At 38.6% G+C, this 219,407-nt stretch overlaps 18 protein-coding genes and 2 long non-coding RNA genes across 38 annotated transcripts; 6 read left to right on the top strand and 14 right to left on the bottom strand.

The window, feature by feature from the left end:
• Positions 1-10,601: 10,601 nt before the first annotated feature.
• Positions 10,602-94,845, top strand: LOC143356306 (RYamide receptor). Of its 6 annotated transcripts, none has more exons than XR_013082651.1 (8): positions 25,937-26,075; positions 34,493-34,907; positions 38,304-38,554; positions 39,405-39,564; positions 92,264-92,332; positions 92,584-92,824; positions 93,608-93,725; positions 93,987-94,108. XR_013082651.1 is itself a non-coding variant. In XM_076791876.1 (8 exons), the coding sequence occupies exons 2-7, from the start codon at positions 34,527-34,529 to the stop codon at positions 93,120-93,122; spliced, it is 1,110 nt and encodes a 369-aa protein (XP_076647991.1). In that variant the 5' UTR covers positions 25,937-26,075; positions 34,493-34,526; the 3' UTR covers positions 93,123-93,166; positions 93,987-94,075. The 6 variants fall into 6 exon arrangements, 5 of the variants coding, with proteins under 5 accessions (XP_076647990.1, XP_076647987.1, XP_076647988.1 ...); XM_076791876.1 differs by lacking the exon at positions 93,608-93,725 and adding an exon at positions 93,115-93,166 and having other exon boundaries at positions 93,987-94,075; XM_076791875.1 differs by lacking the exons at positions 25,937-26,075; positions 93,608-93,725 and adding an exon at positions 10,602-10,612 and having other exon boundaries at positions 93,987-94,845.
• On the bottom strand, positions 40,564-43,467 carry LOC143356307 (lipase member H-like). Its single transcript, XM_076791877.1, has 7 exons — positions 43,314-43,467; positions 42,911-43,016; positions 42,599-42,738; positions 42,289-42,531; positions 41,835-42,023; positions 41,553-41,712; positions 40,564-41,004 (listed from the first exon to the last, which is right to left on the bottom strand). The coding sequence occupies exons 1-7, from the start codon at positions 43,450-43,452 to the stop codon at positions 40,902-40,904; spliced, it is 1,080 nt and encodes a 359-aa protein (XP_076647992.1). The 5' UTR covers positions 43,453-43,467; the 3' UTR covers positions 40,564-40,901.
• LOC143356313 (lipase member I-like) lies at positions 44,446-47,825 on the bottom strand. 2 transcript variants are annotated; one of them, XM_076791885.1, is made up of 4 exons: positions 47,571-47,821; positions 47,162-47,341; positions 45,935-46,106; positions 44,446-44,725 (listed from the first exon to the last, which is right to left on the bottom strand). In XM_076791885.1, exons 1-4 carry the CDS (start codon positions 47,683-47,685, stop codon positions 44,629-44,631), a joined length of 564 nt encoding a protein of 187 aa, XP_076648000.1. In that variant the 5' UTR covers positions 47,686-47,821; the 3' UTR covers positions 44,446-44,628. The 2 variants fall into 2 exon arrangements, with proteins under 2 accessions (XP_076648000.1, XP_076648002.1); XM_076791887.1 differs by lacking the exon at positions 45,935-46,106 and having other exon boundaries at positions 47,571-47,825.
• LOC143356314 (uncharacterized) lies at positions 48,477-49,791 on the bottom strand. Its single transcript, XM_076791888.1, has 3 exons — positions 49,644-49,791; positions 48,887-48,980; positions 48,477-48,654 (listed from the first exon to the last, which is right to left on the bottom strand). Exons 1-3 carry the CDS (start codon positions 49,774-49,776, stop codon positions 48,492-48,494), a joined length of 390 nt encoding a protein of 129 aa, XP_076648003.1. The 5' UTR covers positions 49,777-49,791; the 3' UTR covers positions 48,477-48,491.
• Positions 50,476-52,036, top strand: LOC143356315 (uncharacterized). The gene is made up of 3 exons (XR_013082652.1): positions 50,476-50,556; positions 50,666-50,922; positions 51,940-52,036. It is a non-coding gene; the product is annotated as an uncharacterized LOC143356315 (long non-coding RNA).
• Positions 51,510-61,791, bottom strand: LOC143356342 (uncharacterized). The gene is made up of 14 exons (XM_076791945.1): positions 61,646-61,791; positions 61,255-61,303; positions 61,040-61,179; positions 60,448-60,693; positions 60,141-60,329; positions 59,748-59,907; positions 59,523-59,588; positions 56,273-56,382; positions 55,331-55,426; positions 54,244-54,301; positions 53,478-53,617; positions 52,743-52,985; positions 52,394-52,585; positions 51,510-52,137 (listed from the first exon to the last, which is right to left on the bottom strand). The coding sequence occupies exons 1-14, from the start codon at positions 61,698-61,700 to the stop codon at positions 51,965-51,967; spliced, it is 1,917 nt and encodes a 638-aa protein (XP_076648060.1). The 5' UTR covers positions 61,701-61,791; the 3' UTR covers positions 51,510-51,964.
• On the bottom strand, positions 63,338-76,369 carry LOC143356308 (pancreatic triacylglycerol lipase-like). Of its 2 annotated transcripts, none has more exons than XM_076791878.1 (7): positions 76,213-76,369; positions 75,919-75,973; positions 75,224-75,363; positions 74,250-74,489; positions 73,755-73,952; positions 63,697-63,856; positions 63,338-63,506 (listed from the first exon to the last, which is right to left on the bottom strand). In XM_076791878.1, exons 1-7 carry the CDS (start codon positions 76,352-76,354, stop codon positions 63,422-63,424), a joined length of 1,020 nt encoding a protein of 339 aa, XP_076647993.1. In that variant the 5' UTR covers positions 76,355-76,369; the 3' UTR covers positions 63,338-63,421. The 2 variants fall into 2 exon arrangements, with proteins under 2 accessions (XP_076647993.1, XP_076647994.1); XM_076791879.1 differs by lacking the exons at positions 63,338-63,506; positions 63,697-63,856 and adding exons at positions 72,755-72,956; positions 73,147-73,306.
• Positions 64,967-67,337, bottom strand: LOC143356312 (pancreatic triacylglycerol lipase-like). The gene is made up of 7 exons (XM_076791884.1): positions 67,192-67,337; positions 66,819-66,867; positions 66,604-66,743; positions 66,012-66,257; positions 65,696-65,893; positions 65,303-65,459; positions 64,967-65,143 (listed from the first exon to the last, which is right to left on the bottom strand). Exons 1-7 carry the CDS (start codon positions 67,244-67,246, stop codon positions 65,077-65,079), a joined length of 912 nt encoding a protein of 303 aa, XP_076647999.1. The 5' UTR covers positions 67,247-67,337; the 3' UTR covers positions 64,967-65,076.
• LOC143356310 (pancreatic lipase-related protein 3-like) lies at positions 69,383-218,857 on the bottom strand. 3 transcript variants are annotated; one of them, XM_076791881.1, is made up of 8 exons: positions 218,845-218,857; positions 80,680-80,796; positions 79,753-79,801; positions 79,537-79,676; positions 78,238-78,483; positions 77,922-78,119; positions 77,538-77,697; positions 77,205-77,378 (listed from the first exon to the last, which is right to left on the bottom strand). In XM_076791881.1, exons 2-8 carry the CDS (start codon positions 80,732-80,734, stop codon positions 77,312-77,314), a joined length of 915 nt encoding a protein of 304 aa, XP_076647996.1. In that variant the 5' UTR covers positions 80,735-80,796; positions 218,845-218,857; the 3' UTR covers positions 77,205-77,311. The 3 variants fall into 3 exon arrangements, with proteins under 3 accessions (XP_076647998.1, XP_076647997.1, XP_076647996.1); XM_076791883.1 differs by lacking the exons at positions 77,205-77,378; positions 77,538-77,697; positions 77,922-78,119; ... (2 more) ...; positions 79,753-79,801; positions 218,845-218,857 and adding exons at positions 69,383-69,555; positions 69,689-69,848; positions 70,072-70,263; ... (1 more) ...; positions 71,107-71,246; positions 71,323-71,371; XM_076791882.1 differs by lacking the exons at positions 77,205-77,378; positions 77,538-77,697; positions 77,922-78,119; ... (3 more) ...; positions 80,680-80,796; positions 218,845-218,857 and adding exons at positions 69,383-69,555; positions 69,689-69,848; positions 70,072-70,263; ... (2 more) ...; positions 71,323-71,371; positions 72,045-72,181.
• LOC143356309 (pancreatic triacylglycerol lipase-like) lies at positions 81,925-84,935 on the bottom strand. Its single transcript, XM_076791880.1, has 7 exons — positions 84,788-84,935; positions 84,471-84,525; positions 83,776-83,915; positions 83,384-83,623; positions 82,771-82,968; positions 82,209-82,368; positions 81,925-82,094 (listed from the first exon to the last, which is right to left on the bottom strand). The coding sequence occupies exons 1-7, from the start codon at positions 84,840-84,842 to the stop codon at positions 82,025-82,027; spliced, it is 918 nt and encodes a 305-aa protein (XP_076647995.1). The 5' UTR covers positions 84,843-84,935; the 3' UTR covers positions 81,925-82,024.
• On the bottom strand, positions 95,009-98,560 carry Ipp (inositol polyphosphate 1-phosphatase). Of its 6 annotated transcripts, none has more exons than XM_076792119.1 (5): positions 98,445-98,560; positions 97,249-97,486; positions 96,865-97,135; positions 96,245-96,413; positions 95,009-96,171 (listed from the first exon to the last, which is right to left on the bottom strand). In XM_076792119.1, exons 2-5 carry the CDS (start codon positions 97,459-97,461, stop codon positions 95,730-95,732), a joined length of 1,095 nt encoding a protein of 364 aa, XP_076648234.1. In that variant the 5' UTR covers positions 97,462-97,486; positions 98,445-98,560; the 3' UTR covers positions 95,009-95,729. The 6 variants fall into 6 exon arrangements, with proteins under 6 accessions (XP_076648234.1, XP_076648231.1, XP_076648230.1 ...); XM_076792116.1 differs by lacking the exon at positions 98,445-98,560 and adding an exon at positions 98,107-98,162; XM_076792115.1 differs by lacking the exon at positions 98,445-98,560 and adding an exon at positions 97,983-98,121.
• Positions 98,503-100,575, top strand: Ppox (protoporphyrinogen oxidase). Its single transcript, XM_076792112.1, has 2 exons — positions 98,503-99,627; positions 99,905-100,575. The coding sequence occupies exons 1-2, from the start codon at positions 98,503-98,505 to the stop codon at positions 100,235-100,237; spliced, it is 1,458 nt and encodes a 485-aa protein (XP_076648227.1). The 3' UTR covers positions 100,238-100,575.
• On the bottom strand, positions 100,060-102,239 carry Taf13 (TATA-box binding protein associated factor 13). 2 transcript variants are annotated; one of them, XM_076792125.1, is made up of 4 exons: positions 102,102-102,239; positions 101,656-101,893; positions 101,433-101,534; positions 100,060-100,189 (listed from the first exon to the last, which is right to left on the bottom strand). In XM_076792125.1, exons 1-4 carry the CDS (start codon positions 102,126-102,128, stop codon positions 100,185-100,187), a joined length of 372 nt encoding a protein of 123 aa, XP_076648240.1. In that variant the 5' UTR covers positions 102,129-102,239; the 3' UTR covers positions 100,060-100,184. The 2 variants fall into 2 exon arrangements, with proteins under 2 accessions (XP_076648240.1, XP_076648239.1); XM_076792124.1 differs by lacking the exon at positions 100,060-100,189 and having other exon boundaries at positions 100,914-101,534.
• On the top strand, positions 102,386-115,074 carry LOC143356425 (28S rRNA (uridine-N(3))-methyltransferase). Its single transcript, XM_076792114.1, has 3 exons — positions 102,386-103,510; positions 114,763-114,845; positions 115,020-115,074. Exons 1-2 carry the CDS (start codon positions 102,386-102,388, stop codon positions 114,775-114,777), a joined length of 1,140 nt encoding a protein of 379 aa, XP_076648229.1. The 3' UTR covers positions 114,778-114,845; positions 115,020-115,074.
• Rpe (ribulose-phosphate 3-epimerase) lies at positions 103,663-104,886 on the bottom strand. Its single transcript, XM_076792123.1, has 4 exons — positions 104,580-104,886; positions 104,323-104,430; positions 103,993-104,214; positions 103,663-103,807 (listed from the first exon to the last, which is right to left on the bottom strand). The coding sequence occupies exons 1-4, from the start codon at positions 104,814-104,816 to the stop codon at positions 103,697-103,699; spliced, it is 678 nt and encodes a 225-aa protein (XP_076648238.1). The 5' UTR covers positions 104,817-104,886; the 3' UTR covers positions 103,663-103,696.
• Positions 105,026-112,436, bottom strand: Impl2 (Ecdysone-inducible gene L2). Of its 2 annotated transcripts, none has more exons than XM_076792121.1 (7): positions 111,659-112,436; positions 107,885-108,088; positions 107,714-107,775; positions 107,555-107,639; positions 107,268-107,457; positions 106,229-106,545; positions 105,026-105,826 (listed from the first exon to the last, which is right to left on the bottom strand). In XM_076792121.1, exons 1-7 carry the CDS (start codon positions 111,686-111,688, stop codon positions 105,794-105,796), a joined length of 921 nt encoding a protein of 306 aa, XP_076648236.1. In that variant the 5' UTR covers positions 111,689-112,436; the 3' UTR covers positions 105,026-105,793. The 2 variants fall into 2 exon arrangements, with proteins under 2 accessions (XP_076648236.1, XP_076648237.1); XM_076792122.1 differs by lacking the exon at positions 111,659-112,436 and adding an exon at positions 110,855-111,282.
• LOC143356432 (uncharacterized) lies at positions 113,344-114,004 on the bottom strand. Its single transcript, XR_013082665.1, has 2 exons — positions 113,776-114,004; positions 113,344-113,643 (listed from the first exon to the last, which is right to left on the bottom strand). It is a non-coding gene; the product is annotated as an uncharacterized LOC143356432 (long non-coding RNA).
• Positions 114,705-115,714, top strand: LOC143356431 (transmembrane protein 170A). Its single transcript, XM_076792126.1, has 3 exons — positions 114,705-114,845; positions 115,020-115,125; positions 115,259-115,714. The coding sequence occupies exons 1-3, from the start codon at positions 114,791-114,793 to the stop codon at positions 115,452-115,454; spliced, it is 357 nt and encodes a 118-aa protein (XP_076648241.1). The 5' UTR covers positions 114,705-114,790; the 3' UTR covers positions 115,455-115,714.
• On the bottom strand, positions 115,749-119,220 carry Ufl1 (UFM1 specific ligase 1). The gene is made up of 5 exons (XM_076792111.1): positions 119,025-119,220; positions 118,208-118,785; positions 117,779-117,925; positions 116,323-117,678; positions 115,749-116,025 (listed from the first exon to the last, which is right to left on the bottom strand). Exons 1-5 carry the CDS (start codon positions 119,102-119,104, stop codon positions 115,883-115,885), a joined length of 2,304 nt encoding a protein of 767 aa, XP_076648226.1. The 5' UTR covers positions 119,105-119,220; the 3' UTR covers positions 115,749-115,882.
• On the top strand, positions 126,314-149,391 carry LOC143356057 (CYFIP-related Rac1 interactor B). 3 transcript variants are annotated; one of them, XM_076791432.1, is made up of 7 exons: positions 126,314-126,922; positions 142,204-142,340; positions 142,831-143,055; positions 144,617-144,951; positions 146,322-146,401; positions 146,530-146,656; positions 146,831-149,391. In XM_076791432.1, the coding sequence occupies exons 2-7, from the start codon at positions 142,256-142,258 to the stop codon at positions 146,966-146,968; spliced, it is 990 nt and encodes a 329-aa protein (XP_076647547.1). In that variant the 5' UTR covers positions 126,314-126,922; positions 142,204-142,255; the 3' UTR covers positions 146,969-149,391. The 3 variants fall into 3 exon arrangements, with proteins under 3 accessions (XP_076647547.1, XP_076647548.1, XP_076647549.1); XM_076791433.1 differs by lacking the exon at positions 126,314-126,922 and adding an exon at positions 140,074-140,261; XM_076791434.1 differs by lacking the exon at positions 126,314-126,922 and adding an exon at positions 141,882-141,980.
• Positions 218,858-219,407: the final 550 nt, after the last annotated feature.

Here is a 219,407-nt window from a genome sequence, read left to right as displayed (position 1 = left end):
TTCTATGGTAAAAAATCCCCTAAAGCATACTGGACCTTATCCTCTTAAAGAGAATAATTGGTTTTCTCTTTCTAAGAAGATCAATAAATTGCAACAAAAAATGTTCAGATAGACAACATACGTTCTTAAATTGAATTATTATTTTATTACTCTCCAAGCACCGATTGGAAAATAAAACGGCGGCTGAAAGTGTAGCGATAAGGGGAAGGTGGTGACGGACATAAATTACATCTACCTATAAAAACATTGACAGGAAAACATGTCTCAGGGCTGGTAACCAGGGGTAGGTTCAGAGGAAATGATCTCCATAGGATTTCACCCTTGCGGCGTAAGAAGAAATGGGAGGGTCAGAACGGAAATGATCTTCATAACGTTATGCGCTCGGAATAGGATACGGTGAACGGTTCTCAATGTAATCTGTGTTTACTGGATGGCGATGCAATGATGCTTATTATTAATAATATCCAATTCGACAGCAACAGGTGAATATTTCGTCCGATTCGAGGAGCAGACGGTACATTCTGTCGTTATCGAACGATAGTTATCATTGGACTTTGAATTTGAATTAGATTTAGAATTCGATGTATTTGTAACACAAATTGCAAATCTTTTTAAGTACGACAATATTACGAAAACAAATATTTTTCTCGATCTGATTCTTGTGAAGTTATGTTTTGCACGGGAGCCGCTGTCAATACCTATCCACTGACGCGATCTTCGATGCAACGATTGGCCTTATTGGTCATTCGCGAGAGTGAACAGGAAAACGAATGAATACGATTTGTCGAGGAGATTGCAGCAAAAATAGATTTAAGGATACGAATTTGCACGTCGGAGCCTCTTCACCTACTAACATATGTCCGGAACGAAATTTTCTCCACATTAAATTGAAATTCCATCACCTCAATATTCCGAGACTCGTGTTTCCTATTTAACGTCTTGATTATTCACGAGACGTAATCTTCGAGTTCACTATACGTTTCTCCGCTAAATATTCATGGATGGATAAAACGATTACAAGTGTACAATGGGAATTTAAATGCTAAAACGTCGGACACAATTCAGCATTTGCCGACTCCTGAAAATTGTTCTAATGAAAACTAAGTCACGTTGGATTAAAACCTACCCTTAATTCCTTAACGAAACATTAATTTCTTTCAGCTCTCGCATCCGTCACGTTCCTGCGCTGCGTCATTACACTGTATTACGTTTCATTGTATTTTTGGTGAAGGTTAAACACGTTCGGTTGTGCTCATTTCTGTTTATTCATTCATTTCTTTCGATCTATTCACAGTTTAATGCTTAAGCCAGATATTTTTACATAACGTTTTTACAAAATTTAAATTTATCGACGTTATTATTACTTTATTATTCAAGTAATATTATCGCAAACTCGTTCGACACGTACGCTCGAGTAAATAGTAACTGGCTCGCGAATGAGCCAGTTCCAAACGAATGAAAGAAGAACGTACTTTAAATCGAGACGAAATGGGCGCACGAACAATGTTGACATTATTCATGATCCGATTAAAGGTGGCCCCCCATGGGTAGTACGATAATGTGCTGTTTCAGATGAGAATATTGATATTGCATTCATCAATGGCACTCGGGATGGTATTCCGCCAATAACTTTACCGAAGGGCACAACATAATTCGCGAAAAATTATGAATTGACGCGTACGATATCCGATCGGAAACAGATAAACTGGATCCGAGGATTCACAATATCGCGGCGTTTCTCGCAGTCTAAATATCACGTACCCCGTAAACCTCAATCAACATTTCCGACGTCTAAAGGCCCGTCAGTTGTGTGGGGGTCGAATTCAATTTGCAAGTGATTTCGCTGTTATTTCATCGCCAATGACGGACGTTGATATCGCGGAAAACCCGATGGAAATCAGAAAGGACTTCGAATTATCATATAAATGCGGCTCTGTGGACACAATAGCGATATGCGGGTGCACACGCAAAGCTACGTATAAACAAGCGGAAACTTCTAGTAGCCGGTAAAATAGAAATTTTGCCGGACAAAGAAGCGTTGATCCTTCTGTGACATCGCAGAACTCTCGTGAACGAACATTTCGTACTCCGAGGCGAAGCTTTTTAGAAAATTTCTCAATTTCATTGGGCTCGGACAGCGGATCTTTATGGAAAATAAAAATTTTCGATGAACTGGAATCACGTAGAAATATCACAACTATAAGCTCGGACAAAGTGACCTATTATATTAGGGCCTGAGTTGACGTTGAACTAAGAAAGTTGTATTAAATAGCAAATCTTCTTGTGAAACAAAGCTTTGTCATTTCTTTTGTCTCTTCAGAGGAATGCTTCATAAAAAAATCATTTATTCAAAGTATTTAATACGAATTTCTTAATTAAGATTTGGCATACAAATACCGATTAATATAATTCTATTATTGCAAAGACTATTGTATAGTCTGCAATACTATAGTAGACTGTAGACAAGTAGATTTATTTTTCAAGAAATTGCATTTACATAATAGCCTCATCGTAACTTGCATGAGAATGAGCCTGAATAATTCAGTGTCGTATCGTGGTGATAAATATTTTTAACCGAATGGTGTTACGTTCAATGGACTTCGACCGCGTATCATAGTACCATAGACCGCGTATTGTGCATCAAGAGATATGGCGCGATATACATATGGCGCGTTTTTTTCACAGACCTTTTTTTCCCCCAACATTTTTCTTTGCACCACCAAGTTTTTCACAAACTTTTTTCATCAATCACGCTCCCAGAGCAGCAATGTTTCACGATATTCTGTAAAAAAAAAAGAAAATGAATTATTTTCACCCGTTCCACTAGCAGACACATCAATTTTTATTTCAATACGGATCTTCTCAAAATTCACTGCAATATTACAATCTCTTAAATCTCGCTATTGCGACAAAATATTTCTACGTATATTAAATATTACTAATCACTAATTCTTTAATTTAAGAACGAAAAAATCGTTATTATTGCTAAACTTATTATCCTAAAACAAGTCGAAGGAAATCGATGTGACGTCGATAATGCAAACCGACTGAACATGTTAATGCATATGCACATTGGAAACGCTATAAAATTCTATTTCATAATATCATATTTGATAAACGCCTACCACTCTTCTGAAACCGCAGACCACTTGGGATCGATCTTATAACATTCAAATCAATTCTGTTCGCAGACAGAATCCCTAATCAAGTTGCCACCCTGCTCGGCTGGTCGAGTTCTGTTCCGTAACCATGACCAGCTCCATCTTGTTGTCACAGAGATACGAGTCACGTTTTGCGCTACAGCTAACATCAAGTGAATCTTATTTGTATAGTATACCAAGTTTACTCAGATATTCGTTTCATTATTCGTAATAACTAGACTGCGAATTTTATGAACCTAACCATACCAAAAAAGTTACATTCTAGTCTAACATGATAAATATCGAATATTATTTTATGTTATAAGTGCATGTGCCTACAAAAATCAATTCTTAATTGGCAAGAAAATACAGTGAAGTCTTGATCTATGCCCAATATTGGGGTCCGTGCTGTGACATAGATCGTGTAGGGCTACTATTTTCTTGCGACTACGGCGAACGTAGAAAAGGACATCGCATGTAAACACCGCAAGTATGCCTCCCAGTGGAGGGGATAGACGAACTGGCTAAGATCGTGTAGCTCCGTTCGGCTTATGTCAACACACTACCGTACTCGTTTAGGAACAGAACGTGACATTGGCACTCGAGACGCGAGGTAAACTGACTTTTCACGAATCGAACTTGACTATTATTTATTAGGAAATGAAATCAGTAGACTCCGTGCAATTCAAAACAGTGAAAATATTAGAAGACCTCAAGAGTGTTAATATATTATTTTCGCTGCATTCAAATTATTAGGGAAAAGTATAGATTTATATGTAGTCTGTCTCAGCCAAGTATAAGCTTGCGAAAAGACCTGAATCTATTTCATGACCTGAAAACTTTCTAATGAATTCCATCTATTTTACAGAAACTGTGCGCTGACCTTTAAAGACACGTGCTGAGTATCGGACGGGCACATACAATTACACGTTTCTATCGGGGCGTGGAGAAGCTGGCGTTAGATTTGAATTGGTAAATGTTGGAAAGTCAAGATTTCAGAATATATCTGCGCGGGACGGGATTCTCAGACGGATAATACATTCCGCTAGAAAGGGAAGATATCCGTCATCGTCGTCGTCGTCGTCTGCCAATCTTTCGAAGAGTCTAGCAATTTCTCGCGGATCAGGCATCGAATTTTCAGGACAGATCTCCAGCGGCTGTAGGCGCGCGTTCTCCGCGTGTCTCGAAGCGCAACCATAAACCCTCGACAAAGTATAAACGCAGATTACACGGCGACTACATGCAGCAATAATAAACATCGGACATATTTCCCCTGTGTCGTAAAAAGAAACGACACGTGTTAAACCCGTCGCCCCGTTGCAAATGTGAATTCTACTGGTGCAGTGCATCACTGATTTAGATTGTTGACACGTGGAAAGGGAAAAATCGCAGATTATCTCCGTTTATATTCACATGGGACAACCTGTAAGTGACATTTACAAATCTTAATGAAACTTTGGAAGGGCGCAGTACTTGCAGAAATATTACACACATTTTTTTTTAGTAGGCCATAGTTTATATTCAGAGGGTGAAAACAGCCCCCAAACTTTGGGGTCGGAACAATATTGGTCGAATATCTCGAGAACTATTAGAGCTAGAGGGGTGGATCAAATGACATAGTTGAGTACCCACAGCGGGTCTTTATGCGGAATAAAAATTGTCTACCTGAATTGAAACTGGAATGAAATGGAAAATTATTTTCCTTCTTAATGGTGTTCCGTGGGCGCCCTCGTAGAAAAGCATGACTGTAATAAACGAGCTTCAGAAGGTTCTAACAACATCTTTAAGTAATAGGTTGAAAATAATATAACTATTAAATTGAGATATCTAAAATCGAGTTGCGTGGCTGGATTTCATATTTAAAAATACGCACGCAACATTGCCATGTGAACCACCCCTTTAGCTGAAATAGTTCTCGAGGTATTCTATCAAATATGGTTCCGACCAAAAACCTTTAGGGGTGTTTTCGCCCACGCAAATATAAACGACGTCCCCTCTAATATTTCTGCGAGAAATATTTCTTCCAAAATTTCATTAATATCTGTAGGTGTCACTTCGGGATCGTCCCTTGTCAGTATAGAAATGCATTCTTTATTACGATTTTTGAGTAAGAACTTCGTTAGAAAATACTTACAGAACATATTCGTTATTACTTGTGTATTATGAATAAATATAGTATTAATATTATTAATATAGTATGTAGCATAATTATGTAGTAAATTTATTAAAAACATCCTCGTACATCGTTAATTGATTTAAGATACGAGTCTATTAAATAACGTAAAACAATCTCTATGAACTTCTGTTACAGTTACAACATATTTAACGTCACAAATTATTTTTGGAATGTGCTCAGTTGCGTTTAATTTTGTATACCGTGCCAACTAATTACTTTATGGTTTCTCTCGCTCACCAAAATGATTGTTAATTAAAGTATTTCTCGTTATTCTACGCAATCAAATAAACACTTCATATTTTAAATGGTAATTTTTTAATAAATGGAGAATGATAATTTTGGTACCGACGAAAACCAGCGGTAGGCGTTGGAATGAAAAATCAAGAGACGGTGAAATAAAATTGCACAAAATTGTCCTTCGACAGTTATCGTTGGAAAATTTCTGTGGACCTTACAGTAGCACTTAGGACATCCTGAGGTTTCCCTTATTTCTTCATTTTAAGAACCACTGCCACGGTTGGCCAAGTCAGATAAATTGCACCGTCACCTTTTAATGAGATCACGAAGCTGAGGTATTTAACGAAGATCTCCCACGATTCTTGTTACCGATAGCGAGGATATTTTTGCTGACGGATGCTTTTTGAGCTGTGACCAGATTTCTGCCAAAGGTTGCAGTAGCCGCCATTTTTAAGTCAAACAAAAATGAACAAACGTCCAAAAAATTAGGGATACTAGTAGATATTTGTTGCTCCCATAACATTAAAACAATATTCGTTTAAAGATTCAAGACTGATAGTTGATAAATATGTTATTTCCGAATGTAGTGGCTATCATTAAGTTGCGATATTTCATGGAGACTCATCGTTTTATGGATCAATTCAAAGAATCTGAAATTCGATAAAATTCTGTTTCGTACATGAGTGATTTCAGTTAATTGGAAACTTTTCATCTTTTAACTGAGTGAAGTGTTCTTTATGTATAAAGTTTCACGGTTTACTTATTACCAATTAACTAAATAATTAATTTCTTTATTTATTGAGAGAGATTCGCCTACGTTCAGTAAAATAATCGTAGATATAACTACTAACTAAGCAGTGGGTGGACTTTTATTATGAAATAAAATGATTCGCTTTTATCAAAGAGATGAAACGACAGCTTGGTGAAAAAATACATGGAATTAAACGAAATTTTAATAAATCTGTTCCAGCGCGAATGTTAATTAAAGTTAATAATAATGGTATGATGATGCTGAAAAAATGCTCACTCACGGTTAGCTTCTTCGTCCTTATCAGTATCGTTAACTTCCGCTTATTATAATCAAGAGATAACAATCATTCTTTAAATTTTAATTAATACAGTCTTCCATTCTAATTCGAAAATCTAATTACTAGTCTGCAGTTTTTTATGGGAAATGGAAACTTTCTGCATTGATAACAAGAAACAGAAGTTTAACAAATTGTATAGTATTTTAACGAAATAATGCAGGAATACCGTCAAGTTATTCTGAAGTTTTTGCTGCTCTGTATTCCATCCACTCATTAAAATGTATACTACATGCGTAAAGATCCGTAGTCTGTTAACTCCTAAAATTATATGTAAAGTTCATTATGGTAAGATAACTCTAAAAATATTAACGTTTGAGAAAGAAAAAAAATTCTTTCGACCGACATTAATATTAAACTACAAACTTGAAACCAGAACAGTTTTTAATTTACGGATTTTACAAGAGCGTATTGTTTCCGTGGTGCACAGCGTGAGCTCAGATAATTGCCAGAGGTCGCGATTATTTATCATACATCCAACGTATAAATCCTTTTGATACAGTTTTATAAAACTTTAAAGCCTTTATTAAAACCCTAAAGTTTTAAATCCACCCATTTATATTTACAAAATTAATAATCCAAAATTATTCCCAGAGTTATATCATAAGAATTAAAATATAAAAACTAAAAAATAAAAAAATATTTGGAAAAATTGTGTTTAGTCTAAATTACGAAAAAAGTAATAAACGTTGCTTTTTACAACTTTCTTAGTTACGTTCCAACGAAAATTTAAAAAAATTTTAGACTCAAGTAATATGTGTACATCCTGAAAATTTCAACAAAATGGATCAATTAATTGGTTCACGAGTTATAGAAGATTAAAAATGATGAAAATTAAAGCTTTTCACGATTTTACGTTTTATTCTGTTGTTCGGCGAGTTTCGCCATTTCTAATCGTTCATAATTCGCGACCCAACTAACCAATTTCGATGAAATTTACTGTTTCTGAAATTTCTGTTAACCTTTCTGTTATTTTACAATTTCTTTTACTCGTTACTGTTGATGGTGACGAAAGAAGTAGACTCGAAAACATATTAATTTTTATATTTGCTCACAGAACGTTTTGTTTTGAAGAAGAACGCGGATGGCAATTCGCTAGCTGCTTTACCAAATCGAATAAACATTTAAGATCCACTTGGAACACGTTGGTGGCCAAGATGTCGTCAACATTGTCCCAAAGTTTTCGAATAACTATTTCACGATCAAGTGTTGTCGCACAACGGTACAGCTGTTGGAGACTTTCTCGAGGAAATGGTAAAGACGCCATTTAGTTGACGAGTTTTCGTGGTGGACGGTTTCGCCAATTTCTAAAGTCTAATTGGGTTAAGCTTTGAAAGAGGAGGGTCGTTTGCCGATTTTCCGGATAAACGATACTCCTGAAAACGTCGTCCGCAGACTGAAACGCAGGAGACAAGTTGATTAATGAACATGGTGATCTCGGATAAAAATTTTTGAAATCTTGGAGAACGTGTCGCGTAGAATGCCCGCGTAGAAACTTCGACGATTTATGGTCGATGCCTATTGTCCTGCCACAAACTATGCCCATAAATCTGTTGTTCGAAAATCTATGATTAACTCGAACGATCCCTAAACTCATTGACATGCGAATTAAATGAGAATCGGTGTAGCCCAAGATATTTATTGTTTAACTTCTCACCAGACTGCGGATTTTCATGCAAAATAAAAATTGTCTGCACCAATTACAAGAAACTATTTAATAAATTATTAAATTCCGTTGATCCTTTTACTCTTTTAAGTGTTATCTAGTCATTTTTGTCACGAATGCATCGATCCTGCAGTTCGCTAATCACTGGGGATGCTTAATAATGAATAGTTAACATTCAATGTAATATTTAATATTAAACAATAATTTGGAATAAGGTGGAACGAATAAAAAAGTTTTTTTAATTTGTATATTTATATAATATTCGTACAGTTTCGTATGGCTTTCATTAAGAATATTCCCGATAAAAAATTCATTAACCAAATATTTCCTACAATTACGAATGTTAAAAAATATTTTATATCCTACTTTATGGACATAAATTTCCTATTCAACGTTCACTTTTAGTTTAATGTGATATGTGAGGTCACACACAATGGTGAACGGTGTTTGCACTCGTTTAGTAAATTGCAATCAGTAGTACAGTGATACGCATCATTTAGTACATTAATTCTTAGAAAGTTCCACCGAAATAGAAGAATTAGAGGAAAAGTCCCGTTCACATTTGGCCCTGGTAGATCAATTCGCAGATTCCTTCACAGGAAAACGGAATTCCGGTGCGCTCGCGAGCAAGGTCGTTCGCATTGTTTACAGACAAGAATGCCTCGTGCACGAAATCTAGCGACATCCTGAACGATCCAGGAGTTAAATTGCCGGAATACTAGAAAATGAACAGGTAAGGCAAGGCAAAGCAACAGGGAGAAACGGAGCCGGTGCCAAGTATTCGAAAAAGGCTGCTTCGACGTCGCGGGAACTCCTCGTGGAAACTTTCTCATTCAGTTCTTTATTTCGCATGGGCGAGGAAGGGCTGGGCTCGGACGATGTCAGACAATGCTAAAACTCCTTCAGCCAGCAAAGACCTTCGATGTTTCCTTAGCGTCCACGAGAGAGCGGTTTACATCGGTGCACCAACAATCCATTCCAAAGCTCTCGCTGGCCTAGCTCGAATCAAGCAGATTGCATGTAGGAAGTAGATAGATCAAATACGTTTGCTGTAGCACAGTTTTACCCCGGCGTTGTTGTCCCTGACCCTGATCCGACGGGTGTCTGCTAAGCCGACAGCCCAAAAATAACAAGGCCTGTTCGCCTGGCGCCCTCAAGGAGACAAGCGTAACCGAAACGTTTCTAATTTGCATACGCCATTTTACGTCGCCCGGTGACGTCCAATTAACATAACAATGATTTAAACGCGACACCCGAGATTTACGTAACCCGCGAGAGCGCAAGTGTGAACGGAATATCGTCTGCATCGCTGGCTGATCCTGCGAGGGGGAGTTTCTGTTTGAACGTTACTATTTACATTGTTCGGCAACGCCGCGAATGTTTAATCAACCGTTGTACTCTCCGACTATGGTCACACGGTTTTCAGGAAATATATTTTCCTGCTGTTCGAACCTTCAATTAAGCACACGGTATTATACTATTAACACCTTGTCGTGTAATGATCAGAATCTGCTGGACGTTCATGTTTAAACAAAAACGGGGGTCGAACGCAAAATAGAAGAAATATCAAATGAATTTAATATTACTGGTACGTTAAAAGCAAGCTACTCCCTTCTCTTGTTGAATTATTCAACAAATTTATTTCTTTGGCTATATATTGTAAAAAGAATGGCTAAATATTTGGACAAATACATTCTTATTATAATTTATAATGTGATGTGAAATAGTTACTTGTAGTGCTTCGTAAGCCTAGTGTTAAATTGCGCCTACTCGTTTCGATTATAAATTTATAAAATCCAGTAAATGTATAAATTTTTAAATTAGAATTTTGTTTCGAGTGTTTCGTAACGTGTTTGTTTCTGCGAAACATAATATTGGCTTTTAATTTTCACACGATTTAATAAATACACAGACAAATATTACGCGACTATGCATTTCATTACCTACATACACATATATCAAACGGAGCAACTGTTTCCGTAATTTGCATACAGAAACTAGATGATAATTATTGATGTGAAATCACGTTTAGTTAATGAATAATATCAGTCAGGGACAAACGTAATCGTACAGGAAGAACGAGATAAGAAGGCATGCTGTTCATATTGTTAATCACAATCTGCTACGTTGACACATCAAATAAAGATTTAAATGCGCAATGGAACACACAGTGAAGATAAAATACGCATCAATGTTACATCAGTTCAGCTGTCGTCTGTAATTAAGTTAGACGCTCTCTTGATTTACAATCACTATAGTCCTAAAATGTGTATTAAAAATTGTGCTTGACAAGTAGAACCATAATAAGGTGAGTTTGCAGGAAACTTTCCGGATACCTTTCTACAAAATTAGAAACGCGCTATGTCCTAATTAACCCTTAAAATTCGCACAAAAAATTAGAAACGATTCACTTCAATTGCTCAGTTATAAGTTTATTTATTCTTATCGAACCGAAAGTTAAGCACGCGGTTAAGGTACGTAAGCATTCACGTAAATTTGCGGTCAAAACTCGTGTTTACTACAACTTAACAAATTTTGTATATGGTGATTTTAGTCTAAAAAAAATTTGTTTAATGTCGATACAGTCGTTCGAATCTAAAAGATTTCGAAAGTGATAATTAGACAAAATTTTCTTCATTGGTTAGAAAAAACAGGGGCCAAATACAAATATCTTCCACTCTTTAAAAATTGTGTAGAGTTAAAAATAATACATCGACGTCCTCTTACATTTTTGTAATCTCTTCACTATTTTAAATTTTACCTACCAACTTTTCCCATAAATGCAGAAAATCCGCAGTCTAGTGATAATGCATCAAGAAATTCTGAAAGTAGAAGTTTTACTCTTTAAAATGAGCCCGGAATTGAACGTCGTCCTGTCACGAAGTTATAACAATTAAATGTCAGCAATTGTTCGACGAAAATTTAACGCTTTTGTAGTTTTTAGCGCCGGTGTTCGGTGATCTGGAATCATTGTGATCACTGATTTATGGATTGGGGTTCTAAACCATTCGAAATTGGTGTTCGAAAATTACTAAATTTTTGTGCTAGATAGCCAATAAGTCAAATAGTCCGGTCGAAGAATCTACGAAACATAGTTGTTTTGTTTGTTTATGAATGGCATACGTTTACAGGAGGGTTGCGCAGTGGGGGTGCGCAATCCTGTCCGCCGGTTGATCCTTTGAGGATAGTTCGCAGTCCGCCAGTAGCCGCGCTTGATGGAACTTTATTCCGCAACATCCTCTTGCTTGGAACAGTTTTTTTCGATCTGTGACAGTCATTGTTACTCCGAATCCTCTCACCATGTTTCGCTCGATACAATTTTCCGCGCAGCGACTGGTCCCTACAAATAAAATTTTATCGCGACGTCCTTTCAACCGGACGATCTAGATCCGCGATCGATAATTCGTTCAAAATCGCGTGCGTAATAAAATTAAAATTCCACCATCCGAAAAAACCTTGGCAAACGTAACACAAAGAATAATATTTAAAAAATAGTTCAACAGTGACCAGCAGCTTGTCACGTGAACCGCGTGCAATCATTTGTTACAGTAATTCTTATCTTTGCTGTAATCAATTGTGAAGGTAACGAAGATCGACAGTGTATCGTTACAGATCATTGATTAATGTGGGGAACAAGATTCGAACGAAAACAATAGTTTTTCCGAGTGCGATGATTAAGTGGTGCAAAAGTTTCTAGCTAGGACCGGTGAATGGTCCAACTTATTTAATTAGTGTCTCAGTGCGCCGTGAAAATTAAACCCCGTTGAAATATCCTTTCGAGCAGCGGAAAATTTCTATCCGAAGATGAGAAGAGAGCAGCAACAAATCTGGCGGAAAAGAATATGATCAAGGAGGAAGATCATACAGGTTCGTCGTCGCAACAAGGTGCGGAAACTTATATAAACTTTTTCTAGTTCTTCTAGAACTTCTATTTTCTTGTTGAAACTTGAGCCTCCACTATGTCGCGAAAGAACGGCGCAACTTATCGTCTGAATAACAAATGAAGGGCTGAATTAATATAGAAAAATTATATATATAATTATATAAATTATATAAATAATTATATATATCTCGCTCGAAATGACAGTAGATGTTGCTCCGTTATATTTTCGTTCACATTGTATTCGTTCATATTGTTTTCATTCATGCAATTATTCATCGTTGTTGCAGGCGAACGTTAATACCAACTTATAAGCGTTTATTCAGATACGCATTTCAATAAGCCAATGTGCAAAGAATAAAGGGCTCTGTGTATAAAGTAAAATAAAAAAACTATCCAGTATAGGCTTTACATACTTGGTTTCCTAAGCGTATAAATTGCATAAAATGTGCTGTCCAATTATGAGTTTAATTATACAGATTTCCCAACATGTTTCTCTAATCGTAATTAGATTTTATCCATTTCATCTGAGAGCAGATCATCTAAATCAAAAACATTTAATTTTACACAAATTTCAAAGTGGAAGTTGTGTCAATATTTAAATCCATTCAACGTTATTAATTATTTGAACGAATTCACTTTGGTGCATTTCAACGCGTACACTATATTGCGATAGGTAAATTAATGCATTTTGTTTTCTGCTGTCACTTTCACACATTAACTTCTAGACTCATAATGTCCCCTTAGAGGGGACATCCGAGTGAAAAGGGTTAAATTATATGACAAGACAACATTAGATAAGAAAACCTAAAATCTGTAGGTGTGGGAGGGAGAATTGGGGGGGGGGGCTCCTCGAACCCACACTTTTTTTTAATTTATCGCAAAGAAAAATGTATTTTTCATTACTTTCTTCTATACTCACTGTCCAAAGGAACCGGTTCTTCAATGTACTGTCATTCCACATTATGAATACAGAAGACGTTAACACAAATGTTTAATTTGTAAAATACAATATAAGTATATATATACGTATAAAATGCTTGATTGTGACGGACAACGAGAGTGCTGCATCGATCCCGTTCGACCGAGCGCTGACAGCTGCCGCATAGTACTTTTTCGATTTTCTAACAGTGTTTTTTGAGATACAACAGTGGGGTATCTTCAATATTAAACGTGCCACGAAATAATAAATAATTTTTTGGGGATCTTTTACAGGAAATAAATAACTCAAATTTAACATTTTTCAAGCTGTGGATTTGAGGAGCCCCCCCCCCACCTGACCTTAATATTTCTATGGTAAACGGACAAATTAAATGACTGAATGATGGTTTGGGTAATATTTATAAATCTATAGACAGAAATAATTTTAACAAGCTTCATCGTTAGCTGCGCTTTCACTTTTATGTATCTGTTGTTGACAGTTGAAAAATTGGTTTCAGAGTATGAAGTGAACAGTAACAACTCGATCTAATTATAAAGCACAATAACAGTTGTTTGATTAAAAAACTCATTCTTTTATCAAACAATTGTAAAAAAGCGTTGCGATATACAGTTGAAAATTTTATTCTGCATTCGCCAATCATTAACAATTTCAATTAAACTCGCACGGTAAAAATTTTCCAGAACTCGGGTTCGAATACAAACACGTTCTATTAAAAAAAATATTTCTATGAAAGTTCCACCATGCTGCAACTTTAATTTCGAGAAATACAAATAAAAAAGAATGTTGTGTTTCCGCTTATGGACAGTTCAAATAGAATATTCCTCTTTATTTATTTCTTCTTTTTACAATGATAAATTCACGTTGATGCTAAAATGTTGCGTCTGCTTGTGTTCTCATAATTCATATAATCTTTCCATATTTCGTTTCATTAATTTTTAATCATTTTTTTTTATTCATTTATTGACATGTCGTCATTGCATATATCATTGCACAATGTTATTATCAACTTACGGATTGTATGCATTTATGACGAAAATGAATAGGCGAAATATAAAATAATGAAAACATCGAAAATTGGTGAAGCTCTGTTGTATTATTTTCAATCCATTAAAATGAATATAGAGAATACTTTTTTATTGAAATCCTAATTGTTGCAATTGGGGTACAATATTTTTATTTATATTTTTATTTTTATATTTTACAAAAAATCTTCAGTCTAGTTATGATGATTTATGCACTCATGAATATTTTGACCTTTAAAAAATTAAATGCATACATACATATACGTAGTTACATTCATATTCATGTGCGATTTAATCTAATATTCTGCCATTTGTTTTAAATATAGGTAACGCGATCGAAGTAGCGTAAAACGAAAATACGTGTTTCTTTACTCTGCCACTTTTCCAATTTCACTGACCATTAGGGGGGTCGCTTCTCGTGTAACTTCAGTGAAAACAAGTAATTTAAAAAAATTTTTTTAAAATAACTACTGGATATGTGAAACTAGATCTTTTTCGGATGTAAACAAATAGTCTTGAAGTACAAGTGTTTTTTTTTTTAGTTAAATCTTATTATAGACACTGGCGACACTGTAACGTGTTCAATGACCGGAGAAATTGAAGGGAATACAGTTTGCCTCGCTCTGTCATCACCGGATTAGTCACGCGACATTACGACCCATGCACGACAGAGACGAAACGGGTCACGTGACCAAGTCGTAGCGTGGGGATGCTCGCCGCCGAGGTAGGGGGAATGGCGTCGTAGGAGGGGTAAGGTAGAGTGGGAGACAAGTCTTGATCTGGCGACGCTGAGCGTGTGTCGTCAAAACCTAATCATTGGGACTACGGAAGCATTCATGGTAGGGGATAGGCGTACCGAGGGAGAGATCCACTTGCCCTTGTGCCGTCGCGGGTGATTTCTTTTCAGTTCCCAATAATAACACGGTCGCCCCGGACTCTTCCCTGTGTATACAAGTTTACACTCGTGTATACGAGTTTGCTTATATCTAGAGGCGCGGACAAAGTTACCCTCTTCTTTCCAAAAATAGATGTTGACACCAAGTCAATGGCCAACCAAAGGTCAAGTAACAAACTGTAATTCTTGTACTCCAACGACAGCGGAGGTAGCTGCACTACGTTCAGAATCCAGTTGGTACTGTTACGCGCATTTTTACACATTCACACGCCGCACTGTTCACATCAATTGGATGAGTGTACAGCCAAACAGCATGTCGACATACGGTTCATGTGAACGTGTCGAGGGTTATTGACTAACTCGATAAATGAAATTCCACCATGTTGAAAGGAATCGGAATCACTTTTTCATTGTACATTGCCAAAACGTGCCGCGCGTGATTCCATGCAAACTCAGTTCTAAATCACAACAAAAGCATTGTTCGCTTTTCGTGCAGAGTTCCTCGATATTGGAAAAATCGGAATTATTAGGTGTACCAGTTAATTCGTAGCTGCCTCTTAGTAAATTTACTATTCATTTAGAAATAACCAAAATACATTCTACTCTCGAGAAAATCTGCTGTGTATGTAAAAAATGGTCAACATATTGTTATTTTTATAAAAGAATGTATTGAAACCTAGTGTTAAAGGTAATAAAGTTCTAATCATTGTACGGACTAAAGAAACTCAAATACGACGGGCAAAAGTTTTGAATTTGTAATTGACACAATTGATTAATTGTGGGACCTGGAATTAATTGGTACACCTAATTATTTTCCGGTCACGGACACCTGCTTTTATGGACGACTGGTAATCTTGTCTGGTTAACGCTCGCTGTTCCTACTTGGCACATATATTTCGCGAACATTCGACTAAGCGTATCATCAACGGACGGATAGACGGGCACGGTATTCACTGTAGACAATGCTTCCGCTAAATGCCCTGGATATTTGTGTATTAGCACGAACCTACGTTCATCTAATTCTAAAGCCCGACGATTTTACGACGTTGCACGGCGCAGAATGACTCAATATTGAATCCCGGCTCACCCGTTCCACTAAACGTCATAGTTTCACAGCAAATACTTACGCGAATTACGCGAAACTAGAGTTAACTGGAGCTTTATTTTCGATAACTGTAAAGCAAATATACCGTGGTTAATGACGGCTAATGATACAAGTCGTCTTTCTGAATTAGCAATCTTGTGATTGTATCGAATATGTCAGGGTAATTTTTTAATTTCTTCTTTTTTCCTCCAAATCTCACGCACACATTCCTACAGTCGATTAAAAAAGTATTAGAAAACATTTTTTTTTAACTGCAATTGGTTTTTACAAACATCTGAAGCATTAATAATCACGTCAGTGCCCGTAAGTATCACAATAAAAATTGATTTTCCAAAATCGACGAGAAATACACCGTCATCCATGTTTCGATGACCATAAACGTCCATACGTAGCTGAGCGTCAAAGTTCAACTAATTGTCTTTCCTTGGATCTTACATAACGGTTAATGTATTTCTGTTTATACTGTAAATGTGATTATAAATGGAACACAGTTTGTCGATTTAAAGCATAAAGAGATCGAGAGTAAAAAATCACGTTTAATGCAATATTTCTTTAAAATGTAACATTATAAATGAAACGCAATTTATCGACACGAACTGTAAAGAAAAAAGGAGTAAAGAATCGTATACAATAAAACGTTATATAATAATATCGTTATATAATAGTATAACATTCTACATAGTACGAGGATTAAAACACGTTCGTTAACCTGCACACAAAGCTTGGAAATTCTGCGCGTACATTGCGTGCACAAAAAAGAAATCGTTGGACGCAGAAATTCCGAATCAAACAATTGGGAGCGTCTCCCTTTGTAATACGCGGTTTCCGAGCGTACCAGCGAAGCAACAGAAGAATTGCAAGAATGACGTGCACAAGCGAATCCTTTTTCTTTCGCCAGGAGAAAGTTATCGATCACACACCGAAATACACTGGCACAATTGTGCGATTTCAGTTGCGAAGCTCACTATTAAAAGGGGAGCCTTTGAAGTTTATAGGATGCGCGTCTTAAAGGGCGGCTCGCGGAGACATCGGTGCAGTTTGGAACATCAATTAAACGAACCCGGTTTGAGTTATACGGTCTTAGAACTAGCGATGGGAGTGATCAAATTCTTTCTCGTGGTGTTCAAGCAATTCGGTACTCGAACACTTCTGCGGAAGAATCGGAACGAAAAATTGCCTAAGTAAACTTCGATTATTTACAAAATGGTGGAATTTTGAAGTCAAGATTCCGATTATTTGGAATATTTTTTGGCCTTTAGCACGATAAAAAAATAAGAAACAATAACAGTGCATGTGCTGAAGATTCTCTACAAATTTTAAGTGAATTGGTCCGCTTCTTAAAAAGTGATTCCGGGTTACAAGGTGTGTGAACAATTACTATTGATCGAGCGTGTGCAGAATTCTGAGCTGGTGTTACAGTTCAAAGCAGAGCTTCTCGACGTGCGTTTTGCCCTTTGCAAGGGCGCCCGCCGATGCCCGCAGGCACAACTGCGGGCTCAGCTACGGGCAAGTAGCTTAGAAAAGTGGGGGGATAAATACATGCAGCCTTGCCCGCGGGGGCGTGGCTTCGTGCCCGCCGTTCTGTGTATGCCTCGATCGAGAAAATCGCTGCCCGTACGGGCAGACGCCGAACAGCTCTGATTTAAAGTAAAAACATCTCACTGGAACGAACTTTTTGAAGCACGTGCAACTGAACGGTGCCAACAAGGCGGCGTCCAAAGTCATTATACAACTCGAACAGTCCAGGCAGCGCAGTTTTACATGAGCACATTTGTCGGCGTTTAATAAATTGCTGAAGTTCCCGAAGCGTTATTAAAGCCGCCGCTTTAAGGAAGATTGCAGTTTTAAGAGAGCCGTTTATTTCGGTATCGATCGTTAATCCGCATATAACCATTCATTACAAACGTCCGCGAACGCGTTGGCATGTACATTAATTGTAATTACAATGTTGCGTCACATAATATCCATTCCGCGTCTATATCGTCTACTATTGTTAGTATCATGTATTTCCAGCATATTTAGCATTATCAGTGAACGCCTGCACGATTTCAGATTCCATTAGCTGTTATTGAAGTTGGTACTAATGTAAACTGCTTGCGCAGAGACTGACATAAACGAGGGAATATACACAGCATGGCACTCTTCCTGAAGTAGCAAAGAATGGCGGTGTTCTTGTGCGTAAGCACCTTTCCATCATGCTTTTATTAACCATTGAATAGACGTTTATTGGTTTTCAGAATTTAACTCGCACAAATTGCTATAAAACGGGAATCTAATTATTAACGGTGAATTTCAAGAATTGCAAACCCTTACGTCAATATCCAAAATTTTTTACAATTTTAGGATTAGTTTATAATATGTAGGAATAGTTTATTTCACTTCTACTTTGCGCAAATTTCCATTTCCATAAGTTATTATAAAACAAACGCATCGTAAAAAAAATAAAGGAAAACCTCAAAGAATGAGTAATTAGTATCAAACCACAGTTCTGTGGAGCCGTAGTTAAATAAGTAATTTAATTAGAATACTTCGGAATGGTGTACGCGGGAATTAACTGGAAAAAGCACGCGTTATCCACTGCGAAGGGAAGATTTAGGGGGAGGTAAAAACTAATGGTCCAGCGTGTAAGCATCTTTCAGACAAGCAGCAGCGAGATCAGTAAAATAAACGCTTTTAACCGAAGAAATATTTCCCTGGGTTTAATAAAGTCTCCCTGGTTTAGGGTAATAGTCGGGCTTTAACGACCAGCATCATCTCCGAACGCGCGCGAGAACGTTTGTCACCGTGGAAAATAATTACCGCGAAAAAGTTTCGTCGGTGAGGTAGAAGCGGCGTGTAAAATGATGTAAATTCTCCGACGTTCTCACGGGAAAGTAATTTTCTTGTCAACGCCGGGACCGTGTTGAAATATTTTTAGCAGCTGCGAATGACAGCGTCTTCGCAGCTTAAGCCTCCGATAAGGCACATTTCAGGGCACACGACGCTTGTACGGTGTCCGTACTAACAAACTAGGAGACAATCTTTCACGGTTTAAACGATCGTTCCGTGAAACAGCTTCTTCGTCTACAGCGTCGATCTCGGAAATCAATTGTCGGAACACTTTTCTGCATTTATACGAGAGAAAAAACTTTATTTTACTTCCCGTAATGTGCGATGTACCTTCCTGTAACTTTCGCAACAATTAACGTGAGAATAAATGCACCTCACGAGTTAGTACATTTGTACAATTGAGTGAACTAAAAGGAAAATGTTTATGTCCGAATTCATTCGTTCGGGACGGTATTTCATTCACATTTAATCCTAACATCCTAACACATTATATAAAACATTATGATTTCTTAAGCGTCCCTCGATCCAGCTATGAATATGATCTGTAAGAGCAAAGAAAATGCGAGCTGGAAATGTAAATTGCATCGTTCAAATTAGAGCACCGTGCTGCATTTCCGAATAACATTGTTCTTCTCCAAAATTGGACGAAATAGAATTTTATAAAATTATACCTTCATCAATTCTCTAAAGGAAAATATGAAACATTCGATAAAAATCTATTATTTTATTTAGAGCCTGATAGAATCGTTGACAGAGTAGACAAACTTCTGTATAATTTCAGTTCTTTGTGTTAATAAATCAGTCTGTATTTGCGTAGAGGCGCAACTTCAAAATATTCAGTACGGTTTTGTAGTTTCGTATTTAGTTAGGGTTATGTTTACTTTGTATTTGAAGAAGTGGGACGTCTTGCCACTGTTGCCAGATCAAGACTTGTTCCCCCACTCTAATTTCCCTTTCCGCGTCGTGCGTACTCTGATACTGGCGGAGAAAGGGTAACTCCTTCCCCTCTATTCGTGCTCCCTCCCCTCATCCGGCGACACTGCGTCTCGCCCATGTAAATGTCGAATCCCGCTTAAAATCCGACACGTTCCCGCTTGTTCGCATACTGTTCGCAGAATTATGAAAACACGCGGCTATTATTAAAATCGCGATATTTTCTTTGTAACTGCCTTCAAACCGTTACACGATACATCGCGTGTGTCGCGGTTTGAGCAAATGGTTAGTGCCGGCACATTCTACACCGTTCCAGACTGATTGATTAGTGTTGCGTGCGTTCCGCCGAAACTTAGTTTGATAGATAGCGCATACCAGCACGTACTTTCGCATAGTCTTTGTCCGCTGGATGTACCGCGAAATCGTTGATTACATCCGCTCGATTTCCCGACGTTCCTGAATTTCTCTCGGACGCAATTTTCGTAATCCTTTCTTCGGTGAGCTACGACAAACATCAATTAATAAGCAAACTAGGTCAGCGGAAAATTGACTACAAGGTCACGTTAAAACTTCCACGATTGTTCTGAAGATTTGTGAGATATTAAAATAAAAATGCTCCGTATTCGTGAATCATATATTTTCCTCAGGGTTAACCATTTCAGAAAACATAGGATTGTATTCTAACAAAATAATCTATTTCCAATGAATTATTGTTTTGATATTATCATATATGCATACTATCCTTGCATCGTACTTTTTATTCGAAATCTGACCTACAGCTGACCTACAAATTATTTTAAAAAGAAAAGAATGACTGTGCTCCTCCTCTGCGTCTTGCAATTAACGCAATTTTTATTTTGCACAAAAATTCGCTGTCTAGTCATAGGATATAGACTCCATGTCCATTGTTACCTGAATTTCTCGAATTCAATCCGGAGAGCACAAAACTGTTTGTATTCTAGAGACAATAGACTGTAAGTACCCCATTCAATGCTATACACTGCATATAATGAATAATAAATATTTTTGCTGCATTAAAACATTTTCGTCGTTGGAGAATAAAATAGGGTACGTGTTCGTTGTAACTTCCGTTTTACGCGATCCATTGTGCAACTCGTGCATAAAACTCGCTATCCAATTAGCATGGCCTATAATAGAATATTTAACGCCCGAATAAATCTTGATATTAAAGGTATACCTGAAGTACTGCTGGCAGAGTCCTTTGCTACCGTCCTCGTTCGCTCATCGTTAATCGATCCTGTTATCTCAGGCTTTTGTCAGCCTGTTCAAGCGCGGACTTATCTTGGCTGATATCAGAAATAGAATCTCCGAGGATTGCTGAGTTCCCGTTACTGGGACCCTGACTCGAACTATTCCGAGTTGTCTGTAGAAATAAAAATATCTACCACTTTATTTCAACCAACTGCAATAACTTCGAAAACTGCAAGTTTCGCAAAAAAGGCAATCGAAATACGCCGATACTCGCGGGTTTACTGCTCGATTGGTTCCAAGGGGGATCCCCTCCAGTGGCGGGGATAAAAGTTCGACAGTCACGGTAGAGACCTCTGCGACAGTAACGGAGACAATACTGTAGAAAGCTATTGTTCCGGAGTCAGCTTAAGCAGACTTACTTGCGCGAAACTAGCGCCTCGGTTTAAAACTGCGCGGAACCACGAAACTAATTTTCGTTTAAATATTGTGGACATAAGTGGCGAGATGTCTTCTTACACTTTATCATCGACGGACCGTAGAAACTTTATCCTTTATCTCTTCGAGGTTGATTGCGGGAAATAGCACACCACAATTTGCTCGAAACGCTGTGAAAATCCGAGCGCTTTGTCGCCAGGAGAAATCTCATTGGATGACTCTCATATTGTTTGCTTACCTCGAAAGTGCACAATCGGTGCTTAGGTTGCATCAAGAATAATGTTATAGTTTCGAAGCATTAGCGGCTATCGATCGCTTGCCGTGTATCCCGCGGCAGTGTAATTTACTGACACGCACTATGTTCATTGTTATGGTTACGCGTTAATACGTGTCACGTTGCCATGGTTTACTCAGCGAAAGGCAAGAGATGTCTTTCGACAATGTTCCGGTGTTTTCATCAAAGGTACTCTACTAGAATACGGTAAGCATGATCGGTAAGCAAGTTATGCTTTTTGAAGAATAACTCCTTCGAAGGTTATTCGAAGGTCAACATATTATACATGGTTGAATTTGTTTCTTCATTATCTATAATGTTACACTCATCAAAATACTTCGTTCCATTAAAAAAAAAAAAAAATAAACCACAATGACCTTGGAATTTATCTTAGACATTTTTTCGTATTAGGTACTAAAAACAACGGAGATAAACTTAGGTGCCTCTCCCTGTATATAAATTAAGATTAAAGGACCTGAAGCTTTGTATGTACCTAACAGTGGTATACAATAAACTTGTAAACTCTAATAGTATTTAGTCTAATAGTAATTCGCTAGAAAATTATAATCGTAGGTGTTTACACGACTAATCTTGCATTCTTAAAAACTGTTCCGTGTTATTTAATTGAAAACAATTTTCCAAAAAAATTTCACTAAATAAGGTTCAAAAATTTATCCACGACACTGAATCATTCCTAAATACATTGCAAAAAGTCGTTAACCCCTGTACCACTCAGTATCCCTATAGTAAATTTCTAAAGATAACCCACTTTCACGTGACTCGATGGAAGGACAGTCTCAAGTTCTTGGATGTTCGTAAAACTTTGAATTGATTAAAAACATGGATAAAGAGGGGGCAACAAATATTATGGCATCGTCTCAGCAATAACAAAGTTTCCTAATATCGGCGAAATCTTCGAGTAGATGTCGAGGTCTCTTAACAGGGTTCAGCACTATATTATAGAGTGCTGCATTAGCTTTACTTTCAAAAATACAGATAAGGGGAAAAAGCGAGAAAGAAAGTTTCGTTTCTCGGATGTAACGTATCGATGTCGCGTACGGAAAGCAATGCATAAAACTTCTTTCGCGAAGGAAAGTTCGCAAGTTTGTGCTACGTGTAGAGGTACAAATCCCCTTCGCAAGTTCGAAAGTCGACTAACAGAATCAGGTGCCATTGGAACAATCCGAGTTGTAAGACCATCGGAATCCTTCGTTAAATATGGCCGGGCATGAACTTCGCTGGAGGAGTTAGTCACGCTTTGAAAGACTTTGTGATGGTTAGAGAACTGTTTCAAGAGCAGAAGACAGAGACGAGTTTCGATGCTTCGGGTGAGATCAAGATTTAGTATCAACGGTGCGTATTAACGAATCGCGAAAAATCTATCCAGCTTTTCGTTGGTATTAAGATTTTATTAGCTTTTATTTTAAAAGGTTTTCCTTTAAAAGGTGCACAGAGGATTTGTTTAGAGATTATTCAAGCTAAAAATGCGATAAAAGCGGGCAAAAGTACTTACTCGTCTAAAATTATTAATACCATTCTGTCTGTGTCGTAAGATGTCTTCAAACAGTGATGTTACAATTGAAACATAATTTGTTAATTTGAACTGGAAAAGAAAAATGGATGAAACATTATTTTAGGCTATTTTCTTGTAACTATTTCTGAGCAGCGTACGAGGATTAAATAACGCCTAGTCATTTTTATCGCAAGAGAAAACTTCTTCGAAGTGAGAATCGAATGAACCGATAATAGACGGAGCAATTTATCCAATTGGCGCGACTTTGGTCACGGTTTCGCCCTCCATTTTTCCTTTCGAGAGTATAGCTAACTGTCGCGGTACACCACGTGTAGCAACACTAACCTAAATCACGTTAACCGGCTCGGATGCTTAACACATTTCGCACCGCATCTGCCACCTACGAAACTTGGTTAACTGCCGGCGAAAGTTCGTGCACAGCCAGAACCTCCTTTATCTGTACTTTGAGAAGAGCACTTCCAGCAAAATTATCAAAATGTTCGATGTTACTACCAAATACCATAATCGGAGAATTGAATAAAAACGGTTAAGGATGAAAAAGAAATTTCTGTTTCGATTTTCCAAAAAAATTTCAGCGTTTGCGTTTGTGGACAATTTCAAGTTTCATATACCGTTCAAATCGGACTTTTCACCGCGCACAGGAGCATGTCGGATCTTTTGCTTCTGGATTACATGCTAGGCGGACTTTGTCACACCTTTAAAAGTCATTGTAGAGCTTTTATAAAAAGAACAATCGGTTCTCGCGGTCGCAATTTCCCTTGCAGACCGCACATTTAAATGGATTATCTGAACCCATCAGAGGGAATTGTTCGTACATTCGTGGGCAGCCATTTTGTCAGGGTTAGCATCTTCGTGCTGGTGTAGCTATCACGGCGAAAATTCAATTTTCACGCGTTCTTCGTTCAAAAGATTGCGGATCAAATGTCCGATGAATGAACGATCAATTTCTAACGAATAAACACAGGTACCGCAGTGAATGATAATTAATAATTACACAAATTACCTCATCATACGCAGGGCCTTCAAATATCTCTCCTATTTTCGCGGTTTCAAATCTATTCGGTGTGCAAATCGGTTAAAAAATTTAAATAGTTTATCAAGTGTTGGGAATTCGTCCAGTCACTGTGAAAATTTTCTAAATGAACTGAGCCAAATAAGCGAGAACAATGTGAAACGATGCATGTATAGGGTGTATAAAAAGTAATGGTCATCCGTCCTAGCGGTGAATCCACCTACACCTCCCACAACACCTCCGGATCGGTGGACATTCGTCAAAGAAACTTGCCGCAAAATTGTTTATAACAACGAAAATTGTTGTTAAATTTGAAGTTGCAAAATATGAAAGAAAACCTTGTATCCAATGTTACACATGCGAATACTAATCCTACATTATAAAATACTAATGGTTCCTTTCAAACTTTTTCTTTTCTCGATGTATAGAAGGTGCAGATGTAAAGTAAAACTTTAACAACAATTTTGCGGCAAGTTTCTTTGACAAATGTCCACCGATCCAGGACGGATGACCCTTATACACCCTGTACAAGAAATTTTTATTCATGCTATCTACTGAATAAAAGTTAATAAATTAGTAGACTGTCCTATCTTATCGTTCACGATTGTATTGATAACAGGACAAGATACTCCCAGGCAAGTTCATACACCCAGTTAAGGCAACAGAAACGTTTGAATACGTTATGTTGGACAATCGCGCCGGTCGCTAAATTATTACAATTCCGCTCGTATTGCGGAAAAGGAGTCAGGTGTATTTCACGTGCAATTCCGTGCGTTTGTCGCGCGGGTTAGGCGGCTGCGCGGCCTGCGAGCAACAAACGGCCGGGGGAACAGAGATGGCGGATTATTTGCCTTTGATGAAAATTTTAATACGGGAGGAATGTTCAAATTGCGCGGTACAACATATCTTGCGCGGAAGCCGCGCGGAGTATCAAGCAGACGGACGACAAAGAGAATAAAATCGCCCGGTACCTCGTTAAATATTCACACGCATCTACTTTTTAAAACTCGACCGCGGCGACACGGTAGGAAAAATATTCCAATTCCGGCGCTGCTAGATTAAAATGGCGGAACCTCCCCGGCCCCCAGGAAGACTTTCGAACCGTTGTTGGCCCGACACGAATGTTCAACGTTGTCCGTTTCCGTTCTTGTTCGACGAAAACATGGAATAAGAAATCGTGTCATGGAGTATTCAAACTGTTAATTTTATAAACCCTCGCGGAGGAAATTAATCAATTTTTTGGCGGCTTGCAGCCTGCTCGTGAAATGATTAAGCTTCGTTCTTCCCCGGAAGAAGCGAGGTAGGGAAAGGTTAAATTAGTTTTTAATTTGCTTTAGATATTCTGAGATCTATAATTTAATTAATTTCCGTGAAAACTAATGATTCGTATTTTCGAGAACGATTTCGAGAATCGTATTCGAGAACGGAGCAGATCCGAAAGTTCGTGGGAATTTACGACGCTGAGAATGCAGGCAGAATGAGCATGTTAATGTCATAGCACGAACCAATGAAATGGTAATGCACTTAGCTGTTATATTTAACGCAGTTGCTCCGAATATCTCGCGTTGAACGGTCTGAAATAGTGTACGCCATTTACGGCAGGTGATCGAATTTATCTTACAAGTTTAACGCGTGTCGGGATAACACAATTTCCGTCCGCTTTTCAGGCGATGCAAACAGATATCGGAAAATAAAAGGTAAGGCGCTTACATGCGCCGTCACGGATATTGAAGTTTCCTTTTAGAATTCTGCTCTACACAATGACCAAATTCGCGTGGCGTGAAAATTTTGCAAAGTAAATGACACGTTCCTAATTGGGAATATTCATGTGCAAAACTATGTGTATCGAGCACAATTTGTTATTTTTCGTTTCAAATTTCCAACGTTATTTTTCGATTAAAATCTTTATAGAAGCCTCTATTGTTAGTCGAAGCCTTTGATTAAAGCACACAGAATTTTTATAATACGCTCGTATCGTATGGCATTAATTAATCTCATGATTGTTAGTATGTACAATGGAACGTAACACAATTTGTTATACTCATCCATCGAAATAATTACCTTTGTACTGTATGGCACTGTGGCTAACATTAATCTTATAATCATGGTTCAAAGTATTGCCGAAACAAATCATTGCAAGCAATAAACAAAATTCTTATTTAGCTTTAATTATCGCAGCGACATATTAGATTAATTAATTAGTAAAACATACGTCGAGCATCATTGTGCAAGTTAAATTAAAGGAGTTCGTAATTAAAAATTTAAATTTCCTTATACTTATCAGAGTTTTAATTTTTTCATATTCCAATATTCATTTTAAAGTACAAATATGTACAATGGTAAATGTACATATATTGTTCTTATAATAATGTTTGAGCTTCCCGTTATACCATTTCCACACTCTACATTCATTTAATTAAATGCAAAGCAGATAGTAGTATTTGCAATAGAGATGAGTTTTATACTTAAAGAACGAAAATGAAACAGAGAGAAATGTTTAAATTGTTTTGCATACTTTCTATTCGTTGTCTTAACGTTCTCGTAATTTAGCGACCATTGTGCTAAAAAAAATTGTAAATAGAATTGTAAACAGCTCTACTTATGATGCGTATAATATTGGCAGAATGTGTTTGACAGGTTCTCGCCTCAGTTTAATTCAAAACACAGTTAAACTCTGTCTTAACGTTCCTGGCAAGCAATACTGAAATTGTAATCCGACAGTAAGTGCGATCAAATTTACGGCGCCCGCGTTAGGCTATAATAAATCCGACTTAGGCGCTCCTCTGTGTACTTTGCGCGGAGATTAATGAACTTCGACCGGAAGTCTCCCTTGCCGACAATTATCGACGGCAATTTGCATTTTTGACACTGAGAAATTGCGTTTAGCCAACATCGTCCCGCGATCTCGCCACACTTTAACACGAGGCGTTTGCAATATGAACGCTGCGGTAAATTATGTTTAATTACAAAATTATTAACGATCCATTTCTGCTTACACGAGGTGAGTCACAGGTGTGGCACAATATACAATAGTTCTAAAAGGTATTTAAGCATTTATGGTTCTCGTATGTAAAATTGTTGGTGTGTAATTTATGATAATTTTTTCAAAACAAATAGCACAACCATAATCCTGAAGCTTACGGATTATGAAAATAAAAGACTTACAATGAGTCCAAATTTATTGTTTGTTACGTATAGAAAAGTTTCATTAGAATTCGTTTCGATTAGAATTTTTCTAATCTCTTTCCTGAGAAAGAAAAACGTCCCAACCTGGGATGATTATGCTCCGGCTGGACATTTATATAAAATTCGCCACTATAGATGGTATCGTGTATACAGGCTGTCACATGGATGCCGGATATATCCGACGCGCGTACACATAGGTCATCAGTCGGATGCCGGATATATCCGGCGCTCGTACACACAGGTCATTAGACGGATGTCGGATGTAATGGGCGCTCGTATCGAAAGGATTAAAAACAGACACTCCCTCTCATTTTTAGGGTATATAAACCCATTCATTTTGATCCTCTTCAGTCAGTAAGTGTACAGTAACGTGCAGAATTCCGCGTGCAGAGTCGCGTTCATAAGAATCAGTTCCAGTGAGATCGGGCAAAAGTTCCCTTTCGTATCAATAAACTATTCCGATATTCAACACCGAGCATCATAGGTAAACTACCTTTATTATACATTCAATCGCGACACCAACACTTGTAACACACATTCAAATCAGAATATATTCGTGTTATTTCGTAAATCTCACAACCTATAAACCCTTAACCTCTTAAGCACCGTACGCCAATATAGTCAAGGGTCAAGTTAAATTAGATTAACAAAGTGCTTGCTATGCTTTAACCCCTTGCGCTGCGGTTTATTTTACAGTTACAGTCATTAGGTCTTCTTTTCTTCTCATAATTTTCTAGAAGGAAGAGAAAATTTATACTTATTATACGCCTGTGTATTCTGCAATGGCTGTATGTATTAACACTTTTTTTTTTGTCGTTAGAAAGCATGAGGCGGGCGTAACGGGTCGAAACAAAGTTTGGCACGCAGATGCGGGCAACACGCGTCACTTCCGCTCAGCGGGTAATAAAGCATTTAATTAAAAATATCTCGTATATGGTGCATTTTCGACAAGTTCTTCTCCCCCGTAGTTCCACCACATTCCTCCACTCGCCATCTTCCTCCCAAAGTTCTGTTAATTCTTTCGCCAGCTGGGGTGAATTGTCTGTCGCATCAAAACTGCTAAGAGTAGTTCTGCGCCTGATTTTCGAGCTATACAAAGTTAATCTGAAGACGAAGACGACAAAACATATGACACTTTAGGTCAGCGTCCCCTAGACAGTCTCAAATAAAAACAACAATATACAATCCATGAAAACTGTTTTTCTCATCGAAACTTTCACGCGCTTAGTTTTTACCCTTAATCTCCCCGCTGTAGAAAGCTAGATTGGAAACGAATGAAATAAAAGCTGAAATTTCCACGCCCCCCGGATGTTCTCAAATGAAAAAATACTTCACAACTTCATCAAAAAGTTCGTCCGTATTTTCTAAATGTTTCGAAATAATAATATGCAATTCTGATAAAGACTGATAAAGACAGATAATAAACTCTTTAAGATAAGACAATAAACTCTTTAATTGTAATGATTCTGTTGTATTTGAAAAGAACGATGATATTAACAGAAACAGAAATTATAAAAAAACGTAAGCGTAGCATTTATATCGCAGAAGAGAAATGTTATTATAAATTGAATATAAACGACCATTTAGCTAAAGGAATGTTTTACATTCTATACAAGATCAACTTTTGACAGTTCGAATATGACAAATATTTAAATATATAATATCAAAAATAACAATTTCAATATGTGTAACAGTTTTAATTACGGTTAACGTCTAGAAATGAGTATTTCTACCCTGCAGTGCCAACCTCATTTTTCTTGTCGTGCTTAAAATTTGACGTCTGAAATTATAATTTAATGAATAAACAACTGGACATTAACGACTTCATCAATCTTACTTTTGGCCGGCTTCGTTTATCTCGCCCTCCAAATATTTACTTATACATTCTTTTCAGGGTCTACAATTTCTCAAATCTTTCACGGGTACAGTCATTTGCGACGTGATTTGCTGTGTCTGTTAATCGTGACCTGCTTCTATTAATATTCTCAGCCATATTTCTATCGTACGAAATTCCCAGCACGCACGGAATACAAAACATTCTGCAAAATCTGTTTCGGGAATTTAGCTTAGTAATATATAAAAGGATTTTTAATAAATCGCATGTATTATAAAAAGTATCGTATACAGTACTTTATACAAAAGTCTAAAAAATTTGTATACCTTCAATACGTATATGTAATTAATAAACTAAATACTAATTGTTTGAATGATTTTACTAATTATTTGATTTGCTACGTATCTCACAAAAGTAAAAATTTATTATAATTATTGTTATGATTAAAAGTATTTATTGAAATTAGCATACTTGTTCTTAAATTTCAGAATGTGTAATAATAACAAATCATTCGTACGCAGCACATAGAGAGAATGTTTTAAAGATTATTTCAGTAAATTGTGAAAATATCAAAGTAAGCTAAATATTGCAGAGAAAAGTGGCATCCGAAAATCGATGAAACGCAGGTACTATTATTTAATTTTGATTTAATTACCTACTGAAGTTTGAAACCAAACTAACTGGTAAAATTTCAGGTGAAATTGTAATTAAGATTGCCTGTATAGTAGAAATGAAACATAACAAGATTTTATAGGTTTCAATTTTCAAAAGAAAATCAAAGATAACATTCCACTTTCATTCCGTTTAGACCACATCCATCAAATTTCGAGTGTGTGACATTGATGGATGTGAAACGGATCAATGAGAGAGTTATTCACAGATTTGTCTTTCTATATCGTGACGTAGTCGCCTGTTTCAAATTACGCAATAACTACGATTACTTTGCAATGCAACATCTGGGCTTCATATTATTTATGACACGTACATATGCGGCTACAGAGCAGAGAAACTATCAAAATAAATTTTGTTTACCTATTTATACATTCAAATATAATTTCCATTCCATTCGTTATTATTTTTTCACTTTAAATATAAATATTGATTGGTTTGGAATCTCTATTAAAATAAATAGAATCGAATGTTCAATAAAGTCAAAAGTGTGTTTCAGTATATACTAATACAGCGAATATGCATTAGCAAATGTAACCAGTGTCGCCAGATGAGGGGAGGGAGCACGAATCGAGGGGAAAAAGTTACCCTCTCTCTGTCAGTACTGTGAACGAAACGCGTCACGTGACCGAGCCGTGCAGGAAGCATGGGGAATAGCGCGGTAGAAGGGGTAATTAGTGTGGGGGAACAAGTCTTGATCTGACGACTCTGAATGTAATCATACATTTTAATCGAAGCTATTAAAAAATTTAAATGTGCAAAATATTGCATACTTCGATATTTCCACAGTAGGTGAAATTAAAGTTAAGTGACGTCTAAATTAACTGAAATTATTCGGGCAACATTCTCGTTGTGTTAATAAACCGGCGTTCCAATTTGAATTTAAATTTTATCCAACCGTGATCAATCCGGACATGTATAATTTCCAAGCATGAAGTAATAACTGAAGTAATAAAATTATTATTATGAAGTAATAATAATAATTATTCAACCCTTCGATCAACTTAACACATTTTCTGACAACACTGACTCTGAATTAATGGTACGTTTCACATTTTTTTTTTATTCGTTGTGAATGCGTAATTTTAACACATTTTAAAATACTAATGGAAAGAACAAATGGAGATTTTTAAAAAGAAATTACTGTTCCGAATTTCTAACTTTTCTTTTCCAAATACATATGTGTTTTATTTGTTCCTTTTAAATTATCGGCAATTTCGCGAGACACAAGATTCCCATTTTGCAAGGCCAAAAGGAATGAAGGAACTGTTAATCAAGAACATGCCGAGAAGTAAAGATCGATCGAGAGAAACGATATTAAATGAACAGATATTAAAGTTTTTACTTACGTAAAATTCACATTTTACTCATTTCCACTCTATTTTTATCTCCGAACGTTATTTGGTTCTATTCTCGGAGAACTGGCCGTCGTTTATGTCATCGAACCATTTTGTTTGCATAATACTAAAATGTCGACCTGATTTTCTAGTAAAATAACGCTAAAGACATATTAATATATTATTACTAGATTTTATGCATTTATAAGAAAAATAAGCAGATAAAATCACGATTGTTTAGGATTGTTTAGGACGAAATGTTATAGGAAGGAAAATATCAAAGAAATCAGTAATTTGAGTTCAAAATGCCACCATTTTGTAAAGAATCATGGCAACAGTCAATACATATTTTGCAAAACGTGCTCTACAGAAAAATATATAACTCCTGCAATTCGCACTATCTTTACTTTGAAAAAATTAACGTATGCACCTCTAACACCGACAAATATGTGTGCAAAATTCCAATGCATGAGGTTTAACAGTTTTTCTGAAAAAAATTCTTTGATTGAGATTGGTCTCGTTTAGTCAGAAAAATATTGCTAATATATTGGTGGAAATTTCATTAAAAGACAATTAAAAACAAAATAATTATGTCGTTCGATATTACTGTACCATATTTATTGCTGGCTGTTGCACATAATAAATAACAACGAATTGATTCCCAAGGCACGATTTAGGCGACCAGTATGCATTTGGAAATTTCCAACCATTTATTTTCGGCCCATTTCGAGCTAATTAGATTAACCTGCCATCCTGTTTTTCTGGATCACCCTGTACACAACAACCCCGAAACGAGATCACATTCTCTGGACAATCATGCGACTATATAATCCAGACCTTTGGTAACCGCGACCCGGTTAATCGAGTTCCCACTGTACTTCGTGCGATCTCATACATGATTATGATCGATTTATGCAAATGTTACCGAGATGTTAATGCCATCAGAAATTGTTTGAAGTTCAAAATTTCTTTTCAACCCGAAGCAAACGGTTGCAAAAATGCTGACGACTATACTGCGAATCTTTATACAAAATAAAAATTGTTTGTGTCGATTACAACAAATAGGAGATACGTAAAAGTTTGTCTCTGGTATTTCACCTATTCATTTTTATTATATGTGCATAAAATCCGCAGTCTGCTAATGACACTCTCGTTGTAGCAAATATTGACATTTATTGACATTTAAATTTTTTTAATTTAGCCGAAATCAAGAACACTCCCACGCCGACATTTTAATTTGCGTTTAATTTGTGTATTGCGAAGATTGCCAACTATATTTGGATCGTCAAGTATTATCACGGACTGTCTCCCGCATGAAAATTTATGCTCATTCGAACATTATGCAATTCGTTTCGCGACTCTTATTAATCTTGCAACTGAATTTCGTCTTCTGTAATAACAGCTCATTAGCCCATAATAATTGTTCAATATTTACCGTCGGAAGTTCGCTAGAAACTGAACTATGCTCGCAACTACATGAAAGTTTCTTACCAGAGTATACAGAAATTATATACTTCTCGATGATTTCAAAACATTTCAAGTTTCCTTAACTTCACAGTTGATTTGCAGTGCAACTAAATCCTTGAATAAAGAACAGGTTTCCGTTCAACGCAACATTAAATTGGTCTGAAAAATGATTGCACGCAGTTTCAGAGTCTAATTAAAACATCGAACTATAAACTGCATACTATACCTCCATTGGTAATTTAAAACCATGGTAAATTTCCTTAGCGTCTCGGTGTATTTATAATTGATTTGAATCTTTGAGCAAAGAACAAGTTTCGTTTCAACAGCATTTTAAGTTGACCTGAAAAACGTTTGCATGCAGCAACAGAGTCTGACTATACCGTCAGCGTGTTGTATAGAATTTTTCCGAGATTACCTTCTACCAATTATACGTGGAACGACGGAGGGAATCGATTTATGTAAGAAAGATCCAGTTTCATCTTTTTAAGAGTAATAAGACGACGTTCCTGGAAAAACGTTTTGTTTCGCGGAAGGAAGGGAAGATTTTTACCTAACTACCCTCGACAACGAACAAACAGCTTTTTCGCTCGAACAGTGCCGAGCGCAGGGGATACAATATTAATTAGCGACGCGTGGTTGTTCAGTCGCATTCTGCGAAAGTACTCTCTTCGTTACTTACAATTAGCGTGTCTATTTACCGTAAACGCGACGGCGCAGACGTCGGATACATGTCCCGAGGCCCCGGGCCTCTCTCGAATCTTTTACGAACGAACTTCGCTCTTCGTTTGAAATGCAGAATGCACGTTCCATTAGCGGCAAAACTCCCTGCATCGCAGCGTCCGCGGCCCGACTTTCCCGAGGCGTTCACTCGCTAACAAGTTCAACATAAACTTATTAATCTCGCGAAGCGGTAAGCCATTTGACCGTTTTTCTGTTTTTGAGTTTCGGCACTGAAGCAAACAAATTACCGAAATGATCGAATGAGTTTTCTTAAAAAATAGAACAGACGCGGAAGTTGATCGAATGAAAGGTGTTCCGTTTCGGGAGGGAAATCTTTTCATGCATGCGGCTGCATGTGCAAGCGTTTAGGTGATCTCAAGGTCAAATCTACCAACGTATTCGTGACATTTTTCTGATTGAGATGACACCAAACGTGACACAATTTGGATGATATTCACTCGTCTAAATTAATGGAGATCGAGGTTCTGGAATATCGTGAATTGAATGAGTAAATATCGTCCAAATTGTGTCGTGTTTAGTGTCGTTTCAATCAGAACAGCGTCACGAATACGTGGGAAAAATTTTTCATAAAGAAACGACGAAATTAAGAACGAGTAAGTTTTGTCACTGGATTATTATAATTGGCCGCAATGTATTGATTGTACAAAAATAGCCGAAAGGGTCAATGAAATGTAAACCGTCCGAATATTAATAATATAATATTAAGTCGTCACATGTATCGAGGCATTCCTGTAAAAAAATTATTCCACTAAAACAGAACATCTTTCGTTCAATCTGCTCATACCTTTTCTCATTCTTCTTTTTTTTTTTTTTTTTGAGAAAGCTGAATTGATCGCAGAAATCAGATAGTATTTTAACCATCCAATGATTCTACTGTTAGGTCAGCATGCACTGAGAGACGTGTTGCTGCAACCATGAGCTACGGCGAAGAAAACCACACCGTGCACATCCTGCAGATCTACAATGGCTCGAACTCGACGCTGTTAGAACTCGAAATCACGTGCAACTATTTCGAGGGATCGTACAGTCTCTTCTCGACGAGCTGGTTCATGTGCATCATTTATTTCTTGTACGGTGCCGTCTTCATTGTCGCGTTGACGGGCAACGGTCTGGTCTGCTACGTCGTGCACAGTGATGTCCGGATGAAAACCGTGACGAACTTGTTCATCGTGAACCTAGCCGTCAGCGACATCCTGATGGCCTTCTTCTGCGTGCCGCCCAGTTTCGTCAGCCTTTTCGTGTTGCAGTATTGGCCGTTTGGCCCGAAGCTTTGTCCTATCGTCAACTTCCTCCAGGTATCTACGCACAATCGTTTCTACGTATTATACTTGTCGACTCCGTGGCGAATCGTTGCTTTTATTAGCAGCTGCCTCAAAAGTTTCTTTCGCAATGTGTACGTTCAACATCAACACGAGTGTGTTATTGCAAACAACGTGACGATCATCCGTTCGTTAACGTTTTCTTGCTTCCTAAGCTTCATTTTGCACTGCCTCGCAATTTACATTCTTAAGAAAGAAAAAAAACTAGATTGAATTTGCACTGTTCGAATAAGAATCAAAAACGAAACGAACTTTTCGGACAACCTAATATTTCAATGAGATCGCACCATGCTTGTTGGTAACCTTAATGCGTATATTGTTGCAAATCATTGATGATTGCCTGTTTGAGCGGAGTACCTATAATACCATGACTTTTATGTGGCCTTGAGAACCAAAAGTAAATAGAAATTCTGTGATTAAAAAAATGTTTACGATAAAGGAAGAAATAAAAAATTTATTTTGACTGCTCAAGGTCACAGTAGCCATGATTCGAGGTCATGATTAGAGTAGACGCAATTTAGAAGTAAGCAGATTAAAAATATTTATGATTATCAAATTATTATAATATTTAATAATTAATTTATATTATGAAAAGAAGAAAGATATTATTATTTATTTTGTGAGGTACTAATTTTGCAATAATACCATTATAAGAAGATGAAAAGGTTACCAAAATCAAGCTTTTCGATTATAATGTAACTAGTTCGTTAACTGTAAAGGTCGGTGTTGCAAACAGTCGTTCAAAGCCATTTGATCCATTGCACTGCTCACTGTTTACCGAAAAAGGGAAGATAAAAAGCCAATCAGGCCTACTTGTATACAGTCGTTGTTCCATTAATCCTTTTCAGCTGGGCAAGTTCACAGAAGCTTAAGCGATCATTTGGACAAGCTTGTTCATCAAACAACCGTTCGAACACTTTCGGACCGTACTAACGAGGGTCAGTCAGATATAAACAGGATTCTTCTCCGATTTTCTGTTTCAATGGAATTTTCTAAAAAATACTACCGAGTAAAGTCCTGGTCTAAGCGCAATACTCGGCTCCGTGCTGTGACATAGATCGTGTATGACTACTATTTTCTTGTGACCGCGCGGCCGAAGGCGCACTGCATACCGTCAATTAAACCACTAAATACAGTTCAAATTATATCTTCTTTAGTGTCATTTAGATAATGTCTGTTTGAGTCCGTGTAGAGTATAAGTCCACATAAGAATGTCGTAAAACACAACTTTTAGTATTTTCTGTGCAATTCCGATAGTTTGCAATATTTGAAGAAATTTTGTTTCCGCATCATGTACTAAACTAATCGCTCTCACTTCTCAAAAGAATTCAAGTCTGTTTAAGACTGTCCGTATATTAATGGGAGTCACGGTAAATGTCTGTGTATGCGGCTCCAGCGTCTCTCATTCAATGCAGACAATTCTTAATTTGCGTAAACATCCGCAGTTTATTCAACACGGACTAGTTGCTATTTGGGAAAAGGTTAAACATCCTTGAATCGAGTGTTTAGATTAGCCATGGTAGCGAGAAATGAAAATAGCAGGGAAATGAGTCGATTTCAATAACGGACAGGATTCGAGACTTGTTACATCGCATTGTTGTCCAACGTTTCGTTTCGTATGCGATTTCGTGGCACATAAAATCCCGCAGTTCCTGCCCCCCTGCGGCCAATTCACGGCAGTTTACGCGGAAACTCGTGTAACCATGTTACGTCCGGCATCAGCGAAGTTTCCTTTGCGGAAACTTGGAGCTTTCTCGAAATTCGTCGATAATCTGCTATTTCGTATGGAGTCCGCGGTATCGATGTTGTCGTAGCGTCCACAAAGGACGCCCGTCGCAAAGGAAATAGTCTGTTATCATCGATAGAGGCCGGCGTTTATCTTTCGTCAAACGAAATTATGGCATCCGTCGTTCAGAAAATGATGAAACTTTGCAAGCAAGTGGAGCAACTTCTCTGCACCCGTACAGTACCAACAAATGAATTCAAACATTTTTCTTTCTCGTATATGAAATTTCTGATTCGTAACAGTAGCTTCTTATTGTTAGTCTAACCCAGACCAAGCACAAATAATACAGGGTGTCCCGGTATTAATTGAACGGTGGAGGGGGTGATTTTGCATGAGAAAATAAGTCGAAAATGTGAAATGAATTTTTTTCATTTGACGCCTTGTATTCGAGAAAATCGAGTTAGAAAATTCGCCGAACTCGCAGACTATTGAACAGGAAACGTCTGACGTGTCTGATCATCACCGACTCATTCTACTTCTTACGAATGCTAGGCACGCAAACCTGACGGATCTTCAAATTCGATTTTCTCGAAAACAAAGCCTCGAGCGAGAAAAATTTATTCCGTATTTTCGACTTATTTTCTCACCTAGAATCAACCCCCCCCCCCCCCACACGGTTGTACCATCAACACTGGGACACCCTGTATAAAATGCCTTGTAGAAGTGAGAAGTGATTTTCAATCAAGTTGTAATCTAGGAGAACCAATTAGAGCCAGTATATTTACAGGTTGGAAATGTAAATTTCATAGAAGAATAAAAATTATTCGGTGTACAGTTTTATTTAAAAACTGGTTGATTTAACAGCAACACGTCCATTTGTGCAAGTGGCTGTAATCATTTAATCACCAACTGTATTAGTAAGTTCAAATATGTAAATTGATAATTTTTATATTGATTTATTACTTAAAAAATTATATTGAAAGCAAAGCTCGAGTTCGAGTCATATTAAGTGAAGCACTACGTTTGAATGCATTTAGAGATTAAAGGAATGGGCATGGAGAACGTTTTGATTACCGACATGGAAATAATAACGAGCATTTCGCACGCATAATTGAGCAACGGAATTCGAGCTTAATGCTGTCGAAAACCACAAAAATCACTGGTTCAGATCACTAGCTTTGCTTGTTAGACCGCTAACGACAACGACGACGCTACCCTGGTGACGCCTGACGACTAATGGCGTGCTCTCATCGTTAACAAAGCTCGTGTCCTGAAAAACATCTACCCAAAATTCCAGTGTTTGCAGACACCGATTCGTTTGTGAAAATCGTTTATCGATTCCAGTGTCTCGGGTCGTGACTGAATCCTCGTTTTTAGCATTCATCATTTAAATCCGATAAGTAAAAAACTTATTCTCCCCGTCTCATTACTTACGGGATCACTTGATATATGGGATATTCTGAGTGACGCATCTTGAGCGTGCATGTGTTTTACAGAAAGGTATGTTACAGAGTCGATTTTTGAGATATTAAGTGGTTCTGATTTCAGTTGTCTTTATTGTACGTCTACACTTTATTTTTAATTATAAGCAGACGTTGCGAATAATTTCCGCAGGCTAATAACATAATCACGTATTCTATTTCCAGGCAGTATCGGTCCTAGTGAGCGCATACACCCTCGTGGCTATAAGTATAGATCGCTATAGAGCCATCATGTGGCCCTTGAAGCCAAAACTGAGCAAACGGCAGGCTCAGTTTTTGATTCTGTCTGTTTGGTTGCTTGCGTTAGCAATATCAACTCCACTGCCCATCGTATCGAAACTGACACAACCATCGCTACAGTACATAGTATGCAATCACTATCTCTGCGAAGAAGTATGGCCGTCGACAGAAAATAGGTAATGCATGATAAAGTAATTTCACGATTTATGTTAAATATGTTCACCATTGAAAAGACGCTGCTTCCAATAGAAAATGTCCAATATAAAAACATATAGGAAACGTAAAATAAAGATTCCTGCATAAAATGTATCAGGTATAGTCTGTTATATAGACAAAAAATTATAAAACTTCTTGTACACACAAGAGAGTTATTTAAAACTCGATTAATAAACTTGCTAGAAAGTAGATGCTGCTACTCTTAGAAGTTAATTTATTTGTTTTTCACTATAATAATCACCCGGAAACAGAATTGAATCGTACGAAAATGGCGAGGTTCCTTTGTCAAAAGTTAAATGAGTTTCCAAGTACGATTCTTCTAAAAACAAAGCTTCACAGAGCAAATTTAGATTCCTTTTGAACAGTCGTCCTGATGTGCCCTACATTTCTTAGTTTAATATTAGGTGCACGAATTCATTCGTGGTCCTTTGTCGATCGGTTACATATTTGCGAACAGTCGATCTAGAGGAAATTGTTCTTCTACTTTATAGAAGAACTGTACCTTAATTTTCGCGACGACCTCCATTTTCTTTTTCACTTGTCAAGTAAAATAGTACGAAATTAACAATAAATCGTGCAGAAATAGTGACTACTTTTTTTGTTTTTGTTACAAAAATAGTGCTTGGTTTAATCAATTTTATTTAGAGAAGGAAGTATGTTTGTTTGACGTTATCGTTAGAAATCGTACGTTTCATAGTATGTGAGAATCTAATAAAACGTGCAGTGGCCTTTCACCCATTCTATCGCACTGCGCTTCCCTATTATACTTACTACGTCGGATAACAACTAACACGTACATGTGTGTTTCAGATATTATTACTCCATAGCCTTATTGGTTCTCCAGTACGTGATACCAATAGTGGTCCTTGTATTTACGTACGCTAGTATAGCTGTCGTGGTGTGGGGCAAAAGGCCGCCCGGGGAAGCAGAAAATGTGAGAGATAAAAGAATGGCTCGATCAAAGAGGAAGGTAAGATATTGAACAGCTTTGCCTTAGAAACGCATGCAAATTAATGAATATTGCCTCGTTGATTACGCTTTGTAACAAATTTTAACTATTTTCGGTTCGATAAATCGATTCGATCACTGGCAGGTGATTATTACAGGTTTCCGTGAAAAAGAAATTTTTCTTCCTGGGTACCGTCTCATGTTTAACAAAATTTATCTTCATTCCTTTTTATTATGACGGTAAAAACTAAACTTCTTGACCGGCAACATTTCGAGTACTAATCTCGAAATAAATTAGTACCATGTTTCGAATACAAAGTTTCGAGTGCTAAGATCAAAGTATGAGTACTAAGCTCAGAATGAATACTAAGCCCCGAGTTCTGATCTCGAAATGAGTACTATGTTCCCAATACAAGTTCCGAGTATTAAGTTTGAAATATGAGTATACTAAGTTCTGAGTACTGAGCTCAGAATATGAGTACTAAGTACCGAGTACTAAGCTCGAAATGAGTACTAAGCTCTGAGTGCTAAGCTCAAAGTATAAGCATTAAGTACCGAGTACTAAACTCGGAATAATTACTATAAGTGTATATAAGTATAGTTTCCGGTTAATGTTAGAAGAAGCCTGCATATTTTCTCCGGGAACCGTTGTCTACGAAGCACTTGATGTAATTCGATAACGCAATTAAAAACTCAGCGACACAGTAATTAGAAGTTCCTAGCCTTCGTTCAAGCAAACGAAATTACTCACGACTTCGGTCATCTTTCATCCAATTATTTCGAGAATTTAATAAAGCGGCACAGTAAGTATAAATCGAAAAAAGGAAGGCTTTGTTTTCGAGAAAATCGAGTTTAAAAATCCGTCGGTTCCGCGGTGTATGCGGTAAGTAGAATTGGTTGGTAATAATCAGACGCGTCAGACGAATCCAAACTCGATTTTCTCGGAAACGAAAGTTCGGATGAAAAAACTTTATTCTATATTTTTTTCTTATTTTCTCATAAGGAATCATCTCGTACCCACTTGTTACTCAACCGCACCCTGTATGTATTTCTAATTTTATTGCTACAAAATACTGAAAAATGTTCTGAGTATAAGAATCCACTTATGCAAAGAAATCAGTAGTATTTTCCTTTTTTTTTTTTTTTTTTTGATGAATGGTTCAACTATCAATTTTTTGTTTCATTACTTATTGAGACATCAAACTGTACAATTTTGCTACATTTCCGAAATAACAGACGAGACTACTAAATAAATGTAAGGCACAAAGGGTCCTCGATAGTGTTATCTTTTCTTAGACCGTGCTTCAAGAAATTCAAAGTAAGGAACAAACGAATCAAAATAAATTCAGGGGAGCATTGTTATCCGAACATAGACGTGTCGAGCGAGGAATCGTATCTTATTCCTTTCATTCCTCTTGCAAACGGCTGCTGCGAGTTTGTTTGAAAATAATATTTACCCGACCTGAGAACAAAGAAAAATCACTTTGTAAAATACCGAATATTGAACGTAAAATATAGAAATTAATGCACTCGCTCGTCCCAAAAATTCACTTCGTAATGTGTAAGTACATTTGATATTGTTAGCTTTGATATTTGTTAACGCCTATTTTAACGAAATTATCATAACTTAAATCTTAAATTCAAATGCTTCTTGGATCTCCTGCATGCAAATAGGATGTTATCACTTTCATTAATATTTAATTACTTTACAAGCTTTTTCTTATTCAGTCCCGCTAATTGCTTCTTTCTATCCGGCATTTTTTCAAAGTTTTAAAAGATTTAATTATTTCTGCTTTCATACTGGGGAACTTACACTGACGCGTTTCTGAGTCCTTCATACACAACAAGGAGGATGATGATTTTTTAATTAATAGCCAATTACCTCGCGAGCTTTCGCTTATTTAATCGCGCCGTTTGCACGTTCAATTATTCTGAATTCGCACCGTGGGTATTAGGCGAAAATGAAACGAACGTTTGGGATAAAAAAGACTGAAAAAATGGGATACTAACGCACTGCACGGCGCGTTGAGACCATACGGAATGACAGCCGACGAATTGCAGTTCCCTTGCTGAAAATCAAACCAACTATCGCATTTTATGCAAGGAAAACCAGTCTTATTAACCGCCGCTTCCGCTGTAATTACTGCGGCCCTTTCGTGGCTGCACGCGCCTGCAACAGTTGATAAAGTAATAGTTACGAACCAGGGTTAATTAGCGAGAATTCGTATTTAGTGTACGAATAATTTTAACGAATGGCGTAGAACTGAAGTTATAACGAGATGTGATACGTACCCATGCTCTCGAAGAACGAGCAACCAGGTTGATCTCTATGTCCACCGTTCGGATAGAAATCTAAATGGCCACAGGCATGAGAAGTGCCAAAATTGTTTTCATCAGAGTGAACACATTTGACGCACTCTGCGTCAGAAGCGGATATCGAGGGTTCAAATAAGTTGAACATCGGTCCGGCCGGGTCCAAAGCTGTAGCAGAAAGGAGATTGACAATACAAATGACATTAAAAATGCTATTACCATTGGATTTTATGCACTCATGAGAAAAGTGAATTACTGAAGTACAAAACTGCGAAGACAGAAGAATTTAAGAATACACCATGTTAAGCTGATCGAAATTATTGAAAGGAACAATTCGTTCTTATGCGATTTCTTTATGCAATATATGACAACAATGAATAGCTAAAATACAACATTTCTTTCTTCAACGAATTAATAGATCAATACTACGTACCTATAATTTCTTTCAGTTTGAAGGATAATTTGCGTCCAACGTTTCCGACTATTTGAGCACCCAAAGAAAATCCACTTAGTATAATATAATCTGCATTCACACCAGCCTTCACCAATGTTTCTATAACGTTCAGCAAAACTCCGGCTACAGAGTCGGCCAGTAGAACCGAGGTGGGGTAGAAGTTGTACGTGACAGACCTGTAGTCTAGTGCTATCACATTGTAATTATAACCTTCGATATATCCTGCAAGAATTTCGAAAATAGGTGTTAGATTTTGTTGGACCTAATTTAATTCCTGATCAATACACACCGCGTAACAAATTGTAGACGAACGGGTTATCCGTCGACTGTGCGTAACCGTGGCAATGTATTAACGTTTTTTCAGTCAAATTAAGGAAAGGCACTATTACATCCGCATTTGTTGCGGAAAACTCCTTGTAAGAGAGATCCCTGAGAAAGAATATTTCTCAATTATTGGATACATTTTATACATTTATGAAAATAGTGAAGAAATAAAATAGAAAACTGTAATGACATCACGCGAATTTAAGAATTTATTTATATTATTTTCGACTTGTTACTAACGATTGGTATATTGGCTTATACGTATGGGCATAATTACTTTTTGTAGAGACGTAGCTTTATTCCATTGAGAGGAGAATTGAACATATCTTTAGCCGCTTGTTCAGCTGCTGTAGGAAAGCCTTGAGCTGCAGATAAGGCTAAATCTGTGGGAAAAATAAAATACTTATTATTGTCAACATACAAACATTTTCTTCATTTTTTAAATTTCATTAAAAATGTAGTCCATAAAATTATAGTAACATTATGTATCACATTGGTAAAATACTTTATTTAAGACCTGAATGTGAATAGTTATTTTTCTTATAAAGTAATATACAATGAAGCAGAAATACGATAGTAAATTCATTTTTTGGGCGCATACAATATTTTATCCGGGACATTACAAATGATATTTTTAATTTTTTTTTTTTTTCAAATGTTTGTAACTTAAGAATACTCACATCCTAGAAGACAGCCGCTGGCCGCGAAGATGAAAAAGAGTCGGTTGTTAGTCATTGTGGAAGCGTTAGGCTCATGTGAATACGTTACCACCTGCTCAGTTTGTTCGAGGTGGGTATATAAAACACGTTGGCCACTCATATTTAATAAATTATTTATTAGAACACTAATTTATTGCACATCCACATTGTCAAATTTCACATTGTGAAATATTGTTATTTTATACAGAACTGTTCAACTGTTTTGACCACTGTTACGTCACGGTTCGCGTAATGAATTTGCAATTATTTCATACTTGTTGCTAATTGTAATTCCATGTAGAATTCATAGAACCAGGGTAACTAGTAATCATTGTTTCATATAAACTCGTCATTAATCACGAGCAGGCTGTACGGATTAATCGTAGACATCTGTCGTTTATTTTAAATTAGTAGAACTAATATTACTTGCTCTTATATTTGCATTAACGTACGACTGGTTTCAGATTTTTCATTTCACAATTACTGAAATTCCAAATCCGCTTTCATTGAAAATTATTGAATAAATGTCTTTGTTCGTGCACATGTTCTCATGAAAATTGCGAAATACTTCAATAAATTCAGTCATGTAATTATCGCGAGGTAACGAATATCTAATATCCAATATGTATATTATATGCAAAATGTCACTATTAATTCTTATCACGTTTATTGTTACAATCGATTTAATTAGTTGAGCAAATTTACGGCACGGGCATTGTTATCTATAACCGTCATTTCTGCAACATGTCAAATAAACAATATTGCGCTTAAACAGGTTTCTGTACTGTTCCATAAATCATTGTTTATGAAACTCTTCCCCACCTTGAGAACTTCTAACAAGACAATTGCGCTTGCAGAAAACGTATGTTTGCTTGTCATTACACATTCGTATTGAAACAAATGGACACCAATCGATTGTATACCGATCAACTATGCTCAATATTTTCCAATTCCGAGTAAATTATTTAAACGGAGTGTGATATACGTCGTTTATTAACGTGACCTCTCTATAAATTGTAGTACGATGTACAAACTGCGGATCTTTGAGCAAAACAAAAATTTTCTTCGTCAATTTGCAAGACACGGAAACTACATATAAAATTTCTTTTCTTCCTTTAATCATTTTAATAAGTTGAAAATAACATACAGATAATCTTAGTTTCTTTTAATTTGTGTACTATTCGAAATTTCCTTCACTACATTTAACAGAACAGGTTCATGAACGTATTATTGCTGGTTCCTCCTTATATGGAACAAACTGTAGCAACACGTAAGAATGTTAAAAACCAAATACATTCTAATCATTCGGCACAAGCGATTTATCGTAGAATGTTCCTTGTAAGCCTCTCCCATAAGGCTTCTGTGGGTTGGTTTGGAGGAAAAATTTGCCCGTACTGAAAAGAAAAGAATAAAACATGAATATCGATGCACAAATATCTCTGCAATTATTCATAATCATATTATTCAGATAGCAATCAATCAAGGTCAAAAATTATATATTTACAATGTTTAAAATATTTCCGTTAACGATAAGTACACTACTTGAATTTTAATGAAAGACAAAAAAAGATACGACGATAATCAAACATCGCTTTGAAAACATTTGAAACAATTGAACTATTAAAGCCGCGATATGTTGTATTCTTATATTACAAGCGAATGAAGAGTATGTTGTTTATGTTTTTTCCCGACGGAAGCACTAGAGTGTAGAAGTGGTTCTTAAATCTTTCGAATCCTACCACTGCCTGTAATATACATATAGAATGTCGAGCAACAGGTGGGCGAAACTGCGAGTGGTTATTTTCTATGACAATATCAAAGAAAAATGGAGTGTCCAGAATAGCCGACGTGGCCCCGTTTTTTTAACTGAAATATGGAGAGCATGGAATACTGAATGTTGCGGTTGGAATCTCGTTTGAAAGCTAAAGAAATGAAAAAGTTTTTCGTTTTCTTTTTAATCCAAAAAGAGAATGAAAATAACACGTTGAGTTTCGTTTTTTAGCCAGCAACTATTTGAAATCTGTTGACATAGGCAGCGACTTGGATAACAATGGATACCACTCGCAACAGTTCTCGATAGTTACTCATTGAAGTGTCAAGCACACGCTTACTTTGAAATTGACATCGACCTTGCAAACATTGCGACATAATTTCAACAGGTAGGATAACTTTAATACCGCGCAAACGTTTCTTGTGCAAGTAGAAGCGAGTCCGCATGCAATTTATTTATTAAATGGATTGCGTCACACTAGGTACATTCTTAATTGTTAACACGGAAAAACTCAAAGCCAATATCACACTGTTGTATTTGGTGATTTCAAAAGTATACGCAAAAGTTAAGAAACGATTAATGATGGACTCCTTAACATATCTGAACTCGTTAAATGTTTACGTAATTGTTTAGATTAAATTTTTATTTTGTATAGAGTATTTGCGTATAGCAGAGTATCATATTTTTACCATAGTGTAATGATGGAGGGATTGTCAGTCGATAGGAACTATAAAATGATATATTTGTTTGAATTAACTTGGTCCTTAATTTTGCTCGTTGAGTGCATATTCGATAAAAATACTTTAACAATTATATAAAATGTTATACTAACATCTCGCACGATGCAGTTTCCCCCATCGGAATTGTAACATTCCGGTCACAGTGTCCAACCTTAAAATCATTCCAACTGTTGCATTTTACACTAGGAAAATGATCCGGGTGTATCGAAGCTTCTTGAATATATATTGCAGACATATTATGACTGCATACGGAAAACACAGTTGCTGAAATAGTTACACATATAGTATTAATATAAACCAAGAAAAGCTACTACTACTGCTATAATGACAAACATGGATTCAGATTGTGCATGGCTTTTATAGAAAATTTTGTATATCTTCGATAATAAAGTAACATTTAGGTTTACCAATTTACAGATATACAGCGAACGATCGAAACAATGTTAATGCGCGAAGTTGGTTATTCAGACACATTGATACCAAACAAACAATTGCACAAAAATATATATGGAAGTTCGACTACAGGTGGGAGAAAATTTAAGGGGTGGCTCTCCAAGACAATATAAGATGAAAATGAAGAGTGAAAGAATTGCGATTTCGGCCTCATTTTTTAGCTATGATCAATTAAAAATCCGGCTAAAATGCGGCAACCCGACCAACAAAGGTGTACGTTGCGCGTACGTCATAGAGGCGCGCGACAGTCACGTACCAAGTGACAGATACTTTGTGTGCCTTACAAGAAGTCACCTGGCAGGAATTCGACAGGAATGCGGGTGTAAACCGTCCGATTGGGTCATTCCGCATTTTCGGTTCCAGTTGAATTATTGGATAAAGTGTGTGACGTCAAAGCCGAAAAATTGGGTGCGAGCGAGGACCCCCTTTGATACGAGACTGTCGCGCAAGCAACGGACACCTCTGTCGGTCGGGTTGCCGCATTCAAGGCGGATTTTTAATTGATAACAACTAAAAAATGAAGCCGAAATCGCAATTTCTTTATTCTTCATTTTCATCTTATATTGTCTTGGAGAACCACCACTTAAATTTTCATACACCTGATGTGATCAAGGACATTTGAAAAATAAATTCGTATAAGGGTTGCTAGGGACCGCGTGTCTCGCGCATGATACCACAGGCTCGTGCATATTTCACAGTTGAAGTATGACAGTTTACATTTTTATTTAACGAACTGTTGCGTTTATTGTACGGCAGATCAAAATGGATTAATATCAAAATTTGCCAACGCAATCGAAAGAACATAAAGTATCTGTGATTTACTGAAGTGACACAAACAGAAACTAAGTTAAATTGCTTTTGCTCACAGTCCAATGGACAACCAGGTTGGATCCTGCGCCCACCGTTTGGATAATAGTCTTGATAACCACAGGGTACCACGGTGCCATGGTCTCCCATATCGGAGTGAATGCACTTAACGCATTTCGCGTCAGTTGCAGTTATCGTAGGCTCGGGGAACCCGAAAAAAGGTCCTGCTGGATCCATTGCTAGAAGAATCGAACAAATGATCGATTACGGGCTAAACAAGTGACCTAACTGTGTTCGGCGAACTACGAGACTGTCGCAGGCCTATTCTAATGTATAGTGCTAATTATTAAACTGCGGATTTTCGTGCGAAAAAAAATTTTTCAATTATTAGACGAAAATTCTCTTATATAAACGCTTTGTCCTGCAATTAGCTCGTGTAACGGAAGTACTAATTAATATTCTACGTACCCATTATTTCTGAAATTTTGAACGATATGGTACGTCCAATGCAACCAGCAATTTGGCTACCCAGAGAATGTCCACTGAGCACAACTTTGTCCTTGTCCATCCCCGCCCATGCCATCTTCTCTATAGCGTTACTTAGAACATTTCCCACGGCATTGACCAGCAAAACTGAGGTTGTGTAAGCCTCGTACGTTACATATCTGTAATCCGCTCCAATGATATTGTAGGTGAAACCATTTAGATAGGCTGTAACGAATTCGACTGCGTTACTATCAGCACGAAATCAATGCGAATTTGCACCGCATTAAACATTAAAATTAAACAACGTTAAAATTTACAACACTGCTCCATTGCAATACTTAACAAAAGTACACCTACGTTATTCTTCATTCTTTAATAATTTAACAAAAGGGAAAGGAAGTTTATTTTTACTGTGTGTCTACTCAGATGCTAGTTACAAAAGAATATATACAGTAAAGTCCTGATCTAAGTCCAATCCTCGGGTCCGTGCTGTGACATAGATCGTGTAGGGTTACTATATACCGCGCCGTTAAATCACTAAATACAGTTCAAATTATATCGTGTTTAGTGTCATTTTAGTCATAAAAATGCCACAAGTAAGTTGGCGAATGTCCCATAAAAGAAAATAACGAAAAATAAAGAAGTTTTGTAATTGACTAAAACTGACTAAGATCGTGTAGCTCCATTCGGCTTAGATCAAGACTTTACTGTAATATTCATATTTAGTAGATTTTGTCCAAAGTAGAATGTATTTTGGCTGTTTGTGAATAATCAATAAATCTCATAGGAGATATCCCAAATAAAAAAAAATTCATTACGAATGGGCCACAAGTTAGTTTGTACACCTAATAGTTCACGTCCATCTTAGCAAAACAGATTAAACACATGAACTTTTAATCTTATTCAAACAGTTGACAAATACGTGCCGTATATCGTGTCCACAACAAACGGTGTGTCTAGTGTATTGTTATAGCCATGACAATGCATCAATGTCTTCTGAGTTAAGTTCATATGCGATAGAAGTTGCGTTGCATTAATAATGCTAACTTCCGTGTACGTATAGTTTCTGAAAACGAAATATTGATTACTTATAATTGTTACAATTTAGCTGTTTCGTGTTATTTGCAACAGATGTTGCATGAAAACAAAATCCACATTAGCAGCTTATAAAATAGGATAATTGCAGGTGATATGGAACAGCACATAATCTAGAATATAGTAACATTACGAATTACGTAACACAAGTTTCTGGTGTCGGATTCGTTGCAATACTTGCATATACTGAAGTACCCAATCACCTATAATAAAGACGTAGTTTAATGGTGTGGAGAGGCCATATCATATCTTCAATTGTGGTCCGGAGGCCAGGAGTTGTCACATTTGCGTAGATACCTGTGGACGAAGCAAATAAGTATTGCGTGCATTTCTTGTTGTTAGACGATAATTCAAAAGTGAAATAATTATTATAATATTTGTGATCGATTTTAGGAATTTCGTAGCACTTGTCAGACGCAGGATTTTTTCATCATGCAGACATACCAGTTATAATTGCCAAGTCCAATTAGGAAATTCAAATCAATGCATTTTAATTGGCATTTAAATGCAAGCTTAACACATAACACCACAAAACACCATACAAAACCAGGCATATGCTGTAAGAAGTTCTATAACACTATATTGTAACTAATACTTTTCATACTTTTAATACTTTTCAATTTTTCAGGGTGCAAAAATCCCTTAAATGTTACAATAATAATTAAGCGATACCTCATTCTTTATAAGACACTGCTGTCAAAGCATTTTTTTATTCAAATAAAAAATCACTTGTACTAGTTTTATTGTTACAACTCATCTAACTCTACATTACAGTTTAGTGTTAAATAACTTCTTGTTCATAGCACAAATTTTTATGATCTTATGCAGTGTCTTGCAGAGGTAAAACAAAAACTAGTAGAATAGAAATGCTTAAGCAACAACTAAAAATAGTCCTAATGAAAAGATTCTTATGTTGATAATATGAATTTAGATCTTGTTTAAACAAATTAAGGTACTTACATGCTAGAAAGCAGAAGCAGACCACCACCGCGAAGTGTCGATTGATGATCATTTTGTGAATAACAGTAGAACTCAACTGTTTAACTACTTCCTTGTGGGGACTGTATGATTCAGTTTTATCAGTTATGCACATTATCTATTGTATCAGCATTATCTGACCACGGGCGTTGCATATTTAAGCTTTGTATAATAACGACGTGTTTCACTAGTCAAATGGAACTTTTTAAAGTTTAGAAGGACATGAGAAAAAGGCAAAAGATCTCTACACACCTGTCTGAGAATACCCCTACAAAAGTTATAATACCATGACTCTCAATGACTGTGAATAATGAATAATGACACAAATAAGTGCCCCTGGCTTACAATATTCAATGATAGCGATTCTGTATTGAAGGTCTCCTGCCCTCACATTGATGGACAAGGTCGTCGACTCGATAAGCGAGACAGAAACGTTTGTCCGTCAGTATAAGTATGAGCATCGTCTTTATAAGTACAGCAAAAAACTAGACTAAAAGTATGACATTATATTATCCAAGACAATTTTGACAAAAAGACTTGAAAGCTTGTCGAGTATTTTTGGACAGAAATCTGTTTAGTGTATGATCATGGTTTACTGTTTCTACTTGTAAATAGTAGAAGTACTACAAAGATCAAATAATAGCAATTGCATAGCAATGCAAAATGATCTGGAAGAGAATAGGTTTGATATGTTCAGAGATATTTATTTACAAATCCTTTTAATATTTAATTTAAATAATTGTAGTTTAGCAATGCAGCGGAATTTCCCACAGGCTCGCGATGCATGGCGGCAGTCGCCTAAAGTCGCCGGAAACTCGAGGTTTATGGCACCTCCGCAAGCTGTTTAGGCCGAAAGTGAAAAGTCTAATGGCCAATACGTACCGCAACAAAAACTGTAAATCGTTCGTTAATACGAACAACAGCTTCATCAAAAACAGCTGCGCGACAAAGCGTTCCATACACTCGCTCGCGATTATTTGCATTCTAAATGTTGCTAATTGTAGGTACGTGCCGATGGCCGCTACACATACATCATAAATCCCGTAATGATCCATATACGACAGCACAGTTTCGCAAAACTGGAAATATTGCAAACGCTAACGATCGATCGCTCGACGTCCCTCCCGGCGCAACTTTACTTATTGGAAAATAAATTACGTGTTCGATAGCGTAATTGAATCAAATAGAATAACAATGAATTCGAGGGGCGATGGTTATATGTTCCTCTACGTGAGGGTTTTGTACAACTAGATTGCTTCAGGTATGATTATTTCTACGGCTGTTTCTGCGCTGCTGTTTCTACGGTTGTTTCGCATTTGTATCAATTGTATCAGTGTAAATTATTGCGTTTGAATCCAATATTTAATGATCCTATGATGTATTTATCAGCCTTTAAAATCAATGATACTGTAATTCGATGTATCTGGACAATTTGTTTCATTAATTTGTTTGTGTTTTCAAAATCCGTTGCTACAAAGTGTAACATGCTAATATAACCTGTAACGCTCCGCTGGCTCCGGTAGGAAACATGTAACATTTATTTACAAAGTAACCGGAGCGTCAAGGATTATTATTTTTTTTTCATTCAAGCTCTTGCTTGATGCAAATTGCCAAGTATTTCAAGCGTTAATTTCGTCATAAATATCGTTCCTAAAGGAAAACTTTCCTTAATTACAATATTTGAAATTCGCATTTACGCATTTTATGCTACTAAATAAATGTAAACAAGATGAAAAAACAGAAATTTCTCGTCCTTTATGTAACAAAAAAATTGTTCATTATGATTTCGAAATGGCGGATCGTGATTGTTTCGGACGGGAAGGGTTATTAGTTTCATAATGAAATCACTTTAGATTTGCAAAACCGGTTTAAAGCATTTTATTAATTTCTGTATTTACACAGACCGAACTTCGAAACTACTGCATGTCACTAGGGAAATCATAAACCAGAATATTTGTGAATGTTAGTGAATGTCTGCGAGTGTTTCGGTGTAGCTTAATCCAGCCTGACCCAAGCCGTAAGGACTCTTATAGTTTGTGTGGAGATAAAATTTGCCCCTACAAAAACAACAATTATACATACACACAGAAATAAGATGTCAATTTAATTATTTAACGACAGAGACGAAGTTATTGAACTTTGATGTGCAAACAGCCGGTTGTCTAAAATATGCTGGTTCTTAAACTTATTACATATGAAATATTGTTTATTCTTATAACAAAAATGAATAGAAATAAGAATGAATCGCTAACAATTTTGAATAATTCATGCTCCACAGGTCCAGTATTAATTAAAAGCTACACTTACGGGCTGCATGGTGCACCTACTCCCATCGGAACAATATTATTTGAGTTGCAGTTTCCAACCTTAAAATCGTCCCAACTATTGCACTCTATACTGAGGAAAGCATTCGGATTTCTCGCCGATTCTCCGCCAATGTACTCGCCTCTAATATGACTGCATATTTGCAGAATATCTATTAACAGAGTAATTCCGCATTAATAGTAATCGACGAGAACCTTTTGATGAGACTGTAGAAAACTTAAGCACTTGCGAAGTACAAAACTGTGAGGACATCGAACCAGTTTCGAAATTGTGATAATTTCGTAAAAAAAAAAAGCAAGTTAGTAGTTTCCATAGATTTCTCAAAATTATTATCGTCATTTTTTACGAATTTACCACAGTTTAGGCAATTTTTGGACATTGATTAATCCGTAATATGTTTATTATACCTGTGACACTAACGATCGGGCAGCCTGGCTGAAATCTCTCCCCGCCGTTCGGATAAAAGTCCTGATGTCCGCATGTGTTAGCGGTTCCATACCCACCGCCATCGGTATGTATACACTTGACACAAGCAGCGTCAGAGGCGGACAGCGAAGGCAGCGTCCCATCATCGTAAAGAGGTCCTGCAGCATCCAATCCTGCAACAAAAACGGGACTTTTCTTAAATTTATTATAGGAAGGAAGAAATTCCTAAGTTACCCCTGCGTCTTGCAATTTTCTATTTCGCATAAAGACCCGCAGCCTACTAATAATTGTGCGATTAACTGATTAGCGCGCGCGCGCGCACACACATACCTATCAGTTCTTGCACTTGGAAGCTCATATTGCGACCCATATTGCCGGCAATTTGAGCGCCCAATGAAAATCCAGAGAGCACCACCGAATTTGGATTCACCCCAGCCGACACCATGTCTTCTACAAATTTACGTAGAGTGTCCGCCACGGCGCGTGCCAGCATAGCTGCAGTCGGGTACATCGAATACGTCACACTTCTATAATCCGCTGCTATGATGTCGTAACCTGAACTTCGAACGTAATCTGCGACAAAATCAAAAGAAGGGTTGCATTACACTGGACGTACACCCTGTACGCTGGCATATGTTACGCATCATGCGAAGATGAAGCGAATCTCGAAACAACGAAACATTTAATTTGACACCGCATCTCGCGTGTTCTAAAACGTGAAGTTTCCAATTTTCTACCCATCATGCTTCGCTCTCCGACAATTTAATTGAAACTTTTGCACCACGAAGAAGACGTTCTACACTGATTTTTCAGGAACGAAGTAAAAGTGAGATTCCAGATTTTACAACACGATTAATGAATTGCTTTGGAACGGGGATTTTTCAAAATACTAAGAACATTTTTCTCGGAGAACTGGATGATGCATTGAAGCCTTAAATAATGAGAAAAATGAACGATATACAAGTCTTTTTAAGTACGACCATCCAGGTCCTAAAGCATATGTAAATAAATGTATTAAGTGGAACATTGGCTACACATAATTGCCAATCTTTGATCAGCACACACCTGTTATGAGCACAACCACGTCCGGATCATCTGTAGACTGCAAATATCCATGACAATGCAACAATGTCTTATTAGACAGATCCAGGAACGGTACAATTAGCGCTCCCTCTTCAGCGGTATACTCTTTATAGGTGAGGTCCCTGATAATAATAATTTCATTGTTGTAAGTCTTTGATAAGCACAAGTGTTTTTCATTACAAAGAACGACAGTCGACAATTTATGATGTCGGCACACAAACGCTACAACGAAAGTGACTCGTGTCACACATGTACTACGCTTGTCCTTTTATCTGCCATACTACTCTTCACTATCACAGTCAAAGTGTCGCTAATGGACAGTCTAATAGCCGAATGCAAATGACAATTTACAAATTTTTTAGTTGAGAAGAGAGATGGTTAGCTAAAAAGTTAGACTTATAGTGTTGCTAATAATTTTAGTAAACCATAGTTGGTTTCCACTTTGATCTTCCATGCTGTTCTGACAGTATCAGAGTAGTACAACTATTTCTGTAGTGTAACTAGTGAACAATTTAAAATGACTGCGTATTATTAACCAGTTAGCTGTTGCGACCTCTTTGAAAAATGTGTACCTAAGTTGCGTCGCAAAAATTAACCGCTGTTTGAATTATAGCTGTTTTGACGAGTATACTCGTCACGACACAAGATATTGCCATTTCTTCATGATGAGTATACTCGTCAAACACAGTTAACTGGTTAAATCGGAGAAATTTTATTAATTTACGTGTTGTTAAGTGTAAATAATTACTCGCTGTAATGGCGTAGCCTGATGGTGTTGAGAGGCCATGACAATTGAGCTGTTGCATCTGTGGACAAAATAAGATGCAGTTACTGTTAGCGTGATGAATAGGTTAAATAAAATCTGTTAGACATAAATATTATGTCGTCTGACACTCGATGTTATTTATTATGGAGATTAAAAGAGTATGTCGTTGGCTGAGTGCTTCGTGCAAAATTGGCACCTGTGGCCAGCTATTTGTCATCGAAGACGAAAAAACATTATCATCAATTGTTGGGGTGCGCAGGTGAAAAACTCAGCTACGCATTAATTTATTTTCTCATAATACGCGTTGTTTTCTGGGATATTCTGATATCATAATACTCAAAATAATTATTCAATTATCCCATAAATCGTGTCGTTTCTTATCGCGCTGTGATGGGTGTTGAAATTATTGAAGCCATAGTGTATTTAGAACCATAATTGAATAAAGCCCAGATTAGAAATAAACTTAATATCACTACAACAATATTTTGAACTGCTAGGCAGTTTTTGTAATTATGGCATTTTTTAACACTTACATGCTTATCAAGTATGTCATCTTATATTTTCCTTTCCATTTTTTCACAAAATATTCATTGCGAAAAATTTAATCGATGTCAAAAGGACGATATAACATTTTTTAAAAATGTTTTTAACGTTTATAGCGTCTTTAAATCGAACATTTTAGAACATTTAAAATTTCATCTGAATTTCCTTAATATCGGAAAAATGTCACTTGCAACCATTCAGTACTGAAGCGTTTGTATTTTGTTAATTTCTAGAATCAAAACCGGATCAATAATAATGTTTGACATGCGTAAATTAACAGTTTTAAGTCGAGCAGAAATAGATAGATCATCATTGAAATCATCCATCATAGGAGGCATTTCTGCTATTTGAAATTTCATCTACCCAATTTTATGTATTAGGTATTTTTGATCTACTGAAATGATTGAAGCAAAAAGGAATTTTCTATTTGATTTCTATTTCTTACAAGTGATGCAGGCAATTTTTCTTTCGCATAAAAATTTGCAATCTACTTATTAAGAAAATTAAACATTTTCATGATACTTACGTGCTATCAAGCAACAGGCTGCAACAGCAACGACCAAGATTCGACCTTCTGTCATCTTGATGATGAGAGAGCAAGCGCAACTGTTCAGTTTCTGATCTATAAGAGGTAAAGGTGTATATATATATATTAGTTCGGTTTATGTACGTTATTGCACGCGCAAGTACATTATTTATTGGGTTTAGTATTCTCTCTACATACACACACGGTTTCAAATGTTTACACTTGTCGCTGAACATTATAATTTACTGTGTACACGACACTACATAATCAATTTAAAATTATGAGACTGTGGATTTTAGGTATTTATGGCATACTGGAGGACAACAATGTACGTCACGTAGGATTAAACGTGATTTCTAAGTTTTCTTGGGACTTTGTTGCATATGGTAACGGATGTTCGGCCGTATGACTAAAATATGTGACTCAAATTACATTTGATAAAAATGATTTCTTTACAGTTATATCCTAATAAGAATTTTTTATACAAAATTATGAATTATGAATTAATAGAATAAATTGATTCTTATTCTTGAAGCAAAGACATGACTCTAGTATTTCTTCGAATTATACTGTAATTAAATTACATTGCACATCAATTTCGTGACAACGCAATTGCATTGTAATTAAATTACATTATGCATATAGATTACATAATGTATAATATTTCAATCAGAATGTAGTTAGTAATATAATATTACAGAACTACATTGAAAACAAACAAATTTCATTCACGTCTTATGAATTTATGAATAATACCATATTTGTCACTAGTTGTTATCCTGATTAACAATTTTTCGTACGAGTTGTTCGCGGGAAATAGAGATCTGAAACCCATCAAAAGCTACTTACTTGGCCAAGGATAACAGTCTCATAGTGACGTTATCTACGGATATTATCCTCCGAATTATGTCCGCTTGACAAACCGTGATTATCCGCAGGTACCTCCCCCATTCGCTACAAAGGCTTTTGCTCTTGCTGTTACATCTACTCTGACATTTAATGAAGCGGGTCGAATTCCATGTAATGTGCTGCGAACAACATTATTCTCCATGCTGAAATTAAATACGCTACGAACCAGATTGTTGTGCTTCCACACTCCTCTCATTGCAATTCCCATAAATTTTATAATTTGTCCTGCAAAGAAATTCGGTAAATCGTTATAGCTAGAACTACTTTATAATTATTATAAAGTATGTAAAGTGGTATATGAATGCAAATTTATAAAAATGTTAGTTTTAAGACTTTTAGAGAGAGGGGGGGAGAGAGAGAGAGAGAGAGAGAGAGAAGTTTGTGTAATTATTAACAGAAGAATTTGCAATTGATAATATTGTATAAAATTAAATTATTTAAAATCCTACAATATAGGTATTCATTCGAGTCTTTGGCAGTAACATAGTAAGCTAAATTGTATAATAGGTGTAGATAAGATGTGTAAATAAATTTGTTTCACTTTCTTTCAAGAGTAAGAGTAAGTTTCGAGAGTAAGAGATTGCATATGTAGTTCTGTTAGAACAGGTTTATACTAGTCAAGCTAAAGCTCCTGCGAGATAAGTAGTGTAAACATACTGCTCATACTGAACATTACTTTGAAATAGACCGCTGACATATCGTCCACCCGTCGTCGCGTCGCCCATTTGTGCGAGCAAATAGAAATTATTGATGACACGTGACGTGTGCTGTAATTTAGAGACGCGTAATGAGATGACTTTAATCGCGCCAGTAAACGCACGACGCGCAACGTAATGCATTTCGACCGATATTAAAAACCATGTTCTGAATTTCATATTTGCGCGATCAGCGACGGCGTTGGGATAATTGAATTTGGCCATAGCGTGCGGACAAACTTGTCAATTCTGAAATTCAGAAGGGAACAGTTAGCGTGAAACAAATCATTGATCTTCTCTGTCTATCTGAAGATTTTAAATGTTTTTACTGACTGTTCTAATAACTGAGAATTGGGATCATCTTCGGGCACTGTGGTACACTGATTAAAAAGTTCGTGGGTTTTATAATTTACACGTGTCCACTGTAGGACCTGCATTTTCAAAGACATTCTTCTCGATTAAGGAAACAGTATAGCTACAGTTTAGCTCGCTGTACCAGCAAGATGTTTCAAGTTATTGCAAAAAGCAGAAGGAACCCACGCGCAAATTGAGTATATTGAACATAGCAGTCACGTATCACAGACCGATAATTGCGCTCACTATTTGCGTCTCCGAAGAATGTTTCTTCTTCATATGCACATACATACATTCAAACGCATGCACGGTTTACGTGAAATAAGAAATTAGTAAAGAAAAATTTACCGCTATTATTTCCGACGGTCAACCTTTTTTTCTCGTGCAGTTCTCAATTTTGCATTTCCCTTCTTCCGTGATCACTTCTTTCACGTTTCATATCGGGTTGAATCTGAAATCATCAGAGCTTCCGTCGCAGGTGATGAATACACCTGGGTCACCTTTTTACACGGCACGTTTTTACGTAAATAAAGTTTGTAGGTTTTTTATATTTCTACCACGCCTTATTCGCTTTCGCATGATTATGCAATTCACAAGTCCGTAAGTATGTTAGAATATAGTATGATATACTAGAATAGAATATAATATACCAGAATACAATGTAGTATACTAAAACATACTATAATATAGTTAAATATTATATAACATACTAGAATACTCTATAAATACTAAAATATAGTGCAATATATTAGAATATAATTTGATACTCTAGAATATAATATTATAATACAATATGCTAAAATATAATATAACGAAGTGTGTTATAATACACCTCTATAAGGTAACTATCAATCGTTTTAGGATGAGTGAAAGAAAGACTTATAATTTATGCTGATTTTTAATAACAGATTGTGTACCTATGATTGAAATGTGATGACGTAATTTTATAATTTTCCATTTTCTCAAAAACATACCTCGCATTGCATTGTTTACGATGCCAATAAAGTTTTATCTATTGTATAGAGGATTTAGAAGAGTACTAAGGAAAATGGCGGATATTTCCAGTGGTTGCGCAATATTAACGATAAGACTCGAACCCTCGCGACGGAAGAAAGAAAATCAACCATAAAAGGAGTATCGTAAAGGATGCTCTACAATCTAGTGGCACTCGTCCCAAATAAATTTGTGTGAGATGGAAGCAATTCTGATAAAAGTGATAGAACCCGGGGAGAAAGTAATAGTCTGCGAAATTGAGCATAAACGCTGATTTCTATCGGTGCTAATCCCACATTGGGCAGAATTCAGAGCAACGGCAGTGATAAACTATAATTTTTGTGCGTTTACACTAAATATTAGCCTGGTGATTGTGAGAAATAAAAGTTTTTTTAACTGCACAAAAGAACACACAATGCATAATAAACTCCATCTTGTGTAAATATATTGTGCATTTATGCAGAATATTTAAAAAACAGACGAATTATAATATTAATCTGAATAAAAATATAAATGGAAAATGTTAATGAGTTTTGGATAAAATACAAATATGAAAATCAGTAAAAATATTTAAAATTTTACTTTACAAGTTTAATCTACGCCACCTTATACAATTTTTTCTTTGGTACTCACGTAGTATGCATTAAGGAACCAGTACACATATAAAAGCTTATGCATTCTATGATAGTTTATAGTATGTCCGTACAAAGTTTATAGTACTATAAAACCGCCTAGATTTTACACTGCATCATTATCTGGCCAAGTAAACAACTGAAAGCACTCAGAAGTTCGTAAAATCGTTGTAAAACCTGACTCTGCTTAAGATCGCTATTACAGATTGGATTTTACAAGTGTCAGGGTCTAAACTGGACTTTAAGATACAGATAGATTGGAATATAGGTTTATTATAATTTATTGGAAAACAGTTAGTCATTTTCATCATAATAATCTCGCACTACGAGTTTTAATTCTTGGTACACTATTCCACGTTGCCAAGCCCCAACAGAGAATTTTTTCTCAAAAATAATCTTAACTAATTAACTAAGAAAACACCAAGCAACGCATTTTCGACAGTTACAAAATGTAATAAAGAAACGTGTGTGGTGGTCACTTGAATAATCCTACACGAATCATAGTGTGTTCACACTTTTGCTTTTCACTTTATTGTTTGAAGAACATATTGTATATTCATACACATAATTTTGGAAATTTTAGTAGATTTTTAATTAGATCAAGGTTACTATATTCCTTGAAGTCCTTTGGCAAATGGGCTTTGCGAATTTGTATGGAGGTAGAATTTACCCCTCCTGCGAACAAAAATAATCATGTACAGGGTGTCTCAATGAAAATAAACATTCTTTGTAGAGGTCAAACCCCATAAGAATTTGATTATTGACAATTTATGTTCGATATCAGATGTGGGTAGCTCAATCTACTTAATTAAAAGAAAATAATATTATACTAACGCAGTAGTTGGCGTTGCGTATCCCATAGGGACAACGTTCGCTCGATTGCATGTCCCGGTTTTAAATTGCCAACTACCAGTACATTGGATAGCCATGAATCCATCGGGATTCAGAACGGATTCCGCATAATACATCCAGGATCTGCTATGACTACAACCTACTGAAATGTATAAAAATGATAAGTAACAACGTTCAAGTGTACAGGATGGTCTAAAATCTGGTCCCCACGATTTTTGACCCGCTACCGATGGTCTGAGAAGAAAATGTTTTGAACGAAAGTCGATCAGCTTGAAAATTGTTGAATTTCTCTTATTTCTAAACCTTAGGAAATTACGGAACCCCTTAAATGGACCACCCATATTAAAAGTAAGAATATTGATAAAAATAACGAACCTTCTTTCGGATTTACGAGAGGACAACCTGGCTGAGGTTCGTGACCATCATTGGGATAAAAATCAGAGTCAGCGCTGCTGTATATTTGACCTGCGAATCCTGCGTCAGTGTGTATAATGTCGACAAACTTAGCGTTGCCGGATTTTAAATATCTTCCCGTGTAGAACAGGGGACCAGCAGGATCTAAACCTGTGAGAATATGTTTAGACACGTATAATTATCAAGAACTAATCGCTGAAGTGTCTTAACAGACAATTCTAAGACACTTAAAAACAATTGTATCGTTGTACAATGCATCACAACATACCTGTTATTCTAGGAATAACAAATTTCGTATGAGATCCTACATGACCAGCCACTTGAGCACCCAACGAGTGTCCGATTATGTGAATTTTATCTGGGTTCAAACCATGATCTACCAATTGGTTCAGACCATTGCCAATAGCGCCACCGACATCATCAACATGAAGCGCATCAGCAATATAATTTATGTTGTCTGCGATTTGTCTATAATCGATCGCAATCACGTTACAGGACGTGCGATTCAGATAAGCTGCAACAAAGTTGTAAATGCTATTAATATGTGCGTCTGTGATTTAGATAATTACGTCGTTAGAAAATCGCGTCCTCTTTTCAAATAGTATCTCAATAATTTTCAACACTAAACCTATCCAGCACTAAAAGTGAGCGATGTGTGTTGCCTTATCAAAATGACAAGATTGAATTCAAAATTGCACATTGCATATTCAATATTGAATATATTGAATAATTTTCCCTAGAATCATCTTTATAATTTTAATAATTGTAAAATAAACATCAGGCGACATTTGATCGACGATAACATTCGATCGACGCGGCAGTAATAATTTTAGGCCTAAATGATTTATAAAATGACTCACCGTCCGCTATTGTGGTTGCACTCTGCCCGTCAACGCTATCCATGAAGCCATGAACGTAAAAAATTGTACACTCGTTCAAATTCAGTTGTGGAATCAATTTAGCTATCTGTTTTATGTTAACATCTCTGTGACTCCCACCACTGAAAAGAAATAAAACCATTAACAAGCTCAAAATTATCAAAAATATTTATGTATAACTGGGCATCATAAATCACCTATAATGACGGAAGAAAATAGTGTCCGTGTCCGCTGCTCCAGAAACGTCTGCGAACAGTATCAAATCTTTCTATTAAAAACACATTTGATCATGAAAACACACAATCTGCTAGCGAAACTAAAACTTCACGCTTTTTTGTTCAAATAGTCCTAAAAAAAATTATCTTTAAACTCGGTAGTTTAGATCGACGAATTGCTTGAAATTAAAACATAATAAATAGACGAAGGATTTTTATGCAAAATAAAAATTATCTCCACGAATTTCAAGATACAAGTGCTACATAAAAATTTATTCCTTCTCTCAAAGCTCTACAAGAACGTAAATTATCACGGATGTCTACTATATACGGGGGATATTTAAAAAGTAATTAAAATTTTCGTCAAACTTACGTCCCAATGAAAGAGCGACCAGTCCTAGAAGAATACGTATGCGAAAGCTTCCCATATTTGAAGAAATTGAACAAATTATGTTCGCACCTTTTCACGCAGATTCTGCCACCTGTGTTCCTTGTCGATGGTATAATATAAACCTATTGTATAATTTATGCACTGTATGATTGATGGAGCGCTGCGCTATCTGTTACTCAGAATTTCCACATTTACATTCTCATAACAACAAAGTATCGGCGACAGTCGGTCTTATCACAGGGTATCATTCGGAACTGCCCGTCATTTTTATAAATGAGAACATATACTATTTGTAAACTATTTGAAAACTAGGAAAGAAAAAATGTACGTATACAGAGTGTGGTCGGGTAGGTGCAAGTAAGTCGAGAAAAAAATAACATCTTTTCATTTAACGCCTCATTTTCGAGAAACCGATTATGAAAATGCAGCAAATACGCGTGATATTAGATAGGAATCGTCTGACGCGTCTGATCATGGCCAACCTATTCTACTCCCTGCATATACAGGGTGTCCCAGGTATTAATGTTCAAACTTTGTCAATATATTCTATGTCACTAAATAAAAAAAAATGTTAGGTAAACATAAATCACATAGAGCTTTATTAAAAAGTTATAACAAAAATACGAAATATAAGTAATATAGGAATACTTACCGACTTGCCTAACCGACTTCCCTAACCGACTTAGTAATACTGTCGACTTACTAATACTAATTACTGGCGAAAATTACTTTCAATCTTAAGTGATCTCAGATAGTAAATACAGCTTACATAAACACACTTAATGTAAACATTACTGATATATTTGAGCCAATGCTCGCAATAACAGCAAGTCCGTTAGTATGCCTACATTACTTGTATTTCGTATTTTTGTTATAACTTTTTAATAAAGCTCTATGTGACCTACTATGTTTACATAACATATTTTTTTTGTTTATTGCCATAGAATATACTGACAAAGTTTGAACATTAAAACATGGGACACCCTGTATGTACTAAAGTACGCGAACCCGGCGGATCTTTAAACTCGTTTTTCTCGAAAACGAGGCCTCAAACGAAAAAATGTTATTTCTTTTTTTCGACTTATTTTTATATGCAGAATCATTCCCTATCCATTGTATCAGTCCGGCCACGCTCTGTATATTGAATGTACACACTATGCTTCTGCACTTCCACAAAATTTAACATGTCCAAAAATTGACATATAAATTTCAACTTTGGATATTAATTATCAGTTTGCTGACAGTTTAATAAAACATGCTTTTTACATTTTCAAGTGTCCTTCTGCAGCAAATACTTTTTGCTCTGAGGTGTTTTGACCATCAATCGCGTAGACACTCTTCCTAGGTCTTAAAAGTTTAACAGAGTCCGAAACCTGGTCGAACCTCATCAAGAATTCTCAAGTTTTTCTGATGGGAACCATTTTCCTTGCAAATTCGTTCAAATTCGCTTGAATGCAACTTCACCATTGTCTGCCGCCGGTAACAAAGCCAAAGTGCAATCCTTGCATGTGAGATGAAATTTAATTAAAAAAGAATAGTCATATCTCATAAAGATTATGTTACAATTCCTTCAATTATAATTTTAACATAATCGATTAAATTTTTAATAAATTCTTTACTAATAATAATCATCATCTTTCCTCATCATAATAATTGAATAAAGCAAATAAGGTATTTATTCATTATTTTGCTGTACACTTTATTGCTTGAAATACAGACCGTCCGTTTATACACTTTCCCCGAGAATTGTAATCATGCTTAATACAGTAATCGCGATCGTGTCCCTTGCAGTCCTCTTGTGAACGGGCTTTGTGAAATTGTGTGTAGGTAGTAAACGCCCGTTCTAAAATAGAAATCACAACACAATATTAATTGTATGCTTCCTATACGAATTACCCTATACGTTAAAATTTTATCGATTAATTTTATTTAAATAAACGTCCTGGATGGTAATTATTAGTTCAGATATTTAAGTGGCGAAGCCATCGCATGTAAAATTTGTCTCAATTGACAGAAGCTAAAATAATACTAACGCATTGCTTGGTGTTTCAAAGCCCATGGGGATTATATCCGAATAATTACACGAATTCGTTAGAAAACTGAAATCATCGGCGGACTGGACGGCCAAAAATCCTGATGGATTTCTCACTGACTCCGCGTAAAACCTCCAGGATCTATGATGACTGCAATAATCTGTAACGTATCTACACGAGAAACAATATGTACTGATACCATAAACATTCACGGTATAATTATTTGCTTCTACGTAACAATTTTGACATCAGTTTCACAATCAGTGACAGAAAAACCCACGATGTATCGATTTGTAACTAAACTGGAGTAATTCTCCGAATTTTGGCAATGTTTTGACAAATCCGGCCCACTATGTAGACGTGCCTCCACCCCCCTCCCATTGCCCCTCTGACGTCAAACGAAAACTCCTTTCAGTTTCCAATAATACCATCGTATCCAAAAGATGTATACATTTTCAATAACGTGCAACTTTTGAAGGTGCAGCTGTTTAAATCTGTTTTTGTTCAACCGAGTTGATAGTGTTGAGTCGTGACCCTCAACGGTATTTCCATGTACTTTATGAGGCACCCGGGCGAACAAAGACGGACCCTAACCGTAGTTCCGCGACTTCTGGGGTACACGCAGGCCGACCATCGTACCACGAATTTTCTATCTTTTTTAAAGAAAATAGTATTTTACCACTAGGGACCCTCGAGTCCCGTTTATGACCACCATCAAGGCCCAGTCACCGTCTCCGACGACGGTCAGGTCAGCGAGGCAAGCGCGGCCCTTGGCTTAAGCCCAAACAGATGCGGCCATTTGGGGTCTGTTTTCGCGCTGTCTCGAAGTACCGACATAAAATGGGAATTTCCATTGGGACTTGGAGGGGAGCCTTCCACCTCCACGTCAAGTTTTTCCTCATCAAGGGGGGTGGAACGAAGGGCACTTCGAGGCAGCGCACCTAGACGAGAATCAGAATCAAAGACAACCTTGAACAAGACGGACTGTTCCGACCGCGATATACCATATAGTTGCTGTGCGTCACTCATGAAGTAGTTGATAGTGTTTTTTGTTGATTAAATAAACTTTTTACGGAACAACGGTATTATATTTTATCTCGACGAGGTCAAGATTCGTTAATGTCGAAATTGACCAGTTGAGCATCGACATCCCTTGGGCGATCTCAACAGATAGTAAGGTACATGGAAAAAACCGCGTGATGCATATTCAACAGTTACAGAATGGAATAAAGAAATGTGTATGGTGGTCGCTTAAATAATTCTACACGAATCATAGTGCGTTCACAGTTTTGCTGTTCACTTTATTGTTTCAAGTACATATTGTAAATTCATACGCATATTTTAGAAAAATTCAGTAGATTTTTTATTAGATCTAGGTTACTATATTCCTCGAAGTCCTTTGGCAAATGGGCTTTGCGAATTTGTATGGAGGTAGAAATTACCCCTCCTGCCAACAAAAATAATCATGTACAGGGTGTCTCAATGAAAATAAACATTCTTTGTAGAGGTCAAACCCCATAAGAATTTGATTATTGATGATTTATGTACGATATCAGATGTAGGTAGCTCAATCTACTCAATTAAAAGAAAATAATAGTATACTAACGCAGTAGTTGGCGTTGCGTATCCCATAGGGACAACGTTCGCTCGATTGCATTTCCCGGTTTTAAATTGCCCACTACTAGTACATTGGATAGCCATGAATCCATCGGGATTCAGAACGGATTCCGCATAATACGTCCAGGATCTGGCATGATTACAACCTACGGAAATGTATAAAAATAATAAGTAACAACGTTCAAATGTACAGGGTGGTCTAAATTCTGGTCCCCACGATTTTTGACCCGCTACCGATGGTCTGAGAAGAAAATATTTTGAACGAAAGTCGATCAGCTTGAAAATTGTTGAATTTCTCTTATTTTTAAACCGTAGGAAATTACGGAACCCCTTAAATGGGCCACCCATATTAAAAGTAAGAATGTTGATAAAATTAACGAACCTTCATCCGATTTTCCGAAAGGAATAAGAGGACAGCCAGGCTGCGGTCTGTGACCGCCATTGGGATGAAAATCTACGTCAGCGCTGCTGTATATTTGACCTGCGAATCCTGCGTCAGTGTGTATAATGTCGACAAACTTAGCGTTGCCGGATTTTAAATATCTTCCGGTGTAGAACATGGAACCAGCAGGATCTAAACCTGTGAGAATATGTTTAGACACGTATAATTATCAAGAAGTAATCGCTGAAGTGTCTTAACAGACAATTCTAAGACACTTAAAAACAATTGTATCGTTGTACAATGCATCACAACATACCTGTTATCCTAGGAATAACAAATTTCGTATGAGATCCTACATGAGCAGCCACTTGACCACCCAACGAGTGTCCGATTATGTGAATTTTAACTGTGTTCAAACCATGATCTACCAATTGGTTCAGACCATTGCCAATAGCGCCACCGACATCATCAATATGAAGCTCATTATTAAAGTAATTTAAGTTTTCTGCGAGTTGTCTATAATCGATCGCGATTACGTTACAGGACGTGCGATTCAGATAAGCTGCAACAAAGTTGAAAATGCTATTAATATGTGCGTCTGTGATTTAGGTAATTACGTCATTAGAAAATCGCGTCCTCTTTTCAAATAGTATCTCAATACTTTTCAACACTAAATCTATCCAGCGCTAAAAGTGAGGGATGTGTGTTGCCTTATCAAAATGACAAGATTGAATTCAATATTGCATATTGCATATTCAATATTGAATATATTGAATAATTTTCCCTAGAATCATCTTTATAATTTTAATAATTGTAAAATAAACATCAGGCGACATTTGATCGACGATAACATTCGATCGACGCGGCAGTAATAATTTTAGGCCTAAATGATTTATAAAATGACTCACCGTCCGCTATTGTGGTTGCACTCGGCCCGTCAACGCTATCCTTGACGCCATGAACGTAAAAAATTGTACACTCGTTCAAATTCAATTGTGTAATCAATTTAGCTACGTGTTTTATGTTAACATCTCTGTGACTCCCACCACTGAAAAGAAATAAAACCATTAACAAGCTCAAAATTATCAAAAATATTTATGTATAACTGGGCATCATAAATCACCTATAATGACGGAAGAAAATAGTGTCCGTGTCCGCTGCTCCAGAAACGTCTGCGAACAGTATCAAATCTTTCTATTAAAAACACACAATCTGCTAGCGAAATTAAAACTTCACACTTTTTTGTTCAAATAGTCCTCAAAAAAATTATCTTTGAACTCGGTAGTTTAGCTTGACGAATTGCTGGAAATTAAAACATAATAAATAGACGAAGGATTTTTATGCAAAATAAAAATTATCTCCACGAATTTCAAGATACAAGTGCTACATAAAAATTTATTCATTCCCTTAAAGCTCTACAAGAACGTAAATTATCACGGATGTCTAGTATATACGGGGGATATTTAAAAAGTAATTAAAATTTTCGTCAAACTTACGTCCCAATGAAAGAGCGACCAGTCCTAGAACAATACGTATGCGAAAGCTTCCCATGTTTGAAGAAATTGAACAAATTATGTTCGCACCTTTTCACGTAGATTCTGCCAGCTGTGTTCCTTGTCGATGATATAATATAAGCCTATTGTATAATTTATGCACTGTATGATTGATGGAGCGCTGCGCTATCTGTAAAACAGAATTTCCACATTTACATTCTAATAACAACAAAGTATCGGCGACAGTCGGTCTTATCACAGGGTATCTTTCTGAACTGCCCGTCATTTTTATTAATGAGAACATATACTATTTGTGGGATAAGATGAGAGGAAAAAATACAAGAATGAATGGAAAACTAGGAAAGAAAAAATGTACGTATACAGAGTGTGGTCGGGTAGGTGCAAGTAAGTCGAGAAAAAAATAACATTTTTTCAGTTAACGCCTCATTTTCGTGAAACCGATTATGAAAATACAGCAAATACGCGTGATATTAGATAGGAATCGTCTGACGCGTCTGATCATGGCCAACCTATTCTACTCCCTGCATATACAGGGTGTCCCAGGTATTAATGTTCAAACTTTGTCAATATATTCTATGGCACTAAATAAAAAAAAATGTTAGGTATCTTAAAGAGTTAAAAATCTTATAGAGTTTTTCATTCTAGAATCGAATCCGGAAGCATAACTTCTGTACCACGCACAGCTTTCGAAAAATATCGGTATTTAAAAAAACGCATAATTTTGGCAAAAACTGAGGTATTACGTGAAAATTAAACGTGCGGAGAACTTCGGAATTGAGTCAGAAGATAGAGGGGACTTTTAATATCTCTCTATCTCCCTCTAGATAGAGGTACTTTTTAATAGTTGTAAGTAGTTGTTCAAGTTAGAAATGAGATGACGCGGGCATTTTGTACGCACTATTTTTGTATTTATGTGAAAAATCCATCATCCAGCAGGAATTCAAAATACAGTAATTCTACAGATGTTTCTGGAAAGGAAGGCATTCACGAAAAATATTTGGTTCGGTTGGGGTATGATCAGGCCAAGAAAATATTTGTCAACAGCTCGTGTGCGTCGGGTTCCCGCCCCGCGGCTGTTGCAGCCCTATCTCGACTCACCAATGCCACTATTGAATTAAACCGCGCCGCGCCATTTGTTTAGCCACCCGATCGTTCGCCACAGTCAATCGCGCGTAGCTTCCAACACCTCTGGAGACACTTCAGAGATTTTTAAAAAATTTTTCCCGAAAATAATCTTCACTAATTAATTTAAATCTGTTTTTGTTCAACCGAGTTGATAGTAAGGTACGTAGAAAAAACCACGTGATGCATATTCAACAGTTACAGATTAGAATAAAGAAATGTGTATAGTGGTCGCTTGAATTAGTGATGGGCCTTGAGCATGTTCAAGAGGTATCGATTCCTTGTGGCAAAGAATCATGGTATCACAAGCATATATGATTCTCTGGATATCAAAAAGTATCGATCCCTAATGATAATTGCTCAGAAGCCTCGATTCTTTGTAAGTACGTCTTTGATGGAATTGGTATCGATACATTCACAATTCTGTATCTAACAGTGATTCTGTATATTACACTTCTGTCACAGTTTCCAACATGCCAACAAATGCATATATTTAGTAAATACGGTAGGAGAGGCGGGAGGTATGCTTGTGTGAGGTTCGATAATCCGCCAAAGACTGGCGAAATAATCCGTAAAAAAAGAAATCGATTAAAAGACAATATAGTGAATAAAATATTGTTTCCAAATATGTAAAAAATAAATCCTTTATTATGTCTATTTCGTTTATTTTTGTTTTATCTACTTTTTTTCTTGCCGAAATGTTCCAGTAATGCCACTCGTGGCAATTCTATACTATAAAGCATTCAAATATTTGAAGGAATCATTTGGAAATCGATACTTTTCGATACCTACAGTATTCGTTATTGTTTCTATACTTATGTATGCTCGGCTCTAGTTCGAGTAGCATCGATATACATTTATTGTTGGCTTGATACCAATACCACCCAATGCCCATTTTGGCACTACTCATATCAGATGTCAATACCAAGCATTTAAATTATTGATACCTATCAAACATTTCAAATAAGTACTTGGGAATCGAATTGCTTGAAACTTATGAGAAATATTAGTATCACGCCCATCACTAGCTTGAATAATCCTACACGAATCATAGTGTGTTCACACTTTTGCTGTTCACTTTATTGTTTCAAGTACATATTGTAAATTCATACGCATATTTTAGAAAAATTCACTAGATTTTAATTAAACCTAGGTTACTATATTCCTCGAAGTCCTAGGGCAAATGGGCTTTGCGAATTTGTATGAAGGTAGAATTTACCCCTCCTGCGAACAAAAATAATCATGTACAGGGTGTCTCAATGAAAATAAACATTCTTTGTAGAGGTCGAACCCCATAAGAATTTGATTATTGATAAGTTATGTTCGATTAATTAAAAGAAAATAATATTATACTAACGCAGTAGTTGGCGTTGCGTATCCCATAGGTATAACGTTCGCTCGATTGCATTTCCCGCTTTTGAATTGCTCACTACCAGTACACTGGACAGCCATGAAACCATTGGGATTCAGAACGGACTCCGCATAATACCTCCAGGATCTGTGATGATTACAATTTGCTGAAATGTATAAAAATAATAAGTAACAAGTTGAAATGTACAGGATAATGTAAATTCTAGTTCCCACGATTTTTGAGCCACTGCCGATGGTCTGCGAAGAAAATGTTTTGTACGAAAGCCGATCAGCTTGACTATTGTTAAATTTGTTTTATTTTTGAACCGTTGAAAAATTCGAAATCCCTTAAATGGACCGCCCATATTCAAAGTAGAAAAGTTAACGAACTTTCTTTCTTATTTAAAGTCAGAGGACAGCCAGGCTGCGGTCTGTGACCATCATTGGGATGAAAATCTACATCACCGCTGCTGTATAGTTGACCAAGGAATCCTCTGTCCGTGTGTATGATTACGACAAACTTAGCGTCGCCGGATTTTAAATATCTTCCCGTGTAGAACATGGGACCAGCAGGATCTAAACCTGCGAGAATATATTTAGACACATTTAATTATCAAGAAGTAATCGCTGAAGTGTCTTAACAGACAATTCTACAACACTTAAAAACAATTTTATGATTGTACAATTCTTCACAACATACCTGTTATCCTAGGAATAACAAATTTCGTATGAGATCCTATATGAGCAGACACTTGACCACCTAACGAGTGGCCGATTATATGGATTTTATTAGGATTCAAACCATGCGCTACCATTACGTTCAGAGCATTGCCAATAGCTCTACCGACATCATTAACATGACTTGCATCGGAGAAGTAATTTATGTTGTCTGCGATTTGTCTATAATCGATCGCGATCACGTTACAGGCCGTTGTCTTAAGGTAAGCTGCAACAAAGTTGTAGTTGCTATTAAAATGGCCATTGTGAGTTAATTAATTACGTTGTTACGTTAATTAATGGAGGAAATAGATACGTCAATTTAATGTGTCTAATATGACGACACTTTTATGCAACTGATTCTAAACATTTGACGATCCTCTGTATATACGCAGAACTTTCTTATTACTTAAAGTTGCCTTTTGTTTGTATAAAATCGCGTCCTCTTTTCAAATAGTATCTCAATACTTTTTAAAACTAAATCTACCCAGCACTAAAAGTGAGTGATGTTTGTTGCCTTATCAAAATAACAAGATTGAATTTACTTAGATATTACTGCAATAAATTTTAATTTCAATAATTGAATTTATTGAATAATTTCCCCTAGAATTATCTTTATAATTTTAATAATTGTAAAATGAAGATCAGACCATTCGGTCGACGCGACGGTAGTAATTTTAGGATTAAAAAATCTATAAAATGGCTCACCGTTTATTATAATGGTGACACTTTCGCTGTCACAGCTTTCCGTGTACCCATGAATGTGAAAAACTGTACACTGGTTCGGTTTCAATTGTGGCACCAATTGAGCAATCTGTTTTATGTTAACATCTCTGTGACTCCCACCACTGGAAAGAAATAAAACCATTAACAAGCTCAAAATTATCAAAAATATTTATGTATATGTGAGGCATAACGAATCACCTATAATGACGGAAGAAAATAGTGTCCGTGTTCACTGCTCCAGAAACGTCTGCGAACAGTATCAAATCTTTCTATTAAAAACACATTTTATCATGAAAACACACAATCTGCTAGCGAATCTAAAACTTCACGCTTTTGTTAAAATAGTCTTTAGAAAAATTATCTTTAAACTCGGTAGTTTAGGTCGACGAATTGTTTGAAATTAAAACATAATAGATAGACGAAGGATTTTACAAGTGCTACATAAAAATTTATTCCTTCTCCTAAAGCTCTACAACAACGTAAATTATCACGGATGTCTACTATATACGGGGTGTGGCCGGACGGTTGGTACAACCGGGCAGGGGATGATTCTACATATAAAACTAAGTCGAAAAAAAGGAACAAGATTTTTTCGTTTGACGCTTGGTTTTCGAGATAATCGAGTTTAAAAATCCTCTCGGTTTCGCGTACTTTAGTATTTTCAGGAAGTAGAATTGGTTGGCCATAGTCGGACGCGTCAGACAATTCCTAGCTAATAACATGCGTATTTGCTGCATTTTCAAAATCGGCTTTCTCGAAAACGTGGCGTCGAACGAAAAATTGGTATTTGTTTTTTCCGACTTATTTTTACATGTAGAATCATCCCCTGCCCGGTTGTAACATCCGCCCGGCCACACCTTATCTATAATATCTACAAAGATATCAACCTAAAAAGTAATTAAAATTTTCGAGAAACTTACGTCCCAACGAAAGAGCCACCAGTCCTAGAAGAATACGTATGCGAAAGCTTCCCATGTTGGAAGAAATTGAACAAATTATGTTCGCACCTCTTCACGCAAGTTCTGCCACCTGTGTTTCTTGTCGATGGTATAATATAAGCCCACTGTATAATTTATGCATTACATGATTGATGGGGCGCTGTAGTATCTGTGACACAAGAAGTGCACATTTACATTCCCTTAACGACAAAGTAAATGCCACGTGCCGGTATTTTTTCAGGTCGCCCTTCTAAACTGTCTTCCATTTTTATAAATGAGAACGTATATTATTTGTAGGATAAGATTAAACATTAAATGAACAATTAGAGCCAATGCGGCCCCACTCAAATTTTGTGCTAATAATTATTTAATGTGCAATGATATAACTGTTTGTGGATTTAGAGGAAATTTTATTGTCTCGCTACGTTTCTTCATACCGTTTCAAGAAAAGTTAAATACAATTTAATTGAATCATTGTATTATTACACTACATTTTGACGGTCCATTTAAGGCATGAAGGAAGTGTAATAGAAAGAAAGAAAACACAAGAAGATTTAAAGAAGTACCACGTGTCTGTATTTTCGAAGAATTTACTTGCGAACTGTCTCCCATTTTTTATAAATGGTAACGGATACTAATTATGTGATAAGATAAGAAGTAGATACAAGGTAAATACAAGAAGAAAGTAAAACTAGGAAAGAGAAAATGTATATTTTTAATGTACACTAGGATGGCACATAACTACTAAGAAAGAATTACATGAGAAAAGTCCGTTCTTACAGATATTTTCACGAGAATTGTAATCATGCTTAATACAGTAATCACGATCGTGTCCCTTGCAGTCCTCTTGCGAACGGGCTTTGTGAATTTGTGTGTAGGTAGTAAACGCCCGTTCTAAAATAGAAATCACAACACAATATTAATTGTATGCTTCCTATACGAATTACCCTATACGTTAAAATTTTATCGATTAATTTTATTTAAATAATCGTCCTGGATGGTAATTATTAGTTCAGATATTTAAGTGGCGAAGCCATCGCATGTAAAATTTGTCTCAATTGACAGAAGCTAAAATAATACTAACGCATTGCTTGGTGTTTCAAAGCCCATGGGGATTATATTCGAATAATTACACGAATTCGTTAGAAAACTGAAATCATCGGCGCACTGGACGGCCAAAAATCCTGATGGATTTCTCACTGACTCCGCGTAAAATCTCCAGGATCTATGATGACTGCAAAAATCTGTAACATATTATCATAATTATTTGCTTCTATATAACAATTTTGACATCAGTTTCCTCCGGCTTTGGGGTTTTCACTCTGCCCCCGAGCAGATTTTTTCCCCCAAAACAACAATCAACAATATCATTTTCTCACAGCACAGAGTTGCAATTTACATAGCCTAATATAGTTCAATAAATCCCTATTTACAAACAAAGAGATTATGTACGAGAATTGCTATCATGCAATCAAATGCGTATTAAACACAAAGATTTATTGGTTAAGTTTTTATATGTTTATGCTTATTGTGCCCCCACCCCCTCCCCTTGCCCCTGTGACGTCAAACGTAAACTCCTTTCAGTTTCCAATAATACCATCGTATCGAAACGATGTATACATTTTCAATAACGTGCAACTTTTGAAGGTGCAGCTGTTGCAATAAAAACAGTTATGCATGAAAAGTGTGTACCTTCATCCGAAAGAGGTATAGTAAGGTAAGGACAACCAGGCTGTATTCTCCGTCCATAATTCGGATTGAAATCCACAGAACCAGAGTTGTACAATTCACCGTAAAACATCTTGTCAGTGTGTATAATGTCGACGAACTTAGCATCGTTGGCTGTCAAAAATCTTCCAGGGTACAATGGACGACCAGAAGGATCTAACCCTGTAGGAGAGTATTTCATCATGCTAAAAAATCTATGCTAAATTAGTCAACCCTTCAGGGATAATGTCTGTGGAATTGCCAACCTTCGAACTACTTTCGAATTGTTTTCTGAAAAAATATTTTCCAAAACTGAGAGCTCTGTAAATTCAAAGATTGGACTCTTTCCTTTAAAATGACTCCTGAAAAGTTGCGGTACGATTTTTGATCGCCGTTTTGTCTAGGTTTGAGTAAAATGTGTAGCAGCCCAAATTTTGAAAACAATCAAATACCAGTTGCCAAAATAACAGCATAAGATACCTGTTATCCTGGGAAGAGTGAAATTCAGGTAAACACTCATTTCTGCAGATACCGCGCCGCCTAAGGAATGTCCAATTACATGAATTTTATTCTGATCCAAACCACTGCCTTCTAATTTATTTAAACTTTGGGCGACAGCCTGACCGACCGGACCAACTAATCCCAGGATAACTAAAATATTATTGGCTGCAATTTCACCATAGTCGACAGCAACCACGTTTATATCCGTTGTCGAATAAGCTGCAACAAACATCATTGTCAGTAGAAATATCAAAATTGCATGAATGAATATTTATCTGTGAATTGCATTAGCAACGAAACAGTTAATGCAAGGAAAAATACAAGTATTACGAAGTATGTAATTTCACTCATCTTCGTGTAACAATAACCCATTTTACACTGATGACATGACACAGGCTTGTAAAACTCGTCGTCTCGATTACAAAACGATTTTTAAATCCTGGATTTAACATTTTTGTTACGTTTCTTTCTGAACATTGCAGATATTAACATAAGACAAAGAACACTTGCCTTGAACTACTATTAATATATAAACTTTAAACTATCTTCTATAAACAATGATTTACATTTTTGTTACGCAATCTAAAAATTAATATTTCATAGTGTTTCGTATCAAAATATTTGCAAATTCATATTTTCAGGTACACAAATCCATTTTTAGTCTGGCCAATTGCTCGTGGACACAGAAAGAAAATGAAGGTTATTTCTCAGTAGGTAGAGACAACAATCACGAAATTAATGTTTGTATGAATAATCGGATGTTAACTAAGCCTGCAAAGATAGGAGCCACTTCGAAGGTACTGCATACTACGTCGGAAGTAGCAATTTTTTAATTCGACACAAAGTTTTACGCATAAAATAACGTTTGTTATTTAATTGTAAATTATGAACTTACCTAACTATTCTGTCGAATATAAAAGTGTTGCATATAAACTTTCAAAATCATGACTTACCGTTCGTTACTGTGATGACACTTGTGCTCTCCACGTTTTCATTGTATCCGTGAATGTAAAACGTTGTCCATTTAGTTAAATCCAATTTAGAAATCAGAAGCGTGACATTCTGGATATTAATGTCCGTGTGCGTGCCATTTCTGAATAGCGAATTGTGTTATAATCAAGTGGACACTCAAGCATTATTCGAAGCAACAGAAACACTATCAATCACGTTAGAATATAACAAGATAATACGAACAATTTATTTGTATAATCTGACGATGAAAGTAATAGGTGTACAAATTAAGTTGCGGCTCAAATTCAATAGCAACTATTTGTCTTCGATTGGACAGAAAGTCTTTTCACCTGTTATAATGTTTATTTACCAGGTAAGTTCTACTTCGTTAAATTGAAATTAATAAAATAGAAGTGCTAGCTACTCTATTCGAAAACATTCCATCATCTTACAGTGTTCTTACTTTATAATAAAAAGGACTATTAAACTAAATGTACTAAGTAAACTAAAAACTGTAAAGACATCTTAAGATGAAGTAAACGTTTAGAAAGTGATGAGGATTATTTTAGAGAATAGAATATATTTTAGTTGTTTGTGAACAATTAATATATTCACGGATAAAGGGTTACGCATTGATTTGTACACCTAATAATAAAATATAAAAGGATTATAAACAAATTTGTATATAATTAGTTACTTATTGTAGTATCGGAAGAAAATCGTGTCGAGTGATGTTGATGCACCTGAAGCACCTGTAAACAATATTAATGTACAATATTCTTGATATAATTTCCTCGTGTCATATTTCATTTATTAACACTAAACGCGCCATCGCCAAATGACCGGTCTCACATTTTTTATTTTACAATTATTACGAAATCGCGTCCACTGAATATTATTGAATAGATTTCTTCTCGTTTTAAACCTGCGAAGGGTTAAAATGCTTTTTGCATTAGGCCCTTAGGACCTATTTAACTTGTAAAATACTTACATTTCAGGGCAAGACTAATCACTCCAAGGAAAATAAACACGCGAAAGTTCCCCATATCGAAGGAAATCGAATATATCAGGTCCCCGCAATCTCGAGTCGTAGTCTGACGATTCTGTTCTCCGTTGACGCTATATAAACCCATTGTCTAATGTATGCACAATGTTATTTAAGGAATGCTATCGGTTTCACAGAAACCACATATTTCCATCTACTTAAAAACAAAACACATGTGTGCTGCCACACGAACAGTAGTATAAAACAAACTAATGCAACGACGGGCTGTGTTTACGCGGTATTTTGTTGTTTCTGTGACACAATCCTACAAGGAGGAGAATTTCCTCTATATATTCATGTAAACAATTTTTTTTTTTTTTGTACTTTTTAAGAGTTGTAAGTGCTAGTTCAAGTTTGAAAATAAGCTGACACGAGTACTTTATACGCACTATTTTTGTGTTTATGTCAAAAATCCTTCATCCAGCAGAAATTGACCAGAAATGTCATTAGAATTTCTATATTCTCAAGAAATCATTCACGAAAAGTATTTAGTTCGTTTGATATATAAGTTAGTTAAGAAAATATTCATGGACAGCTCATGTGTGACAGTTTCCCGCCACGCGGCCATGTGAGTTGTAATCTTGACACACCAATGCCGTAGCTGTGCATAGTCGATATGTTCGTGAGTGCTTTGTTGACGAAACATGGTAATAATATAATTTATTATACAGGATGTTCGATTACAGGTGGGAGAAATTTTAACGAAAATGAAGAATAAAACAATTGCGATTTCGGTGTCATTTTTTAACTATTAACGGTGTACATACAAATGCGATGGTTTCTGATCGATGGTTGTACCTACTTAATTTAAATCTGTTTTTGTTCAACCGAGTTGATAGTAAGGTACATAGAAAAAACCACGTGATGCATATTCAACAGTTACAGAATGAAATAAAGAAATGTGTATGGTGGTCGCTTCAATAATTCTACACGAATCATAGTGTGTTCACACTTTTGCTGTTCATTTTATTGTTTCAAGTACATATTGTAAATTCATACGCATATTTTAGAAAAATTCAGTAGATTTTTTATTAGATCTAGGTTACTATATTCCTTGAAGTCCTTTGGCAAATGGGCTTTGCGAATTTGTATGGAGGTAGAAATTACCCCTCCTGTGAACAAAAATAATCATGTACAGGGTGTCTCAATGAAAATAAACATTCTTCGTAGTGGTCAAACCCCATAAGAATTTGATTATTGATGATTTATGTTCGATATCAGATGTGGGTAGCTCAATCTACTTAATTAAAAGAAAATAATATTATACTAACGCAGTAGTTGGTGTTGCGTATCCCATAGGGACAACGTTCTCTCGATTACAATTCCCGCTAATGAATAGCTCAATACCAGTACATTGGATAGCCATGAATCCATTGGGATTCAGAACGGATTCCGCATAATACCTCCATGATCTGTGATGATCACAATCTCCTGAAATGCATAAAAATAATAAGTAACAACGTTCATGTGTACAGGATGGTTTAAATTCTGGTCCCCACGATTTTTGAGCCACTACCGATGTTCTGAGAAGAAAATGTTTTGTACGAAAGCCGATCAGCTTGACTATTGTTAAATTTGTTTTATTTTTGAACCGTTGTAAAATTCGAAATCCCTTAAATGGACCGCCCATATTCAAAGTAGAAAAATTAACGAACTTTCATCCGATTTTCCGAAAGCAATAAGAGGACAGCCAGGCTGCGGTCTGTGACCGCCATTGGGGTGAAAATCTACGTCACCGCTGCTGTATATTTGACCAAACAATCCTGCGTCCGTGTGTATGATTACGACAAACTTAGCGTCGCCGGATTTTAAATATCTTCCCGTGTAGTACATGGGACCAGCAGGGTCTAAACCTGCGAGAATATATTTAGACACATTTAATTATCAAGAAGTAATTGCTGAAGTGTCTTAACAGACAATTCTACAACACTTAAAAACAATTGTATCGTTGTACAATGCATCACAACATACCTGTTATCCTAGGAATAACAAAGTTCGTATAAAATCCTATATGAGCAGACACTTGACCACCTAACGAATGGCCGATTATGTGAATTTTATTAGGATTCAAACCATGCTCCACCATTACGTTCAGAGCATTGCCAATAGCTTTAGCGACATTTTCAACATGAAGCACATCCACTATGTAATTTATGTTGCCTGCGATTTGTCTATAATCGATCGCGATCACGTTACAGTCCGTTGCCTTAAGGTAAGCTGCAACAAAGTTGTAGGTGCTATTAAAATGGCCATTGTGAGTTAATTAATTACGTTGTTGCGTGATTAACGAATTAGATGGAAAGGATTAAATAGATTAGCAGGAAGAAAAGTGGACAAACGGTGCAAGAGATGTCACGAATATGCCTTTTTAATTATTAATGCGATCAATTTAAATAGATTTGGTACGTGCCATAAACACTTCCTTGCATCGAATATTATTTGTAGTTGCAATCAATTATGATGTGAACGCCTCCACCTATCAAAGACTTTGTAAAATACGTTATTCATAACTTACGAGGTTTCTTCTCTCGCCACCACTAGTAGAAATAATGGTCTGGCGAGATTTAACGAGCGGCTAAAGCCGCTCAGATAGCTTTCTTCTCAAGAGATTCAAAAGAAAATGTAGATACTCTCATTGTCAATCTACCTCTTCTAGATATACAAGGTGAGTCAGTAAAAGCTATCACTTCAAGTAACTCGTCGTTTGCTAATGGTATAAAAAAATGTTTGAAGAAAACTTTTGTTGTATTTAAGGAGCCTAACAGGATAAATACATTTGGATTTTTTGGCACCTTAGATTTTTAAAAATATTTAGGTAATCTTCAATTTTTTTTCTTTTGCTTCGAACATTGTAAGTTTCTGTTAGCCACTTCTCTTTAAAACTATGAAGAATCAACTTATTGGTCTAGACATTATTGCTTGCAAGTTAAATGCAGTGCAAGGGGTAGAATACTAATTATAAAGTCAGTAGACGAGGAGTAACTTCTGGTGGTGATTTTTCACTGACTCACCCCGTGTATTGAAGGGTCAAGAGACATCTTGAATATCTCATGAAGAAGCTTTCGGAACGTGACTGTATTGTATAATTTAACGTTGTATCGCTTGAAAGGTAATATCTTCTTGCACCAATCCGTTGCATAAAAAGATATTCTGCTGCTTGTAGGTAATTTTTTGGCGGTGTAATCGAAATAGTACAGTTAACGCAAAAATAACTTTAAACATTCGCGATGGTAGTAATTGTAGGATTAAATGCTTTATAAAATGGCTGACCATTGATTACTGTGGTGGCACTTTCTTTGTCACAGCTTTCCGTGTACCCATGAATGTGAAAAACTGTACACTTGTTCGGTTTCAATTGTGGCACCAATTGAGCTATCTGTTTTACGTTAACATCTCTGTGCGACCCACCACTGAAAAAAAATAAAACCATTAACAAGCTCAAGATTATCAAAAATATTTATGTATAACTGAGGCATAACGAATCACCTATAATGACGGAAGAAAATAGTTTCCGTGTTCACTGCTTCAGAAACGTCTGCGAACAGTAACAAATCTTTCTATTAAAAACAATTAATTTCTAATCCATTAATTACTGTTATAAGTGCATACAACCCGCGGTATAGTAATAGAACAAATAAAAGGCTGTAAATGGTTGTCAAAGCGATCGTTCTAAATGTAACAAGTAATCTAACTATTAATTGGTTTGGCTTTCACGGATAGCACGAAGGGTCGGATTTTGTTCTCAATTGCCGTTCCTTAAGTTACTTAAGCAAATACTGTTTAGACTAACTGATGTAGGTGTATTAGGTTCTCAGAATGCGAGTCTCGTTGCTAAAATACATCAAATTTTTCGCAAGCGCTCGAACCTAATTGGTCGAAAGTTTCCGGATGTTTACATTCAAGTAATTATACAGCCGTTCTGTCTGAAAGCTAGCTAACTAAAATCCTTCGACAGCCTGGCGCCATTGTAAGAAAGCAGCTCACCTCTTCTTTAATTATCACAATACAAACTTTCAACACATTGAATTCAATCTCATCTCACTTGAATCGACTCATAAAGAAAATTGCATTTTTCTATACAATTCTAATTTTTTAAAACTCTACGACAACGAACATTGTCACGGATGTCTACAATCAAATGATTGCGATAACTTGTAACTGCATTTCACAGAAAGACATTTTCAATTCGTAGTAGTAAATATATAGTTGTAATACTAAAAGTATTGTACCTACTTATAATTATAGCACTAATGGTACGATATCTGTTTATAATTATAATACTAATAGTAACTATTTTACAAGACTTGATAAAAATAACGGGAATGTATTTATTCAGATTTTCTGTGATCGTAATATAATAATGTGTACAACGATATAAATTTAAAAAGTAATTAAAATTTTCGAGAAACTTACGTCCCAACGAAAGAGCGACCAGTCCTAGAACAATACGTATGCAAAAGCTTTCCATGTTGGAAGAAATTGAACAAATTATGTTCGCACCTTTTCACACAAATTCTGTCACCTGTGTTTCTTGTCGATGGTATAATATAAACCCACTGTATAATTTATGCACTTTATGATTCATGGGCGCTGTGGTATCTGTTACATAGAAATTGCACATTTACATTCCCTTAACGACAAAGTAAATGCCACGTGCCGATCTTTCTGAAGTGTCTGTCATTTTTATAAATGACAACGTATACTAATTGTGGGATGAGATTAACCCTTAGATGAACGATTAGAGCCGATGCGGACCCACTCAAATTTTGTGGGAATAATTTTTAATAATTATTTAATATGCAACTATTAATAATATAACTATTTGTGAATTTAGGTGAAACTCCCCAAACCCCCAACAAATTATCAGTCGTAAAAGACTAAAAACATACGAAACGACCAAGTACAGTCACATGTGTCTCTTGCTAATTAATTGACATATTAGTCACTTTCAACTTTGGATGTTAATTATTAATTTGCTGACAGTTTGGTAAAATATGTACTTTAGACTTTCGAGTGTCCTTTTGTCGCAAATCCTTCTTGCAGTGAGGTGCTTTAACCGGCAATCGCTCGCACTCCCTTCCCAGGTCTTAAAAGTTTGACCGAGTCTTAAGGAGTCCGAAACCTGGTCGAATCTCATCAGGAATTCTCAAGTTTTTCTGTTGGAAACGATTTTCCTTCCAAATTCGTTCGAATTCGCTTGCATGCAGCTTCATCGTTATCCGTCACCGATAACGAAGCCAAAGTGCAATCTTGGTGTGTGAAATGTAATTAAAAAAGAATAGTGATAACTAGACTGCGGATCTTTATGCAAAATAAGAATTGTCTGCATCTGTTGCAAGAAATAGGAACCACTTAGGAATGTTTTTCTTCCCTTTACAATTCGAGTGGTTCGAAAATAATGTATCGATGCCCTGCAATGCTTTCAATCTTTTTGCTCTTTCAAATTACAGCTACCCATTTTTGTCATAAATACATAAAATCCGCAGTCTAGTCATAACTCATAGAGATTATACTACAATTCCTTTAATTATAATTTTCACATAATCAATTAAACTTTTAATACATTCTTTACTAAAAACAATTATTCATTATAATAATTGAGTAAAGGACATAAAGTTTCCAATATGGCTTCAATAATTTTACATGAAGTGCAGTATCTATTCATTAATTTGCTGTTCACTTTATTGCTTAAAATACAGACCATCTGCTTGTGCAGATATTTTCGCGAGAATTAGGTTCATGCTTAATATAATAATCACTATCGTGTCCCTTGCAGTCCTTTTGCGAACGGGCTTTTCGAATTTGTGTGTAGGTAGTAAACGCCCCTTCTAAAATAGAAATGATCACATTTATGAATCCACCAAAAAGAATTAGAAACAAAGCATAAGTGCGACCATTGCATATAAAATATCTTAATTGACAGAAACCAAAATAATACTAACGCAGTGCTTGGTGTATCAAATCCCATGTGAACTATATCCGAATAATTACACGAATTCGTTTGGAAACTCAAATCGTCGGCACACTGGACGGCCAAAAATCCTGATGGATTTTTCACTGACTCCGCGTAAAACCACCAGGATCTATGATGACTGCAAAAATCTGCAACATATTATCATAATTATTTGCTTCTATATAACAATTTTGACATCAGATTCATATTTAACGACCCAAAAATTTTTTTTTAGACTTTTTTTTTAGTTACATAGCCAAATTGAATCCGCTATGATATTTTTTGTAATTTTGGCATCAGATTCATAATCAGCGACCCGAAAACCCCCGGAGTACCGATTTTTAACTAAATTGGAGTAATTTTTCAATTTTCGGCCACTGTGCAAACGCACTGAACGAGAGACCCCCTTGCCCCTGTACCGTCGCGCGTGAATTCTTTTCAGTTCTCGATAATACCTTCGTACTGAAAAGGTGTATGCATTTTCATTGACGTGAAACTTTTGTAGGTGCACCTGTTTGCAATGAAAACAGTTGTGCATGAAAAGTGTGTACCTTCGTTCGAAAGAGGTGCACCAAGGAGGGGACAACCAGGTTGTATTCTATGTCCAGAATTCGGATGGAAATCCACAGAACCGGAGTTGTACAGTTGACCGTAAAACATCTTGTCAGTGTGTATAATGTCGACGAACTTAGCATCGCTGGCTTTCAAAAATCTTCCGGTGTAAAATAGAGGACCAGCTGGATCTAAACCTGTAAGAGAGTATTTCGTCATGTTAGAAAAATCTATGTTAAACTAGTCAACCCTTTAGGTATAATGTAATGAACTCTTCTAACTTGACGATAGAAAGTCGTAGAGCTTTCTGGTTAGGCTCATTTTAAGGATTAAAGCTTCCAATTTCGCATAGTGAAAAGAATTCTTTTCTGAAAAAGTTTTATGAAAAACAAAATGCACTCTATATTCGAAGACTGAACTCTTTCCTTTAAAATGATTCCTGAAACGTTGCGGTACGATTTTTTTTATTGCCATTTTAGTTAAGTTTGAGTAAATGGGTGACAACACAAATTTTGAAAGCAATCTCGGAAGTATGATCTCTCTATGATCTACCTAGTAATTTGTCTATCAAATTATTCAAATACCAGTTGTCAAAATAGCAGTATAAGATACCTGTTATCCTGGGGAGAGTGAAGTTCAGGTAGGCACTTATTTGTCCAGATACCTGGCCACCTAAGGAATGTCCAACTATATGAATTTTATCCGGATTCAAACCTTTGCCTTGTAATTGATTTAATGTTTGTGCTACAGCCTGAGCGACTGGACCAGCTAATCCCACAACAACTAAATAATTGTTGGCAGCAATTTTCCCATAGTCGACAGCAACCACGTTTATATCCGTTGTCAAATAAGCTGCAACAGACGTCATTGTCATTCGCAATACCAAAATTGCGTGAATTAAGATTTATCAATGCAAATTAATCTTATCTGTAAATTATAAACTTACCTAACCATTCTGACGAATGTAAAAGTGTTGCATACAAACTTTAAAAATCATGACTTACCATCCGTCACTGTGATGACACTTTTGCTGTCCACGGTTTCTCCGAATCCGTGAATGTAAAACATTGTCAATTTAGTCAAATCCAATTTAGAAATGAGAAGCGTGGCGTTCTGGATATTAATGTCCGTGTGTGAGCCATTTCTGAAAAGCAAATTTTGTTATAATCAAGTGGACACTCCAGCATTATTCGAAGCAACAGGAACACTATCAATCACGTTAGAATATAACAAGATAATACGAACAATTTATTTGTATAATCTGACGATGAAAGTAATAGGTGTACAAATTAAGTTGTGGCTCAAATTCAATAGCAACTATTTGTCTTCGATTGGACAGAAAGTCTTTTCACCTGTTATAATGTTTATTTACCAGGTAAGTTCTACTTCGTTAAATTGAAATTAATAAAATAGAAGTGCTAGCTACTCTATTCGAAAACATTCCATCATCTTACAGCGTTCTTACTTTATAATAAAAAGGACTATTAAACTAAATGTACTAAGTAAACTAAAAACTGTAAAGACATCTTAAGATGATGTAAACGTTTAGAAAGTGATGAGGATTATTTTAGAGAATAGAATATATTTTAGTTGTTTGTGAACAATTAATATATTCACGGATAAAGGGTTACGCATTGATTTGTACACCTAATAATAAAATATAAAAGGATTATAAACAAATTTGTATATAATTAGTTACTTATTGTAGTGTCGGAAGAAAATCGTGTCCGGTGATGTTGACTGGCCTAAAGCACCTGTAAACAATATTAATGTACAATATTTTTGATACAATTTTCTCATGTCATATTTTATTTATTAATACTAAGCGTACCATCGCTAAATGATCGGTTTCTCATTTTTTATTTTACAATTATTACGAAATCGCGTCCACTAAAAATGATTGAATAGATTTCTTCTCAGAAATCTATCGATCTATTTCTCGTTTTAACCCTGGGAATGGTTAAAATGCTTTTTGCATTAAGCCCTTAAGGCCTAATTAACTCGTAAAATACTCACATGTCAGGGCAAGACTAATCACTCCGAGGAAAACAAGCGCGCGAAAGTGCTCCATATCGAAGGAAATCTAATATATCAGGTCCGCACAATCTCGAGTCGCAGTCTGGCGTTTCTATTCCCCGTCGACGCTTTATAAACCCATTGACTAATTTATGCACTATGTTATTTAAGGAATGCTATCAGTCTCACGGAAACCGTACATTTGCATCCACTTAAAAACAAAACACATGTGTGTTGTCGCACGAACAACAGTGTAAAACAGGCTAATGTAACGACAGGCTTTGTTTACCAGGTGTTTTTTGGTTTCTGTAATTAATGATCGATTGCATACGGTCAAATCGATTAAATTGAGTTCTGTCTGTATCTAATTAACTGCCCGTATTGTTCCTCATCTGGTTCCAGTTTGGCACGACGCGACGCGATGTATGTACGTAGTAGATTGTGTTTGTAGTCGGATTATGACACACGATACAGATGCTGATAAAGTCGAGAAGTGAAAAATAAGCTGTTCTTAATGTACCGTGCGATTGCGACTAGCTCATGCTTTTCCTTCGAAATTCGCATGGGGTTCGATCCAATATTGATCTTCGTGGGTCGCGATTTAATCATGAGCAGGCTGCAGAGTTTATGCAGTTATGATAAAAATGAGTAGATTGAATGCAAAAAAGAAAAAACATTTAAAGAATTTAAAAATGTTGTATCATTTTCATCCAATTACAATTACTAACAGAAGAAATAGATGTCTATGTGACTTCTGTGTGTAGCAATGAATGGAGACAATTTTTTTTTTTGCCTAAAAATCCGTAGTCTATTAATTGCAATATTTCTGAATTCTGCCCTCCAGTTGATCTTCAACCTGAAGGAGGAGGGATAACGCTGCTACTTTACTTTTTCCCATGCTAGTGGAATTCTCTCGTTCATGGTGAAACGTTTGTGAAAACTTTGACGAACAAGATTTTCCATACCTGTGTCAACTTCCTGATCTAGAAAGTGTCTAAACGGTACGGTGTTTGACAGTATTGTTTAGCTTGAGAGACCAGTAGAGACAAGTACTGGTGACAGCGAACCAGTTTTCAAAATACCAATGATGGTAGTAGAGAAAGTTATGAATAAACTGCGGATTTTTATGCGAAATAAAAATTGTCTTCATTAATTCCAAGATACGGGAGCTACAAACAGATCATTAGTACCGAAATCAGTATTGGATGCTTTTCGCTATAATATTTCGTCACACTGACGCTAAAATGACACTACCATTGAGGAAGTTTTAACATTGTAATATATTTTCATTTAAAAAATTTCAATCAATATTTTAATAGTTCCGCCCGCTGACCCCATGATTGATTCGTGTATTAAACAGAATTAACCTTCTAGATTCGATCGTAATACCCTTTCTATCATGGTGATGAAATTTGACAATTCCTCAATTTGTTGAGAGATCACTCTATCATTTGCGTGTTCATTAATGAACCATCAATCATCAATACCGATTTTTAGCATTGAAAATGGTAGACACGAGAGAATCATACACATTCGAACAAGTTGAACTACTTGAGAATGGTTATTATTCTCATTCTCCTTTTAATGACTGGTTCGAGATTCTTTCATTCTACACTTATTGACATTGCGAAGATGTTTTTCCAGGAATTTATTGAATAAATTTATTACTTGGGATCAACTATTTATATTAAGTCCAACGCTATTTTTGTACTGGTGAAGGACATAATGAAAATGGTTTAACCAGCTTTCCCACATTTCCCAGCTTTGTCCCAAATTCGCATTGTCCGAGAAAAGCCAAGCGACAAAGAGAGTATTGAATTTATAATAATGAAGCATAAATTGTAAAGAGAGATCGCGCGTGCAACGTTGCACAAGTATAGGCTAGCAATTATGACATCTAATGAGAGCCTAGGTGCATGTCACAGCAAAATACGAGCACCTCTTTTGAGTTGTTATATCTTGTGAAACACATAATAAACTCTCCCTGGGTTTTCCACCGACTAAAATTTACCTTGTACAGTAATTTAGCACCTTCATTAGACTTAAACGTTAATAAACGTCCATCGTTGATTAATAATTAATAAAAATATTTGCTATCCTTAATAATTACAAATGATGAAAATTGTATTTACTCCTACGTAAGTTATTTTTATTACGTAACAGTTTTTAGAAACTAATTATACAATAAAATAAAATATAGATATAATAGATTACGTACTATCCGTAAAAGCTATTTGTTTTCGAAACTTCAAAATATGTAAATTACAATCGAGTCTATAGCAACTCTGACAGCAGTTAATCATGTAAAACAAAAGAGGAAAAGTACACTCTACTACCTATGATCAATAATATTAATTAAGCAATTCCGTAATTTCACTGAATGTTCATATATGTTGATATGTTGACAGAACGTTTATGTAGTAATATAGCTTTATTTCAACTCGACAAGTGATTCGATATTTTCATCACAGTAAAACAAGAATTAACCCAATCTCTGTATTTCTCCATTTTGTTGAAATATCTGTTGACTCTTACATTCGATGTACAACGGTTATTGTAAAGTTGTTTATTTATTTCTAGCTTGATGTACAGAACTTTTACAACGAATATTTAATTACTCTGCTAGCTGCCAAGATTTTCGCATGCGTTTGCCAACTGCAAATCATCGATAATTTGCTGGAACAGGTTTACAGTGAAAGTGAAGTTACTAATTCAGAATATTTAAAACAAGCTCACTGTCGGTGAGTTTATCTCCAGGTTATCTTCGAACAGTGACAAGTCACCCTTTTTCCCTCGCATTATCGCATTAAAAACATCTAAGCGAGTAAAACAAGCGACAGGAACCTGAGGATTTAGCATGGTTCCCCTTTCGATAACATTCTGTTCTATCATCATGCTATTTTTATCGCTCGACAATGTGCCAAAGAAATTAATAAAATAACTCGAAATCATTCGCGATATTCGAAGCTTCGAAACTTTATAATTAGCATTTATATAATTATTTTCGAGTCTTTCTTCTGGTAATCAGTTTATCAGAAATTCCGAACATTTTTAGCGTTTATGTAAACTCTCGCTTAGCATGCTGCGAACAATTTGCAATTCATATTATCTTTTTATTACTATCGTCAGAGATTGGCCTTGGCCTTTAATCACACATTTTCGGTCCCTAATCTTGGCAAGTCATTTGCAAACAGTACTTTCTTGCGGAACACTTTTTCCATAAACATCACGTACCTCATTTACCGTTTCAGTCGCGATTTCATCTTTTCAATTAAACAGAAGCGACGAGTATCGCGAACGCATTAACTTCTGATTGCAACCTTGAATAGTAGAACCGTCAGAAAAAGTGAATTAATTATAACAAATTCCATTCTGAGACTTTCGTTTCCCTGATCGATATGTGGCAAAGTCAAATAACGCAAACTACGGGATATTTGAGAAATTATTGTAAATGCAATATCGGCTTACTAACTTGAGAACTCGACGTTTACAACTTTCCAGAATACTATAGCAATTATATTAGATTAGTCTTTGAGTCGCCGCACTGCTAGAATCCAATTTCATCGTTACTGCCAACTGTTCCATCGAAATATTACTCTACTCTCCAATACGGATGTCAATTTGCTACTTGAACTGACTCGGGAACCTGGTTATAATAACTATCACAATTAGAAGTACAAGAGTTTCAGCCACCATTTTACGTTATTCAATAAAACTCGACGAAAATTTTTAATTTTCGTGAGTTTCATTTAGAAATGAAATGGTTCTGTAAATATTTTATCTCTTAATTTACTGTAACATAAATTGTGGGTATATTTATACGAAATAAAATCTGCTTTATTAAACATCTCTTTAATTTTTAGTTACACACTTATTTCCTTTCTTAAAAATTGTAATCAGTTGAAAAGAATACGACAGTACTCTTAACTCATCATTTTCATCAAATATATATTTTGCAGGTACGAATATTATAATATCCCAAAACAAAATGTTAGTCCTCTAAGGGATACTAATCTAAAGATACCCTACAGATTGAATATCGGAAAGATCTCGTTTCCCATTTTCTCCCGAGTTTTTCCTTGAAAATAGCTATTTCCCTCTTCCTGCGGCGCAGCCATAAATTTTTCGAGAGATTTAGATTTAGCGATAGAGAAGATTTTTGATAATTTCGAACATTTTCACAAATTGCATTAGCATTTAGACCGACACAAAATGATCTGTAAAGTTAGATAGAAATGAAAATGTTTTCGATAATAAAAACTCAACACCGAAAGCAAATAACGCAAGTGCACGATTTTATTTATACAAACAATTTTCCAGCAATTAAATAATGCGTTCGTTACACAACATGATATTTATTTCCTTTCAATTGTACCAAATGACACTGTATTCGAAGCTGTCACAAGTATTCGTATACATTTGCGCAAATATGTTTTATCGACACTACCTGATAATCGATTCTATTTAAATAAACAAACTTCGGAGCTCGAGTTGTCATTAAAATGAAATTATTCGAGAAAACGATAAATATTTATGAAGATTGAGCTGTATCTAAATACAATGTTGTATAAAATTGGAGAAACATGTCGCATGGAGATATTATCAGAGTATTAACCGTAACGTTACACTGTGATAACAGTGAAATTCCACTAACAGAGAATTATTCGAATATCTCAGGCCATATTTCATAGTATGCAAACCTGAGTTTTAACAGTTCCATTAGGCTACACAGCTCTGCTGGGTTTAGAAGAATTCCAAAGTCAAGAGAGCTCAAGTAGCATTAAAGTGTTAGTAATTATTTTAAAAAAACTGTGTACAACGAACTTTTATGCCATTACGTAATACTTTCAATATACATTCCAGTTGCAAATTATTCCGTAAAAAAATTTCAGGTGTGTGTCAAGACAAACAGAGTTAGAGAAATTGTGAGCCATGAATATTGCTTTAGAATTATCGAGTGTAGTATTTTTCAATCTTTATTCCCGAAAATATGCTTTTTACTTAAAAAAATACGTCGACGTGATAGGAGACAATTAATTCCTGACGACTATCATTTCTATTCTCACGTTCGAGTTACTGATTGAGTGTAAAAGTTTTTATGGATTCTGACAGCCATTATTCGCGAAAACAATGGCCAGTCCTGTGCAAGTACAATAAATGACCTTGGTTAGTACTTTTTTGGAACAAAAGCGAACTCATTTGACGGAGCCATTTTTCCTTAAGAAAGAAAATTGGAAATGAATATTGACATGTAAAAGAACAAATATTATGAATGCTGCAAAAAACTATTTCTGATGTGTTCAAAAAACTGTTTCCATGATATTAAAAAAATGTTTTCTGAACACTTGGAAAATAGTAAAATACCCCCGAACTTCGTTAGAATCTGTATGGTCTGATATCTGTGATTTTAGCGTGGTCTCCAGTCTTTCACTCCCCAGATTTCGTTACAATGACTAAATTACTTGATTTCGTGGAATTTTTGTGGGATGATTGATATGAAGTCAACGCGTCAGATTCGTTGGATTAATTTCAGTAACATAGTACAATCTATTCGTTTATTTCCCCTCCCTTTCGTTCGCTACAAAAACTAATGCGAAACATGCACGGAAATCTTTACACGCTAAGAACCGAGGTAACTACCATAATTCATCGGATAGGCAGAGTATAGCGGATTATTATTTCGTTCAGATCACCTGTTAGTTCGCCGAAAGATAGATACGGCTTCGTTTGCGAGACCAACTCCCATTTCGTCTTTCTAGGGAAGCGAACATAAATATTTGAGAAGCGTCGTTCCCACGAGGGTTGATTCCTCCCTCGTTTATGACGAAAAACATCAACGCGTTTCCAGAGCCCTTTTTTTCATAGCTACTGTAGCAGCAACAGACTTTGATTTACAATGAAGGGACCCGATAGCGGCGATTGTGCTTCGTGGCGAAATCGACAAAAGGATGAAGGAACAACCATATGGGAAAAGAAATAAAGGGAGAGGGAACATGTGAGGGGGAAAAAGAAAGCAAATAGGACATCTAACAGAGGAAAATATAAAGAAAAACTGGCAGAAAATTTTCATTGTACAGCGAAAAACGTGAAGGAGGAAAATACATGCATGACTATTACGTCGTGCAACAGAAGGTTACAAGTGACGATGTTTGTGTAAATTTCTCGAAAACAAAACGTTTTTTAAAAAGAGTCCTTGACAAAGTTATCTTGCTTTTTTCTGCATTTTTCTGGCCTTTCAAGATGAAAGGCTACTGAAACTAGAAAAAGACAAAGTGGCACGATCCATTCATTTTTGCAACAAAGGACCAGAAGACTTCTAGTAGAAGAAGATGCGTTATGCAAAAAAAGGGGTATGCAGAGGGGAGTCAAACGTGAAAAACCACATGGAAGAATGTATCGGGAACATGAAATAAGAAGCAGAGAGGCAAAAATATCAGAAAATGCAGCGTGTCTGATGCATAACAGGTTTATAAATAACAGGTATGAAAGAACTGCGATCGGAATTCAGAAGAAGTATAAAAGCATCCGGCTGTAAACTGAAAGACTGTCTTTAAATTGCGACACTTCGGAGAGTCTCCTGAGAATCTTATAAAAATGTTTATATACAATTCATTCGAGTACTTTCGCGACTGGAAACCTGGAATAAGCTTTCGATGCCTTTTATTTAATTGATTTATTAAATACTTTCTCGCGGAAAGGTCCACGAGAAGTAATCGAATCTTTTCGAAAATGCCGACAAACTAAACCGTTCTCCATACTGAATATCCTGTGGAAACGATGTTGCTATCTGCGATAACGTGCGACCATAGACGTACGTATTCGCTAGCCGCACAATAAACTAAGCTCGTGCTGAACAGGCCACAGAATATTTACGATAGCAGCATGTATTAACGCTAACAAATTGGACATTCCAGCCAGAGTTCTTGCCCGTCCACGTATTTTTCTCGCATTTTACTATTTTCCAACGCCCACTTTACCACCAACATAAAAAAATGTCATAAATACGTGAAGCATAAGCAGAATACAACGAAATACAACGAAATTATGAAAACGATGATAATAACGAAAATGTAGTAAAATTTCATTTTCCATCGTGCTTATTCGTCCTTTTTAATCGCCTTTTTTCGGTCGTACTTGGCAATGGAGATTCGGACTCGAGGCTGCGGTTTTTACGCAAAATAAAAATTGTGTGCGTTAATTGTAAGAGATAGCAGCCAAATAAAATTTTAATTCTTTCTTTAATCGTTTCAACAAGGTGAAAATCACCAGTACATCGGTATGTCTTCCTAAATTCTTTTGGTCCTTTTACTGTTTTTTCATCTACTCGTTTTTATCGCAAATGCATAAAACCTGCAGTCTAGTTGTTAGTATTTGTTAATTCTTATTAATTCGCTGTGTTTCAATTGTTAAGGCTACGCAAGCATCAGACGGTTTTGAGAACTATGCGAAAATGTGTCTATATTTAATATGTTTCAGATGGTGAAGATGATGGTGACTGTTGTTATAGTATTCACAATCTGTTGGCTCCCATTTAATATATTAATCGTAAGTGACGAGATCTGAATAAATTTCTTATTATTCTGTGCAATGCTAAACTAATATCTTGCTCCTTAAAACAATGAAAATTAAACATTAGAAAGTACATTTTATGTTTACTTAATTGCCGATAGGACATCGTTAAAAAGTTAACATAGAGAGTTTAGCTTACAAAAATGATTTAACCAATCTAAAATTGAAGTTAAAAGGTTTCTCGCGCGTTATGTCAATAGTAGTGCGAAATTATGTTTTCTGTTTAGCTAATAATCGATGGGCCATTACTGAAAAACTGGTCTGGACTTCCCTTTATATGGATGGGTCTTCACTGGCTGGCCATGTCTCATTCCTGTTACAATCCAGTAATTTATTGTTGGATGAATGCGAGTTTTCGAAGTGGGTTTATCATCGCGATTAGTCGTTTATCCGGCGTGCACCGTATTGTCCGTCACGGGACGCAACGTAACGATAACAATGCCAGCCTAGTTGGAATCCCTTTAAATGGTAATTGATCTTTAACCGATTTATTCGTAGTAATACATACCCATATATCATTAAGATGTTCAATATGTACCCATGGCATGCCCACAAATCGCAATCAATTCATCGATCCACAAATATATTTGTAAATATATTTATAAATCAAAAAATTGTTTACAGAGATTATATACAGTATAGCATCTTTCTTTGGCAATAAGTGCATATAGTCTTTTGAAACAATATTCTTGATCGCGTTATACGGGAGCGTACTATGCAGGGCGAAAAAGGATTTACGTGATAAATTTTTGTTATAGCTCAGTAATTCCGCATTTGAAGATGTCGTATTTGAACTTCGCTTGAATAACCGTAAGCCGAGCTTATTCGTTCGAAAATATTTGACTTTACTTTGTAGACTAATCTTTCCATGTATAATAGATTTACTCCTTTTCGGACTATACTGCTAGTATACTAATTTCCATTGAGAATTAAAATAGCAAATTATCAATTTAAGGAAATTTCGCGTATAAATTAAACTTGTTAGAGGCTTTTAGATAAGTTGCATTTCCTAAAAATAGTCTCAAGCATATTTATCGTGTGATAACAATTGATAAGAAGATCAAAGGCAAAATAGAGACGAGGACTTCAAATAAATTGCATCTTCGTTCTCTTAATGAAATGTTGTTGATTTATATTTTTGTTCAGGATGTCTCCTAATTAAACAAATTCAAACATTTATGCCAGACGACTTTACTACAAAAGTACTGATTTGCTAATTTATTTGACACTTTTTGCATGTATGTGGATCAGTCTTCCCTCGCTCATGGCCTAAACAGTTAAGAAGCGCTAAGAGACTAGAAAAACAAGAAAACTAGGGATAAGGAGTGTTTTGCTTCCTCGATCTCCCTTCTTCTCGCAATTGTGCCTGGTAACGATTAAAAATCAAATTTAGAAAAAGAAGCAGGAACGTCAGAAAAAAATTTTTATAATTATTTACTGCTAAAGATAATTGTACAAATTACATGAGGCCTTGTATGTTCAACTTCTAAACTAACAATATCGTGAAGATTATAATCAAAGTAAATTTTAAAGATCTAACACTGCTTGGTGTCCATTATATGTTTTTAAAGTTTTCTAGTTCATAAAGAGATAGATAATCATGAATTAATATGATTTTTTTCTACTTTAGGTGTTGATGGCTCGGGTCACTCTGGTCTGCGACGAATGAACACATGCACAACTTATATTAGCGTTCCTCGACAAACAAATGGAAGCCATAATGCGCCTGTAAGAAGTGCCAGTTCTCGATACAATAGGTTTCGACCTCATCACGTGCAACGACCACAAGGGCATACAGAGGAACAATTATAAAGAATTTGTATAATTAAAATAAGCCCGATTAAATGCTAAGCGATGATAAGCGTAAGAATAAATACTTGAGTGTAAAAGAAATCAGCGAGTACAACTTGTAACAATTGCAACAAAAATAGTTGTAAGATAAAACGCAAAGAAATACGTCTGATCAGAGGACTTGAAACAAATTGTAGAACAAAATTAAATTTTGATTAATTTATATATTACATATACAGTGGCTCCAAAAAGTATTTGACCGTTACATTTCCGAAAAAGATAAAAAAAACGGAAATTTAGTATTCAAATACTTTTGTAATTTTATTTATGCCTCCTTCTACAAACATAGGAAATTGGAAAAAAATGAAACCTCTGGGACTATTAATCTGCTTAGATTGAAAAAAGTAATTCGAGGAATTCCTTCTTTCAAGTCGTAATAATTTGTTACATTTTATAATAAAATTGTGTAAGTACATATATAAGAAGTTATTTATAAACGTTGTAGTTTAATTGTATATAAAAATACTAGCATTTATTATACAAGCACATAACAGCTGGACCTGAATTCTACATATATAAATCGTTTTAGTTATAGATAATAAAATCGTTAAGTAAACTAGATGTGTACGTAATGTTCATTGTTGAAAATGTCTAATAAAACATTAATGACATAATAAGGACGTTAAAGAACAATGAAATTTTTAACTAAACGTGGCTATCCCTATTTATTTTCCCGTCTGTGCAATCCTATGTAAAAAATAATTTTGTTCTCAAACAAACAATATACATTGTTAAACTACAATGCACAGGTCGTTACAAAGGAAGTCAATGTTAGGCAAGAAATCAAAATTTAACAATAAAAATTAATAACACAGTTTATTAATTACAATTGATTGTAAATGAATGTTATTCTGTAATTAAAATATTAGGTGAAGTACTTCATACAATTGTTTATATAAATAATCTTCTAAAACAATCATTATATGGCAATATGCAATACAGACCATAAGCTTTGGTTTCAAAAATACTTTACAATTATTTTCTTTATCACAAAAATACATTTAATATTTAAAATATAAATAAAAATATAACATCTATCAATCTTCTACAGTCCTATGGTTGGACAGACTTGATATCACATCATATTTATTTTAATATTACATATATTTTTTAAAGAAATACAACTGTTCCTCTTGAAAATAAACAAAGCGTCGCAAAATTAAATCTGTAATAATGTAATTTATAGAGGAATGGTTTCCATACTGTTGGTATGACTAATATTTCCATACAGAAGTACTTAAATAAAATGCATTATTAAATGCGAATAAAAACATCTCTTTATATGATCCATTGGATAAAGTTCGTATAGTACATGGTAAACACGTTTAACATCCAAAAAGATTATCTAACATAATCTTTGTACTCACTAAAATAAATCATTTACATTGATTAATGTAAAACTATACTTAACAATAAATGCAACATCAATAAAGTTTTTTTTAATCTTTAAACTTCTACTAACAGGTATTTTCATAATACATGTAAGTAAAATTATACTGCAATAAGTAATATTAAAAATGCATTACTTGCATAAAATGGATTTTAATGTTTGCAAAATTTCAGGATCTCGATATGCTATCAAGCCATTGCTATTCGAGAAATTATTAGTTTTAGACACATATTTTACGTCCAAATAATTTGAATCATCATTTATAAAACTTTGAAATTCAATAACACCTCCATTCAAAGAACGTAACAGAGCATGGGGGCCACAAGTATCCCATTTGTACGTGGATTTTTTAGACAATATATAAACTTCAGCTTCTCCAAGAGCAACGCATAAAATTTTATAACCAGCTCCTGCTGCTTCCACTAACGTGAAACCAGCATTTAATAGTTCACTTTTTATAGTAGCATCTTCCACTTTACTAAGAACAACTACCTTCTTATCGGTAGGTTCTTTTGATACTGAACATTTTCCAATATCATTTTCGATACATCCCCAATAACATTTTCCCTTCCACCTATTAAATAAATTATGAAATATACTGGTGCATGAATATTTTCTGAAACAAGTTAAAGAAATTCGTATTTTACCTTGTGTCCATGTTCGTGTGGAAAGGTTGATTAACTACACCTAAAACTGGTATGCCCATGCTCTTAGTATATGCTCCAATCAAAACAGTAACACAACGCAAACCGCTCAAATGTATGCCAGTCGCTTCGTCCACCTTTTCCCCTCCATGTATATAATCTGCAGTTGAATCTACAAAATTTCCACGAATTGCTCCTCAGGCAAGCTTTATTATACTACAAAACAAATACAACATTTGACAAGTAATCTAATTACATTATATTTGCCGACAAAGGCAGTGATTTAATGTTATAAACAAAAGAAAGATTCAAAGCATACGACAAAAGAAAGGAAGTAAACTTAGAAAAATGCAAAATTTTTAATAACTAGGTGAAATTGGTACATAAATAAATAGAAACAATATAGTCAATTAACATTACTTTCAAATTGGTAAAGCTTAAACAGTGCAGCGGAAACATATTTACCATGAATTTTCCGTGTATTATTTTACTGAGCAATGTTAGAATATTGATATTTAGAATAGTCTATTGACACTACATTAGACACAAATAGAATCTATTTATTTTAGAATCTATTTATTTTAGAATACTATCATAGTGATTTGTATCATCACATTTCTTACCAATTGGATCTATCCATATACCAAGGTCATCAACATTAATATCGAAATTTAAAGGTATTTCTGCAACCACTGGAACATCTAAAGATTCAATATCTTTATGGACTTCTATGGCTAATAATTCTGCCGTAGTACTATCACTGCCCATCACTTTCGCTAACAACTTGGTTGTTTCTTTAATAGTAGAACAAACTTTAATAGTTATAGTTTCACCCATAGCATTACTGAATATATTATTTTCTTCTCCATGCACTTCCTTGGACAATTCTGGAAACTAATTGCAGTAAGAAATTAGTTGCAGTTCTATAAAATCAGTATACATTATGAATTAATTCTTTAAGATTTCATCGTAAAAATAAATATATTTAAAACAGAATTTCAACTTACCTCTTTTTGAATGTCATGCTTAATTGTTTCTTGTATCAGAACATCTGCCAGTGTTTTAAAATCTTGAAAGAAGCGTGGATTCTTCTCCTCTTCTGATTTCTCTTGCACAAGCAGTTTAAAAAGAGCATCATTCTGCCTACATGCCCTTGCAATATTTGCAGCTTTTTCAGAAACTTTCAGGAGGATAGATAACAATCTACTGCCGTGTTTCATTTTTGTGATTGTTATATTTAAAATTCTGAGATGTACAATATTAATACATTAATAGATAATTATAGTATTTAAAACAATTCTAATAATTATATTTCAAATTGTGTACGTTTTATACCAATTTATAGTTTATTAAAGAATCTTTATGTCAGAACTCTTAAATAAAATCTCTCATGCAATTGTAGAATAACAGAATCTCACCAATATCAAGTGTGATGATTGACAGTAACGTTCACAAAATTAGAAAATTAAAATATCAAAAGAATCGTTCGCACATTATAATTAGCGATTGACGTAAGCGGAGGAATACGTACGTTCACGTCTGATTAAATTTACTAACAAGATTAGAATAAAAATATTTTAGATTATTATAATCATATCACAGTTTTTTAGTATCATTTCATTCATTTTTTATCATCTAAATTATTTCTAAACGCGATTATTTTTATATTTCTAGATATTTTAGATTAATATTCTTATATTTGGTTAAATTACTAAGGCTTCAATTTGTCAAATATACATACATTATAAAATATATATTCTTAGCAGTATTTACGCAAACTATTTAAAAATGGAAATTCGTTGAATAACAGATTGTAATTTCAGTGCATGTCACTTTATTTTGTAAGCATTTCATAGATCTATTACCATCTATTACTCAACTCGAGCACTCTTCACTCTTCAGTCCATTTTGAAATGGCAACATAACCTGACTTGTGTTCAGGTATTATAAATAATGAATTTATGACAAAATGTAAATAATTTTGGAAACATATATAAGTAAATTATTTAATGTTTACTTTGTATATATAAATCTTTATTTCACAATAATATTAAAACCATCGCTAACGTGAGTTAACTATCGTAAGCAACAATATCGAACCGGTATCCGATTACGAAACTTGAAAAAATGACACATTTCTTATCTGTGTAGTGATAATACGTATGTTTTATTCATTAAAAAGTATACATACAACAATACTTACTCTCTTGTACATAACAAGTAAAAATTATTGACTAAAATAATATTAGCACATATTTAAAATGACGGCGATATTGGGAGCAGGTGTATCTGGCTTATCGGCTGCATATTATGCTCTTCAAAATGCAAAAATGATTCCCATTGTTATATATGAAGCTACAAATCGTGTAGGTGGTTGGGTACATTCTATAAAATTACCTGATGGTACGATCTTTGAACAAGGTCCACGGACAATCCGGCCTTCAGGTGAAGGTGGAAAAAATACATTAGAATTGATGGAACAATTACAATTATCAGATAAAATTGTTCCTATTCTAAATAGTGATCCAGCAGCCCGTTGTCGTTTAATATATACTGATGATCAATTACATTTATTACCTAATTCTCTCAAAGGTATTATAAAAAAAAATACCCTATTGAATCGTTCTTTACTCAGCGTTGTATGGAATGATTTAAGAGCACCAAAAGTTGTTCACGATGATGAAAGTATATATAACTTTGCGAAAAGAAGATTAGGCGAAGATGTAGCAGACAAATTGGTTAGCTCGATCGTGGTGGGAGTCTGTGCAGGTGATCCTCACAAAATAAGTGCAAAGTCATTCATGACTAGTTTATTCGAAGCTGAACAAGAACATGGTTCTATAGTCAAAGGAGTAATAGCAAAGGCATTGAAAAGGGGCAAAAATACTAAAGTAAAAGATAAAGAGAATAACATTGAAATAAAGGAACAATCAGATAATACACAGAAGAGTTTAAAGGAAAGAGCAAGGAAAGAAATGTGGTCAATATGGACCATGAGGGAAGGTATTGAACAATTACCAAAATCGCTGGCTACAGATATAACTGATCGTGGAGTCAGTATTAAAATGGGACACAAATGTGAACAGCTTAAATTTAACAAAGACACTGTAGAATTAAATGTAAATGGAGAAGTTAAAGAATATTCTCATATTATTTCAAGCTTGCCCGCAAAAAATTTAGCTAATCTTGTGCAAGCTCAACATCCAGAATTAGCTAATGAATTAAAAGACATACCTACTGTAACAGTAGGTATTGTGAATCTTCAATTCCCTAAAGATGTCTTACCTATGAATGCATTTGGAGTCCTGATTCCACCAAGAGAAGAAAGACCAATTCTGGGAGTGATATTTGATTCGTGTGTTGTTCCTCAAAAATCTGATGCAACAGTATGTATAAATAGGAATTTTTATTACCTACTGGTTTTTTTGTTATAGCTTTCACAAGTCACACTATACTTTATTGTATCAATCTTTTGTTTTGTTATACTAAATTGTAAAGTGTTCGGGGGTTCGGATTCGGGGCGCGTACAGCTAGGAACAGGCCTGGCGCAGCCAGGTCTGTTACAAAGTACTTATGTAACATTGCAAAATGAACCCTTTTTTGATTGTATAACGAATTAGAAAAACTTTTGGAGATAAAACATTTATACTTGTTAAAATCCAGGTACTGACAGTGATGATGGGAGGTGCGTGGTTTGAAAAATACTTTGGGCAATGCTCATCTGATGAACATTTGTTGACTGTAGCAGTCAACCAAGTGCGGGAAATCTTACACATTCAGGAAGATCCCATAGCATTCAATGTTTCCATTTTGAAGGATTGTATTCCGCAGCACATAGTAGGTCACATGCAACGCTTAACCCGCATCCGCAATTATATCTCCACGCATAAAATTCCTTTAGGGTTGTGTGGCTCTTCATACCAAGGGGTAGGACTCAATGATGTTATTCTGTCAGCAAAACAAGCTGTTTCTGATATCAATTCACATATACTATAATTTAATAAAGTTCAAATGCAGCTTGGCCAGGCAAACGTTGCAGTGCTTTCCTCTATGATTAAAAAAGAAAAAAAAGTCACACGCACACACACACACACATATACATATATTCTAATAGCAATGTAATTACAGCTATGTCAAACCAAGATATAATGTTCAAATGTAAATTGTGTACAAAACATGCACTATTAAGTATATATTGCATAATAAAAATTTAAAAAGCAAATATTAGCTTAATAAAGAGGTGGGTAATTGAGGAAAAAAATATACTTAAATATAAGCATAAAATATCAATCTAAATGAATAATGTTATAGTAAATGTACATACTACAACACATTATATTTGAAAAACACAGGAGTATGCAAATAATTAAGCTATTTGAAATAAATAAATAAACTCTACTTATTAAGATGTTTATATATAGCTGTATAGAAATTAGTCTACTAAATTTTTACAACGCAACAATTATTACAATTAAAAAATAAAATTATGCATTGTATAGATGTTTATGATATGTATATTAATGATAATACAAAAAAAAAAAATACAGACTTATATGTAACTAACTAAAATTTTTCCTTTATATTGCATTATCATGTACACAAATATAAAACAAACCGTATATATCAATCTACAAAAAGTTTTTCCAAAAAAGGAGAGGATAATAGGCTACCATTTATGCGGTTCTAATTTATTGTTACATTAATGATTCATCATTTTTTAATGATTACTTTTTCTTATAAAATAAAATTAATTAAATACATTTGACAATATAATACTTTCTATGTATATATATATTTTAAAATTACTGTAAATAAGCAAGCAAGAAGTAAGTATTATATAGGGATGCAATACACAAGCACATAGCATTCCATATTTATAAATAAATTATAAGTGATTGTGCAACTACTACAATGCAACATTTATTCTTAACGGTACTACTGCACGATTATAATAAAAAAGTTCAAAATTCGAGACATTTTATTTATATACGAATAAATTTTATTTGAACTTTTTCTATTTATTATAGTGCTCTGAGTTTGCTAAGAGAACTCGAAAAAGAAATATATAAAAAACAATATAGAAATCAATATAAATATCTAATAGAAGATTAAACTCAAATAAAATAAAAATTATTTATCATACACTGAAGTATTAACAAACGGTTAAAACAAGTTTACTGAGCAACGGTACCTGCATATTTAACTTCATCAAATGCTTTTCTAGCTTTCTTTAATTCTTCATTCATTGTTAACAGATCTTTCACTCTTGCGTATTTTCTTGGATCTTTTTTAACTATGAAACAAAATGAGTATTAAGTTTGATACATACAAAATAAATTTTATATGCTGTATATACAAAAAAGAATAATTTAAATAAGTAAACAAACTTTTGTATAAATTAGTTTTAAGAATACCTAAGAACACTATGTCTTCCACTTGAACACGACCAGTGCGTCCGATTTCCATAGCTCTATGAGTCATTTCAGTAATAAATTCAATAACTAAATCTTCTAACAAATCCACACTCTCTGTATATGGATTTTGATCATCGCCAAAACCATACATCATACAACGTAATTCTTTTGAAAACAAACGTTTTCTACCGCCAGGTAAAGTTCCACCGATTGGTATTTCGGCCTCCTCATCTTCAAACTGTAATTAAATTGATTAAATTTTAATTTATAATTTATGTCAACGATTAATTTTATTCAGTATAGCCAAGTTAAGTTCTGATGATTAAATTAAGACATACTTTAAACAAGTGACAACTGAGGTTAGAAAGTTTTCAAGTTCACATTAAAGCTAACAATAAATATTAAAGTTCTTTAAAACTATAATATGTAATGTATATAAAAAATACCTGTTCAAAACCTTCTTCCGCAGCCATAATTTTACATGCGTTAACAATCTTATTGTAAATTTAAGATATGTTCATTGTAAGCATGTATGTATTTCAGGAACACAACATAAACAAGCTAGCAAATGAAATCAGCTGAAATGTGAAATTAGTCGTGACTGGTTTGAACAGTTTGCTAACATATCAAACGTATTTAAGAAAGTATGGTTAAAATTGAAGAAGATATCTGTAAGAAGTTATAGATAATCTTAAACTTGGATGAAATTCTTTTGAAAAATTGAACAATCATGTCATCGGTAACTCCAACACCGAAAACTTGGAAGGAGACCAACCGTTTACATAAAGAACAACGAAAAAAATGGCGGGAGGAGAGGTTAGCAAAAAAATTTAAGAAGGAAGAATCTCAGAAGGAGTCGGAAAGTGAGAAAGTAAAACCTGTCGAAGAACATTTTGAGAAAAAAGATATTTCGACTATTAGTATTGCGGTTCCCGGATCAATTTTGGACAATGCTCAGTCCCCAGATTTGCGAACGTATCTGGCTGGACAGATAGCACGTGCAGCATGTATTTACAAAATAGACGAAATTGTTGTTTTCGACGACAAAGGAGAAGTGACTGAGAGTGAAAAGAAAAAACTAAGGACCGATGAAGTGTTAGGTGAAAGAAGAATTGGTTGTTTACAATTAGCCAGAATATTACAATATCTCGAGTGTCCGCAGTACTTAAGAAAATATTTCTTCCCGATTCATAAAGACTTGCAATATGCTGGAGTGTTAAATCCTTTAGATGCTCCACATCATTTGCGTCAACAAGATGTCTCTTTGTACCGAGAAGGAGTAGTTACAAATAAACCAGTTAAAACTGGGAAAGGTTCACACGTTAACGTGGGATTACTAAATGATGTTTATGTAGACAAAGTATTAACTACTGGATTGAGAGTTACTGTCAAAATACCCCAGGATCAACCAAACCCGAAAAAGTTAAAAGGCTTCATTGTACCTCCTGACATTCCCAAATCTGATACTGGCACATATTGGGGATATACAGTAAGATTAGCTAATAATCTTACAGAAGCATTAACACAATGTCCTTATAAAACTGGATATGATTTGACGATTGGAACTTCGGACAAGGGAAAATCTATTGATGATGTACAACCCCACAGCATGGGATATCATCATGTATTGATCATTTTTGGAGGTTTAAACGGATTGGAAGCTGCATTGGATGTTGATCCAAGCTTAGATGTGTATGATCCATCTTTGGTATTTGATAAATATTTGAATACCTGTCCCGAGCAAGGATCAAGAATCATAAGAACGGAGGAAGCTATTTTGATAAGTTTATCAGAATTAAGAACAAAATTATCTCCTAAAGTTATTCCATTACCGGTTCCACAGGTTAATAATTTTGTAAGTAATTGACTTCAGTGATCATACATCATTAATAAATATAAGTAATCCTATCAAAATTAGAAAATTTCGTTTATTTATTTCGCTTTTTTTTGTAAATATTCTATATAAATTTATTTGAAATTTAAAAGATTTGTAATATATACATGATATTCTTTTCTTTTCATGATATCTTTTCATCAATATTCAACTAGTTTGCAATGCACAATTTACTGTGTCTCTTAAAGTCTTTATAACTTTTGCTTGGTCAGAGGAACCTATGACTGCTGTCCCTGAGACAATCATATTTGCTCCTGCCTGAAAAATATTTATAATATACAATTAATAGAGGTGTGCGAGAACCTAAAAATGTTGGGGATCGAGATGAGTCTAGTTCCCAATAATTTTTCGAAAATACTGATATATTCAAGAACACTAATATGCTCAGGAATCCAGAAATTTTTGAATCTGGCACGCCTTTAGTAATTAAGTTTTTTACATACCTGCGCACATGCGTCAATAGTTGCTGGTCCAACACCCCCATCTACTTCTATATCTAAAGTAGGATAATTTTTTCTTAACCAAGCCACTTTTTCCATCATTGGTTGCATGAATTTTTGTCCGCCAAAACCTGGTTCTACAGTCATAACTAACACCATATCTGCTAGGTCAACATAATCCACAACTACGTCTACCGGTGTCCCAGGTTTAAGTGCTACTCCTACCTTTTGTTGAAAAACAAGAATTTGAGTTCAAGTTTTTGTAGTTTAAAACATTGATAAAATAGTTGTTCGAGATTTTTAAGTCATTTAATACATAGATTGCTAATGTACCTTCATTCCTGCTTCTTGTACTTTTCTACAAACTAGTGGAACGTCTTTCACTGGTTCAACATGGAATGTATATTGATTCACACCAGCATCAGCCATAGGTTCTATCCACTACAAAAGATTCATCACATTCTTATGAATGATAGAACATGTTTAATTAAAATATGAGAATTGTAACATCATTCATTAACAATCACGTGATACCTTACTGAATAAGTATGAAATAGAAATTCAAATATAACAAACAGAATCGAGCATACCTGTTCTGGATTAGAAACCATCATATGGGTTTCAAGAAATGCATCTTTTACTTTACTGCGTAGGCATTTTACTAATGGATGGCCGAAAGTAAGGTTAGGTACAAAATGCCCATCCATAACATCTAAATGTAAATAATCAGCACCATTGTTAATTAATCGTTGCGATTCTTCCGATAGTTGCGCCAAATCAGCATTCAAAATTGAAGGTCCAATTTTCGCAGTAATCTTTTTTCCCATTTTTACTATGTAAATACTACGAGCACGTGGTTTTTGTGAATGATGATAAAGCGCTATTGAATGGCCAAATGATATGACTCGCCAAGGTCATTTGTAGATTGAAAACCGGAACATTCCAAAAATGCATAAAATATAGCTATGCATTAGAAATGAAATAAATAATAGATTGTACAAAGGGGAACAAATAAATCACAAATTTATAAACACTGTACGAAAAGAAATACATTTATTTATACATAAAAATATAGCGTTTCACAATAGATACGACATTATGACAATCTAAAAAAAAAAAATACATATAGTCTAAAATACTCAGGATATGTAACGTATAATAATTAATACTAGAAGATAATAAGTAATACTAATGAATAATAAACGAAGTAATCGTGAACCTATAAAAGTGATTTTCTAGTTCGCCGTGGATGTATGATTTAGTACACATAATTACTCTTAACATTAAAAAAAAGTATCTTTCATTGTTGCCTGGCTGCAAGGGCGGTATATACTGTACACGTTCAATAAATAAATAATTCGATAGAACTATCCGCGACTTCGTTCAAGAAGTATTACAAAAAAAGAAAAAATACATCGTACTTAAATATCGAAATAACACACGTAACCGCTATTTCAGCTAAAAAAAAATCAGTGACATAATCAAATACAAAATTCTTTGGCACGTTACAAAATTGCATACAAAGTTTTAAGTAAGACAATGATTGTAAAACTATCAGTAACAACTAAATATGAAATGTTTGCTAATCCCCGAACAAATCGTCGGGCGCTCAGTACTAGAATATAATTCCGTTTACGTAGAATTATATACAGCGCTTAATATTTAAAACAATACCATTTGACTTTGACGAACACCGAAACTTAGCATATGGAGATTAGATTCTATCCTATCCCGTTTATCTCGCACGTCGTATAATGGAAAGGTGACTGATCAAAGCAATCGAGACTCGTTCTTCGGTGACTCTTCAATTAACCGTCCGGTCCACTTCTGTTTCGGGCTATAAAGAAACATTCGGTCATGCACAGCAAATTCGTCAATACAGAACGGCCATTTTTTCATCCCAAACGTTCCCATACCAAAATAAAAAGAAGAAAAAAAATTTGAAATTAACATTTTAAGAACATCTTCATGTACATTTAATATAATATGCAGACTGCGGATTATTAAAAAAAAAAAAAACAAAAATGGGTGGGTGAAATTTCAGACAGTAGAAAAATTAAAAGAATTTTGAAACATCTACATATTATATTCAACTTACTAAAATTATTAAACAAAGGAAGAAATTTCTATATGGTTTCTGTATCTTGTAATTAACAAGACATTTGTAATGAATATTGATCCGCAATCACACACGTAATAACAGCTCGTGAAACAAAATATTGTAAATCTGAAAACTTACGCGTAACGGGTACAGGAACGTGCTAACGATTTGTTGACGTTCACCAGACTTGGCCTGGCAAGTGTAGCCGCCCATGTCTTCCCATAAAAGTTCCTCGATCAGTAGATCCCCGTCGTCCAGAATTCGGTGCCGTAGATTCGTTGACAGGCTTAGGGGTATATTGAAATTGTCCACCCATGAAATTTCGGGCTTTGGTTTGCCGCTCGCCCTGCACGGTAGTATCACGGTCGCTCCTATGTTAGCCACACGCGTGGGAGAGTATAGGGTGATTGTTGGGTCACTTTCGGAAGTGCAGTCGATGCTAGCACTTTGTTGGCCTGGAAATCAAGATTTTCAGAGATTAATTGCCCGTTAGTGGGTGTACTAATGCGACGCGAACTGTCGAGTTCTTTCATCGATCACAGCTTAAATAATATATAACAACTTCATTCTCGGAATATAATTTTGAAAGGGTAATGTTACATTTATTTGACTTTATTTCCTTGTAGTCGGTGGATGTTAACAGAAAGACTATAAATCCTCGCAAGGCGGATGCTTTTGAAGGTTTTATTTCAACTATGGCTAGATTTGTTTAAATCTTTATTCGTCAATTTTATTTTGCATATTTTTGAATTTCTTCTTATTGGATCTAATGCAAATAGCTAATGATTCGACCTGACAACTCGAAAATTAAAATTTAAATGAAAACTTTATATCTCCGAGTCGAAATAGGCTCAGGTCCCGCCATTTGAGAGTTTCTTAATGACTGTACAATTTCTGAAAGAAGCTTAGTCATTGCTTTCTAACTGGCATTGTTAGGAGAAATGATGAAACCATGTTATATTGAAAAATGTACAAATACATTATAGACTCTATCTACTACTCGATCGTCAATATTTAATTTTGAAAAGTTAAGTCATTACCGGTAGGGTAAGTGGTAAAAATCGTTTCAGTGGGACAGACGCGTCACGTGCGATACGAGCGGTCGGTGGCCACGATCAATTTGACGTTAGCAGATTGATTAATGATTCGAGTGATTTATTAATTATATTTTACTTACTGTCAACCCGCAGCTCTGTAGGAGTGGATACCTTCACTTCTCTCGCAGAAACCGACGCACAGTAGATCAATCCAGCATCATCCGGTGTAACGCACTCCAGTACGAGCTTCGAATTAATTCTGGCCACTCCTTTCCACTCCTCGGTTGGATCGTACAGAGAATGCGTGTTGGCTCTGATATATTCGACCATCTTGTGATAAAGCAAACATTAAATATCAGTATATTTATCGCGGCTGTTGCCTACGTAACATCATTGCAATTCGATGACGGCCGATAGCAATATTCACCTGCTCGTTTGTGCCATTTCCGGTGAACCAAAGAATTTCCGGCGGCGGGCTGCCGCTGGACTTGCATTCTAATTCTACCCTGCTCCTGTAGCGAACAAGAACAAAATGTTAGACATTGCAGCTTCTCATTATTTTGTTACATTCGCATCGAGTACTCACCCGACGGTTGTCTTTATGCCATTCACGGGGTTCTGAGTGATTTTGGTCCACGGTTCCACTGGCTGGAGTTTACAATAAATATCGTTAAATAGGGTCTGTTGGCGTTCCGATGGCTCGCGAGGAAGTCCGGGTTCAAATGAAATTGGAGGTGTCAATTAATTAATACGTTACCTTCGGTTCGGTAGATCGTGCTCCATATTCTGTTAATGGAGTTAGGAAATTAGATCTGTGCTCGACCATTTGTCTTCCTATGCTCCTACGCTCGGCAGCTCGTTCGACGTCATACCGCGGCAGGAACGAAAAAGGGTATCCCGAAACCGTATACGACACGATGATAATACAGACGAGATTCGCCAGCGTTGAGTACGGTTGCATCTGAAAGCAGATTGTATGTAATTACAAACAGGAGGTCTGGAATTCGTGTTGCCTGCATTGTTTAAATACCGATGGGTCCCCGGCCGCCCATTAATAAACGAATGTGAAAGAAACGGTTTAATGAATGCGAACGGACATTGTGCAATGATTGAATCAGAATGAAATTAAGGAACACCAACGTCACGCTCTTTTCGCAGAAATTGGACCGATTGGATATAACAATGCGGATTTAATTGTCGGGTTAGGTGCGCGATTTATAATATCGATTCATTCGACCTTCCTCGGGGATACGAATAAACACAATTGGCAACAATGAAATTAAATGCCCGGGAACACAACGGTAATTAAATATCCCTGGTAATAACCGGCAACGTGCATTCCATTCAATATACTTTTTTTTTTGTAATTCTTAAGCGTGACTCTTAATGAGTAGCAAGCTGTTAGCGTGTTTCGACAAATTTCCTGATATCGGACATTATATCAGTCTTCGACAACACGGCTAGGACACTTCTCTTTCTCATTTATGCGGGCCGGTTCGATGAGAACGTGGCGTAAGTCAATTCACCCCATTGGTTTCTCGGTTTTGTACAAAGAGAAACAACGCTTGATGTTCTTCGACTTTTACACTTCAACCCGATAATTTCTGTCGGAGGATTCTGTCAGCTTTTTTTTCTATTCCCAACGACCGAGTAATCAAGTTTTTCGACTTACAACGCTTCGCACGACTCATATACACGGTTCGTCGTTGTTTCAACGAAATCGTGATTCAATGGAAAGTAGAAGCAAATATTTCTTGACCGTTGTTTCCGTCGCGTTTCATTGCAAGTTAACGCGATTTCTCGCGCGACCGCGGCGTTACGTGGAATCCGTCCAATCTCGATGGGTCGGGAAGGTTTTCCAGGAAGAATGAGCCGGAGACGCGGTGCTCAAATTCCCACAGACAGCCGATTTCGAAAGTCAAGAATGCCGGATGATGGCCGAATGGATTTTGAAACGGGCGATTTGCGTCGGAATCGGTTTGATATACCATGAGTCAGGCTGGACGTGCATCGGTCGCATAGCCTGCTCGTTAAAGTGAGCATCGAAATCACCAAATTAGAGATTCCCTTATCTATCGGTACACTATCGTAATCCGAAATGTCCTCTTCGCGGCATCCTTGGTAACGACTCCGTTTCACGTTCGTTAAAAGCCGCCGCGCGGATCTCTAATTTCTGAGTGCCGGTGCTTTCGTTTCAATCTAAATCCCACACGATTCCTCTCTATCTCTCTCTATTTCTCTGTCTGTCTCTAGATCTCTCTCTTTCTCTCTATCCCTGTCTTTCTCACGCGCGCGCACGCTCTCTCTCTCTCCTCTCTCTCTCTCTCTCTCGCTCTCTAACTGACACGCTCCAGCGGGAACCTTATAACGTAAGCATCGTGCCGATTCCCGCCCAGTTGGCGTCCTCCCGAATCGTCCGTTTTTCTTGTGTCACCAAAAATTTCACGAACGTATCACACAACACAACCCACCCGTACCGTTTTATCTTCGGCGCTCATTCTCCGCCGTTTTCCCCTTTCTCCTATACGCTCTCCTACGTGAGAGTAAGGAAGGTCACGCGTACGGTTTTAATGGAGATTAAGTAACTCCGAGCTGCTAACAAGGCGAAGCCGTTTGGAAACGAATTCGCCTGTGGCGTTAATGAAACACATGTGCGGCAAAAAATAGGGTAGAATCGGCCGACGATATGTACGCGGGTCCGAGTGTGTGTCAACCATTTTTTTGCTGCAAATATACTCATGCAGCGACTCGAGGGACAAGTTAAAAGTGGCTGAAACTTCCGAGATATTGGACCGCCCGCTTATCTTCTCACAATGACGAGGGTTACGTCTCCGATGTCTCGATGACACCCGGCGAATCACACGTATTTCTCACTTTTACCGAGAATCTCTTACGACTTGCATAGTCGTTGGACAAATTACGCGTAATCGTAACGCGTTCGACCATGTAAAACGTTTCGGAAGTAATCGTCTCTGGTGCACGTCGAATATTAGAAATGTTGTTTCAGAATATTTTTGAATAATTACGGTTTTTTCTGTCACAAATGTGATATTCGAACAGGAGAATCTATCGACGAGCAGCTTAACAGTTTTCAATTTTAGCGTGAGAATATTTTTGGCGCGATGGAAATTCAATCGTCGTGCTTTCACTAAAAATTTCACCGAAAATAATCAATTCATTTATGGGAAGAACGATACGACGATATAGATTTTTGGTCTCGAGTTTCGAATAGAATGATTCAGCGCGATAGTATCGGGTTCAATTTCAAAATTTCGGTGTCACGCTCAGAAACTGATGCAAGACTCGCAATAGGTGGAAGCAGACACGGAGTAATGTTCGAACAGCTCGAAACATACAAGCGCAGAAATGCCTTAAGACAGTCGATAATACGTGAAAAGTGTAGAGCATACTAATTTCATTTTCTCCGGCGAGCAAAGTCGAAAGGAATTTCGAGAAAAATGAATTGCAATTCTCTCGTTAGAATATATGTGCTAAAAATAGCCTGCAGTTCTTCGAACATTACCTACTTTCGAAGCTGGTGGATACAATTTAAAAATTCAATATTACGTCGTTTTTCTGATAGCGCTATCGTTCCCGATATCTTCGCACTATGCGTCCGTTGTCTCCATTTTTTTTTTCTCTCCTCCTTTGTAAAGCAAAATTTACACGTGGCCGCTCGCGACTGAATCGTGCTCGCTCGTGATTAATAAAATTCAGCGTTGCTTACCTTTGCGTTCGAGAATCACGACGGATAGTTGTCACACGTAGATAAAGCGCGCAAAACTATTAATCCTGGTACCGCTATGAGATATAACTTTCGATAAAGATACTCGCGCCGGAGATGCTTTGTAGGAGCGCACATCACGAGAAGAGGTTTCGAACCGAATGATGCAACTTCTTATACAATCTTCGCATCTTCCCTACGATCTCGCGCCCTCTTTCCTCGGGGCCCTTTAACAGTATCTTAATCTAAAGATGATATCGGGAAAAACCATGGTGCGCGATAAGAAATTATACAGTGTCATATAAAAGTGATTGGAGGAATGAAAATTCCGATTTCTTCGTTTTTCTCGTTACTCCCTCCCTTTCGCTCGACAAAAATTAACACGTTTATCGTTACGCCGACGAGCAGCGTGCTACAAACGATAATTAGAAAGAAAGTATTGAATTTCTAAACAGTAGCTCTTACACTTTCGAACGCGTCGCAGAGGTCCGACGTGTGGTAGTTGTAACAGAACGTTCGGATTCTCGATCAGCCCGCGTGAGAAAATTATATGAAAAATGTGCGACACTCAGCGGAACCGGAACCGTAGATGAAATCGCGATGGTAACCCGACGGAAAAACGGAATAGGACTCGCTAATGCGAAACTGCCCTAACAGCAAAAACCTTGGCGGCATTTAACCATGATCTCCGCCAAGTTCGAAAAAATTGGCGAACGTCTATGGTCGCCCGGTGGCGATCGTGGACGACGATAACGAACGGATAAGCGAGAACCAACGTGTTCGGCACCGGTAAACCTCGAAACTCACCATTTCTCCTCGGACTTTCTCTCGGAACATGGAAACGAAAGCCGGCGGTTCACTATTAATCGTCAGTTTGGCAGCGGCGAATAAAAATACTGACTGAGCGTCGAGGAACAGTTATTGACACGTTTATATATTTCGAATGTAGCGACGGGCGCCCTCCCTTATTCCGGATTGGACGACATAGTGAGGAGTAGGGCAATAAAAACCACACCAAACAATTGAATTCATTATACGCGCGTCTCGTTTGTGCACACGTAATAGTCGCACCCAATTTACTTCCACCCTCATCTATGCCGATCGATTTTTACTTCGAAAGGACTGCCAACGATAATTACTTTTATTGAAACTGATCGTACCAGGAAAGAGCCGGCCCGCAATTACCCCCGACGAGTGTCTTTTCCCGTTAGATCCAGCAACATATTCGACCGCCCAAACTTCCACGAGTGACTCTATTCTCAATTTGTCAGGGTGGATTCCCGACACGCGAAACACCGGGAACAAGCCTGATCTAATTGTCTGATAAACAACAAATTGGTAGAATACTCTGGTAAACTCAATTCGATCAATTAAACGCGATATTAATGATGATTTATAGCCACTCGATCCGAGTGCGACGCAAGATTTATTTTCTTTCTTTTTTCAGGACACCGTACAAAGTCTTAGGTCATGTACCATCGTTTTCGAAATTGATGGAATCGTTCGATTTCCTACCGATCAGTAATAATTAATATTTCGGTGAACTGTATCCCAAAATTGTTATTCACCCGACATTATTTTAGCATCCATCGTCCGCTAAAACATGCTATAGTACATAGTTGCATTTAGTATTTATTTTTATCATTGAATAAAAATATATTTCTTCTGGATTTTGCATATTTTCTTCTTTTGAAAAACAACCGGCATTTTTGTTTCGTACTTGTTTTCACGACGAAGGGGCGCAATTCAAATCTTCGAACCATTTTTGTACTCAACTCGTACAACTTTTTCGGTTTTTTTAAGAGCATTTTAAAAAGAAAATGTAGTTCTTATAATTTTAACAACGCAACTTGAGCAAAGATCGTAATACTTAAATCATTAGTGGACTATAACTTCTCATAAGCGAAACACGTCATTTTAAATGATTCAGAGCCCGAAATAAGTTTGACATGGAGTTAGGTATGTAATTATTGGCGTTAATTATCCATTTCGGGAATCAAATTAACATTTTCAGGAAACCAAACAAAATTATTGTACGAATTTCGGTAATACAATTTATGTTAAACATTTCCTTTTTATCAATGGTATTCGTTCTTTATATTAAAATTTCAAGACAGTGAAATATAAGTAACGAGGAAAACGTTATTAATTAATTCCAGTTTTCTGAAAACTAGTTTATTACATTCTCAATTTCTAAGTAAAAAATAACTTCTGCTTCTGCTTCTGTGGTATTGCATGTTTTTGCAATGGACGGTACTTTGAAACGAATTTTTTTTAAACAAAGTACGTCATATCGTGATGTATTGAATTGACCAGGCAGTTTCCAATCATCGGCTGTTATTTTCACTACTTTTATATTCATCTGATTTGGTTGCCTGCTGTGATAATTCAAATTCACGTGCTACAATCAGTGGATATTATATCCTGGGGAATGATTGGAGGAAATTAGCGAAAAAGGGAATTTTTTTAATACAAGTTTTCCATGAAAAATATTTCGTTATTTATATTTATTACAATTGTAATAAATGTTTTATACAAAATAGTGTGTATAAAATAAGGCAGCGTTTGTATAAAAAACATATGAAAACTTTATTTTGAAACATATTTTATGAAAATGTTTGTATATTATATGCATAATTTCATGATACTATAAGTTAGGAAGACTATTCTTTATCTAACGTTGATTTCTGTGAGATTGCGTTAATAAGTTTGGCCGTTCTAAGAATATTTTCTTCCAAATTTTTGAAGTTTCTATCTACTTCTTTTCCATCTTTTAATATTTCCTGTAAATTCTGAAAATTAAAATAAAATAATAATCTATTTGTTAGAGAATGCAGTTCTATACTATTCGATCATGAACAAAACAATATATTATATAAATATATGGCATATGAAAAATTTGATATGTAAACATAACCTCTAACCATTTTTACACTTTCGTAAAGGTACACAGTATTTTGTTCAGAATATTTACTATTCTCGTTATAAAAGTCTGGTTGTGACGACGAGTCACCATTGTCCATAATTGAACAAGTATTGTATTATTATTTTGTAATACAAATTTTTACGGTGGCACTGTTAACCTATATTAACTAACATACATTCGCATGTGTATTACACATAATTTTAGATTCACTAATTAACAAGTCTGTAGAGTGTGAAACGTGAGAAAAAATATTAAAACGAAGTGTAAATGGCCCTTAAATATCTTTCGCTTTGATGTGTAACGTCCGGTCAATTAAAAGTTAGAAATATACATTTTCCAGAAAATTATAATTCTGTTAGGATTTTTATTGATAATAATTATCCTAACATGACAAGAAAAATATGCCAAATTCACAGTCTTTAACGTATATTTGGTGCCACGTAAAAATGGAATTTAGCGAAGGACGAATTTAAGACTTTACTGCGCATATGACACTCACGGGACTCGTTCATTGGCTAATCCCCTACTCGCGCTCCTGCGACCGCGCATCTCTTCTGCGAAAATACGCTAGTTGTGATAATACCGTGTGTTCGTAGAGTTCAGAGAGATATGGTTTGAGGGGTTCAGACGAGACAAATTACAAATTACTCGTCTCCCGTTATATGAATATTCATGACGTAGTAGGTGATCGAGTGGGGGAGCTGAGAATCTACAACAAGGTTAATCCACAACAACATGCGCGAATTAGGTTCCTTCTTACGTGGCACCAAGTATATATATATATAATTTTACTCCCGACAGAGTCGCATATCTTGGTTTTGTAGATCTATGACATTATTTCTCATGCAGTTTCGTATAATTTGGTTAGAGCGCGTTTCTGGTGGTACATACAATGCTCTATGTTCACTTGACTTTCTATGAAATGATTAGTTTAAATTATTATCCTGTTCGCTATTTTAAAAAATGTTTGAATAATTTGTTAAAGATGCCATACTCGTAGAGATGCAGATTAGATGTTTACCAGATACTATATTATGGAAGCGCAAACATCATTAACTTCATTTGCTCGTGCGTATCTATTTACTACAATAAATCCAATTATAAATATAACTTTTTCCAAACGAATCATCATATGTGATTCTGATTTCTGAATTTAATGACTTTTACATTTACTGTGATTCAATTCAATATCTGAACCTACATATTGTCGACTTGTTACCTTTCAATCTAAATTTGTTACAGAAATGTGGTATCGAATATTTTTATGGGCCTTTATCTCTTCTGTTTTTGTTCATACCATAGCTGGTGCAATCTGCTTTGCTACGTTAAGGCAACATAAGTATGGCAAGTACGTAAGATATCATAATATTACCTTTACAAATAAATGAACAAGAAATATTAAAGAAATAAACATTTAACTGGTACTATAATTGAGTAAAAGCAGCAATAAATGTATAATATGCATCATTTTTGTTTTAAAGATTCTTCCCATTGCTGATTATAATTATGGGAGTATTGTTACCATTGACATCAGGAGTTCTTAGCTCCGCAGCTGTCGCTTTTGTATATACAGCATCACATTATCCACTGCCACCATTGTATGCGCTGTTTTGGGGTATTGGGCAGACTGTTGTTGCGGGATGTGTTGGATTTACAAGAATTCTAGCAACTTTATAATGAAAATAATGACGACAAGACATACTATTAGTCAAAGATATTAATGCACAATGGTATTTCTAAAGAAAAACGGAAAACAAGCGAATACTATTTTACTAGGACTAATTAGTACTACTGATAGATAGTAGCATGTAAGGAAATTTGTACATACATGGATATATATATATATAATGCACATATGTAATAACGAAGATTTAAGGTGACGTATGTATTATTAGATTTTTAAAGTGATCGGAAAATAAAATGTTATTTATTATCAACATAGAATGTAAAGTTATTTTCGAATCTAAGAGGTTTCTTATCTTAAATTTGTAAATATAAAACCATTGCATATTTTCTAAATGGAATTTATTGCAAAACATAAATTTTTGAAATATATTTTTATACAATTGAATAACATTTATATTAATGTACAATTTTTTAAGTATTCATTCTTGTGATTTGTCAGTTCTTACGTGTTGTTTAAATTCATTTGCAATATTTTTAATTTCTACTAAACCAGCTGCTAACTCCTTTGTAACATCAAGTTTTGTACCTTCGTCCGTAGAAGTTAAGCTTTTTAAGACCAAATCTGCAAAACAAGTAATAATGTAGTAGAATTTTTATGAAATATATAACTAAAAAATTAGAATTCCAATGCGAAAAATTGTGTACAAGTCATTGTTCCCAAAGTTTCCAAGGGTATTCAATTCTTTGATTGTATGTATGTATATATACTCGAGAATCCCGAAATTTTCAAGAACCTGTCTTGATCCAATATTTTCGGGTTCTCGTACATTTCTACCGACTATTAATTACGAACGGACAACTTTGGAAACATTGGTGTAAACAGAGGCGTTAAGTAAATATTCAATGAAATATTTTATACCGTGATATTTAGATAGTACAGCCACTGTCGAAGGTTGCAAATGTGTTTGAAGAAATGAAAGAACTGTGGATACATGTCTCCCAGACATGTACAAAGCATTCTGTGTTGCTGCAGTAAATAATATACTTGTGACTAGATGCAATGCCAATGCAGGGTCTTGAATACCATTAAGTTCTTCCAGTAAAGCTTCCCTATGCCCTAATATGAACGGTCGTTCTTTCTTTTTATCATATTTTTTTAATACTAAACAGCAAGATGCCATCGCGGCATCTGCAGCATTAAAAAAATCATCTATAGAAGTCCCAGTAACGGATTTATGTATATTGCTCAAAGGCTCTTTAACATCATGAGGTAAATCCAACAGTATCTTCTGTCTAGCCTCGGTGGTAACATTGTTAGGAATTTGTAACATATTTTGTTGTGCAGCTAACTTAAATAGCTCTGTCAGGAAATCTGTACCAAGAGATTTCAGTAAATATTTTGTTAAAGCAAGCTGATCTCCTTTGTCTAAATATTTGATGCCTTTCTCGAATACTTTAATGTTTGTTAGAAGCATATTTAGACGTTCTTCGATGTCACTTAAATTAGTAGTTTTGTTATTCTGTGCTAACTGATCTGCCACGGATATCGCATGGCTATTTATCTTCGGTTGCAGATATGCTGCCAGCTCCTCTATTAAATCGTCAATTATTGACAAATTATCATCTTTCATAATTTCGTTTCGTATGTCTTCCAAAGGCACCAACTGAAGCTCGAGTTTTCCTGGTGTGTGTTTCGGATGCTCGTCATCAGAATCATTGTCACGGCCTTTGCCATGTAAATATTTCTTTTTAGTGGATTTTGTTTTCGTTTCTCTTCCTTGAGCACCTCCACCTGCTTTACCGCCTGCTGCTTTTTTTCGACGCTCCTCTTTTTTACTGCCTTTGCTTTCAATGAACATGTCAGCAGATTTCGATTTTATTCTACTCTCTGCTACAGTTTGAAACCATTGACCACTAGCGACCATTTCTCTTGCTTTCGTATCAGCTAAGGCTTCGAAAGATTTGTATAACGATTGCAAAAATGCATCCGTTATCACTACAGTTTTCGCAAACACATATGTATTGTTGTTCAATTTCTTTTCTGCTAATTTAAGAAGAATTTCCATGTCTTTATCAGTGAATACAGAAGGCAGAAGAGGACTTATATCTACAAAAGATCCACTTGTAACAGCTTCCTCAATATTCGCATATACTTGATCAGTAATAGCTGCACCCACAGCAACAGAGTCTAGCGATACTATATTTTCATTTGGGAAATGGCGTCTTACAAAACTTTGCGGATCTGATATTCCAAGCCGACTGAGTGCATCATATTCTAATAACAGATAATAGAAAATATGAATATAAGTCAAATATTGTGTTCAAGATTATATTGCAGCTATGTTACTGATACCATTTTGCAATAAAATACAAACCTAAATAACCATTTTGTTTATAAAAATTTTCCACCCATTCATTTTGACTTTTAGAGTATATAGTTGGTATATAAAAGCTCTTAATCCCCTGTCTTCCTGCCACAACACCAGGAATTTGCTTCGTTTCCTGTAGACTATCTGTGATTGCTGTAAATTATGAATATAAATTAATAATCAATAATAAGTAAATAAAGATTATGTCTATACTAGAGATGTGTGCAAGAACCTGAAAATGTCGGGAATATATCGGGATACCCGAGAATATTTGGGATTCCCAAGCATATAAGTTATCTCGAATAAGTAGGGATAATCCCAAAAATTGTTGGGAATCTCGAAATTTTCGAGAACTCGTATCATTTCGACCCATTCCGACTGCTGGGTTTCCAACGTTTTCGGGTTCCTGTACACTTCTAGTCAGTTTGTACTCACAGAAAAATATTCTTTCCGAAACAGAACATTGAGCTAAGACTACTGACAATGGCGTAGGCTTGGTGATAGCAGATAAGGCACCTCGTATTTTAGCTTTATTTCTAGCTATAAAGCTTTCCGTGTAGAAGACCTTAAAGTCTTGCGTATCCTGTTTACCAAATATAGTTTTTCCTAATTCCCTCTCAACGAGTGATTGTAAAAATTCAGCAGGTAGATCATATTGTATCGTTAATTCTGCAATATTGATACTGCCATGTTGCATTAATTTATCATTGATTTCTTCTGCAACTTTGTTCGTATAAGTTTTATCAATGAGTTGCCCAAGTATTATTTTGAGTCCTTTACTATCCTTTTCTATCTCATTTGCAACTTTAGATACCTGAGATAAATTGACATTCAAAATTTGTGCTAAATCAACCAAACTAATTCTTCCACCATGAATATATAGTTCATCTTTAATTTCTTTCGCAAGATGCTGAGGTGTAATGTATTCCTTGCCATCGTTGGTAAATATTATATCTAATAGTTTAGTCTCCACTAATTTCGTTATAATTTCCACACAATTTCGTTCGGATAATCTGTAAAATTGAAAACAAGAATCATAATAAAGTACTTTATATAGGAGTATTTTTGTTGAAAAATATCAAATGCACAGAAAAAGAAAATAATAAAAAGACATGCAGTAGAAAATACCGATGTGCTTCGCGTATTTTAAACTGTGAGTAAATTTTACAGCTGTTCAAAGTGCACCAGGTGTGAATGTTTTTGTTTATATGAAATTCCTAAATATGATATTTTTTCTTAAAACAAGTCATACTTTTGTAATGTAGAGCTTAATTGTGCTTTTTGAAAATCAGCAGCTAGTCTTTTAACTTCGTCCCAATCCAGCGTACTCATTTTATATTCTTTAAACAATGCCAGATTGTACAGCTAAGACATTTCACCACTTGACACTGGTCATGTCAAAATCCTTGGATTACATGCTACGAATATGTAACACCTGTGTTAAAAGACGAACGTTCTATAGCGCCATTAGCAGTGTGTCTTATAACTAAGCACGAGGGTGGGAAATCCAAATAGTAAATTAAAGACTAGTGATTGAGATGTGATCACGCATATCTCATCCTTTCGTCTCAGTTTGATATTGTCGAAGATGACGTAAATACATATGGGTAAATGTTAAATATTAATTGTTAATTTCAGCATATCTTGTCCAGAACATTGATGATTACAATAATATAAAAAATTGATTTACTTATTATAAACTTATAAGAAACTATATATTCTTATAAACAGTTTAAACATTTTCTATGAAAATGAGTTCTAACTTGTTGTTCCATATTTTATATGATAAATGCAGACAAAATATAAGAGTGCTCACGCTCGGGGTTTCCGTGTTCCCCCTTTTCCAGTTACATCATCTTTAGCAGGAAACAGAACCCACTTCAGTGTTACCACAGACGAGGTATAGGAGTAGACCAATCACCCAATGTATTTTTTTGTCTCACGTCCGCGGGGCTCTAGAGCCCCCTTAACATTTTTGTGTCACATCCTACCGTATCGGTCGGAACTAATATTGTGGAACTAATATCACAGACGAAATGTAGGAAGAGGCCAGTTCAGTCATCTCATGTTGTGCAGTTGAAATGGCGCTTTGGGTCGCCCCAGGTTCGCCAATACCCGTACTCACCCACGGCCCATCCGCGAGTGAGGCCCCGAGGGAGCTCCGATCGGAGGAATACCAATTTTAAGCCAAACATAGCAATTTTAAGAAAAGGAACTTTTGAAAAGTTCAGAAGCAAATTCTAATTAGAAATCCTGAAAAAATTTTCGATGTTTATTGAATGAAAAGGTATTCCGAAACAAAAATTGTGTGTTTTGATTCGCAATTGAAAGGAGCTGTCAAGAAGGTGAAGGTGGGCCAAGGGTAAACAAGGAAAGCATGAAGGAAAGCAGGAAGGACCCATGGCCCACCCCGAGCAAGCTAGTAAATTCAGATACAATTGATTAAATACACAAGTTTTTATTATTAGTAAGTCTTAAAATCTATTTCACAATGTTATCGCAGATTATAATTGTGCAGCTATTAGCTCGATATTATTCTCTATTTGTAAGATCTTCTAGTATCTTACAAATAGAGAATAATACCGATTGCCCGGGTCTCACTACGAGGAGGTTGCTGCACATGAGACCCGAAAGGGAGCCAGAAGGAATTCAATACGCTGCCTTCTGACTCCCTTTCTTACAACGACGGTTTTGAGTCTTACAAACTAAATTTCGCAGTGTATGTTGACTCATTATTGGGGAGCATAATGTGTGAATCGGAGAAGTCTAACAAGAGTAGATGATGTCAGAATTTCAATCTACTGAAATGGCGCTTTGGGTCGCCCCGGGTTCGCCAATACTCGTACTCACCCACGGCCCCATCCGTGAGAAAGCCCCTGAGGGACCTCCGTTCGGAGGAATATCAATTTTAAACCAAATATGTTCATTTTAGAATAAGAACTTTTGAAAGTTCAGAAATGACCTACAGGCTCGGGACGCCCCGGGTTCGCCAATACCCGTACTCACCCACGGGACGCACCCGTGAGTGAGCCCCTGGGGGACCTCCGATCGGAGGAATACCAATTTTATGTCAAAAATATAATATGATATAATTTCAAAAAGAGAAACTTTTGAAAAGTCCCGACGCAAATTCGAATTAGAAATACAGAAATAATAATTGACGGCGTTCGTTGAATGAACACTTATTTCAAAACAAACAGTGTATATTTGAATTGTTACTTACAAAGAGCTGCTGGAAGTTGACCAAGGTGAGCGGAGAAAGCTTCAAAGAAGCCCACCCCGAGCTAGCTTAAGGTGGACCAGGGAAGTGTTAAATGACCATTGGTCCACCTCAAGCCAGCTAAAGGTAGACCAAGGCTGGCCAGTGGTGTCCAGTGCAGCTCAGGAGGATTCCTGGTCAACTCGAAGGTAGGTAAGAGTAGGCAGGGATAGTCGGGGTGGGCCAGGGTGGGCGAGGGCAGCTTCTGGTCCCACAACACTTCCGCTCCCACCGGAGTGCGCACTTCGACTGACTGACTGAGCGCGGCCGTCGAGATCGGGTGGCCGATACGCGGTGCGCAACTCTCCCACCCCCTATTTCGGTAGATCTCGATCGCCGGGATAGTAATTATCGATAAATTTGTTATTTCTGGCTGTTTAATGCTTATAACAATTTCTTTTGGTAATGATATCAACAAGCACTCCCTTGACCATCTTGCCATCTAATTATTTAGTAAAAATAAATTATAGAAACCGAGATATAGAATAACTTTTAAGCCATGAATATTCGCATGCATTAATTTATCGTACCGGTAACTCCAGTAAACCTTCTGTTTACGTCTGGTGTCATACTTGTCGCGTGAGCCATCGTTTCCCATATTCCATAATATCAAAATCGCTGCCCATTGTCCTTGGCTCGCTTGATCTACCGCCTTATCATCTCGCCGTTTGTATAAACCTCACCTCCTGTTATTATATATTATTTAATACCATACAGTCCACGCTTAGTCCCTGTCCTTCCCTATCGCAACTTCCATACCTTCTTCCGTTGATATAGTTCCAAATAAATGTTTATAACAATTCCTTTCGCCAATGATGTGGACAAGCACAGTGTCTGTGTCCAGGCTAAGGATGATGTAGGTTCTGATCCAGGCTAAAGATGATGTAGGTTCTGATCCGGGCTAAAGATGAGGTAGGTTCTGATTCAAGCTAAAACGACGAGATCCGTTGGCGTCTGTGATGACGTCATGGTGGTCAATTGTGGGTAACGTTTGGCGAGCAGTTTGAACGGTTTGCCACTACGTGGAATGGAGCTGTTCGGACGTTTATAAGAAACACATGATTCTTGCCGGAATTTGTATTGTGTCTTATGGCAAAAGCGGTAAGAATCATTCGCAGTGGAATAAAAATAATATTTACATATTTTCTTGTTCAGATGTTTCAATTTTTGAAGGCTCAAATAGAAGCTGGAAAATGACACTTTATGATAGAACCACTTAGTGTTACAGGCACATTTAAAATCACATATAAAATCGATATAATCCGACAGTTACGTCAAACAAAACTGACTAAATTTTATGGGGAGTTTTCGAATCAATTTTAGGATGTATTGCTGTAGATATTCTTGAAATTCTGGAGACACAAATTAACGAATCAACGTTATTAATTTATTTTATTGTTCGGACAAGATGAGGTAGCTACAGGATTTTCATACATTCAATTTTACTGTGTTTCAATCTTCTTATTGTAACATGTGATAATAATTTAACAGCGAAGGTGTACAAAATAATTATTAAATAAAAATGATCCACTCAAGCATTGAACTTTTTCTATTGCAACTTTCACTGACGTTCTGGAATATTTGCTATACTCTTTTCACAAGATAATAATGAGCATTGTCACTATATTCCTTTTTACTGAAAGTTCATACTTTCGAAATGTTTAGAAAACATAAGATCGAGAAAGTGAAATGGATATTGTTGTTTTCCTCTTTCCTTCCAAAAGCGGAAAAATGTTACAGCCAGTGTCGCCAGATCAAGACTTGTTCCGCCACTCTAATTTCCCCTTCTACCGCGCTATTGCCCCACGCTTCTTCCGCGACCTGGTCACGTGACGCGTTTCGTCACTGTCGTGTATACTCCCTGGTACTGGCAGAGAGGGGGGTAACTGTTTCCCCTCGTCTGGCGACACTGGTTCCAGCAACTGGCCAAGTTATGAAATCAGCACAACTCATTTGGTTGTCATGGGTTGCGAAATAATAAAATGGTGTTTAATGAAAGTCCTTAAGCTGTTATTTCATATGCATTGTTCTTCATAATTTCATGTAACACGAACGCATTTTAATTACACATGTCACTTAAGTGCATACGAAAGAATGCGAATCTATAAGAAAGACAGCGCATCGTTCGCGTGCAGTCTGACGTTTGCAATACCAAGTCATTGTACTCGACGTGCATTAGGCGCAATTACATATGCACATTGCATTAAGGCAGGTCGCTGAAGCACGTCGAAGAAGTACTTTCTCATAAGAAACAACTCCCTACTGATTTCGCTGTTACTACCCCAGAGCATTGTCTTCGAAAGTGAAATTTACAATCCGTTGATATTTCATAACTGTCGACAGTCTAAAATCATTTTAAACGATTGTATATTCTGACTTGCTTTATCATATTCGTTTGCATGACAACCAGAATTTATTAATTATTCTATTACGTAGGATGCGAATAGTGTGCGTGTGTGTGTATTCCATGCGATTGAGATTCGGCATGTTTGAAGTCACGTGCGGATCAGGCCTCGAAAGAGTATTCGGCGTATTTTTGAGTTCAACGACGTGGTTTTAATTTTGAGAGACTTTTCATTTCGTAATTAATATTACACTTATTTATGATTATCATTTTTATTGCAAACTTTCATATTGTCTAAACGGAATTTGAAATTCTTATGCCGGAACTTGAGGTAATGAAACCACAAAGATTCGAAGGGAATGGTTCGCAATTGAGATAAAAGTGTTAGACCAGTGGTGGGGACGGTCTTGTCTGAATTCAGACAAAAATGCTCATCCCTGTGTTAGACAGAGAGACACACCGAATATCTATACATATCATATGGAAAGAAATGTTATAAATTAGCATCATAACATGCCCAGGATCAATTGATTCAACATTTGATACAGCTACAAAGTTTTACTTGTTTATCTTTAATAAGAATGAAAGACTATTATAAAATCCGATGTTATTAACATAGATTGAAGAATGTGTGTAGGAATTGTTTTAGAAACCTACAAAAATGGTAACAATGGATTGTTGATAACAAGAAGATAGATTTTGTACCGTAATATAATGATAAACAATAGTTTCTGTTAAATATGATTTTTAAAATTGGATAGACCCTGCAGAAATGTAGAGTCGCTTAATAAGGTCTGTATTGGTTTCAATACATCGAATAGAATTACATCGATAACAACTGTCGTAGTATTTGGTTTTCCAATTACTTGTCGTGATTCATCGAGAGTCATCGCCCCTTAGGTCAGGCGAACGTTACAATAGTATTTACGATATTCGGTCGGAGACAGGTAGTACAATACCGGGGAATGCTTTGTCGATCGAAACGAACTAATTAGTGCTCCATGCCATTTTACATCACACACTACCTGAGCGCCAGACTATGCACCCGGCGTCTGTTGCTGTATGCAATCATTGGTTCTATATCACCGCGTACCATGTATCCACCATTACTTGACAAATTGAAGTCGATAACGTCGTGTTGCAAATAAATACTGTGAGCATTATGACAAGTATTATCAGCTCTGTTCCACACGACCTCTCTCGCCGACAGACTTGTCGAATATGATATTTCGCACGGTAACTGTTTCAGCTTAGTCTGCAGTTTTAAAAGTGGTTTTCGAGCTGCAATCTAACCTTTTAATCCATCTACCGATAAGCTTGCTTCTATTGCATCGGTAGATGCAGGAGTCTTTTGTTTCAGAAGGACAATAACTAATGCCTTTGCAAAACCTATAGCTTTCCTTCCTCGCCGATACCAAAAATTTTTTTAATATTTTGGATACATAATTTTGGGCATTGGGATTATTTTCCTAATGTCAACGAGGTAGACCTTCGAAACATCCCTTCTCCATAATAGTGGAATTACAGTTTCGTTTTAGTCTACGTACGAAGAAAACACTTACTATAGTTCCAACAATTCACCTACAGACACCATTACCAACCAAGCCCAAACTGTACTACGTTGCTAATGACCTGTGCCGTTAAAAATGACGTTAAAAAAATAAAAGTTATTCCCTTTTGGGTTCGCGCAATTCGTATTCGGACTCTGTAACGATTTGTGTACTGTTGAATGTTTGGATAACGAGGTGTTTGAATAACGTTTGGATAAGACACGTTTCACTGGGCTAACATCCATTTCTACATAGCCTTCTCGTTTTCAAGAGACGAACTTTAGAGTAGATATTTTAGGAAGTAACGTCTAATTTAATTTTACGCGTTCCTATTTATGGTAATGTAGGCATGTATGCATTTAGAGACAGTGCAAATAGTAAATGACGCATAGTAAATAATAGTAATCGCCCGATAAGATTGAACATGCAATCCCGTGTTAGTAGACACAGAGAGATATACTTAAAAAGGTACAAAGTCGTTCTATGAATCATGCTTCTATTCGTTCACTGATTTTAGAAAATTAATGATTGTTGGGTAAGAAATGAATCATTTTTTTGTTAAATGTTACACGCTCAACCAAACAAGTAACACAGCGTGGAAACATTTTGACATATTCAATAGCGTGCAGACTAGACAAATAAATAGCAGCACGAAAGGTGAAGTTCATAACACCTAACTCGTTAACAAATTAAAGTTGGTTATTACGGAAGGTCACCAAACACTCGTTCAATCGGTACTAAACGCAGAAGCAGCAAATATTCCAGAAAACGTTAACAAAATGACAGGTATTCGATGAAATGCGTTGACATATTTTCTTTAAAAGATACTCTATAAAATAATATATAACTCGCGTATTTTTTATTGTTTCGAGTTATAAAAACTCATGTAGGTGCCTCATATTTAATGTTTGAAAAATAGTAATCCAACAAAGTCCAGTAGTTCTTCGGAAAAAATCTCTGGAAATTGGTAAAAAATGGCTTCCAAAACCAGAATACCCCCTTAAAGTGATACACAGACAATAAACTTGTGAACTGTAATAGCATTTCTTGAAATCGGACATTTCGTATGCAACTAAAAAGTTCCATGATTCTTTTAGTTCCCGGTACCATCGAAACGTACCTAAGCTGAGTGCATATGTTCAAAATGTCCTGTACGTTTCAAACGGAGCCTACCGGAAGCATCCATATGCTAGTAGACAAAACACGCTTTTGTGTATCAGTCAGCTCGTGGAAGTAGCGATCCTAGGAGAAATCGCCGAAGAGTGATTTGCGGAATGAAAAATCCGGCGCGCTGCTGGTGAGACAGTGACGTACCAAGAGTGGGGAGCACCAGCTGACTGGGTCTCTCGGTGAAACTGTCTCGTCGTTTGCAGCGTGCTGTTGCTTTGACAGTGTTATATCAACCTCTCCGAGAGTGCAGTCGTCGCGTTCTCTCCTCCACTAATCTCTCCGTTTCGCCGGAGTGAACTGGCTCTCGGTGTTCGTGCTGTCTCTCGCTCCAGACATATTTTTCTCGCTAACTTCGTACGAAAACGCGAGAACCGCGAAAACCAAAAAGAAAAAAAAAAGGGCATCGAGAGTGAATCGAGAGCGAAACCGTGATTTCACTTCGAACCGCGGCGAAGTTACCAGCGCGCTAGCGAACAGCGAGAAACCGCAAGTATCTGCGTGCGGCGACAGACACAACGAACTTTCTGTTGAGAGACACGTTCTACGAATTTGTGCCGCGTGCTGTGCGTGATAAAACGTTATCGCGTTGCGACAACCACGAACAATTTCACTCGTGTCAATATAGAGCAGACCTTTCCCATTTCGGAAACAGTGCACCAACGGGGAAGGGTTGCTTCTTCCTGGACAACCGGAAGTCTGTATTAACGAGCGAAGGGAGAACAATGCCGACACTTCTGAACAGCTTCCCTTGAAGCGCTATCTCGCGTTCACGCTGATCAGAATTCGACCGTTGAATCATGCACTCCCTTCTTGCACTCCGTCGGAAGGTAAATACAATTTTTAATCGGCTCGCCTGTTTGCGGTGCGCCCAACAGCCTTACCACACCGCAAACATATCCGCGAACTGCGGACTTTTCAGCTCGATTCAACTGCTAGAAATTATTCGATTTATTAGCCGTTACAAATTAACTCGTGGCTCTTGCAGTCGATCAACCGGAATTATATTTTTATAATTCAAATCACTCGCCCGATATATTAGAGATTTACTTGTCACTTTTAAAATGGAGAAAATGCATAGAACAGTATTCTAATTGTTCGTAAATAATCAATAAATCCACGAAACGGGGCTAAGAATTAATTTGAACACCTAATATCTATTAAATTTTACAATCAGGCCTCCTGTGTCTGAGCAAATCTGTTGAATCCACGAATTGAATTTTTGCTTGACTTGCAGCAGTTTTGTAGGATATAACAACAATCGCATTGTGTAGGAAAGGCACCAATTTTTACCAGAAACGTAATCGAAAATTAGATAATTTTAATCCGTGCATTGGACGGGTTGGTGAACACTATAAACACTAAACACAACAGATACACAGGCTGTGTATGTATGTAACTGAACTATAACTCGGTTGTTGTTGAAGATATAAAAAAAATTGTACAGGAAAATTTTGCCCTCTTTAACAAGCCATAAAGCGCATCAACGTAGTTGCGAAGTGCAATTGCACTCGTTTTTTTAATGTTACTGTATGAGATTTTTGCATGCATCTAGATGTTATTCCGAATAAAAAAGTATTAATGACCGTGCGAAGCTCAACACTTTTCTTTCGCAATATCTATCTTTTATTCCAGTGTCTAAATGGTCCAATGTTCCATCACTGCGGTTACGAAGATTTGCGTTTTGCAACTGCACCGATGCACTTCCGTGAAAAGCCGCATTACAAGATGATACAGCTCATTAAACCGTGCAAAACTTTCCTGCACTATTTGTTTCTATCCTCGTTAACAACCGAGTTATAAATCGACCCGGTTACGAGAGATACCCTGTATATTGTTTTACAAGAATAAGAGGCTTGAATTCATTCAGATTGTCTACGATTTTCATCACGATATGTGCATCAAGAAGTTTTGATTGTACAAAGCAGTTCGATAAAAGATTTCTCATGAAAACGTTCCGCTAATTAAAATAATTGCGGAAGATGAAATCAGAAATAAGGAATTTTCACTGGTCCGGTGGTTTTAGTATTGATATTTCTTGGTAACATCTAGTAGTTGTGTAAATAGATAATTGGATGAATTCCCACAATCTTTGAAGGTACACATTGTTCCGTGGAACACTTAGAAATGTGTTGCTTAATTTGACTGCAGGAAATTATTTCAGCCAATCATTCTGAACAATGCACGAACCAGCTAAATGCAGAACGCGTGATTAATTAATCGATACCGACGAAAATGCGTCGTAAACATCCACACAAGGTGTGCAACATTTGGCTAAATACAAATAGAATTTGTTTTGAGAATTAAACAAGTAGAAATTAATTAAAATTATTGCTGAAAATATCCCACAAACATTAGCATCACTAATGAACAAAAGTCTGAAATTGACGAACGACAAAGAAAATAATGTCCACACGAATTTTCTCTTCAACGCACACCGGAACAAGCCATCTAAAGATATTCTTAAAGAAAATTAGGTTAGCTGCAATTGTTTAAAAGTAGGACAATTACCTTCCGACACGAAATCGAGCGAACTTTTCCCTGGATACTACATATCGAGACCATGCGAATTTTTAAGTGAACTGCAAATGCTGTACGCGAAGTCACGAACGGCAGCAAACAATTTCTCGGTGCAAACTGCGGACGTAACGAAAGCGAGATTCGAAAATGACGAAACTCTTGTTACGTGACGTTCTCATTCGAATTATTTCGTCCGGCTTGCAACGGAACTGTCCCCGTCGCGTCGCTGAAATGGAAATTCGAAAAAGGAATCCGGAGCAATCGTAGCAAGAAAAAATACCTTTCGACACGCTCGAACGATCCTGAAAGATTTTACGGAAGATAAAAGCAGTTCTGTGACCGGCGTGGCATAGAGCTTGGTGAACGTCTGGGACCGGAATTCGAATGAACCGTTCATTTTCGTTGCGTTGTGTATGAATTAATCTGTCGCGGAGGCGCTTTCGCGTCGCGTGCAATTCATTTCCGCGTGGAAATCAAGTGTGCATATCAGCCTTTCGAAGAAGTGAGGGAACCGTTCAGTGATTCAAACAGAAAGAGAGAGTGAGAGAGAGAGAGAAAGAAGAAAGAAAAAGAGAGAGAAACTTCTACGCCAGATGCACACCGGAGCTGCTTTCGCGTCGAGCGACTGACAAAGGAAACCGCGAAACTCAAAACGAGCGTAATATGCAATTCGCGCGAGGCTACGCACTGGCTCCGTTTCATCATTCGTCCTCGCTCGAGGTCGAATAGCAAAGATGATTTTACACTCACGTTGCCTCTCGTGTCATCTATCGAGCGGATCCGATGTAAGAGTTTCGAGAGCACTGTTTTCAAGCGCGTCGAAGAAATTACTCGGTCCTCTCTCTCTCTCTCCTGTCCGCAGATTATCGTTGATTAGTCCTAATTGCGATCGGTCTCGGTTAATTTCTTCTTTTCCCGCGTTGTTTGAACGCTCGGCGCGCGTTATCGCTTTCGGAATTCCCTTTGTTCGCTTTCCGAGAAGCCGATGCACGTGGCAAAAATCGTTGCGCTCGTTGCGTTGCCGTTTGCCGCGCGAGTTCTCTTCGATTCATGAAGATTAATCGAAAATTAAAGTAATTAAAATTAAAGAGGTACACGCTATAACGAAAATCATAGAAAATCGAATTCATCGAATTGCCACATTTGTTTGTATCCCTACTAGATTTATGTTGAAAAAATAATTATATTGACAAGTTAAATGTTAGTTGAAATTGACATTTTTACACTTAAGTTTACTGTATCAGAAGAAAATTCCATTTTATGTGGAAATAGAATGATTGATTTTACAATCTAATCATTATGAATCATTATAAATTAAATTCGAATTTAAAGTAACAGTCAGTTAAATTAAAATACTGAAACATAATTTTGCTCATCAACAAGTATTTAATTTCAAATTCCTATGAGCGAGGAGAATATTTTTACCATGAAGGAATATTTTTATTTTTATTGAAAAGGAAGTTACGTAGGCGGATGATAGAAAAAAAGTGCAGAGGAAATTAAATTTAACCGTAGCAGCGAGTAAGAGTACGTCGCTAGATTATCGAAGCGCGTTATTTGTAATCCTACCGGGCCTCTCTATCAACCAATTAGCAAGTAGGTCATCCGCTCATTTGTGGGCACCAAAAAAGGGAACCTTGAACGCGCTCCGCCGAAAAATTTAAGCGATCTATTGATCTGCCGTAGAGTCCCGTTTGAAATTCCGCTTAATTAAACACGGAAATGAATCGACGAGCACGTTCAAGTATCTTGTTAAAATCGGTATTTGCTGGCACACAATCAGTTACAAATTATATCTCGTGTGTGTGTGTGTGTCTGTCGAGTCGAATTAAGGTTGGCGATTTTCGCGTAATAAAAGTTTCGACTCCTTTGTGAAAGCAGATTTTAAAATTTATATATCAGTTTGGGATCATCTATTGTAGATTGGAGATGCATGCAATTAAGGAGAATTGCTGTTAATTGTATAGCATTAGGAATAATTTCACGTTTCACTAATATAGGTTACACAGACTACGCTTAATTTATACATTTCACTAATAAATTATCACCAAAAAACTGTGCATCAAATGGCTCAATTTGCAATTTGAAAAAGACGTTCTTTTTATATACGTCTTATTGATGATAAACATGAGGTTAATTATGAAAGGAGTTTAGAGAAATTTCATTATAAATAATAGATTTCAACGCTTCTAACAGAATATTTTATTATATTATCCAATGTTTTAATACTTAGTTGTACATATTGACATACTTAATGTGCAAGGAAACGTTCATTTTTAGTGTCCTTTCAAAATTAAGGCGAAATTGATGAAAGTGTTAGTTTAAAATCTGTACATCTTCTGTCACCTTTATTTTTTATTGAACAAGAACTTTCAAATTTTCATTAACATAATTTATTGTTAGCTGAATACTGAGTTACTTTTGTTGGAAATATTTTTACCATATATTGTCTAATGATAAAAAATAATATATGCAACAAACTAAAATTATTTGATTAGTATGTTTAAGTATTTAATATTGTAGCAGTATATATTAGGTTTCTCATTGGGCCAAAGGGTTGCTCATCACTGGTCTAGACGATTGGAAGCTTAGTTAGATCAGAAATTCTCGAGTATTATAGAAGCATTTCTCTCACTTCGCTCTTCCATTCGAATATATGTATCACATCTAAAATAGGTATTGATTTTGACTCGGTAATAGAACCGAGTAGTTGCTATTCACTTATGAGCTAAATACGGAGAATTTCATCGATCGAATTCCATTGGCATGCACGTCGGTGTATACCTTGGCTCCGTGAAGCCTTAATTAATTTTACTCCCGTAACATTTTAGTAGAGTAATTAGACCACTGTGCACTCTAATCCGACACGGAGTTTCATAAATGTCATTCTCCAGCACAGTTATTTAATAAAATGCGGATAAGAATCAGCATTTTAGTTATACGGTAACGGAATTAATTAATTAATTCCTTGGTTGTTTCCAAGAATATTGCTGAAATAATGATTCTAAATGACTCTCTAAAAAAATGGGCACTTAGATTGTTAAACTGATTGGACTTAAAATTTTGTGTTGTACTCAAAACCAAAACAATTTAAGGGCATCCAAGCTTTTCTCTGTTCTCGTAAGTTTTTCACAGTATTGTATGGAAATAATTTCCTGCAGAAGCAACAAATCAGAATATTTTTGTCGGTGAGTGTACTGCGCAATCATATTAGGATATTGAAGCATAAAATACATTAGACATCCTGCGTGCGCAGACGACGAAAAAAGGCGGAATAAATTCCCCGAGACGCAGTCAAGTGGTATAATAAAGAAATATCTAGAAGGATACGTGCTGCCAAACATGGCTTCCGGTGCTCATTATGCGGTCACACTCAGTTGCCGACTTTTATTCGCGCCCTTTATACTCCGCAGATGAAAATCCCAAGCCTATTTTGATTTTTTAAACTTCGCACAGCGAAGCATGCTTACAATTCATTGCTTTTACGAATTCATTATGTGTCCCCTTTTATTTGTCTGCTTACGAGGAAACGAGGTTCCACGGACGCATCGATGGAAAGATAAAACTAATTGAGAAGCAATAAGTGGACTGCGGATTTTACGTAAAATTTTCGAAATCGACTGCGAGGCACAGAAATGAGATGAAAACATACTTTTTAATTGTTTTAATAGGTCAAAAATGGTGCAATAATATCTTCAAAGTCTTCTTACGTGTTCGTAGTTTTGTGTTTCGCCGGTTGATTTTATGAATTTATGACAAAAATGAGTAGGGATTAGAAGAATTGAAGAGTTTCAGAAGAGAAGCACAATGAATTCGCCGCGTGTGCGACACTATGTTCCTATTGCTTTGTTTAAATACCGTAGGCGCTTCAATATGGGCAAGCATGTGAACAAACACTTATATCCTTCTATGGTATATCGCAGATAGGCGGATGTGGCGTGCTCACGTGTGTGGAAAGCGCTATCACACGTGCGTGGCTTGTCTACCATGACGTAATGCTGTTTATCCGAAGAAAATAATTGAGAGCATTTCTACAGAAGTAAACGCGTGTGCGCACCGGTTGCAATTAAATTAAAGCAAGAACGTGTGGGACTGTTAATTGCAATACAAATTCGTTTGTTCGTAGTTACTTTAATATCGGCTTTTGTGGAGTGCAGTTAGATTTTTATACGTCTCATATTTTCCGAGATGTCAAGGTCAACTTAAATTTTTCAAGGTCATTCTACGTCTCTTCTACTATTGTGTCGTCGATAAAATGACGAATTCAGTGAGCCCTAATCAGGTGATTTTGACTCGAGTTTAAACCATTGCAATTTGCATAATGTGTTTTGCACAATAATTTTTTAAGCAAACAAATGGCACTAAAACATTAACAAACATATGACTAGAAAAACAATTTGGAAGAATGCAATACATAATAAATAATCAGTGAGTTCTAATGGACTTTTTCTGAAAATTTGTTTCGCGATGCAGTAAAATATATGTAGAATAGCGCTGGAATATTACGAGACTGTTGCTAGACTGATAGCGTCACGTTGCATTTCTGTTACCTTTTCCTTCGTCGATAATTATCGACCACTTGTCTCCAATTAATTGTTCCCGCACTGAAATGACTTATTTTTTGCTTCATTTGTAATCAGGCATGCGTACAGAGGTTTCTCAAAGCGAACGTGTATGCGAGCAGGGGGGGATTTTGCTTGGGGGTTTCCTCTCTTCGTCCGGGATATGACGATATCCCCCTCTTGTTGGCCAATGGCGTAAGCAACCATAAAAATATGTGGAATACGTACGGTCTCAGTCGCACGCAATAACATGAAATAACAGCTTACATAACACCGATATATGCGATCAGATTATTCGATAAATTGTAAATATGCATTTTCTAATTGTTAATAACGGCAATGGTAATTGTTTCCTAACTTCTCAAGATAATTCACCTTTACAATATTCTCACTACCGGTACATAGCTTCAATAAGATTGAGTATCTTAATTACGGGCTCATTAAACTTTGTCAGAACGGCTGAATAATCTTAACTGCACAAAATAATTCAATGTTCTAAAAAGCTAGTAGCTTTAATGAAACACTGCGGGTACAATGTTACCTGAATATTTTAATTACAGTGTCGTTTCAATCGGTTATTTTATTTTTGACATATTCTATTGTCGCGAACAAACGTATTTGTATACAGGGTGCCCCAAAAATGTTGTATTTCCTTAAAAAGGGGATTCCTAAGGTCATTTGAAATAACTTTTTCCTTTACGAAAATGTTCTCCGCGGTTTTGTTCGGGTGTTATTGACGAAAGACACGGACCAATCAAAGCGCAGGTATAGCGGGCGGATTCGGGTTCAGCGACAGGTCCCGCTGAGCGTGATGTTGGCATTGGCCGAGCCGGAATCCGTCTGCTGTAGCCGCACTCTGATTGGCCCGTGTTTTTCCTTGATAACTCCTTAATAAAGCCGCGGAGAACATTTTCGCAAAGGAGAAAGTAGCTTCAAATCATCTCAGGAATTATCCCTTTCAAGGAAGTACAACATTTTTTAGACATCCTGTATTCCGTTCCATCTGAATCGCGAAGAATACGGTCTTTCTACGGGATACAATAGAAAGTCTGTAAAGATCAATTTCTCTGAAATATCGTTTTCATTCCCGTCGTTGCCATGTGATAGCCGACGGAAAATAAACATATCGCGTGAGAGACTTTCACAGCTACCGCAATCTGCTTCTGCACGTAACTGCTGCATCAGAGTTCGGAGCAGGAACTTCATTGAAAAGATTATAGTAATAACAATTCTTTCTTATGACTAAAATGAGTAGGTGTAATTGAAACAGTAAAAAGATTAAAAGAGTTTAAAAATGTCAGTACACCATTTTTAACATATAAAAATCATTAATGAGGAAAATAAATATTTACTTAGCGCCTATAGATTGCAATTAATGTATAAAAATTTTATTTTTCATAAAGATCCGCAGTCTACTTATTACACGACCGTCAGTAAAAGAAACAGAATTAATTATTATAAAACTTGAAGATACTGTAATATTTTTATATGTGCTGAGCCTTTTAATTTGTGTCCTTTTTTTAAATATCCTGTCTATACTAAAACCACGAGTCAGTCAGTATAGCTTTGAGTAATACGACACTTTGTAGAAAGTTTCAAAAATTCATGTTCTACAAGATATGCACTATCGCTTCGCGATACTATGAGTTTAATCGTGGAATTCTCGGTAAAATCGGATTGAAACGTCGATTCCAATTACACGTTACCACGAAGAGAGCTGATCCTGCTCCCTAAATGATTCTACCGTGCCAGTTGGTAAATAAAATATGTCACTGCCTCAATTACCCGTTCCTAAAATCGTTCTATCCAAGTGCCTCGGACACAATCGAAAATCCATAATCTGCGCCCTGGGGATTCTCATATCATAGCACTCCGTCTAATCACGTTACCAAACTGATTTAGCAGAAGAACTTGGAGCAACGTGCAATAATTAATTTCCAGTGTGCACTATCCCTGACAGTCTAGTTATCAACAGTATACAATTGGCTACAATAAGTTTGTACAACACATAAAACACACAATTCTACCATTATTTGTAAACGTTTGTGAATTATATTTTCATATATATTAAGTTATCCGAGACATATTGTAAATAATCAACTTAACTTTTATCCAGAATAAGAGAAAAACTTTTTTTCACATCTCGGATAAAATTATTTAATAATTCCGAGTGTCGGAAGATTTAAAAAATTACAATTGAACGATACGCAAAATGTAGAGATTCTGATTAAAAATTAGATCTGGTTGGATAAAATAAATCACGGGAACACTTTTTTTCACATCTCGGATAAAATTATTTAATAATTCCGAGTGTCGGAAGATTTAAAAAATTACAATTGAACGATACGCAAAATGTAGAGATTCTGATTAAAAATTAGATCCGGTTGGATAAAATAAATCACGGGAACACTAAATGTTAAAAAAAAAACCAAGTTTTTACCCCTGTCGCCTAAATATTAATGTTGAGAAGAAATAGTAAGTAGCGAACGAAACGTTTTGCTCGCCGAAGACAAGCGTAATAATTTCATTCCACTTTCCTTTCAAAGGAAGACCGACGGATAATTGATGCTTTAACGTTGGCAATCCTCGCGCTCCGAGGCCGGTCGTACGCCGTTCAATTTTCGTTCCATCTCATAATCAACGTCTTTTTAAAAGCATGAATATATTGACCCCGTTTCGACAAAGAAATTACGCGGCGTCGTTAAACAAAGGAAACAAGTTAGTTCCGCCGCGCGTAGAACGAAACCTTTTTGCGCAATTGTAACGTCTCTCGGTAGTCAAACGGAACAGACACGCATCCTCGACAAAAGCTAACGAGATCTACACCTCGATTGCACAAGACACTCGCGGTCGTTAAGTTTTGCAGCTAAACAGTCTCATAATCTTTAATGCAGCGCACACGTCCGCCGCGTTCCTCCTGCCCACCAGGTTCCGCAATTAATTTGCCCAGTTGTTAAGCAGGTCAAAGCCGCGGAAGGCATAGTTAACCAGGTTTAGATATCGTCCAGGAGGGAACATGTGCCGCCATATCACACCAGCACGGCTAAACGCTTCGCTCTGTGCATGCGAGCAGGAGATACTGAAGTAGAGAGATCTCTAAATAACCGTATCACACCTGTACTGCACAGTAAAGCTTGAAAGCGCATAGCACCTAATAATTTGTTGTGTCATAAATTTTGAAACACTTTTCAGAGTTAGCATGACGCGCGGGGTGTACCTGCGGGGTTAACGTGACTACCGGTGTGTTCAAACATTTCTAGCCTGGTGCGATCTCTGGAACACAGTGTCGCCAGATGAGGGGAGGGAGCACGAATCCAGGGGAAAACGTTACCCTCTCTCTCTGCCGGTACCAGGGAGTGTGCGCGACAGAGATGGAACGCGTCACGTGACCGTCCCGCGGCGGAAGCGTGGGGCAATAGCGCGGTAGAAGGGGAAATTAGAGTGGGGGAACAAGTCTTGATCTGGCGACACTGCTCGTACATGCTCCGACGGCTTGGATACCCATCGCTAGACGTAGGTAGTTACTTGCTTCCCTAGTATTTAAGCTGCGTTCGCACACGCATGCCTTATTAAGCACGCACCGGTGTTGCGTATTCAGGCTTGCCAGCCGCGGACGAGTGGTGCTTGCGCTTAAAGAGATACTACAAGGCTACTCCTTCACGTTCTGTGCACACTGTACGCGCAGAATGCGAAGTGTCTTCGACGATATCTCCTGCGCCGTATGTCCTGTCGAACGCGACGACGACAATGTTTGCAGACTGCGTGGACCCCACACGCGCGCCATACCAAAATAGGGTATTATGTAATCTCGTAGTTTCTTTCGATGGGTTCACTGCCACCTGGATTCGCATTGTAGAACGTGATCGGGAAGGTATACACTCGTTTAGAACGTTGCCACAGGAAACTGACCGGCGACAACTGATCTATACACGGCAGCTTGTTGCTCGCATAACTCGCGGCGCAGTATTCAAATCAGGGATTCAAATGAACAGTTATCGTTCTAACGTTAAACCCACCTGGCTCTAAAAGTGTACGCGTTGACTTCTAACACGATTGAATTTATTTATGTGCTCGAACAAAGAACCATAGTTATTTCGATTTCAATAATTTACGGAATAGAAACTGTGACACGAAACTATGCGAAGAACAATTTCCTTGGTAAATCGGTCCCTGTTGCTTCGCATTTCCAAGTATAATTTTCTATTTCTTTAACAATTTGAAGGTATAGATATTGACGCATAGATCATATACTTTTTTGTAACCTATCTTCCGGCATCTTAAACGTTTCCACGAGATGATATATGGAAAATCTGTCGCGTCATTTAACGAACTCCCTGTTGCAACCTCTACGAAAAGAAACCGGCGCGGCGCGGCGCGGCTTCGTCACGCCATGATCACCTCAAAGCCGAACAATTTTTGTTCGAAACGGTTTTTCTATCTCTAAAAATAAGACACTTATACGAGCTGCCTGTTGCACACACTTCACCCTAAATATCAAGTTTTATGCTTTTTTCCTCGACGCCTAATAGGAACAGCGTCCCCTTTTTTAATTTTATGAAGCGAAACAGATTCTTGTTAGAGAGAGCGCTATTTTTATCGTCCTCAAACAAGACAGAATTGCTAAATTCAAATCTTAGGAAATGTTCGTTCTCTGTATGCTCAAAATTGAAAATTTCTCGTGAATTATTTCTTCTGTGTGTTTCCCCATAGTGATGGTGTTAATTAAAAAGTAGAAATATTTTATTGCAACGATGCACAATTTTTAGCTGATAAATAGACCGCGGATTTTATGCATTTCTGATAATTAGAGAAAAGTGCATGCGAAACTGGAAGAAAATCCGTGTCAATATTTTTCTTGTATACATGTTGAAAGTCATCGGTAGCGTCATTGCAGGTTTGTTCGTCATCGCGGCGATGGAATTAAGGTTGCCAAGAGGAAGGGGATCTCGTACAGAGGGTCGTAGTGGGAGGTACCGAGGGTCTCAATTGATTTGCTGGAATTGAGGTACAAAAAGGCCTTTAATATGCACCAATTATCTTCCCCCTTCGACGATTATCCAATGGCGGACTTGGAAGAGGTGTAAAATCGCGACACCGCGACGACATTTAAATACTTTACTTTATTGGATCGTTATAAAAGTCTCCGTACGTGCCACATATTATGCACATGTTTAACTGTACCTCCATAATAAACTTCCAAACGGAAATATAAATATACGACTTTTCGTCCATGTAAACATCATGTTTGCATACAACGATTAACGTCACCGATGCGACTATATTTATACAAATAATTTAAAAAGAAAATTACAGCAATAACGATTTTGTTAATATTTATAAAAAGTCTCGCGCCAGCGCCTTCGATGTCATGGGCATCATCGACGACTGACGTACCTCGTAACTGTAGCGATGGTCTCGAGAGACATAATAAATCAGGTTATCTACGCAGATGGATGACGTACATTTTCCATCGTTTTAAAAGCCATTATAGTGACCCTCCATTGTCGAAAGAAAATTTTTAAATGTATTGTTGATGTTCTTACGTTTATATAACTTTTGAAGCAATTCAAATATTAATGTTAACGTCGTTTTCACAACTTTTTAATATTGTTATACTAGACATAAATTATATGCTTAAAAATCTCGCTGGTTTCATTAAAAATTATTATTATTGTTGTCATTATTATGTCTATAACGGACTACACACAAAATGTTTAATAAACTGATGCGATAACATTATACTTGTGCTCGCGACTGTATACATTCGTTCTGTAAAATATTAATCTTTACTATATGCTCTTCACTTTATCTAGAGAATTATCGTTGACTTCATTTGTTCCGTAAAGCCATTCAACGTTAGTCATTCAATAGCTTCTATCTCTCCACAAAGCATCCGGAGTTGTTCAACGAGTACGAGAGTTTTCCGATAACTTATAAATGGGTTGTCATTTCAATGTCATCTGTCTATTCCTCGAGCGTTAACCTATAAAGGAGCTGAACCGCGTGTTCTCAGTAAAGCTATGTACATAAACATTAACACGATTTATTCCCAGCAACTCAGTCAACCTCAACGATATTGTTCATCCTTTCAAGTTTCGTTCTGACCGTTACCGGCAACCCGTTGGTCCACGAAAACAAGCGTACCCCCTCATGGATGAGTTAGCCACGAGTTCCCGAGAAATTCTAAATTTGTATCCATATTTTGAAATACTACCCGCCGCGCCATGTACCTCGCAAATATACCGGTCCAGTCACCGTACATAAATTTCTATATTTGCAATCGGTAAACGTACATTTGCAAAAGAAATATAACACCATTTATCTCTTTCCAATCAATTCAAATAATTAACGTATTTTCCAATTTTTCAAACCAAATTATTTCTGGAATGGTTTTCTTTTTCTCGGACACGTCTTAACGGAGGTTATTATGTTAATATATTATATTATATTCTGGTAAATTATTGTAACTGTACATACATAAAATAATAAATAGTTGGAAGGACAGTAGACGTTTATCGAGTATCTCTCTGCCAAAACAATTTAACTAGTGGAGTTTACGTACACACTGTATAAGGCCACGTCAAAATGAACTCGGCAAATCAAAAGATAAACGAGTGCCGCGAAACGCGAGCGCCATTTTTGGAGCACCCTGCGCGATTTCCGATCGGAACGAAACGCTGACAAATTTCTAAAATATTCCTGAAGCTATAACAACTTCTTCGAAAGACTTTTCTCGATGTTGAACCTATAATCGATTCGATGTCCAAACGAAAAATTTGTCCCGAGACTTCGAGCGATCGTGAATAGTAGTCGGCAGCGTCACCCTAAGGGTAAACGGGCGAACTAACCCCCATTGATTTTTCGCGCGAACGTGCCGCCGCCAGGGTAGTTTACCAAATAAGGAGAGGTCTCGAACCGCGCCACTACACAACGTTAACCCCCATCGAACAGCAATATGGCCGTTCGCTGAATGACAGTTGTTGCACTCCGTTCGCATACTTGTTGACCACCCCCCGGGCTCGGACGTGCACCTGCCAGCATCATGCATTGGCGTTGTCGGTTGCGATTTCGGCAAGTCTGCACCACGGTGAGTCTCGAAGAACACCGGGCGAGCCACCCGGTGAAAATCGTATCCGATGCCGTTCAATTGATCAACCCCTCGTTCAATCCTCTCGCCACCGTCCAACGATCCATCTACAAATCTCCTCGCTGTATCTGTGAATTCGTGATCATCGATTGCTGAAGAATTTTCGAGTGAACATCTTCGGAGTGCACCGAGCCGCGCAGCAACAAAGTGCTGAAACGTAGGGGTTGCGTTCGGACTATGTTTACGTGGCTGATCACGCTGGTGACAAGGGTGAACAATTTCTGACAACGTCCCTTCAACGTCGCCGCGAAGACACGATGCAGATCCAGCATGCAGTTCCGCGAAGTATCATCCGCGGAATTGTGTAAACATTTATTCCGCTGGCGTGCAGCACCAAGTTATTTCGAACCGCGTCTAATTCCGCGAAACAAAGGTGCGGATCGATCCGAATTAACGACTGCCCGGATGTTCCGTTTATTTCCCGCGATGTTGCCCCGATAAGAGAAGGTCGATTACGTCGGGCACACGCGGCCTCTGCCACCCTTTTATCAACTTTATTGGAAGCTTTTAGCGTGGGCTAATGAATTTTTTTTTTTTTTTCACGCGAACCATCGGCTATCTTGCCACTCTATGGCCGGCTTCAAGTGACGAGAGAAGTTCGTTAAGCGGAATTATATACACTTCTCCGCTAAAAATAACGGAGACATTCGCCGGTACATTGGAATCTCTTGGCGCACAATTTTAGATCTAGCAAAGCCGACCGTTGTCCTTTCATTTGTGACGCCGTTTCAGGGAATTCCTGCTTTTATCGCGGCTTTATCGCGCCAATAACATCGATCACGGTCTTATCTGATAAATCCTTCCGCAGGAGAGCCTCGCGTAATCGCAAAGTAAGACTGATTCGATCGTAACTTGCAAAACAATTGGATCTCTGTTGATAGTACATAATATTTCCCGTGTTATTGTAAAAAGTTAATGAGAGACTCGCCTGGTTCTTGCATTACCGTCCGAGTAAATCTGACAGTGAAATTGTTTGGTTCATTCATAATTCATATGTTTCATAACTTATATGTATCATACACATCAGAAATTACACAGCTAAAATTACGTTGTATCGTTGTGTACATCACCATATATTTAAAAATCAAATCTAGCAAATGATAGGGGTAGACCGCAGATTTTTATACAGAATAAAAAATTTTCTAAGTCGATCGTAACAAATGGGAGCTAATAATATATAATGAATCCGCAATCTAACGAGATAAGAAGCAGCTGGTACGTTTTTAGACGTGCTGCATTACTTTGCCAATTTCTGCGAACAGAAATTGAAAAAACGTGGACTCGAAGTTGGCTAATCGTAGAAATCGAGGATCTTCGGATCGCTCGATCGTGCCAGGTGAGGTCAGCATACGTTGACTTCGCGGACTCGAATTAACAGAGCGTTCGTCCCCCGTTCACCAGTTCACGGAATTCATTCGTGCTGCGTGCACACACGAACCTCGATGCAGCGTACGCGTGCACGTGTACACTTACACACGCGGTTTCTCTGGAATTAACACTTCGACATGTACGCGCGGATCGGTTTAGGGATCGGGCCAGAAATTCAAATTCCGTTCGGACTCCGAGCGGTAACGACGCAAGCTCGAAACGCCGGACGAAAGTCTATTCGAGCCGTGACTGCTCGCGATTTATTTTCACATTTCTCGGGGTGTATTTACGGTATCTGTCGACGCTCCGCCCCTATTTCTAGCTTTCGGTGTAGCGTACACGCTAGTAAATTACATTTTTCCTTCGTTAAACGTTTACTCTCGTTTCACAGTGTCGCGATGCTTCTTTGAAAGTGACTTTTGCGAGTAACGCGTTTAGCGGAACGATTTAACGTCGCACGTTCGCGTTTCCTGCGGTCCGAGTATTTACTGAAAGAGTTTTCCTTTCAATCCAGATGCCTTTCATGCTGTAAGGAACGTTTGAGCAAAGAAACCCTCAAACCGAAGATGGGCAAGCTTTTAAGTCTTCTGGCTCGAGATGAGTCTACCTGTTGCACGCCTCAAAAGTATGACGTCTTTTTGGACTTTGAAAGTAAGTTTAACAAATTTATATTCCCCTTTTAGTAGACCCTACGATCACTCTTTAATTTGTCAAGCATCGTCGTTTCAAAGAAAATGTTTTACTGCTGTGTACGAAATGTCTGATTTTTTCTATTAAACAAGCATCTTCTTCAATCAATTTTGTTCACCAAAGCAAGCACCTTTTCTGTCAACGAATTACTCTAAATGTTGTTACGATAGAAATTGAATTTTTTGCTCGTTCACCTCTGGTCATCTCCATTTTTTCACAGTTTGATAATTACACTGAAATAAACTTGATTTAGAAGTAAAATTAGATATCTAGATAAAAATCGGAGACACCACCTCAAAACTCCGCTATAGTAGCGTTTCGCTTCGTAATATTTGCATTCTAAAATCGGACATCTCGTATGCAACAGCCTGATAGCATGGAACTTTAGAAGAACCTTTCAGGAGCGATAGACGACAGCTAGATGATAATAGCGCTTCGTATCGAATTCTAGACGCACAACCTTCCGACTTAGAACGAGAGACCTTTGAAGCGGTGCAAAGAGTTCTGAAAAATTCAGAATCTATCTTGGAGGAGATTCAGTGTTACAAGGGGGCTGGGAAAGAAATCAGAGAAGCGATTTCGGCGCCCACGGAAGAGTGCCAGAGGAAAGCCTATCTGACCGTGGCCCCTCTTGTTGCGAAGCTGAAAAGATTCTATGAGTTTTCTTTAGAACTCGGTAAGTCACACACGTTCATTTCCCTGTTAACACTGAAAGCGATACCAGCTTCTATGGACACTCAGAAATTCATTCTGATGCGAAAACGCAGTAATTTCCTACCAGTGTCGCACGCGTGACGATCACGATTTTTCGCTGAAAGAAAAGAAAATCAATTTTGCGAATGTCGTCATTTAAAATTGTAACTAAAATTGCCTGTATTCATTGTAAGAGACAGCAGCTATATAGAAATGTCTTTCTTTTTATAATTATTTTAACATGTTGAAGGCAATGTATAATGATTTTCTTAAATTCTAATAGCCTTTTTAAAAGCAAAGATCCACTGTAGAGAATTTTTCAATTCCGTCGATAATTCCACAAACTTTTAGAATTAATATAATGTACCTTCCTCTGAAATTATTATTTAAAAGAATGTTATCGAGCTTCTTTCACATACAGTTCAGTAATTAAACAAATCTATTGATGAACTTCAAAATTTACTAGTTTGCATAGAAATCCACAGTGTAATTATAACATATAACACGACACATAACATGTTCAAATTCATAAATTTTCTGTGACATCTGTTTCATATTTCATGAGGATACTTTTGTATTTAATAGGATTTTACGCTAGTAACGAATGCATCAGAGAGCTAAAATTTATGAAATTCATTTTTTGGGTATTAATAGTGTGAAATCGAAATTTTGATGGACTTGTAATGAATCCCGTGGGCGAGGTTTCGCTCCGAACTTTCTCGATCGGATAAATCGAAACTGGAAAACTTTTATCGTTTCAAGTAGAAGCATCAGTTGTGTGCTTTAATTAGGCTGTCATCCGCTGGTACTAGATAAAAACGTACCAAGTCGAATGTCGATATTGTGCCAGGCGATGTACAGCTGGAAATTGTTTAGCGGAGAAATTCCTATACGCGCCGGTGATCGAAAATCCAATACCGCTGTAGGTATCGACACGAGCGAAACTCGTAGCCGTTTCAAAATTTAGAAGAATTTATTGCCTCCATTCGAAATTCCGTGAAAGTTACCGGACCAACGCTATCAATGAGTTAATAAACTGGTATAGAAAACGGAATTGCTAAACGAATTTTTTAGAATATTCGCTCTAGTTCATGAAATTGTTTTCAAAATATACCCTGTCAGTAAAATTCACATTTCGTATGCACTGCAATTTACTTCCATAGTATCGACGATTTAATTCAGCGAATACGATATAGAAAATTTTTTAAATTTCGTTAATATTTTAATCTTGTTACTTTTAATTTAACGACATAACGATAATAATAATAAATGTATAATTAAATAAAAATCCTCTTTGCAACCCCGACAAGAAATTAATAAACCATACTACTATAATAAATAGTTAAACTAAAATGTATGTGTAGTAAAAATCTGAATATAGAAAAGTTTTCTTCTGCAGTTAGAAAATTTATAACGGAGATAGAATAAAAATATTAGTAATTTGTGTTAATATGTACATATCCTTCTTGGCCAACGTACAAAAATCTTTTTAATTTAGATGATTAAACTCATTTTATTGTTTGGACATTTCTCGACTGTTTTAGAAAGGGTAGTGCCGAAAATCCTGGGTCAACTATGTTCCGGAAATCTGTCTCCGACCCAACACCTGGAGACCCAGCAGGCTTTGGTGAAACAGCTGGCCGAGATATTGGAGTTCGTGTTAAAATTCGACGAGCACAAGATGAAGACACCCGCGATCCAGAACGATTTCAGTTACTACCGTAGAACGTTGACCAGAGCATCCCTGACGAGGCAGGACACCGCTGAAAAGGATCTCGTCGTTGGAAATGAGCTTGCCAACCGAATGTCCTTGTTCTACGCCCACGCGACACCCATGCTTCGCGTTCTGAGTCACGCGACCATTACTTTCTTGATGGACGTAAGTGGTGCCCACTTCTCTTCTTTGTACTTTCCTATCTTTTCTCTGTTGCTAGCAATTATTGATCTGACTAGACGCCAACTCATGCTAGGCTGCATTCTTATTACGTGAATTCCAAGGTGTCTTCGATGAGGAAACGGACCATTAATATTTATATTTCCTCCCGGTTAACTGGTTGCTAATTATTTGTACCGTGCATTGTGATGCAACGTCCTGCATTTCGTTGTAGCCCTTTCACAGAAACTCGAGATTTCGCACTATTAATTAATCATCTATGCAATAACAATCTAAAAATTGAATACGAAAAGTATCAATTTGGAAGTTTGGAGAATTTTAGCAAAAGTTTGGTCTTTTGCTATTTTATGAATATCACGTTCGTAGGAATTCGAAGAATTACTTCGGTTTCGGTTCAAATGAGTTCGTTCGCTTCACAATACATAATATTGGACGAGACAGCATTGTTGCGGAACCCATTCTTCGTATAAACGTATATGTCGAGTAACAATGAGCTTTCCATTCTTAACCGTTCACTGTCGGATCCTGGTCTATTTTTATCCCCTACTATTTTATACCAGAATCGAAATATTTTTAGGCTCCTTTGTGAACAGTTTACCATGAATAGCCTACGCAAACGAAAATAATAATGAAACGTTATCGCGTTCTCTTTCACGTTCTCGATTATAGAATTTAAATAGATTTTGAAACTTCTCAGAATAAAAATATGAAGAGGAATTATAATTGTCTGCGCAAATTAGCTGCGCAGGAGTTTGTATTAACAGCCGAAATTGTATTCCGATACGCGGTATATGACGGCATGATATAAATAGTGAAGTGCGCTGAAGTAGAAAATTAAAATCCATTATATGTCATTATATGAATCAGACTGCAACTCTTCTCGGAACATTTAACAGCGTAATGGCAGATTGGTTTAAATTGCACGGGTATAGTTTTCACCGAGAAGATATATTGTATTGTATTTCTGTATCAAATTACATGGATTTTTATTCTCAAAGACTGAAAACACTTTGAATGTATTGAGGAGAAGCTGTTTTTGAGTAACGAAATCGATAAAATTGAAATTGACTTTTCAACTATTTTTTAACATCATAATTGCATTACTTAGATTGCTTTAAATCGTATCACTAAATTGTGGTACTTGCGTACAGGTTGAAAATTTTATCTATAGATTTACCGCTTAAAATACAAAATAAAAATAATTGGAAAACATTAACTGTTTATACAAAGTCAACACTTTTTAAACTGTCATTGCAGTTGCATGTTAGTTGTGCGTGTAGTGTTACAACACATAATTTTGCCGCTTTCGCAGGTCGATGCTCTCGGTCGATGAAGTAACATGTTTATTATTTTAGAACGAAGATGTAGCGCGCGAAAATATCACGGAGACCCTCGGTACTATGGCGAAAGTCTGTCTCCGAATGTTAGAGAATCCGTAAGTTGAAAGTTCACCGATAAACGTCAAACATTTTTAAGCTATATACATAAATAGAGTACGAAGCTTTCGAAAAGAGGAAATGATTAATCGTTTCGGCCTAAACTGACGTATATTATTATTCTCAGCAATCTTCTGGCGCAGTTCCAACGAGAAGAGACTCAACTCTTTGTTTTGAGAGTGATGGTTGGGTTAGTGATTCTTTATGATCACGTTCATCCTCAAGGTGCCTTTGTTAAGGGTTCAAATGTTGACGTAAGTATTATATTGAATCGGTTCACACAACAATAAAAATACATTTCAATTTAAATAATATTTGCATTTGAGTAAAGACAAGAGGAAATCTATTGAATTATGCATATTAGAATATGAGGACAAGTTACATTTTTTCAGAAATATATTAATATCTAATAATTATTTGAACGGCAGGTTAAGGGGTGTGTAAAATTGCTGAAGGATCAGCCACCCTGCAAAAGCGAGGGTCTCCTAAACGCGCTCCGTTACACGACGAAACATCTGAACGAGGAGAACACGCCGAAGAATATTAAAAACCTGCTGGCGGCATGATTACCGAAACAACGCGGCTGCTGTATCAGAACCTGAGACAGCTGGTTGCTGCTCTTCCAGAACCTGAACGAGCGGTGCATCTTGTTTGTATCGCCACGAGGACGTTGAAGAAGATATCCTCGAGTTTCCACGTGACCCAAGCAATCTCCTTGTTCCTGATCGACGGGCTGGGTTAGTGGACCAGAAAAACAAGTCTTTCGAACCGAGTCTAAAGCTGCCCGAAAACTGCCGACTTCCTGTGACGAAAGAAACGATAGAAAAATTCTAGGAAAAGAAACAGAATACAACGCGACGACTGATCGTGTCGGAGGAATTGCTGAACTGTTCGCCGAGCGGCAGTTTCGATCGGCCGCGAGAAAAAAAAAAAACGCGAGCATTTAGGAATTATTACACGGTATGTTTCCGCTATCTTCCTCACCACTTCGATTAACATTATTGATCATTGCTATTGTTAATTGAGATTACCGCGACTTCTTGCGTTCGCTCGAGTTCTATTATTCTCACCGAAGTATTATTCACCCGACTGAGATGTCACTCATTAATATTATTGCCCCCCTCGAACGATGATCGAGTTTAATTACAGCATATCAATAGCGTATCTAGAGTAATTCCGATTGCGAACATTCAAGTAAGTGTTATGATGAGAGGTTTAATAACGTTGTAGATATTGTGAAGATTTTTAGCTATTGTTTTCTTTGTTAAACAGTTGTCAACGGGAGAGATGGTAATTAACGGGTCGCACGGTCGTCGGCGAGTTAGCATTTCGAGGACGATGGTTTTTTTACATTTTCTTAATGAAAGTGAAAACTTTAAGGAAGAGCATTGTCTATCGTTAGACCAAAGAAGTGGAATGATAATGATTGTTTCTCGTCGACGGTCGTGCGGGTGTTAAGGCAAATTGTTATAAATAAGGGAGTGAACATTGATCGAAAGTAAAAATTAGGGACGACTAACGTTACTTTGATCCGTTATTATCGACGAGTTTAAGATTAACTATAATACTTTGCAGGAAGTATCCTTTTAGAAATTCCCTCTTCTCCTTTTAAGTAATTTCTGCATAATAGAGAATTGAAAACCAAAGATATTAATTACTAATATATACCACTGCTTTTGTTATGCATTTATTATTACAATATTTTTTATAAGGACCTTATTTGCGTCTTCGGCGGAAGAGGTCGTGCGAAATACATTTGATTGAAGTAACACTGCTCTGGAAACAAACATAATTCCGTGCGCTGGCAGTCGCATTCTACACTCTCTCTTTTTAAGTGCACGTTGGCGGATTTTAAGCGTACGAAATCAATTTACTGTCTACATTTTCTTGTATCAAGACTTTTACTATTTGTATCCAATGTTATAACATTGTATTATACATAGGAGATCCTATTACGAAAGCTGTCTTGATCATTTTCATCATTTTTCTGTCATAACGGATATTATAAAGATAAATTATAGGTTCGACTAGTTACCAATTCAAACGTAACTTTAAATTTCGAAAGTATCGTTACGAATGGAATGTATAAGATTAAATTAACATTTTCACAAACGTGCGGGATCTCATAAACTATTTTGAATTTTACATTTGGTACATAGAAGAGAAAAGACGAAACAGAGCTATTCAAAATGAATTTCTTAAGTGTTCATTGTAGTTTCAATCTTCTTAGTGATATTTCTGTATAATATCTGTGTTGTTATTGTTTTTAAGTATACCCACTTGCGAATCTATTTCTTATCAGTACGATTATATTTTAATGTATACCATTCATGACAATTTCATTGTGCAAACTGTTTTCATCGAAATATTTCGATTGTTCGTCTCTTATGTCGTTGCTTGATTTGCACACCTTTTTTTCAACAACTTGCGACGTATTTAATCTTATTTTTATACGTGAATTATTTAACATGACGTTCGATGATTTCCAATGAAGATATCCTTAATGTTATCCTCTTAGTTTTACATGATTAATTTAATGTCGAGGTCAACGTTTATGTTGGCAGAATATTTTTCTTAACCTTTTGAAATAACATTTTCGCCGAAAAAGAAGCAAAACCGAGAAAGAATAATTCGAACATGAAATCTTTTTGAAGGATTAATATTTTATTACAGTTTTGACTTTGAATATTTTTATAACGACACATGCTTCCCATCTTTGTCTTCCAACTATTTCTTAATCATTCTTTCGAAGACGATCAATCGAAGTTGTTACACATTCTTACTAGCGGAAGAAAAAGCTTTACGGACATATAGTTACGGAAATATATTCACTTTTACACTCGTGTTAATGAAATCGAAGTTCGAAATATATGCTTCGGCACTAAATTTTGTGCAACGATCGAAACATGTGAAGATTTTGTAAACAAAATTTATTGTAATGTGCTGTATGAATACCCTGAGGAATAAACCTTCAAAAATGTGAAACGATCATCTATTGTAGTATTTTATATAAAGGGGATCTTTTTTTATACATCAGAAACTGATTACATCGATTCAATTTGTCCATCGTTTTCTCATCGTGAAAATATATTGAGCTATTCGTCTGTTTTAACATAAGAAATTTAAAGTTCTTATTGTTTCGTAAACAGTATCTTATATGTACATAATATGTACTACATATACATATGTTTGATTTACTTGCAATGAAATCTGAGAGTTTTAGAAATGTTGTACGATTTTGTTATATTTTAAAATTATGTACTGAAGTAATAATTATGCTATGCACAGAGTTTCGGTTTGGAAAGTTTCAGTAAGACTTATTAATATTTTATGATGAATGCGCTATATTATCTATTTACGAACATTGTTACTTGAAACTGAAACTGTAGACGCCTAAGAGTTAATAAAATACATTATATAAATATTGAGTCGTATCATTCGTGAAATTATCAGTAAACAGAATACTACCAAATACGGTCCTTTTAAATTTTAGTCCTCAAGCTTTTTTAAAAATTATTGGATGTATCCCCTCAGGATGTAATTATATGATTTCAAATCTTCGGATAACTTTTGCCAGCTCGACGAATAAACGGCGACGACGCTCGACGAGGGCCGACGAGCGATGAACGTCGAAGACTAAGCTACTGCCATATGGCATACAATGTAAACGGATGGAGGATCAAGCGTTATTAGCAATTTATGCTTTTATGTTTTTAATCAGAACACTATTGTTAATACGAATGAGTTTTAGAGCTTATCCCGATCAAAATGAGTCAAAACACGACATCATTTGGACCGTCTTTAATGAAATTGTAATTTTTATCGTAACATTACGTATCAATGAAACTTGTTCGATTACACTCGAATTTGACCACATTTTCATCAGAAAAATTCCCTCCATTAGCTCGTCACAATTGTATGAGGATATATTGATAAATATTAAAGTTTAAACTTTCATTCGTGCGCGATTCTCCATCCGCTTACATTGTATGTCGTTTATCGTCGCTGGGTCTTTGAATCTCGGCGCTCGGTAAAAGTAATTCGAAGATTTATTAGAAGCCTTCGAATAGAAAATACAGATAAAAGATGAAAAAATTATTCGAAGTTCGAATAAATCCACTTCGAATAAAAAAAATTATCTTTATTTCGTCGGATAAATTTTCGTCGAATAAAATTATTTATTCGATACTCGTCGAATAAAGATACTTTTTTTATTCGAACCTTCGAATAAGGAAATAAAAATTGTTTTATCTTTTATTCGTTATTCGAAATTTTTATTTAGATAAATATTTTGCCCAACTCTGGTCGGAGAATGTAACATTTGATAATCGATATGGGTCCGTGATGATTCACCTTCTCAACGACGAGAATTTCCTTAGTGGTCTTCTGCACCGACGAAATACCGTCGTTGACCTTCTGTTTCTTACTCCAGCCAAAATCTATCCTAGAGGGCGGTAGAAAACACCGCATTTTTCGAGCGACACATTCTCCCGTAAGGCTGGCAGTCTTTATATATTATATCTCGTCGGTGACGAAACCCCAAATGGTGATTGGGCTACTCCTATACCTCGTCTGTGCTAAAGTCTTGGAACTTCTCTGTCGGTAACCTCGGTTAAAAGTTCCAATGGTTTGCCACTACGTGGAATAGCGCTGTACGGACGTTTGAAAGAAGCAAATGATTCTTACCGAAATAGGCATTATATCTTACGGGAAAACGAAATCACATTTACGCTTGAACATAGAAATTATATTTACATATATCCCAGTGAAATTTTATAATTTTTGAGAACTCAAAATAAAGCTACAGAATCGCACTTTATAATAGGTATATTCTGATTCGAAAATAATTACGGCAGCATACAAGAAATCTACATACAATTGAAAGGTAATCAAGAAGGAATTAAAATGCGATTGATTTAGTTTGGTCTACTGACATGAGGGACGCTCATAGGCGTTCACTTCACACTGTTTGAACCGATTTGAAGGCGTCCATTAAGGGGGCCGGCAGGTCGACTCTGTGTAACCACACACATACATGAAATCCATATACGTATATGAACTTGCAAGGGTCAAAATGTTGACAAATTGACGCTTCAATATCGCAATGAGCAGTTTAAAAGTGGTCACTTGTGTTTCCTAAAAGTCCAATCTACGTCTGTCCAGAGCCCAAACTGCGAATTTATACCTCATCGTCGAGTAATTTGCAATATTCGGCAGCATACTGCCAGTCGCGAGGCGTTCGAAGCAAGCGTGACGTTACGAGATGCGTAGCGAAACGTGCAGGGGTCAAAATCTTGACAAATTGACGCTTCAATTTTGCAATGAGTAGTTTAAAACTGGTCACTTGTGTTTCCTAAAAGTCCAATCTACGTCTGTCCAGAGCCCAAATTGCGAATTTATACCTCATCGTCGAGTAATTTGCAATATTCGGCAGCATACATATCGTACATATGTAAACCTGTAATATCGACCTGCATTATCGACCGTATTCTATCGCAAGGTACAGTGTTTGCCGCGGGGAGACCGGGGCGCTAGTAAGCGGAACCGCGAAATGGTGCGTTTTTTTCTAGACATTTTACGCCTTAAATAAGTAAGTAATCAATTAAAAATGCATACCACCGTGTTCGTACATGTCTTTGCTATGTCTGTCCAGAGCGTTTTTTTCGATACGAACACTAAATCTCTCGAAATTAAGAGAATCTCTCTGCGGCAGCCATCTTGTGACGTCATCCTTGCTTCAGAAAGCGAGATTTCTGCCGAATATTACAAATTACTCGACGATGAGGTAGAAATTCGCAATTTGGGCTCTGGACAGACCTAGATTGGACTTTTAGGAAACCCAAGTGACCACTTTTAAACTGCTCATTGCGATATTGAAGCGTCAATTTGTCAACATTTTGACCCTTGCAAGTTCATATACGTATATGGATTTCATGTATGTGTGTGGTTACACAGAGTCGACCTGCCGGCCCCCTTAAATCGGTAGTGATTGCTACAGATTTTTTTTGTTTAGTGTAGTACAATTTGGTGTTTTCAATATAGCTTTTACAAATTACATGCTGACATCACCGTTCACAGCATAGGCCACTGTTGATCTGTCGTACACAGCGTATGGTATGTACCAAATTCTACTGTAACGAAAGAGTTATAAAATATACGATTTTATATTTTATCTGAGAGTATCTGAATATATTCTAACTATGCAGCTATTAACATGGCATCATCCTCGATTGATTAAACAGTTTGGAAGGTAATATTTGATTAGTGAAGGATAATACCGATTGCCTAGGTTTCACCACAAGGAGGTTGCTGCACAAGAGACCCGAATGGAAGTCAGGAGGAACTCTGTATTCCTTCTGGCTCTCTTTTTTACGTTAACGATTCTTAGTAATTAAGTTACGCAAGTTATTGAATGGAAAAAAATCTTTCCACTTATTGGATACATAGAATATTTGATCTACTCATATATCTCGTCTGTGACAAAAGACCATAAGATGTTCGATCCATTCATATACCTCCTTCGCGATTAGATCTATTCTTATACTATGTATCGTCTGTAGTAATGATAACTGATCCCCTTATCGCGTACCGATAGGATCGCTTTCTGAATGATCATCTAACAACTTCATTTCGAACTTTGCACTTTCGTCTGCAGGTGGTTTTAGGAAGGTCAAAGCCCGCCATTACGTGATTCGAAGGGGGTTATTAAGGCGCAATTCTTTAAATATTGATTTGAAAGTGGGTTGCAGTCGGTGGGCGGAAGCTCAAGGAGGTTGGATAGAAAGAAAAAGGAGGTAGAGGTTAGGCGAACGAACGAGATGAGATGAGATGGTAGACGGGAAGGGAAGATCGTCTATTATATACGAAGGGCGCGGTCGCTCTCTATGGATTTTTTCTGCTATTAGAAATACGGAGCACGTCGTGTATAAATTTTTAATTATGAAGTCATTAAAAGTTCCATAAACAGACACATGCTCTAGCGTCATTCAGCTTATAATATATTAAATATTTTCACGTATATATGTGCGATTTATACGTAATCACACCTGTCCGAATATTCAAATTTCTATACTATTATTAAAAAACTGAATATTAATATTTTAATTTCTTCTTCGATATAATAAGAACTACTATAAGCAGTGAAGCGAGATTCTATAAAATAAAAACCATTTTAATAATCATAGAATTGAAATTAATATTTTCAGTTTCAGTTAAGATAAAGTGTTTGTAACACTTAACGGTCTTCCTAATTGCTTTAAAAGTAATTTATTTACTCATTACGATTCGTATAAGTAGAAGTTCTATGAAATAAAATATGTATTGCACATCGAAGCATTCTTTATCTACTACAATTACAATGCATTACCTGTCGGTATTTTATTTTATGTTTGCCATATTTAACATATTTGTTGAAACTATAAAAATGTATTCATTGAAGATGACAGAATAAATCACCTTATTCGAGTATGTATTATATTAAGTGCACAAATCTTAAGCGTTGTTATTATTAACTTTTATGTGAACTATTGGGGCCCCATTCAAGTTTACGCTAATAATTATGTAAGAATTCTAATACCATTATATTAAATTTATCTCCACTTAACGGTTAATATACTATTTTCTGAACGGTTTATTTGGGAACATAAAGCTACACATTCAAATGTATAACATTAAATTAGTAGTTGTTTCTAATATTTAAGTAATTCATTTTCAAAATGGCTGATTACTTAGGAGCCGAAATAAGGCACATTTGCTGTACTGATTAATTGCTGGGGACACGAATGAGTTTTTACCCATAACAGTAAAAATTGTGGAAAATCTGAATAAATTCAATGTTGCCATTTTGCCGAAGCAACGTTCATCGTTTATTTTCAGTGTTCGTTTAGAGCTGAACTTCCAGCAAAGCATTCAGGTCGCCGAGATTTCCAACGCTGACGAATGCGGCCATGTTTCCGAAGGCGTCCGAGAATGTCGCTCGGCTTTTGTTTAGTGTTTAGCGACCACCGCCGTCATCAGTGCCACCCCTTGCACAGTTTCGTTCCTCCGTGGAGCAGTATGCCCCCAACTTTCGCATTACCGGCACCACCGTGCCTCCTTTTTTTCAGACTCAAAAGCTTGGGGACGAGAGAGAAGGAAAGTCAGGCACCCCTATGGATTTTTTTCCGTGCCGCGGGTTCCCCCTGACGGTGTTTTCCCCTCCACCTCTTGTCGGGATCGGTCCACGATGTTTTAAGGGCTCGAGCAACCCCTCCCGGTGGCTCTAAAAAAAAATTCAACCCCCAATTTGTAGGGTTGGCGGCCTGTTTAATTGCGATATCCAGTACCTTCTCGCGATTCATCTTTTTTTTCACAGCGGTTTCTCTCTCTCTCTCTCTCTCTCTCTCTCGTTATCGTTCGCTCTCTGCGGTGTTTTATTTCTGTCTCTCGTGATTTTCGAGGCGTCAAGGTGGCTCATAAGGGCTCGTTGCTCGTTAATCTTCCGAGAGTCCCTTTTTTCGCCCGTCTCGCCACGGAAGCTGCTCGGGAATAATAATGAGACTAATCCGTCCGACACACCCAACGTTTTAATTTCTTGCATGAGCCGTTTTTCGGGCTGAACACTTCAAAATCTTACCGGGTCGGATTGCGTTCATTCAGGTGGGACTGTGTAACAACGTGTCTGCGTTAATGATGCCATAAAAAGACAATATTTCTGTTTGATAATTCCTTTTGCTTCATATATAGCTGGGACTCGTTGCTAAAGATACAACGTAACATACATACATAATATATTAACAAAATTAGAATATAATATGTCAATAAAATGGCAGGAGCTAATTCCTTTTATCAGCGAGTTCTTTTAAAAGGTGTTATTAAAGATAGAAATGGGTAGGTACAATGCGAAAAATTTCGGAATAATTTTTCATTATTCATGGTTTATTAAAATTATTAGAGAACTATTACGAGAAGAAACGGATTCCTATGCAAGTGCCCACAGCCTACATACAATTGGCAATTTTCGTGTAATTATATTATTTTATATTGCATTTGAAAAAATTTGTATATATTATTTTATATATATTTTATACTATATTTACATATTATATATTATATTGTACTGTAGTTTTGTTGTCTGTTGTATATTTCTCCAATGTATAGGGCGTAGAAATTAAAATTGCACTGGTGTGCGAATATCTTTCTGACCAACTGTAAACGAAACACCGCGTACAACAAATGATAAAATATGGACCAGCCCCCTTATTGCTACGAATCGTTCAATTATAAAATACTTTAAATCCCTCTCATAAAAAACAACACGTTTTGTGTCTCACAATTAGTAATTCGGTCACCGGCAGTATATCCTCTTCCAGCAACACAAACCATTCCCATAAACCACAGCGTTACTCAAAGAATAAGTTAGACACAGTGCAGGAAAAAAAAAAACGCAACACATACAGTGTCTATCCATTAACCCCGGCTAGTATAGCGGCGCGCGAGCATAATGCGGAGTTTACAGTGGCGTCGCGCCACCCCTTTCGCCACGCTGTGGGATATCGTGCACCCTTGTAACCAGTCTAATTGCGATATCGCCTTTTTTCATTCGCGTTGTTTTTTTTTTGCCGGACTCGTTTCTCTCCTGGTCGCGTCTGTCGTTTTTTGCCGGTTATTTTCCCGCCACCCGGTAATTATGTGGGCGCGGTGGACCAAACAAGGGAAGGAGCCCGGTCGCACCGCGCGCGCGGCCGAAGAAAAAAGTCGTTTTGCATATTTAAATCGCGAACAAGGGGCGAACAAGGGACAGAGAATCGTGCACGGGGGTTGCGAGAGCGAGACGGCAGAAGGGGTTGCCGTGAGCGACGGAGAAAAGAGGATCGTCCTAAGGGCGCGTGCGCCGCGACAATGGGTTGTGTTTGCACATCCGAAAATTGGCCCGACGCAGAAAAATAGGCGGCTGTCTCACGGCATGAGACAAAAAAGAAAAGAAAAAAACAAAACAACAACGACGTCATGCAGAAAAGGGAGAGACCGCCTAATCGAAGGACACGCGTTAAATGTCTTTAACCCCGTTACGCCTGGCACAAGCTCCGAAGGGTTTCTTGAACTCTCGACGAAATAATTGGGCCGCCATGAATTATGATATTTCGAAGACAGGTCGCACTGGCTCTCTGGAATACATTAACCCGCGTAATTTATTACTTTCGAACGCCACACTTGGAAATTCCGAGCACCAGATTCGATGTGACGTGTAAAATGTAAATTGGGTATAAATCAGGCACGGGACAAATTGTAGGCTACGGTGGACTCGGATTTTTTGTGGTCTCGTTTACGGAGTGTTTGCTAATATCTGTTGATGTACGTTGTTGCTTATATAGTAATTATTCTAGTCGTGGTGATTGGTAGCATTAATGAATCTTCAGTGGAACAATTAACATTGCTTTTATTATACAATGGTTTTAACCGTATGTCTCCGAAATCCTAGTAGATAACGCGTGCTAGATTTACTTTTCACCGAAAGAAGAATGTTTCATACAGCCAATACAGAAATTGTAACATTTGGGTTGTCCAAATACTTATGAAGGGTGCAGTGGTGATTAACAATTAACATAAATAAAACTGAAGTAATCTGTGAACAATCGTCGGTAGATAATGCGTTAAGTTTATTTAGTAGGAACAGTATAAAGATTCGAATAATATAAAAAATGATGTAAAAGTAAGACTGGTTCAAGGTCTATACATGTGTGACAACTTTGCAAATGCTAACAGTCATCCACTGTTTATTTTTTCTCGTTTATGTTTCATCGTTTGGGCCGTTTAATACGTAGGTGGTGTAAGTCAATGTTTGTCTGTTAAATAATAGTAATATAATTTTACATTGGTTTGCACAAGACGAAGTATTACAACTTGGTATTATTTCGTTATAAGTAAAAAAGGTTGAAAAAGAAACCTGTACGATTCTGACCGCAAGGTAGATAAGTGACTTTCGAAACTGGCCCTTCGTCCCCTCCCAAGAGAGTAAAGTGAAATTTTCTTAATTATTTTCGATAGTAATCGTGACGGGAACGATCGGGCACCATTTTCGTTCGATCCAGGTGTCCGAACGCAATCGTGCATCACACGCATTGACGTTTCGTTCTGGATATGTGAACGTAGCCAGGCATCCATCGTTGGGATTAGTCGGATCCAATTTTCTGCGGACGATAAATTAGAATTTATGAAATGAGCGTGGAAGGCAACGCGAGTCCTTCGAGGGTGAAACCTTACGAGGGAGGTCCACTCCCTCCCGACTTGGAAACTCACGAGAACCGTCCCCACCCCCGCATATAAAAAGTGCCCATTGCACACCCCCATAGCACACCGGATCTAATAGTTTTTTCCTCCTCTTTTTTCGTACGGGCATATTCCCCTTGGTGTTTGACGTGACCGTGTCTTTCCGATCATGAAAATCGTTCGTTTTCGATAGATAATATCGGTTCCTGTGATATTAACACCTACAGTTCTCCTGACTTGTTACACAGCTGTATTATAGACAATAATATCCTGTACATTCTTTTACATTGCTCGTATAAACGCACATAATTGCTATTTTTCAAATTGAATCGATTACACAAAAGTTCCAAGAATAAAACTTAATTTTTCTCCATGAAGAGAATCAATGAATTAAAAACGGGACAAGAAATTATCAATTATTAATAAAATTGTATTGGTTGATCTATGTATGAATTTATATCATACATATGGTAGTGTAGTTAGAAAAATATCTGAATTGAGAAAGAAACAATATACATATTTAGAATTCATAAAGTAACGAATAAATTTATGTCATATATACCAGAACATGTTTGATATTTTTAATATAACAGATTTCAATTCGATCTCAAAATTTCATACCAAAAGAATTAAGTTTTAATTTTATCGAATGAATTACCGTACATTTTCTTTCAACCTCGTGTCAAGAAATATTTGGCAAAATCAAATTATTTATGGATCGTTTAAATAAATACGGCAACGGTGTCGTTTTGTCAATGGTTTCCAAATATTTTGTAGGCAAGGGTACGGTATTTGAACGGTGGTATTCAACGAAATGGGTCGAAGTGTTCGATAGACATCGAGGACCGACAGATGTTTCCCATTTTTTTCACACTCTCTCCTTTATCGATGGAACACCGTTATTTTCGCAAAAAAATTTCCCGAAACCGATCGGCTGCTTCGCGCACACATGATCACGTCCCGTTCCACGCACGGGCTTCCCATTGAACCAATCGTTTTCTTTCAGAAGGTTCTCTCTTTTACAAAACGACGGAAATATATTTCCAACATTCCCGCGCGGGGAGTTCAACGAATTTGACGATCGGATCCGAGGGCACTCTAATTTTTCTGTTAGAATATTCATTCCATCCACTTGGACACGTTATCACGAATTTCAATATTAAATGGATAAAGAGATACTATAAATTGACATGCTTTTATAACCAACTATAAAATTGCTTTAACATACATTTATGACAGAAATGAATGGATGCAATTTAAAGCAGTGGACAAATTAATAGAATTTTTAGGTTTTCTGGGTAATTTTCTAGAGAATTTCTAGTTAATTTCTAGGTTGAGTTTATCCAAATTATAAAAGGAACAGTGAAGCTTTTATGTGGCAATCAATGCAAACAATTTTTATTTTGCACGAAGATCCGCAGTAATTGTTTAAACCGCATTTTAGACAACATATTGCCATGTTTATCCTGTTTTTGCTGCTGCTGTGCGGATTACAAGCTTCCCGTATGTAAATGTCCGATTATCATCACCGCTAATTTTTTCTGTCGAAGATTATACGAATGCTAGTCATTTTCTGGCGAGCCGGTCATGTAATCCTATCGTGATACAGTTGGATATATAGGACTTTTTCCTGGAGAAAAAATCCTGAAAATCCCCTAATCCCGAATGGACAGAAATAACGAGAATTTGATGACGGCCAGTGTGGGGCCTCGTGAAACCACTCGGCGGTTCGTGAATTTCGTGTGGTGGGGCGTGGGGGGTAGCAACGTGAGAATAAAAAAATGTGGGGCACACGGTCTTGGGTTACCGTTCCCTACCCCCCGAATTCTAGAAACGGAAACGAACGGTGGGTCAGGAGGTTTGAATGTAAAGTTACATCCATGCGTCAAGAGGCTGAATTATTATTACAATTTACTCGCTGTAAATTTCTCCCTTGGAGGGAATTATTAATTTTTTATATTAAACTATACGAAACTCCACAATTATTTCTTCTTTAGTTACTCGAAAGAACACTATGAATAATATATATATAATTGTAAAAAGAGCGATAGCTGTTTATATTTCTTTCTTGAATCGGGGTGAATAATAGAAAATATTTATTTTAGCGAAATAAAATATTCAACAGTGTACTTTTACAAGATTTAACAAATTTATGTATAGATCTGTTCGATCAAGTAAATTAACGATTATTCATAGAACTAAATAATCGATTCAAAATTTATTTGTGCTATCCAAAGCATATAAATGAGAAAACACGATATGCGTTGCAAATAATTCATACGAGAGGTTGACGCGACGCTAAATAGTTACTATAAACAAAAATATTGTTGATTATTTATCGGACTGGATAAATTGTGGATTACTTCTAGAACGAAATAAATTATAAATATATTTTATTGGGTAACGAAATGATTTTATCGTAAGTGAAAAACTGCACGAACCCGTCGAACCTCTCGCTACCCAGGGTGGATAGGTGAGTGACCCCCTTCGGTTTTTATACAAGGGTTTTCCTGGGAGGGGAACGTTTTTTATTTTGGGGCACCCGTGCCTGTGGGGTAGAGATCTTTTTTTATGGGCCAGCATCTGTACCCCCGTAGCTAGGAAAGCAAAATTTTTCAGCCAGCCAGTCACTCACCTGGCTCACTTCGGTACGGTGAGCATTTGGAAAATATCTTCTCGGCTCCGTTCTATTTTATACTTGCTCTGTGTTGATTAACCACAATTGTTATTCACAAGATTAATATCTGTAGCGGATTATTCGGAAGTGATACGTGTTGTGCTGTGAAACGAGAAGTTCGATCGACGGTGTAAGAGAATCGATTGGAAGCGATCGATCGACGGAGATTGGCTTGTCCCGCTTACACACGATTTTTCGTTGCTAGAACTTTCTGGACCAGAAGTGTCGTTTTGTGAGACTAATTAAATATTTGAACGGGATTTTGGACCACGATCGTTTGTATAACATCATTTACCCGTTATACGTTCCTGAAAAATAGCACTTTAGCTTAACCAACTAATTAGTGTTTTCTGTAACTTCATATTTTAGAAAAATATGTCAAGCGGCAACACAATATTAGCGAAACAAATTTCTTAAAACAGAAAATGCGCGAATGTTTACCGGAAGTACTGTACAAGGTACAAGTTCAGTAATTGAATCCAGATTATTTTTATAATCCTCTACAGTCGTTTAAAATTCCCGCTTCACTTCAATAAATGATTCAATCGATTCAAACAACGGATTTCCCATAGCATGAAAAGTACAGAAAATTATTTTCTCGAAGTGCTGGGATACGCGACACGCTATGTTCATTAATTAGAGAAATTTGTCCGCGGTCAAAGCATAATTTTTGGCAAAGGAAAAAATTAAAATGAGAAATGCGAGGGCAAGAAATCCAGGCTTCGACTTCGAGCCGGTAACCCTCCGCCTTTCCCGGCTTCCATTAAAAAGAAAATGCTTTTTTCCTCTCCCCAGGTTCCCTCGAGATTAAAACATTCGTGAACGAGTCGTGAACTCGTTTGTCGTTTATGCTCTCCCTCATGTCAATTTTCCTTTCTCTCCTGGCTCCTCTTTCCGGTCTTGTTCGCGTCTACGTCGCGACAAGATGAGTCGGATAACGAAGCGGCCTCGTCATAGAACTAATTTTCTGTAATTTCTCAGAAAAAAAAAGAAGAGAGAGTAGAAAGGTAACGGGGGAAAGACAGAAAGGGGGTGAAAAGAGTCAACCGTGGCTTTTCTGGACGTTAGCCCCTCCGCCCCTCGATACGGTCCCGGGGACTTGCCGGCGCGTCGATGTGCCCTAACGAAAGAAAAAGATGGTGAAGGGAAGAAAGGTAAACATGAACGAGGAAAGTGTGGCAGTGCGAGAGAGGAGGGACGAGAGGGGGGAAGGGAGAGGGAGGCAAGGAGGCGAGAGAAAAGAAAAATAATCTCTTATATACGTCGCCCACGGTGTAATGGAGGGTATTTCGCACTGCAAAACACCCGGGCTACCCCCTTACCGTCTCATCCCCTTACCGTCGCCCCCGTCTCTGCCGTTGCTCATCCCTGCTTGTGCCACGACGTTGAAAATAATATCTATCTCTCACGAGCAGCGAGCGAGAACGCCGAAGAGTATCCGCCGGCTGATGAAAGAGAGGGAGAGAGAGAGAGAGAGAGAGAGAGGCAGAGAGAGGCAGAGAGAGAAATGTATATACACGTACATGCTTGATATATCCGCGTTATATCTTGCAGGAGGAAATGCAATTTCCAGGGGATCGTCGGGGCTCGCGAAATCAAGATAATTTCGCCGAGTTAATGATAATTGGGACAGGTGTTTATGAGCAATCTGCCCCGGAGCAGGTGCCCCGCGTGATTTCTACGCCATTAACGTATTTAACGCGGGATACCCCGGGATTTTTTGCGAATATTAATGGTCACAGTTAAACACGCCCGGCGAAAATGAATATGGAGATACCGACTATCATGATTACCGCTATTAAGATAAGATGAGGGGAAATGAGCTTTTGAAGGTGCTCCCGCGATGGGTACAAATCAGTCGGGGATGATTTAATTGGCGGCCATATGCGGAGGTCGCGACGATGCCGGTGTATTATACTGAATTGAGTATTTTCACGGGTGGTACGTCGAGTATGATATTAAGTTGGAAAGTCTATTTCGTTACAACGAAGAAAGATAGGTGTGCGCATTACTAGTAACAATATCTCGGTTGTTAAAACATTCCCGCAGTTCCGAGATGTGTAAATTATAAAATATTTATTTGAATTAAAAATGTAATCTGTATTGTTCTCTGGTTTTTTTTTAAGTACAAGACGGCATAAACAATTTTAGCAGCAGCATCGATGCAATACTTAAAACATTAATTTTCTTATATCTTCAAAGAAATGGAACTTGAATATTCTACTATTTTCACAGATCACGACTGCCCGCCATTTTGAATGTTTCTGAAGGTTTTGAAATTAATTGACATTTTCTTTTTACCATAATATACAGTAGTATTTTCTAAGGCAAACGGAGTAGCAAATTTGCACCGCTAAACGATTATACAGTTACGTATAATTAATATTATTACGAACAGTCGAAATATCAAAGTTCTTGATGTTAGAGAAAATCGGCTGCCCGTAACAAATTACTTTTTCAGCGTTCGGACAAATTAATTCGCAGTTCAGCTTTCGCTGTCTTACAACGATAAATTGAGAAACTGTTTCGTTGCCCGTTATGTTGCTTAAAGTGAATTTAAAAGTTCAATGCGCCCTCGGAGATGGGAATATTTATGGGATGGCAATTTTAGAACAAAACACGTGAATTATTTTGTTCGGAGCCGCGAGCACATACGTCTCGCGATTGGAAAATGTCTGAACCGCCGAAAAGGGTGGAGAGAAAGCAGATTGTCACGGGGAAATAATAGATCTCGGTCGGGGCACAAAAACAGGAAAAACAAGTTTCGAAGTAATATATCAAGCGGATTCGTATAACGATAAATAAGAGTAAATAACGGCAGTGATTCATAATTAAAGAGCCGAAGAACCGATCGCCAGTAAAAAGGAGGAGAACAGTGTCCGGTGGAAAGGGGAAAGAACACGGTGTACATTTTTTCCCGGAATACCGATTCTGTGCACTCCAAAAACTAAGCGGAACTTCCAAACGAAATTTTTGTACCGGACAAAATTAGCAACCTGGCTAACGACCAATTTGGCAATGACCAAAATGGCCAATGACGCCGACGTTGCTGCGACTTTTATACAGGAATGATATTCAAAAAATTAACGAAGCGAAATAACGAAAAATGAATACATATTTTCGAGAAATCTCTTCAAAGCGTCAACGTTAACGTTGATTTTCAGGTTGCAGTTTCACGTGGACGCAAAGATGAACTATGTGATAAGACAACTGTAGAAATAATAACAACGATTGAAAAGTATCTCTACACGTAAAGCGATACGTATTGCGGGTTATGAATTCCAAATATTCCATCTTTTCCGTCGCGAGGACATATTCATGAACGATAACGAACAAGATCCTACTCACAGTAGCGTTTCAAAAGAAAAGATTACAATGTGCAGCCTCTTGGCTACGGGGAAAATCTTTCTTCGAATGCTCGAAATATATTCATGTCTGGATTCGAGTCCCGTAGCAGCAATTATCCTGAAAAGCTTCGCCGACTTTGTATTCGCATAAGGATATTTCCGGCCGCACAACGGAAGGATGAATGGGAGAAAAGGGAGGCGCCGGAGAATGGGAGCGGAAACGGAGAAGAAAAATTAAGAAGAACAAAGTGTGATGTGACTTAATGTCGTCGATCGACGTTGAAAGGAAGATTTTCGTGTTTTTCTTTTTTTTTTAACACTTCCACGTGTCCATGCATTCGAACAGAAACCGAGACACCGTGTATATTTAATTCGAAAATTACATAATGGAGATTCGAATGCAGGCGGATCGATACCGCAGTTAATGTTTTCGGAATAGGACTGCCTCGGAGGTAAACTTCCCTCTCGAAGACGCTTTAGAATACACGGGTGCCCGGCGTACCAATTATCTCAAGAAGCTCCATTGATTTTGTATTCACATGAGGGAATACCTGAGCCCTCAGACGGGGCACAAAGAAGCAGCGGGAAGAACAGAAGAAGAAGAAGAAGAAGATGAGGAGGCCGAGGAGGAGGAGGAGGAGGAGGAGGAGGAGGACGAAAAGAAGGAAAGAAAGGGAATTCTGGACGAGGATGCACTTTGCAGTGGCGACGGGGTATAAGCGGGTTCCATTTTGTCCTGGGGGTCCTTAGGCGCCTCCACACTTACCAATACTCGGGCACACACGGTGCACACATTCATTAGGAACGAACACGCATGCACGCCAGCCTCTGATACACACCAGCTCTCCTCCCCTCTGGCCTCGTGTCTCTCTCTCTCTCTCTCTCTCTCTCTCTCTCTCTCTGTCTACCTCATCTACCCTGCTCTATCTCGTTTCCTTCCCTCTGCCTGTTTCTACATGTGAACCTTGAGAGTTCGTCGGAAGGGATGCTGGATGATGCGCAGGCGCAACTCGCGAGATATTGATAAAAATACGCGAAGGTCTATCCCCACCCACACAACCCCGACGAGCCAGCCCCATCGGAGGGAACTAAGGAGATATTCTGACGTCGAGGACCACCCCTACCCTACGACGTCTCTCGGTCGAATCTTGCATTACGACATTAACATAATTATTAATATTTTTCCTATCCCTCCGCGCCCCCTCTCTTGCCTCCGTTCCTTCCTCCTCGGCGGCCAAGCTTTTCCTTCCGACGAACAATATTCCCGCTTCTTATTGTGATTGAAAGACGTTTTTATTGTCTCCGACTCTATAGCCCGCGATTTTATTAATTTCATTGGCGGAGACGACGGATTATGCCGATCGCGCGCTTCTCGCTAATGAGGTTCGTAAAATGGCGAGCTAGATAGCGAATATTTCTTCTGCAAGGAATTATATTACTCCAACTAGGACAATTGTCCCGGTAGACAGCCCGTTAAGGCCACCAGTCAGCCATCTTAGGCGATGCCAAAACGATTATTATGAATGTACTATGGGGACGTGACATTGGGAAGTTTGTTAGTAGACGTTTCTCAATTTTAAGAAATTTATTTTTAGCAAGGGTACATCTTTATGCGTTCATAGCTTCTGAAAATTTTCGGAAAATACCAAAATGTGAAGTGTAAAAGCATCGAATACACCTATTTTCGATGCAAAAAAGTTATTAGCATTGGAAATCAGCTTCTACTTAATTCCACGTTCTTGAAATTTGTCTATCGTTTCTAATGTTCTCGAACCACGTCATTAAGATTGAGTTCTTCTGAGATCCCACTCCCTCGTGATTAATTTATGCAATATACAGTCTCTTTACAATTTTTCATTGAAATATTCTTTGCTGATAAGATCAACGACATGCTAATTTATTTCGACGATGAGTGTCAGTTTCCTTCATAAATGAATGCAAAAGTCGCGGTGTTTACACGGAAAGCAAGTAGCAGTGAATGTGAATGATCACATTGAAAATAATTCCGAAACCACCATTAATTTATATTACCTCTTACTTAACTCGCTACTTACGACGCTCGGCAGCCCCGTCTCCAAAGTAATGGCGGCCTCGTCTGCATATTTATGAGGCATGATCCAGTTACCGAAAAGTGTCGAGCCGGTATTAAATTTATTGATTAAAAATGAAGTTTCCGGGGAGGTCGAAGGTTACCGGCGAAGTTCAACCAGAGAGTAGTTCGTCAAGAGGGAAACACGCGCGCGGAGACACCCCTTTTCTTCCTGACAAAGGAGGCGTCTCACCCTCGCCCTTGATTTTTCGGTAAGTTTTTAAGTATTTCGTTCGGATTTCGGTAGCCCGATCGAGTAGAGCGTTCGCAGGCCAAGTGGAAACAGCGAGAGATCGCTGCGGGCCTCGCAATTAAAACGTTCTGGTTCAAGTGTTTCCCTTTGTGGATGCCACGGTATCCCGAAGGAGGGCCGAAGGGGGCGGAAAGGTCAGAGAAGGATGTCGATCAAAGGGGATTATTTCATTAAATCGACTAATCATTCGCATGGCCTACCGGAACAGAGGCTCCTCGATGGATCGACGTGGATGGACGCTTTAAAACCGATTTTCGCTGTTTAACACTTTGACTGCCGACCGAGCCAAAAACGAGCAGAAATTCCGTAAAGTAAAAATAATCTATTTAATGGGATCAAAGTTGTCGGAAAAATGATGACGCATCAGTATTTTACAAATGCATTATTTAAACGATACGACGAAGAGAAACCTGAAATCAAGGCTGACAAAGTGTAGAATTACAATCGATTGAATGGAAAATCGTTGACTATAAGTGGCTTCAATTTAATCAAGTAACAGGAGCCAGAGAGAAGGGTTTCTTCTTGTAAGTAATCATTTTAATAAGCAGAAAACAGTGCATCGACATTCTCAAATTCTGTTAATCGGTGATTCAAGTTTGCTCTTTGTACATTTTTACCCTGGACGGAGTACGACTAACGATGAATTATTAAAATGACAACTGGAAAATTGCGTCGTTCGTGTAGCATAATTTTTGCGGCAAGGGCGCGATATCGCGTTTGAGATATTGCTGGTTAAAAGGACAGAGTTTCATAAAATTCGACGCCCCCGCAGACGACAAGTATCGAGCTCTCTCGTCCGAACTCATCTAATCCTCGGATCGTGGGTGGCCGTGGAAAGGGGTGAGGACAGGCGGGCAGAGGCGGTGTTCAGGCGAAATTATATTTTTTGTCGTCAGGACACGTTCTCGGCGTCCAGGACACTCGCATCCCGAGGGTATTTAAAGACGCCCCCGTCCCTCCTTTGCGGGCGCAAGGTGCGGGGGAGACGATGAACGCCAGGGCGGCTCCTAAGGCAGTAATCCTTCGAGCGCTCACGCACCGGTATTAGTCCTCCTCTATAAGATGAACACACGAACGGGAAACACTGACATATACCTGAGCCTGGCCACACAGCTGTTTCGACCGTGGCTCGCACACTTGCGCGCGCGGTAGAAACCGAAAACCGCGATCAAGTAGGATTACTTCGGAGCAATATGCTCCCTCTCTCTTTTCCGTTGCCGTCGTTGACCCTCCTACTTCGTTGTCGAAGACACCCCCGGAGTGGACACACGTCCACGCGTACGTACGGGGCGCCCCTGTGTGCGGGACACAAGCGATACGTACAGGTACAATCTTCTATCTTTCGGCCAGCGCCCCGTTATCTGAAATGAGAGTTTGCTTAGCGTATCGATGTCCCGCTATTACATTCCACCGTTAAACGCTGACCGTAAAGCGTTAGTTATCGACAGATAAGCCAGCCGCGATTTACCCCCTCGTGCCTCTGCCAACATCTCGTCGTCATCTTTCGGAAATGATGTTTCTCCGACTCTGAAAGCGTCGGGCTGTCGAAACGACGAACTTTCACTTCTTTGGCAACGCATGTCGCGCACGGGTTAATTATTAATGTGCCGCAGTTGACCAAGTTCATATATTTCAGTGATACAAATTTTATTAGCATTCTTTATATATTTGGTTCTAGTAATTAAATTATTTTCATTTTGTGGGAATTTCGGGGGTTGATGTTCAGCAGTCTTGTTCCCAATATTAATTATCCAATCCAGTACTGATTTTAAGGCGACATCCATTCAAAAACTCGAGCAACGAGTTTAAATATTGTCATTTTGGAGTGTTCGCAATACACAAGAAAACTGTTATATTTTTAACGGTACGCTGTTAGTTTACTACATTTTGGGCGAAGCACAGAAATTATAGTGTTTACGCATATTCATTCACTTCTACTGCGACGTGTATATTGTATACATCACGCTGAGACGCGTATCCTCGTGTATCTGACATAAGAATTTTCGGACAGCATCGGAAACGCCAATGTCTTATCCGATACAGGATGCCACTAAATGCTGACCGAAGAAAGTACGTATTTGTGAGGAATTTCTCTTTCCTTGTTCTCCGTGCTTTCTTCCGTTATTTCGGCTTCGTTCCAATTTTCTTTCCTTCGCAGACACGTATCCGTTTTGATACCGTAATTTCTCTTGTCCAAACTGGTCCAAAAATATTTTGTACACCGGTTACTTTCTTAATGAATCGTTGTCAGTTTCTAAGAATTGTAAACTTCACACCAAGATCCATAACACCTCAGTAATTAATTTCGTTATCAAGCACCTGAACGCTATGAAACGGAAATTAAAGTTTAAAGCAATCTCTTCAAGTTTACAACAGACAAAATTTGTACGTGCTCCACCTATTACCGTACGAATTAACCCTCGAACGGAGGGAGGCTTGGGTCCACCTTGACCCAAAGCTACAGAGGTTTCACCTCAATTCTAATTTTCTAACGGGCAATATCTCGACGTGCCTTCGAAAACACGTAAAATGAAATTGGTATCTAAAGATTGGAATGGATCTGGAGCCGCGACTGCGTTAAAAGCATCCTCGCGCGGATGGACGCTAAAATCCAGCCAAAAAGTTGTGTCAGTCGCACACAACTGCGATGACAGTCAAACTGTTACCATCCTCGGCGAACCACGGAAGACGTCGCCGGGAATCGGCCATTAACCTGTAGTTTCCACGGCGATCTCTCGGCGAGGATCAGCCGGCTCGCAGCTGGAGTAACAATAATCACATCGGTGGACCACTTAAGACGTCACGTTGATTTTCCGAGCAAATTCCTCCGAAGGTTCGTTCGGGTCCCCGACGAGGAATTCTGAAAGGAGGCTATAGAGCGTTGCTGACGTTCCCCCGGAAGTAACGTGAAATCCAAGAGACGTAGAGCAGTCAGCCTTAAAGCGAGTTAAGGATGGTTACACAGTCACCCTGGTGAGGTGCAAGCATAATATTCCCGAGGCGGGCAAAGTAGGTGCCGCTGTGCGATGAGACGACGAGGTGAAACCGGATGAGGGGGGAGGGAGGGAGGGAGGGAGGTAGGAGGTAGGGGGTGGGGAAGAAGAAGAAGAAGAAGGAGGTGGAGGAGAGGGTGGCAGCAAGGGGTGGAAAGAGACCGGCGAACGGAGGTGGGGACTCGGATAGGGGGGGTGGAAGAAAAATTCAAAGGAGGACGAGTAACAGGAGGAAGAGGAGCAAATAGACGAACGGGACGCGAAAGATGAGGTTGGAGAAGAAAGTGCGGAGATAGTGCGCGAAGAAAAAGAAAAGAGGAGAGGAGACGAGCGGCGTCGGCTGCGGGAAAAAGATAGAGTCAGCGAGGAAAGAGTAGAGCGAAAGGGGGCGGGGGTGTAACGCGGGGTAAAAGTCCGCGAGCCATTTTTCCCCATATAATTATAAGAGAGGGACTGGGCGTTTCCATGGTAACCGCACACCACCCTCTACCCGCCGACCCACCCCCCTCCCTTCCTCTCATACACTCTGCACCCCGTTTACTTATATGTTGGAGGACGCGCATTGGCACATGTGCACGTATGCGCCTGTCCGTGTGTGTATATCCGCTGATGGAGGTGGTAGCTCCGGTGGCTCTACGTGTGCGCCCCTCCACATACTCGCGTCTTCTCGTATGCGTGCATATACATACGATCGCGGAGCAGACCGGGAATAAGGAACACAGGAGTGTGTATAACAGGGGATGAAGGGAGAGAGGGAGAGAGAAACAGAGAGAAAGAGAGAGAGAGATGGAGAAAGAGAAAGAGAAAGAGAGACGGCTTGCGCTTACGTGGGACGGCCAGGGGAGGAATGGGAGGGTGGCGATGGTGGGTGGAGAGTGAAATTAATGTATTTGTTCTGCGGCCACCCTCGTATGCCCCCGGTAAAGACTCGCTCTCGCGAAAAGGTCTGATGGCGAGGCGGATGACCGAGACAACACAGTTCGCATCCGCGCGTAGAATATCAGGGCGTTATTGCTTTTGTGTGCAAAGGACGCGCCACCCCCGCAACCACCCCTCAAGACGGCGGCGGCGGCGGGCGTCGTCGTCGTCGTCGTCGTCGTCGTCCTCTGTTTCTTGACGCTTCTTAGGACGACAAGCGTTATGTATTGGACTCCCGTACGTTTCGGTATAGATCGCGTCGCATGATGCATAAAATTCTGCTTTTTCTGGAACTGTCTCGACCCCCTTTCCTACACCCTACGATAACGCTGGATAAAGTATCCTGGATGACGGTTAATCGCGTCGGTTGGATCGTGGTTTTGTGAAATATGATCATCCCTAGGAGACTAAGGTAGCTAAGGGTAAAGAAACACTTCATTCGTTTGTTCGAACTAAATATGCAATTTGAAGTCCCCTAACGAATCAAGGATTTTCGAGTAATGTTTTCTGCAATTTAATCGGTTGATGGAAGAATTTGAATCACAGCTTTACGAAGTAGGTACAATTATCCTAAGGTGTCGATGAGTATACAAAAATTTAATTTGTTTGTCTTGGAATTACATATGTAATTTGAGTTCTCTTGATATTAATATTGTCTATGTCTAATCGGTTGATCGGGGTATTCGCTGGAAGTAGAACGTCGATGCGAAGGAACCGTGGTTCCATTTAGCAAACGTTCCGCGAAGAAAATGGCGGCATTTTCAGTAGTTGCATAATTTAGACTTAGGAAGGGTCCCGGAATTCGCAGTAACTAGTGCATTGCTCCGAAATGGAGGAAGCTAAGAGGGTGGGGTTCATTCGAACTCCCCTTGGAAAAAAGCTATTTAAATAGCAACGATCCCGGGTGGGTGGGGTTGGCTTGATGGTGGTGGGTCGGTTCTCCATGGCTTCATCTCAATGTAAAGCACTCGGCCATACGAATGCGTAACATGGCAGGTTTTCGGCAGGCGTATTTCATTAAATAAATAAATTCTCAAATATATCGACTCTGACAAAGACATTTTATATTCGTATAATCTTCGAGAGAAACAGCATCTTTGTCGTTCTTCCGAATTAGTAAATTATTAGTTACGATGCATACTTTATGTCATTTGCAAAATACTTGGGCACTGCATGCTCTTTAACCTAAAGTAGAAGCAAGTATTAATGAAATTAATAAATTCAAGATGCGTTCGGAGCATGACATTAAAAATGCATGTACAACAAAAGTTTATATTCAAAATGAAATTGCCGCGAAGAAATAAGCAACACGACACATGCGCGAACTCGATACTTCACAAATTACGTTTCATTCGTAATGTCACCTTAAAGAAATACATCTTATAACACAAGCAGAAAGAAAGCAAACGTTTTACGGCATCCTGAAAGAGAAAATGGGACAATTTTCACCTTGAGGTACGCATGAAGGTCAATGGCGTCCTCCATGATATTTTCAATGATATCTTCAACAAAAAAGTGCTTTGCATTGTTATTAAAATATTCCAATATGTTTTCAATAATTCGTGAGTCATACAAACTATAAATGTAGGGTAATAAATTAAATGCACCAACGACTGACTTGTAACCGCCCGCGTAACAATACGACATTTATGCGAAACGTTTACAATTTTAATAACAGTACTAGATCCGTACAAGGACCGTATAATTGCGATTTCCACGTTCAGGTAATTACCGGCGATCACCCGGGAAAATTAGCCGTCCGTTAACAGCCAGCTGGAAAATGCTCGGCGCGTTCCGTGCGGGAGGTATCTAGCGGTCGTAGTAGGACGCGAAAAAAGAACATCCCCGTCTTAAACAGAGGCGCAGGAGATTCCCGTGAATAATTGAGCCGCGTAATTTATTGCAAGGAATGCAGCCGGTGGCTTCCTTTCCCGGGTCCTCAGGGTTTCCCGAATGGGGAGAAGGAAGCGAAAGAAGGAAGGGAATAGAGAGAGAGAGAGAGAGATAGAGAGGGTGGCGTAGTGAAGAAGTGGGGTGGTAGGTGAGAGGGGTAGCCCGGTGGAAATTGAATTTCGATCGAACACCGCCACGGCAGAGGAGCGAGAACGGTGAATGGCATAGAAGAAGAAGGAGAACGAGAAGGAGCAGGAGTACGCCGAGAGAAAGGAGGAGGAAGAGGAGGAGAAGGAGGAGGAGGAGGAGGAGGTGGAGGAAGAGGAGGAGAGGACGAAGAGGGAGATGCAGTAGTAGGAGGAGTAGAAGGTAGAAGGAGGCTGTAGGACATTACAGGGCATCCTCCGGCCCCGTCACTATGGCGAACAAATGAGCAATTCTCTCAACCCCCGTGTCCTATGATGTCCTGCACGTAGAACCTAGCGATGGGCGTCTTCTGGGTCGATCTCGAGCCATACAAACCATCTCCGACCTCCTACCTCTTTCCTATGTACCGCCATCGGGTTACCCTCGAGGTGATCGTAGTTTAAAATTTCTCACACGCCGCCCGGAAACCACCCGCGCCCTTCCACGAAGACAACCGGCTCATCTGCCAATCCTTGGAGCCCTGGCGTGTCCAAGACCCTGCCTCCTCCACGGCGAATAATTCTTTCGAGGTTCGGGAGAAACCGTCTTCTCGAGGCTCGTTCGCGCGACGACGTTAATCAACGATGCGGCCGCACGCGCGCGCCCGACCCAAAGCAATAATATCCGGGAGTGGCCGGGAGGGGTGGGGAAACACGTAAATAGAAAAATTTTGAAATGGAAAAGAAGCTATCCGATAGATTGGAAAGCAGAGAAGAGGAAGGATGGTCGTTGACCTCCGGTTTAGGTATGAATTGGAGAATTTCCTCCCCCGGAGGAGCGCCCCCGAGCTCACTGTATCGGGGATACGTATACACGTTCCACAAACAGAATATCTCCGGCCATCTCGGAAATTATTCATACATATTTAAGAATCCGATCTTGCCGATCCGCGTTCATTGGACGGGTTCGCGGGTCGCTGCCGCAAACGAGTGGGCGTGTAGCAGACACGTTAATCAGCCCCGGAGAGAAAATTCTCCGGAGGAGCGCGCGAGTTAGAGACGAAGGACCCGGGGATGCAGAAAAGAGAAAATGGCCGGTCCGCCATTAATTAATAATAGAACCCGGTCGTAGTCGCGGCTGGCAGAGCGAGAAACGAGACCGGGGCCGAGGAGGGTAACGAATGGCGAAACAGAGACGGAAACTGCGGGGTGGGGGGGGGGGGGGGTGGCGGTTGTTCTCTCTTTCGCGATCTCTCCCCCGTCTCTTCCTCTTCTCTCTCTCTCTCTCTCTGTCTCTCTCTCTCTCTCCCTCTTTCTTTCCTTGAAGCCCGAAGGGGGTGAGAGAGCGAGCTCCGAGGTGGATAGGTGGTTGGGGGAACGGGGAATGGATTTTATGCCCAGAGCGAGATATATGGCGGCCGCTACGCCCGGGCAAAAATAATATTAATATCGGAAAGGAAAGGAGGGAAAGTTTCGCAGGCTGGCTGGCTGGCTGGCTGGCTGGCTGGCCCTGCTTTGGGCAGGGGATATCAAGTATAATCATAATAATAAACGCCCGTGTGGGGCGCCATTGCTGGCTCTGCCACCCTCCCCCGATCCACGTCTTCCTCCTATCCCCTTTCCCTCTGTCTACGCCACCCTCATCACGCGCGCACACACATACACACCCCCGCACCTACACATCCTACACACGTCGTACGTACGTACTATAGCGTACGTAGACTTTTAGGTATAACGGTGCTCTCGGGCTCACGTGTGCGAGTACGAGTAAACCTTTCTTAGGTATTACACAAACGTCTTCTCTCTACTTTTGTGTCTCTCGTGCGGCGGCGGCGGTCCTCTCGCATGTGTATCTCCCGATGCACGCCTGTATCTACGCTGAGCCGACTATACACTCGAGGATTAGATTAGCTTCCACTGGCTTCGCTGCAAAGACTTATATCCACGAGGAATAAGCGGCAAACAAAAATGGCTCTTCCCTCGAAAAACTGCGAGGAAAATCGCGAGGAATTTTTCACCGGCGCGGCTCGCTGACCCTCCCCTCTTGCCCGCTCCGGCTAACCTGCGCGAACAATGTCGCGACGTTAGATTTATGTCGGGATCAAAACCCGGCACCGGCCGTGATTGTTGGACGTTTGGTTACCATTCGTTCGTTCGTTCGTTCCTTTATAGTCGCGTTGCGTCCTCCGGGTTGTCATACTCCCGAACCATACGTTTACCTGCGGAAATTACCTGGGGTCGCGAAAACTCGTGTCCGAGAAACAAATTTCAAAGAATCTTTCGGTTAGACGCGTGCTTGTTCGAAGAATTTCTTATTTCAACTATGGAAATCGTTGTTACGTTGTTAGTGTGGGGTAAATGTGCCTTATGTGCCATTAAAAATATCTACCAACAAATTATTATACATTTGAATGAACACAATGATCACATGATCAGCCTGTTCCTGTTACGAAACATTTAGAAAGTAGCTTCAATGGCTGACCACTGGAACAATTACTTTATTTGCTGGAATCTCATATTTTGTAAGGAATTTCTCGGAAGAAACAAAGCTTTCGTGAACGTTTATTTGTTTGTGCTTCAGAATTGTTTAGAAGCGATGAAATGCAGATTTTTGATATTCTTATTAACTAGATAATAGTGTACGATGAATACAGTCCTTACTGAATAATTAAGAAATTTTATTAACCTTGTTGCAGTTCTCTTGTTCCATTCATGCCGATCATGCTTTCCGTGCTACTCATGTTCACGCAATTAATATATTGCATATGTATTATTCGAAACGTGCTTCTTTTCCTTTTTTGAAATTATGTGACCATCTTTGGAACAATAAGGGCACGACTAAGTAATAAATATCACGTGGAATTCAAAACTGTAAAAACACTAGAAAAGTTTAAAAACGTTGTTACCTCCACTTTCCCAAACTGCCCAAGAAGAAATCCATTTTTATATAATTTCCGTTTCTCACGGTCGACATGGAAAATTTTTATTTAGCGTAACGGTCATTACATTTGGAAGACTCGCAAATTTTTCGCGGATAAAACTATTTGTCCGTTTCCCAGCAAGGAGTTTTCCTATTGGTGGGATAAAAGAGACGATTCCACGGACGAGGACACTCGTAATCCGTCTATCTCCTAATTAATCCAGATAGCATATAAACAGACCCTTCGGGTCCCAGCCTGGACGTTTTCCTCTAATCCTCCCACGATCATCCCGTTTCCGTTCATCCCTCCCCCTGGAACTGTTTCCGTCCTTCTCCCGCTTAAGATTCCTTGAGGTTACGATCAGCGCAGATGCATTTATATCGAATTGCAGCCCGGTCGTATATTGGCTCTTCCGAAATGGAGGCTTTTGTCTTGGCGTGCCTCATAAGCGTGGATTTGCCCTTATCCTTGCTGTCCTCCCTTCTCTTCTTCTCTTCCAGCCGTGGACCACGCTCGACCACCCCCGAAGTCAACCCCCTAACGTCGAGTTGACAGGGATGGGGAAGGGCGGTCGCACGCTATCTTCCTCCTTTTCTCTTCTACTATATTCCTTTCTTTTCCGCCGTTTGTTTCGTTTCGAGGAAGTTAACGCGCGGACACACGTGCGCGCACGCAGAAAACTACGTTCGTTTCATTATCATACTATTACGTTTTTTTGTCCGCGAGCGCGCGCGCGCCCGCGCGAGCCATAAATTGCCTTTTTCCGTAGATTTCCCGCTGCCGCGTCCCACTTCTGCCATTAATGTCAGAAGCTCGCAACCCCTCCCCCGAAAACCACTTCGGCCCACCTCTTCCTGGCCATTTATTCGCTATACGTGACTTTTCTTGCTAAAAACACATTTCGTCCTGGCCAGATATTAATGAGCACAGATCCCCCGGGATTTCTGTGTTTCGCCTGCCCCGATAGTCCTTTTTGTCTCGGAAACGCAGGCTAATCTCAATTAACGTTGATTAATGGACAAAGCTTTCGCGCGCCTTCGTCAATTTATCTGTGATTTGCATTTAACAGAACGTACTTATATTTATGTTTAATGTCCCTTCTCCTTTACAAGTTGGGTAATTATCATAAATTTCAGTAGGGCTGTGGCGGTTTTAATAATGTATCCAAAAATACATTCAGCAGCGAACACATTTATACAAATCGTATGGAAGTAATTCGTTAAACGATCACATAGAGACAGCAAGTCTTCAAATCGTCATTTATATAACACACCAGATAATAAAAGTTGCAAGGTGATTTTTACTCACGATGTTCTGCTCATCGAGCGAACAAAAGGTGTACATTAAGTATACATTTAAGTCGACAGAATATGCGAAACCACTCCCGAAAGACGAACCTGCGTGCAACCAGAAAGCAGCGCCTAAATTATACAGCATGGTACAATCAGCGAGGGCATTTCTAAAATGTCGAAAGGTACGAAGCGTTCCAAGGGAAGCACAGTCAAATGACTCAAACATGCGGCCAGATGTATAATGTACGGCTCTCTATTGTCAAACGAAGACGCGGCTTGCATCATCCAGAGACAAAAGCGTTTCCGAATGCTCCTCAAGGCACTTTAATATCCCCCACCCCCTCCCACCGAGAACCAGTTGTATCGAGGATCGGCCTAAGAGTATACTCGAGGGAAAAAAAAGAAACGGCAACTTCCTCGTTTTGTTTAGAAGAATTTGCGTGATAGGGGGCGGAGGCGGGGGCGGGGTGAGAGAGTCGCGGGACAAAAATACTGTCGGATAGATTACCGAGCATTTGACCCGGACGAAGGAACCAGATGAAGAGGGTTGCACTCTTGGTGATTAAAGTGAAGCCGGGAATTAGAGTGAAGGAAACTCCAAAGAAGAAGCCGATCGAGGAGGAGCCATGGCAATCAATGAAATGGCGGCGAAAATAAATGAATGGAAATCGAGTCTGTCTTCTTGGTCCGTACTGGCACGGACAACCAGCCGGATAGAATTGTGCCGGGGCATGCTTGACAATTCTGCGTTAGCTCACCGAACAATGGGAACGAAATTCAACTTAGCTCGCGGACACTATTGTAATTACAACGAGGCTGCAAATGCCGTTCCTCTCGCAGCAGCAACTTCGTTACGGCGAGAGTAATCATTTGTTTTCAATTCAATTCGAACCCCAGTAGTAGAAAGATTCGATCATGAAGACGAAAGTTTGGAGCTCGGTAATGAAGAATCGTTCTGTAATTCATTAACAGTATGTAAGTTGCGGCGAGTTAGTCCATTCGCATTGTAAAGCAAAATTAAACATTATTTCGAAAAGTAAAAAAATATTTGAACAATTTTAATTCGTTTTATAAATAACTGCTCGCGCCAAGTAATAATCTCATCTATGAAGGCAATGTGTTTTGTTAATAACGACCAGAAAAATAATGCTTGGGTTGAGAATTGTACAAAGTTAGCGTGAGAGAAATAATGTTGTACTCCTGGGGGCTAATCGTTGCGAATATTTACAATTTTACTGAGTTTACAAATGTTTGTACGTCTAGATTAATGCGAGTTTTGGTTTCATCGGTCGCGTTTGTGTTCAAAGGGGAGACGCCGTTAATTAAACGGAAATTGTATCAGGCTGGGGAGTAATCTCGAAGTTGGTACGATTTTACGGAGATCAAGCCCTAACGGGTAACATTACCGAATCCCATGGCAAACATTCCGAGACGATAGGAGGCTATCGCGAAATGAACAGAAGCGCGCACCAGAGGAGTGGAGTCCTTGACTGTGTTTCGCGTGGAATCCCTAAACTAAACTATACCTCATCCCTATCGGCGGAGCAGCCATCCCTACCCCTCAGGAAAGCAAGCTTAATGCCTCGGAAAAAATAACACAGGCACACACGTCCTTTCACCATCCCCACGAGCATCGAGGACCTCGTGCGAGAGTCTCCCGTGTCCTTTTTTTGTCGGGCAAGAGGGTGGACATTTAGGGCGACAAAAAAGGACACTCTGTCTGCCGCAGGAAGCCCCCAGAACACGCTGGAATTTCGACCTCCTGCGCGATCGATCGAATCTGCATGTTTTTCTTTCTCGGGGAAAACGATATTGCCTTCGTACTATTGCTGAAGCGGCAATTGTTCAGGGGTTCGACGAGACCTCACCCTTCCGACCCTGCCCCCACACCCCCACCACCCCCTTTCCGCCGCGTCGAACGAAACTTTCCTCGCATTCGACGAGTTTAAGAAAAACGTGATTTAAGTTTGGCCACGTTGTTTGTTACTGACAGTCCGCCGAATGACTTCTGCGAAGCATTTTTATTATACAACCGGTCTCGAGCCTTTTCCAACCGAACACACCAATTCTGCTAGCCCTTCTCGTCTATAATCACAAAGGATCTTTATGCACTTATGGCGTGTGCGGATTTCTTAGAATACAACAAAACGTTCTCATTTTTACTAAATGACGCGTGGAACTGAGAATATGCGTCAAGAACCACAGTCTAATAATCACAAAATTTACACACACACACTGGAGAGCAATAGCAACACTCTATCTCTCAGAAATCAATAGAGTAATTGTTCCAGTGGTCAGTCGTTTCAGGCGTTGTTATTATGAATATACTATTTTATAAATTGTTTGTATGAGGATATGAATTTGTATATTGGAAGCGACGAATAGAGTTTGTTAATCGCTTGTTTTCAGGAAGGCTGACTATTGGCCGACCACCTTCCACTTTATACAGTAGAACTACGACTATCTGCACCAACCGGTGGAACACGAGTGTTCGGATAATAGAGCAGTTACTTAGTTTCAGTGTTAAGCTAAATCCTTACTAAGTTGTACAATTAATCGTGTTGTATATAGATTGTTTACGATTGAGCTATTGCTTTGTGGAAAGTGTTTAGACGAATAAAGAATTCAGACATCAGAGGTCCGGATAATCGAAGTTCGTATGTAGGTTCATAATTAGTAGAGGAAAGTACTGATAAAATAGAACAAGTGTTCGGACACATTGTCTTTCATTCGTTATTGCTCGAACATGGCGTTTGTATAGGGTAAGCGTAACTTATTTCGCGTAGTCAGCCTTCGTGAAGATAGATTGTTTAAAAATAAGAGATATCTACTAACAAAATCCTATAAATTTATATATTGAGCAGAATGGTCAATCTACTCCTCACATTCAACGTATTGCTTGATATCCTCGTATGAAAAATTTAGAATATTTTTGGGAATTAGCTATATGCATCGAGTCTAAGAAGAAAATTAACGTTGATCTCATAAAGTCGATTAAAAAATACGTAAAAAGTTTTTGACAGTGTTGTTAATTACATCGCCTCAGACTGCCGACATCTGTCCAATGCGCTTGTTCGAGAAGCCACGGGGAGGATTTCCTGATTGCAATTAACTAATTAATTAGTCTAATTAGCGGGTTTAATTGCGCCGGTAAGCGAGCCACACCTTTCGAATGGCGCATAGGTATGCCCAGGACCGTATCCTCCCGTTGGGTATCCTCGGGATTACACCGTGATCAACGTGTATCGCGCACCCGGACAGCTCACGCACACATAGTGATTCACCCGCGCCGTTGCTCTCCGCTCGCACGTGTGTCGTCGTGTGTAATCCCCCCGCCAGTTCGTGACTCCCCTGACTCGCCCCCACCATCCGGCAGTGGGTGCGGCCTCGGCCATTTTGGTACCACCTACCCCTCGCGCGCAGGTCCTCCACCCTTCTAGGGGATTTCGTACACGTATGCGCGGCGCAGGAACACCACCGTCGGGTGTGTGGGTGCGCGCATGCATGTGCTCTCGTGTGGAAAGGTCCTCGAAGTCACTGAAACAGGTAGGGGGACAGTCGAGGAGGGAGTAGGAGCAGCGCGGGGCGGAAGGGGGACGGGGAGAAGCAAGCTTATTTCAGAATCCAGCGCACGACAAGGAGAAGAGGAAGAAGTAGTCGAAGAAGAAGAGGAGGAAAAAGAGGTGTCGTTTCGAGGAACGTCGAGGTGGGGAACCGACTTAATTTCTGCCACCCCCTCCGACACATTTCCCTCCTCGGCCAACTACCACCCTCTCTCTCTCTCTCTCTCTCTCTCTCTCTCTCTCTTTCTCTCCCTCTACCCTCCCCCCCGTGCTCGCCCCTCTCCGTACCCTCGGGCTCGCTCGTTACACGTTCCGCGCCCGGTACGGGGTAACTTCTTCATGGAGTTCTTTGAAAGAGATTCAAAGGTCTCGAGAGTTTGCTGATTATTACTCCCGTTAATTTCCTTGGACGTGAATGGCCGCGCCGAGGACCGTTTAACGTAATCGCGGCCGAGCTATTATTACCGGAATGTAATATATTTTGTCCTTTAATTTCGAGACGCCCGAAGCTTCGGCGGTCATTAACGTTCTCCTCGTGATATCTTTTAACGAATTATTGTGCACGAGCTTTCCAAGTTCGTACGGCGGTATTGATCTTCATGGCGAGGACTGAAATGTAGATTGCGTTAAACGGTGGAAACTCACGATCGCAGATCACCGTTGAAGAACGGTCAACATATCCGAGCAACGAGGAGGGAGGTGTGCGCGACGTTCTTGTTCACAGATGGCGGCACGAGTTCATCTTCGCGTTCATTTCCGACCTTGCATGACTTCGTGATAGCTCCCACGTTAAAGGATGCTTCTGCAAATAATTAAACAGAGAATTATCGAACCAGCACCACTGTACTTAAAAATAAAACATTGGAAGAACGTATCTCGAAATAATTACGTCTCGCAGAACTTCATGATAGCTCCCCCGACACGATAAATGACGTTTCACCATTTATTAAATAAAAAATGTTCGAGAAAGTACAACCATAGATTGAAAAGTCCAAAATTAAAATTAATATACTATGGTACTTAACACATACGTGTGCTATTTCTGACTTCTTTCACATAATCACTGTAACTATTACTACACTTAATTTTGTTTGGTTCCTCACTATGTTCCACCAATAATCTCAATCGAATACCATTGTATCATAAAATATTATTTTATGCGAAAGTGCCGCATTTCATCAATGTACGAAAAACGTATTAGCGTCCTGCATTTTGAAATAATCGAGTCTCGTTAAGAAACGTAATCGCAGGGGTTGTTAAATTAGCAGAGCCGCTTCCTAGATTTTAGGTGTTAAACGTCTATGAAGCCTGTAAAATTTTTCCATGGAATTCAATATAAATTCTCCTCTTCCCTTTCAAGTTTTCCGTCCTCGTCCGGTGCGAAACATGTTTCCAAGAGGGTGGATAGGTTATAGCAGGGGACGAGGAAGCGTAAGTGCTTTTTGTCGGAAAAATTATATGATAGCTGGCAACGCGAGCTTTTCCCTCCTCCATCCGCCATTCTCTCCACTTTCAGCGTTGGATTAGAAAATATGATTAGCTTCGTGCCGGGAGTTTATTCGGGTTACGAAGCTGCCTGGAGAAGGGGTGGCTGTCGCCTGTACCCTTCGGATTTTATGGATGACCATGGTCCCCTACGTGTGTCGGCAGAAGAAGTTTTCCGAAAACTCTCTTTCTACCCTCTCGTGACTAATTCGGCCAATGTGTTGCTGTTGTGTTATTTCTGAGCCTTTCAGAAAATAACAAACTACGGTTTTTCATCATTCCCTTCAATCCACTGATGGAAAGGCACGCCCTGTCTTCGGTAACTTTACAAGGGACATTAATCAAGGTAATATTTCAAGATCCGATGTTTGGACGAATAGTTTGTCCTCGGAGACATAATTTTGTAAATGTAAATGTGGAAATGTGGAATTAGCAACCTGTAAGGAAGGAGTTTTTTTTTACAGACGCAATTTAGAAGTTAATATGTAGACCGGCAGACGTCAAAACGAAACAAGAGGTTGGCAGGAGTTTTCTTGGGGTAAGATATGCAACGCACGTCTCGCTATCGTTTTGCTTTCATAAACCTCTCTACCTTTGCCTGTTTCGTTTCGTTCCTCTTATGGAGACCCTCTTTGCCCTACCGCTCCATCTTCGTAGCATTCGTGAACACCCCCTTCCAATTCCTATTTCGAAATGACTGACTTCGTAACTCTGTGACGAGACGACACGCTATATGCCCGGATAGAGTAGATAACATAAATTTTTGAATCAAAAGTGATTGCCCTTTTCGGTGAACGCGGACACGATGTGACGTGGGTTTAAAAAATTAAGATGAAAATACTAAATTCCCGCTTGACCCCTCCCTTTACAAATGTAATTACAAACATCTATGTTATTCGTTTGTTTGAAATTCAAATGAAATTCTATTATTCTATACATAGCAAATGTAAATTCTCTTCTTCTTCTAGGAAACTATTAACGACAAGAATGGCATTTTAGAGGAATGTTAAATTGTTTTATATTTCTATTTGTTGTCGCGCTGTGAATAAGGTCACAAATCACGTGTTTTTCCATTTGTGCCATACAAAGGTGAAAGGAATTTTCGTACGGACCGAGATTAAGTTGATTTGTGTTGTTGATCAGACAGTACTAGTAGAATAGAGATTCGACGTCGCGTCGCGTCGAGGAATAGGCTAAGGATTGTTGATGAGAAAAGTGACAGTGTATCATAAATGAGACAACTGCTACACGATCCTGGGCCAGCATGGGGGCAAGAATGAGTATTTCCCAGAGGAGGAGCTCCGAGTCAACTCATCAGACACTCCTCCGCCTCCTCGAGCCCTTCGACTGCGTAATAAAAACATGGCAATTTTTATTGAGCATCGTGACGCCATTGTTCTGCTCGCGACTATCGGATTCCCGGTGCTCAACGCTCATCCGATTTCCAGTATTCCCGTCGCGATGTGTCGCGACAGTTCGATGAGAACTTTCGAAACGCCACGAACCACGAACGTGCGCGGAAAAAAATATCAGTCTCGGAGCGCGAAACTACGTCATGATTACCGACGTCGTTCAATTAATTTCGGATATGTTTCAATCGTACGGCCAGAGAAAGTATCCGCAACTGATGGATTAATCCACAATGAAATGCTCAATCTGACAGAGAATTTCAAATTTACAATGTGCACGAGTAATTTTAACTGCGGAGCAACTATTTTGCAATTTATTAAAATTGTCGAAGATCACGCAAGATTGACGCAGATCACTTTTATTTTGTACGGAGATCCACAGTCTAATAATTATTTCATTCCAAGTACTGATTTTACTCTCTCTCTCGACGCGACGAATGGATTGTTGGGATGAAACGTTAAATAAACACATTATTATTGGGACAACCATTGAATAAGCTCATTAGCGAGGCTCGTTATGTAAAATAAACAAGGGGCGGAGGACGTCCGGCGAGTAATAATAATAGAACGGAAATTATTAAGTACGAAGTATCGACGTTACGTCACATTTTCTCGATATACTTTCAACGTGCCGCCGGTAAAATTAGATTCTAGAGACGCGAGTGGCAAGCGATGCATCGGGCGGGAAGGGTGATCGATGAAAAAAAAAGGGCGATCGGTTTCAACCCCATCCATGAAGCGTGGTTGCGACCCCATCGGATGAGAAACGATCCCCTCTCTCCGATGTCGAATTTATATCGAGATCGAATTATTGATCTTTACCGGCGACCGATTGCGACGACCCCATGTGTCGATTTTACGGTGTTAACGATTACCGACCTCTCTCGCAGCCGGTCCTTTTTCTTTTTTCCTTTTTTTTCTTTTTCTTTTCATGCTACCCCTCCCCCTCCCCCTCTGCTCTAACGGTTCCGGTGGTCGGTTGCGATTTGTCTTGTTTTCTGGCGTAGATACGCGAGCGCCGAGTAATTAATCTAGATCTAGGAGTCTCGTTAGGTCCCGGCGACCAGATATCCGACTGGTCTACAGGCGATCGGTCAGTGTCCAGTTCTATTTTAACTGCGGCTTAGACCGAAACTGGACTAACTACTAACGCACCGGCTGTGTTGACACGGGGCATTAACAATTAATATCGATGTCAACGGTCGGCGACACGTGTAACCCGGGCTGATGGCTTGTAACCGTGTTTAAGCCCAGAATTAATATCCTGCGAAAGGATTTGGAGGATAGCAACTAATTACCAGACTGCGGATCTTTATGCTAAATAAAAATTGTCTACCCGACTTGCAGCAAACTGGAGTGAAATAGAAATTTATTTTCTTTCTTGATATGTTTAACAGGTTGAAAATAATGTAACAGCATTTTAAAATTTTTCGAATGTTTTTACTGTTTTAAAACACGCCTACCCATTTTTGTCATGAATGCATAAAATCCGCAGTCTACTAATTACTATACTGAAAAATAGTTTTAAAATGTTTCAGTCATCGGTACAATACATATGAACATATTACTTGAACGCTACATAAATAGTACATATTTTGTATAATATATAAAAAGCTATAAATCCATGACTTGGAATGAGTGTTTGTACGTGCAAATATTGACACATTATTAACAGAATGTTGTACACGCATCTAGTTATACCTTCACTGCTAATTCTTTACTTTTTGAATAGAATTAAAAATTGTTCTTAAGTATTCTAAAGTATATTCTTATGTACACGACAATGTATATTTTGTATTATGTTTGCCAAATTCGTGGTCCGTTTATAAATCCAAGCTTTATACCTCTGGGAAAAAGTGAAGATGAAGCCCTTCTTAGCCCTTCACGGACAAGATTTTTTTAAATGCTGAGATACTTTGACAAATAGATTTTGTATCAAATAATGAGAAAAATGAACAATATATGCTTGTCTTTTACTATGCGCATAATGAAATTGTGTGCTTACACCTTCACGATTTATATGCATCGTTTTGAAATCGTCAATATGTCGACATTGGTCCTCAGAGGGTTAAATGCTCTCAACGGTTCTTCATGCTACAGGCTAGTAATATTTCCAGAAACATAAAAATATCGTACAACGATTAGACGACGTTCGATCGATCATTTGAAGTCGGGGGTGGCAACCCGAGGACCAGGGTGATCTCAATTACCCGGAGTCACGTCTTAGGCGTTTTCGAAGGTACATTTCGAGAGTTCTCCGGCAATATCGAGCGTATGAAATTCCATAAATTATCCATCCATCCATCCCTCGCGCACAATAAGCGGGACGATATTACAACGGCACCGTCATTGTTGCCTTTCGAAGGCAGAGGACGAGGACGGCGAGAACGAAGGCGCGGAGGAAGACGAAGAAGAAGAAGAAGAAAAAAAAAATGGTCCGATGACGAGCGTCCGGTCAAAGACGTACTCGAACCCCTTTGAGCAACTGGACTTAACCCCTCCCGGGTTTCCAGCGGGCGCGTGATCTTTGAGGGGATGTATGTAAGTTGTGGGCGGTGGAGGTGCCAGAGCTAGGGAGCCGAAGAGAGGTTGGCAGACTAGCGAAATAAGCGAAGGCGTCGTGACGATGGGTCTGGCTCGGTGGTGGTGGCGGTGGTGGTGGTGGTGGTGGTGACGGTGGCAGCGTCGACGATGCTGCTGGTGGTGGTGGTTGGTGGTGGTGGTGGTGGTGGGGCTGAGATGAAACTGCCGGGTGGTGGTGGTGTAAAATATGGATTTACTTCTCCTCCAGGACCTCGGCTTTTCCTTCGGGGTCTACGTTCGCGAGAACGTGGATGCTCATCTTTCCATGTGTGAGTGTGTGTGTGTGTGTGTACGGCTCCTAGGCTCGTGCACCGCCACACGCACTTCTATCACCCCTCCCCCACCCCCACACCCCCATTATGCGAGCAGCACACGGGGGCGGTGGTAGGAGCCGGGCGCCATGACTCGTTTGTTAGACGGGACTTGGAAATCCAGGGGGTGTTTTGTTACTGTTTTCTTTGCACTGTCACACGAGACGCTCCGGTGTTTTGTCTCTCTCTTTCCCTCTACGCGAGAAGAGGGAAAGAACTTTTGCGGAGCTAACGGCCAGGCTGAAGCCGAGACCGGTCCGAGAGCTGATGCTTTGGTTAAGCGCGAAGCCAGAACGCCGCCGCGCCGTGCTTTCTTGCGCTCCTAAACGATTCTCTCAATTGGGTTCTTGCGACACTCTGCGGGATAAATCGTCGCCGCTAGCTAGGAGACGCTCGATTCGAGGAGACTGTCGAGTCCCGATCTCTCTCGCATAGCTTCTCCGAGAGCTTTCCAGACCGTTTTCCAGGACGCGCAACTTTCGTTCCAACTATAACTTCATCACCGCGGAACGATTCCCGCCGACGACGTTCCCCGTGCATACCGATTAATTAACAAGTTTCCGAATCGACTAATTTACCCTTCCTCTCGCGCGATAGAGAAACTCCGACTGAAACTCGAAAGTTAATGTATTCGCACTTCCCCGGCTCGCGATAACTTGGATGGTTATTTCCAAGGTACGTCTCGAGTATATAGACTCCCCCTCCCTCCTACCGCTACCCCCCGCCCTCCTGTGTGTATAGTGACATTCGATCTCTTCCCGCCGACTATTTCCATCCGTACATAGGCCCCGAGTATATATTTACAGGCATGTACACTCGTATACCTACGCGGGTAATTTAAAATGCGATTACACGAAGGGTGTCCTTCGTAGGGATAGCATTCGTTCGTGGACATAAGAATAGCTAATACGGAAATGGCGAAGGAAAGTCCGTCGGAGGTGGAGGAGAGGTGGTCGTCGGAGGGGTAACGGAGGGGAGGGGGGGTTGAGCGGTTGGATGGCTGCCATTAAAAGATTTCATCCCTTCCCCTCTCTCTCGCCCGCGGCACCCATATATAAGGGTGAGTAATCTGAGAGCCACCCCTCCTTCCTTATTTTCCTTCCTACTTTTTCTCACTCTCCTCCTTTCCCTATATATACATATACACATATATGTATATACATATATATATATATATATATGCTCGCATCCGGTCCCCGTGGTGTTCGTTCACGAATACACTCGAATACGATCGGGCATTTGCAGAAAAGCACTGTCTGCTGTCGATGCGCGTTAGACAGAGAGCCAGGTGTAAAGGAACCGGAGCTATGCTTTCGCGTCCGATTCGCATGGTTTTCACGTGCGATATATTACTTTCCTACGTACAGATCAATTCCGAAAATGCGGATCTGTAATGAAACTTGATATCGCGGAGCCGTCCGTTCAAGGTATTCTTCGAACTTGAAGTGTACGCGCATAAAACATTGGAAGATCTAAAATGCAATAATCTAACACACGTGATCCTGTTTGACATATATTATTTTTTAACTTTGCACTCGATTCTATCTCGGGAAGCGTGAAACGAATTTTAACACCGATCTAATTGAACTCTTTTCATTCGTGAAATGTAAAAGTTATGTTCGGTGTTGAACTTATTAATTAGAGCACTTGGTGGATTATCTGATGTTCTAAGTAGTTTGCGGGTCGTGTGCGTTTGTTGCAAGAATTTAGTAGGCGAAGCACAAAGTATAAGAAGCATCGGATGAATTTAATATTACTGGTATTTACAATCTATTGAATTTATTAACGGAAGAAATCAATTTTTACAATGCACGAAATCCGATAAACTAATAATTCTATGATACTTTTTGTTACAGCTCAGAATGTGGACACCGAGGAGACCATTTTGTAGTATGTATGAACACCTTTATAAAATATATTCGGGATCTGGTTTTAGACACGAGTCTGTTACATGATGCAACAACTTACAAAAATAGTCATCAGATGAAGCCATATCGATATTGGGCGAATAAGCAGCACGGAGGAGGGCCTCCCAAATCAAGGAAAAACTCTTTCGTCACCCTCGCCGCATTTTGAATAAAAATCGATTTAGCGTAACTTTATTCCCACACCTGGCAGCAAAAGAGAAATAATATCAATAAAAGAGTATTGAAATGTATGTAAATGTACTAGGGTTAGAAATAAAGTCGTGTGAGTTGGATTAATGCGGGAAGATGACAGAGGCGCGCATAAGTTGAAGGAACGAAAACGAGAGCGCAGACACTGGGCTGCACCTAAGGGATACGTAAGACCAACACACACATATGGATTACAGAGGGTAGGATTGGCAGCTCTGATCAATATTCGATTTTTGAAATATCTTCCCCACCTCGGTACCCATCGACGTCCTCGCCCGCCCCTGTGCGCCACCCGCTCTTCCCAGCCACCCCTCGCGGAACGTTCCTCGAAAGCTCGATACTCCATTTGTATTTTTAAACTGGAATCCCTATACACATACATCTCGGGCGCACACGTGCGCGTACCGTACACGTATACAAGATACGTATACAATGACACAGGAAAGCGTCCTGCCACCACCATCGCCATTCGCCATCACCATTACCACCGCCGGCGGCGTCGTCCTCTCGTCTCCTCAACCCTCTTCTTCCTCTTCTTCCTCTTCTTCATCTTCTTCTTCCTCTTCTTCTTCTTCTTACTCTGCCCTACCGTCGTCGTTGTCGTCGTCCTCCTCCTCGTCCTTCTTATCCTCTTCCCACCAGGGTGTTCCCTCTCGTCTTTGCTCTCTTGTCGCGAGATCTCTCTTTCTTTTTTGCGCTGTGTGCGCGACGCACACACGCCTAACGAGCGGAGCCGAATGTGCGGATTGGATGTATTCGCACGTGTGTGCCGGATCACGTGTGGGGGCTCGAGCTCGTCTGTGTAGGTATCGCGCGCATGTTTCGGGCATATGTACGTGTGTGTGCGCGCGTGTGTGTGTGTGTGTGCGAGCGAACGGAGCACACTCAGGGGCTGGAGGCATACGATCCATCGGAATTTTAAGGAAATAGAAGGACACTCGATGCATACCATCGGTATGTAGCAATGCGCTGGTGGTTGTGCCCGCATCTGTATGCGTGACTGTTAACGCGTGTACGTGTTACAGGGCCGGCAATAGTGGCTGGAAGAGAAATGCGTGGATGTGACAGAATCCTTTTTAACTTTGTTGCGTTTGAAGGAATTGTATCATTCCGCCCGGGGAATCCAATACCCGAGTGGTTCGCTTATAGGCATTTCGACGCGCGTCGCGATGCGCGTTAATAGAAAATGCATCTTTCCGCGGAGTCATATTTAGCAGCCGCGTCCCGACGCCTCCCGTCCTCTTCGGGGGTTGCTCGAAGAGGATCTTGAACTTCGAGAGAACATCGCGCACCGGGACGTAAACCGTAGGAGAGAGAGAAAGAGAGAGAGAGAGAGAGAGAGAGAGAGAGTCATCGACGAGACCCCCGGGAATGCGCGAGGCATTACCTACCGAGAACGGATATTAATTTATTTTATCGTGGAATGCAATTTCAGGAATTACGTTTATAAGGGTTAGTTGTGTATAGCAAATATCGGGGCGCGTCGCTGGATCAATTTTCAGCTCGCCCGGGACAGGAAAGTAGATTTTACCGGTCCTGTGTATCTTTATACACGTCAAACCGACGCGCACCTCGCGCGCACACCGCCACCGGTCGCGCGCGCGTTCGAGCACCTACATAGAAATCCTCTCGGCTCTCGTGTGTTCGCGTTTCATCAGGAATGAAGGGATGCAGGTACCCATACTCGTTCCTCTTTGCCCGGCGAATTGGAATTTCTCGCCGCGGATAGAATTCTTTTTCAAGAATCACGCGACGCCCACGATACACAAGACGTAGGTGTCGGGTTGCTGTGCGAGAGCCGCACACGTACACGTCCCCGCGCTCCTTTGTGTTAAATGAATACGATGACACTTCAATACTAATTGCGTGTCCGTTCGCGTAAGTTGGATCAAGTTCGTTTGCCGGATAAACGTATTTTACCTTTTCGAATCGATGCGCTCGCACGGTTCCGGAAAAATGCGATTCAAGGACGCAGTTTGAGCCCTGTTCGAACGTTCCGGGGGTAGAAATGTTACACATTTTTTCATACTTACGTATTTATGATTACTGTCGTTATTTACATATTTCATATTACGATCGTTATAGACGTACGATTATTTCATCCTTATGGCATATGATTATTCTTTTATGATTTCCTGGAAGAAAAGGCAAGTTTATATTCATTGCGAGTGTATGTATATTTGAATGTTTATACTTTGAGGGTTGGAAATCAATGATGGGAAGAAGTAGCATTCCATTTCGATTCTAATTCTGAGTTCAATGTTCAATCTTGCATAAGATGATATTAACGTATGTTCCGACAGCATACAGTTCCGTATGTATGGGTCTATTTTGACCCAGGACACCGGAACTGTCATTTAATTACTCACTTTCAGGCGATTATATCATGAGAAAGGCTAACGAATCTACAAAAAGTATCATCAGAAATATGTTTAAATGAATTGATAAATGGAGCGGCGTATTTTCAGCCGTACAGTCGTAAACAAGTGAAATTATGATACGAGGCGATTGCCTAGTCCTAGTTTCGAATGCTCCTTACTGAAACCAAAATTCGGAGCTGAGTAGCTTCCTTGACGCAACCTCGTAGGTCGTCCCAAAAAGTCGTCGCTGATTGAGTCTGCTATAACGCCGTTGCACTCGACTAACGTATTCAGCATCGATCATAGCAACCGTCCGTCCCAAAAGCTTCATTTTTATCGCTGGCAGATCAGCTCGACGATAAAGACTAGTTAAATCATTTCAGCGGACGGTGCAACGGTCGTCGCCAATGCCTCCGATTTTTATCGCTGGACCGGTCGATCGTGAAGCGCAATTAAATGATTTTAATGCGGCGCGAGGTTTCCAGGCGTTGCTGGGAAATGATGTCGTGCATGAAGCCGGCCGAGCGATACGGAAGTTATCAAACCCGTTTCCCCGCGTCCCGTTGTCTGTGTTCCATTATCGCGGGACAATCATCGATAGGTGCATTTGCGAGGTCTCTAACCGGCGCTCTCCGCGCGCATCCATTGAAAAGCGCCGAGGAGAGTGAGCGCGAGAGAAAGAGAGCGAGAGAGAGAGAGAGAGAGAGAGAGAGAGAGAGAGAGAGAGAGAGAGAGTCGTCCAGCGAATCCGACGGCCGTTTGCAGCCGGTAGGTGCATTTTGCGCAACTGCGGATCGAGCCTACCGGTGCAGTACCGTGTGCAATTAATTAAACTGCGGCGCAGCGTTGCTCATTAGCGGGCGTCGATTGGCTGCCGGCCGGTCACGTGACAGCCATGCCGGTGGAAGGAACGGGCTAGAAGGGTAGGAGGACGCGAAAGGGGGGTGTTGGTTCGCTTGGGATAGAGGGGTGTGGGAGGGAGGGATAGGGGGGGCAGTCTGGATCGGGGGGAGGAGAGGGAGGGATGGAGGAGGGGGGTCAGTGGGGCAGAGAAGGCAGCACTGCACTCGCTCAGTTGTTTCTACTGGAGAGCCACGCCCTGCCCCTTTCGCGCCAGGCTACCAAGGCGGATACTCGGGAATTAATTAAGACGCCCACCAACAAATGATATCTCGCCGTTTCCTTCGAGCACGCTTCATCCCCGTACCGCGGGGTAAGGTATTAATTAGAAGGACCAAAGGCGGACCGTCTGATTGGAGGCTCCTTTGGGGTTTCCTCCATCGTTGTGTCTGCGCGAAGACTCTCTCTCTCTCTCTCTCTCTCTCTCTCTCTCTCTCTCTCTCGCGGACACCCGAGCACCTCCGAATCCTCTCTGGACACCGTTCACCCTCTCGCCTCCTCGCCTCGCCGCGAAATGACTTTCCCGTCTATTTATTGCACGTCGTTAGCAACTTTTGCAGCGTTGTTAACGGTATTACGGAATAAGGGATAGTTAAGGGACGCGCGCAATAAGAACTGCATGCTAATCTTGCGCTTTACTTCTCTGGTTCTTAATGGGGGTCTTAGCGTGATTTGTCGTTCGGTGTACGAGTTATTGTATACTGGAAATGATCAAATTATTAGAGCTATTTGCATAAATTCACGTGTTTACACGAAGACGATCCATTTTTCAATTATAATTTAACTGCATACAATTCTTATTATTCTTTCGTGAAGAATAAACGTTTGCAAATTACAAATATACACATTTACCTTTACCTGCAATGCTTTAAACATTTGACGTTCCAACGATTATATATTGTATATATATATTAACATAGATACTTCAATCTGTATTCAAGAATTTTTTTAGACTTTTTAAAATCTATAACAGTAAAGAAATTAGTTGTGAACATAAAAATAAGGTTGCTCTTTGTTAAACAGTTGTATTTTACCAACGCATTTAGTATGACAATAGTGAATAACATTCACCGTTATATAGTAAATTCGTAAATAATACCAGGAAAATGTTTTAACTTCAAGTAAGAATTTACTCGGAAAGAAACGTCGCGCAGAATTGAACATTATAAAAAATGTATTTCTTATGAAATCACCTGAATAAAAGCCATAAATGGGAGTAGATGCAACGTTTGTAATAAAAGTACAAATTGTCGTTAAGCAATTACCTTATAAAAATTCTGACGAGCCACTTTGGAATGTAAATAAGCAAATGTGCAGCAATAAAACGTTGAAAGTGGTATTTTCTCATAATGCCTCGCAAGCCTCTCCCTTATAGCAAACGAATCGGCATGGAGATTCCATGCAAATTGCTTGAATGCGTCTTCAAGAGGAGCCCCCAATGGGCCACACAGTAAATCTGTAGATTGGATTGTCGCTCGGTACAGCTAATCACGCAATTACTTTGCCCGGCTTTAATTTTATCCTTAATTAAATCCAATCTCGCGTAACAAACGTGAACGCGCATTCCAGATCCAGCGCCACGGGAGATTGAAATTTTGAAAAGAGGAAGCAAAGGGGTGGACGGACTATCCGGCAAAATGAGTTAGCTAAATTTCATTATTTGCAATAACTTCGGCAATAACGCTATAGGCATTCGTTTCTCGAATGGTTGAACACTCTGCAAATTTAAATATGTATATTCTTCAGTGTTCGTCCACGCAGCAACGCGAACAATTAATTTCGTGTGAAGTTAAACGTTTCGGTGAACTTTATTGTCAAATATAAACATTTTTACTGAAACATTTCTGAATATTATTAATATACAATATGTAGAAAGATGGAAAAATATTTTTCAGCAGAAGCTCATTTGAGAAAGTGTCTCGTGTGACCAAAGTTGCCCTTTTCGTCCCTTTAACTAACATAATCCGTTTCAAGCCCGTCATACTGTCACATAGTTCCCTCAAAATTGACGAACGACCCTGTTGACGATCGCTCTTTACATCGCCAGAGTGAAACAAAAGTAACCAAAGAGGAACCTTTCACCGTCGATGCTTCTACATACATTCGGTACTTCAAATATACTAGACTGCAGATTTTATGCATTTATGCCAAAACGGAGTGAGTGCAATTTAAAACAACAGGGAGATTCAAAGAATTTGAGAAAATCGATAAAGGAAAAAGAAATCTGCAGTCTAATAATCACACTACGGGCATATCGATTATTTTGAAGTGCATATTGTCGTTCTAAAATTTAATACATCTTCCACAATTTGTATGTTCTTTGAAAGATAAATATCTTTGAAAGATTAAGTGCACTTATATGCCATTTTATTAATATAAAGGCTCCCCGATTTTATTAATATTAAAGCGGTGCCAATTTTATTAATATCTACTAATATTTTTAGTATAACATTTATTTACCTGTAGAGCATTTTTAGTAACAAAGGAAACATAGAATATTAATACCCGAAGAGCGATATACATGCTGTGTGTAGTTCAACGCGTCTCGCAGTGAAAACAGACAGTTTCAGACAGACAAAGCATCCGGCACCATTTTCACACGACAATTTGGTTTACGTGAATGTTTCAGCAAATCTGTTTGCGAAATTGACCAAATCCATTTACTAATCAACGGTTCTGATTATTAACGTTTCTGTATTTACACGCGAAACAACATAAAAATTTGGAAATGAAATAGAGAAACCAGTTGCCTTGTACTACAAAAATAAATTCAAATGCATGATATTAATTTGTATTTCGAAAACCGAGTTTTAATAAACAAAAATTTAAATAGTCAAACAATTTAATTATTCATCGCGGGAACCGCAATCCTCCTATACACCGAATGAAAACAAGCAGGCAAGGTATAATAAAATTTGTTCCAAGCAGGGGAGGGAACGGATTCCTGGTGTAATATCACGGACAATCGCCCTGATTCGAAAATTAGGTAGAGATTCATGCGGCAACACGACGCAAGTGAGCAGAAAAGGCGGTGGCTCGTTTCTTCCAGGCTTAATTTATCCGGGCCTGGTGCGCGAAGGTAATTTTGTTTAAATTATTAAAACCTGGGGGCCACGTCTGCCGGTTGCCTAATGACGTAATCTTCTAAAAAGTTATAAAGTTACCGAGTTCATTTTTAAAAGCACGACCCCTCCCACCACGCCGCGTTCGTCCCTCCTTCTGCTCCTGTTTTCTGTAGCCCGCTCGTATCTCCGGGACGATCCTTCTGAAAATACTTACGGTACTTTTTATTACCTCGTATTTCACACCGCGCGCGCAACTTTCCCGTGCATATTTATACAGATAAATAACTAGTCGTGTGACCCCACGCCTATAAGCCCGCTGCTGTTTCGAATGAACCGGAGGAACGTTACGTATGTATGTATGTATGTATGTATGAAAGAATGGCGATGCTTAATGGAAACGGATGAATGTCGTCGTCGAAGCTGAGTAGCCACGATGAACCATTCGTTCTACTCTACTTTGGTCAAGTTGAGAAATCGCCTATCAATCGGAAATGAAAAACGAGGCGCTCTCACCGAAAACCTGTTCATTCGATTTTTCTTTTCATTTAAGTTTTAACATTGCTCCAACGTCAAATGTCATTAGTAAAATGTTCTACATCGGTTGCAAGATGTAGGAGTCAGATATAGATTAAATTCTTTCTTTCATAATTTTAACAGTTTTCACATAGTACACCGGTATTTTTCAATTATTTTCATTTTTGCACTGCTTTAAATTTGACTTACTGGTCTCATTAGCAACGCTGTACAATTTTACGTATATTTCGATAACTTCTGGAATTATAAATCATATTTTAGAATTGTAAATTGTAAAATTGGATAATTGGGTGAAATTTGTTAGATTATTCTCTGTAGTTAGCAGACTGTTTCTATAGTTTGGAAAATTTGCTATTCTTCTTTCTGCGTGGTAGTTTTTGCGGTACACTTTGTTTGATGGTGTTTAGTACGTCCATTAGAGTTTGTAGTGTGTTTAAAATTTGTTTGCATCGGATAAATGTTTGGAATGAGTGATCTGTCGCCTGATTGGAGTACAGCGCATAATTTACGAATTTTATAGACAGACTGTATTTGATGGAAATGGTCGCATTGTTCGCGCGGGTGTAGCGCGGTCGCAAAATCGCATTTTTTCGCCTCTTACAGAACCGAAAGCATTCGCCCGAAATTTTACTACCAAATTGGCTTTTTCGCATTTCGAAAATATTGACTTCGCCGCGGCCACGGTGAAAAATCGTCGGTCCAATCGACGCGCGCTAGGCTAACGCCGTGCGGATTTCAAATTCAAATTTCGCGGCAATCGAATTAACCCGCAAAAGAGTCGTTTGATCCGCCTATCGGGCACGTAGAACGCCGGCACAAAGTGCCGGCCACAATTATGAATAATTCGGTGTGCAAATTCGCTTAATTCCTTTCGTCGAATCAAGGGGCCCATCAACCAACGAGCCGGCAGAAAACTCGATACAGCCAACGAACGCTCTCAGTCTTTCATCTTTTGCCGCGGAATGGACGAAACTGACGTATCGATTGTTTAAAATTCGATACGCGGAATATGTACAGTCGATGCGACTTTACGTGAAACTTCTGTACGAAAATTAAAATATAAAAATATAAAACTGTACACGAGTCGCTCATCTTCGTCCGTAGACGAAGAATTGGTAAAAAAATACGCATCTGAAATGTAGACAAATTTTTCTCATTTAGTGCTGTTTAAGAAACTATTATGTCGTAATATATTTTAAAATATGTTTCGGAAAATTATGACATATTAAAAAGCATTAAAAGGCAATAAATATGACAAAAGATTAGAACGGTTTGTACCTTCTTCTAACAATTCAGGTTGCCAAAAAGGTTGCCAACATTAGGGGATGATTGAAACATCCCTTAAATGAGTTTCAAATTTTCTCTCCTATAGTTTCTAAAAAGAAAGAAACAAATAAATTCGCGTCTTTAAAGTATATGTTCTCATTTTTCAGCAAGGCTGCTTATCGCTATTAAAATGGCAATTCCGAAGCGAACCATGTCCCCGCAGCCGTACGAAAAAAAAAAAAAGAAAACAAGAGCCAACGAACAACCACGGAGTAAGTGAAGCGTTAGCACGTCACGTTTTCAATATCCGTATAATTGGTGCCCGGTAATGTCTTAATTCCTGTCACGAATGTTTTGCACGCGTCGTACGGACGATCTAATACTTTCAGCCTAAATGGACCGGACGCGAAATTCGTGTAATCTTGAACCGTAACTATTATCCTATACATATAATAAATAATGGATATGCACGGAAGCAGCCCCATTTAAGTGTTCTTAATTAACCAGCCAGCCGGGGGATGTAACAGATGCGCGCGCTTAAATTTAAATTTATTCCAATCGAGCGGGAAGAGCTCGGTGGAGCGAGAAAGAGAGAGGGACGGGGAGAGAGAAGGAAAGAGATAAGGGACAAGCGGAGTAGACAGCGTCACCTGCTACCCGCGCCACCAAGATTCTCTCCGATCTCGATCTCCACCTTTCGCCATTCCGCCATTATTCCATTATTCCGGCGTGGACGTCGGCATAAAGCCGGCGTAGACGGTCTCGTCGAACGATCAAACTTTAATTCAATTAGGAAAAACCGAGACGGCTCGTCATCTTGTTCCCGTTCTCTATGTTATTTTTTTCTTCTTGTTCCTGTTCCTCTACATGGTAAATAGATAGGCGAGACACCCTGAAAAATTGCCTCCGGACGAGGAGAGGATCCCAGCCGGCTAGCCTTCCGCCTACCTCCCGGGCCAGCATTTTGCATTTCATCAAGGCTCCTTCTCTTCTCTAGTAATTACCGTAATAAAATTATCGTGAAACGGGATCGGCTCGTGGAACATCACCGGCTCTGCGGGCCAGGTTCCGTGGTATTGACGGATTCGCGCGGATATCGGGTTTCCGCGGCATGTCTTAATGACGTTCGAATTTTAATGACAATCCCTCGGAACGGGGCAGCTCTCCGGCCGGAATACAAAGTATCGGTGGCCGTTTTGACGAGGGTGCTGTGCGACTGCGAGAGCGCCGATGGAAGGAATTCACCGGAGCGTCCGCCAAGGTGAGCGTTTTTTCCCTCCGGTTTGATTGACTAACGTCAGTCAACGAGATCCTGCGACTCGCCACGGTGAATCCCCATTTGGTATGCCATGTAGATAAGTACAGTCCCCGGAGAAGTTTCAGCCGAAGAGGAGACCGCGGGCTTGCCCCTCTGCCGACCGACAGACACCGCTCGCGATGGGAACTGTACGCCCGGCTATCCGACTTCGACCTATTCCTTTCTCGGATCCTATTTTTTCGGGCAGACCGAGCTACAACGCCAATAATATTCCTGCTCGACGGCTCGAGTGAGAAAAGGAACTTGTTCACCGTTTTATATATATATATATACAGTGACTCCAACTAATATTCGTACGCCCTTAAAAATCGCATAACTTTGTCAATATTCGACTATACTACTTGAATTTTTTTGAGGAGTTAGAACAATTAGATCACTGCATAACGTGATCAAAATGTCTCGTTAAAATTGCAATTGGTCGAAATTACAGAGAAAGTACTAAAAGTTGTACTTGGCAACTTTTTTATGCGGGCCTATATTAAAAATTTAAAAAGTATTATACGTATTCTGAATGGTTCATCTAAATCGGTCAGCATTGCACTGAGCTACAAACGTTTAACGATGAAAATTCACGGGCGAAAGTCGCAGAATTTTGGCCTTCTCAGGGCATTTCGCCCTTATGTGATCATTTTGGAACATCTGCAGCTCATTGTAACGTTGATCGATTTTGATGAAATGCTCAGAATATGTATAATATATACGGATCTACAAATGGTACTTTCTAAAGTTTCAATGTAAGTCTACGTAAAAAATTTTCAAACTACAACTTTTAGTATTTTCTCTGCGATTTCGATCGATTGCAATTTTAATCGAACATGTCTCTCACGTTATGTAGTGATCCAGTTGTTCTAACTTCTCAAAAAAATTCAAGTAGTATAGTCCAATATCGACAAAGTTATGCGATTTTTAAGAGCGTACGAACATTAGTTGGAGTCATTGTGTACATTATTTAGCAGACCAGACGTTCACAGTGTTTCCAACGGTGATTGAATTCGATGCAATGGCACGGGGAATTTTTGCGCGGCTAATGCTTGATGCTAAAAAGCTAACACTTTGCAGGCGAGAATTTTTTCAAATCCTAGAAACGTTCTCCCCGGAGAACTAGATTATATAGTGTTAAATAACAAGAAAAATGGACAACGTGTGTCGATCTATGTTCATAATTAATATGTTTACAGCTTCGCCTATTAACTGTGCCAATGTCGAGTGTTTCATATCCATTCCAAGGTTCGCATCGCTTCTTGAAACGCGTCTTCTCCGTTTGATTCAATACCGGCACAGTCTAATGTAGAACACAGCTCGTAAAAACGCTGAAATTTGAAATTCCAGTTATACGAGGTAACGGTGACGCAGTCGAGCGTCTATAACCGTTCGGGACTTAGGCGTGCCAGGATTTGCGTCTGAACGACTCAATTATACTTTAGTCGTCGGAAAGTTGAAAATTTGAAAGCTCGCCGCTAAATCCGAGCAAAGAGAAAGTACCCCGAAGTACCGTCACGTTTTCCGCGAGCAAACGAACTTAGAAAAACATCCGCGCGGCTGTTTCGCGTGTCCGTCGAGCGAGTCGGGCTCGCGCGGAGTGTTAACTGTGAAAAAGCGAGGCTCATGAACGGATACGTCTCGGTGAGGGTATAACAAATCAGAAGTACATCGATATATGTCCGTATATATGGCAAACGTATATGTAAGCAGGGAACGAACGCGACAGAAAGCAAGGGAGAAAGAAAGAGACGGGGGAGGAGGAGGTGGAGAAGGAGGAGTGGATGAGGGGGATCGGTGGAGACGGAGAATATCAGTCCGCGAGGAGAGGAACGGAGAGAGGATAAGTATAGGAAGGCGAAGCTGGCGACCATCACCAAGTCAAATCGTCTCTCGCAACGCGCCAGCGAATAATCTTAAATTCAAATTAAGAGTGGGTCTACAAATTTAAACAATAAACGATCAGATTCCCCGCGATTCAAATTTAAACGCGGCGGACAATGGGCCCCGAAGAAGCTCGCATTTGTGGTATTCCCCGTCTTTGCCTCGGAGCTTGCACCACGTGTACAATCGCTTGTATCTCTCGATCCTGGTATTTATGGCTTCGTTAAGTGTAAACGGTTTGCAACGCTTTGCCTCGCGCGGAACGAACGCGCCACGGTGCCCGTACACAGCGTTCATAATCGGTCGCGCTATCTCGCCTTATCTGTTATTATTCGACCGCCGGGCAGATACCGACCCTTGCGATTTATAGCGATTCGAAACAAAAGTCCTTCACCTTGTCCGTTACGTTCCGAACAAGGTAAGAGAATTAACACGATCTTTTTAGGAAAACGTTGTAAACGTGATAGATTTTTGTTAGAGCTTTACTCGCCGACGGTTAGTTGACGAGGCAGTTGTGTGATAGTCCGAACAATCTCTTTCGTGGTTATTATCTGAAGAAACGTAAGGAACCGTTTTCACACAGCAGTGGTCTATTTCTTCGGTTCCGTCTGAAAGAGCCTAACCGTCCGCGGGAGTTGGATCTGACCGGCTATCGATCGTAGGCACGATTTTGAAAAAAGTTTGTCGTATGACGCGCGGGCAGCTGGAAAATGTTTGCTGATTGCGAGGCGGCGCACGGTGTCGCAAGAAGGTGAAAAAAGGATTGAGGCAGCCGACCACCAAAAAGCGAGCTCCTAATTCGATGGACCGAATCGGAGGCAGCCAGCGACGGTGAAGCCGGTGAGCTAGAACGGTGTCGAAAGAAAAACTCGACGAAGACGACGACGACGACGACGACGACGACGACAACGACGACGACTACGACGGGAACGAGGACGATTTGGATGAAGCGAGACGGCGGATAAAAGGGCGAAAAGAAGAGGCCGGGGGAGAGGACGCTAGACGCAAGGCCGCCTCGCGGGAGAGAGAAAGAAGAAGGCGGAGGACAAGAAGCGATCGGGATGTCAGATCGGATCTCGTTGGTGAATCAAATTTGGCCAAATAAACGAAGAGACGGAGGGGAACCGGGAGTGGAACGCAAGAGAGGAACGGAGGGCCGCGAGAACAGTTGCGCTTCGTGCGTGCATTAGCATGCGGGAGGGCAGCGAGAGAAGAGGAGACCCGGTCGCTGGAGAAGGATCGAAGGGGATGCTGGATGAGGGAAGAAACGGGATGGAGGACCAAACCTTCGCTCCTTCAAGCGGCGAAGTCAAGGAGCAAGCTGAACGGGAGGGGGGATGGGGGGAGGGCAAAAAGGTTGGCAAGAAGGGACTTTTCGAACTTTCTTTGTGTGCTAAGCAGCCTCCCGGGTTCTGTGGTACGCGGCAACCCCGGCTGCTGCTGCTGCTGCTGCTGCTTCTTCTTCTTCTTCTCCTTCGTCGTGTCCTTCCTCAGACGCTGCGTCCAACGGAGAAACGAGCCATCGCGGAACGGCACGAGTTCTTTCACTGATTCTTCGATCTCGTAATCGGTCACTATACCAGGCGCGAACAGCAACGCGAGAAACCCTCCGTTTCGAAGGAAAATAAAACGGTCGTTAATTAACCCCCTTGTCGTTTAATCCCCTTCGACGGGGCCCTTCCACATTTCTTCTAGAAATCCGTCCTACTGTAATTAGAACGCCTAGAAAGAAAAGAAAATTCAGTGACTGGTTTTAAATGATTTCTTTCACAGGTAAACGACACAACAGGGCAACACATATCAGTCAGTTTGAATGATTTTAATACTCGGCGAGTTTAATGTTAAAGTTAGTCAAATTACATTTATACTCTTCGTTGTTTGAACTCACAGCGCACAGTATAATATTTAGAGGATCCATCACTTTCTCGTGATAAATTGTTTTAATATTTCGTAAAGGAAGGACGTTGCATTTAATGAAACATTTTCACCAGGAAGGTGAACAGATGTTGGCAGCGACGGTGTTAAACATTGCTGACAATAGAGCATCATTTTATTTCGCGTCGGAAGAAAGAAATAACATTCTTAAACGAGATTGTGGGAAATCGTCGTGACGAGACTGACTCGATATTCTATCGCAAGCGGTTAATCCTTGTTATTATTCTTGACGAACCCCCGCCATTTTGACCAACTTGCCGGGGCTGAGCGAAGCAGTGAAGTTGTGTCTGTTCGATCTCTATAACAGAAATCGAAAATTCAGTAGCGGGATGAAATTCTGAATTTAGGGAATCGTTGGAGCATCGCCGGATGGAGAGACGTTCTTGTAGCAACAGTGAACTAAAATCACAAAGATTCAAGATAAAAGTTCTTGTATTTTCTGCGATAGAATTTGACGAGCAGACTGCCGATGTTTGTGTAAGTTTACATTTTCGTAGACGCGTTTCAACAAGTTGGAATTAGTTTGATTTACATTTGCTTGGTTCATGATTTCGGTAAAAAAAAAAAACAATACAGCGTTATATGGCATTCGATTATAATTTCTTATTTTCTGGGGTTTGAACACTTTTGGCTATGCGTGTACGAAGATTCATAGTTTCTTGAGGAGCAATATACATCAAACAATGAAACTGTTTTTGAAAACGGATAGAAAAAATTGAAAGCTTTAAGATAATACATTTATGTGCTAATTTATTTATTCCCTCGTATTATTATAAAATATATTATAATTTTAGAAATTTCAAATCTGTGAGCAATAAATAGTAAGAGATTGTCTGAATTATGTTCTTTATTCATTAAAATTAGAAACTTGCAGAAGTTGAAACTGAATAAAACGGGAACGTTAGGTTTTCAACGATTAAACTTGCTTATGGCAGTTTGAGGATTTGAGGTCGAGTTACCATACGGCGTTGCGGCGCCTGACTTTCGGCAGCCACGTCAACGCACACGCGTAAAGTGAATCGCACAGTATCGCTGACGTGCGGGAACTCGAGGGCTGCGAATGGAAATTGTCCTCTCTTTAGAACGAAAATTCAGGAATAGGTATGTGTGCACTTAATGATCCCGTGCCAGGAGTACCATGAAATTGCTATACGCAATATCTGATATTTTATTACGAAAATAAGATATTCGCAAGAAACTTTATAAGAAGACAAACCTTCTATACGATATAATTTTAAGAACATACTACATTTATTTAAAAATTTATTACTCACTTTTGGCCAAGGAAAATTTTGTAATTCTGTCACTCTCTTTATTCTTAATTACTTTTATTTGTGATAGGTAAAAACGTAAAATGAAAGTGTCATATTATCGTTTCTACTTTTCTGTTTTATTTTGTCGCTATTAATCGTTCGTATTATAATGTATAAATTATAAAAGTAATAAGATAATCATTTTATGAGCCCTTACTTGCTAATAAATGAAATGAAACATATATGGAATAGTGTACCAGCTCGAAAGTAGTTCACAGTTCCGTGAAAAAATGTCCCCGATAAAGTGAATCAGAATCAGCTTCTCGAAAAAGTATCATCCGCACCAGCGAGCATCGATTTACGGAATTTAGAGCGTCGGTGAGTGGAAACAGCCGAAAAGAACTCTGCCAGCGTGAATTCGCGGCAGATCGTAACGATACGAAACCAGTATCATTTAAATGACATATTTATCGTAAACGAGCTCATCCCCATGAATGACACACACACACACACACATACACACACGCGCGCGCGCGCGCGCAGACAGCCGCGTTTATTCGTCGTACAAGGAGAACCGTTCCCGAGCACTTTTAACCAGAGCTCCTACATGTGTACACGCAATCATACCGACGAGTCTACAAGTCCCCAAGAGAAACGTGTCCGAGTACGTGAGCGAGATCCTCCCGCTAGACAACCGGCGCCCTCGTTTAAGAGGACAATTTAAATTCACGCGGTGTCAGCCTTACTCGGCATTCCCCCGGCCTGGACACATACGTTTCCGCGCATTAATAAGATCTCTGTAAATTAGTCCGCGAGCGAACACGGCGAGTAAACTTACACCTTTCTGAATAGTACCATCAGCTAGCCTCTAAAGCCTGACCATCGCTACCCTTGACAACAATCGGTCCACCAAACGCGCGGAACGGTTCCAAGCAAAGTTATTCTTATAATAAACGCAAGAAACATGCGTTGAACATATCTCGGACACCGAGGATCCTGTCGTTCTTAGGCCAATTTAGACCTGAAGATTGTCTTTGCATTTAACCCTCGTACGCTCCTCAGACGTGGTTTCACTTCCGGTGCTCTAACCCATTTTAGTTACGTTTTATTTGTTACATTTCGTTCATAAGTTTCAATCAGTACATTTGGATTATTTCTCTCGGACAGAGCATTTTATAAAAATTGTTTATCACCGGGTGTTCCTTTAACATTGCCACGAAAGAATCATTTGTGATTGGCCAAAGATATTAATCTTCGAAGTAAAGCAAACGTCTTCGGAATAATACGTCAGGCCCGGGCAACTTCTTCTAGGTGGGGGGAACCAGGACTAGGGAGAGGAGTCGTCTGTGGCTCGCGAGCCGCGAGTTGCCCAGGCACAGTGTCGCCAGATCAAGACTTGTTCCCCCACTCTAATTTCCCTCTCTACCGCGCTATTCCGGTACAGGCAGAGAGAGGGTAACTTTTTCCCCTCAATTCGTGCTCCCTCCCCTCGTCTGGCGACACTGTCCAGGCCTGATATACCTAATTGAAGTGTTCAATTTTCAAACTTTACGAGCCTACATTAATCCAAATGGATGTTTAATACTCTTATTTATTTGGATATATATTTTGTACATGTATTGGTTTATTTTTTAATCACAGTGAAATAAGACGATCTGTGACTCGTTCGGCGAAATTATGGGAGCAGTTAACAAGGATTTTTAAATCGCAAAACTCGTGAGCGGAATATGCGATGTTGGCGTGGCCACACAGTGTGCCACTTCTGTTATGAATGCACTAGAAATAAAACGACGGGAGATCTTCATCGTTCTTCGAATGGGCGACCGAGCATGGCAACCAATTATTACGGGGGCGAGAATGTTGCAGTCGAGGTGTGTTATTAGGCCACGGCGTCCGCTGCTCTCCTTTTCGGGCAGTGCCCGATCGAGAATATCAGCGGTGTCGATCACCGCTATTGATGAATGTATACCACCCCTTTCCCGAGCCTGGTGTCGCGTTAAACAATTATTAGCTTGCATCTGCACCGTAGATAACGCCGTTCGATCGAATAGCGTCGGATGAAGTGAGACGTCTGTCTGTGAATGACAGTCAAATTCGGAGGCTGATAGAATGGCACCATTTGAATCTCTAGAAGTACAATTAATTGCACTGAACAGCATTAAACAATTTGTGCAATTGTAAGCCTCGCAATATAATAATTCACGAAAAATGGAAATTCGTACTTTACGAATTCGAATTTATTTCACTTCTACATTTAGAAAAAAACCAAATGTCAGAAAATGTATTGAATCAATATTTTAATATTATTTCATTCTTTCCATTAATCTTTTTTGAAAGGGATTTTCTATTTACACCTTGATCGCCAAACAGTTGAAATATTTTATTGCCAGCTTAACCATTGCCTATTTTCTTCGTAGCGGCAATCATTAGAATTTTGCCTTTAATAAATTCCTAGCAGAAAAGGAAAATCTGTATTTATTGTATGTCTACAGTCACTTCACAGTTTCAATATTGATACCAGAAAGATAAAATTGTATTTCGAGTTAAAAGGAACGGATACCACTCATATTTAATATACACACTAATAATTTTAGTGAGTCGAAAATAATACGACAGCGTTTCTAAATTCTCTAAATATTTTTTGTACCTGTTAATTTTTGCCACGAATGCACAAAATCGTAGTTATACGACGAGGAGTTAAACTCGCGTAGCTTCCTACAGGAGAGAATTGAAAAACTGTTTGGAAGGCGATTATTTAATGTTTACAAAGGAAAATGTATTCGTTGGATAATATTGCTGTCTATTTGGAAGATGAATTATATAATTTTCGAATAATATTCGACACGGGTGGCCCCATATATGAATAGAAACGAGCGAGAAAAATAGTGATAAATGGGAAGGAAAACGGTTTTTGGTGTACCGTCGATTACCGTGTCTCTTCGAAGCACTCTATCAGGCTCTTTCACCTGAAGTTCCCTTGTGGCCGTGTACGACAAAGGTACCATCGTGTCGCCCAATGTGGAGTACGAGGAAAAGTGTATCGCCCACGCCGAATTAGAGATGACCGGGTCGATAAAAAACGAAACACGGTGCTTAACGGGTACCACCGCTAACCGACGCGTACTTCTCTCATTTATTATGCATACCCCGCCGATACGTATTGGAGATTGTTGCACGTGGAGGACTCCCCATAGCCGCGCACAGTAGTTACACAGCACACGTGTGTAACGAGACGGAAGATCTGCCCGAGAGAAGCGGGGTCCGACTGACAAGAAGAGATTCGAGAAACCATCGACCTCTTCCTCTTTTATGTGGGTGCTATCGATCCCATCGACTGAATTATACTGTATTAACACGTTACGGATTGGAAGATTTCGAGCTGCTCACGGAATTTGAATCGTTTGTGTCCTGTCCTCTACCTGAAAGTACCATTTCTGTACTATGTTCCTACGCATAAAATGTATCCCGATTTTTAAAAAATGTATTATCATTTTCAAAATTCTCATTGTGCGCATCTGTCCAGTAATAATTGTAAAAATATTTGTACTTAGTGTATAATTTATTTTAACAGTACCATTTTTATGAAATATATAAATGAAATATACCCAGATTTTTTAAAACTGTCTTATAATTTAATTTCATCTATATTATTACTGTATAGTAAATATTTGTACATAAGATATAACAGTGTTTACTAATAATGGACACAACTGTACACTGATTTTGTGTCGAATTTGATGGAAAACGTAAATGTGTGGATACGAATAGTTTAGTATCAAATCAAACTGAAATATTGTAATTTAGAGATTACTAACTTTGGGTTAGACCATTGAAATTTCTTGGTTTAATAATTTTGTGTACCGTTCCAGGTTACATTGGACATAAAAATTGTATTGTTAGGTACAGCTAGAATCACGACAAATAAGTGTACAAATGATAAAACCACGAAAAAAAGAAATGTGAATTTCTCGGTTTGATGTATTTACAATGTATGCAGCGGAATATTCAATGAATCTTCGATTCATCTTTACGTCCACCTGTACCACCGGAAAGCATCCGTCAATCGCCATTAACATCTTCATGAAGAGTCTACTTCCAGGTTGAACATTCATCATGATCATTACAGTACACAGTCTGTCTCAAAACACAGGTGAATCGAACGGAACGACGCTGACAGAACAATGACGGGATGAAAAAACGATACACAATCCGTTTTCTGAGGCAGCCGAGTTGACAAGAAGCAAAATATTTCTGCGGCTACGCATTCGGGACGCACGTGTATATTAATGTCGAATTTATGTTCGTGCAAATGCGATCAATATTGTGCGTTATTTTATCCTTCCATAATACGTAAAATATTACAGTCAAATAATATACTGACATTTCATTTTGTGCATTCATGTCCAACATCGTTCGACAGTGTCAATAATTATAAATAAAAAGGTCCTACTTTCGGTGATTAAGAAATTTGGACGTATCGTACTACAAAGTATTATTTATTGCACATCTTAGTATATGTGTATGAATTGTGACTATTGTGAAAACTATTGGATTAGTGAAACCTAATTGTTTATAAACATTTACTGGTCTTCTAAAATTCACTATAATTCATGGGTAATACGCACCTACACAGGATTAAGAGTAATATAGACTTACAATAAATTTAGAATTTTCCACCAATCCAATAAACTAACTGACACATGTCCGACACAGTATGCCTAAAATTCATTTCAAATAAGTTTTTTCGTAAATTCATACAAGTTTCGTATAAATGTTTAATATTAGTGATATTCGTTTATAATATTACAGTTATTCGTGTTTTGCAGCGAACAAATGCCTCTAGTTTCCCTGAATGAAAACATTCCGCGAACATCAACGAGAAATAAGATCACGATTTATTAAAAAAAAAAAAAAATACAAGAAAGATAAAAAAAAAAAGAGGAAGGCGCAAAAACTGCCAATCGAATGCGTGTTAAAAGATAAAGTAGCTCTAACGAGAGTGGCCGCGGACGAAGGGGTTGAAAGGGAATAATTGATAAAGCAAGTCACCGTGTACCGTGCAAGAATGTATAGTCATCCTATTGTCATCGGTATTTTGCGGTATGTGTATTGCCTGTGAAATTGAAGGTAAATTTTTAAGCGTGCCCGACGCCGTCGGATTGAAACGTCATCTTTTTACGGGGGAGTCTTTTTGTTTAGCCGTAGGAACGATTTCTGTGCGCGTGACAGGAATTCGCTGGCGAGCGGCAAAGTCCGCGATAGTTCGCCAGCGTTAGAGGGCCGTGCGTCGCACCTGGCGCTAAGTATTCCTTCACTTTCGAATAAAGAAAGGGACATCGGGATTCTCGTGAAGTTCCTACCGAAGCTGTTTTCAGCTCGATGACTCGGCGCAGCTGGTGGTCGGGCAACACAGTATCGTTTCGACGCGACGAACGTTTCCGTCGAGGCTATCGGTTGATTACTAATGCAACCCGGCCGCGGCCACCAGAATTTTCTAATGAGCACGTTAGTTCGTTAGGCACGTCCCGGGACGATCGGTTGGGAAAACACGATCGCCCAACCGGGGCCCTCCCAGGATCGCGCGCGTTACCATTCAGCTTCTACATACCGGTGGAATGCAATTGTCCGCGTAAAGAAAACACAAAAAAAAAGAAGGAAAATAAAGAAAACGGTACAGTTGCGTTCACACGTACTTCGACGGCGCAACTGAACGTAATACGGTGACGAGACGTATGGGCCACTTCCAGGCGAAATGTCCGCGTTACTCTACGCTACGTGAACGTTAAATAACTGCTTGACTCTCTCTCTCTCTCTCTTTCTCTCTCTCTCTCTCTCTCTCTCCCTCTCTCTCTCTCTTTCGTGTCGCGAATATTCACGCGCCGCCTACGAGAAAAGATATTACCCCCGTTTATCACCCTACCGATTTTTTGTCAAATAATATTTGTAGCTTGTAAAACGCAGTTGTTACACGTCCCGTGAAAAATTGTTGAATATCAAATTTATATGGCCTCGAAGGGCGAGCCAAGGCGTTTCGGAGCGGAGTCCGTTGCCCTTAAGTGGAACGGTGTGCGCTTTTACGTCGCTGTCTGACGGAATACGTATAAATTTCTGTTTTTAGTGATTCCGTTGACTTTGATTACGTCCGTGGTTGTTGGCAACTAGCTCTATCAACATTTTATCTGACTCGATGGTTATATCGGGGTGACATAATTTTTTTAATTAATTCAAGACACCCTTGGAAAAATCTACACCAAAAAATCTATCATTTTCCCTTAAAGCCACAGGGGAAACAGAAATCAGGCGGCCCGAGCGATTCGCTTCGGGGAGGCTCCGGAACGAAGGATTCCGAAATCCGAGCGAACCTCTGCATACGAAGTGAACGTCGGAATGCTGGATAGAGTTGGCCGGTGGTGAGGGGGTGGGGGGAGGAGGGCACAGTGTTACCATAAAAGCGTGTACAGTTTATTCCCGTTGGTACGAAACGTGAAATCGGGCACGCGTGTAACGAGCGCGCTCACGAGAAGACAAACCAGACGGCGCGGCCGCTAATAGCGGGAGCCTGTTACACGCGCGGTTTCGGAGCCTGGAGCGGAGCAAAATCTTGGAAAGGAAAGGGGAAAAGAGCGGCCGAAGAGGACGACGAAGAGACGAGGGTTCCGAAGGGGGGCCGTGGCTCGCCTAATGAATTCAAATATTTGAATTACAAGAGTCACGCTCGGCCTCATTCATGGCGGCGCCGCGTTAGAAGGCGGTCAGCTTAGGAGGACGGGGAGGATAGGGCCGAATTGGAGAGGCTGGTCCAGGCGCGCAATCGGCCGGTACGATCAGAAAAAAAGGCGGGAGCGAGAAAAGAAAACCGGGGGGCCCCGGGTCCTTGTCGAGTCTTGTCGCGCGAATACAGAGAAAGAGGAGAGGGCCAGAGAGAGAGAGAGAGAGAGAAAGGAAAAGGCTAGGCGAGAGAGGAAATATGTAACAGGAGAGAATCACGTACGACGCCGCCGGAACCATCTGTCATGCCGCGGAGAATTTCATAAACCGGAATGCGACGTGGTACCCGCAGACACCGGTCTGAAATTAAGATGAAATTATGGATAAAAGCGGGGCCATGGTGCGTGGAAGGCTCCGAAATGCCCGTTAAGAGCCCCGGTCGCTTCTCTGGCTCTGCGGTCTCTCCGCGGCTAGCCAGAAGCGGTTCCATTCAACAATTCTTGAATTAAAACGTTGGACCACGTTTATTCTGAAGAAATGCTCCATGCGCGAACGCGAACGCGCATCCACCTATGTGGATATGTGCTTGCGCTTCCGGACCGTGGATGATTTTTCGGGCGGGTATCACCGGGGCTGTTATGACGGGTAGCCGACCGGTTAATTTCGAGTGGCTGGACACGAGTGGACCACTCTCTTGTCTCGCGAGATCACTCTTGCGCCGCGAACAGCCACTATTCTGTGGCGAGCACTTTTTCCAGGAAGGATTTCGATAAGAACGTGTGGACGTAGCTGGCCAAAAAGTCGTTAACTCGTTTCATATTTCCCCCGTACGACAACCACGGCTTCCCTTTGTTAGCCGGGTCAGATCAATCTCGGACCAGGCCGCGGGCCAGACGCTTCAAAAATATGCTGACATTATAGCGCTGCTCTGTCGCCGGATCTTTTTCTCCTTATTCTGATTTTTGATGATCTGCGAAAATAGGAATCCGCGCGGACAGCCTGTTCACGCTGGAATTGCGGAATGGCAACAGCGATTACTTGTGACTTTATTTTTTTTTACCAGATTTTGTACAGGATCATCTACAAAATAAATGTGCTCTTGCAATTTTAATAACTGCGAATTAAGAACACGGGATGCCCGCCATTTTGGCAGGCCCCGTAGTCCTGGTGTTAATGGAAAAGCTGTGTTGTAATAGCAGTTTTTAATACTTGTTTTGTAAAACGTGCCACCTTCTTGAGCATGACACTAGGTTTACGGAACCCTAAAACTGAGTATTTCACATTTTTTGATAAAAATAAGAGTAACGTGTCCACCACATTTTTTGGCCATTTTTTAAACAGTATATACCTAAAGAAACAAATTTGTTGAGTAATTCCACGTAGATGGATCTTCACAATCTCAATAATCGTAAATGAAAAATATTAGACCGTAAACCTAGTGTTAAAATTGCACTCGATGTTTACTCGACGAGATGTTGAAGAACGATGGCCGACACGCGATTCAAGAATCAATTGTTAGCAGGTTCCTTCGAAATAAGTAACAAACCCGAGCACAACAAAGGCATCGCTCATTTATATACCCCATAATACATCGTGCTCGATAAGCGGGGACTTACGTGCCGCCTTATCTCCGAGGAACTGCTAGAGAATAGTCTTGACATTTACTACGAGCACAACAAGAGGGTAACAATTGAATTATTGACGTCTGAGGCCGCGGACGAATAAATTTCGAGGAAATCTGAATGATAAAGGCTATTTAATTTTCAATGGTCTTCCAGTGTTACTCGCTCACGAATGTCAAGGTTCCCCCGTGACTGTGCAGCGTCGTTTTTCCACCGATTTGTATAGACATCTATTGAAATTCCGATAAGAACGATACCAGCCCGGATAGCCGGAGGGGTCCGCAAGAAGGACAAGGAAACGGTGGAAGGAGGACGGATAGATTGGGCTAGCAATACGCGTATCTTGCGTAATAGGGTTCGAAATGCATGATTCCGAGGCAACGAATCTCTTATAATACATCACGGGACGGACGGACGTCCCGGACGTATCGCGGCCGAACGTTAGACGCAGAAACACAAATATATAAAGAGAGGATCGAGGGGAAGAGAGCGAGAAAGAACGATCGAGGAGACCGGAGAGCGTTAGAGATCGGACCGGGCTGATTTGAATTAGAACAATGGTCGTTCTTGATGCACGCACACTTCGAGGCTGTCGGTGACGTTCGAGATTAATGGCCCGAAAATTCAAAAATTGAAACCCCGTGGGGCGCCCCACACCTACCTTCTCCTCCCGACCCTTCACAACGTGACGTTCGTCGATCGTCCCGTCGGACTGTGCCAACAATACTTATTGATCGATCGCGCTTTGTTTCGGTCAAATTAATTTTAAATGCTCCGAAGTCCGACGATGTTACGGGCCAGATACTCATTCCGTTTGGACTGTTCTCACCAGTGCACAACGGGTGTCTTCAGAGAAGGGCTCCGGGCCCTCCTCGCTTCTACACAATGTATTAATCGCGATCTAACATCTTTTAATTAACACATCGAAGCAAAATATAGTCACCGAATGCTTAGGCGTGGACTGCGAATCTCGAATAAATTACTGGAACAAAGCAAGAAATTTATTTACCTATCGAGGAATGAACGGTAATCTCAAATTTTCGAACGACACTGTGCACTTAAAAATGTCAGGAGAAAGTGACAAGAATAGAAGTTTCTTTCCCTCGCTCGCTAAAATGATAAAGAAAGAAGAATGAAACTTCTACGTGAGTTTTCTTTCTCGGAAATAACGCAGAAAATGTTCTCGCTGCACTACACTACGTTTCCAAAGCGGAGATCTGAAAAACATGTTGAGCTTCCGTCACCTAATCAGCGTGTTGCATCGTACTGAATTGATCGCCTTTCCATAGTTCCGTAGTCCGCGTTTCATCGCGAAGTTCCCGGCGCGCGGAGGACTTACGATTTCCTTTGCCGTGAATAATTGTTAAAGCGATACCGTGCGTTTGTCAAAAGCCTGATAAAAGTAAAAAGGTGGGGGCAAGAGAGCGAGGCACGTCGGTTTCGCCTCGTGCCGTTGTCGTTGTTCCACGAGCACGTGCAGAAAGCCGCGCGAACGTAAAAAGAAAGGGAGGCGAGCCTCGAAATCGCCAGGCCCACCCGTTGCAACGAAGAGTTCGTAACTCTATAATGCACCGTGCGCCCTGCAGGGAGGAGCCGTGCATTCCTACCAGCATTCCATTCAACTCCCACTTGCATAGCGGGGCGACCTGCCGGCGGGTGCATCCGTGCACTCGCATTGGTGTGATGATGTACTCGGAGGTGCGTGCACGTGCAATGTTGTACCTGCACGTGCAATATCGCGAGTGCATGTACGATTTTTCGACCACACGTAGAACAGTGCGCATATGCAGATCCGCAAGGATCTCTCTCTCTCTCTCTCTCTCTCTCTCTCTCTCTCTCTGCTCCTCCGTGCAACGTTGTCTGCGGGTACACGATATAATTGCATATACAGTGTCTTCATAATTTCGCGATGCTACGCCGGGGCATTAATCAGCGCATGTTAGAGAAATTGATATCGACACGAGTCGCTTAAATATCAAACCGCGTGCACATCGCTCTCATAATTGCAGGCTATTACGAGCCTACATTGATCGGCCTGTGTACGCAGTGCTTCATTTTAATAGGAATGGTTAATTACAAGGTCCCCGCAATTAAATATGCGCGGGTCGTTAAGACGGGCAATCAACAAGACGTTCGAGAAGATGTATAATAATTCCTGAAAGTAATTGAATAATAATTTGAATTCCTTTTCCCCGATTATTCGACGTAATTACCGGATTACTATAATTATCTTTGCCGTAATCATTAGATCGAGGATGCTCATGCAAATCCCGATTTTTATTGCCCGGGGAAAATCGAACTTCCTGTAGCAATCAATAATGAGTGACCCGCAGTTCTTGCTGTTGCGTTTTATCCATCTCGGAATGCTTCTGCGGATTGCGAATGTGTAAAAATTGTGGAGAAGTGATTGCAGTAAAAATATGCCACGCTCCTTGCTAAAATTAACATTTCCAACGTATGAACAAAATTCGCATGAACAAAATTCTCATGAATTAAACATGGCCTTCTTCCTGTAGTGAACTTGATAAGTTCAGAATAGTACAGTGATTTCTCTTCATATATGTCGCCAAGTCTTAGATGATAAATGTCGCGGAATTATCCCCACTACCGCGGGGTATACCCACGCAGCTCTCGAGGCTTCGGACGCCGAGGACTGTAAACATAACACGGCTCGGGTATGTGTCCTGCACGATACATGACGCTGGCAAGACCCGTGTTGTTGACATATATCGAGAATTCGCTGTACATTGATATATTCTGTACGAGAAGCTCCGAGTTTTTAGAAGAAAAATGTAAGCTAAACAAGTTAAACAAGCGGTGTTTCACCACTTGCCAACGAAATAATTTTTAATTTTTCAAACCGAACACTTTTTAACAATGTCTAATTTATTCAGAATAAATAGGTGACGGAGTAGGTCGATGAGAATTGAGAGAATGCGAGAAGGTATGTATAAGTGGAAACGGCCGCGCGCAGCCGTCGATTTAATGGACTCTGTCAGTGACAAAAGAGCAAGGCGAACTTTCATGAATTTTCGTCGCAATCCAAATGACAGATAACGATCGAAGGACCGACACGCACGATGCTTCGTTGTTGCTCGGAAAGGGTCAGCCAGAAACCGTGACGGGTGCCGTGTGTGCGTTGATACCGATCGGTCTTTTGTTTCCATTCATCCCCCTTGGCACCTCACAACCATGCTCTACGCAATGAGCCTACGAGCCTATTCGTCTCCTTTACAATCCGCTGCACCTCGATGGTCAGCCGGCCAGCGAAATATGCTAATTGAAACGATTCTTATTTACTTAATCGTTCGTCCACGCAACCATGTCGTCCCTAGCTCCTTTTACCCTCAGAACCCCTCTCATTCTCAGGACGAAATCGTGCTACCTGTTAATACCTCTTATTTCACTCAAACACACACGCATCTCTACATTGTCAATGCATATTACGCCACGAACTTATTTGCAATTTGAATTTAATTATTTCAAATCCAAATCAAGCTTTGTCTAATCTCGTAAAGCGTTTGTAATTTCAAACGAATTAGAAATACAGTGAATTCTCGATATATGTCAACAACCCGGGCCTTTCCAGCGACATATATCGTCCAAGAGATATACATTATACTCCTCGGCGTCCGAGGCCTCTCGAGCTTAGTGGCTCCTCACGGAGTATCCCCCGTAGTAGTGGGGATACTTCCGCGACGTTTATCGTCCAGTCCTTGGTGACATATATAGAGAAATCACTGTATTATCTTTCAAAACCAATTTGTGCTTGATCATTCATTTATAATTTGAAATGGTTTGGAGGAATCGATTGAGACAAGATTTATTCTTTGTGTTTAGAATATTGTAATATAAGAACTTCTTTAGTTAAAGCTCTTGCATATATCATTCTACCATATGAACTTAATTTGAATTGGGATTGAAAGAATTATTTTGAGCTCATATTGAGAAAATGAAACTTATTACTAGATTGTAGATTTCTACGCAAAATAGAAATTCTCTGCATTAATTGCAACGTACAGGACATTAATTGCTACATCCGTTTCCTTTTTTAATCATTTCAATGAGTTGAAAGTGTTATAACAGTATTTTGAAATTAATTTAAACGAACTTTGACCGTTTCTATTATTTTGACCGACTGCACTAATGAGATTACTGTTAACGATGAGCATTATAGGGCTCGCATTTTTTAAGGTTTAGGCCAATTATTCTCCGAAAACTCACGAAACGCTTGCCTGCTGTTCGAACTTTGTCACCGGTCGCTTAATTGTCCATGAGCGGAAGGGACCAGTTTCAGAATTTATTTGTGACGGAAGGGACAGCGTAACATTTGGAAACCGAACGATTTCGCTCTCGAATGGATGTACTCCGGCGTAGCGGATAATTTAAGCAACGTCTGTAATTTATGTTAGCTTTGATAGCGGCACGGTTGAATTCGGTTGCTTCGTAATCCGTATAATAAGATGAACCTGCTTGCACTTGACGCAACTACCTGCGCCTCGAATAAATTACAAGAACTTTTTCACTGGAGGTCAAAATTTTGAACATCAACATTTACTTCATAAAATATTCTTCAAATATTTTCAACGATGTTAAGAAACATGCTCAATATGAATAAGATTAGTGATACCAAGACAGATATGTCATGTGCTTCTCGTAACATGTTACACATGTTTACTGTCGTCCCAGGAATATATTTGTTTCATACGAAAATTAATTATTCATTTAATTCGTATGTCGAAGGGATTTGATTTCGATACCGGAAAATATTAACTTTAATAGATTTACTTTAAAAATTTGACGAGAAAAGTTTTAATGCGTAACACGTTGACGCGAGGGTTAAGCCTGAGAGAACACAGACGAAACAGACTGTGAAAGATGTTTTGAAAGTTGATACAATTAAATCCTGCAAAAATTCAGCAACAGCGGGATTTATAGACGTAAGGAAGCGAAATTTAGTAATGTTTCGAGGATGCTGACCTCGAAAGACCCGCGGAGAGACTCCTTATTCCGAGAAGGTAGCTCGAGATTCTTGTTTGGTAGGGCCCATCCTCCTGTCCGCTAGTGTTCCTTCTGTGTCTAGTGTTTCCCCCCGCAGACGGACACAGCAGATTAGATCTTAGTCACTACTATATGAGATTCTCATATTACACCTGGCGTCCTTTTTATTTGAAAGCTAATGTAGAGAGAAGTTTGCGTACCGCTACAGTCAGCTCCTGTTTTACCCCTGTATCATCTTTTCTCCTTTTGCTCCCCTTTTTCCACTTTACTCGATCCTCACCTTCCACCTATATCTTCTGCGGATCCTTTTTCTTTTTTTTTCCTCTCTCTCTCTTTTTTCCCTCTCTCTCTCTCTCTCTCTCTCCCTCCCGTTCTATTTTTTCTCGATCGATTGGTCGTTACCGGCGTTACGACTATCACACGATTATGATTACGACTGCGTGCACAGCCAGGGGAAAACTGTATTCAGAATGAAGTCGTAGCCTGGGCTTCGAGCGGGCGCCGATTCCGGGGCCGGTCTTATCTGGTAATCTTAATTTTCCGGATTCCCTACAAGGCTCTCTCCGGCAGATATAATGTTACCGGCGCGTCTTCTTAAGTGTGACTCGATTGCAAACGCCTGGCTACGACGGGCCACGTCGTCGGGAACGTCGTCTAGGGATTTAATCTTATCCGGACACTTAAGGCGGACCATGGGATCGTCGGATCGGTAACGGCCGACCGTGTAACGCCGGTCACAGATACTCCTTGCTCTACATAATGCGACTGCTGAATTAGAAGAACCCAGTCAATCGATTAGGAGCGCATTCACGCGCATTACCCGACATCGGTCCGTCGAGACAGAGCAATTAATTTCTTTGCGTTCGCTTTACCTCGAGGTCGGCATTTCTTATACTCTTTACGCGCTTCACGAGTAATTAAGCGAAACTAGGCTGGGAAGCAAGTATTCATGTTTATGAGCTGTAGGACATGGAAGAAGGAAAGATTGAAATCGTATTAACTCACCGTAATATGCAAATTAAAAATTGTCTGCGTCCATTGCGAGAAAAGGAAGCTACGTACAAATTAATTTCGTCTTCTCGTAACGATTGTAATAGGTTGTAAATAATGTATCGGTAATGTTCTGATGTTTTTTTTTTTAGAATTCATAAAATCCGAAGTTTCGAGATTATTTACACAGACTGTATGTACGTGTTCGAGCACTCTACACCATTCGAATGGGCGGCACTCCGCCATCTTGTGCAATACCGCAAGTTCCCGACGGTTCCCGCCAAGAGTTAAAAATATCCAAAACTTGCCGGTCGTCGCAACCTCCGGCCACCTCCTCGATAAACAATCGCGCGAGAAAAGCCGGCGAGGAAGGTCTCTCGATCGGTTCGATCGCGGCGATTGTCAATCAATCGAAAATTTCGAACGCCGTAACGCACGAGGGCCGAGAGAATCTTGCTCGATTCGTTCCTCGTACACGCGGGCAGGAACAATAATAACGGCAATGGGTATCTGCACGGGGTGGCCCCGGTATAGTTTATTAGCGCTCCGAAGACAATGGAGGTCGGGACCCGAAAAGAAGGAGAGGAAAAACGAGGAAGGAAAGAATCGGTGAGGTAAGAGTCAGCGGCAGCTCGGAGCACGAGTCGAGGATGTGGACCGAGAGGCAGAGAGTGGAAGAGAACACCGTGTTGAAAAGAAAAGGAGAAACGTAGTGGAAGAGAGAGAGAGAGAGAGAGAGAGAGAGAGAGAGAGAGAGAGAGAGAAGGAGAGGACACGGTCCATATTTAAGTATGCAAGACCGCCGTCTCCAAATTTATGCGCGGCGACAAATATTTCAAAATCATTCCCTTCGTGGCCTGACTCCTCTTTTCCTGGGCTGGCCGGGGCGCACACCGAAAAGACGATGATAGCCTCCGCCATCGGCAGCGGCACGGTAGATAATAACGTGACCGGGTGGAATGGGCTCTCGGAGTGCCGAAAGGGAGCGTGTATGGAACGGTGAAACACGGGGACAGATCGCAAGAACAAAGCGGAGCCAGGAGCCGAAATATATTCAAAAATTCAAATCGTCTATTAGAAACAACGGGCAGCGCGACGATGTGTACACGTCGATAGGAGGGAGATCGAGGAGCCCATCCAGGGGGTTTTAGGGGGTTCGTGGAGAGAGGGACGTGGATGGGGGGGGGGCTAGGTGGAGATAGAGGAACCGTTCGTGGAAGGGAAAGAGGTTGGGAAGGAGGATTCTCCTTGGCCCTCGGTAGATCCCGACGAGAGATAAGGGAAAGAGGGCGCAAGGGGAAAGGAATATGCGAATTATAAAGCGAGTGATGGTAGCCATTGGGCCCCCGTGTGCCTTCTATATGTCGACTACGTCTCCTACGCGTGCACGTCGCGTTGTCCCTGTGTGTATTTACGCGTGTGTGGCGCACAGCGCAGGTCGAAGGGATCCTTCGGGGGCCCAGCTGGAGATCCGCGGTCCTCTCTGCGTTGTCCTGGTATTTAGGATCTCGCCGAGTAGAGAGCCGAGGACGTTGTGAGTGGCGACAGGATTTACGGTCTCGCTGGGAGTACGTGGAAGGAATACCAAGAAATATTGGTTTGCCGGACTAGAAATCTCATTGCTGATCGTCCACGGGGCCGAGCCACGCCGTGTGGCCAAGATCTGTTCTCATGGTTGCGCGCGTTCGGTCACTTGAATTTTTGATGAATCGGTTGATTGGATGATGTATTAACGCCCGTGTCCTCTTTGTCTTCAATGCCACGCGGCGACTTAATCACCGTATGAAGTCATGTGTGGTACGTTACACGACTAAACGGTGCCGAGGCAGGTCTCCTACCGGCGTCTCGTCTCTGCTCTTCTCTTCTCTTCTCGTCTCTTCTCTTCTCTTCTCTTCTCTTCTCGTCTCGTCTCTTCTCTTTGACCGTAGGGTTATTAGCCGTGGCGATAATCAATCTTCCCGCGCGCACCGAGAACCGATGTTGATATCTAAATCGTTCATCAACCGGCACAAACGATCGGTATCCTTGATGAGATCACCGAGAGGCCCGAGATCGTGGCGCAGATACCGCACCGGGAAAGAATGCCACGGTCATACGAGAGCATTCCAGAATCTAGATCGGCCATTTGTACCCGCGCTGGCCGTCCATTAGCTATTGCTGCATCGATTACATTTTTCAATTGAACCGGCCAAACGCCGCAGAAGAAGCGCTGCTTAATAGAAGCCTCAGAACCACGGACGGATCGTTAAACGCTTCGAGAACGTACACCTTCTTTCCCGCGACAGCTAAAAAACGTTTACTTATGGGAGCAACGAATCGACTGACACGGGATCATCATAAATCTCGACAATTTTATCCGAGCGCGTGTCAACCGTTGGCTTGTTCGATCGTCTCGATTCGAAACTCTGCGTTGATACGGTCACATCTGCGTGCACCATTCTGATGGACGATCTCCATTGCTGGGGAACTTCTGTGGCTTCTGGAGGACTCTAAAAGAGTCGAAATCTTTTAGGCGAGTATATTCACCGTAATGAAAGCTGCCTGTATAAAAATGGCACGAACGGTGAAAGGCTTTTACAGAGCGCGAAGAATCCATTAATCGATACATCGTGTAGGGTACCATTTTGATGGACCACTCCTGTTCATTACTGTCCAACTTCTGTGGCTACTGGAGCACTTATAAAGATTCGAAATCTTTTTGCACAAACGAATACGTCGGCCTCGATGATTATGTGTAAAATGGCACGAATGGTGACAATCTTTTGAAGAATAGTTTAATCGAGAAATTGTTCGGGGATCAGTTTTGCATCTGGTTCGATTTCTCCATTTTGAACCTGTGCGATGACATGGTAAACCAATTGTGTACCATTCTGGTGAATAGCCGTATTGCTGTAGATCTTCTGTTTCTTTTGGAGCACTTTAAAAGGTCCGAAATCTTTTTGGACAGACGAATACGTCGACCTCGAT

Source organism: Halictus rubicundus, chromosome 8 (assembly GCF_050948215.1).
Source record: "Halictus rubicundus isolate RS-2024b chromosome 8, iyHalRubi1_principal, whole genome shotgun sequence".
In the NCBI taxonomy this organism is placed as follows: Eukaryota; Metazoa; Arthropoda; class Insecta; order Hymenoptera; family Halictidae; genus Halictus; species Halictus rubicundus.
This window is presented reverse-complemented; position numbering and strand designations above follow the sequence as displayed.

Excerpts from the sequence above, each read along its gene's own strand:
- Ufl1 (XM_076792111.1), bottom strand. The coding sequence starts at position 119,104 with ATGAGTACGCTGGATTGGGACGAAGTTAAAAGACTAGCTGCTGATTTT. Across the intron at positions 118,786-119,024 it reads TTAAGCTCTACATTACAAAA|ATTATCCGAACGAAATTGTG; the intron begins GTATGACTTGTT and ends TCAATTTTACAG. Across the intron at positions 116,026-116,322 it reads TGTACTATCTAAATATCACG|ATTTGGTCTTAAAAAGCTTA; the intron begins GTATAAAATATT and ends CTTGTTTTGCAG.
- LOC143356310 (XM_076791881.1), bottom strand. The coding sequence starts at position 80,734 with ATGGAAAGCTTTTGCATACGTATTGTTCTAGGACTGGTCGCTCTTTCG. Across the intron at positions 79,677-79,752 it reads ATTTTCTTCCGTCATTATAG|TGGTGGGTCGCACAGAGATG; the intron begins GTGATTCGTTAT and ends ATTTTTTTTCAG. Across the intron at positions 77,379-77,537 it reads TACGCAACACCAACTACTGC|GAGGGGTAATTTCTACCTCC; the intron begins GTTAGTATAATA and ends TTTTGTTCACAG.
- LOC143356307 (XM_076791877.1), bottom strand. The coding sequence starts at position 43,452 with ATGAGTGGCCAACGTGTTTTATATACCCACCTCGAACAAACTGAGCAG. Across the intron at positions 42,024-42,288 it reads CAAACTGAAAGAAATTATAG|CTTTGGACCCGGCCGGACCG; the intron begins GTACGTAGTATT and ends TTTCTGCTACAG. Across the intron at positions 41,005-41,552 it reads CTCAACGCGCCGTGCAGTGC|GTCGGGTAAATATTATTTTC; the intron begins GTTAGTATCCCA and ends CTTTGTTCTCAG.
- LOC143356312 (XM_076791884.1), bottom strand. The coding sequence starts at position 67,246 with ATGGGAAGCTTTCGCATACGTATTGTTCTAGGACTGGTCGCTCTTTCA. Across the intron at positions 66,258-66,603 it reads TGCAACCACAATAGCGGACG|CTTATCTGAATCGCACGTCC; the intron begins GTGAGTCATTTT and ends ACTTTGTTGCAG. Across the intron at positions 65,894-66,011 it reads TGTTATTCCTAGGATAACAG|GTTTAGATCCTGCTGGTTCC; the intron begins GTATGTTGTGAT and ends ATATTCTCACAG.
- LOC143356431 (XM_076792126.1), top strand. The coding sequence starts at position 114,791 with ATGTTTACCAGATACTATATTATGGAAGCGCAAACATCATTAACTTCA. Across the intron at positions 114,846-115,019 it reads ATCATTAACTTCATTTGCTC|AAATGTGGTATCGAATATTT; the intron begins GTGCGTATCTAT and ends AATTTGTTACAG. Across the intron at positions 115,126-115,258 it reads AGGCAACATAAGTATGGCAA|ATTCTTCCCATTGCTGATTA; the intron begins GTACGTAAGATA and ends TTTGTTTTAAAG.
- LOC143356425 (XM_076792114.1), top strand. The coding sequence starts at position 102,386 with ATGTCATCGGTAACTCCAACACCGAAAACTTGGAAGGAGACCAACCGT.
- LOC143356309 (XM_076791880.1), bottom strand. The coding sequence starts at position 84,842 with ATGGAGCACTTTCGCGCGCTTGTTTTCCTCGGAGTGATTAGTCTTGCC. Across the intron at positions 83,624-83,775 it reads TGTCATCACAGTGACGGATG|CTTATTTGACAACGGATATA; the intron begins GTAAGTCATGAT and ends CGTCTGTTGCAG. Across the intron at positions 82,369-82,770 it reads TGCACCTCTTTCGAACGAAG|ATTTTTGCAGTCATCATAGA; the intron begins GTACACACTTTT and ends AATATGTTGCAG.
- Taf13 (XM_076792124.1), bottom strand. The coding sequence starts at position 102,128 with ATGGCTGCGGAAGAAGGTTTTGAACAG. Across the intron at positions 101,894-102,101 it reads CGGAAGAAGGTTTTGAACAG|TTTGAAGATGAGGAGGCCGA; the intron begins GTATTTTTTATA and ends ATTTAATTACAG. Across the intron at positions 101,535-101,655 it reads GGAAGACATAGTGTTCTTAG|TTAAAAAAGATCCAAGAAAA; the intron begins GTATTCTTAAAA and ends TTTGTTTCATAG.
- LOC143356313 (XM_076791885.1), bottom strand. The coding sequence starts at position 47,685 with ATGGCATGGGCGGGGATGGACAAGGACAAAGTTGTGCTCAGTGGACAT. Across the intron at positions 47,342-47,570 it reads CAAAATTTCAGAAATAATGG|CAATGGATCCAGCAGGACCT; the intron begins GTACGTAGAATA and ends CGATTCTTCTAG. Across the intron at positions 46,107-47,161 it reads ACCTGGTTGTCCATTGGACT|CAACTGTGTTTTCCGTATGC; the intron begins GTGAGCAAAAGC and ends TAACTATTTCAG.
- LOC143356308 (XM_076791878.1), bottom strand. The coding sequence starts at position 76,354 with ATGGGTTTATATAGCGTCAACGGAGAACAGAATCGTCAGACTACGACT. Across the intron at positions 75,974-76,212 it reads GATTAGTCTTGCCCTGAAAT|GTGCTTCAGGTGCATCAACA; the intron begins GTAAGTATTTTA and ends TATTGTTTACAG. Across the intron at positions 74,490-75,223 it reads TGTCATCACAGTAACGAACG|CTTATTCGACAACGGATATA; the intron begins GTAAGTCATGAT and ends TGTTTGTTGCAG.
- Impl2 (XM_076792121.1), bottom strand. The coding sequence starts at position 111,688 with ATGTTCCGAGAGAAAGTCCGAGGAGAAATG. Across the intron at positions 107,458-107,554 it reads GAAATGGCACAAACGAGCAG|ATGGTCGAATATATCAGAGC; the intron begins GTGAATATTGCT and ends CTTTATCACAAG. Across the intron at positions 105,827-106,228 it reads CGTTCCTGTACCCGTTACGC|CCCGAAACAGAAGTGGACCG; the intron begins GTAAGTTTTCAG and ends GTTTCTTTATAG.
- LOC143356057 (XM_076791432.1), top strand. The coding sequence starts at position 142,256 with ATGGGCAAGCTTTTAAGTCTTCTGGCTCGAGATGAGTCTACCTGTTGC. Across the intron at positions 142,341-142,830 it reads CGTCTTTTTGGACTTTGAAA|ACGCACAACCTTCCGACTTA; the intron begins GTAAGTTTAACA and ends ATCGAATTCTAG. Across the intron at positions 144,952-146,321 it reads CCATTACTTTCTTGATGGAC|AACGAAGATGTAGCGCGCGA; the intron begins GTAAGTGGTGCC and ends TTATTATTTTAG.
- LOC143356342 (XM_076791945.1), bottom strand. The coding sequence starts at position 61,700 with ATGGGAAGCTTTCGCATACGTATTCTTCTAGGACTGGTCGCTCTTTCA. Across the intron at positions 60,330-60,447 it reads TGTTATTCCTAGAATAACAG|GTTTAGATCCTGCTGGTCCC; the intron begins GTATGTTGTGAT and ends ATATTCTCACAG. Across the intron at positions 53,618-54,243 it reads AGGCTACGCCATTACAGCGA|GGACCTCACCTATAAAGAGT; the intron begins GTAATTATTTAC and ends TATTATTATCAG.
- LOC143356314 (XM_076791888.1), bottom strand. The coding sequence starts at position 49,776 with ATGTGCATAACTGATAAAACTGAATCATACAGTCCCCACAAGGAAGTA. Across the intron at positions 48,981-49,643 it reads CTGCTTCTGCTTTCTAGCAT|GTATCTACGCAAATGTGACA; the intron begins GTAAGTACCTTA and ends CTTCGTCCACAG. Across the intron at positions 48,655-48,886 it reads AAACTACGTCTTTATTATAG|AAACTATACGTACACGGAAG; the intron begins GTGATTGGGTAC and ends TTTCGTTTTCAG.
- LOC143356306 (XM_076791875.1), top strand. The coding sequence starts at position 34,527 with ATGAGCTACGGCGAAGAAAACCACACCGTGCACATCCTGCAGATCTAC. Across the intron at positions 34,908-38,303 it reads CTATCGTCAACTTCCTCCAG|GCAGTATCGGTCCTAGTGAG; the intron begins GTATCTACGCAC and ends TTCTATTTCCAG. Across the intron at positions 38,555-39,404 it reads TGGCCGTCGACAGAAAATAG|ATATTATTACTCCATAGCCT; the intron begins GTAATGCATGAT and ends TGTGTGTTTCAG.
- Rpe (XM_076792123.1), bottom strand. The coding sequence starts at position 104,816 with ATGGGAAAAAAGATTACTGCGAAAATTGGACCTTCAATTTTGAATGCT. Across the intron at positions 104,215-104,322 it reads TACAAGAAGCAGGAATGAAG|GTAGGAGTAGCACTTAAACC; the intron begins GTACATTAGCAA and ends TTTCAACAAAAG. Across the intron at positions 103,808-103,992 it reads CTATTGACGCATGTGCGCAG|GCAGGAGCAAATATGATTGT; the intron begins GTATGTAAAAAA and ends AATATTTTTCAG.
- Ipp (XM_076792119.1), bottom strand. The coding sequence starts at position 97,461 with ATGAAACACGGCAGTAGATTGTTATCTATCCTCCTGAAAGTTTCTGAA. Across the intron at positions 96,414-96,864 it reads TATATGGATAGATCCAATTG|ATTCAACTGCAGATTATATA; the intron begins GTAAGAAATGTG and ends GAAATTTTGTAG. Across the intron at positions 96,172-96,244 it reads CACACGAACATGGACACAAG|GTGGAAGGGAAAATGTTATT; the intron begins GTAAAATACGAA and ends TTTATTTAATAG.
- Ppox (XM_076792112.1), top strand. The coding sequence starts at position 98,503 with ATGACGGCGATATTGGGAGCAGGTGTATCTGGCTTATCGGCTGCATAT. Across the intron at positions 99,628-99,904 it reads CTCAAAAATCTGATGCAACA|GTACTGACAGTGATGATGGG; the intron begins GTATGTATAAAT and ends GTTAAAATCCAG.